Source organism: Perca fluviatilis, chromosome 13 (assembly GCF_010015445.1).
Source record: "Perca fluviatilis chromosome 13, GENO_Pfluv_1.0, whole genome shotgun sequence".
Lineage (NCBI taxonomy): Eukaryota > Metazoa > Chordata > Actinopteri > Perciformes > Percidae > Perca > Perca fluviatilis.
The window spans coordinates 3,219,593-3,507,950 of NC_053124.1; the positions used below are offsets into that span (position 1 = coordinate 3,219,593).

Sequence of the window (288,358 nt, forward strand, 5' to 3'; positions counted from 1 at the left end):
TGACCACAGCGGCTCCAGCAGTAACCACAGCTGCCCCAGAAGTAACCACAACCGCCCCAGCAGTAACGATCGGCTGCTTCAGCATCAACCACAGCTGCACCTGCAGTAACGACAGGTTCTCCAGCAGTAACAACAGCTGCACCCGGCAGTAACAACAGTCACCTCTGCAGTAAACCACAGCTGCCCCAGCAGTGACCAATAAAGGCCCCAGAATAAAAACAGCTGCACCCGCGAATAACAACAGCCGCCCCCAGCAGTAACAACAGCTGCCCCAGTGTCAACCTCCCCAGCTACACCTGGCAATAACCACAGCTACCCCAGCAGTGACGACAAAGGCCCCAGCAGTAACAACAGCTCCACCTGCAGTGACAACCGGCTGCTTCAGCAGTAACCACAGCTGCCCCAGCAGTGACAACAGCTGCAACCCGTAGTAACCACAGCCCCAGCAGTAACAACCGCTGCTTCAGCATCATCCACAGCTGCACCTGCAGTAACAACAGTTGCACCCGCAGTAACCACAGCTGCCCCAGCAGTGACGACAGAGGCTCAAGTAGTAACAACAGCTGCACCCGCAACAACAGCCGCCCCAGCAGTAACAACAGCTGCCCCAGTGTCAACCTCAGCTACACCGTGCAGTAACCACAGCTACCACAGCTTCCCCAGCAGTGACGCGACAAAGGCCCCAGCAGTAACAACAGCTGCACCTGCAGTGACAACCGCTGCTTCATCAGTAACCACAGCTGCCCCAGCAGTGACAACAGATGCACCCGCGAACCACAGCCGCCCCTGTAGTAAACCAGCCAGCGGCCCCAGCAGTAACCACGGCGGCCCCTGCAGTAACCACGGCTTCCCCCAGCAGTAACGACTGCTGCTTCAGGATCAACCACAGCTGCACCTCCAGTAACGACAGCTCTCCAGCAGTAACAATTGCTGCACCCGCGATTAACAACAGCCTCCGCAGTAACCACAGCTGCCCCAGCAGTGACGACAAAGGCCCCAGTAGTAACAATAGCTACACCCGCAATAACAACAGATGCCCCACTATCGACCACAGCTGCCCCAGCCGTAACAACCGCGCTTCAGCATTGATCACAGCGGCTCCAGCAGTAACAACGCTGCCCCATCAGCAACCACAGCTTTCCCAATCGGGGCGGAGAGGCCCTGCAGTGACAACAGCTGCTCCAGCAGTGACGAAAAGCCCCAGTAGTAACAACAGCTGCACCCGCAAATAACAACAGCCCCAGCAGTAACAACAGCTGCCCCAGTGTCAACCTCAGCTGCACCCGCAGTAAACCACAGCTGCCCCAGCAGTGACGCATAGGGCCCCAGCAGTAACAGCAGCGCCCTGCAGTGACAACTGCTGCATCAGCATTGACCACAGCGTCCAGGAGTACCCACAGCTGCCCCAGCATCAACCACAGCTGCCCCAGCAGTAACGCCCCGCTTCAGCATTGACCACAGTAGTTCCAGCAGTAACCACAGCTGCCCCTGCAGTAACCACGGCGGCCCCTGCAGTAACCACGGCGGCCCCTGCAGTAACCACGGCTGCCCCAGCAGTAACGACTCCTGCTTCAGCATCAACCACAGCTGCACCTGCAGTAACAACAGCTTCTCCAGCAGTAACGACCGCTGCTTCAGCATTGACCACAGCGGCTCCAGCAGTAACCACAGCTGCCCCAATAGGGATGACAGCGGCCCCAGAAGTAACGACCGCTGCTTCAGCATCAACCACAGCTGCACCTGCAGTAACAACAGCTTCTCCAGCAGTAACAACAGGTAACCAGCAGGAACAACAGCCCCCCGCAGTAACAACAGCTGCCCCAGTGTCAACCTCAGCTGCACCCGCAGTAACCACAGCTGCCCCAGCAGTGACGACAAAGGCCCCAGCAGTAACAACAGCTGCACCTGCAGTGACAACCGCTGCTTCATCATTGACCACAGGTTCTCCAGCAGTAACAACAGCTGCACCCGCAGTAACAACAGCCGCCCCAGCAGTAACCACAGCTGCCCCAGCAGTGACAACAGCTGCACCCGCAGTAACCACAGCCGCCCCTGTAGTAACCACAGCTGCCCCAGCAGTAACCACAGCGGACCCAGCAGTAACCACGGCGGCCCCTGCAGTAACCACAGCTGCCCCAGCAGTGACGACAAAGGCCCCAGTAGTAACAACAGCTGCACCGCAGTAACAACAGCCGCCCCCGCAGTAAACCACAGCTGCCCCAGCAGTGACGACAAAAAGGCCCCAGTAGTAACAACAGCTGCACCCGCCAATAAAAACAGCCGCCCCAGCAGTAACAATAGCTGCCCCAGCAGTAACCACAGCGGCCCCAGCAGTAACAACAGCTTTGCCTGCAGTAACAACAGCTGCCCCAGTGTCAACCTCAGCTGCACCCGTAGGTAACCACAACTGCCCCAGCAGTGACGACAAAGGCCCCAGCAGTAACAACAGCTGCACCTGCAGTGACAACCGCTGCTTCAGCATTGACCACAGCAGTTCCAGCAGCAACCACAGCTGCCCCTGCAGTAACCACAGCTGCCCTAGCACTGACAACAGCTGCACCTGCAGTAACGACAGGTTCTCCAGCAGTAACAACAGCTGCACCCGCAATAACAGCCGCCCCAGCAGTAACAACAGCTGCCCCAGTGTCAACCTCAGCTCAATCTTCACGCAGTAACCACAGCTGCCCCAGCATTGACGACAAAGGCCCCAGCAGTAACTACAGCTGCACCTGCAGTGACAACCGCTGCTTCAGCAGTAACCACAGCTGCCCCAGGAGTGACAACAGCTGCACCTGCAGTAACCACAGCCGCCCCTGTAGTAACCACAGCTGCCCCAGCAGTAACCACAGCGGCCCCAGCAGTAACCACGGCGGCCCCTGCAGTAACAACAGCTGCCCCAGTATCAACCACAGCTACACCTTCAGTAACGACAGCTGCCCCAGCAGTAACAACAGCTGCCCCAGCAGTAACCACAGCTGCCCCAGCAGTGACGGAAAAGGGCCCCAGCAGTAACAACAGCTGCCCCTGCAGTAACCACGGCGGCCCCTGCAGTAACCACAGCTGCCCCAGCAGTAACGACCGCTGCTTCAGCATCAACCACAGCTGCACCTGCAGTAACGACAGGTTCTCCAGCAGTAACAACAGCTGCACCTGCAGTAACAACAGCCGCCCCTGCAGTAACCACAGCTGCCCCAGCAGTGACGACAAAAGCCCCAGTAGTAATAACAGCTGCACCCGCAATAACAACAGCCACCCCAGCAGTAACAACAGCTGCCCCAGTGTCAACCTCAGCTACACCCGCAGTAACCACAGCTGCCCCAGCAGTGACGACAAAGGCCCCAGCAGTAGCAACAGATGCACCTGCAGTGACAACCGCTGCTTCAGCAGTAACCACAGCTGCCCCAGCATTGACAACAGCTGCACCCGTAGTAACCACAGCCGCCCCAGCAGTAACAACCGCTGCTTCAGCATCAACCACAGCTGCACCTGCAGTAACAACAGCTGCACCCGCAGTAACAACAGCCGCCCCTGCAGTAACCACAGCTGCCCCAGCAGTAACCACGGCGGCACCTGCAGTAACCACAGCTGCCCCAGCAGTAACGACCGCTGCTTCAGCATCAACCACAGCTGCACCTGCAGTAACGACAGGTTCTCCAGCAGTAACCACAGCCGCCCCTGTAGTAACCACCGCTGCCCCAGCAGTAACCACAGCGGCCCCAGCAGTAACCACGGCGGCCCCTGCAGTAACCACAGCTGCCCCAGCATTAGCTACTGCTGCTTCAGCATCAACCACAGCTGCACCTGCAGTAACGACAGCTTCTCCAGCAGTAACAGCAGCTGCACCGCGATTAACAACAGCCGCCCCTGCAGTAACCACAGCTGCCCCAGCAGTGACGACAAAGGACCCAGTAGTAACAACAGCTGCATCCGCAATAACAACAGATGCCCCACTATCAACCACAGCTGCCCCATCAGTAACGACCGCTGCTTCAGCATTGAGCAGCGCGGCTCCAGCAGTATCAACCGCTGCCACATCAGCAACCACAGCTGCCCCAATCGGGACGACAGCGGCCCCAGCAGTGACAACAGCTGCCCAAGTATCAACCACAGCTACACCCGCAGTAACGACAGCTGCCCCAGCAGTAACAACAGCTGCCCCAGAAGTGACGACAAAGGCCCCAGCAGTAACAACAACTGCACCTGCAGTGACAACCGCTGCTTCTGCATTGACCACAGCGGCTCCAGCAGTACCCACAGCTGGCCCAGCAGTAACAACAACTGCTTCTGCATTGACCACAGCAGTTCCAGCAGTAACCACAGCTGCCCCTGCAGTAACCACAGCTTCCCCAGCAGTGACAACATCTGCCCCAGTGTCAACCTCAGCTGCACCCGCAGTAACCACAGCTGCCCCAGCAGTAACAGCAGCTGCCCCAGCATCAACAACAGCTGCCCCAGCAGTAACGACCGCTGCTTCAGCATTGACCACAGCAGCTCCAGCAGTAACCACAGCTGCCCCTGCAGTAACCACAGCTGCCCCAGCAGTGACAACAGCTGCATCCGCAGTAACCACAGCCTCCCCTGTAGTAACCACAGCTGCCCCAGCAGTAACCACAGCGGCCCCAGCAGTAACCACGGCGGCCCCTGCAGTAACCATGGCGGCCCAAGCAGTAACCACGGCGGCCCCTGCAGTAACCACGGCGGCCCCAGCAGTAACGACTGCTGCTTCAGCATCAACCACAGCTGCACTTGCAGTAACGACAACTTCTGCAGCAGTAACAACTGCTTCACCCGCAGAAACAACAGCCGCCCCTGCAGTAACCACAGCTGCCCCAGCAGTGACGACAAAGGCCCCAGTAGTAACAACAGCTGCACCTGCAATAACAACAGCCTCCCCAGCATCAACCACAGCTGCCCCAGCAGTAACGACCGCTGCTTCCTCGCGATTGACCACAGCGGCTCCAGCAGTAACCACAGCTGCCCCAATAGGGACGACAGCTGCCCCAGCAGTAACAACAGCTGCCCCAGCAGTAACGACCGCTGCTTCAGCATCAACCACAGCTGCACCTGCAGTAACGACAGCTTCTCCAGCAGTAACAACAGCTGCACCCGCAGTAACAACAGCCACCCCTGCAGTAACCACAGCTGCACCCGCAGTAACAACAGCCACCCCTGCAGTAACCACAGCTGCCCCAGCAGTGACGACAAAGGCCCCAGTAGTAACAACTGCTGCACCCGCAATAACAACAGCCGCCCCAGCAGTAACAACATCTGCCCCAGTGTCAACCTCAGCTGCACCCGCAGTAACCACAGCTGCCCCAGCAGTAACAGCAGCTGCCCCAGCATCAACAACAGCTGCCCCAGCAGTAACGACCGCTGCTTCAGCATTGACCACAGCAGTTCCAGCAGTGACCACAGCTGCCCATGCAGTAACCACGACGGCCCCTGCAGTAACCACAGCTGCCCCAGCAGTAACCACGGCGGCCCCTGCAGTAACCACGGCTGCCCCAGCAGTAACGACTGCTGCTTCAGCATCAACCACAGCTGCACCCGCAATAACAACAGCTTCTCCAGTAGTAACAACAGCTGCACCCGCAATAACAACAGATGCCCCAGCAACAACCACAGCTGCCCCAGCAGTAACGACCGCTGCTTCAGCATTGACCACAGCGGCTCCAGCAGTAACCACAGCTGCCCCAGAAGTAACCACAGCTGCCCCAGCAGTAACGACCGCTGCTTCAGCATCAACCACAGCTGCACCTGCAGTAACGACAGGTTCTCCAGCAGTAACAACAGCTGCACCCGCAGTAACAACAGCGCCCTGCAGTAAACACAGCTGCCCCAGCAGTGACGATAAAGGCCCCAGTATAACAACAGCTGCACCCGCACAACAACAGCGCCCCAGCAGTAAAAACAGCTGCCCCAGTGTCAACCTCAGCTACACCCGCAATAACCACAGCTACCCCAGCAGTGACGACAAAGGCCCCAGCAGTAACAACAGCTGCACCTGCAGTGACAACCGCTGCTTCAGCAGTAACCACAGCTGCCCCAGCAGTGACAACAGCTGCACCCGCAGTAACCACAGCCGCCCCAGCAGTAACAACCGCTGCTTCAGCAGCATCCACAGCTGCACCTGCAGTAACAACAGTTGCACCCGTAACCACAGCTGCCCCAGCAGTGACGACAGAGGCTCCAGTAGTAACAACAGCTGCACCGCCAACGCAACAACAAACCCCAGCAGTAACAACAGCTGCCCCAGTGTCAACCTCAGCTACACCCGCAGTAACCACAGCTACCACAGCTTCCCCAGCAGTGACGACAAAGGCCCCAGCAGTAACAACAGCTGCACCTGCAGTGACAACCGCTGCTTCATCAGTAACCACAGCTGCCCCAGCAGTGACAACAGCTGCACCCGCAGTAACCACAGCCGCCCCTGTAGTAACCACAGCGGCCCCAGCAGTAACCACGGCGGCCCCTGCAGTAACCACGGCTTCCCCAGCAGTAACGACTGCTGCTTCAGCATCAACCACAGCTGCACCTCCAGTAACGACAGCTTCTCCAGCAGTAACAATTGCTGCACCCGCATTAACAACAGCCGCCCCTGCAGTAACCACAGCTGCCCCAGCAGTGACGACAAAGGCCCCAGTAGTAACAACAGCTGCACCCGCAATAACAACAGATGCCCCACTATCGACCACAGCTGCCCCAGCAGTAACGACCGCTGCTTCAGCATTGATCACAGCGGCTCCAGCAGTAACAACCGCTGCCCCATCAGCAACCACAGCTTTCCCAATCGGGACGACAGCCGCCCCTGCAGTGACAACAGCTGCTCCAGCAGTGACGACAAAGGCCCCAGTAGTAACAACAGCTGCACCCGCAATAACAACAGCCGCCCCAGCAGTAACATCAGCTGCCCCAGTGTCAACCTCAGCTGCACCCGCAGTAACCACAGCTGCCCCAGCAGTGACGACAAAGGCCCCAGCAGTAACAGCAGCTGCGCCTGCAGTGACAACTGCTGCATCAGCATTGACCACAGCAGTTCCAGCAGTAACCACAGCTGCCCCTGCAGTAACCACAGCTTCCCCAGCAGTGACAACATCTGCCCCAGTGTCAACCTCAGCTGCACCCGCAGTAACCACAGCTGCCCCAGCAGTAACAGCAGCTGCCCCAGAATCAACAACAGCTGCCCCAGCAGTAACGACCGCTGCTTCAGCATTGACCACAGCAGTTCCAGCAGTAACCACAGCTGCCCCTGCAGTAACCACAGCTGCCCCAGCAGTGACAACAGCTGCATCCGCAGTAACCACAGCCTCCCCTGTAGTAACCACAGCTGCCCCAGCAGTAACCACAGCGGCCCCAGCAGTAACCACGGCGGCCCCTGCAGTAACCATGGCGGCCCAAGCAGTAACCAAGGCGGGCCCTGCAGTAACCACGGCGGCCCCAGCAGTAACGACTGCTGCTTCAGCATCAACCACAGCTGCACTTGCAGTAACGACAACTTCTGCAGCAGTAACAACTGCTTCACCCGCAGAAACAACAGCCGCCCCTGCAGTAACCACAGCTGCCCCAGCAGTGACGACAAAGGCCCCAGTAGTAACAACAGCTGCACCTGCAATAACAACAGCCTCCCCAGCAGCAACCACAGCTGCCCCAGCAGTAACGACCGCTGCTTCCGCATTGACCACAGCGGCTCCAGCAGTAACCACAGCTGCCCCAATAGGGACGACAGCTGCCCCAGCAGTAACAACAGCTGCCCCAGCAGTAACGACCGCTGCTTCAGCATCAACCACAGCTGCACCTGCAGTAACGACAGCTTCTCCAGCAGTAACAACAGCTGCACCCGCAGTAACAACAGCCACCCCTGCAGTAACCACAGCTGCACCCGCAGTAACAACAGCCACCCCTGCAGTAACCACAGCTGCCCCAGCAGTGACGACAAAGGCCCCAGTAGTAACAACTGCTGCGCCCCGCAATAACAACCGCGCCCCAGCAGTAACAACATCTGCCCCAGTGTCAACCTCAGCTGCACCCGCGTAAACCACAGCTGCCCCAGCAGTAACAGCAGCTGCCCCAGCATCAACAACAGCTGCCCCAGCAGTAACGACCGCTGCTTCAGCATTGACCACAGCAGTTCCAGCAGTGACCACAGCTGCCCATGCAGTAAACCGACGCGGGCCCTTGCAGTAACCACAGCGTCCCCAGCAGTAACCACGGGCGGCCCTTGCAGTAACCACAGCTGCCCCAGCAGTAACAGCAGCTGCCCCAGCATCAACCACAGCTGCACCCGCAATAACAACAGCTTCTCCAGTAGTAACAACAGCTGCACCCGCAATAAAAACAGATGCCCCAGCATCAACCACAGCTGCCCCAGCAGTAACGACCGCTGCTTCAGCATTGACCACAGCAGCTCCAGCAGTAACCACAGCTGCCCCAGAAGTAACCACAGCTGCCCCAGCAGTAACGACCGCTGCTTCAGCATCAACCACAGCTGCACCTGCAGTAACGTTCTCCTCCAGTAAATAACAACAGCTGCACAACTGCATTGACAACAAAAGGCCCCAGTAGTAACAACAGCTGCACCCGCAATAACAACAGCCGCCCCAGCAGTAACAACAGCTGCCCCAGTGTCAACCTCAGCTACCCCGCAATAACCACAGCTACCCCAGCAGTGACGACAAAGGCCCCAGCAGTAACAACAGCTGCACCTGCAGTGACAACCGCTGCTTCAGCAGTAACCACAGCTGCCCCAGCAGTGACAACAGCTTGCCCCCGTAGTAACCACAGCCGCCCAGCATTAACAACCGCTGCTTCAGCATCATCCACAGCTGCACCTGCAGTAACAACAGTTGCACCCCGTAACAACACAGCTGCCCCAGCAGTGACGACAGAGGCTCCAGTAGTAACAACGCGGAACCCGCAATAACAACAGCCGCCCCAGCAGTAACAACAGCTGCCCCAGTGTCAACCTCAGCTACACCCGCAGTAACCACAGCTACCACAGCTTCCCCAGCAGTGACGACAAAGGCCCCGGCGCAGTAACAACAGCTGCACCTGCAGTGACAACCGCTGCTTCATCAGTAACCACAGCTGCCCCAGCAGTGACAACAGCTGGCACCCGCCAGTAACTTGCAGCGCGCCCTAAACACAGCCTGGCCCCAGCAGTAACCACGGGCGGCCCTGCAGTAACCACGGCTTCCCCAGCAGTAACGACTGCTGCTTCGCATCAACCACAGCTGCACCTCCAGTAACGACGTTCTCCAGCAGTAACAATTGCTGCACCCGCATTAACAACAGCCGCCCTGCAGTAACCACAGCTGCCCCAGCAGTGACGACAAAGGCCCCAGTAGTAACAACAGCTGCACCCGCAATAACAACAGATGCCCCACTATCGACCACAGCTGCCCCAGCAGTAACGACCGCTGCTTCAGCATTGATCACAGCGGCTCCAGCAGTAACAACCGCTGCCCCATCAGCAACCACAGCTGCCCCAATCGGGACGACAGCCGCCCCTGCAGTGACAACAGCTGCTCCAGCAGTGACGACAAAGGCCCCAGTAGTAACAACAGCTGCACCCGCAATAACAACAGCCGCCCCAGCAGTAACATCAGCTGCCCCAGTGTCAACCTCAGCTGCACCCGCAGTAACCACAGCTGCCCCAGCAGTGACGACAAAGGCCCCAGCAGTAACAGCAGCTGCGCCTGCAGTGACAACTGCTGCATCAGCATTGACCACAGCGGCTCCAGCAGTACCCACAGCTGCCCCAGCATCAACCACAGCTTCCCCAGCAGTAACGACCGCTGCTTCAGCATTGACCACAGCAGTTCCAGCAGTAACCACAGCTGCCCCTGCAGTAACCACGGCGGCCCCTGCAGTAACCACGGCGGCCCCTGCAGTAACCACGGCTGCCCCAGCAGTAACCACGGCTGCCCCAGCAGTAACGACTCCTGCTTCAGCATCAACCACAGCTGCACCTGCAGTAACAACAGCTTCTCCAGCAGTAACAACTGCTGCACCCGCAGTAACAACAGTTGCCCCTGCAGTAACCACAGCTGCCCCAGTAGTGACGACAAAGGCCCCAGTAGTAACAACAGCTGCACCCGCAATAACAACAGCTGCCCCAGCAGAAACGACCGCTGCTTCAGCATTGACCACAGCCGCTCCAGCAGTAACCACAGCTGCCCCAGCATCAACCACAGCGGCCGCAGCGGTAACAACCGCTGCCCCAGCAGCAACCACAGCTGCCCCAATAGGGACGACAGCGGCCCCAGCAGTAACAACAGCTGCCCAAGTATCAACCACAGCTACACCCCCAGTAACGACAGCTACCCCAGCAGCAATGACCGCTACTTCAGCATCAACCACAGCTGCACCAATCACTTTGGCCCCTGAACCAGTTTACATCCTCTCAGTAGTCTTGACAGCAGTACCCTTTTCATCTTATCCTGCGCAGCACCGACATTCAAAACCTAGCACCACGTTTACGCTAAAATACTGTGATTGCATTTTCCAAATTATGTGTCATTGTATTTGGGTTAGTGTATTTGAATTGAGATGTAGAATATTTATATAATATATATATATATATAATATAGAAGATTTATATACATTACATTAATTACAGTGAAATTGTATGTACCTGAACTTAATGTCACTCAATATTGTTTTTTTGCAGTGTACCGTGATATACCAAAATCAATTTGGAAGAAATTTCAACAGATGCAATGTGAAAACGTTCAGGTAAAAAAAAAAATTCTATAGTGGTTTATTGATTCATATGCAGGGTTTTGATCTTGAAATTGGACTTCAATAGCGTCCTGTGTAAATTGCACATGATACCAGGCATTAAAAACCAGTCATAGAATTTATTAACTCTTTTAATTCCCATTTGGTTTTTTGATACAGTGACTTATCTTCACGAGCAACTGGAACTGAAGCAGTATTGGAGGTTGTGTTCAATAGTACTACTCCTATTGCAGATCTGCCACCTAATAATGTCATTGCTAAAATCTTAGTAACAGCTGTGAGTAATCCCAACAATTCCTTCGAAGTGATCATAGATCCAGGATCAGTCAAATTATTAGGTAAGTAAAAGTTTATGTAAAACCCCTTCATAAAGACAACTTCTGTGTTGTACAGTTCAATCCATGAAGGATCAGCTATTATCTAAGCTACCTTGTATGCAGTCAGAATGCTTGTTATGTAAACAATGTGTCACTAACTTTAACATTTTATTTACATTGGCCAGATTTATTAAGATGTTATTAAGCCAACTATTTGTAAACATTTTATGATGGTTCTTATAAGTCTGTGAAACTGCACCAGTCAGTTTGACATCAAACAAGGAAAAAGAAATCCTTTTCATTTGGACACCAATAATTTCTTTAAATATATGTTTTTACAGCAAGTCCAGTTTCAACTACAACTGCAGCACCTACAACTGCTGCGCCTACTACTGCTGCACATACAACTGCTGCACCTAAAACTACTGTATCCACTACTGCTGCACCTACAACTGTAGCACTCACAACAGCTAGGGTGTCTTTCAGATCTGTTAAAAGCACTTTTACAAGGGACTTGCTGAATCCATCATCAGCAGCTTTTAAAAATCGAGCTGCAATGATAACGGGACAGGTAAGTCTCACCCTCAGAATGAAATATTCTTGTACACCTATTGAATTACTTTATCAGAGAGCTCAAGCACTCACCACAGAACTGAACAATCCCTTGACAGTCTACATATAAAAACATCACTTGTTCAAATATCCAGCAAGAATCGATGACAGAGACATTAAGGGAAATATATTAGGAAGATAAAACTACACCTCCAGCTCACTTTACAACTTATGTGTACACACACTTCAATGTTCAAAGTAAAAGTCTTTATATACAACTTCTTTTGTTTCTGCAGCTTGAACCTGTCTTCCAAAGGACATTATCTTCATCCTTCATGTCCTTGACAGTGGTGTCATTCAGGTAATTTAATTTATGTTCAGGTAATATATTTTAAGAATACTGGGTTTAATCTGATATTTCAAACTATAGTATGTGTTTCTTTTTCTGCAGCAGTGGATCAGTCATCAACACCATGGACCTTAGCTTTGTAAGCACGTTTGCCCCTAACAACACTCAGATTGCAAGCACTTTGATCAACGCAGCTTCAAGTGTCAGTGGCTTCGACATTGAAGGCAGCTCTATCAACGTGAATGGCATCTGTAAGCAATATTGAGTGCTACTTGATAACATTTTTTAAAAAGGTACACAACTGTTTGTTAAACTAATGTTTTGTTTTGTTCTCCTCATTTACAGCTTCGGGTGGATTAAGCCACAAAATCAGTCTTATCACTGCATCCTGCCTGGTACTGTTGTCATGGCTACTCTAAAACAAGCAATAGCATCCGTCCTGAATTTCCATCAGATCATGACAGTCATGACTGATATGAAAAGGGAATTTGTTGTCAGTAAAAACCAAAATTCATGATTGCCTTAAGGCTTGACAGCTTCCGGTATAAATAAACAAAATGTACACACATAGTTTAACTTTGTTGTCTATAAACATCTTTTATTTTTGCTATTTTAAAGGCCCTTCTAGAAACAGGCATTAGAAATTAGCAGTAGCTATAAATGCTAAGATACATCACATTGGATAAGTGTATTGAATTAAATTACTTTAATGGAGACAATAATGACAGTGGATAGGAAGGTTTGTCGAACTGAACACGTTTCTGTGTGGGAATGTCCAGGATGCTAAGTTAGACAGAATGACACAGACAACTTTAAGCACCTAGTCCATTGAATCATCACTAGAATATTAAGCCAAATGAACTGAGCATGTGTGTGTGTGTGTGTGTGTGTGTGTGTGTGTGTGTGTGTGTGTGTGTGTGTGTGTGTGTGTGTGTGTGTGTGTGTGTGTGTGTGTGTGTGTGTGTGTGTGTGTATTTCAGGCCTGTGTGTAGTGTGTAATAACAACAGAGTGTAAATTGTAATTTCCCTAATAAAGAGTGTAGGAGCCACATATTGGCTGTTGTTTATGGTCTTATTCATGTTGTTTGTTGATTATTGTGTTGTGCTTTGATGTTGTGGGTGGTGGGCGTTTTATCGCGGTTTGAGCAGAAGTGATAGTCTATTTGTTTGCTTCACCTGTGCACCTGGGTTTTGGGCATTGACAGAGGGGGTGAGCTTGGGAGCGAACACTTTTGTTGACCGCATCACGCTGCATTTACACAATTATTCTACTCACCAGGTAACAATTACATTTGGTAACTGCAGTGCTAAGTGTATTTTACGTGTGGAAGAAGAAGAATAAAAAAATCATTGCAATACAATCTCGAGTGCGTCACAGTGTGTATCTCTCAGTGTTTAGCCCCTCGCGGCAGCACCTTTTGGACTGCTTACAGCCGCAATATTAGTCAACAAAAATGTTCTAAATCAGAGTGGAACTACGGAAAATGGAATATTCTCTGCAGTTTCCTCGGACCACAACGGGATGCATTTCTCATCGGAGGAAACATTGAAGGCACGGAGCTCCGCTGTATTGGATGGCGGTGCATTCAATAGCGCTCCGAAAACAATTAATTGACCGACCCGCAAGCAGCCCAGCCACGGAAGCGGTATGTAGTAACTTTGTGTCAATTAGTTACTGCCGCTCGTCCATTGGGGACGCATTGTTGTATGCTTGTGTGGTTTAATGTTGGTCTCTTAATGTGGTTGATGAGGCATCAGTGGATTGAGTGATTAAAGGTGTGGATTCTCGTGTGATTTGTGGAACATTGGGAAAAAGCAACAAGTGGATCATAAGCCATTTCGAATGTCAATTTCTCAAAGATGGATGAACAAAAAAGAGAAAGCATACTCACCTCTAAAGCTTTGGAGAATAAAATTGAGAAACTTCAGAAGGAACGCAAAGGAAAGGTTCACAAAATTAAAGGTCTAACAAAGACCTTAAAGGATCTAATGCAAAATGATGACAATGCCTCACAGGTGCGATTGCATCTGGAGAATATGACTCAAATGGTGAATGAAGTTACTCAGTTGCATGAGTCTGTGATTCCTCTACTTCCTAGTGAGGAACAAGAAAAACAAAATGAGTGGTTTTCGAGTGTACTTAAACATCACAATGGACTGCATAAGGATGCACAAAGATGGCTTTCTGAAACTGGGAGACAAAGAAGCAATATTGCTTCTATTTCCACAAATGATGTTCCCATGTCTGTATCACAAAAGGAACCTAAGGAGCTGGATGTACATCAAGATGAGAATAATTCTCAGTTGGGACAAAATATTCAAACCTCTGTCATACAAGATGAAGTTAAACCAAATGACAGTGTGTCAAACACTGGAAGTAGAAGGTCTAATGGGAGGAGCTCGGCTGGGTCGAGGTCAAGTGTCTCAACAACTTCATCAGCACGCATTAAAGCTGAGGCCAATATGGCTGCTCTCATTGCACGACAAAGGCTATTGAAGGATAAACATGAGTTAGAAGACATGGAGGAGCAGATAAGAAAAAAAAAACAGCTAACCAGCTTGCACTGGAAGTGGAAATAGCCGCAACAATGGCTAAAGTGAATGTGCTAAGAGGCTCTGGAGGTTCTCGTGTTTCAAGTCATCCATCTGTGAAGTCCAATGGCATGGATTCTTATTTTGAAAGGGGACAAATGAAAGACAAGATACTCAGTGCTAATGCAAAATCATTTGTGCCTGATATAAATATCCCAGTACATGTAAAGCCAAGTCCACATTTGGGTGCGAAACCTCAAGAGGAAAATATCAATCCAACTAACCCAAACCCAAACTACATCATCAGGATGCCCAGAGTTCAGGTGGCATGAAGGTGCAATACAAACTATTCAATCACAACCACCGTTGCAGCACCACAGTAATCAGCATTCAGCACTGGTGCCAAGCAGCAATGATCACAGTCAAATAATTACAGTTTTGGAAAAACAAAATGAAATAACTGCCCTATTGGTCCAGCAACAATCTCTTTCATTTTTGCCAAAACGAGATATTGAAGATTTTGATGGCAATCCTTTGCAATATCACACCTTCATAAGGGCTTTTGAGCATCGAAGAGAAAGCAGGCAATCCGAAAGACTGCTTATACTTCCTCGAACAGTACACCAGGGGGCAGCCAAGAGAGCTTGTCAGAAGCTGCCAACATATGTCACATGATAGAGGGTATGCCAAGGCTAAGGCTTTGTTACAAGAGCATTTTGGTAATGTACATAAAATTGCTTCTGCCTACATGGAAAAGGCTCTTTCATGGACACCAATTAAATCAGAGGATGTGAAATCTCTACAGGCCTACAGCCTGTTTCTGAGAGGATGTTGTAATGCCATGGAAGAAGTCAAAAACATGGAAGACTTGAACATGCCTGCCACTATGTTGACCATTGTGAAGAAGTTGCCCTATAAACATAGGGACAGATGGAGAACTGTGGCATGGGAGTTGCAAGAAAGTCGTGGCAGGAGATCCACGTTTACAGACATCGTTGACTTCATTGAAAGACAAGTGAACATAGCAGGTGATCCGTTATTTGGAGATATACAGGATACTCCATTGATGACAGCAACTAAGGATCTGAGGAAATCTAAGTTTCAGCCTCGTTCTAGAGACAAGGGAAGTAGCTTTGCTACCACCATAGCAACAGTGGAAAGGAAAGTTGAATCTGGAGCAAAATGGAAGGAGAGAAGCTCATCTGATATGAAGGCTTGTATGTTTTGTGGAGAAACGCACACCTTGGATCTGTGCATCCAATTGGGATGGAGGGTGCACAATGAGAAAATTGCTTTCTTAAAGGAACATGGTGTGTGTTTTGGCTGTTTGTGCATTGGGCACATAAGTAGAGACTGTAGGCAGCGTCTCTCATGCAAGGTATGCAGTCAGAGACACCCTAGTGTACTCCATATTTCCCCAAAAGAGAAGGAAACAAATTGTGTGCAAGCCAAAGGAGAATCTGAGACAGCGATGAGCAGTGCTCTGATTTCTGTTCAATCCAGTGGTCTAACAGGGGCCGGTGAGCAAGACTGTACACTCCCCATAGTTCCAGTTCAAGTTAAGTCTAAGAAGGGATATAAGATATTGATCACCTATGCCTTCCTGGATCCTGGGAGCTCTGCATCATTCTGTACGGAGCGACTGATGAACAAGCTGAATCTCAGGGAAGAAGAACCGATATTCTTCTCCGGACTAAGGGGCAGGAGAAGGTTGTTGGAAGCCATATTGTTTCAGATTTGGAGGTGGCTGAACTGGACGGAGATTGTTTTTGTGAACTGCCTGATATCTATACACAGAAAAACATGCCAGTTCATCGAGGCAACATTCCTTGCCAGAAGGATCTTCTACAGTGGCCACATCTGAAGCATGTACAGATAAGAGAGATTGATTCAGAGATTGACCTGCTGATTGGAACCAACGTCCCAAAGGCACTGGAGCCGTGGCAAGTTGTCCGAAGCATGGATGGGAGTCCATACGCAGTCAAAACTATGCTGGGATGGACTGTAAATGGACCTCTTAAAGGCGACGGGATAACAGAAACTACTTGTGGACATCCAGATGTCACTGTCAATAGAATCTCTGTTGCAAGCCTGGATGATTTGTGGAAGCAGCAGCTAAAGACAGATTTTCCTGAATGCAGTCAGGACGAGCAGATGGGGTTATCGAAAGAAGACAGTCAGTTTCTGGAATACGTTACAAAAACTGCTAAGTGGATGGATGGCCATTACAGTATTGGCTTACCTTTGAGGAAAAGGGATGTAAACATGCCAAATAATAGGAGAGTTGCAGAACAGCGTGCTCTGAGCCTCAAGAGGAGGTTTGGTAAAGATACTTCATTTCACGTGGATTATACTGCATTCATGAATGACATCATCTCCAAGGGCTATGCGGAGACGGTACCACCTGAGGATCTGGAACGGAGTGACGGTAGGGTATGGTATATACCACACCATGGTGTATACCACCCGAAGAAGAAAAAGATCAGGGTTGTCTTTGATTGCGCAGCTACTTTCCAAGGAACCTCGTTGAATGCACAGCTCCTGCAGGGACCTGATCTTACCAGCAAGCTAGTTGGAGTTATGACAAGATTTCGAAAGGAGCCTGTTGTACTCATGGCAGACATCGAGGCAATGTTTCATCAGGTCAGAGTACCAGCTGAGGATTCAGATCTGTTGAGGTTTCTTTGGTGGCCGAATGGAGACCATAATCAGAACCTGGTAGAGCACAAAATGGTTGCACATCTGTTTGGAGCCACATCTTCGCCAAGTTGTGCAAGTTTTGCCCTGAAATGTGCAGAGGATAATCAGGAACAGTTCAGCCCCGAGGTAATTGAAACAATTCTACACAATTTCTATGTGGATGATTGTCTCACATCAGTGGCTTCTGAGGAAGAGGCAACGGCACTCTACAAAGACCTTTGTGCCCTTTGTGCTAAAGGGGTTTGTCGACTCACCAAGTGGATTAGCAACAGACGTGCTGTGCTGGCAGCTATACCTACCACAGAGAGAGCAAAAGGTTAAGGATTTGGATTTGGATAATGATACACTTCCTGTAGAAAGAGCATTGGGCGTTCAATGGTGTGTTCAGTCCGATACCTTCAAGTTCAAAGTCCGGATCAAAGAGCAACCCTCAACCAGGGAGGAGGGATCCTCTCCACGGTCAGTTCAATATATGACCCCTTAGGAATCTTGGCACCTGTTGTCTTGTCTGCCAAAAAGATCCTTCAAGATTTGTGCAGAAAGAATCTAGGTTGGGATGATGTTGTACCAGACTCGGCTGTACAAGAGTGGAGAAGTTGGCTGAAGGAGCTCCGTCAGCTTGAAAGTTTTAAAGTTGACCGATGTCTGAAACCAGTGGACTTTGGAAAAGTAATCTCTGCTCAGTTACACCACTTCGCAGATGCCTGTGAGAGTGGATATGGAACAGTGACGTCTCTCTCAGTGTGTAGCCCCTCGCGGCAGCACCTTTTGGACTGCTTACAGCCGCAATAAAGAGTATAAATTATAATTTATTATAAAATTACCATAATCTATCTCCGTTGATCCTGTTGTTTGTTTGCTGCTTCCTTGGCTATACTACAGCTGTAGTAGCGCACTGCGTTTGCGTTTTTACAGGTATATCTGGCAACCCGGCTGTCGAAATGGGCAGTTCATACAAACTGATGACCTATTGTGATCATTTATTGATTTCATACATAGGCTATTGGACCTTTAACTATTTAAAAAAAATATTTGAAATAACACATTTTCAGAAACTTTTCTTTTGATTCGTGGACAACATTTTCTGTGGGTGGATGGATGGGTAGGCTATAAGGAGACTTTTTAAAATCTTGACCACAGCACTGCTCATTTTGTGTTCAATTAAACAAATGGGTGTTTTGTTGCTTATGAATCAGCTATTTATTTGTGAGATGAAAAGTCGGACGTTCCTTTTTAAAATATAGTCTTGCTGTCTGTAGTCTTCAATCTAGGTTAGACTAGGCTACAGCTGTTTAACCAAGGTCTGGAACGAATAATGAAAAAGCCTAACTAAGCTACTAACTAACTAAGGACAATTGATATAACCTAAATAGCTTAAAACATTACAAATAGTTTTATAAAGCACAGCTAATCACAGAGCAGAACCTCTCCAGCTGATCACAGAGCAGGTTTTAGAATAACCGAGGTTAACAACTTAATCTTAAAGTTATGTGAGAAAAGCGTCTAGAAACATTGTTGTGAATGCTGCGGTCTCAGCCTGGCAACCCCCGTGAACTTCGAGTCGGAGGGGGCGGGGGAAACGACTCTCCAGTATTTTGAATTGGTAGTGCAGTAACTATTTTAACCGCTAGCTGCCAGTATTACATACAATATTACATATTGCACCTTTAAAGGTGCAATATGTAATATTGTATGTAATACTGGCAACTGTTAGTAATACTGGCAACTGTTAGAAACATGCTTAGAAACATGCTGTTTTCTTTTTTTTAGGTCGGGTAGAATCTATCTCCGTTGATCCTGTTCGTTTGTGTGCTGCTTTCATGGCTGTACTACCGTTACAGCTGTAGCGCGCTGGGTTTACGTTTTTACAGGTATATCTGGCAACCCGGCCTGGCTGTCAAACTGGGCCGTTGATAACAAAAAACCAGCCAAAAAAAAAAAAAAAAAAAACCCACCCAAAAAAAAAATAAAAGAAAAAATACTGACATTAGCATTGTTGTCAGAAAAGATAGTATTTCAGTTTAACATGTTTCCTTAATATCTGATGAGGCATTGGTGTCATTTTTGGATTTATTACAGTACAAATATTACATATTGGACCTTTAATAATTTCTTTGAACAATTTGTCAAGATTTTATTTTGCTAATGCTGTGTTGCTGCTCATTTTGCTCCCAAAACGGTCTTGTGTTTTCTGCCCTCTCAGACGTCGATGGAATAAAAAGACACAAAACGTCCTGAGAAAAGGTTATTTTTATATCTGCTGATCAGCGGAATCGGAAGAGAAAAAACGCATGGATTAGTGTGTTTACAACTCATATCATCCCTGATGCACCCGGCATCACCCTGTCGTCCAAAATAGAACCATGCACTTTGCATTTTCAGGCTGGTGCAGGACATAATTATAGGCCTACTAGGCTATTTTATAATACATGCCTGTTACTGTACTTTCTTTGGTAAGGACTGAAGGTTATTGCAAACTAGCTGTGTGATAGCCTATCTGATGGCGCATCCGAGCCGCCCTGAGGGGCTGCTGACTGTGTTGTGCACAGATTAAGCTCAATTGATTGTTTCCCTCATTCTCCTGTCAGCGTCAATATTATATTTCATTTACTCTAACTATTAAAGTTATAGAAATACTTCTTTTAAACTCATAGTGAAACTTCTTTTAAACTCATTTGTTTGATACACAGCTATTTGTGTGTCAAATTTTGGAAAAAAACATTGGTGTTTTCTTATGCACATATGCATATGCACATCTATAATTTCTGACAGTTATGGCACACACACACACACCCTCCCACACACACACACACACACACACACTATGTAATGTCATGAGAGGTTTCTCGTAGCAGCAGGCGGGGTAGCCAAGCCAGTTGTTAACAATAGAGGTCCTTTATTGTAGAGCAGTCCCTTTTTCCAACACAATAGTCCAACGAAAAACAGCAAACCTAACTAAAACTTACAGGGAGACCACAAAATCTCCTCTCACTGCCCTGAAACTTAGGTTCCCTATATAATGTCTGTGTCTCTCCAAGAAACAAAACCCTCACCTGCTCCCTGCCACAGCTCCCTTTGTTTCCTTTGTTCATGAGCACCTGCTTCAATCAAAGGACTCAGGCATTTGCACCTGTCCGTGCAGTGCATGTTGGGAGCTGTAGTTTGGTTGGCGGCCATCTTGGACTTGGGCAGCCACTCTTGTAGAGGAACGTAGCGTCCCTCTACCACACGTCCCCTTGTGATGCCACAACACACACAGTTATGATATAATTCACTGATATGACTCACACACACATGCACTCACAGACGCACGCACACACGCACAGGCACCTTGAAAAAACAGAGACATTTCCCTTCGTTTGTGCCTGTCACGGATGACCAGGAGACAGACTGGAGTAGTGAAGCAGATCTTTATTAGACAATGATCCAACAACGAGCAGGAAGCAACAGGCAGGAAATCTGGTAGCTGGGTAGGCAGGTTTCAGAGCAGCAGCAGCAGACAACAGGATACAAAGTACAGGTAAGGCAAACTTGGAATGACTGGGCTTAAAGTGAGTGGTCAAAGCGTCGTGTGGAAACGAGACTAGACAAGGAGTGTGTGTGGTTGTGCTGCTTATGTAGGTGGTGGCTGATTAGTTGCAGGTGGGGGACTGAGGATGAGGCTTGATGAGGTGCAGGTGTGTGTAATTAGGACTGAGGGGACTGGGAGCATCTGATCTGCGTGAGTGACGAGGAGTATGAATCAGTGGGAGGAGTGTGTGCGGGAGAATGAGAGAGAGTGAGTGCTGGTGACAGTGAATGGGGAAACAAACAGTCAATGAACACCAACTAAAAGTCCAAGATACCCTGACATTACCCCCCCACCCACAAGGCGCGACCCGCGCCGTAAAGGCAAAACACGGGAGGGGGGGCGGGCAGCCCGGAGACCGGGACAGTAGGGGGACATGGCGAAGGCGGACGGACTCCAGGCCCTCCCCCAAGACCTGGGCGGAGCTGGCTGGAAGCGTGACCACAGCGGAGCCGGCTGGGGGCGTGGCCATGGCGGAGTTGGCTGGCCCACTGGCGGCCGTGGTGGAGCTGACTCCGCTGGAGGCCATGGCGGAGCTGACTCCGCTGGAGGCCATGGCAGGGCTGATCCCTCTGGTGGCCATGGCGGAGCAGACTTCTCTGGAGGCCATGGCGGAGCAGACTTCTCTGGAGGCCATGGCAGGGCTGATCCCTCTGGAGGCCATGGCGGAGCAGACTTCTCTGGAGGCCATGGCGGAGCTGATCCCTCTGGTGGCCATGGCGGAGCAGACTTCTCTGGAGGCCATGGCGGAGCAGACTTCTCTGGAGGCCATGGCGGGGCCGCCTCCTCTGGAGGCCATGGCGGGGCCGCCTCCTCTGGAGGCCATGGCGGAGCCGACCCCCCGAGCGGCCAAGGGAACCATGTAGGCGGGACCGTGGAGGTCCCCATAGGAGGCGCACCGCCCCTCCCCAAAACGCTCTTGGGGAGGCTCCCCGGGACCATGTCCAGGACTGGCAATGAGGGCTTCGAGCCGGGCTGTACCGGCGACGAGGGCTTCGAACCGGATGGGATCGGCGACGAGGGCTTAGGAAGTGTGCTAGCTAGCTGGGGTTCAGGAAGGATGCCAGCTAGCCTGGACTCAGGGGAAATGCCAGCTGGCCTGGACTCAGGGGAAATGCCAGCTGGCCTAGACTCAAGGGGGCCGCTACAAGGCCAGGACTCTAGGGCACTCGAGAGCACAGGGACACTAGAGAGCTCGGGGACACTAGGGACATTAGGGTCAAGGGAACTGCTACCTAGCCTAGAGTCAGGGGGTATGCAAACCAACCTAGAGTCAGGGGGCATGCTAGCCAGCTGGGACTCAGGAAAGCTACCAGCCAGCTGGGACTCAGGAAAGCTACCAGCCAGCTGGGACTCAGGAAAGCTACCAGCCAGCTGGGACTCAGGAAAGCTACCAGCCAGCTGGGACTCAGGAAAGCTACCAGCCAGCTGGGACTCAGGAAAGCTACCAGCCAGCTGGGACTCAGGAAAGCTACCAGCCAGCTGGGACTCAGGAAAGCTACCAGCCAGCTGGGACTCAGGAAAGCTACCAGCCAGCTGGGACTCAGGAAAGCTACCAGCCAGCTGGGACTCAGGAAAGCTACCAGCCAGCTGGGACTCAGGAAAGCTACTAGCTAGCCCAGGGTAAGGAGAGCGCACATCAGCTCGGGAACAGAAGGGTTGCAAGTCTCTGCAGGGCAGTCGCGGTGAGCCGTCTCGTCTGGGCAGTCGCGGTGAGCAGTCTCTGGCTTCCTACTGAAGTGCGCCTGAGGTGAGGACTTTGGCATCGGATCGGCTGGCTCTGGACCGGCAAGCGCTACCGTGAGGGAGGAACCACAAACCCAAAGGGCTCGGTCCAGAAACTCTCTAAAAGGCAGGTTGAGGTCCTTGAGCAGCAGCATCTGAGCAAGTGGGTCATCCAAACCCGACCAGAACTGCTGCTTTAAAAAGTCCTCCTCCCAGCTCTCGTTCTGATAGTAATGGAGGTACACCGCAACGAAATCCTCCAGAGTGTCTCCATTCTGGTTGAACAGGAAATCTTCCATGGCATCCTCATCCATTTTCGTTGTCATTGGTCTAGTCTTCTGTCACGGATGACCAGGAGACAGACTGGAGTAGTGAAGCAGATCTTTATTAGACAATGATCCAACAACGAGCAGGAAGCAACAGGCAGGAAATCTGGTAGCTGGGTAGGCAGGTTTCAGAGCAGCAGCAGACAACAGGATACAAAGTACAGGTAAGGCAAACTTGGAATGACTAGGGCGCTACGGGGTGGTCAAAGCGTCGTGTGGAAACGAGACTAGACAAGGAGTGTGTGTGGTTGTGCTGCTTATGTAGGTGGTGGCTGATTAGTAGCAGGTGGTGGACTGAGGATGAGGCTTGATGAGGTGCAGGTGTGTGTAATTAGGACTGAGGGGACTGGGAGCGTCTGATCTGCGTGAGTGACGAGGAGTATGAATCAGTGGGAGGAGTGTGTGCGGGAGAATGAGAGAGAGTGAGTGCTGGTGACAGTGAATGGGGAAACAAACAGTCAATGAACACCAACTAAAAGTCCAAGATACCCTGACAGTGCCCACGGAGAATTCGCCCCTGAAAATGATTCTTTCTAAAAACTCCAGCCAGAGTGGAGATTTTGGAAAACATCGTTTGCACATTTGCATATATAAACTGAGACAAACGGAGGTTTAGGCAGCCGAGGAAGTGAGGAAGAGAAGAGAGAGTAAGTGAGTCTTTGCTGTTGTTGCTATTATCGGGATTGTGATTGGCTAACATGGCTTGAGCTTCTCGTTACACTGCCACCTACAGGTTTGGCGTGCTCTTGACGGCATTGATGGCATATATATACGGGTACGCGTAAACGAACACTTTTCTGAAAACTGACAGCTGTGCACGATGTTATTTTTAAAAACGGAGAGGTTGAAATGTCTGTTTATGAAAATAGCCGGCTATGTGTAAACGTAGCATGAATGTGACACTTAGGATTTTGTTTTGAATCTGACCACCTCAACACGCTCACTGCATTCTTTAAGCTTTTTTTGTTTGTTTGGAAAGCAGAAGTGACGGCGACATCCTTTCATAGTGCATATTATATGGTACTGTAGAGGCTCCGTTATAGATTAAGCTCACTTGATTGTTTCCTTCATTCTCCTGTCAGCGTTGAATGTGGACAAATTATCAATTATCGTATTCGTATTCAGTGCGGATGCAATAAGTAGTTGTGTTGTTACTTTTTGTAGGATGTGGAGGTCAGGGTGGGCTGATCACACACACAAACACACACACACACAGACACACACACACAATGCAAAGTAAAATATAAAATACTTTTGAATCTGTTTGATTGATTTTCAGTTACAAATATTCTTTCTTTTTACAGATCTCCACCTCTGTACAATCTGAATTACAGCTGACATTTACTATTCAAAAACCCCTATTAACAGTGAGAAATACTTAATGAGCCGATATTAATAGTCATTGTGTGTTTTTAATTTGAACCAAGAAGAGAACGTGAGTCATGTAACATACTTACACTAATGTGATGATTATGTTTGATTACAATAATTACAATTAATTGCTAACAGACGAGTATGATTATTCTGGTTGTACTCCGAAGTTTAGCTCTTTTGTGATGCCTAAGATCCAGGAACTTCGGTTGATCAACCTGTGTAGTGTGTGTGTGTGTGTGTGTGTGTGTGTGTGTGTGTGTGTGTGTGTGTGTGTGTGTGTGTGTGTGTGTGTGTGTGTGTGTGTGTGTGTGTAATTTCTGTAAATTCAATTGAAACTGTTTGCCAATCTTCAAAACTCGCAAAAATCCTGTGATTTCAGCACTGTGATCAAGTCATAAAGTTCATTAACTCCAAGCATTGCCTGCAATCCCCTAAAGCATCCAAAGTTTTTAAAGTGATCCTTAACTTAACAATAATGCAGAATTTGAAACGGTTGACAAATGTGTTTAATCTAATTTAATTTAATTAAGACAAACCAACAACAAAGCTCTCTTGGCATTTTACTTGCACTATGTTCTTTAAATGTTGGATTTATGACGACAATGTTTTTATTCTGCTTTTACAATCAGGCCGGCAAACTCTAAAACCAAACCTCAGTAAGAGTTGTTTAGGTGCTCCAATAACAAATGTTTTACAATTTGAACATGCAAATGAGGCCTTTTGATGCACTTTGAGATGAAAACAGAAGAAAGTTAAAGCCCATCTTGCAGGGTTTATTTTCTAAGGAATTTGCACGATTTGTTTGTTGGTAATAAACATTTAAAGGGGTGATAGAATGTAAAACTTTTACCCTGTCATAGTTGAATAACGACAGTTCGGTGGGTAGTAACTTTGTCACGCCCCTGGATGTATTAAGAAAACGGTCACGTCCCAACATTTACATAGGCTACACAACTGACCTGAGATCAGGTAGTCTTCTGAATCTAGGTCGCGCAGATCTCTGCTATTCCATTACAAAATTAACTTCTGAAACTTTTTTATGCAAGAAATCAACTATGTAAAGCTCAAATATGGGCCGTTTTAAAAAAATGGATGGCTAATTGCAAATTTTGTCCGACTGTGTGTCAGAGTTCAGCGGCCGGTGCTGCCTGGGTTGCTACATCGCTGCCCTGCCTGTCCTCCTTCACAGACCCCGGCCTGCTGTGAGCTCGATTGAGCTCCGTCATGGCTGGCAGCCCACGGCACTCCATACCCGTGCAAACTCACCCTTTCTGGGTGACTGGACTACCAAACGCCGCTGCCCTGACAGAGCTCCAGGGCCTGCAGCTCGCTGTTCTCCCTCCCCTCTTCCTGCGAAATGGCTGGTGTGTGACTGAAAGCGCGGTCAGCGAGCTTGTTATGCCCGCAATCTCTTACCGCAGGTTCCAGTTAATCTTATATGAGAAAATAGTATGTAAACATCTGTCCAATGTGGTCAGGTTAGACCCCTTTCAGTTTGCATACAGGGCAAACAGGTCCGTTGAGGATGCTGTATCCTTATGTCTCCACTCCATTTTTCAGCACTTGGAGGCTCCAGGCAACTATGCAAAGGTCCTCTTTATAGATTATAGCTCTGCTTTTAATACAATTTTACCCAGTAAACTTTTTCAGAAACTTCAACAAATGGGGGTCCATATCTCCTTATGTCACTGGATCTTGGATTTCCTATCGCAGATAACACAAGTGGTCAAAATCAGTAATAATATCTCTAATGTCAAGCACATTAATACTGGTGCCCCCCAGGGGTGTGTTTTATCACCTCTTCTATATTCGTTGTATACTAATGACTGTACATCACATACTGATTCTGTTAAAATGTTCAAATTTGCAGATTATACAACGGTGGTGGGGTTGATTTCTGGGGATGATGATGTTGCCTATAGAAATGAGGTCCTCTCACTGATTGAATGGTGTTCTAACTACAACTTAGAGTTAAATGTTAGTGGTCGACTTCTGCAGAAGTGGGAAGCCGTCCCAGCCCTTGCACATCAATGGAGAAGTGGTGGATAGTGGATAGTTTTAGGTTTCTAGGCACAACAATATCATCATCTTTAAAATGGGATGATAACATTACCAACATTGCCAAGAAAGCCCATCAGAGGCATTTTTTCTTCGCCAGTTGAGGAAATTTGGGGTAGCCTGTGAGGGGCTCTTATAGTTCTACCGAGCCGCCATCGAGAGTGTTCTTACTTTTTCTGTTACTGTCTGGTATGACAACTCAACTGTCCAGCAGAGGTTGCAGCTGGATAGGAAGTCAACACAGCCTCAAAAATCATTGGCTGCAAACTCTCCCTCATTTGTGAGATCTACGAGGCCCGTATCCAACGGAAAGGCCTAAAGATCCTACAAGATGTCACTCACCCTGTAAACTCCCTTTTCACCATTCTCCCATCAGGGAGAAGGCTGAGAGCTATTAAATCTCTAAACAGCTCTCCATCTTTGCACCAGCACCTTATGGAAAAAGGTTCCCCTAAGGTGCCTGTATAAACTGTCCATCTCCTCACACTGTTTTTTTAATATTACTTTTTATGCCACCCATATTAACGGTATTTTATCTATTTATTGCGAAGCTGTGGACTCTTATGCAACGTGTCACTTCAAATTGATATTGGTTATTTTAGCCTCCTGTACTGTCATCAAGGTATGTAGTGATCAGTGTCCCCTTTTTTTATCTTTATTTGTCTTTTTTTTGTTTATCTGTCAGAGAGAGTATCTCTGGCATCTGTGTTTAAGCGCCTGCAGTATCTTTGTTTACCTTAAACCCTATGAGGACATATACTATTTTATTCATATATTACGTTACTTTTGTGAACCTTGTATATTAATTTAAGCACCAAAACAATTTGAGTGTAGGTTTGTTTTGAAGAGATTTGAGAAATTTCAAAAAGCAAACCTCAACTTCTCAGCTTTAGGGCCAAATTATGTCTTTACACATTGTTCTGGAACAAACTTGGGCCTTACTTTACAGAAAGCAGAGTTTTTTCTGAACATTTTGATGTGAAACACATGGGGATCAGATTATATACATGTCCCTTAAAAGGTGAATTTAAATAAGATATCGTCACCTTCCTAAAATAATGGCCTAAGTCATTTTTTGCCAAAAATGATGGTCCTCATGGTGCCGGCCACCTCTGGTAAAATTGCCTACATCCTCAGTTGAAGAGGTCTTGTGATTCTACACCTTAAGTATAATGGCATATGTCAAGCGTGTGACGTGTGATGTTTAGTTTTTATTTTTTTCTGAAAAACCTGAAAAAATGACATTGGCCATTATTTTAGGAAGGTGACGATATGTAAACGTGTCCTTAGACCTCATAGGGTTAAAGTGTCAGCTAAACGTAGCACCTCTGAGTACAGTAAGTAAGTAAATACACCATGTGGATGACAGGAACATGATAACACATCATGGTTATACTGTACTACCTGCTTATTTGTCTCCTCAATTGTTCATTAAATGCTCCTATGTAAGTTATCAAGGTCTCCCGAACCTTCTTCACGTATGTGAAATGAGTTGTGCTGCTCCTGAGTTTTCCTTGAAAATTGCCAGATCTTGATGCCTTTTTTTCTCTCTGTCTTTGTTTGTTTGTTGCTTTTTTTAAACTGTCTTGATTGTCTATGATTGTACCGTATAGTTTGTCGCTAAGGACCCCCTCGAAAACGAGATGCTTGACATCTCAAGGGGTTATTCCAAATAAAAAAATTCCGACATCTGAGATCTACCCTGTGACATAAGAACTTTCACATGATTGCAACAAAGGTAAAAGCACAAACCGAAACCTTTCTCAAAACCATCTTTATTTTCCAGAGCCAATTTACATTAGCTGCAATCATTGTCAGTCATTAGAATCAACATCATTTCCTCCACGCTCATGTCAAAGCACTGTCCAGAGCTGGAAAATGGATAACCAGACAATGTTCCTGGTAAACACGGTGCAAGACAGCAAACATTTGGAACAGAATTTTCTCATCTTCTGTTTTGCTGCCACAGATTCACTCGTACACATCCCGAAACCTTATCTCACTCCCTTTCTCTCCGTGACGGTTTTCCAGTACGTGTTGAACAGATGAGTTGAACAAGAAGACACTCAAACACACAAGGAGAGAAATCTGTGTTTTACGGTGGATGGCTTTTTCTCTGATGCTTGTTGCACTTTAACAAGAAGTTTACTTGTGTTCCACTGTGCTGTGTTGTACTGACAGTGAAGTCCAGCTACAGTCATTTTTTAAATAGTAAAAGTAATGTTGCACTAATGTAAGTTTTTTCTTCTTCATATTATTCATAACATCTTGCTCATAATTGTTTTGCAGAGGTGTGGAAATGGGTTTTAGAGTAAGATACTGTATTTTTTTAACGCTATATGCAAAACAATATCATGTTTATATTATGCTAACATCTGTAAAAAAAAAACTAAATCTGCAGTCTGAAAAATACATCCTTTTTCCTCTGTACACTAAAATAGCTGTGCAACTCTTGTTATTGGTTTGTAACTGAGTAACCTTAAGAGTAACAACTCGTGTGAGAGATAACAGAGCACCGGCACCTCTTCAGGAACAATAAACATCATCTGAACCAGCAGGCAGCATTGACCATGCTTACATGCACCAAACAGCTCTGTGCATGATAATTCAAGTAATTATGGTTGTGTGTGACGTGTAAATCCAACGTATTCTTACAGCCATTGACTCCAGTCTGTACATAACCTACAAAAACACAAAGATTTGTATCATAACTTTAAAAAGTTAGTTTGGTAATTCTTAAGGCCTTTACACACTAGGGGGCTCTTTTCGTCAATTAGTCTTGCATTGCTAGACCTTCCTCCACAGCTCTGCGGAAGGTCTGTCTAGTCCACACAGCATTCCTGGATGGGAGAAAAACGTGCTCTGGTTTATTGGCATTTCTTTAAACCAATCACAATCTTCTTGGGCAGTGCTAAGCCCTGGAGACAATCATGGTCGGTGCCTCTGCAAAATAGCCTCAGGAAGGAACTTGTTTTGGTGGAACGTGTATGTTCAAAGGTTGTTTTAGTCGTGCAACAGAAAACTCAGATTGGACAGATAGTCTAGCTAGCTGACTGGATTTACCCTGCAGAGATCTGAGGAGCAGTTAGCCAATAAAGCTACGTAATAAATATTTTTCTTAAACAATGTCAATTATTCTAAGCTACACACCGCAAATAAAGGCATCAACCAGTAGGGATGTTAATGATACACTCGACTCACATGTCAATACGATTCATGATTTTAAGTTCACAATACGATTTTCTTTAACTTCTTAAACTGTGCAAAACAGCATATGTGTCTATTTATCTTAAAAATACTAAATAAAAAAACAAGTTACACAAAGGCTTGTTTATTGCCAAGGCCATATGGTTACATTTAAATGATTTATTTTAAATGCAATAACAATAACTTCAAACCTTAATTTTTTTCACCAGCCGTTTGCTGTTAAACGACAAAGAAAAAGAAACACGCAAAAGGGTATTTTGCAACAAGGTTGAACAGGCTTATGGAGCCGGACCCAAACGCAACACTAAGTCCTGTCTCTGTTGTTTATCCGACTTGGCAGTGTCTAAGTGCAGCAAGTCGTGTCTTAAGCTGCAGACTGTTGGACGTCCCGGTGTTGGAATCCTTTCCAGTGAAATACTGTGATATCCTAACTGTAATATTAAGTTACAAGGATGCTTATCTTTAAGCTATATCAGTTACTTAGCTATGAAGAATAATAGTTAATTTCCTTATACTGTTTCTGAAGTTAGCTGCTAATAACGGATGTTCCAGAAGGAGGCGCTATTACATTGAGTTCTGAATCAGAGTGTGTTCAGCTGACTGGATGTTGACGCAAGTTAAAAGAAGACAGAAGAAGTTGTTGTTAGCGTGAGACAGGTGAAAGTAACTTGTAAAGATGTAATGCTGCCCGTTGCATTAAATACAGATGCACTTTACAGCGTTTAGCTGTCAGCATTTAAACCATGTTAAAGACAGCTAACGTTACAAGCTAACGGTAGGCTAACTTTACCTGCTGTGTTATGTTCGATTGCATCACGTTCTGGGCGGTTTAAAAATGTCATTGTGATTCATTGTTTTTCTCAAACAGTTGCAATCTTTACACATTTAAATTGACTTTTAACCGATTCACGATGCATCGTTACATCCCTATAACCAATAAAACAACAAGACGGAGGCACGAAGTCCGAACCCAAAGCCGTTTAAGATGACAAACTTTAATAAAAGTCTTAATGTAAAAAACAGTCTTTAAAGTTATGTTCACCTGCCAATATTATAATTCTTAGGTGAACATTTTGCGTGTTGTTTATTCGTAACACTCCCATTGTGTAAAGGCCTTTATTTTTTTTATTTACTTTGTTTAACGTTGCAGTAATTATTAATTTTATATGAATAATGAATCATATAAAAAAGCTTCTCAGCTGTACAGAGCACTTTAGCCAGATTTTGCTCACAGAACAGAGATTGAGGGAGAGTAAATATTAAATAATACATTCATCAGGTCACCAGAAACACAACTCCAAATTCATGCTAGCTCCATGTCTGCAGGTGTGTAAATACGCAAGAGCAATAGCTAACATGTAAGCCATATCAACTTTGTAAGGCCTTAATATGTTAAATGAGTGTTGTTCCGCCTGTTATGAAGTACTGCCACCAAATGGCCAATGGCCATCGATGTTACTGTGAATGAATTTGGTTCATGGTGAGGTAAGGGTTTGGTCACTTACTTTGCTATGAAAACAACAACCTGGTTGTACTAGCAGTTCATTCCTTTAAACATTTAAAATGGAAAACATTGCCATTAAAGATTAAGCTGGAATGTCATGACTGAAGAACAGTGCTCTAATGTCTGGTAGTATACCCTGTTTGGATTGGAAGATGGATTTTTTGTAATTTGGAACTTTAATTTTTGGTTCTCTTTAATACAAGATGTGGTGTGCATTACGGGAAATAGCGAAGTTAGGAACTCTATACTTTGAGAAACCCGGGGCTGGCTGCACTGGCAGAGTTTGGATATGACTTAGATCTGAATACAAGTCACACTTTAGACCAGATATCTTCAACAGGGGGTCCTCAGAGTTTGTGCCAAATTATGTTAAAAATATTTTTTTGAAAGTTTCTTCTTTCTTAGCGGTGCCTCTGAAAAATAGCCTCGGGAAGGAACTTATTTTGGTGGAACGTGTATGTTCAAAAGTAGTTTTAGTCGTGCAACAGAAAACTCAGATTGGACAGATAGTCTAGCTAGCTGTCTGGATTTACCTGCAGAGACCGGAGGAGCAGTTAGCCATAGTCCTCACAAATCCACCAGAGGTTAGAACGCCAACACAACGAAAGAGGAAGGGGGCGGACATCCGGCTGAAATGAGGGACATCCGGCGGAATTTCCGCCGCCGCCGGAGCAATCCCGGAAATTAAACGTCGTTGACATAGACTAAGACTGACCTATAGATCATATAAATGATGATGATGATGCATGTTTGTGCAACCAGCCCGGGTTGTGATAACTGACCAGATTTATTTCACATTTTTTTCATCCTGTGATAACTGACATTAAGACATTATTTTAGTTTAATTAAATCATCAAGCAAAAACAAGTGTATTTTTTTCTACCAGGACTACTCTGTGCTCATTCACAGGATATCAAAGGCTCAAACAAGCTACCTTGAGGATGAGTTCAACAGGACTATGAACATCAATGGGTGCATGTAAACGTGGCCAATGTTACTCTTCCAAATGGCTCTGGCTCAGCATGGCCTGGCCCCTACATGCCAGCCGGGGCCGTCTGAGCCTGGGTGCCTACTCCCCGCGTCCATCTCTCTCCCTCTGATTGTCTGTGCATTTATTTTGAGTCTTTACAGTTTTGCGAGGTGTGTGTGTGAGGTCCGGGGGTCATTCAAACACTGTAGCAAGTCTATTGCTTTGATAAAAGGCATCACTCACAATAAAGACAAGAAAAGAAAAACAGAAGCTGCTTTTAGGAGTAGTGTGAAGCTTGAGAAAGCGAGATATACAGAGCAAATGTGTTGTCACATTGCAAACGGCAATACCATAGAGAAGCTTTTTCACAACAACAAAAAAGAACATACCGGCAAAAGAAAAGAAAGGAAAGAGCGTTACGTTTTCACAATCTTACCAGCTTGTTTAGCGTACCCTGCTGATGATAAATCATACTGTTTTTTTTGGATCGGCCAATGTTCACTTGGCCTCCAAATCCCACTGTTGGGTCACAGTGGTGGGGTCTGACCCATATGCTATCGATGCACATGCATTAATGCAGGCCGTTCTCATGAACCATTTGTACGTATCAGTACGAAAAGTTATGTACTGTAATTCGTATATATTTCACTTGTTTACTGCTGTATGCACCACATTGAGGGCTTATGTATTAGAGCGTGAAGTGGAGGCAGGGAGGAGGTCGATGTGGATGGTTGGGTCATAAAATGCAGCGCTTTAAAGCAGGGGGGCAGAGTTTGTGTCCCAACACAAGACTTATATATATATTGCAAATATTCATGTTCATGCCCCAGGATTACTACCTAGGGATGTCCCGATCAGCCTTTTTTGGCCCCGATTTTTTTAATATTTAAAGTGCTCATATTATGCTTTTTGGCTTTTTCCCTTTCCTTTATTGTGTTGTATATCTTTTTTGTACAGGTTATAGGTTTACAAAGTGAAAAATCCCAAAGTCCACCCCAAAGGGACTTACCATCTCCAACAGAAAACACTGTTCACAAACTGCTCCAAACAGCTCTATTGTAGTCCAGCCTTTACTTCAGAGACAAACGTGGTCACTTTGTAACACACGTTATAATGCTCGCCTAGCTGCTAGCATTGCACGCCCTCATACTCTGCTTCTGACTGGCTAGCAGTACTTACTGCGCATGTGCGACTCCCAACAAAGATGGAACAGAAGTGAGATGTCTCACTATGTAGCTAAAACAGAGAGCTCAACACACAGGGTGAAAAGAGGAGCTGCAGCAATGTGCAGTACAACAAATATATGATGTTTTCTGAAAATTAAACCACATAAACCTATTCTGGTACAACCTCTAAATACAATTATGAACCTGAAAATGAGCATAATATGAGCACTTCAATATCCGATACCGATTGCCTAGATAACAGAGCTGCACACCATTTGCAAAAAAGTAAAGAAAGTAACTAAAACATGTCTTCAGCTTAACACATTTCATTTAGTACAGCTAGCATTTCTGTAAAACTCACATCCAAAAACAACAGAGTGGTGTAGAATTTACTGACGTGAATGATCGGACCGGGACATCCTTACTGTTAACCATGATCTGTTTACTAATCTTAATAGTCGTATCGCCTAAGTTAACTGTCGTTGTTGCATGACAGTAACTTTTTGTCGGCCAAACTCAACTGCATCGTAACGTCATGGTGCTCTGTACCCGGCTCACAGTCCCCTTTTCTCGGCTTAATGTAACTGTAAAGGCCGCTAAACTTAACTGTCATGTGACCGGTCGTCACATGACAAGCCGGCGGTCGCTTATTTCGTAGGATATCAAAGGAATTGGTGTGCATAACTTTTCGTATGATATCATATGAACCCATTCATGAGAATGCGTTGATTAATGTGCACGTGTACAGTATGTGTCCAAGGTATACTGTATACCTTATACTAAAGTATATATATACTGTATCTGCACATGATTGTGTGTTAGTGCCATCATAAGAGGTTGGTGGGCTGTTATACAAACAGATAATGTTCATCCCTGCGTGTCAATAACAATGCAGTTCAATCAGCCATTTCTCCAACCCACTGTAGCACCTTGACGTCACTGTTTGAACGTAATACTCCCAGTTTTCAGGGAGTTGTGAAAAAGAACGGTTAAAATCATTGCATGTGAGGCAACATGGCCGAGATGAAGCACATTAAAACTTATACTGGTTGTATCGTGGAAGCTGCTAACGTGAACTAAAACACGAGTCGGAGGGACAACGGTGTGTGTGAGCGGCATGCATAACCAGTCAAGCCCAGCAGGGATTACAATTAGGAGGGCATCTTTGCTTGATTTTGGCACAGCATGTGGCATCGTTACACAAAAAACAAGTACTATATGATTGTCTTTTCCTGACATCAGTGTCATTATGTGCTTTAGTTAGTCCTGACCTGTCCCTGGCAACGATGAACAGGCTCATTTCAAATGCTACTGCTGCGTTCCTGTCAATGTCGGAATAAGTCTGAATCACCAGTGGGTAGGTTGGAGTTTACAACCTTTTTGTGTTTTCCAGGGTCGTTCGTAAAACAATAAATAAATAAAAGCAAAAAAACATGGACACAAGCAAGATTTTCTATGCCCAGACAGTTTTTCTTTTTGAGAGTTAGGGCCATGGATCAATACTTCCGCCGTTCTATAATGAATGCATTTGTTAAGGACTGCAACTATTATTTTTATTATCCATTAATCCACTGATGATTTTTTCATTTTCAATAACCGGTTGATCATTTGTTTTGTAAAATGTCAGAAAATAGGGTAGGAACTCTGTAAACCAAAGAAGTTTGGTTGAAAAGTAGTACATATCAGATACAGTATGCACGTCAAGATTTTCTATGGAAATTAAGTTGCGATTAAAATGACCAGATTTTCGAATGGAGTTTGGTTTGACATTTTCTACACACGAGAACATACAATGTGTCAAAGTCAAAGCCATGTGGTTTACATCAATACAGTAAATCTCTCTTGCATATTCCTGAAATAAATAAATGAACATTCTTTACATTCCTTTGGCAGATGCTTTTGTCCAAAGCGACTTACAACTCATTCATTTCCAAAATAAATCAAAGAAATTCTAAATATCATGCCCTACGCTTTTATGAATACAATGTTCTTTCTTTTTCTTTTGTATTGGCCCTAATATGCTGCCATAGAGCAACAGCTAAAGTTGTCCATGATATTTAGCAATGTTTGCTAGCCTTCACAATACAAAAATCCCATGTTTAGCTATACAGCAAAGGCTGGTATTGGGCAGAATTATGCTCATACTTTACTAAGAAAACTCAACTTGTGTGATTCAAGGACTACAAACAGTATTTTTGGGTAGTGTTAACAATGTATGCTGCACGATCTTGCCCAGGTTTCTTACTCAAGAGTTCTGCCTTAAGTTGCAGTTCTGTTGCCAAATTCAGATTTTTCCGACATCTCTGGAACGCCGCATTATACGACTAAACGCTGTTATGTGTGGCTGCCCAGAGACTTACAAAGGCCTGTGAGCCACTGTCCATTATAGTGAGTGTTGCTGTTAATGGTCCAGGTAACAGTATGATGGCGAGGCACTGAACAATTGAGACACTCACCGGATGGATTACTGACTATCTGACAGTTACTATACCAACAAATGAGTCCCACAAAGTCGCGCAGTTGGGAGAGAGGCTAAAGCATCGCTTACAATGTCTTATTTTGTGTATCAGTAGAGCAGCCGTTTTGAGTTTTCCAACGTAGAAGGAAGAAAATACAACATTTGCATGTTTCCAATCATTAAACAAGTGTTGATAAAATCACCATTATGCCAACTGTACAATCATCAAAAAAAAAAAACCCCTATAGTAAATTCCGAGGTGAGAGGTTATATCCACGACAGTAAACGACAACAAACCAAGAAAAGAACAAAATGCTATTCACATGTACCCGCACTGTTAAGGGATGGTTCCATCCAAAAGTTAAGGAAGAGGATTAGGGCCACATGTGAAAAATATATTTGAGTTCAGAGTTTAAAGTCAGAATTCTGAGGAATTTAAGGAAAAAAGAAAAAAAAAAGAAAATCAGAATTCTGACTTTAAACTCAGACTTTTGTATTTAAACTCAGAACTCCAATTTTTCACGTTGCCCTAATCCTCTTCCGTAAAAACTAGACCAGAGAGCTACTCCTAAACTATGGAATGAAGTGACACTCAGTAGTGCTAATAGAAAGTTCATTGTGACGGGCCTTTTGCTGGTTCCACCCCCTGAGACCACCAGGGAGGCGCTGACATATGCACACACATACACATACACACACACACACACACACACACACACACACACACACACACACACACACACACACACACACACACACACACACACACACACACACACACACACACAAAAATCCATTGGTCAGTCCTCGAAGACCTCCAGGAAGAGAGGAGGGAATAGCTCAGTGGGACACTCCACTTTCATGTGAAGGAATCGGCTGGCGTGGCAGGCACCGATCATCCGCAGGTCCGTCACCTTCATTAGCAGCTTGGGCCAGAAATGCGCCACTTTGTGTTTGCGGTAGTTGATGTAATGTTCAAAGGCCAGCAGGAACTCCTCCTGGCAGCGCTCAATTCGCTCAACGCTACTCAGGCCCGGCCGATCTGTTGACAAAAAAGACAACGGGGAAGTTATCAGTTAGTGTGCTGCAGGAATTTAACCCTCTGAGGACAAAAGACACACTGGGGAATCCAAGTGATGTTTGACAACACTCATATTCAAAAACCTATATTACAAAATTGCATTTTAGACATTTATTTACTATTTTATTCACATATTACTCTACTTTTGTGAACCCAAGACTTTCGTAAATTCATTTCAAGCACCAAAACAATTGTGTGTAGGTTTGTTTTCACAAGAGATTTGAGAAATTTCAAAAGCGAACATCAACTTTTCAGCTTTAGGGTCAAATGATGACTTTACACATTGCTCTGGAACTAATTTGGGCCTCACCTTACAGAAAGCTGAGTTTGTTCTGAACATTTTGATATGAAACACATGGGGATCAGGTTATATACAAATACCCTTAAAAGGTGAAGTAGAGAGTAGAGCATGTGAGAATAATGTCTACTGAGTAAATGGAAAACTAGGGTTTAATACAATTTGGTTTTTACTTTTCATAGACCTGTTGTAACCAAAGTAATTTCTGAGATCTTCGCACACAATGGGTAAAAGTTGAATCAGAAGGTAAGTCTGTAAACTATGATAAATGTCTACAACATACAATTTGGGTAACACCGAAGCCCTGAGAGGCAAGTGAGTCATTTTCTTTTTGTGTGATCCATTTTCTCAGTCTGATATTAATTGTTTACTCTTCTGTGTTTAAGAAGTTGGTCAAAAAAATGTTTTCATCAGGTTCAATTTGCTAAGTTCTTTCATTTTTTTTTCAATCTGTGAAACAGCTGAGGAAAATAAGTTTTGCCATGATCATTGTGTATGTTGTTGTAATACTCATTTTGGTCACAAGAGGCTGAAGTGCACCATTACCGTACTCCATGTTCTAAAGGAAAGACGTGACAGTAATGTTACATAACTTCCTAACACACAATGTACACTATGTTCCTTGTCCGAAAAGCCCTTAGCAATTATTGTGGTTAGTACACAAATATACCTGATAGAAAGTATGACAGCTATAAGAAATAGGCCCAAATTGTAATAAACCAAAATTACCATGAAAAGCTCAGATAATTGTATGTATTTTTGATTTTGTACGTTTACATTAGTGTATGCACTTCGGTTATGGTTTTTATATAAGCGTTACAGTTTTCTACCACACCCTCACATTCAATTCAATTTTATTTATAGTATCAAATCATAACAAGAGTTATCTCAAGACACTTTACAGATAGAGTAGGTCTAGATAATTATACAGAACCAACAATTCCAGTAAGTCTCCATTTCTTCAATGCAATTTGTTTTTATGTTCTGTGAAACAAATAAACTTAAAAGAAACTAAGTACCAGGATTCCTCACTCAATTTCATTCATTAGAATGAAATCAATGATTGCAATCACTGGATTCTCTCACAGCAGCAAAGTACATCCACAAATATGCTTTTGTGTCAACTTCTACTCTGGTAAACTTTGATGCACAAAGTTGCACTGAAAACATAAACCAAACTGCCTTTAGAATTGTTCACCATCATCAATCAGCCAGCATTTATTTATTCAGTTCCTCTTCAGCAGAACTGAAATTGCAATTAAAAAATAATTTGTGAAATTTACAGATACAGGATCAACTTTGTGTTTTTAATTAGCCACTATGTATGCATGATTCTACTCTATTTGCTATTATTCTGACATTAAATGGAATTTCACAGGCTTTTCTGTTATTAAAAGCAAATTGTTGCAATTGTTTAACTTTTTTACACAAACGGCTAACTTTAAAAATGGAAATTATAGCTCAAAGTATATCATCTTCCGATCCAAACAATCTTGGTTTTATCCTTTCAGCCTTGGACATGGTATTGATTAAACAGTAGTTGCTACTGTTAGTGTGTCAGAGAGGAGACAGATGGGCAGGTTAACCCCATGTCATGTCTACAGCAGAACAGTATTGATCTTCAATGAGATGCAGAGTGTCACACAGAGAAATGGCACTGGAGCCGAAACCAAGCTCGCTGCATGGACAAAGCTCCTCAGAATGATTACGGCGATTAATTGATTGAACTGAAGTTTGGTATGGATTTCATGTCAAAAAAATACGCTTCTCACAATCAGCGCAGAAGGGAACAAAGCATTACTTAGGAAATAACAGCAAGACAAGGGACCTTTCTTTTTCTTTTTGTGTGTACGGTTTTGTATTGTATTGTAAGGTTCTAGGGCAGGTTCTAAGCCAAGGACCCCTTAACTGAGAGAGATGGATCAGGCACCTCCTTTTATATTTATTGTATAAAATTAAGTTGCACAATAAACTGGGCCTACATTATCATATAGGGCATCCTAAAGACTTGGACGTAGAATACTAAGATATTTATATAATTGTTGGCATAATTTTATAAATCATGTTTTAATGTTAAACATACATGTGGCACAGTGAATCCTTAGGATTAATGTATCTGTGGGTGGCTACCTTATAGTGACTATACCTTACCTACAGGCCAGTAGGCCTATCATCAATGGTTTTCAGAGGTGGAAAGTAACGAAATACATTTACTCACGTTATTGTATTGAGTAATTTTGTTGTGTATTTTGTATTTTTCAAGTATTTTTTAAAATCAGTAATTTAAAATGTACTTGATTACGTTTTGAGTGAAGTATTGTATTTCGCTACATTACAAATCCCATCCGTTACTGAGTAAAAAAACAAACTTTGACTAACGAAAACCGAAAGGAAGAAAAACAATCGCGCCTGGAACCACTACAGTGACGAATGATCAGCATCTAGGCTGCCTACCAGGCACCAGGTCTTTCTGTAGGAGAACCACTATAGACACCCAGACCCGCTGTTGAAGATCTCTGCTCCATGGTTTTAAAGATTATTTTTTGAGGCTTTTCCCTTTATTTGAAAGTGGATAGATATGAAAGGGGGAGAGAGATGGAGGATGACACGCAGCAAAGGGCAGCAGGTCGCGGATTCGCACCCTGCACCGCTGCAGGACTCAGCCAACATGGGGCGAACGCTCTTACTGGGTGAGCTAGAGGACGCTCCAGGAAAACGTCTTAAGCTCTGACCACCCAGTCTTGGAGGAATTCATTCCTTGTCCCTCTGTGCGGAGATCTAGGCTCCTTAGAGCGAAAAAATTAAAAAACGAAATATATATAAAATTAAAAATAAAATATATATAAAAGAGCTATTAACTTAGGCCTTCTAAATAAAACTTTAAGAAATCACTCCTCATTCTCAAGGATTTGAATTTCATTACTTAGGAATGAAAAAATGTTCACTCCTAACTAATGAAATCGCTCTCAATCAATTTGTTGGTTGTGATGTTTTATGCTGTGTTTATTGGGTTTATAATTTTTTTTTTTTAAACTTTACTGCTGTACTGATGGCATTGCTTTGGAAAATGGTCAACAGTAATGAAAAGAACACATTAATACTTTAAACTCTGCAATAGAAATCCCCGAGTGCCTACACTGGAATTTTTGCTTATGATGTAATTTCTTGGAGTATCTTTAAAAATGCTTCATATCTCTAAAACATATCAACAAAAATTTGATATGTTTTCATCACATTTTACTAAATAAAAACACAAAACATATTGATCTAAAAGATGTAGAAATGTAGAAACATGAACTAAATGTTTCCTAACACCGAAAATTTTAAATTTTTAGTTTTATGAGATGCTCATTTTTATGAGCAGAGTGTAAAGATGTCATCACGGGTGTACAACATATTGACATGAGATACTGAAGCCTTAGCTTTACGGGGAAATACTCTGTCACCACTGCTAAGTTATCAGCCCGTTTTGGACCAGGCATCACATAACGTTATGACATTATCACCATCGAACAACTAGGGCTGAAACGATTCCTCGAATAACTCGAATAATTCGATTACAAAAAATCCTCGATGCAAAATGACTGCCTCGAAGCTTCGTTAAATCAATGTTACCGACGTTGTATCGCTGACGGACGGTGTTTCTGCACGGGGCATTATTACTGTCGCACAGACGCGGCTCAGTCTGCTGCATGGGCGACACATGCCAGAGTGTAAATAGCGAGGGGCTAAGAGAAGAGACAGGCTGGAGAAAACGACAGAAAGTGTCCAAAGTTTGGAATCAGTTCAAACGTAATTAAAACAAAAACTCTGTACAGTATGTCTACTGCAAAATCAAACTAGCTTACCACGATAATAGCACGACGTCTAACTTAATCATCCATTCCACGAAGAGGACCGACTAAAGTAAATCACAGAGTCGTATGGACGATGAAACTACACCAAACACAACAACTACAAAAATCAAAGACAAGAAAATACGTAGTGGTGACCTCGATCTGATGAGCCGACGCGTTGACTATCCCTTCGGAAAAACAGCTGATTGTTGCGCATATCTCTCTCTCTCTCTCTCTCTCTTTTTTCCTATCGAGAAACAGTTGATCAACGATCTAATAGCATAAGTGTAACAGAGCTGTGTGACATTATAATCAAATATATAAATGAAAATAGGTTGAGTATAACTAATATTTACATATAGGCCTACTGTATATACAGATCAGTCTCAGGTTGAAACTTGTAGTTCTGAAAGTTAAGTTGCACAACTTAATGTAATGTTTGTGTATTTTAATGTATACCTTAGTTTGAGGCTGATATCATTTGGAGAAAAAAAAATCTTTAAAAACAATGTAATATGGCACTTAAATGCACTTAATATGTTTAGTTTTTTGAGAGATGATATCGTAAGCAATGTAGGCAATAAAAATGTTGCTTTTTCCGAAAATATTGCTTTTTTCCCTAGTTTGGATTGTTTAAAAACGCAAAAAAAATGTATCCAATTAATCGATTAATCGATCGATAAAGTGCTAGATTAATCGATTACAAAAAGAATCGATAGCTGCAGCCCTACGAACAACGTAATGATGAGAAGGACAAAAGCCTTAGCTTTCTGCTGCAAAAAGAATGAGCGGTCTAGCTGTTATGGTTTTTATTGTAGATAGTTTTTTCCATTCTCTAAGCCTAGTGGTGGAATGTAATTAAGTACATTTACTCAAGTACTTTACTTAAGTACAAATTTGAGGTATTGTACTTTACTTGAGTCTTTTCTTTTCATGCCACTTTCTACTTGTACTCTGCTACATTTCAGAGAGAAATATTGTACTTTTTACTCCACTATATTCATCTCTTACAGCTTTAGTTACTAGTTGCTTTACACATTAAGAATTTTGCACACACAACACATGTAGTTTATAAAATCTGATGTTTGATTCTAAAGTAAACTAGCCAACAATTTCTAAACACTTTCTAAAATGGGAGGAGAGTTCTGCATTGAGTACTTTTACTTTTATTACTTCAAGTACATTTTCCTGATGATACTTACAAACTTTTACTTAAGTAACATTTTCAAGACAGGACTTTTACTTGTAACCAAGTATTTTTACAGTCTGGTATTAGTACTTTTACTCAGGTAAAGGATCTGAATACTTCTTCCACCACTGTCTGAGGGTTAATAGCCTAAAAGAAGACAGATATGATCAGCTGATGTAGGCGTGCATGGTGAGTCTGGACATCCGGTGCTTACCGGATGAAAGCAGGATGACGGCCTGTAGGAGAGCCACCTCAGAGTCATCCAGATTAAAGGAAGACAGCGACACGCCCAGGTCAAAGATGGCGTCCGAGACCACGCCCAGGCCTCCGTTCTTCAACTGCTCCCGTGTGACCGCCATCTCGCCGTTGAGCGTGAGCGTCTCACTCTCTGGGTCGTAGCGGACCGCGGCTCGCAGCGACATGATCTCCATGCAGCAGCCTTTCAACAGGATGATCTGGTCTTCACAAGGCAGCTGATCGGAGGGAGAAAGAGATGAGTGTTGTTAGTAGGGGTGCAACGGATCACAAAACTCACAGTTGGAATCAGATCGCGGTTTTGAGTCACGGATCGGATCAATTTTCGGATCACCACAAAAAAAGTGGGGGACGAGATAGATTATATATATATATTTTAAATGCTTCCCAATTATTACTTAAAGAACTGTCATTAAATACAGCACGTTCAAGTCTGGGAGTGGAGTTCGCTTTCCTGGGGAAAACATAAGATATTCACCCCGGAGGGTTCCTTGGGAGTGTTTTAATCTGAACCATGATCTTTTTCCTCAATTTAACTAGTCGTTTTGGTGCCTAAACTTAACGGTCGTCACTTTTTGTCGGCTAAACTTAACCGTAATTCCAGTTCTTCCGCTCCTCCAGTAGCCATGACCGTCTCCATCAGCTGATTTTAACATGCCCCGTTCCCGTGAACAGAAAATTGCCTTGCCTGTATCTTTTTACGGCAGCCTTCCATAGAGATGTATCAGCCTACTTTAAGTTACAGCTACAGTAAAAATGTATTTCACACTATTATTATGGTTAAACTTTGCAATTAATCAGCAGTTCACATGAATTCCTATCAACTATGGTCCGTTACACTGCTAGTTGTTAGTAGAACATACAATATACACATACAAATCTATACACATACATCACTGTAATAGTGGAAAAATAGAGGGGGCAGCTTTAAAGGACAGTAAAAATGACAAATGAGGAAATTAAATTAACAGATGGTAGGATAAAAAGACGATAACAAAGATGAGATCAGCAGGTCTATAAAAAAATGTGTTTTGAGAAGTGGTTAAAAATAAGCCAGACCAGATTTGCTAGTAATGGTCATATTGTTGTACCTACCCTAAGGACTTGCTCATCAGCCTGTTCTGCCAATTTTCCCAGCCCTTGTCACATGACCAATTAATGTTTCCATGATGACTATCCAAAATTCTTATACCATGCACTGGAATTTTTTTTTTTTTCAAGTGGCAGACTGACTATAGAAAATGTGTAATGTATTCGGATATAAAATTAGTTTAAATGAATAATGAATGTGATTTTTTATTTAGCAGAATTGCATTATGGTTCAATCCTATCCAAATAATTCCAATGTTTCTAAGCAGATTTTCTATGCTGTATTCTGATAAAATGTGCCACCCCACTTAAAAAATCCTGGAATCATCTCTGACTATAACATGACTGCAGCATTAGAAACTCAAACAGGTCTAAACTGCTCCACTTCTGCAGAGGAAGCCGTATCTCTGTCTACATACAACTTTGTCAAATAAGCAACTACATTTACCTCACAAAACATAGGCAGTTTTTTGGCAAAGTCCACCACTCGGGTTATGGCAGGGGTGATAATTTTTGTAAACTGACTGAAGGCTTCTATATCCACTTTGTTTCCTTCGGGTGTATTGACCATGGATGCTTGACCATTCTCCTCAGGCTGAAACGACAAAGAGAGGAGGTCAGCATCAGAACCGTCTCTATGTTTGTGAGTAAAGTGGTTTACTTTTGATTTAGTTGACCATATTTTGCCTGGATGAAAAGATGTAAATGGGAACACTTCATCACAGACATCACATATATATGGAACAGTGACCACCCACTTTTTTAACGGCTCTGGTTCCGAAAGTGTTTTTTCCCCGTTCAACATCTCCTTTGACGTTTCATTAAATGCAAAGAGTTAAGTCTGGAATCAAGCCAACCAGCTCAGAGACGAATCGTGACCATTCGCGGGTGTCATAGGCATAGATTTCAGAAGGGGAAGCAAAGGGTGGTGCCCCCCAATTTTTTGAAGAGGTAGATTTGTCCCCCCTGAAGAATATGTAAACAACCCACTCCCCAAAAGAGGTAGAAAAAAAAAAAAAAAAAAACGTTCGGGGGGCTCAAAACGTGTACGGAAAACAAGAACTGTGTCCAACTGTGCTACATCGGGGGGGTTAAAGAAACACAACAAGAGCGAGAAAAATAAAGATGTGATTTCTTGTGATTTTATGTCTTTTATGTAGCTTTAAACTTTGCAGGTTCTGGCTAAAGCAGCTTAAACAAAGTCTCCTTCTCTAACAGATTTGTTGTTAAGATGTGCATGATTAAAAAAAACTAAAACAAAAAAACATCCCGAAACACGTGATGTTTTGTGAAATAAAATTTTATGAGGGATACCATAGTTATAATGTGTCCCCCCAATGTTGAAACAAAACCTACGCCCTTGGTGGGTGTGGTAAACATTTCCATGGTAACAACAAGTTCCACCAATCAGAGACATCGCTGTTACGCTTAGGACCGTGGGTAGTGTAATATTTCTCCATAAGGTTGCGAATAAAACGTGTTTTTCTTGAAACAAGGTTGATTTCATACCGACATGCGGCTTCTACAGGAGCAGAAACTTTCGCTCACAACCTCGTAGCTCGTGGTCAGTCTACCTCGGATGGTCTAGACATTATGGCTGATAATCTAAATCCTTATGGAGAAAATGATTGGGATTTTTACTTCCGGAACCACATTGTTGAGCTCTATGGCACATAATTAAACACGTTATGCATATCAATGTAAAGTACACACTGCGTCATGCACATGTTGAAAAGGCAGTACTTGAGTTTCAGTAAACATTTGTGTCCTTACCTTAGTTTCCTTCACCCCTGCTGCACTCTGGTCAGAAGTATAGAATAAATTACATGTTATTTCATTAAGAAGCATAGCTTCCTCGACCTGTTGGATAATCAACAGGAATCGTGAAGTTTCAATGAGGAACCCGTGTCAAGCCAACTACAAAAGGAAACAAGTTAAAACTGAGGACAGATGGAAGAGTGTGCAGATAGAAAACAGATGAGGACAGAAATCCAAGATGGGTTTCTATGGTGACGTTCAGACTCAGGACCCCCGACTTCAAACAGGTCCTCAGAAACACTCGACGACTCGGAAATAGGGCTGTGCAGTTAACCAAAATTTTTATCGCAATTACGATTTCGGCTCCTAAACGATCACAAAAACAGATAAATTGAAAAAACTGATTATTTTCCCCATTACGTTTTGCAAGTTAACGCTTACGAGAGGGAAATTTCACAGTGCAAGGTGTTTTCACTGTTGATTTGTTTAACTGTTTCAATGTTTTTTAAGTTTAATAACTGCAACATCTTTCCAAGGGTCGATGAGTAATCGTTTTAAATGATCGGAATTTTGAATTCTTTTCATGATCTAGCAGCCCTACACGGAATTTTACTTTAATTGATGGATGATGGATTATTTAAACAAAACTCTATGGCCGTGATGGGATTGTACGACTTCATCAGTCAAAACCGAAAATCTGATCTAATTTTTTTACAAAAAAAAAAAAGTTATTTTTTTGACATGTTTTTCTACGATGTGTCATTTACAGCACAGTTAGGTAACGTGATGAAAGTGCAAAAGTAGTGAAATAGATTGCGCTACATTCGTATGAAGTGACGCGTGTAAAGTGACTCAAATAAATACAAAATTGTACTTATATGTCTATGTACAGGATATGTGTAGTTGTGGAACATAGTAAGTAGGCTGTCAAAGCTGTTTTATTCACTTTAAACATCAGATGAAGAGACTCTTTTCTCTAATACAGATGATGCTACATCAGACACTGACTCAGTTACTGATTTTAAAAACAGACTTAAAACATATCTCTTCAAGATGGACTGACTGACTTATTTTTATGAGATGACTATAATTTTAACAACCTTTTTTGTTTGTGAAGTGACCTTGGGTCCCATGAAAGGTGCTTTAAATAAAATGTACACACTTTTGTCACAGCGTAGAAAAGCACAACACTGTCGCCAGATAAGTGTCACTTTGTTTGGCTAACTTTCTATAACCAGTGTGTAGCATGAAAGCACAGTGGGTGGAATTAGCAAGCTAGCTAACTAACTATCCAAAAATCTACCAAACAAGCTTAGTAACTTTAAACATGCTAACGTAAAGCGGACTCTTGGAAAAATACATGCTTTTTTTGTCATGACTAATTTAATGACTCAGCATCATTTGTATTTTCACCATGTTTAAAGTGAATAAAACAGCCTTGCCAGCCTACTTACTGAAGCAATTTAATCTCACCTAAAAGTCTCACCGGACTTCTGTGCCAAACTGTGGACCAAACCACTGTGAGGCACGAGAGGAGGGACTCAAAATGCATTTTTTGCCCCAATTGCGTTTGTATTGTACAAATTACACAATTATTTGAAGTATACTTTACATTCAATACACAGCGTGGTTTTAATGATATTTCAATGTTATGCTTTAACGAGTGTTCCTTCTGATGGCATCATAGAAACCCAAAATAAAGTCAGTAAACAGTTGAGACGGACTTTCAATCTGAACAGAGCGATTAGACTTTACAGAAAAGAAAAAGGAAATTAGTCAGGTGAGAAATCAAAAGCCACAAACAGAAAGAGAGAAACATGAAAGCACAAAAAGAAAGCAAGTCATTAGTATTAGCGATATTAAGGGTCATTGCATTGTAAGACATAAGAAAAAGACAGAAATAAGATGTCCCATTATAAATTAGTGGTGCTGCGTTGAGGAACACACTTTTCTCCAGCGTCCAGCTAATTCTCCCCACTCTACAAGGAGATACAAAAACACACGGACATATTAACACAGGGAAAAGTAGGACCGGGGTCGGGGGGAAGTGTCGGAGACAGGGGTGTGATGTGGAAGGGGGGGGGTCTGTAAAAAAGAATTATGTAATAGTCTGCCGCATTTTGTAATTAAAACCCTCACGAAATATGTAAAAAATGTCTCGACATTTTGTAATAAATGATTAGATAATTCTTAAAAAATTAGAACAATGTAATAAAATGGTGCAATATGTAATAACTACTGTATATCAATGACGATTCCTTTGGAGGATTGCTCTGGTGCCGGCCGGATGTCCCTCAACTTCCTCTTTCTTTGTGTTGCCGTTCTAAACTCTGGTGGATTTGTGAGGACTATGGTTAACTGCTCCTCAGATCTCTGCAGGGTAAATCCAGACAGCTAGCTAGACTATCTGTCCAATCAGAGTTTTCTGTTGCACGACTAGAACTACTTTTGAACGTACACACGTTCCACCAAAACAAGTTCTTTCCTGAGACTATTTTGCAGAGGCGCTGTCATTACGTCCGGCGCTTAGCGCCGCCCAAGACGATTGTGATTGGTTTGAAGAAATGCCAATCAACCAGAGCACGTTTTTCTCCCATCCCAGAATTTGTCTCTACTGGCTTTGAAAGGCATTTGGAGAAAGAAAATCAAAAAGTAATAAATATAGCCTATGTCACCATGAAATATAACTGCTTATCTTTACTTACACGCATTATGTAATAATTAATCACAAAATGCGGAGAAATTCATTACATATCATGTTCAGGGTTTGTATTGTGTTATGCTATTGGTTTTATTATATAATCAAGTAAAAATGTATTACATTTATTACATAATGCGTTGTAACAGGGTCTGGGAGGGGTAGATTGGAAAAGGCAGGGTAATCAATATAAGGAAGGCTGGGGTGAGAAGGCAGGGAGAAAAGGAGGGGGGGAGGATATCTCACCAGGAATTTCCGCTTCTGCTTCCAGTGGTTGCCCTGCGCGTTGGTGGCCATGTGGGCCTCCGTCACCATACGGATCAGCTCCCACTCCTCCTGGGTGGGCTCCTGTCGGTCCCACACCGTCTTCTGCAGCTCCTCCTTCCGACGGCGCTCCCGGTTCTCCTCGATTAGCTTCCGCTTGGCCAGCCTCTTGCTGTCGTCCAGCACCACTGGGGAGTGTGTGTGTGTGTGTTGGGGGAGAAGGGGGGATGGGGCAGAAATAGAAAAAGGAAGGCATTGAGAATGAAGGGTAATGAGAAGGAGTGGGAGGATGTAGAAGAAAATGAATTAGATGAAAAAAATGCTTTATGCTAAATTGCTTTGTTTTGGTTTAGAAATGAATATCTTTTGCTAAGTTTACACTTCGCTTTGTGTTTCAAAACCCCTAAACCGGAGACATTTGAAAACACTTCTGAAAACGTTCTTCCGTTTTGGTTTGGAATCTGCGGGGTTGTGTTGCCAGTCTCAACGGCCGCAAACAGAGACCTTTGGAAACACCAACACTGACGCCGTTTCTTCCCGCCAGATTGGGTCATGATGTTTGGTTTTTCTAACTATTTTCATCACTGATTCATCGGCCAATTATCAGCTCAATTGATCAGTACTTTTTTTTGTCTATAAAATGTCAGAAATTTGTGACAAATGTGCAGTTTCCCAGCGGCTTGTTTTATCAGTCCAAAGATATTCAGTTTACTATAATGCATGACAATGAAAAAGCATCTAATTCTCAAGTCTGACAAGCTAGAGCCAGCGAATATTTGAATGAAATGATTAATCATTATCAAAATAGCTGCCAATGAGTTTTCTGTTGATCAACCAATTGATTGACTCGTTTCAGCTATAATTCACACAGTATGCACTGTATAATTTATTTTGCCAAATTCTGGCTAAATATGTGATATATGTATGTGGTCTCTGGCAGGTTGATCCATTCAGCCGTAATCCTGTACACACTGTGAGTACATTGTTTTCTGTGAGACATGCAACTCATCTAATGGTAACAATGTGTAAATGTGCACAGGCGCAGCAGCCGACAGCAGCTCTGTTCTGCTCTCTGCTCTGTTCACAGTAATCATTTTCTCATTAATTATACCTTATTTCACCAACAACCCATCCACTATTAATCCAAATGTTCAGTTTTATGACTCGATCCGTAGATAAACTAGTTGCTATGGACGCCGAGTATCACTAAACCCACGGATGGAGCTAGCATTGTGTTTGAATCATGTGTGTTAACATGGACATATAGAATATTGCCGTTATGAAGCTTATCCCGTTTTGATCATATTTGGGATGTGATGTTTACATGGCACACAGAGAAATCATGTTATTCATATCTCCGTACAGGCTCGCTGACATCTGTCTGCTCTGAGCGCATCCACACCTCTCTCTCTCTCTCTCTCTCTCTCTCTCTCTCTCTCTCTCTCTCTCTCTCTCTCTCTCTCTCTCACACAACACGCTTCAGTCAAATATTTTCATGATCTGGTCATTATGAAATGATAAAAAGCACGCTAGGAGCACACTTTCATACACATTAAATATTGTAAGAACTGATTTCTGGCTTAGAAACTGTTGTACTATGAAATAGAATCCTGCCGGCACCACTGGATCTATTGATCACATTAACAGAATACAATAAACAGCCAATCTCAGCCTGTGAAACTTACAGTCGGTCGCCATGCCCACCGCAATGCACTTCTTGAAGCGGCATTCCTGGCACTGGTTTCTGGTCACTTTGTCGATGACACATTTCCCCTCGTACTTACAAGCGTAGGTTGGGTTGAGATTCTTCTGAATTGTCCGCCTGAAGAAACCCTTGAGAGCAGACAGGCACAATGCTCAGAAACGGCTCTATAGGAAACGCACCGAATTAGCTGCAAATGATCAGCTTGTGTTACCTTGCAACCTTCACAGGTAATGCAGCGATAGTGATAGCCTGTGGCTTTGTCCCCGCACACTACACATAGCTCATCCTTGTCCAGGTAACTTGGAATGTACCCTGGAGAAAAGAGCAAATGGTTAATATCAGATTTTATTCTGGGAAGAAAAAGATCACTCATTGTACAATTTGTCACGACTGCTATGGTTTTATTCATGGGGCGTCTCACATCTTCACGTTTTTAACCAGATTATAAAATTAACCCTCTGAGGTCCAAGGGCATTTTTACATATCTTTTTACTTTTGTTAATGCAAGATGGGGTGTTTGGCGGAGGTCTGTGCCACCCAAGTGCCCCTTTAGTTTTAAATGTATTAGTTGTTTTACTTCTTTTCCTTTTCACATATAAAAATGTGAAACATGAAACAAGTGCCGATCAAAGTGAAGGCTAACAAACCATCTTATATAGTGTATCTACAGTATATTAACTGTTCCTTTTTTGTAAAATGTAGGCGCCAACTGGTGACTGAATTATGTGGCTTTTGAAAAGTCACACATGGAGATCTAAAAGTAGGCTGACTCCTTTTTTTCCAACAGTACCGCACCTAGTATTTGCAGTGCAATATCCGCAATGATGTCGATGACTTCCACAGATAGCACCGTTGCGTTAACACCTGGACCAATTTCGGGATTGGGCTTAATGAGCTCACTGTTTTGACCTGTGGCAGACTCCAGGACCAGAGGTTAGCAAACTGATCAATATCTTTTTTGGGGGTTTGTTAAGAATCCTGCATCAGCCTTCTGTTGCCTCTCCATCAATCAATAAGGAACCCCCGCCAGCCTCAGTCAAACACTCTGAGCATCAGATGCACCGAGTCCTGCTCACAGACCAGCCACCGCATGGCGCCTTAAGTCTTGGATTTACGCTTATCAGACTTAATTCGGAAATCCTAGACATCATTAATTCATTGATCAAGGAAGAGTCATCACTAAAATAAAAAAAAAATATTTATAAAAAAAAAAAAGTATTCTTCATACACAATCCAGAGAGACAACCATTTGTGTAATTTACAGACGGGATGGGGGTAACAAACCCCGCCCCCCCCAATAATCAAAACTGGCCAGTGCAACCCCCCTGAAAAAAAAAACAATTATACTGCATTTTCTTTCCATAAATAAAGACCACTGCACCACAAATTGATGCAGAAAAGACACAAATTGTTCCAGAAAAATTCAACAGAATGCAGGAAATTAAATGTTTCTGCGTTTAAAATTAAAATATTGCCCAAAAGTGGAGATCTCCGTGTGGAACCCAAAGTAACGCCCTTGGAGAAAACTACAGAGACTACTACAATGGAAGCAATTGCATTAGTCAATTCAAAACAGAAACAATTTAAAACAAAAATACCCCCCTTTAAAACAAAAAAATGTGACAATCACAATCGGGACGTCATACCTTTTCGGTGCGCCCCCTGCATCCACTGCAGGTGTGAGAAGTCAGGTTTGATATCAGGGAAATATTCAGGCTGATGGTGGTAATGGCTGAGAGGGATCTCCATGCTGCAAAACTCGCTCTTAAAAACAGGCGGGCCACCAGCGTACGAGCAAGAGTAGTGCTGGCTGGGCGGCCAAGCCTGCTCCATGCAGGGCGGATGGTGAAGCGGCTGGGGTTCACAGTGTCCGTACCCGGGTCCGTACCCGGTTAGTCCCTCGCCCGCCGCGTACATGCAGTGTTCCCCACCGCCCTGCGCCGAGTAGCCTCCCAGCCCAGAGTGAGGCATCTCATACATGTCTGGTATGCAGTAGTTCATCATGGAGCGCCACAGCAGAGCACCATAAAAAAGTTCTGGGGTCACCTCCTAGAACTAGCCGTTCTCTACGAAAAAAATGTTTTTTAGCAGGTTCTAAAGTTGCAAAGAAAGTCCCACACACTGTCTAACTTTCAAAAGATATATAAAGTTTAATAGTAGGCAACGTTTCAGCACTAGACCATCTTTAGGCAAAATGGTTCTAAAAAAAAAAAAGAATTAAAAATTAGGTCTAAGAAAGAGCATCAAACCAATAACCGTAAACGCACAATTGGTTTTATCCGGCGTGTCCACAGACCACAGCCTACACCTAGCAACTGCCCTAGCCGCCACCACACGGCCGAATAGGGAAGCAGAGATTTATGCCGACGTAGAGCTCTAATCTTACACTCCACAAATCCTCAATGTGTCACAGACAGCGGTGATGTCACAGATTAAGTTAGCCCTTGGGTGTAGCAACTACATCTAAAACCACCACCAGTGGAAAAACAATTCTAAAGAAGGCGACGAAAAAGGTCCAAGAAAACTTTGAATTAACTTTAAAAGCCTTTTGATAAGGGTTCTCATCTCATGTCAGAATGAGTAGCTGTCTTCACCCCGATACCTTCCCTTACCCTTTGGCCTTTAACCTTTGTGTATTAACCCCCCCGTACTTATCCTCTGGGTATTTTAAACAATATCCGTAAACAAGCTCGCTTAGGTCATGGCCATATAATTATTCCTGCCAACTATTAGTGAAAGCTGTGGCACTAAGACGATTTTAAGAAGGGTTTTGTGTTTTACACACAGAACCCTAACCCTTACCTTTCTTTCACCATTAAGACCCCTACCACAAGCAAATGGACAGAATGCAAATAAGAAACTCTGAGCACTTGACAGTATTTTAATGCGGAAATTACTGCGATTAAATAACACTTCAGTTAAATATATACCAAAATAAAAAAAAAAAACTAACTTCATTTAGGTTACTGGGCAAATCAAATCAGGGAATAAATGATCATTTTAATGATCTGTATTGTTTGTGCATATAATAACATGTAAGTATATACATCTCAATGTATGTGCTACCGCCATAACAACATGACCTTTTTTTTTATTTAAAAAAATAAAATTAAAATAAAACCATGTAAATGTAAAAAAGGTATTTAAAATGATGTATTTTTTTATGTATACAGGATTTGTTATTTTGTTTTACAAAATATATAATATATACAGGAAATATTTAAAGTTGAATGAGGAAATATTTTAAGATGAATGAGGGGTGTGAAAAATAACAAGCTTCGGCTTCGTCCCGCTTCGACAAATTGAACGTATTGTTTGTAACACTTTATAGATATTGTTTTTCCTTTTGGTGTGTTGCTACGTACTAATTGTGTTTTTATATTTTATTTTAATGTAATTTTTTGTTCGAAATAAAAAATAAAGAAACAAGAAATAAGAACAATGCTTACAAAAACAAAAAGTAGATATCAGATTCTATTCTTTGAGAACTGTTTTTACATCAATCAAAATGTGTACTTTTTTAACTAAAATCTTACAAAATATTAAGAATACAAAAATTGTAATATATAGTACATAAAATACATTATATACAATATTATATTATATACAATATTAAAAGTATTTTCTGTGAAAATTGTTTTATTTTTCTAAGATGTAAACAATGTAAATGGTTTTTATTTGAAAAATCAATATTTTTTCCTCACAATGTGAGCAGCACGCGAGCAGCACGCGAGCAGCACGCGAGCAGCACGCGGAGCGACACATAGCCTGTTTCAGATAATACACTCATTATCCTCCACACCGGCTATACTCAGCCATATTGATTAGGCTTCCTGCTCAATAAGAAAGGGATAAGCCTCATGGCGGGGAGGTGTATCTGTTGGGATTCATTCACTGCCATCAGACTCATTAACAGCTGATAGGAGTGGTGATATACCGAGTATAAGTGTACTCTAAGTGTACTCTACTGTTTACATTTCTTTCAGTTTGCACATGCAGAACTTACATTTGCTATTTATTATTATTATTGTTGGTGTATTTTTCACATGCTTCATGTTTATTTTGTATATTTGTAGTACATATTGTAGATGTTACATTGTTTAGCATTCTGAGGACAGCGAAGGAATTTCATTGTACATGGGAAACATATTTCCTAACTGTTCATATGACAATAAAACTTAGAATCAACAACATTTTCTAAAACAGTACTTCTCCATAATAGGGTGTTCTATATATCCCTAATAGAAATGTTATTACTAAAACGCACGCACGCACGCACTCACGCACCCTACGGAATGAAAAAAGGTGATTGTTGTACAGATTTTTAAACTCATTTATGTATCATTGTGATTATTATAATGTTATGTATTCATATGGTTGCTTTCCCTTTCACGGACATTTTAAACAAATATTTTGGTCTCTAAAATGCCATAAAAGTCCAAAACCGAAATATATTCAGTGTTGATTCAATTCAGTACAATTTTATTTATAGTGTCAAATCATAACACGAGTTATCTCGAGACACTCTACAGATAGAGTAGGTCTAGACCACACTCTATAATTTACAAAGCCCCAACAATTACAGTAATTCCCTCAAGAAAAACTAGAAGATGAAAAACTAGAAAACATTTACTTCTAATAAGCTGGAACAAGTGATTTATTTATTTATTTATTTTTTTGATTATTTTTGGGGCATTTTTAGGCCTTTATTGACAGGACAGCTGAAGAAATGAAAGGGTAGAGAGATGGGGAATGACATGCAGCAAAGGGCCGCAGGTCTGAGTCGAACCCGGCCCGCTGCGTCGAGGAGTAAACCTCTATGTATGGGTGCCTGCTCTACCAACTGAGCTATCTGGGCGCCCATTCATAAACACCTAAATGTGTATTTTGGATTCCTCCCCCCCCTCCCAATAGTCAGAAGACATGTTATGGAAGCAAAATAGCCCAAAACCTCAAAATTGAAAAATTATAATTGTGATCACTCTATAGCAGTAGGAAGGAGAAAGCTCCAAACTGATTACAGAGGAACAAAGAAATAATGATACCTAGATGGAATTCTGCCATTTTCCTAAAACTATTAGAAGTATGTATTATTTCCCAGCAGAACTCTCCTATGATCCTCATCAAGAAACCCAATGTTAAATCAACAGACAAGTCTGTCAAAAAATATAGATTGTTTTTTCTGAGTTTAATCAGTCAATAGTCATTAAAGTATTAGTGGTTCATTGTAAAGTTTTATCTAAATGACTGCAGGTCTGTAAAGCTTCTTTTAGAGACATTTTGGGTCAGATTTGATCCGGCCAGCGCCTGAGATCTTCTTAAGATGACCAGACACCAGAACATAGAACATGTTGCTAGGCCATAGAGGTGGGACACAAACATGAACGTGGAATGTGAACACATGGCGGAGTCTGAGTATAAAAGATACCTGCAGTTATATCTTTAAACTCCCTGCTGCTTGTACTTATCTGAACCCTGAAGCAAACTGAATTGCAGCCAGCCTGCGCACTTTGCCAGAAAAGACGCGATCAATACTGTTGGTTTGCAGGATTATGAAGAGATACATTTAATCAGGGTTCTTCAGAATATCCAATTGTACAAAGACCTTGTTGAAAACAGAAGCTCCAAAGTTTAAATCTACATAAATCTCTCTTTATTTTTTCACTTCCTGTTGTGCTCTTTAACACTCTGAAAGGAATTTTCACATATCCTCTTAAATGTACCTTTTTAAGGTATTTGCATATAACTGATCCCCGTGTGTTTAATATCAAAATGTTCAGAACAAACTCAGCTTTCCGTATAGAGAGACCCAATTTTTTCCTAGAGCAATGGTAAAAAGATAATTTGGCGCTATAGCCGAAACGTTGATGTTGGCTTTTTTAAATTCCTCAAATCTCTTTTGAAAACAAACCTTAACTTATGATGTGTTGTATGAATTGTTTTGGTGCTTGAAATGAGTTTACCAAATTCTTAGGATAAAAATAGTAAATAAATGTCTGAAATTAAATTTTGTAAAACCGCTTTTTAGGTAGGAGTTTTGTCAAAACATTTTTTTCGTCCTCGGAGGGTTAATCACCTGATGTAGCAAAGTACATATAGATATTTTTACCTCTACTGTGGAGTGGGTTCTTTCATCGACCTCTTCTAAATATTGGGGAGGAATCTAGACCTATGGCTGCACAAAAAAAAGTCTTCTTTCTCTTTAATGTTGGGACGAAGTACGGTTAATGAGCTGCCAGAACTTTTTCTGTTATTTTACAGATTTATTTCTTCTTACTCTTTCTAGTTTTGATGCTCACATTGATTTTACATTCGTTCGACTTAGGTGCTGTCCGAAACGGCTTAGGTGCTGCACCTAAACCTTATAATGGCAGGGAAAACCCTGGACTGTATATTTGAACAAAAATGTTCCATAGAACGTGATTCACAGTTGTATTTCTGTTTAGTCATATTTCGAATTGCATTATGGGACATTACTCCATGCTCCAACAACTAATACGTAGTGAGCTATTCACAATGCCCTTATCTTAAAATTAATTAAAGAAGAGATTTAATTTAAGAAGTTTACTTACTGAGCAGCTTTGTATGAAAACATTTTATAGAACAGAAAATGTTCTGTATCGTTACTGTAGCTGAACAAAAAGTTTCAAAGTCAAAGTCCGGGTAATGAGCAGGCAGAACTTTTTCTGTTATTTTACAAATTATTTCTTCCAAAAAAAATATAAAACAAGTGCTGTGCCCCAAGAGACTGAATATGAACACCACTAAAGCTTTTTCATGTGTAATTGTAATGTGTAGTAAATGTAATTCTTTCCAATGTGATGCACTTTTAATTTCCCCACACTGTTAGTAAAATCAGTAGAAATACAGGCTATTATACTGTGTTAATTTGAAGGAATTTTCTGTAATGATTTTCCGTAGTTTGACTTTTGGATTAACAGAAATGTCTGTACTGTAAACTGTAAAAAGGTACTGGTAATTTTTTTTCTACGGATTCGTTTCTTACAGTGCAAGATTTACAAAGAAATTTGATTTTGAGAAATTGCGAAATAAAATCAATCTCTACACATTGTTCACCTCCGCAGTTTTCTGTAAATTAAGAAGACATTTTCAAACCATTTAAAAACCCTAGTTCATGAAAGGAAATGGGCTTAATGGAGCAACCCAATTCGGACTGATATTACTCTCTGCATTTCCCCTCATTATAAAATGAGAACAAAAAGATTCTGTATTCAACTGGAGTGTATTATCACATGGCCCTAAGATGGAAATTCAGCGCCAATTCAGTTAGACAGCATATGACTGAAAACATGACACAAACACACGCTGAACACATTTCAGCAAACAGGCTACACAGAAGAGTTTCCTTTGTAAAGCTGTATGTCCCCCAATATGAAAGACAACGCACTCCCCAAAAGAGATAAAAAATAACCGTTTATCCTTCTTACATTTAAATAAATGTTTCCCAACGATTTGTGACACCCCTATAGTGGACCATACCATCTTAACGACATTTGTGTTGCCGTGGCAAAATAGTCAGAATAGCGCAGTCGCAAATGTCAAGATCTATAAACGATCTGACGGAAAGCAATAATTGTGTCTACGCCCAGCAGTTTTCCTTGGATTAGGGTGGCACTTAAATCATGGTTGCAGCTATTGCCGTGGTCCTGCTCTGCGCTCTGCTATGCACTGCTACACCATGCTATGCTCTGCAGTGCCCTGCTACGTCCTGCTATGTCCTGCCGTGCCCTGCTACATCCTGCTATGCCCTGCTATGTCCTGCTAAGCCCTGCTACACCCTGAAACGCCCTGCAGTGCCCTGCTATACCATGAAATACTACAACTACTATTTTTAGTCATAATTCCATTATCTTTTATTGTTACTATTAATGTCACTGTTCATCACACCCAACCGGCACCGTCAGACCTACCAAGAGCCTTGGTCTGTCCGAGGTTTCTCCCTAAAAGGAAGTTTTCCTCACCAACTGAGGTTTCTCCCTAAAAGGGTTTTTTTTTATCGCCACTGTTGCACTAAATTCTTGCTCTTGGGGGAATAATAGGCATTGTTGGGTCATTGTAAATTATAGAGTGTGGTCTAGATCTACTCTATCCGTAAAGTTTCTCGAGATAACTCTGTTTATGACTTGATACTATAAATAAAATTGAATTGAGTAGCACAAATTGTTGCATAAAAATTCACCAGAATTCAGGAAATTAAGTGTTTGACGCTTACATTTTTGCTGGGGGATGACCTCTAGACCCCCCCAGTTATAATGTATCCCCTCCATTTTTTTAACAAAACCTACGCCCTTGGTCAAAGACACAATTGATTTTGGTTGTCTTTGTCTGTGGTATTTCCAATTCAGTTATTAGTGGAAACGGGGATTCCATGTTGCATCTTAATGACCATACAGTAATTTTTGCGACGGGTTCCAAGCCTCCCTGACGCAAGTCGACCCCAAGGCCCTACAGAGTCCACAGTGTGTAACCTAAAGTGTGACGGCGTCTAGGCAAACGTCAGGAAACATCGCAATTTGTCCAACATCAGGAAGTATGGCAATGGATGAGCTGCATGGTCTTAAGTATAAACCCTAACCCTAACTTCCCATTTACATTCATGTTATACATGCGTTGTAATGGCACCAATGTAATTTTTGGGGGGAACCACGCACACTTTGACATAGAAATACAGTGTCCTCAGATGGTATACTCCAATTTTCGTAAAAATCAGATAAGCCCTACATGAGAAAAAAACTTTTCGTACAGCCCCCTCGGGCTTGGACCCTTAAGAAGTGAAACAATTCGCCGTATTTAACATTCAGTCTAGCCATTTCATTTTTAATACCATATATTGTAGCATCTTAGGTATAACTTAATCTAAGCAACCTGCCAAAGAAATTGAAAATAAGTCGGAATTAAGTGTATTTAAGATATGTTTGCTCTAAAGGGTCATTTCAATAATTTTTTGAAATTGTTCCAGTATTAAGCGAGAACGCTGTAACCGGCAGTCGTGAACCAGGCTGTAATGTAACCATATCAGACAAATGCGTATCTCCAGTTTGTGTCCACTAATAGTGCTGTTTTTGCCACTGACAGGCTCATTTCTGTCGCCCCCCATGAGGAAATCTAAGTAATGAAAACAACACTGTCGGCGCATCCAGCCTTCTGTGGTCGAGCACTGCCCCCCACTCCTCCCCCACGCAGTTGCTAGTAGCCAAGGAGGACACGGAGGATTAAAAAAACATGATTGACTCTTTAGAAGAGTTCATTATTGTCAGTCGACGACAATCTTCTGAACATAGTCATAATGAGAAATATAGAGAGAGTTGTGTGGAGCGGATAATCATAATTAGCTTTGTAAAAAACTCATTTGGCAATGGCTTGACGGACGTTCATTAATATCAAAAAGTTACGCACTAAAGCTTTAAGGTTTATGGCATTATGGATAGACCTGGTTGTTAAAGACAAAATTTATTTTGTTTAACCAGAAACAGCTCCAAAATCACCATCGCCAAACTCACCAGATTCCAGTTAAATAAACAATACTTTTAGCGTGTAGAAGCCATGTTGTTTTTATTTTCTGCCGACTACAGCAATCTTGCTTAATACTGGACCAGTTTCAATAATTGCTGTTCCCATCAGTCACTTAGACACAAAAACATGTGCGAAGTTTCCCTTTAAGTGGAAATGACTTTTCATTGTTATTTACTGAAAATTGTACAGCTCACTCCTGCAACAGGCCACTACAAACCAAAGCATTTGAATACTTGTACTAAATTGGTCATAATCTTAGAATGATTACACAGCTTTGTTGAATACTCCATTCTGATGGCCAATCAGGGCATTCTGCATCTATTCTAGTCTGTTATTTTCTTAAGAGCAGACCGTGGCTATGAACGCAGTTCAGGGTGATTAAACCAAACGTGGCATACAGGACTGACAAAACAGATTTTAAAAGGTCTATCACAGATGATTTTTAATGACAAGTACTGTATGTAAAAGTGCATTCTTGTCAGTGTCCTGCTGCCCCGTCAGGGTTGCAACCCGCTCGCTCTACATTTTACCTTACTTGTTATCCTTTCTATTTCGTTTTCTAATTGTCTCTTATTCTAATTATTGTTTGCACACTGTCTCAAGAGTGCCTCCACTGCACACATTGAATGGGCAAATAATAATAAATAAAAACGTAATACCTATAATGAGCCACGTAGAGCAGATCATATTTGTCTTACATTTCATTCTATCAGTCTATCTCTATCTCTATCTATCTCTATTAAACGTATAGAGGCTTAACTGGTAGACCTTTCCATTACACCGGTCTCTAATGAAGCGCTTATCAAGTGTGAGCTCTAAGAATAGGTCCACATAAAAATTGCATATTTATTCATTCAAAATAAGTCAAATCATTCTGAATAAGTATTGTGGTGCTGCAGAGACAAATCCTATCCTACAGACTAAAATATATAATCTTTGTTTGGTACAGTCACACTATAATCATTTACATTTTTAAAATTTTGATATTTTTCAATGGAAATGAGAATACTGATACAAAAAGAATCATTCCCTCTAATATCGTGAATCACATCGCAATCACAGTATCATTCCAAATAACCGCAATTAGATATTTTCTTCATATCGTGCAGCCCTACACTGTTAGAAAAGTACGTAGAAATACAGGCTAATATACTGTGTTAATATGAAGGAATTTTCTGTAATGACTTTTCACAGGTGTATTTTCCGTATTTTGATTTTTTGAATAACAGAAATGTCCGTTTGAAGATACACTGTATATCTGTATATCTACAGAATGTTTCCATTTTTGGATTAACAGAAATGTCTGTAAACTTAACAATAAAAAGGTACTGGTTATTTTCTGCCAGGACATTATCCATTTTTCCATGGAATCTTTTCTTACAGTGTATCCCCTTCACCCCCCCGAAATCTACACCTATGTCTTTAAACATATGTGATTGCACAAACAGGACGACCACGCCAAAACCAATGATCAATGTTTCATTTCTATAATCTGTCTGAAAGAGCAGTCCGAAAGGCTTATCATGGGATTACATGTTATAAGTGTGAGTGGGATCAACACACGCAGCAGCAGCTGGCCCTAAATCTGCCTGATACCAGTTTAACTTCTGGATGAGGTGATGTCCTGCCCACGGACTAATCTCGTTTGGAGTTTCGACTCTCGGCAAACTGTTACAGTAAGCGTTCATCAGACAGCGTTTAACGCCTGTCGATACTGTACAATCTGTTGTCTGAGCGGACAGTGTTAACGCCCACGCCTGGCAGCTTTCATGCTTTTTAAGGATCTCTCCGTACATTTATTTGATTTCTTTCGACAGTTTAATTTGACATTTTTTACGACACACTATACAATGACTTTTTGGATTTATTTCAACATACTCTACTATGACTTATTTTGACATACTATGACTTTTTATAATACATATACTTATTTTTATTCATTTAGCTAAACATCTACAGTTGTGTGAAATATTACATTAAGATGATTTTTCATAAAAATCTGACAGATGCACTCCGGCAAAATTGACTTGATGAATTTTGTATATACATAATACATGGAAATATAATTACACATCTGCATGTATTCAGTACCTATAAAAAGATTTCTTTGTGCATTCATGTATTGAACAAGGAATTAGACAAATACAAATTGAACTATTGCAATAATCTGAATGATGGATTTTACGCTTTCAATTTCCCCTTTGATATAACGCTAATAAAAGCAACTTAATGAGAGCTGACGTTTAACACATCTGCACATTTAATAGCTCAAATGGAGCTGGATACAAAATAACTTTCTTTTTCAACTACTTTTCATTCATATGACAGTAAACACAAAAGCCTAAAGATGAATATATGACAATATTTTTCAGAAGCCCCACAAATGCCTCACTTTTAGTACATAAAAACAATCACATACATTTTAGTCTTTTCAAAGTAGCCCAATCTACATTTTAAACAAGTGAACTAGTTCTCCACTTACCCTGCTTCTCTTTTTTTTATCAGTTGCATCTTTTCCCCTTTAAACCTTGCTTTAATAATATTGGAATATGTCCACAAGAATATTTCACACTTCCTGTGTGAAGTTATGCTGAGTAAGTAGAAATAATCCATTGGATACTAATGGCTTGTCTCCGGCAGCTGACTCCAGGTATTCCTGACAATCGGCTGAGCTAAACAACTAACCCTAACACAATAAAAGGCTGTTACTTAATAATAATAATAATAATAATAATAATAATAATAATAATAATAATAATAGTGGTCTCTATTGCCTTGCAAACAGAGACACAGTTTCTCTGTGGACGCAGCTCAGCACAGTGGCCGTGCAGCGGGCTATGGCCCAGATATATTCCCTCCCTGATTGATTACTTTAGGCCTAGGGGGTTCAAAGCCGGTCATGTACAATTTCTGGATGTGAGGAATCTCTTTTACCCCAGGCCCTCGGTTGACCCACTGCCCTGCGCCACATGTCCCTGGCTGCTCGCCGTTACCTGCGGAGGACACATTAGTTGTTGAACCTTTTCCCTGTTAAGCTCGGGGAAGCAACAGAAGGCTTTTTCCATCGCCGGAGGTTAAAGTTTGAGAGGATTATCCCAGCACTTTGGAATGAAGTGAATCTATTTTTAAATACTGCTCTTCTTTTATTTTGCCTTCATTCATTTGAAATGCTTCTCATACAAAGCTCCAGAAGTGATGGATTACTCTTTATCTCGGTAGATCTGCACACATTCACTGAGTGCTTGCAAGAGAATCCAGTCTCACTAGTTACTACGAGTCGCCGTGTTCACAGTACATGAGCAGTCATTTGCCATTAGCCTGATTCTGTAACTAAGTGGGTATTACAGTTCAAATGCGCTCTTCATACCACGTCATCTTACAGCGCCGCGGTCGAGCTGCTGCTCTGCCCGGTGCGTTCAATATCTGACGCTGAGAGCCACTGACCACGCGTCAGTATTTCACGAGTTGGTAGTGAGAACGTGTTGACCTCAGCAAGTCAACCAATGGTGCCGGCAGTCGTAGTCCTGTACACACCATGATAACATTTAGTTGTTGTTGTTACTGGGCTTAGATACTGTACGAAACAAGTTCACATGTTCGCCCTTCAGTGGATTATTTAGATAGGCCTATATTAGTTTTCTTAAAAGTCACTACAGATATGACACTATTTTGACCATGTATAAAACTCACTCCGATTCTTATATATGAGCTACTGTATGGGAGCTGTGGCAGTTCTCATGTGTACTACGAAATCAAACAACTGGTCTACAATTGGCCCAGAACGCTGCTGCAAGGCTGTGGACCCGGTCTAGCAGGACCACTCAAATCACTCACAATCACAGATTTTTTTATTATTTTTTTTAAGATAATTTTTTGGGCTTTTATTGCCTTTATTTATAGGACAGATTAAGTCAGGGAAGTGGGAGAGAGAGGGGGGGATGACATGCAGCAAAGGGCCGGGTCCATCCATACATCACCAGTAGGTCACTCTGGTCTTCTGACGCTTGGCTAAAAACAAAAGGTGGCCGAGCCTATGAGGTGGTGGCTCGGTACTACTAACAAGTTTATATATATATATATATATATATATAAATAAAAGTCGACAAGCCACTGCTGAGACCGATGACAAGGTTTCTCTCTCCACTGTAAGCAATTGTTGTTAATTTAGGCCTACAGCCAGTTTTCAATACTAATTTACTGTATTTATGTAATACAGATTTGTACTGTAGTTAGCAATGCATTGTGGGGTGATCCATTTGAAGAGAGAGCACAAATACCCATAACAGTATGCTAATGTTTTAAATTGCAGTACACTACTGTATTTGTGGGAAATTGGCCATTTTTTCAGAAGTGGACTCATTTCGTAACATAACGGAGGACACACTTTGGAGGACATGCCATATGCTGCAATCGTGTGTGCATCTACAAATTAGACGGTGACATTAATCTTATTTTTCTCCTCCATAATGTCACTTTATTCATATTCATAGTTTGCATGACCAAATATGTTTAGCAAGCGGAACACTTGAATTGACATGAATGTGTGATTTTAAAATGTCACTTATCAATGATAAGTTATCATTGAGGCTGAGATTCGAAGGTTAGCTCGGACATTTGGCCTATTTGTTTTTTTATGTGACTTGTCAACGGCGTTTTATCAAATGCTAACCGTTTCGGGTCGTCTATAAATTTTGGATTGGTAGTGGGTAGCTAGCTAGCCAGATAACATTAGCTGATAGCCTTGCGCACCTTGTTAATAGCTGCAAATGCCGGTTGACGGTTGAATTGCGATGGGCTAATTTCAATCAGAAAGGTGGTTAACTTGGAAACTAACATTAACTGAGAAAAGAGTGAATAGTGTTAGTTGACTAATTTTGAATGTTAATGAAAGGGAATTGATAATCTGTAGTAATCTGGCAGAAAAACATTTCCCCTGTCAAGTCTGTGGTCATAACTGTGCCACAATATCGGCTTATGTAAGGCACACGAGAATTAACAAAAATACACCTAATTTAACTTTTAAATGTGTTTTACCAGATTGCGGTTGGATTTTTCAAAATTTTTCAACTTTTAAGTGTCACACATAAAAACAAATGTGTGGTTAAGAAAACTATGAGGAAACTATGCCTACTTCTTTTACTTTGATGATACACAAACTATCTTACTATGTCTTTATTTGTTCCCTACAACCCTCAATCTACCTGCAAGTCCTCGCCTGATACTGCCTGGTATGCATTTTATTGATAGACCTTATACAGTATATCAGGTCAACCATTGTTCTTTAGTTTACAGGTGTTACGCAAGTGAGATGCATGTTGCTATTACTTGAAGTTTCAGGTGGAACAGGGCAAGTCATGACTGAACGCTGGATGATCACCCTTGATGGCCGTGTCACACCAACCTTTTTGACAGGACTTGCTGCTGTAAATGTAAATGGAATGTTTTTATATAGCGCTTTTCTAGTCTTAAGGACTACTCAAAGCGCTTTAACATAGTACAGGAACCACTCACCATTCACACACATTCATACACTGTGGCCGAGGCTGCCATACAAGGTGCCACCTGCTCATCAGGTAAACATTCACACACATTTACACTCCGATGGCGCAGCATCGGGGGCAACTCGGGGTTCAGTGTCTTGCCCAAGAACACTTCGGCATGGAACTGCAGGGCCAGGGATCGAACCACCAACCTTCCGATTGGCAGGCGACCTCTCTACCACTTAGCCACTGCTGTGTTTGCGATGTACTATATCTTCAACCTTCAGTATCAAGAAGAGGCGGCCTGCACTCTGGAATTCATTCAGAGGTAAGACTCCATTTTCCTTATTATAGATTTTTATTTTTTGGACAATTGCAATACTTGAAACCTGATAACCACAAATCATTACTTTTCAAACTTAAAGATATATTTTGGATTTTTTAACATAAACATGGTATTAGTTACTTACTGGTATCTACACAGACAAAAACTCAGGCACGCAGTCCTGTAATCAGAAATCTTCCTGCCAGCTGCTAAAACAATTAGTAACAGAACACGGGGTCAGTTAACAAAAACCATTTCAACAACTTTCAATTTCTACAACTCGAAAAGAACAGGAAACAGTCACACAAGACTATACATAAATACATTTATCGAGTTATACTGCTTTTGATGTTCCTGTCCGATCTCAATTACTTGAAAATATTCTCTAGTGTATTATAATACAGTAGAGCTGATTCTCATATCACACCGCCTATAATCTTGATTAGAGGTGTAATAGGTTAATTGGCTCCGGTGATTAATCAGTAATTAGTACATTTTACACATATAAAATAGTTCCAAGATCTAGAAAAGTCTGATAGGCAAATTAGGCAGCAGAACTACACAAAAATAACTCATGATATCAGTACTGGTTAGTAGCTCATAATACCTTATGTTATAAAACCCAAACTACCCCTTTAAGGCTAAAAAGTGTTCCTAATAGTTTCCCATTTAGTCTCTGATCTTATACTATTGTGATTTCAGGCGCTTTATTGGTATCAATACAGAGAGAGGATTAAAGGCCATCTAGGGCAAGGTTGTCTCCTAGAAGACTGGTGTGATGGTCCAGGAGAAGACTGCCACAGTGAATGCAAACATGTCAACACAACTGAAGAACCTCCTTGATTTTGAATGGGACTTCATATAGGTCAGTGAGCTGACCTCACAGGACTCCTTTAAAAAGGTAAACATGCCTCCCTCACAGGTCTATTTTATGACGGAAGAGCCTACCTCAACGCACAAGCCTACCTCAAAGCCTATAGTTGTTTCCCAAATGTTTTTATATTGTAAATGCTATTAATGCATGTTTTCAAAAGGTTCTTACTGGTGTATGGTCTTAAAATGGTCTTAATACACAGTTTCAAAATGTTCTTACTAGGGCTGGCACGATATGCTTGTGTCTGGATTCGATTGTCTCTGATAAATGGGTGCCGATTGGATATGTATTGCGATTTTAATTCATTAGGATTCTAGCAGTATTGTGATTCAATAGTATAGATTATTGGAAACAGCGGTACCATATCAACAGAATTTATTTTGGTCAATCATTGGTAAAAAATGTTGCTAAGGTGGTAGAGTCCACTTCAAGTTTGGGAAAATAAATGACTTATAATAACTTGTGTATCAATTTTTTTTTTCTCGTTTGGTCAGAGGCAGTCTGACATTTGGCTACTCAAAAGTCTCTTTTGGTTAGTTTCTCTGGGTTATCCAAGTTTTCAGTTCTTTTTTACAGAAGCAGTATTTATTTTTGACACTTCCCTTTTAAATAAAATTGATTATTTTGTATAATTAATCACAATAACGCAGATTTCTGTAGCCTACAAAACAATAAGGTTCTAATGTTAATTGCATTAAAATATTTTAAATATTTTAAACTGCTAAATTTGCTTATTTTATTAGCAATTATGCCTGCCTACAGTAAAAAGTGGGAATTTAAAGTAATCTACTGGCAACCAGAATGTTACTGTAAATTAAAATAATCACACAAATATACTGCATTTTAATTTTTTACTAGGGAATCATATAGTATGTAGAAATACAGTGTATTGTACAGAAATTTGTTGTGTTTTATTTTTACAGTAACAGGCTGTAAAGTAATTTAACAGTGTATATATATATATATATATATACACTGTTAAATAACTATAATATTGCTCAGGGTCTAAGGACAGAGGCTGTCGTATGCTGTAGAGATCTGTAAGGCCACTTAAGGAAAAATGAGTGATATTGGGCTATATAAATGAAATTAACTTGACTCAGAAAACATGTGAAACTCTAAATTCAGGACACGTTACAGAGAAGGACAACACCAAATGGAAATGTTTGATTACACAGCTCAGTCTGAATTTGTGACAGCAGTCTGCTTTAGCTGAACAGCTGAGAGACAGACCGGGGAGATGATGTCATCGAGACATCAACGCCAGCTGCTCCTTCAGCAAGCAACGCAGCAAGAAAAGTGGATTCACACACACACACACACACACACAGCAAGGAGATACAATGTGCTTCAACACTATAACATTAAGGTCACTTATTTAGTGACAGTGGACCATCTCCAAAGAGACATCATCAATTAGAACATACAGGATATCTGAAAGCCACCATGAGTCATGCCAACATCATGTCAGGAATCAGAAGCAATCAGAATACTTTATTGATCCCCTCAGTGAAATGTATTTAGTTGCAGTTGCCCACAGTCAAATTAAAGGTAAAATAAGAGTAAGAAAGAGAAAGTACCAGCAGCAGATTTATCTCCTTTCTTTTCTTTATGTTATTGTTTTATACCCAGTAACGGATGTGACTTGAAATTTAGCAAAGTACAAAACTTGTAATAAATGGCCTCGAGTAAAAGTAAAATTCCAAAAAAATGACTTTGTTACAGTAATACGAGCAAGTGTAATTTGTTACTTCCGCCCCTGAAAATGAGTGCCAAACAGTGCAGACAGGCCTACTCTTTTCCAGGAATTACAAATTCACAGACCTGTAAATTAAAGTGTGGCCAAACATCTTTCGGTTTATTGCTAAAAATAATCCCAATTCCTTAATTCTACTTGCTCAGGCAAACAACATTCATATTTCAAATCTAATTTAAATTGAAATAGATTTTGGAACATGCTGTAAAAATTGCCTTAGATTTAATTTACTATTATTTTGTATTTATTCGCAGGTGTTAATATTATCACACAAACCTGGACAACCAAACAATATATAACCTTAGCTCTAAAGAATGAATGTATTCAAAATGAAAGACATGATTTGTCTCTGTCTGCAGCTCCTCTGCCAAACAGCGACACAAAAAAAAGCATCAAAATGAGATCTCGGTGAAACATTTCCCAGGAACTCGGCGGTTAATGGTTTGGGTAATGGATGGCTTTTTTTTGTGGAAAGTGAAAGTCCCAAAAATATCAGAAAAAAAGAAAAGCAAACATGTTTTTGTAAATTTCTCCAAATGAGTACTTACCCAAATTATCAGATCTGAAGAGAATTCCTCGAGTCATTCAAGGCCTTTTTTTTCTTTTCTTTTTACAACATTTAAAGCAGGATCTGAAGCAGCCTGTCACTTTTTTTTTGTGAAAAGCTTTTTTTTTTTACGAGTGCTACCAAAGCTCACGCAGAATGACAGAGAGGAGGAAAAGCAGTGCTAAAAGGGAAGATTAATATTACCATTTTGAATGGCCTCATCTTTCCAGCGGGGGGAGCAATTTTCTGCTGGCTCTAAAATAGATGGGAGAGGCACTTTTAACAAAACTTTTAACTACTTCAGCTTCAGAACTATTAACTTTTAACTACTTCAGTCAGTGAAACAGGTGAGAGAGGCGACCCCTCTGCAACAAAACAGCAGGTTCATGTTGTTGGTGTGGTGTTACAGTGAGTGAGGGGATCAGGTTCATTTCCTCATACATGTAAGCTTGTGTCTGTTTACTATGCGGCGGTGGATAGCGTATGTAGTGGGTCAGCGAGGTCACCGGTACAGGGCTAAATCCACACGTGACAGCCAATCCCGGTGCACTATCTGGGATGGGTAAACAATGTTCAATGTACGGGACATCCTGTCTGTATTGTAGACAGCAGCACGTACAGCTGGTTCACTACGAGCCAGGCAAACTGCCGTTTATGTGTGCAAGTCTACTTTCTAGTGTGCACTAAATGATCTGTAATAAATGGTTTCTTTCTTTCTTTTTCAAAAAACAAGGGACAGTGTACACAAATTAACATTCTTTAGAAAACAAAATTGTAAATGCACCCGAAAAGCTATAGATAATATATGTATCAGTACACAATAAAGCCCAGTTCAGACCAAAGATTCGCGACGAGATGAGTTGAAACTTGCAACTACTTGCACTGCGCCGGTCTGCAGCGTTCTAAAACCTGCCAGTTCACACGAGACGATATATCATCTCCATGACAACGTCTCGTTGTACTTCCGTTTTAACTTCCGACTTTTAGGCTTTTTTGTAACTGGATATATCAATTGTTTTACCTAAATATGAATGTGGATAACATCAGTGATAGTGAGATTCTTGCTACAGTTACATTTCTAGTGATGAATCGGCGAAAACTGGTTTTATTTCTCTGATTTACGGCTTTGTTCTAACACCGCTGGGCTCGGTCACTCTCTATCTCTCTCCACCATATGACGTTACCGTGCTTTCGGGCGCTCGTTGAGGCTCCATCTAAAACTATAAAAAGGATATTTTTATTTCTATAGTTTATAGCTGACTTCTCTATTGGCTGATGAAACAGGTGACGTCCCTTACGTTCTAAAACCAGCCTCTGGAGACTCGACCAGCTGATTCAGCGACACCATCAGCTGGTTTGAGTTGAGCTGAGATGGGCCAAGACCGCTGAAACTTTTCTCTGTGACGTTCTAAAACAGTTTTGTCGTAAATCTTTGGTCTGAGCTGGGCTTAAATTGGAATTTGGAATATTTGGAACAAACCTGGAGGTATGAGGCTGTGAGTATGTGTTAGGGTAACCAGGCCAGACATCTTACCTGACATACTGTTGGGGTTCAAGGCCAAGGCGACATCCTCAGAGCCTCCTCAGACATCTGGGTACCTACCTAGCAGGACACAGAGCCAAGAAACCATCAATCATTACAATTGCATTACTCATATAACAGCTTACAAAAACACCACTTCAATCTAAAATGATTGAAAAATAAGGTATTTTGTGCTGACAGCTTGTCCAACCCTGCGTCTAAAATCGTGGGTTGAAAGAAAAACAGTGCCAATAATTGGATGTAATCAGCCTCTTCAGCTTGATAAAACCAGAGGGGGAAAGAGTGCAAAAATATTCTACTTAAATGAAAGTACGATTACTTTGATGAACTTTTACTAAGTAAAATTACCGGTATAAAAATCTACTCAAGTAAAAAAGTAGTTCATTTAAAATTTACTCAGACTAAAAGTTACTTAGTTACTTTTTAACAGATTGGAGTTCATTGACAGACATTTTGCCAAAACAACATTAGAGACCTTTATTTCCTTTGTTTCTTCTTCCCAGTAACGGATTTGGTTTAAAATGTAGCAAAGTACTGTACTTCAAACGAAACGTACTTAAGTGAAAGTAAAATTACTGATTTTAAAAACTACTCTTAAAAGTAAATTACAGTAACGCGAGTAATTGTAATTTGTTACTTTCCACCTCTGGATAAAACTGGTCCAAAGAGATGTTAGATGCCTTGGTTTGGCATCTCACGGGACGTTCAAGGATGCAGTGGTTACTGTGTCAGTTTATCAAAGGGGAACCTTGCACACAGACTGTTCAGATGGTATGGTCCTGGTTATGGGTGACATCTAGTGGTCAAACATGGAAAACCAGTTTACATAACCATTTTTTAGAAACAACAAATCTGAGGTGTTGTTTGCAGACTTTTGATTCTCAAAGCATGATTATGTTTTTTTTTCCCTCTACCACATACCGTGTGCTAATAAAGGAGCAAACAGATTAAAAGCATGAAATGTTAAATCCATAGCAGTGTGTGTTCACCTGTAGTCAGACAGCTGAGGCAACAGAGACACACGCACAAGCACACGCACACACACACCCTCCTCCCCCCTTTCACCTCCAGTTCTCATCGTGCCCAGCACCCAGGGTTCCTCCATCAGAAGTCCCACATCACATCCATCCAGATCTTAAGGCTTCCTTTATCCCTTCATCACCTCCACCAGTCTCTAGACTACATCGGGGGGATATTCCTATATATCCATGGCCTCTATACCCCTTCATAACTTAACATTGGGATGGAGTCTAATCACCAAAGACTCTAAACATACCAACCTATCATGCACCATGTTCATTAAGCTTATTTCACTCTTAAATGAAGTCTCTCCTGATTGAATTGTAGCCACGTGGTAGCAAGACATTAGCTGCCATTAGCATTGGGAGCGCATAGCACATTCATTTAAGCATGGAACAGCCAGAACTAAACAGGTACAGTAACTGACTGTAGACTATTCCTAAATTCATTCATTCATTCGTTCATTCAGTGTATTAGAACAAAGGGCTGCACTTGTGTTCTGGAAAAACTATACTTGTCTAGTTTCAATTTTGATAAAGCCACTGTATGCTCATTGTCAGTTTATTAGGTGCCCCTATAGCTAACACTAACACAGTCAGATGCCACAGTTTGTCCAATTCAATTGTATTTATAGTGTCAAATCGTAACAGGAGCTATTTCAAGACACTTTACAGATAGAGTAGGTCTAGACCACACTCTTATGATCTACAGAGACCCAACAATTCCCCCAAGAACAACCATTTGGTGCGACAGAAGCAAGAAAAAAAAAAGTACTTTCCACCTCATTTGTATCAATGAGTGTAGGCTAAAGTATAAAAACACCTCTCAGAAACAGCTGAGCGTATATGCTAACTGTATATGCTTCCTGCTCTTATGCTAAGCTTAGGGCTGGGTACCAAATTCGAACCAACCGAATTGCCTCCTCAGCATCAAGTATCGAAAAATGCCTCGTCATTCAATACCCAATTTCAATATCTAAGGAGTAAATCTCATCAGCGTCAGTGGGCCAATAAGCATGCAACATGCTTCTACCAAGCTCTAATAATGCTGGTGATTGGCTAACATTACACGTCGCAAAGGCATGCAGGAAAAACTCTACGAGACGGGGCTCACGTAGTAGGACCCGAAACATAAATTAAAAGATTCACGCCGTAATGTTGTAACTTCTTTTTGTTTTATAAAATTGGTATCGGAAAAAATCGTTTAAGAACCGGAATGAAAGTCACGATTTTGTTATTGGTCCTGTATTGAAAATGTTTGAACGATACCAAACCCTACCCCTGACCCCACTTTAGGAACTACTGTGTTAAGTCACATGCAAACCTCAGTGACAATTATTTTATATTTTGTCACCTCATTCGAGAGGTAAACAGCAGAAATTTAGCATTCAGGTTACAAAGTCATCACCCAGAAATGTCCACTAGAGGCCTGCCTTTTGCGTTTTTTTGTATGTGGTTCAACTGATGGACAATCCTGCATTTCCTGCTGGAGCTCTCTGTGTTACAGCCCAATTTTTTAGACTGATGTCAGTGGGGGTGGAGCATCAAACACTTCATTTCCTGCATTCTGATACATTTTATGCACCAATTTATGGTGGAAACATCTAAAGTAAAGGGGCTTTGACCTGGGCCCTGATCCAAGTACACTTGACCCCAAGTCCAGTTCTTTTGATTAGTGTTAACATGATCTGTGCCTAAGTCCACCTGAAAAGTTTGTCTCAGTACAGTTCATGTGTACACCCATACTGGTCGCATCAGGTGTAAACCAACTGTACCAAAACACGGAAGTGGACTGCCTTTTACCGCGAGTATGAGACGTTTTTAACCAGTTATTAGTCTCGCTTTGTTAGAAAGCAAAGCTGAAACATCATAAACGGAGTAGTGTATATCGACTTTTCCAACAACGTTTTATTTCCTAGATTGTTCAGGTGTTTCCAGAAATTCGGCCGGATGTCCCTAATTTTTGGCCGGATGTCTGTTACCTTCCGCTTTCTTTGGGTTGGCATTCTAAACTCTGGTGGATTTATGAGGACTATGGCTAACTGCTCCTCAGATCTCTGCATGGTAAATCCAGACAGCTAACTAGACTAGACTAGAGTAGAGTTTTTCTCTTATCCCGGAGTGCTGTGTGGACTAGCCAGAAACGTCCGGCAATGCGAGACTATAAACGGAGTAACAATAGTGTTAGCCACTATGCTAACCGCATTGACAACTTTGCCAAACAGTGCTGTCACTAGGTTTTAGTGGTTTATTAGCAAACTGCAGCAAAATTCTTGTAGATTGTCATGTTAATAAGAATACAGATATTAGTAGTATTTATTTACTATTGAAATGATATTCCAGAATTCATTCCAACAGCCCTAGTGTGCATACACAATCATTCAACCGAACCTTTTCGGACAAGACATCCAAACCATAGCTGCACAGAGCAACAAATAACAATGCTTTGTACCTCTGTGTCAATCCAAAGACACAAACCATCATCTTGGAAGACATGAAATAACATCAGCTGACCGAGCCTTTACCTGGTCCTTTTTTAAATGATGAGGAAAAACTTGAATTAAACCCTGTAATGAACCAACTTTTAAAACAACCATTTCCATTTTGTACTTAGCCCACAAGTGTTTTCAAAATCTCACCGTCAACAAGCTCCGAAAATGTAAAAAGAATTACAGCTTTCATAAGTCCTTTGCACTGGAAGAACAGCTTGCTTGAAAAGCATTACGGGAAACTCTGCTTCGCTTTGCTGCTTTTCACCCTAGACAGCATTTAATATAAACAGCTGGGAAAGGCCCGAAAGCTGGTTCATCCATACAACAGGTTTCTAAAGCTCTAATGAGGACACAGACATATGCCCAAAGATGTTCTGGCTGGAACAAATATGAAGATAGATGGAAGGAGAAAACAGACAATGAGTGGGTACATAGACCGATAAGGTAAAATGATTGCAAGTCACAGTAGGACACTGAGATAACTAGACACAGTAGACAGTGAGCAAAGTGAACTCTTCATTGGGGACAGTTTTATCAATAGCCTTGTATCTATATCACAGACAGTGGCTGAGTTTATTGACAGAGCAGACTGGAGGAAAACAGTTGGCTCCTGATTGTTGGCTTTCGAAAAACTGGTTCCATGTTGGATCTTGCTCTTATAAATAATATACGGCTATGTTCACACAGGTCTTAATGCTTAATTCAGATTTTTTTTTTGCTCAGGTCCAATTTTTTGTTTGGCTGTTCACATTACCTTACTTTAAAATGTGGCCTATATCAGATTCCAGTGTGAACTGTTTGCGGTTTTGAACTGACCCGCATGCGCAAAAGAACAATAACAATGACATCAGACGCAGCACGCTGTTGCACTAAAGTTAGGGAGGTTATGGAGGAAGTCAGCATTTTCACTTTTATTTCAAAATGTTTGTGTAATGGCAGCTGTAACATTAATGAGCAGTTGCTGAGGAGGAGGAGAATGAAGAGAAAGAGAGCCAAATTGGCTATTTTGGTCTAACACCTCACTCTCCCTTCATTGACTTGCTCCATCACTGTTCTCTATTTTGTAGGCCTAGTCAAGTTTTATATTTTACAGTCTGTGTCTAGGGCTAACTCCCATATGGAAGTGGTCTAAATCTGATTTGAAAAAAATCACATCTGGGCAAGATTTGAGTGTTCGTACTAGTTGTCTGACCGGGTCACTTGACCCCAAATAAATCTGATTTGGGCCACTTTTGCCTGCAGTCTGTATGTAGCCGTAGCCCCCCTCTTTTTAAAAGTATTTTTAAGACTGTAAATTCCAATTTGAAGGTTTTCTCTTATTGTTTGTCAACATAGATCATTTAAAGATAATATAGGTTTCTGTTATGGTCACCAGTTTTGATTATTTCAAGATCATTTCTGAGAGATTTATTTCCTTCAGTTGGGTATGGCTTAGTCTATATCGCCGACATTTCATTTCCGGGATAGTTCCGGTGTCGCTGGAAATTCCGCCGGATGTCCCTCATTTTAGGCCGGTTGTCCGTCATTTTCCTCTGTCTCTGTGTTGGCGTTCTAACCTCCGGTGGATTTCTGAGGACTATGGTTAACTGCTCCTCAGATCTCTGCAGGGTAAATCCAGACAGCTAGCTAGACTATTTGTCCAATCTGAGTTTTCTGTTGCACAACTAAAACTACTTTTGAACGTACACATGTTCCACCAAAACAAGTTCCTTCCCAAGGCTATTTTGCAGAGGCACTGTTGCTCCGTCGGTGCTTAGCGCCGCCCAAGACGATTGTGATTGGTTTAAAGAAATGCCAATAAACCGAGGAAGGTCTGGCAATGCGAGACTAGGTATGGCACAACCCTTTTTGGCAGACAAATTTATATTGGCAGACAAATTTATATTGGACAATTCTTCAAAACCCAATCCCAATCCAACTGTTTAAGTAAAATTGGTGTTTTTTGCCTCTGTAGAAGCAAATTACTTGGGCTAAAATATTCTAATGTATATGCAGCTAAAAAACATCAGAGGAAACAGAGTTCAAGGTTAAAACATCCAACAGTCACACCTCATAGAGGTGCTCACAGGGAGGCATTTCAGGACAACCCAATTCCATCCGATATGTCCACAGATGGCAATTTATTTTGCAATGGGGAAAAAAAAAATCATACGGCTGAGTGCTCTTTGTGGTTCTCTAATTGCCATTTTTGCACATTAGTGTCCTAAATAAACAATAATGGACTTCCACCGCAGGCGTAAAATTAGCTGCAGTGGCACGGAGCGGGGTCATCCCAGTCCGCCCTTTCGAGCTTTGGCCTTCTCTACTTTCCTACTTGCTCCATCTGATTGCTTTTACACTTTCTAAAACACTAGGTGAACTCTGTGTGGCTTTGGCTGGACTGCTAGATAACGCATCCTGTGCATGTACAGGATGTGCATGACAGTGGTGGAAGAAGTATTCAGATCCTTTACTACAGTAAAAGTACTAATACCACACTGTAAAAATACTCTGTTACAAGTACAAGTCCTGCATTGAAATTGTTTTAAGTAAAAGTATGTAAGTATCATCAGGAAAAATAAAAGTACAGAACAATCCTCACATTTTAGAAACTGGAAACAATCACAACAGTTGTGTGTTTAATGTTCTATTCATTTTAGCTGGACTTGTAGGTGTTAGGTAGTTTAATTTATAATAAAACTCTGAATTTCTAAAGTAATAGCTTCTAAAGCTGTCAATTAATGTAGTGGAGTAAAAACATTACAACATTTCTCTCTGTGAGGAAGAAGAAAGTAGAAACGTGGCATTAAAAGGAAAGAGTGACATAAAGTACCTCAACATTTGTACTTAAGTACAGTACTTGAGTAAATTTACTTGTTACATTCCACTACTGGTGCATGAGCTAACATGCTGCAGCCTTCAAGCTGGCCTTGTGTCAACATCACAACCAGATACTGCTGCCTTTCTTTATACACCAACCCAGTTTCAATCTGTGTCCCGTTATGATATTTGGGTCAAACTATTCCCTCTTTGGTTTCAAGTCCTCTAATACGACTACAGACACGGCTACATCTGTTATGCTTTTTTGAAGCTCTGAGGTGGCTCTGAGGAACTGCTGCTGGAATTGATAGTATCTCCCCTTATTTTAACCCAAATTATGATCTTTCACATAATCAAACCTTAACCAGAGCATTGTCACATCATAAAACGGATAGCTATTTCAACAGTGAATTGTAGCAGTTTCATAGAGTGCAGATAAATGATGTCGTCCTGTGCCCATATGTGCCCATCCTGTGCCCCGCTTCCCTAAACTTTGTCTCATCCAGAGACCAGAGTCCCCCAACGGCTTTCTGTCTGTCAGACGGTCTGAAGGGCATACTACCATATCAGCAGAGTAATAATGTAATGCACAGCACACTATACGGCTGGTGGATTTTTATCGTGGAATATTGTGACTTTATTCTCCTTAAATTATGACTTTATTCTCGAAGGACACAGATATGTGGTATGTGTTTTGAACGTGATCATTACGTCCAGGCGTTTATACAGTAAATTAATTAGAATGAATGAATGTATTAGTAATGTGAACAGGTGCCACATGCACATTTAATAGAACAAACAAAAGATACAAAAAACGAACCGAAGATTAAATCAAGCATACCTGTGTGGACTCAGCAGGGCAGTGTTTCCCACAAATACACTAATTTGTGTTTTATTTTTTTAACGCTATTTAAAACACGCAAGGTATTCGTTCAGCTGCATTTCCTTTCCCTGCTCTCCTCCGTCTTTCACACATCTCTCTCACATAGGCTACACACACACACAGCCCCTCCCCTCCATGCACACAACGTCTCTATTAAAACGAGAGAAGACGGCTGGCGAAATTCACAAGTTCACAAACGGTTGGTATCTCGTGAACACCTGTGCTATAAAAATATTTTATATTCTGAATACAATGTTGTCAATTGTCAAAGTTGTTAATGTTGGAGTCCCGACCCGACTCTTAGCAAACAAGCGATTGCACCTTCTTTAGAAAGTTAACTAGTCATAAGTTTGCGGTAAAATGCAGTTGTGTTGTCGAGGTCAAAACACCATATGTAGCAGCTGTGAATCAAATAAACTTATTATAAATAATGTTATGTCACTTTTTTAACTCTTACACTGAATGTTTGCTGCTTCAATCCAGATGAGTTTTGAAAAGTATTTTCTGTGACTGAAAAAGGCACGTGTTGGTGATGAGGACCAGCCTGAACCGGAGGTATCAGTCTGAAACAGAGCTCAACAGTCCAAATTAGTGCATACAGATTCAGCAGAATGCAGAAAATTAAGTGTTTGACGCTCAAATTTCCCTGGGGGAGGACCCACATACCACTCACCCCCAAATATTGGAATGAAACCTACATTCTTGGTTCAAGGGTTTGTATTAAATACATCCATTTTAAGAGCTCTTTAACAGTAATGAAAATAGAGTAGTAGTCATTTCAGGGATATATTAAAATCAGTGATCTTCAACAGAGGGTCCGCAACTCCCTATTTATACGGTAACTGGCCTATAGGTGAGGTAGCCACTATGTTAGCCATCCACAGATACAGTTAAGCTTAAGGATTCACTGTGCCTTCCACATGTATGTTTGACATAAAAAAATTATGATATATGAATATGTAAATAGAAGCTTAGTATTGTAGGGCATCATAAAAGGTTACACACTACATGTTGTCTGCTCATCTCTCTTTCAGGTTAGGTGTTAAAAAACGTTTAACCCACATATTAAATTCATTATTTGCAAAAATCACCTTTTATGAATTTGGGCCCCTGCCCCTCTAACTTCCTCTGTATGTCCTTGCTCAACGGACTCCGTGGTTGGAAGTCAGGTTCACTCATTCACTCTAAGAAATATAGTTGTTCAACTGTACATTTTAACAGAAATTGTCCAAAGATGGCGATTCAAAGTTGTATTTCTGCTCATTTACATTTCAAATTGCATAATTTGTCTTTCGACAACTTCTGTCAGGCCACAGAGGTTGGTTTTGGGAGATTAAAGATGTCCACGGTATCAGTTTTTCTGACATTTGTCACTTTTTCTTTGCGAGACTTTTTACGACATTGTTTTTTGTCCATTTTCATTTCGACCTTTGGGAAGTTATTTTCAATGTCTTCAGAAGTTTACTAACAGAGCAGTAATTTGCATGAGAGAATTTTAACAGAAAATGTTCTGTATTTTAAGGTCAACACATCATTTCTGTTTTTAATTAAGGGACAAAGTCTGGGTAATGAGCTGCCAGTACTATTTCTGTTATCTTACGGATTTATTTCTTACAGTGTGGGTGTGCCCGTCTTGTTGGTGTGTGTTGTATGCCTCTGGTCTGAGACAGAGCAGAACTCTGTAGTCTGCAGTCTCTAAAGTGGGGAACAGAAGTTCTTAGCCACATCCTGCATGATGAGATGTGCAAGAACACTGTGAACTGTACAAAAACACCACAGTACACAATTAGGAAATGCAAACTCAAGAACACAGCCTCATCAAATACCTCGCCTATACTTCCTGACACCACTCAAAAAAACATTATGCAACTATGATTGATGCCATGCAGCATGTGCTGAATATCCCAGATAGAAATGATGCAGGACACCGATGCTATGATCCTGATTGTTAAAGCTAAGAAATTGTGTACGGTCTACTAGTATGTAAAATGCACATGGCGTAGATATTTTGACAGCTTTGGAAAGCTGTGACACAACTACACAATGGAATAATCTTTCTTCACTTTAAAAACATTTGTATGAAAATTATTTAAGACCTAGAACACAATACTTCAAGGAATTTAAGACTTTTTAAGGCCTAACATTTTGATTTAGAAATGTTAGACTTTTTAAAGCTTTGGTGCGTAACTTTTTGATATTTTTTTTTTAAGATACATTTTTTATAAGCACCATTTATCATTCAGACATACAGATTAAACTCCACAATGTACTACAGTCAGTGTCAAATAATGCATACAACAGAAAAACACAAACTGCACAAAAACAAAAACCCTTCCCAGAGTGATAGAAAAAACAGAGTGGTGACACTACCATTGGACTCCGTTGTACGCTTTTTGCCGCCTACTTCCGGGGTATGCAGCCTTGCTTAGTTCCAAAAATCCATTCTACGGCGTTGGACATCATTAATTTCCATTGCTGGCCGTCGAGTAACTTCTGAGGTAAGTTGATTAAATAGCTACCTCTTTTGAATTGTCAACTGTCTATATTTTATGAGAGGCCCTTTATGATGCATATAATAATCTTTATTTGTATGTGCATATACATTTTTCATCTTGGTAGACAACCAATTGCCTGCTTGTTTGTTAGCTCGACTTCGCGAGCTGTGAAGGTATCGCTACACCAGCAATAACGAAGTTCAATTGTGAATCTCTGACAACTTGTATTTAGTTAGTTATTGATGTTGGATTACTAGGAGCATTAAGGTTGATTAAGGACGGGTTTTGTTTAGGTTTATTTAGGTTTTATCTGTTGAACCTGACGGTGTTAGCTAGTCAGCTGAGTACTGTGTGTCTGATGCTATAGCTATTAGAAATAAGGTTGCGTTTAATTATACCCTGACAGGAAAATGTCTCGGGCTGCGGAACGTCTCAGACTGATGATCAATCACCTTGATCAAGCATCTGCCATGATTGTATCCTTGTGTTGTGCTTGTTTATGTTGGATCATCGGGGGACCTAACGGCAGACAGCTCTGGTGGGATAGACCGGGGTCCCGCGGTGTACTGCAGGCCTAATACAGGACTCATTTAATGCTATATATATATATATATATATATATATATATATATATATATATATATATATATATATATATATATATATATATATATATATATATATATATATATATATATATACACACAGACACACACACACACACACACACACACTCCTAAAGGATTATTAGGAGCACCATACTAATACCGTGTTTGACCCTATCCTATCAATATGGGCCAACATTTCTAAAGAATGCTTACAGCACCTTTGGTGAATCAATGACACAAAGAATTAAGGCAGTTCTGAAGGCGAAAGGGATCCCCCACACCATTAGACCACCACCAGCCTGTTAGGCTGGTGCATGACACGGAAAAGCGCAATTTGCCATTTTCAGTTTGTGCGACAGGCAGTCTGCGCTTTTACCTCAGTGCGGCCTTTTTGTACATACCTCGCCATGCTTTTATGCGCACGTTGCGAAACAAATACACCTGAAGTGGGTGCAAAAGCATTAGAACATCTGGCCCTAAATGTTTAATTGCTCTGCCCTCGTCCACCCCCCACCCTCTCATTCAGTCATCATTAAGTAACAAAACAATCGGGTCAGTAAGAATTAGACATCCTATCACATCAGATAGTATCGGTGTTTCACACACAGACTATTGTGTGGCGGTGCGCCTCACTATCAACACCAGCCGACTCTTAGCAAACAAGTGATTGCGCCTGCTTTAGAAAGTTAACTAGTCGCAAGTTTGCGGTAAAATGCAGTTGGGTTGTCGAGGTCAAAACACTATATAGCAGCTGTGAATCAAATAGACGTATTATAAATAATGTTATGTCATTTTTTACTCTTACACTGAATGTTTGCTGCTTCAATCCAGATGAGTATTGAAAAGTATTTTCCGTAACTGTAAAGGCACGTATTTAGCAACTCGACCCAAAAGACTTCAGACTTGACTCGGACCTGAGCTTCCAGACTTGTCAACAACCTGTTTTCATGCAATTAGGCCTGTCACGATAACAAATTTTGCTGGACGATAAATTGTCCCAGAAATTATTGCGATAAACGATAATATTGTCATCGAGAGACCATTTGCATCTAATATAATGATAATGGCATAATAATACAGGTACACCTTTTCAAAGATCAATACACTTTTATTTCTAAATAATATTTAACACTGGAACTGGAAGACATTTTAAATATCCAGAACATGTCTTTGATCTCCTTTAGTATGTCGTCTTTCACGCTGATGTACAGTTGTGGAATTGCCGTTTGTGACACGTAAGTTCTCAGACTACAGACTCTGTACTACATTTTACAATTATTTAACTCTAAATATTAAATTTAAATAATATATAATTAATAAATTAAATCTATCTGTATGGCTATCTGCCACATGGCAAGTAAATGTACCAAAATAGTTCTGTTTTTCAGTCTTCATTTTGGGAAAGGTACGGCTTCTGCTCCTCTTCAGGTCGGAGCTTCGTGGCGGGCGCGGGCCACCCACACACACACACACACACACACACACACACACACACACACACACACACACACACACACACACACACACACACACAGGTGCAACTCTGACATACTTTCCACTCTCCGTGTCCGCGGACAGCTGTTGGCTACTGCGTAATGTTCGGTGCATTGTCGGAAACATGCAGCCACTTTCCTGAAACCGCTGTAGACTGACCAGCGGCGTGTATGTCCGAGCCCGTCTCCACAGTCTCCACCTGCAGGTTGTCAGCTGTGTGGTTTGGATTGAAAGGGAGAAACGAGACGCCAAATAACACGGTGGATATCGCTCATATAGGCCTACTTTCTTTTGACGGCCCCCCTTTAACTGCAAAGTGTCCCGGAAACCCTGCTCCAACTCTCAACCAGCGTTTGTCTGTCTCTGTCTCTCTGTCCGCAGTCCCGCCCCCACAAAGACCATGCGGCTGACAAGAGGGTTCACTCCTCGTTACGCTAAGGAACCGAGAGTGGTCCTCCAGTCTCTTTGGTAGAGAGAGACGAGGAAAACAAACAAGCATGCAAATGGAAATTATCGCGGCCGGAAAAATTATCGAGCTCATTTTTTTTTATCGTGCGATAACTCGATTTATTGACTATCGCGACAGGCCTACATGCAATTATTGCTTTTTAAATCTAAATTCATTCATGTATTTCTATTTTCTTTTATTGGCGCATATATTTTATGGAAATGTATGACGAGCTGCATGTCCCCTGCCCTTTGCCATAATGTGCAACGTAACGCATTACCTATATTACCTACACTACCTATCACTGACATAAAAAACATTCTCACCACATCTGTATTCACTTTAAAAGGACTGCATCTTCCTCATAAAGTATACACGTGGACTTAATTTTTTCATCAATAAGTCAACATGATCTGACCATGTTAAGCTATCATTAAAAACAATGCCTAAATACTTGTATGTGTTCACTCTTTCTGTTTCTGAACCTTTTGATTTCCACTGCCTCAGTTGTCATTTTATTTTTCCTGTAATCAATTACTAATTCTTTAGTTTTCTTAACATTGAGTTCTAGGAAATGAGTGTCCCCATAATCAACAAAAGCTTTTATCTCATTTTGATAGTGACAATAGTCATCATTTTCAATTAACCCAATGAGCGCTGTGTCGTCAGCAAATTTAACAATTTGACAGCTTGCCTGCTGTGGACGGTAGTCTGCAGTATAAATGGTAAAAAGAAAGGGTGATAAAACGGTTCCCTGAGGTGAACCTGTGTTTGTCATGATCTTGTCTGACTTAACTTTTGAGTTTAGCTTAACAAATTGAAACCTGTTCTCTAAGAAATTTAAAATGAAAGAGATAAATACACCTGGAACCTTAAACATCAAAAGCTTTATTTACAATGATGTGTGGTCATATCGTATTGAATGCTGAGCTAAAATCATAGTACCGAATTCTCACACACCGTCCCCCTGCGTCCAGGTGAGCATAGACCCTGTCCAGTTTACAGACAATAGCATCCTCTGCCCCTCTCCCTTTCTGATAAGCAAATTGGCAGGGGTCAAGATAATGCTCTACATGAGGCTTCAGACTATTTAACACGATTTTCTCACATACCTTCATAGCTATGGAGGTTAGAGCCGCTGGTCTTAGATCATTCATACACTCAGTTTTCTTTTTAGGTACTGGTATAATGCAAGATCGTTTCCATATATCAGGTAACACTTTATGAGAGAAATAATAATTACAAATACTTGAAAAAATGCTTGCTAACTGAAAAGCACAGCCTTTTAATACTTTTGGAGACAGTCCATCTGGACCTACTGCTTTGGTAGCTTTCAGCCTCATAAACATACCATATAACTCCTGATTGTTTGTTTACAGGGTATAGTCATCATCCTCTGTGCTCCCAATCATTTCCTTAAGTCTTAGTCTTTCATCAACAAAGTCTATTTTGTCAAATCTATTATAGAAATGATTTAGGTTATTAGCATATTCCCTTGTGCGATTTAACTGGGATCTGTTCACCTTCCCTTTCCCTGCATATCCACTCATTAACCGCATTCCTTCCTAGACTTTCTTAATTATCATTCTCTTTAAAATAATTTTCTATTTCGCATTTATACCGATATATCTGTTTATTTATTTCCCTTTTAAGTTCTTTATGGATCTTCAGCCATCAGACTAGCGAATACAAAAAAGCATGGTGAAATAACTAACCAGTGTACACCCAGACGCCTGGGGTAAAGCAGGAAACAGGAAATAGGCTCCTAATGGAGCACATGCTGTCCTTTTCCTTATTATTAGCATTCAAAATGAACTAATTATTGCTAACCAGTTCTTAATACATGTATTTCAGTGAGACTAGCTGTATCTAACAAAGTCTTAACGTTTTTTTAAATACTTAAAAATATCTTTTCCACATAAAACTACAGCTGATCCAGGGTGAAAGACAAGGCTGCTCATATTCACCCATTTGTCTTTGCATTCCGCTTGAGTACTGCAGATACTCTTTGCCACAATAGTGTGTAGAATACAGATGAAGACCTTGAGCTTAAGGCGGTTACACACCAACCAGACGGCCAACCGTCGGCAGAAAAGCCAGTCGGACTGATCAGTCTCCCCGAGTTGGTCCAAAAAGGGCCTCAGAACACACCCAAGAGACAAGACGTAATATGTCTCCATAACAGCAGGCGGTGCTAATCTCTATTGTTGCCCAAAAAATGAAAACCGATTCAGATTCAGATAACTATATTAGTCCCCAAAGGTGCAGTTCAGTTTTACAGCCAACCCATCCATTAAGGGTTAAACTAACGGTTGTTAGTGTATTAAAAAGTGCATTAGCACACAATCTATATAATGTAATGTTATAAAATTATAAATAAAAAAAAATAAACAATAGACAATAAATATTACTGCAGCAGTCATACATCCCCCTGTATACAGAAGCTTCTCTCTCTCTCCCATAACATCCACACGTTTACACACAACCCAATCATTACCAATACAGCTGATTGGACGAATGCGTCATGTGGGTTTGTTTTCTCCGGAATTTCAAAGCCAGACTGTCACGGCGGCTTGTTCAGAATACGATCTCATATTGTACTAAAATAGTTCACTGAAACATGTTTCTGAAAACATTTTAAGCGAGAAATAGGCCATGCAGTTGCTGAATCTGTCTTAATTTCAGATCAACAAAGGTCAGCTTAAAAGATTTTCGTCAGATTTTGAGAGACTCTAGTCACGCTCATTCCGCTCGCCATTTCCGGGTGAGTCCCAACTGCCGTGCCGCCGACTGAACATGTCAGGTCTGCCTGGAATCGTGCCTGTGGTTATAGTTTTTTTGTCATGACTAATTTATTAATGACTAATTACTCACGCATTATCTGTATAAGAGAAAAGAATCACTTCATCCGTTGTTTAAAGTGAATAAAATATCCTTGCCAGCCTACTTACTGCAGTTCCACAACTACACATATCCTCTATGGATACACCTTTGGCTGTATTATTTGTGTCCCCTATTATGGAGCTAGATTTGTTTCTTTATTACATGCGAGAAAATAAATGATCTGAGAGGAAAAAAAAAGTTTGAGAGCAAAAGTTATCACACTGATAGCAAAAAAGCATTTTATGAGAGAAAAAAAAATATTTGAGAGAAAAAGTTTTCATACCAACAGCAAAAAATAATAATATTTGAGACTAAAAAAAGTTTTGAGAGAAAGTATTTTCTCATAGAACATAAAAAAATATAAATTTGAAATTTTTTAAATTATTTCTGAGAAAGAAAAATCTCTCTCAAAATACTTTTTAAACTCTCAAATATATATTTTTGCTATCAGTGTGAAAACATTTTCTCAAAAAAAAAAAAAGTGTTTCTCTCAAAACGTTTTTCTTCTTGCTCTCAAAACCTAAGTCTTTGCTCTCGATGCAATTTCTTGCTCGTGTCAGGATTTTGCTCTCGCCGGAAAATAATGTCAGGGCCGGGGCCACGTTCCTATTGGCCAGTCGGGTTGAGCACCGTCTTGTCTTGGGAGTCGAACTGAATCATTACACTGGCTGAGCAATGCCAGCCAGGGGTATCCAGATACATTGCGCAACAAGGAACAATGGCTGCCAGGTCGACCAGAGAGACCCATAAATGTAAGTATTTTCGGCTTAAAGAATTGATTTAAAAATTACGACAGTCTTGTTTTGTGCTCTACACAATCATGTACATAGATATTTGTAACTATATTTGTAACTGAAACGTTTTTAAAAATCGCTAGCTTGCTATGCTAACGTTAACGTTACATTGCTGATTTGCACAACAGTCCCGCATTTCTCTGCCTTGACTGCATGCATGTCTACATTGTTAACTAAACTCCATTAGCAGCGAAATTAGTTTGATATCAGTGCATAACACTACTTGCTTTGGAGACACATGCTTTACATATACTGTCCTGTATCACACAGGGACGCCGGAGGAAACCCAGCAGCTGATCCACTTTCTGGCTGAAAACGAGCAGTAATCATTTGAATTCATTCCTGTTCATGTACCTGTACATTGTTGTTGGTTATAATACAGGACACTAATGAAAGAAATTATTGGCCAGTCGGGTGAGCACCGTCTTGTCTTGGGAGTCGAACTGAATCATTACACTGGCTGAGCAAGCTCAGCATCACTGAAGATTAAACATTAAATAGGCTAACCCTAAATGTAAGCTAGTTTGCCATTACTGATGCGTTTGTCAGATTGACATGGACAAAGAATAGCACTCATATTTATGAATGTGTATTATATTATTAGCATGCTAATTGCTAGAAAAGCTAATCACTAATTAGCCATCATGCTAGGTAAACTTGCAAACTCACCTGGTTTGTACCATTTTTAAATCAAATGCCAAATGAATATGTTGATTTAGATAGTTTCACTCCTTATTTAGTGAGCTAGTTTCTACCTTTGCCCTTGCTAGCCTCAAAGCACCTGAAGAGTAACTGCTTGATCATCATATACAACCTCCTGTACAACTTTCAGCTAGTCTGCATGGAAGGTGGCAACCCTATAGCTAGCCAACGTTAGATAGTGATTGATATACCGTTTGAAAGTGTCCCACCTAGTTTTGTGTAAAATAGTCTTTGTATGGTTGTTGCACACTATGGTTGTTGAAAACATACCCCATGAAATGAGACGCCACTTGGGTACATCATCATATATACTTAGGTCTGTTTGCAATCAATATTTCTATACACTGCATGGTGTGTTTATCGGTTTCAGTTATCACTGTTTTGAATGTCATTGATGTTCAGAAACACTTTGTTAAAAAAAGTCTTTATTTCCCAAAAAAATAAACATAACATGCAAAAACATTATAGAAAAATGTAGAGAACCATTATCAACTATTAGAACAATAACTTAGATGTCACACTAAAAAAGGCACTCAAATGTATAAAACTAAAATACACACAAGACCACAAACAAACAAAACTACAGCTATTCTGAAATTCCAGACCATAGTGTGATGCCTGTTGGCCAGTAACCTTTCCCTCCAACCCCATTTCTTTCATTAGTGTCCTGTATCATAACCAACAACAATGTACAGGTACATGAACAGGAATGAATTCAAATGATTACTGCTCGTTTTCAGCCAGAAAGTGGATCAGCTGCTGGGTTTCCTCCGGCGTCCCTGTGTGATACAGGACAGTATATGTAAAGCATGTGTCTCCAAAGCAAGTAGTGTTATGCACTGATATCAAACTAATTTCGCTGCTAATGGAGTTTAGTTAACAATGTAGACATGCATGCAGTCAAGGCAGAGAAATGCGGGACTGTTGTGCAAATCAGCAATGTAACGTTAACGTTAGCATAGCAAGCTAGCGATTTTTAAAAACGTTTCAGTTACAAATATAGTTACAAATATCTATGTACATGATTGTGTAGAGCACAAAACAAGACTGTCGTAATTTTTAAATCAATTCTTTAAGCCGAAAATACTTACATTTATGGGTCTCTCTGGTCGACCTGGCAGCCATTGTTCCTTGTTGCGCAATGTATCTGGATACCCCTGGCTGGCATTGCTCAGCCAGTGTAATGATTCAGTTCGACTCCCAAGACAAGACGTTGCTCACCGACACTGGCCAATAGGAACGTGGCCCCGCCCATGACATTATTTTCACAGCGAGAGCAAAATCCTGACACGAGAGCAAGAAATTGCATCGAGAGCAAAGACTTAGGTTTTGAGAGCAAGAAGAAAAAGCGTTTGAGAGAAACACTTTTTTTTTTTGAGAAAATGTTTTCACACTGATAGCAAAAAATATATATTTGAGAGTTTAAAAAGTATTTTAGAGAGATTTTCTTTTCTCAGAAATAATTTAAAAATTTCAAATTTATATTTTTTATGTTCTATGAGAAAATACTTTCTCTCAAAACTTTTTTTAGTCTCAAATATTATTTTTTGCTGTTGGTATGAAAACTTTTTCTCTCAAATATTTTTTTTTCTCTCATAAAATGCTTTTTTGCTATCAGTGTGATAACTTTTGCTCTCAAATTTTTTTTTCCTCTCAGATCATTTATTTTCTCGCATGTAATAAAGAAACAAATCTAGCTCCATACCCTATTAAAATTGCTATTGAGAATTTTAAGTTTATTGCGGTTAAGTTTAGGCCACAAAAAGTGAGTGTTATGCAGCGACGGAAGTTAAGTTTGGGAAAAAGATGGTGTATTGGATTAAAACACTCCCAAGGAACACGCATTTCCTGGGTGGAATCATACGAATTACAGTGTAACTTTTTGTAGCTTGTCAGCACTACCCTGTAAAACCTTTTGCTAATATGAATGAGAGCAACAGACCTTTGAGAGGGAAAGCACTACAATGCAACAACTCATCAAAATAGGGCCAGAGCTTGATGCATAAAAGAAATCCACATTCTTTGAGTCTGACATAGTTAATGAAAAACACATTTGCATCAACATCCCCCACTTTCAAACTAGAAGAGCATTTTTCTGACTGTGACGTGTTGTTTAGTGATCAGCAGAGAGCCTCCTGTAAACCAGCCACTGTCACACTGAGAAAGCGAAAGCCTATAAAAGACTGTATCAAAGGCTTCACTATCACCATGCTCCCACAGCTTAAAAAATCTTCTCAGTGAACCCATTTCTTTTTTAAATGCTCCACTTTGGCATTGTAAAGTTTAGTTGAAAGGGTAACGCAAAATGATGCAATGCATAATAATTTCAAACGTTCTATCCTAGAACATTCTCAGAACTTCATTCTGAGGTTACTAAAAAAAACTTAAAAAGGGACAGTTCACTCTAAAATCAAAAATACATATTTTTCCTCTTACCTGTAGTGCTATTCATCAATTTAGATTGTTTTGGTGCGAGTTGCCCAGTGTTGGCGGTATCTGCGGTAGAGATGTCTCCCTTTTGTTTCACTGTTGTATAGTTACGCAAATCTTATGTTGCTTGTTAATGTCCCAGCAATGTTGTTTTTGTACATGTCCACCAAAATGTATGTCTATGCTACTGTGCCTTGTTTTTTATCTGTCTGACAGTTCAGCTGTACTTCTGTTGATCCTAACCAACTGTTCTTGTTTTTAAGTTGTTGTCTTTTAGCATTAGCATAATCAACTTATATTGTATAGGGCCAAATCTGTATGCATTATTTGATAGCTTAATTGTTTTATCTCTTTTTAGGGTGACCTCTTACCACCAGTCCAGGGACAGCAGATGTAAAATAGCTTCCAGGCTAATTCTGGCATATTTTGCTTTGATGTATTATTAGGGAGCATTGTCCCCGATAAATAAACCTTAAATAAATAAAATGATCTTCAGTATAATGGAACTAGATGGCACTGGGCTTGTGGTGCTCAAAGTACCAAAAAACCCATTTGAAAAACCCAATAGCAATATCTCTTTCTTGAAATCATGACACTGTTACTCAGGATAATCCACAGACCTGGTTGTGAGCAGTTTCATGTAGGAACTATTTTCTTTCTATGGAACTACACCCACCAACCGTATCACGGCGCCAAAGGTGCATACTCATGGACGAGCGGCTAATGGTCCAACATTGCTAGCTTGTGGAGATTAGTTTATAAACGATACTGCTAGCCAGTGGTGGAATGTAACTAAGTACATTTACTCAAGTACTTAAGTACAAATGTTGACGTACTTGTACTTTACTTGAGTTTTTTCTTTTCATGCCACTTTCTACTTCTACTCCGCTACATTTCAGAGAGAAATATTGTACTTTTTACTCCACTACATTCATCTGACAGCTTTAGTTACTAGTTACTTTAAACATTAAGATTTTTGCACACAAAACACATGTAGTTTATACAATCAGATGTTTTATTCTAAATGAAACTAGCCAACACGATTAGACCATTAAACACCCGACTGTTTGGATCCTTTACACTTTCTAAAATGGGAGGATTTTCCAGCATTGAGTACTTTTACTTTCTAATACTTTAAGTACATTTTCCTGATACATACAGTACTTTTACTTTTATACAATTTATGTAGCAGGGGGTCCCTGCTCCGCCTTTCTCTCAGTCAAGGGGTCCTTGGCTTAAAAAACGTTGAAGACCCCAGCTATAGAGGTTTTCAAAACTCCACAAAGGGCATCAGTGCCTCATCTGAGGTCTACATACCAGCCCTTAACTGGTAAACTCATTGTGCCCAACCTCTTCTTGCATCATGAGTCAACAAACAACAAAGCCTTGACCAATATGCATCTTATTTGATGTGGCATTCAGATAAGAGTCGATCTTGATCCGCCGGCTATTATGCCCGGAGCTCTCTAATACTTAATTTACGAAGCTGCATCACACTGCAACGTGATATAGGCTCGTCATCATGGCAACTGGTATCAGAAAAAAAGGACAGCAGATGGTGTTTTCATTAAAGAATTCAAGCTGATAGAAGAATCAACCAAATGACTTTGTGTCAGAGTCTCCGGTGCACTTATCATATTACATTTAGTTCTCTAGCTGCCGGGAAAAACACACACACAGGCCAGTGTCAAAAAGGGTCGCCGATACACAGGAGCTATTTGTGTTCCTGTTACACTGTGCACAGTCATGAGCTTGATCCCTCACTGGAGACCGAGAGCTGAGCATGTCCAAATATTGCATCGGTAGTAGGGATGGGAAAAGAAATCCATTCACGTACGTATCTGGATTTGTTGCGATGATTTTTAAAATTGATACTTTTTTGCCGGAGCCCGGGAGGTGAGGGAAAACGAAGGAAAAAAAAAAAATACATGTACTGGTGGCAAACACTAACTCGAGATCTCGAGTTTGCGACGGAGAAAAAAAAAATTATGAAAAAAAAAAAAAAAACGAAGGAGAAAAAAATAAAATAAACACGTACTGGGGACAAACACTAACTCGAGATCTCGAGTTTGAAAGTCGAGATCTCGACTTTCAAAGTCGAGATCTCGAGTTTGAAAGTCGAGATCTCGACTTTCAAAGTGAACAAAGTTATCCAGTCCAGAAGTCAGCGGGAGGCGGAGATTTCCGGCCGGGGGCAGCGTATCCCCAGGAACACAGCGTCGCCTCGTTGCTGCAGCGGTCCCCTGGTCATGTTTCGTCCCAGCAGTAGCCTACGGCCTGGGGCTCCAGCTGCGTGGTGTCGGTTTTGGCTCCCAGGAAGCAGGCAGTGAGCTCCAGATCCTGCAGCCGCAAACGGACTCTGCTGCCCCGAGGGGCAGCTGTGTTCCTGCCCGGGGGAAGAGACGCTGCCGCCGGCAGTTTTGCCTCGCTGCTGCGCCGGTCCCTGCTGATCCAGATGGGACCGTCAAAGACACAGTGGTGATCGGGAGGATCTTCCACGGACGGAGAGGAGCTATTGCGGTGCGGGGCAGCAGTAGCAGCAATATCTCCTCTCCGTCCGCCTGCCACCGGCGGAGAGCAGCAATAGTTCCTCTCCGTCCGCCTGCCACCGGCAAAGGCAATGGAACTTTCCGCCGAAATCGACGTACAGGTCGTCCTGGACTACGTGGAAGATCCTCCCGATCACCACTGTGTCTTTGACGGTCCCATCTGGATCAGCGGAGAGCGGCGCAGCGAGGCAAAAACGGCCGGCGGCAGCGTCTCTTCCCCGGGCCGGAACACAGCTGGCCCCTCGGGGCAGCAGAGTCCGTTTTGCGGCTGCAGGATCTGGAGCTCACTGCCGGTCTTCCTGGGAGCCAAAACCGACACCACGCAGCTGGAGCCCCAGGCCGTAGGGCTGGGACGAAACATGACCAGGGGACCGCTGCAGCAACGAGGCGACGCTGTGTTCCTGGGGATACGCTGCCCCCGGCCGGAAATCTCCGCCTCCCGCCTCCCGCTGACTTCTGTACGCTCCGTACTTCTGGACTGGATAACTTTGTTCACTTTGAAAGTCGAGATCTCGACTTTGAAACTCGAGATCTCGACTTTGAAAGTCGAGATCTCGACTTTGAAACTCGAGATCTCGAGTTAGTGTTTGTCCCCAGTACGTGTTTATTTTATTTTTTTCTCCTTCGTTTTTTTTTCATAATTTTTTTTCTCGTGCCAGAACTTCGAGATCTCGACTTTCAAAGTCGAGATCTCGAAGTTAGTGTTTGCCACCAGTACATGTATTTTTTTTTTTTTTCCTTCGTTTTTTTTTTTTCCTCCATGTCACCTCCGGGGCACCGTACTTTTCCCTACAATTAAATATGTTTTATTTTTCAGGGTTTTTCCTGACTCAGAATTACAACAGTAAGCATGATCGGTCAGCGTACAGTAAAGGCAATGAGTCTGTGTTACCATATTTGACAGAAATCTTTTCAATTTCCTATTTCAGACGATTTGATAAACAAAAATGTCTGAAGAATTATGACCAAAAAAGTCATAAAAAATCAAGTCCAGGCACTGAAGAGCATGATATGCTCACCCTGGCCTCCAGGGGCATAACACCACAAACCCAATACACAACACATGGTATAAAATGCAGCATTTGGGCCACCGCCATTCTTTATGGCCCTGGAGGCCAGGGTGAGCAATTCATGCTCTCACATATACACACCTGCAAGCTAGAATCACTCTGTTGTTCCCTTTGTGGCACTACACCCTGAGGAAGGCTCAAGCCGACACACATTGGCACAGCTACTAAATGGATTTTGAGGTAAGACTGTCAAACTTCGGAAACTCTTCATGAAAGTCTATAAAGCGTTTAAAAATAAAATAAATCTTTTGCAGATATTACCACATCACCCTGCCTTTTGACACCCCCCTATGGAAAACATGCACAGTCGGCAGCTGTCAAACCCAAAGACAAGAAACAGAATAGACAGACTGATCACCAGTCTGCCACATAATGATGTAGCCTGGATAAGTACCAAGATTTAAACTTCATACATTTACATCACGACTCGCAACTGCTAGACGCTGATTTTCTGTGTGTGTGTGTGTGTGTGTGTGTGTATGTATGGTCACAGCAGGGAGGTCTAGTGGAGAGAAACCCTGTGTATTGGCGTTCTGCAGGCTGCAGGACTCTGGCTGTGTGGAATTGAGCAACATGAAGGTCTTACCAGAGGAAGTGGCGAAGTAAAGACTCCAGGAAGTGCTGAGGAGCTGCTGAGCTCCCCGGGAGAAACACCTACAAACACACACACACACACACACACACACACACACACACACACACACACACACACACACACACACACACACCACACACACACACATAGAGCCGAGTCAAGATAATGAGCAAGCGAGATGAAAACCACAGTCCAGCTATGCAAACCGCTATGTCCTCAAGAAGGATAGAAACATTCGCACACGTGTTGCCATGGTATTAAAAATTGAACCGAGGCATTTTAAAGTTTAAAAGCTTCTCACCGGTGAGGGCAATGACATTAAAAAGCACCTAAAACCCAGGTATCTGTCTATGTTTTCGTTGGCTCTTTAAAATCACAAGTCAGTAGAAGAAATAAATGTCACAGCGATAGACAGACACCAGTTCTGCCTTTTGTGCTGAGTATGTTTTGCAGGATGTAGTCATACCCCAATATCTGGCAAATGTGACCTATTTGCAACACTACCCTCAACATAGCAACTTCCACAGCAGCATTAAAGTAACCTCTGGTAGTTGCCAAAGAACACCCCTCCTTCCTGCAGCGCTGCAGTAATGGCCGAGAAATCCCAAAAGCTGTTTCTTTCTTTTCCCTTTTGGACCGGGGGACTCTCAAATTAGTTAATATATATTTTTTGTGTGTCAGCCCCCCAGGCAAACGGCCATAAATCAAACAGTGACAAAAAAAACGTGCAGGGAAGCAGAAATCCTCGGGTTGGACTCAAGTCTGGTGTTTTGCCAAAAAAAATCATTGGAAGTTATTTTAGGGTCATGGTGAGATCTCAGTGGAAGAAGAGGAAAACAAAACAGGAGGTGGTTTGATTATAATGAGGGTGAGAAAGGAAAGCATTTGTTTATGTCATTAATTCAGTGGCAGGACAGGGCTGGCCATCTCTCTCTGACAGACGGCAATCACTTGTAATCAGACTTAATGGGCCCTCCAATGGGAATGCTTTTCCTCCCTCCGTGCTCCGTCTGTAGCACTCTTTAGAACACTTGTCCACACAAGCATGGGTGCACTTATACGTGGAACTAATCTGGGGGAAATATAACGCCTGACTCGGAATTATTGTTTTAATAATACTGTCTATCCACGACAGCACAGCATGATCAAGTCTTATGTGTGTGATGCATATAGACACATTTGCTTGGCTCATTTTCTCTATATTTGCATTCACTCATTTGCAGAGTCCCAGCAGGTTAAAGCTCATTTCTGTTGCCTCCTGCTCTCCATCAACACAGTTTACATCACTCATTAAAGGATAATCGTCTTTATTCCTTATTTTGGCAGTGTTGGCCATTACCAGCAGGGTTTGACATTAACCATGGGCCGATGGCTTGTGGGGGCAAAAGGTTACTCTGTAAATTAAGAAAAGCCCCATACTGCAGACCTTTGCTAAAGCCCAGTTTAGACCAAAGATTGGTGACGAGACAAAACCGTTTTAGAACGTCGCAGGGAAAAGTTTCAGCGGTCTGAACCAGCCCGTCTCAGCTCGACTCAAACCAGCTGATGACTCAGCTGGTCGAGTCTCCAAAGGCTGGTTTTAGAACGTAAGGGACGTCACGTTTCAACAGCCAATAGAGAAGTCATCTTGAAAAGTCAGCTTTAAACTACAGAAAAAAAAGATCCATAATCCGTTTTATTTCTATGTTACAAACTGTCAACTGGTCGAAATGGCAGATAGACGGAGCCTCAATGTGCGCCCGCAAGCACAGTAAGTACGGTGGAGGGAGCTAGAGAGTTACCAAAGAGAGGGAGCGCCTAGGAAAAAGCTGTGAATCAGAGAAATAAAACGAGTTTTTGCCGATTCATCACTTGAAACATAACTGTAGCAAGCATCTCACTATCACTAACGTTATCCAAGTTCATATTTGGACGCAACAAATGATATATCCAGCAACAAAAAAGACAAAGTCGGAAGATAGTAACTGAAGTACAAAGAGTTGTTCAATTATAGATGATACACCTCATCTCGTCTCAATTGTGTGAACTGGCAGGTTTTAGAACGCTGCAGACCGACGCGTTCCAAGTAGTTGCAAGTTTCAACTCGTCTCGTCGCAAATCTTTGGTCTGAACTGGGCTTAACCACAGATCCTCTATACTAAAGATAGCGCATTTCATCCAATAGTATGAAATAGGGATGCATCAAAGGAGCACCAGGAGGAGGCAGAGGAACATGATTTTTTCACAGATTATCTGTCTCATGCGCTACTGTCAGGATATAGTGACAGTTTCAGCAAATATGACAAAAGTTTTTTTTTTTATAAAAGTTAACTACAGAAGATCAAGCAATGCAATGCATTGAGCATTTCCCCCCAATGAAAGTAAGTTACTAGTGAATATATTAGTGTATGTTATTCATTATATTATAAATCAGTGAGTTTTTCACTGAAAAAAATGCAATCAACATTGTCCTGTATTCAGCCAAGTAACAGCTTTATGTACAATTTAAATGACCGCAGAATACCTTCTCTGTAGAGTAATTAAACAGCATCATATCTGACAATACAAATTAAAATACATTTAATTTAAATGGCTTGTTTGAAATCACTTCCTATTCCACTGCAACAAAACTAGCTATAATTATCTTTGGTTAATAACTGAATTTGATGCACAAACAGAGTGTATGACTAAGACAATGGAGCTGCAACATATCAAATACCTTCCATTTATCGGATTCCAACTTTACCAGTCATGTTTTCCCTATTAAAAAAAAGGTTTCCAAAATATTTTCAGACTGTGATGCTCTTATCCATTCAGAAATGTGTGTGTATATATTTTGCTGAAGCAAGACCCAAGGAGAGAGATGAAAAGAAAGTATGTGCGAAGCAAAAACGCCCACTGATACACTCTGTTACTCAGTTTCCATGGTGATTTGAGGTTATATTTGACAACGTGACGCACATTTTCAGCATCCACTTTTGCTGTTAGTCATCTTCATCTTTTCCTGTGCAGTGAGCTAAAAGTATGAATGGTCCAGACTAAAGAAAAGTAAGGTAAAATGACATTTGGGCCTGTGTCTGGGCCTGGTGACGGTCTAGAAAAGACATGTGGATGAGTGTTGACAGGCCGAACTGTAACAGTATTACATGGTTTAAAGTTAAGGCTGTGTAGGGCAGAGCTCCTCCTCAGCAGTTTTGTTCCAGGGGTGTGTCGAGTGGTCTGTGTCCGGTAGTCTCACATTACCAGACCTTCCTCCACAGCGCTGCAAGTTTTAAGCCTGGAACCAAGCCAGCCAGCTCCGAGATGAATCATGACCATAAAATATTTGATGCGGCACAAAATAACATTTTGAAAATAGCATAAAAGGCAAAGGTACAAGACTGTGAACAGAAACGCTCATAGACTTCAATGGCAGCAGCTCGCTCTCGCTGTTCCCTGATTGGGTAAACATTTCCATGGTAACAGCAAGTTCCATCAATCAGAGACGTCGCTGTTACACTTAGTATGGTGGGTAGTCTAGTATTTCTCCATAAGATCACGAATAAAACATGTTTTTAAGCAGAAACTGCTCGTTCACAACCTCGTAGCTTGTGGTCAGTCTACCTCGGATGGTCTAGACATTATGGCTGATAATCTAAATCCTTATGGAGAAAATTAATGGGATTTTTACTTCCGTAACCACAATGTTCAGCTCTATATGAAGCAGAGCACAGATATGGAGAATCTGGAGATCGGGAAACACTGACCAATCAGAGCAGACTGGGCTTTTTTAAAGAGACAGGCAGAGAAACAGAGCATCTCAGACAGAGGGTGAATACCGGTGCAGCAGCTATTGGCAGTACGAGAAAAATAAAGTTTTTATTGAACATTAGAGCATGTAAACATGTTCTAGTAGAGACACAAAATACAAGTATGAACATAAAAATGGTATATAAGAAAAAAAAAGGTGGCCAGAAATGCAAAAGCTGATATAAATGGCTTTTAAAGCTCACAAAACATATTCCAATGATTGGTTTTTCAATGCTATGGTGTTTTTGTTGAATCTGCTTATATTAGCTTCAGGAGCTCAGGGGATGATCACCCCCATCACCTTTTCTACAGCGTGAGGCGCCTCTATCCAGTTGTTGACAACAGTATTTTTGCACACTGCTGTTGATGTTGTACTTCAGGCACATGAAGTGTCTTTGTGGGATTTTGGTCTAAAAGCGCTGCAGGTTACCAAATTTTCAAATATCCTAAATCACTGCAGCCATTTCCTTTTAGTCCAATCAGGTTACTGTCAATACTTTTCGCCATGCTTGTACGATAAAAACCCGTGAAGCTATTAATCTAAAATACATGACTAATTTATTTTTATCCGGTAGAGCTCTCGACAGTAGTAGTGAAAGTAGCATCTCCTCGGGGATCTGTCCAGAGAAAGGGCCGCAGTTTAACTTCATGTCACCGGTAAGCAAACACCTAATATTATCACACGGAATATTTCAAACAAACATGTCTACTGTTAGCAATGTGGCAGTGACGCGCACTGAGAGGGCTAGAGTATGCGCAGCTGGGCAAGGAGGCATTTCATTGGTTCCTTCCAAGCGGACCGCGAAGCAGCGATTGGTGGGTGTTTTTACAGGATTACAGCAGCTACAAATGATGGATCTTTTTCAGAGCCCATAAGTACGGTGGCCGGGAAGTGCAAAGCAACATTACAAAGAATGAAACACTTTTACAAAGCTCGAGACAAATTTACATTTTGGAAAACATTTTTACCTACCATAAAACACAATTACATGTGCAAAACACTTTCACCAAGGACCAAACAAATTAACATTTTAGAAAACAAATTAACATTTTAGAAAACAAATTAACAAGACGCAAAACACTTTTATCAGTCCCAAAACAAATTTACAAATGACAGATTCTTCACGGAAAGGGAATGTACAACATACCGGAAGTGACACGCAAGTGATGAGGTGTTGTTGGTGAGCGCAGTCAATTTGTGTTGTCGTTGTGAGTATATTAAGGCGTGAATGAAGTTTATGGTGACACATACATGTCGCCTTGACTACGGCAGTTCATTGAATCGAATGCGTCAATAGAACTGACTTGGAACAGGGGAGGCACTCCCTTATATACTGTCTATGAGCACTCCTCTTTAATGCATCAGCGTCAATGTAGGCAAAGATCTAACGGAAATAAAATTACTATAAATCGTCAAAATCTCATGCGATGTTCTAGTTTTTTAAAACAAAAAGACAAAGAAACTAATTAATGTGTTAATACAAAGAATATTTATTATAATCAGTTCACAGATACAAACGGAAACTTCACCCTTCTGAACTAAGAGTTTCTGCTTCAAAGTTAAGTTTAAACAGACTGAAATGTCCAGGCTCACTCCTCCACTATTGATTCATTTATTTCTGTGTGTATTTATTTATTTAACGAGACTTAAAGTCATGTTTTGTCATCCACAGTCCGAGTCCCGCCAGACTCCCTTTAGGAAACCTGTGATTTAAACTTCAGCAGGCTGTGACAGTCCGCTCCGCTCAGTCCTGGTTATGGTTCTCCCGGGCTTCCCTTCCCTCCAGCGGGCCCAGCAATACGGCCTGGGTCTCCAGCTGCGTGGTGTCGGTTTTGGCTCCCAGGAATGGGCAGTGAGCTCCAGGTCCTGCAGCCACAGACGGACTCAGCTGGCCCCCGCTGTAGCTTCTATCCGGCCGCGGCTGTCGATACGTTCCCTGTTTTTCCAATGTTTCCGTCAGGTCCGCGTCCTTTAAAACCTCCAAACACCGACCACGCGTAAAGCAAAACCGCGTTAAGCTGTTCATGTGTTTGCCACAAAACGGGCAAAACATCCCTCCATGTTCGGTCACCATAAACTTCATTCACGCCATATACTCACAACGACAACACAAATTGACTGCGCTCACCAACAACAACGTGTCACTCCCGGTAGGCTATGTTGTATATTCCCTTTCCGTGAAGAATCTGTTATTTGTAAATTTGTTTCGGGACTGGTAAAAGTGTTTTGCATCTTGTTAATTTGTTTTCTAAAATGTTAATTTGTTTTCTAAAATGTAGGGCTGAAACGATTCCTCGATAACTCGAATAATTCTATTACAAAAACTCCTCGATGCAAAATGACTGCCTCGAAGCTTCGTTAAATCAATGTTACCGACGTTGTATCGCTGACAGACGGTGTTTCTGCACGGAGCATTATTACTGTCGGACAGATGCGGCTCAGTCTGCTGCATGGGCGACACATGCCAGAGCGTAAATAGCGAGGGGCTAAGAGAAGAGACAGGCTGGAGAAAACGACAGAAAGTGTCCAAAGTTTGGAATCAGTTCAAACGTAATTAAAACTAAAACTCTGTACAGTATGTCTACTGCAAAATCAAACTAGCTTACCACGATAATAGCACGACGTCTAACTTAATCATCCATTCCACGAAGAGGACCGACTAAAGTAAATCACAGAGTCGTATGGACGATGAAACTACACCAAACACAACAACTACCAAAATCAAAGACAAGAAAATACGTAGTGGTGACCTCGATCTGATGAGCCGACGCATTGACTATCCCTTCGGAAAAACAGCTGATTGTTGCGCATATCTCTCTCTCTCTCTCTCTCTCTCTCTCTCTCTCTCTCTCTCTTTTCCCTCTACGGAGAAACAGCTGATCAACGATCTAATAGCATAAGTGTAACAGAGCTGTGTGACATTATAATCAAATATATAAATGAAAATAGGTTGAGTATAACTAATATTTACATATAGGCCTACTGTATATACAGATCAGTCTCAGGTTGAAACTTGTAGTTCTGAAAGTTAAGTTGAACAACTTAATGTAATGTTTGTGTATTTTAATGTATGCCTTAGTTTGAGGTTGATATCATTTGGAAAAAAATCTTTAAAAACAATGTAATATGGCACTTAAATGCACTTAATATGTTTAGTTTTTGAGAGATGATATTGTAAGCAATGTAGGCAATACAAATGTTGCTTTTTCCAAAAATATTGCTTTTTTCCCTAGTTTGGATTGTTTAAAAACGCAAAAAAAAACGTATCCGATTAATCGATCGATAAAGTGCTAGATTAATCGATTACAAAAGGAATCGATAGCTGCAGCCCTACTAAAATGTTTGTTTTCCAAAATATAAATTTGTCTCGAGCTTTGTAAAAGTGTTTCATTCTTTGTAATGTTGCTTTGCACTTCCCGGCCACCGTACATAAGTTATTTATTGCCGTCAGGGGGTAAAGACCATTTCCAACAATATATAAAAAAAGTGTATAATGGAAATAGTTGGACATGTTGTTACGCTGTTTGTATGCACAAAAAACAGCGTAGTGCGTTGTTATCAACTGGCATTGCTAACGATGGCTAACCTGGGGCCTGTTTCACAAAACCAAGATAAGGGATTAAGCCGGGATTTCCCAGTTATCCTGGATGAATTAAGCATTGATTCGGTTTCACGAAAGTGGAGGCACATAAATCACCATGGAGATTTATTCTGTACAGCTAGCCTGCTCCTGACCAGGCTAACAGCCAGGATTTATTTAATCCTGGAGCCTTTTCTGATCACCCAGCACTGGTTTTACCCTATTGTTATTATCAGCCTGGATTAAAATACAACAGGTGCATATTGCTGTTTATTTAAGTACTGTTATTATTTAAAGTTGTGACCATTATTTTTTTATTTATAATTATTCGTGTGACAGTCATTGTTACTGTTATATTGTTGTTAGAAGTTTGATGAATATATTATGGCAGTTGTTGAGATAATTAGAAAAGGCTGATAACATTTCAAATGTGTTTTAAATGAAGTCTGTTACTAAGGGCAATACATACAATGCTGTACATTTCTATAGTTGACCAATGCACCTTGAATCATTTTAGTTGATTAATTTTTTTTAAATTCTTTAACAATAAGGATCATGTTTGTTCCACTTCCATGTGCATTGTATTTGGCATTCTTAGCACACAATTTATGTTGTCCAGTAAACTGGGAATATAATTTGGGAGGATTGTACAATTTAAGAACTAATTGTATCCTAATTGTACAATCCTCCTAAATTATAGTCTTAGTTCACTGGACCAGTACCTATCTAGTGATGTAGGCTACTGTACATTCATGTAATAACAGGGAGAGGACACCTCAATGGTTTTTGACCTTATATTTGGGGGGAAATAACTGATGAATATCACTCTGTTCCATTCATGTTTACAGTGTGCATGGAATTTATCACTTAATTATCTTCATAGTTTCTAGATTTTAGAGTCCAATTTCTTCAGTGTCTTTATTTTCTATGTCCATATATACAGGGAGCAAGGCATATAATATGTAGAGAAGGAAACTCGGCCTCTATAAAAAATAAAAAAATGAAACGCGAGAAAAAGCGTAGCAGATAATAGCGGACCGACTGAATGATAGTCTAAAAATATACATTTATGAAATACTGCTCTTAACTGAAACCATTCAATGAGTCAATGTCATTTGCAAAAACGAACAGTTGTACACTTTGCATTAAAAGCGAGCAGTGGAAGTTAATGACTTAGGAAACTTATATTTTAGCCCATGAGAGAGAGGGAGGAACAGAGTGAAAGAGATATTTACGCATCACATTCTAGCGTTGTAGAAAATTGATCTTCATTGTAAATTTCCTGAGTAACATTATCTTCTGCTTACTTTTAAGGCAAAGAGTACAACTGTTAATTTGTGAAAATGATTAGTAGCCTAATCCTTGAATGGAATGATTATGACGGTTTCAGTTCAGAGCCGTGGTCAGTTAATGTATATATTTAGGCTACTTACGCATTCAGTCGGTCCGTGATCGTCTGCCTCGCTTTCTCTCGCTGTTTCATTACAGCGGCTGTGTTTCTTTTCTTTTTATACAAATAATGTGTTTAACGTCATCATACTTCCACAAGAAGCTGCTGCTCACTCTGTATAAAGTATGTACAACGCGTATTCTCCATTTTGGCATCAGTAAATCTGTGATCGACCTCGCGGTCTTTTGAGGAAAGCCGTGGACGCGCATCTATCTGAATTACTTCAGCCTGGCTCAACCTAGTCGCTCCTCCTCAGCCTGGCTTGGCCTTCGTGAAACGCACCAAGCCAGGATGCACAGATTAGACTAGGTCAAGCCTCGCTTTATCAGTTATCCTGGATTTATATATTCTGCTTTTGTGAAACAGGCCCCAGGCTAGAGCTAATGAAAACAATGAAAATCTGACTCGTAAATGAACGCATTCAACTCAGGTGTGACGTCATTCCCGGCTAGGGTTGGGTATCGTTTGGTTTTTTTTTGGTTCCGGTGCTAAATCGATACTTTTAAAACGGTTCCGGTGCCTAAACGGTGCCTGAATCGGTACTTTTCAATAAAGTAAAAAAGAAAATAAGAAAAAAAATAAGGGTAGTAAACAACAGTCAGTGACTTGTTTATTGCTAAGGACATGGTCAAAATTAAAGATTTAATAATAATGTAATAACTATAACAATAACAATAAGTTATTTCACCAGTAAATTGCTGTTGAACCCCAGATGGGAAAAGGGTATTTTACAATTACTGTGAATGCACCACGCGGGCTACCTGTTTTAAGTGAATGCACCGTCTGTGTTGTTTAATTCGGCAACGGCAGCTGCAAGTGAACGCACCGTCTGTGTTGTTTAATTCCGACAACTGCAGCTGCAAGTGAACGCACCGTCTGTGTTGTTTCATTCCGACCATATAAACATACTGTATATCTATGAATTGCGCATAACGGGCGCTGCTGCGCTGCAGAGCAGACTGTTACATCCCGCTGTTGAAGTCCTCCACAGTGAAATACAGTCACACTTTACACTGTTTAACGTTAGCTGTCAATATTTTACCGGTGTTTAATCCAGCTGCTAGCTAAAGGTAGGCTAACGTTACATGCTGTCAGGTGTAGTGTAAAGTCAAGCACCGAAATGAGGCACCGAAATTTTCGTTCTTATTTGGTCTCGTTACTACCGTTTACGTCGGCACCGGTTCCCTATTGGCACAGAGTTTCGGTACCCAACCCTATTCCCGGCTCCAGCTTCTGAGTTCCGAGGTAAATGGAATGCACTATTATTTCATCTAAGGTCAGTGCCTTGGCCCAGGGCAGTGTTCAAGTGTTTTGGTGTGGGAGGAAAATGGAGCACTTAAGGAAACCATGTCACTCCACACAGAAAGGCCCTGTAAGGAGACAGCACTAAGCACTATGGGGCATAGTTGGGACCGGAGCAGTGGGATAAAACATGATCTTAAACAAAGGAAGTCACATGTCCAACATGTGGCCTGAGCGCCCTTTTCAAACAACAAAGAGATTGCGGCCTCCATGCAACTCTAAAGCCTGCAAGGCACACTTCCATAGGTAAAGAGGTTTCAAAATGGTCGAAGGTATATAACTACAGAAGTTGTAGTTCACACCTACATGTCACCTTCAAGAACACTGATGTCCTATTGGCCAGGGTCCCTGAACGCCACAGGGGGCTCCGACCAGGTGACCTGAGGAGTAAAAGTCTCCGTCACCCATTTCTCAACGCTTTTTGATTGCAACCCCGTTGCTGAATGAAGGCACGTCGTCAAACGTTTGTGCGAGAATAAATAGTATCAATTCGCTGGTCGAGTGAGCTGTTTCTGTATCCTATGTGATACAAGGGATCCTGCTGAGCCCCTAAAACTGAAATGTCTCACCGAATCTGCAGAGAGGGTAATCAACCCCTTTTTCAAGGAAAAGGAAGGACATGACGCATTGCTTTTCTTCAAAGTCGACTGAACTGTTCCACTCCACTGCAATGGAAGGAACCATTCCGTTAATCACTGGTGAGTGTTCCCCGCCATTTCAATTTGTTTTGCTAGAATTATAACAAGTCAATAGAGTTTTGATGATTGAAAAATTATTGATTGGCGATCAGTATTTTTGAAGTTAAATAAATTAGACTTTAACAAGAAGTTCTGTGTGATTATTTGTGTACGTTGTAATAACAGCTGGCCATATAGGTCAGTGCTCGATTATCACCCTTTGATAAAACCTCTTTGATAAATTGCTAATAATTTAATCTGTACTTTCCCAATTCCCAACAGCATAATGCTATGTAAAATAAAAGGTTTGATAAATAACCATGGTTTTGGAGTCACAGTTCTGCATTTTGTCACAACAGAATAAACAAAACCGAAATTATGCAATTGCTTTTCTTTTGCAGACTGAAATGCTAACACTACTCAGTGACTTATTGTCAATCGAGCAGCTAATGTACTGCTGTGTCCTTTCGGGGAAAGCCATGTGTTATGATTTATGAGCTGAACGTATCATTGATAGACTACTTCTGGATACATCACTCATTACTACTGAAGGATTTGAAAAACACTGTGACCATGCACACAACAGCAGCAGGTAAGCAGAGTGCTGCACTAAGAAAAAGTGTTAATGTGCCCAGACATTTTTCCATTCAGGCTCTGAAATAGTGTCCACGAGGCTGAAAAAAAAAAAAGAGGAAAAAACCCTCTGTACTGCAGCAAACTGAGTCTGCAAGCCGGAACATTGTTCCAATGTGATCCTGCAGGCGAAAGCAGAGACTGAGCGTGTGTGATCATGATTTTATGTGACACATTTCCACTTTATTTGCATCGATCCTATGACATATTGCTAGTATTGATACTCAAAACAAGCCTCAGTATCAGTAGTATAAATATTTTATGTATTGATCTGTCCATCCCCAGTTTTTCATGTGATAGGAACAACACGGAAAAAGGTGTTTCTTGCCATGATGATATGAAACTGAGAAGTGCCTGTCTCCTTCAGTGACAATTAGGGCTGGGCAATATATGGATATTAAATCAATATCGATATATGAGGCTAGATTTCGTCTTGAATTTTTGATATTGTGATATGACACAAGTGTTGTCTTTTCTTGGTTTTAAAGACTAGATTAGAGTATTGTGATATAATGTTCTGACCTTCCAGACTGTTCCAGCTGTTCTATTATTTGCCTTTAACCACTATATCCACATTACTGATGATAATTTATCTCAAATCTCAACGTGTAAATATTTTGTGAAAGCACCAAGAGTCCGTTGTATCGAGGTATTTGGTCAAAAATATCATATTTGATTTGATCGCACAGCCCTAGCGCCACTCTAATCATTGTACTGTGGTTGTAAATTCTATTCCTCCATTACAATGTTTCTTCAAACTGATCTGCTGGGAAAAAGTGCCTAAACTCGTTAACCTGAAGGACCAAGGATACACGTATTGTAGCTGCTTTATAGTTTAAGTTGTGAATGTGAAGCAGCAGGACGTGTTTTGTGTGCATCAACATTAACCTTAAAGCAGCGACATTTATTACAGCTTCAATAGCACAAAGGAGACTGGGAAAAAAAGTGAAAGTAAGAACATGAAGGTAGGAGTGAAAGTGAACTGAAGGATGGCACACAGCTTTGAAATAACAATTTTTGGTGTTTTTATAGTAGCGCATCTACAACCATATTCAGATGTTGAAAACAAAGGTTTATTATTTATCATATATTGTTTTGAAAATCTTTATTTATTGGAGAACTTACTGGCAGTAGTTTGCAGCAGTATTTTATTTCTAACTTTATTTCATTTATTACAATTCATTTAAAAGTTTGTTTGAAAAATTGTAAACTGTTATTCACAAAAGTTCATAATAAACAACAAGCACGTTTTTAGTTCATGTTGGGAGTTTTTGCATTTTTTTCCCCCCTTACTGTACCGAAAATGAATTGAACCTTAAAAACCGAGGTACGTACCAAACCGTGATTTTTGTGTAACGTTACACCCCTATTAAATATGACCAAATATATTCATCAAACAGAGGGAATTAGACAGCCTGCTGCAGATAAAAGCCTGGTACCCTGAGGTAAGTAAAGGCCTCGTCCTCTATTTAAGAATCTACGGTAATTAGTCTGAACAAAGCACCACTCTGAGCTGTCGGCACCGGAGGGAACAGCTGTAATCACTACCAGTGCTGATTCTACAAAGTGCTGAGTTAACTGTCTGAATACAGTATGACCATGTTACATGATCACACAGATGTCCGTCATATTGTACGCCAGTAAAAACAGACCCACTCAAACAATGTTACACAAAATGGGTCATCTTAGTTTCTTAATCACATCTTGGCAGTAGGGTTGCATGATATTGCATGAATATTGCAATACCGATATCCATTTCGATATTCTTAAACATATATAAAAACACAAAAGTTATGGGAAGAACACATCAACAATAGATTAATAGAATATCAAAACAATAGGTTTTCGTACAACACAAGGGTTCATTTAAACGGATTCTTTCTTCTCTCGCTGTCTCTAGCTCCCTCTTCGCTCACGCTGTCCAAGTGTGCACGTGTGACAGGGCGACTGGCCAATGAAATACGGGCTCTAAACTGATCACAACACACAGCCACCGGCGCATCTCTCCACAAAAGAAACAGAATATCTCATACTTTTCGGGACATTTTCCTTATTGAACAACATGATATTGCAGCATATTGAGTCTGTATAGTCAGTTTGTGTTGGCCTTTGGATTAAAAATAGAACATAATAGATCTGAACTGATGAATCTTAGTGTGGGTTGATAAATTGTATTCCAGGTACATTATAGAAAAATTGAAAAGCAGGCCCATAATGGCACAATGTAGAATATTATTTTTTAAGAGAAAACAAAATACCAAACTATCGCGTAATTCTCAGCAATTGTTTGTTTGTATCCTTGGCTTGTTTGTTAACTTTGATATTTGGGAATTGTTGTTTGTGATCTTGATTCTTTTTAAATGATTAGTCAATTATCAAAGATCATGTCAAACTTGTCTTAATCAACAGAGAATAATAAGCAGTAAATCCTCACATTTTAAATGAACAAATTATGTGTGTGTGTGTGTGTGTGTATGTGTGTGTGTGTGTGTGTGAGACGCACAGGTTAATATGGTGAACATACAGGGTGGAAAATAATGTGGGAGGATGCAGATAAATATCTTATCTAAATACATTTTGTGCATCTCTTGCCCTACTAAAACACACACACACACACACACACACACACACACACACACACACACACACACACACACACACACACACACACACACACACACACACACACACACACACACACACACACACACACACACACACACACACACACACACACACAGCTTTCGCCTGCAGGGTCACATGAGGACAGTGTTCCGGCTTGCAGACTCTGTGCAGCAGAGGTTTTTTTTCCTCTTTTTTTTTCAGCCTCATCGACACGGTTTCAGAGCCTGAATGAAAAAAATAAGCAAAGGAGGGGAGGGTGAAAAAAAATCCCTTTTCAAATTGATGACAGCAGCGGGCGCTGAGGGAAACCATTGGAAGGAGTATATAAAAGCAGCATCATAGCGTCTGCCTGTGCTCCCCCTCTCTCTGCCGACATCAAAAGTGTGCGCCCATCCTGAGCCGACAGAGCGCCAGATCGCTGCGGTGCATGCTGGGTAAGAGAGGACAACTCAGGACACATGCAGGGACTTTAAGGATACTGCAGTAAGCTGTTCAGAATGAGGAAAAAAAGGAAAAGATGCAGAGAGAGACGGAGGGAGGGAGGGGAGGCGAGGGAAAGGAGACAGAAATACTGTCTGGATCGGCGGAGGATGGAGGAATTCAACTAACATTTCATTCTGACAAATATGAACACAGCGGCTCCCTGTTTGAACTGTTTATGCCATTAGATCTGCATCAGTGCACTGAATCGCTGATTTGCAGCAATGTAGGACTTAGTCTGAAAGATTTCCAATGGTTATTTGGTTTCACATCAGTTATTGTAGTTTTCGTTAAGGTTACAAGTCTCTCCTCTTCTTTCAGTTTGGCGTTTCTTTCTATTTGAGTAGAGACGATGCAGACAGCTGAAATATTGTGCAGTTATGTGTATATTAGTCTCGCATTGCCATTAGGCTCACAGCTCGCTCGCTTTTTTTTCCTTTTTTACAGCTGCCAGGTGCGGCTCTGAGGCCTTCGCTTCAGTTGCGTACATGAAGAACAGAAACTCGTACACAGTGTCTGTCCCCCCCCCACCCACCCCCCAAAAAAGCAAGCAATTACGACCGATATTTACGTTTCTAGCGGCAGCGCCCTCTCGTGTCCCGTAGTAGTTATGACGGGAGCAAAAGCAGGAAGTAAGGTTGTCTCGCATTGCCAGACCTTCCTCCACAGCGCTGCGGAGGAGGGTCTGGCTAGTCCACACAGCATTCCAGGATGGGAGAAAAACGTGCTCTGGTTTATTAGCATTTCTTTAAACCAATCACAATCGTCTTGGGCGGTGCTAAGCCTCGGGAAGGAACTTGTTTTGGTGCAACGTGTACATTCAGAGTTGTTTTAGTCGTGCAACAGAAAACTCTGATTGGACAGATAGTCTAGCTAGCTGTCTGGATTTACCCTGCAGAGATCTGAGGAGCAGTTAACCATAGTCCTCACAAATCCACCAGAGTTTAGAACACCAACACAAAGAAATAGGAAGGGGACGGACAACGGGCCGAATAAGGGACATCCGGCGGAATATAGACTGGTGGATATGGACTCTGTGGGCCAGATGTACTAACGCTTTTGCGCCCATTTCAGACATATTTGTTTCGCAACATGCGCGTAAAAGCATGGCGAGGTATGTACAAACAGGCTGCACTGAGGTAAAAGCGCAGACTGTCGTGGGAACTGAAAATGGCAAATTGCGCTTTTCTGTGTCATGCATTTGCATTCATGGGAGGGTGAAGGGGAAAGTGGGAGTTTCCCATAAAGAGATGGGAGGAGAAGCATAAAGTGCGCCTAATTATGTATTCCGCAGTATGTACAAAAACCGCCCGTGAAAGCACGCCTCTATTTTGCAGTGAAAATTCTCCGCCTATTAAAAGCAGGTGTAAACCAGGAAGCGGTATGTATGGACTTACTAACTCTGGGGGATACGGTGAATAAGACAAAGTCCCAATAAGTTGGCGTGTTCCTTTAAACAACATTTACCATTCTGTCTTGTATTTAGCCTCTGTTTCACATTTCACCCTGGAAGCATTGTTAACACTGACCCTGCATGTAGTGCCCCCCCACCCCCAACCCCCGGACCTTTGGACCCAAACTGCCGACCTTACTTTACACCAACCCAGCCTGCCCTCCTTCAGTCCCTGCTGGCCTACATTTCAGGGACCGAAAATACTTAACTTCAACTGTAAGAGCTGATTTCATCCAAGCCGTAATTATTCTAAGTCAGTAACAACAGCAATAAAACTGCACATAGACACACTGAAACTGCTGTGCACTGTGAACACCTCACCATGTACTTCAAAGTAAAACCAATTCATAGAGCACACCACACCGTAAAAGCTTGTCTTTGTTAGAAAGTCTTCCATATAGTTGGAGAACAAATGTTTTGCTGATTAGTCTTTGTAGTCTCCAGGTCCATAAAGATAATATATAGCATAGGAAGTGAGCTATACACTCAGGATCTAAATTCAGACAGCAATAAACCAGTAGAATCTGGGTCTGGGTTTTCCTCCCACTGCCCAGTTCTCTGCAGTAAACACTAGGCTTTCCTAGACAGGCAGGCAAGAAAGGCTAGGAGGGAAGGAAAGGACAGAGGCATGGTGAGTGCCAGGCTGGCAGTACCATGGTTAGGGTATTGAATCAACAAGATGTTTCTGGGCATACGTACAGGAAGCTGTTTGCTGCAGCATTCCAGGCAGTAGCCATGCGGAGAGTAAACAAGAGCTTCTAAATGTAACTCGATAAGCAAAAGTAATATGGTGTTCTGACTGGATCCGGCTCTATGAGTCTTCCCAATAAGGCTGCTCTGTTGAGTGTCAACGCCTGCCTAACTACAAATAGGTCAGCAGTGGGCACCCAAGGATTTCCTCCCCAAGTCCTCTGATTGGTCGCTTTCCATGGCTCAACCCTCGCTAGCTAGGAACCCTGCCAGCTTTTAGGAGAAAAAAACACACACACACACACACACACACACACAAAATGGGAACCATGGATGTAGAAAACAACTGGATACAGTGTTTGAGGCGGAGCCCCTTTTTTATTCCATTTGCTCGGTCAGTGGCTATGGCCAAAAATTCCATGGACAGTCGGCACTACTTCCTCACTGTGCGGCCTATAGAGCAGGCGCACCAGAGACCTTCGCAGACTGAGCCGGCTACTTCCAGTTAAGCGCTGCACTAGCTCGACTGTGGATTAAATGATTTAATCGTGCAGCTCTTCTAGACATTCCAAATGATATCGGACCGAATTGATCAAATTCTGATAGTGAAATGAGTCACTTTGCAGGGGTTGTGATGCTAAAGAGAATGTATCCACTAATTTGCAGAAGTGTCTTTCGCCATGTGAGTCTATGGGAAAAAAGTCTTTTTGGGCCAGAGGACATCACGTGACGGCCCAGAAGCAATTCCACCGTTTGGTGTTGAATTTGCTTCCAAGCCGGGCACGCTTCCTAGGGGTAGGTGTAGAACACAGTGGATGGCTAAAATGCCCCACATACATCCAGCATCCACAGCATACATACAGTACAAGCCTGTAAACATGGTGATGTCACACTGGGCTGAAACCAGAGGCTGGATTCCTTGGATTGTGGATCCAAAGATTTGGCAAGTGGTGAGCTTTGTCTGTGTACACTGGGCTCATCTCCAGCCAACAGCTGGGGCCACAACGGTCTTGGAAGATTGAACTATGTGACCCTGAACAGCACACACAGTTTTTCCCAACAGCTGGATAGGGAACAGGCACAGTTCTGGACAACACACTGCTGTTCTCTTGTGAAAGCTTGTTAAAGGATAATTCCAGTTTATAATAACTTTTCTTTTATATATATATATATATTATTATTATTTTTTTTTTTGGCCATCATTTCTTTCAGTAAGAAGAGGATTGTGCCCACTAGGGTAATAGCTGAGATCTGGAAATGTGGTGACATTACTACCAGGAAGTTTGACAAGACACACAAGCAGTCAGATGATAAGGCAGGTTGTAAACAAACTCCCAGGTTAGCCAAACCTATTATAATAATAAATGTTCATCACAGTTTACAGAATGACCCCTTGCTTCCTCTCTGACCTACTGTATTCATAGCTGTTGTGTGCACACACTTTGTGCAATGAGGGATAATTGCCAACATTTCGGTGGGAAATCAAATCATTACTATGACAATGCCGAGATAGGTGGATCCGCTAGTGGGGTCAAAATAGATCTGCACAAATATTTTGTGTCAGGTTCAACATTGGGGCACTTTGCACATGTACGGTTGACCAATAGCAATCTTTCCTGAGTATAGGGTGACCAGACGTCCCCAGTTTCCGGGGACAGTCCCCGACTGGAGCTGTCCCTGGAAATGTCCCCGGTTTTCCCCGGTGACTGACAGACCCGAAATTGGAACGAAAGAAAGAAAACATTGACCAAACTTATAGTCGCGCACCCTACACGCGCAGGCTCAAGACAGCCAGAGCAAGCGTTGCTCAGAGCTCAGAGATGTTCTAGAATGCCCATATTTCTGGCAGCGTGGTAAGAAGAATCTTTACCCTTTGCTAGACAGCTACAGTGGGCTTCTTTCAACCATTTATCCATTCATTAATTAATTCCTTCATTCGGCCAGCTAGCTCTGACGAGTGCGAGTTTAATGCTATCGATTAATGTTAACGATAGGATTAGTACAATATCTCATAGGATAAGGTGTTCTTGTAGCCTAAGTGTTATTGTTTATCATCTAGGTTATATATTATTTAAAGTTTAACCTATATGTGTAGGCTGTGTATGATCTACAATTTGCAATAGTTATTGCTAACATTATTAGCAGTAATACAAGTAACAACTAACTACTACTACGGCACACAGTTGTACTATGATGACATTTCAGTTTCAATTGAGCTAGCTACTTAGAGGTAGGCTTGGTAACTTCGCCAAGTGCAGACTTATTAAACTAGTCATCACAAACTTGTGCCAGCTGCATTAGGTTGCCAGCCTGTCAGTGATGACTATCTCTGGCTGGCTGGCTGGCTCAGCAAACAAATGTTGATTACAAAACTGCCGATCCTACTCCCTTGCCTTTCATTTGGCATTGTTGTTGTCAATAGGCCTACAGTAGATTGCTTGCCTATTTCTCATTGAACACAAACTTCTTTTTTGCCATATTATATCAGTGAATCAATTATGTGTGGGGTGATTCTGAAATGTCATTGTTTAACATAATTAACATACTTAAAATGCTATTTATTTAGCAGTAATTGAGGACTAACAATAATTAGTTCACAAAATCAGTCAGATTGTTCTGCTTTGGTCCTTGTAGGGAGAGTGGAAAGGAAAGACAGGTGGAAGACTGGACAGGAAGACGAGTGAAACAGATTAGAGCAAGAAAGGGCAGTGAGAAGAGAGTGAGAAACTAAGGGAGAGAAGAGTGAAGGGACAAAAGAAAAGGAATACAAGTGAACAAGAAAAAGTTAATAGTGCACACAGTGAGAAAAGCTAGAAATACAAGACGCAGTAATGTCTTTCTCCAAGAAAAGAAAATGTCAGGTTAATGACAATTATATTTAAAGAATTTCCATTTATACGGCCAGGTCACGATGAGGCAATAGCTTTCTGTACGCTCTGCAATTCCTCTTTTACCGTGGGTAGTGGAAAAGTGTCTTTTCAAAGTGCACCAGATTGATGCATTTAGACGTTAAAATAGACATTCCCTTACAGGGGAGCATGCCCATAGACCCCCCTAGGGGGGCTTGTGCCCCAGTGCAGCTCTAGGTCTGCCCCTGGGGCAGTGTCCCCGTTTTAAGTTTACAAAGATTAACACATTACCGGTTTTGGAGGTATTTACACTTCTGAGCTGAAAATGTCCCTGGATTTTGTCTCAGAAATCTGGTGTAGGATTCACATAGGGTACAGATTTGATCATTGGCAAATTATCAAATATGTTTTATCAATATTAATAAAGTTATGAATATGGTTATTAATAACTTTATCAAATCGACAAACAATCAAAACGGGGCACCACCCTGCTTGTCAGGGACCAATAATCCAACTGTGGTACAGTCTCATTTCTGTAAAAATCCTTTAAAAGGAATTAAAGGAAGGGGTGATTTCGAGCGCGACCCGTTCGACCAGCAGTTATCACCACAAATACACAAATAATCACCAGCAACTGCTAATTAAGTATAATGGGATTTATTAACGTCACAATTATCAGTAGCCAATCAATAATCCTTCAATAATAAAACATATATACATTTTACAATATCACAACCAAACAAAGCAAAAACAAAAGCAGCATGTCTTGTGGACACGTCTGTGTCTGTGTGTGTGTGTGTGTGTGTGTGGGTGTGTGTGGGTGGGTGGGTGGGTGGGTGTGTGTGTGAGAGAGTGAGGGGCGGTGTCAAAATGTAGTTCTAATACAAAAACAACTCCAAAAATGGCTACTCCTGTGAGCTGCACAAAACCATTTAGCCTCAAGAGGGCAGTAGTGGTGCTGAGTGCACGGAGAAGAAGCCGAGGTGGGGTTTGCTAGGCAACGCGCACCTTTATACCATATGCTAAATCACCTATAAGCTCTATACAAAACCCCACGTGGTTAAGTTAGCAGCGTTAGCTCGGGAGCTACGTGGCTGGCTTGTATGTCCGTGTGTGGATTAGTAAAAGGAACAGAATAAAGGAGGAAAAGAAAAGAAACACTCTGATCTTAGTTATAGATAATGGCCAGCTCCCACAGCCACCCAGGTCTGGACCCCACGTGTAGTTAGGACAGACTGAGACTTTTGATTTACCGAGGGAAACGGCCACTATAATCACTCTAGTGGCTAACAGCTGATTCACCGCGATTATCTCGCGGACAGTAACTAAACTCCGTGAAAGGAGTGGTTTAGCAGATAGCTCTTACGGTTTTAACCCAGCTACTTAACACAACAAAAATCAAACGGTATAATGATCGGTTATACATTCACAGCAACAGATTAGTAACCAGATATGGCTAATACATGATTACAATCAGATCACATTAATGGCACAGCGGTAGCGAACCCTTTGCTCATTAATAACAAACCAAAACGTACTAGTTCTAACATCTGCCCAGAACTGTGTAAAAGCCTTACTGCGCGTTGTTTGTCAGTTAAATCTCTTGCCAGAGTTTAACGATCCGTTTCGCCCAGAGCAGTGGACGAGCCGTAATCCATGTCGACAAGCAAGAAACGCTGTCCTTTTCTTGAATCCAGGCTGATTAAACCCGCTGCAGATAGAGGGAATACCCGGCCAGTATTTCCTCGGATCCCCTTTGTATATCAGACCGATATAAAATTGTCCCAGCTCAACTCGACCAGCAAGGTGATGCTGGCTAGCTAGTCCGGACTAGAGTGCCTCCTGTAGTGACCTGGGTCACCGTGGAAAGAGCGAAGAAACACACAGTGCCGACAGCTTTTATCCTACCTCCGCCTCCTAGTGGCGGGGTGGTGCATTCAAAGACCCAACAGCCAATGGGAAAGCGCAACCTTCTCACAGGTGTGAAGCAGTTCTTTGTCTCACCACCAGTCTGCCTTGCCTAGCATGTGGTGAAGGTAGAATCTCCATCTTGGCGACTCTGCCTGTAGGAGTTTGGTGAAACTGGCTTTGGGATTCACATGTAGGCCAAGATCCTTTGTCCTTGCCTTCTCTGTGTCTCTGCAGTCAGCTCAGTCTGAGCCAAATCACTGTTTAACCAGCTTCTTGGTCCCCAGCACTGGTCACCTTACCTGACTGCTGAAAGGAGGCCAAAACAAAGGACACTATCGTAATCATAATTAGCTGTGTTACATCATTCACTCCGCTGAGAGTAAACTGCCACCCAAAAGTGGTATACTTTACACACAGTTATGGGACTTGAGCCAAATGGACAAAAATGCCTCTTGAATAAATTTTAAACTTATTCTTCAGGTAGCAGTATATATATATATATATATATATATATATATATATATATATATATATATATATATATATATATATAATCTTATGTTATATATATTGGGAAAAACATCCTGAAAAAAACATCCTTTAAAAGATGACGAAAGGTGTAGTGTGTATCTATTTTAGTTATGGCAGCAGGCTATCATCACCAGTAAATGTATGCGGTTATTCTTTCTGTCTTGGCTATTGCAGTCTTAAGATTACCTCTAGGTGTTTAAATGAAATGAAGCTAAGACAATTTAACAAAACCAGTAAAACACACCTGGTAACTTCAGAAATTACAAATGGGATTTGTCAGTTCTACACTTGTCTGCATTCCTACAGCTATCTATAATTATTCAACGCATTCTCATGAACGATATCGTATGATATCGTACAAATGTATGCACACCAAAATGTACGATATTCTACGAAATTAGGAGACCAGCTGAAAATGGGTGACTGTGAGCCAGGTACAGAGCACCGCGAGCTGCCGCTCGTTTCAGAGGATATTACGGTTCAATTTAGTCCACAAATGAGCATTTTGCCGCGACGAAAGATTAAACACCAAAACGACTAGTTAAGATTAGGAAAAAGATAGTGGTTTGGATTAAAACACTCCCAAGGAACATGCATTTCCTGGGTGAAACTTTTTTTGTTCCCCAGGAAGCAAACTCCACTGCCGGTCTTGAAAGTCCCGTGTTTTAACGCCACCCATCCTCCCCAACCACCTTCCTACGCGGCTAGCTGCATTCTTATACAGGGGCCGTCAATGTGGTGCATACAGCAAAAAAAACGTGGAATGCTTACGAATTACAGTGCTTAACTTTTCATAGCTTTTTGAAAGAATGGTTTCATGACAACAGGCTGAATTATTTAAATACCAGTGCATATTTCACAGTAAAATTTTGAACAACCATCTCAGGGTAACAACCAAGTGAACACTGATTTGGTGAGTTGCAGGTCAAAAGAGGTCTAGGTTAAAACAAGGTTTTACAAAAGGTTGGTTGAATGGTGACATCTAACTGTTGTTTCAACAGGTTTTAAATGGGTTGATTGTGGGTGTTCTATGATAATGACTGACTGACCAAAAGAATGAATTTGCAGATGCAAGCAGGTCAGTGTAACGCTTTTCAGTTCAATTTTCTAAGCACAAACGGACATTTGGAAAAACAGAAAAATGGGTTCAAATATCCAATTTTTTATTTTTTTTCATCCATCCATCCATCCATCCATCCATCCATCCATCCATCCATCCATCTTATTATCCGGTGTCGGGTCGCGGGGGGAGCAGCTCCAGCAGGGGACCCCAAACTTCCCTTTCCCGAGCCACATTAACCAGCTCTGACTGGGGGATCCCGAGGGGTTCCCAGGCCAGGTTGGAGATATAATCCCTCCACCTAGTCCTGGGTCTTCCCCGAGGCCTCCTCCCAGCTGGAGATGCCTGGAACACCTCCCTAAGGAGGCGCCCAGGGGGCATCCTTACCAGATGCCCGAACCACCTCAACTGGCTCCTTTCAACGCAAAGGAGCAGCGGCTCTACTCCGAGCTCCTCACAGATAACTGAGCTTCTCACCCTATCTCTAAGGGAGACGCCAGCCACTCTCCTGAGGAAACCCATTTCGGCCACTTGTACCCTGGATCTCGTTCTTTCGGCCTTCATGACCATAGGTGAGGGTAGGAACGAAAACTGACCGGTAGATCGAGAGCTTTGCCTTCTGGCTCAGCTCTCTTTTCGTCACAACGGTGCGATAAATTGAATGTAATACCGCACCCGCTGTGCAGATTCTCCGAACAATCTCCCACTCCATTGTCCCCTCACTCACGAGACCCTAAGGTATTTGAACTCCTTCACTTGGTGTAAGGACTCATTCCCTACCTGGAGTAGGCACTCCATCGGTTTCCTGCTTAGAACCATGGCCTCAGATTTAGAGGTGCTGATCCTCATCCCAGCCGCTTCACACTCGGCTGCGAACCGATCCAATGAGTGCTGAAGGTCACAGGCCAATGATGCCATCAGGACCACATCATCTGCAAAGAGCAGCGATGAGATCCCCAGCCCACCGAACTGCAACCCCTCCCCACCCCGACTACGCCTTGATATCCTGTCCATAAATATTACAAACCGAATCGGTGACAAAGTGCAGCCCTGGCGGAGGCCAACCCTCACCTGAAACGAGTCCGACTTACTGCCGAGAATCCGGACACAGCTCTCGCTTTGGTCGTACAGAGATTGGATGGCCCTGAGAAGAGACCCCCTCACCCCATACTCCCGCAGCACCTCCCACAGTATCTCCCGGGGGAACCGGTCATACGCCTTCTCCAAATCCACGAAACACACGTAGACCAGATGGGCATACTCCCAGGCTCCCTCCAGGATCCTTGCGAGAGTGAAGATCTGGTCCATTGTTCCACGACCAGGACGGAATCCACATTGTTCCTCTTCAATCTGAGTTTTGACTATCGGCCGAACCCTCCTTTCCAACACCTTGGAGTAGACTTTACCAGGGAGGCTGAGAAGTGTGATGCCCCTGTAATTGGCACACACCCTCTGGTCCCCCTTTTTGAAAAGGGGAACCACCACCCCAGTCTGCCACTCCTTTGGCACTGTCCCAGACTTCCACGCAATGTTGAAGAGGTGTGTCAACCAAGACAGCCCCTCCACACCCAGAGCCTTGAGCATTTCTGGACGGATCTCATCAATCCTCGGGGCTTTGCCACTGTGGAGTTGTTTGACTACATCAGTGACTTCCGCCTGGGAAATTGACAACAATCCCCCATCATCCTCCAGCTCTGCCTCTAACATAGAGGGCGTATTAGTCGGATTCAGGAGTTCCTCAAAGTGCTCCTTCCACCGCCCTATTACCTCCTCAGTTGAAGTCAACAGTGTCACGTCCTTACTGTACACAACTTGGATGGTTCCCCGCTTCCCCCTCCCGAGGTGGCGAACAGTTTTCCAGAAGCACCTTGGTGCCGACCGAAAGTCCTTCTCCATGTCTTCTCCAAACTTCTCCCACACCCGCTGCTTTGCCTCTTTCACGGCAGAGGCTGCAGCCCTTCGGGCCCTTCGGTACCCTGCAACTGCCTCCGGAGTGCTCTGGGATAACATATCCCGGAAAGACTCCTTCAGTCGGACAGCTTCCCTGACCACCGGTGTCCACCACGGTGTTCGTGGGTTACCGCCCCTTGAGGCACCTAAGACCCTAAGACCACAGCTCCTCGCCGCAGCTTCAGCAATGGAAACTTTGAACATTGTCCACTCGGGTTCAATGCCCCCAGCCTCCACAGTTATGCACAAAAAGCTCCGCCGGAGGTGTGAGTTGAAAGTCTGTCGGACAGGAGCCTCCTCCAGACGTTCCCAATTTACCCGCACTACTCGTTTGGGCTTACCAGGTCTGTCCAGAGTCTTCCCCCACCCTCTGACCCAACTCACCACCAGATGGTGATCCGACAGCTCCACCCCTCTCTTCACCAGTGTGCCCAAAACATACGGCCTTAGATCAGATGAAACAATTATAAAATTTATCATTGACCTTTGGCCTAGGGTGCTCTGGTACCAAGTACATTTATGAACATCCCTATGTTCGAACATGGTGTTCGTTATAGACAATCCATGACTAGCATAGAAGTCCAACAAACAACCACTCTGGTTTAGATCAGGGAAGCCGTTCCTCCCAATCACGCTTCTCCATGTATCTCCATCATTGCCTAGGTGCGCGTTGAAGTCCCCCAGCAGAACTATGGAGTCCCCCACTGGAGCCCCATGCAGGACTATACTCCAAACTCTTGTTTGGTGCATATGCACAAACAACAGTCAGAGTTTTCCCCCCCACAACCCGCAGGCTTAGGGAGGCGACCCTTTCGTCCACCGGGGTAAACTCCAACATAGCGGCGCTCAGCCGGGGGCTTGTGAGTCTCCCCACACCCGCCCGATGCATCACACCCTGGGCAATTCCGGAGAAGAAAAGAGTCCAACCCCTATCCAGGAGTATGGTTCCAGAACCGAGACTGTGCGTAGAGGTAAGCCCCACCAGATCTAACCGGTAGCGCTCCACCTCCCGCACCAGTTCCGGCTCCTTCCCCCACAGAGAGGTGACATTCCACGTCCCCAGAGCCAGCGTCTGCCGCCCGGGTCTGGTCCATCAAGGCACCTGTTTTTTTAATTCACAGGATCAGAAATTGAGAAAATTACAAAATTGCGTCTGGGCTCCAATTATTCAATACTACCAAATAAGTATTTTCTCTCTCGTTCCGCCTAGCTACGCCCCGCCCCCCCCTCCCCCACTCAAAACCATCAGTTGCAAGCACCTCTGACTCCAAAGTCTATCAGTTTTTCATTTTGGTCCATATGCAGTTAATGACCTGCATATTCCGTAAAGTAGAGGAAGAGAATACCATTGCAGTATTGAATAATTGGAGCTCAGACGCAATTTTGTAATTTTCTAAATTTCTAATCCTCTGAATAAAAACAGAAAATTGGAAAAATAGGTTAAAGATCCAATTTTTTAATTTGTCAAGGCGGAAAAGAATGAAAAATTAGATATTTGAACCCATTTTTTTGTTTTTCCAAATGTCCATTTGTGCTTAGAAAATTTAACTGACCCAAGCAGCCAGACATGCAGTTCCTCTGCAGGGAAGTTGGCCTCATGCTTCATTTGATTCCAGAGTAAGCTATACGCAATCCAGGCCCACTGTAGGATTTACTGAGCATTATCGCCTGCTGAGGGTCTGACCACTTCTGTTGCAACAGTGTTTTCTTTCGGAAATTTCCAGTCTTGCAGAAAAAAAAAAAAAAAAAGTGATAAAAAAAAAAAAAAAAAACTTTAGAGGACGTGACCTGAAAATAAACCTTAATTGCCTTAGAAAAAGCTAAAACCACTTCCTTGTGTCAGATGTTTTCAGTTGTCACAATCAATAATATTGTCACAAAAGTAAAAGTGGACTATAAAACATGTACTGCTGCAATTTAACTGCACTGAATGTAGGCCAATACACTCAGTCTGTTATAAGCCAGTGTTGGCTAATACTGGCTGCTCAGTCTGGCTTTGGTTAGCCTGTCGCTGTAGCAGCAGAAAGTAAGGGGGTCTCACAAGTTTGATTTGTAATAGAAACCATCCTCTGGACTTCGGTCTATTTTTTTATTTAATTTATTTTGCTTTTGATGGTGTAATGACGGTCCTCTTCGTCACTAATATTTTGCAGCATCAGTACATTGTAGCTCATTATGTTATGGGTAAATGAAATGAGGCACAAAAGTTTTGAATGTTTATTGGAAAATATTAACAATCTGTTTTGTGGAGGTTGCAGCTGGTGTTGATTGGAGGCCAGCCCTGTCAAGAGAAACAGATGTACTCTAGGGATGGGCATGATTACTCGACGATCGATAATTTATAATTAAGAATTTCGTCGATCACGTTAATTTGTTATCGATTAAAGTGCCCGTATTATGAAAAAAAAAAAATCACTTTTTCTGGGATTTGGTTATTTTGTGTCTCTGGTGCCTCCACACGCATACCAACTTTGAAAAAACTCCATCCATGCTGTTTTGAGTGAGATACGGGTTCCTAAGGCCGGTTACACACTGCACGCGTCTCGCGAGCGTGGCGTTTCTGTTGCGTCTCAGCTGCGTGGATTTTTCTGTGTCCTACATACCAGAAGCGTGTCTGACGCGCCGCTGCTAGGAGGGCTGATTTCGGGACATAGTGCCAACAGATTCAAACTCTGATAAATGGGTAAGTGGGTTGTCTGAACAACTTTGTGTAGCTGTAAAGACCCTATATAGCCTATCTGATGTTGGACCGTCACTCAGAACACACACTACGTTGTTATCGTAGCCTATCCTACCATTGTTATTTACTGTCCCTACTGCACTTAAAACCGCTGTTATAACACCTATTCTTAAGAAACCTCGGACAGACACAAACAATTTTGAAAATTTTCGACCTATTTCAAATCTGCCGTTTTTGTCAAAAATCCTAGAAAAAATTGTTGCTCTTCAGCTCCGTGAACATCTCTCTTGCAATAGTTTATATGAGCAGTTTCAATCAGGGTTTCGTGCTCTTCACAGTGTTGAAACTGCCCTTGTAAAGATTTCTAATGATCTATTACTTGCGGCTGATGCTGGTCCTTTATCAATACTTATACTTCTTGATCTTAGTGCGGCATTTGACACCATTTCACATCCTATACTTTTGAGTAGGTTGGAATCTATTGGAATCACTGGTATGGCTTTAAGCTGGTTTCGTTCCTATCTCACAGATCGCATTCAATTTGTACAACTCAAACAGTTTAAATCAAATCCTACTCCTGTTGTCACTGGTGTTCCCCAGGGCTCTGTTCTAGGACCACTTCTGTTTACTATTTACCTTTTACCTATTGGCACTATTTTTAGGAAATATGATATTAAATTTCATTGTTATGCCGATGACACCCAACTTTACCTGTCTTCTAAACCTTCATTAAAGTTTCCCTGCTCCGCTCTTGGTGAGTGCTTAAGTGAATTAAAAAATTGGTTTTCAAGTAATTTTCTAAAATTGAACAGCAGTAAAACAGAAATTCTTCTAGTTGGTACAAAAAATACGATAAGTAAGTCAAATATTTCTTCGATGGTAATAGATAACTGTTCTGTTCCTCTATCGAATCAGGTCACAAGTTTGGGTGTCATTTTTGACACAACATTGTCTTTTGAAGCTCACATTAATAGAATTACCCGTTCTGCATTCTTTCACATTCGCAATATAAATCGTCTGCGTCCTGTCCTTTCACTCAAGAGTACTGCTACGCTGGTGCATGCTCTTGTAACATCATGAATCGACTACTGTAATGCTTTGTTTTATGGGCTTCCTTTGAAATCTCTCCATAAATTACAGTTGGTACAAAACACTGCAGCTCGAGTCATTACCAAAACTCGCATTTTTTAACACATTTCTCCTGTTTTACAGAAGTTGCATTGGCTCCCGGTTAAATTCCGTTTAGATTTTAAAGTTTTGCTTTTAACTTACAAAGCACTTAACAATTTGGCTCCTTCATATCTTCAAGATTTTCTTCATATTCATACTCCTTCCCGCACTCTAAGATCTGCTTCTGCACTTACACTTGTTCTGCCACGCACTAGGACAGCTTCTATGGGGTCACGAGCTTTTGGCTATGCTGCTCCCCATTTATGGAACTCTCTTCCTGTGGAAGTTCGAAACAGTTCTAGTCTCTCAGTTTTTAAATCTCGTCTTAAAACGTATCTGTTTAGGCAGGCTTTTATGTGATTAATGTTTGATGCTGTACTGGTTTGATTTTTCTTTTTCTTCTTTAAATGTTTTCTATAAATTTTGTAAGGCGTCCTTGAGTGTCATGAAAGGCGCCTTTAAATAAAATGTATTATTATTATTATTATTATATATACTGATTTGATTAAAGCAAGACAACTTCGGCAGTATTGACTGCAAAATATGTTACAGAATATTTCGTTCTGTATGACAGGTGCAATATTTGAAAATCTTTTCTCTGAAATTTTGTATTACATTTATATCTACATTGATGTCAAAACCTAGACTTTCAAACATTAATATGTCATTTATTAATATGTATTTGTGTCTAAATGACATATAAACATATTTTCCTATTCTATTTTGCCTGGAAACGCTTCCAACACGCTCGCGTCTCGCATGAAAAATAGGCGTCGGTTCTATTTCTAGCAGGCACGCGTCTCACGCCGGCAGTGTGTAAGCTCTAACCTGTTAACATGGGAGCCGAAATATAAACGGACGCGACGCTTCCAGTGTGTAACCGGCCTAATGTGTCCTGCTTTCAGTCTCCGGGTGAGCTGTTCAAAATCTGCACAGCTTTTTATGTCACTAGCCGAAACGAGCTTGCTAACCGCAACCGTTAGCATGCTACCTCGTTCTCAATGGCAAAGCACTGCTACAACACACACAAGTTCACCATAATCTACAAAAGAACTACTTACATGTGCACCCTCGTTTAGAAGTCTCCCAGCTAATCCTGCCTTGTAACTGACCGAAGTTGGAGAAACAACCATTCTTTTACTGTCTATGGAGCTAGCTGACATGATCTACGATCTGAGCTACTGCGCATGTGCGAGTGCAATCAAAGATAGTACAGAAGAAAAGAGGTCTCACTCTGTAGTTAAAACAGAGACAAGGTAAAAAAGAGGAGCTGCAGCAGTGAGAGAGAGCTGTGCAGTACAACAAAAGTATGGTGTTTTTTGAAAATTAAACCATGTAAACCTATTCTGGTACAACCTTAAAATACAATTATGAACCTGAAAATGAGCATAAGCATAAGCATGAGCGCTTTAAACTAATGCTGTTTGCGTAGTGTGAGTCTTGAAGCAATGAAATGAATTTCACAGTGTGGCAGCAATTAAACATTTGACCACCCGGGGGCAATATTTGATTCCATAGTCCGTTACCTGGCTGCGAGTTTCCGTTTTGATTTCAATTCAATTCAATTTTATTTATAGTATCAAATCATAACATAAGTTATCTCGAGACACTTTACAGATAGAGTAGGTCTAGACCACACTCTATAATTTACAAAGCCCCAACAATTCCAACAGTTCCAGTAATTCCCTCAAGAGCAAGCAGTGCGACAGTGGCGAGGAAAAACTCCTTCTTGGGAAGAAACCTCGGACAGACCCAGGCTCTTGGTAGGCGGTGTCTGACGAGCCGGTTGGGGGGGTGTAAAAGTAATCACGGCGAAGTGTGGCGTGGAACCATTTTGATTTTTTTTTTTTTTTAAAACAACTTAGTTCATTGCAAACACTGAGATGCCGTGTATAAGTACAACACGGCCACGACTCAAGTGATGTAGTCTACCACTAAACAAAGTGCATCCGACCATGGTTAATGTCGGTGGCGGCCACGGTGCATCCTGCTCTCAGTCTCAACCTAGCAGAAACTCGGCGTTAGCATGGATGAGCTGCGATGCACAACGAGCAGAGAAAATTACCCAAGGGACCTGCAAGTTCATTAACATTGATATTGGAACCAGCATATCACATTTCGTCACCACGTACCATCACCAGACTGGTAGAAACTCACTACAAAGAACGGAATAAGGTTCCCCAGGCTGGCCAAGTTAGCGCAGAGGTATCTGTGCATCCCAGCAACGCGGGTGTTTTCGGCGGCTGGACTGATGGTCACCAGGTAGCGGTCGCGTCTGACCCCAGATCATGTCAACCTGCTTATCTTTCTCAAAATAAATCAGTAGACTGGTGCAGAAGTTGTATGCGAGTTAGCCTACTGGTTATTTTTTATTAGGCTTTGTCCGTGCCTTGGATAGTTTTGAGTTACATTTTGACAAAACCCGTCAGATCTAAGTATTATTATGTTTTTGGTTAAGTTATTATTTAACATGATTCTTTTTATTTATTATTTTGGAACAAACAAGCGTCTCTGTTTAAGAATGCCGGCTCGCAGCTGCAGGTTCTGCTGGTTCTGCTGCTTCAGAGCACCGCAGCGCATATATCTATAATCTATATCTATAACCTCTAGTTTAACTGCCACAAGTTGTTCTTGTAATTAAGATCTCATCGAGGAAAAACACGCTGTATTTTTATTGCATTTTTAATTTATAAAAAGTTAAAAAAATAATGAATTTTAATATAAAAATATTAATGATTAATCAATAGTCGATCTCCCGACAATCGAAAATGTAATCAAATGCCCATCCCTAATGTACTGAGTTTGCTAGTTTGGTTACCTAAACGTGCGCAGTATGGTATAGTCTTTTCCTGATTAATTGAATGTAGGTTAACAGTTGCTGCTTGTACAATAGTAAAGTTTGTGTTCAAGTTACTCACCTCTGTTGTGTCTCCTTTCCAGAGTGTTAGGGCTAAAAGAGTCTCCAGCATATCGAGCTCCATTTTAAAAGTTCCGGGAGATACCATGTTTCAAGTAGCGAAGGGGTGTTTGAGTACTTTAATTAACTGTACTTGAATGAATTGTTCAAACTAATGATGTTTGATTGTATTAGGTAACATAATGCAAATAAATTGAGATAACGGTAGAGAAGTAGAAATGTATTTGATGTGGTTGTTGTATTTTGTATAATTGTTTAGATTTTATACATTTCAGATTTATCTTGTACCCCGGTAGGGTCGAGATAATGTCAGTGGCAGGCTATAAAAGGCTGCCAGTTTCCATCAAACGCTGCTGCTGTCTGGACCACATGCTGCCTGTGGTGCTCAGTTTGTTTGTTGGGATCATTGCCTCCATTTTTGTGTTAATTGTTGGGGAAATAAACACTTGTTGATCTGCAACATACCTCTGCCTCAAGTCTCCTGCTGTAATTATCCAACCGCTATGTGGCCATTCTAACAGATGGCTAGGATAGAGTGGAGAGTTGACAGGAAATGAGAGAGGACAGAAGGGGTGAGGGCACAGTGGAGCGGGGGGGGACATGGCAATAAATAGTCAGCCATTAGGCCATCAGGACATCCTTAAGCGTGATTTATACTTCTGCGGAAAATCTACACCATGGCTACGTACGTAGGAACGTGGAGACAGGAACCTACGCCGGACCCTATGCCGTAGCCTGACGTCCACCTTGAAAAATTTAACTTCACGTCGTGGCAACGTACGTCCTTAGGCCGTGGCTTGGTAGTGTTGCATTTCCCCAACTCATTTCCTGGTTCTCCTTCTCCATAAACATGAAATCAAGGAGAGGTTTAACTTTTCCTGCTACAGATATCCCACCGTGGATAGGGGAGACACTTTGTTTCTCTCACTATGACTCAGTCACTACTCAGTCTGAAGATAATCACCATCACTCTCTCACTCGCTCTACCATACACACACATGCCAGCCCTGTTTTTCTCAGAGATTGAAGCACACACCAACGCACAAGTATAAACTTCAGGCCACTTACGCAAGCTACAGTGAAAGCTCTGCGTGGAGCCTCTGCAGGAGCATAAATCACGCTTTAGCTAAAGTGACTTCTAAAGGATAAGGCTGGTGATTTTTTTTCAATATTCTTTCTTATCATCAACAAATCGCATGAAAAGACCAAAACCAACAATGGATGCATCTACTGACAAGTATTGTGTGTGTGTGTGTGTGTGTGTGTGTGTGTATCAAAGCCTGATATAGCCACTTCAATCTAGTGCTGCAACTAACAGTTATTTTCATTGTCGATTAATGTGTGGATAAATGGATTAGTAGTTTTGTCTCTAAAATGTCAGAAAAATGTGGATCAGTGTTTCCCAAAGCCCAAGATGACGTCCTCAAATGTCTTGTTTCGTCCACAACTCAAAGATATTCAGTTTACTGTCACAGAGGAGAGAAAACACTAGAACATAGTCACATTTAACAAAGCTGCAATCAGAGAATTTTAAATATTTACTCAAACTGATTATCATAATAATAGTTGCTGATTAATTTAAAGCGCCCATATTATACTCATTTTCAGGTTCATAATTGTATTTTAAGGTTGTACCAGAATAGGTTTACATAGTTTAATTTTCAAAAAACACCATATTTTTCTTGTACTGCACAGCTCTCTCTCACTGCTGTAGATCCTCTTTTCACCTGGTTTCTGTTTTAGCTACAGAGTGAGACCTCTTTTCTTCTTCTTCTTCTTCTGTACTATCTTTGATTGCACTCGCACATGCTCAGTAGCTCAGATCGTAGATCATGTCAGCTAGCTCCATAGACAGTAAAAGAAAGGCTGTTTCTTCAACTTCGGTCAGTTACAAGGCAGGATTAGCTGGGAGACTTCTAAATGAGGGCGCACATGTAAGTAGTTCTTTTGGAGATTATGGTGAACTTGTGTGTGTTGCAGCAGTGCTTTGCTCTCTAGAACGAGGTAGCATGCTAGCGTTAGCATGTTAGCGTTAGCATGCTAACGCTACGAGCTAACGGTTGCGGTTAGCCAGCTCGTTTCGGATTGTGACGTCACAGTCCGGGCCGATTTTGAACAGCTCACCCAGAGACTGAAGGCAGGACACATTCAGAAACCGTATCTCACTCAAAACAGCATGGATGGTTTTTTTTCAAAGTTTGTATGCGTGTGGAAGCACCAGAAACACAAAATAACACCCCAAATCCCAGAAAAAGTGTTTTTTTCATAATATGGGCACTTTAATAGTTGACAACTAATCGAGAAATCTTTGCAGCTATTCGTCAATCCCAACTCAACCCCTTTAAAAAGACTTTTTTTTTCCTCATGGCCACGATGGGTGGCTCGGGTTGCCCAATATAACATAATTATAAAGTTAAATAATATAGGCCCATTCTCAACCACTCAGAATAAAAGCATACAGGTGCTCTGGAGATTTACCGATTGACTTGACATAAACAATGAATACTATTAGTACGCTAACATGTTATTTCTTCAGAACTAAAATGAACTTATATTGAAGGTGTACAAGGACAAACAAAACAAAACAAGGTTGCAGGGATTTGTATGGTACATGTGAGGCTGCAGAGTAGGATTGGGCATCGAGAACCGGTTCCAACTTGGAATCATTTCAAAAATTATGATTTCCAATGGAATCGTTTTTTTATTGGAATCTTTTGGAAAAGTTTGGTTAGAAATCCGATCATTGGTTCCAAATTTAAGTTTGGGTTTCCGTAGCGGCCAACGTACTTCCAGGAGCTTGTTGTGTTGCAGGCCACGGGCATAAGATACATACATTTTTCCTCTTATCTGTGAAATAAGCATGTGACCCATTTCAACTCCACCCCTCAAAGAATCAGAATCGAGAATCAATAAGACAGAATCGAAAGGAAGAATCAGAATCGGAATGTTCAATCAAAACGATGCCCAACCCTACTGCTGAGAGAGCACAACCTGCAGGTCTGACTCCACTGGCTGGTGCTGTCTAGTTTTTAGGTGTACCAGAGATGAGAGAGCCAGATCAAACCTCTATGATGTTGGGAACATGCAGCACCACAGCCAATGTGCTGTCGGCCAGTGATGGATCTTCCACAAGTATCCAAAACCTGTCTGTTAAGCCGTTAGTAGACTCATATTACGCTGGAGTAAGGTCTGGCTACAACGCTTATCTATTCTGGGACAGGGGAAAAAAAAAACAATCTGGCTTGTTTGTATTTCTTTAAACCAATCAAAACGGTCCTGGGCGGCACTAAGCCCCAAGATGAATCTCTCATTGGTGTTGTAGAGGAGACGTATACAATATTGGGGTTGTATTTTGGTAAATTAACTGGATACTCTTCCTACACTAGGAAGATATTAAATCGTCCTACGTCTGTCCAAAACAGCCCGCTGCTCAAGTGAAAATAGACATGGCGCGTATCTTTAGCAGAGCAGCGGACTGATCTCATTAAGTGGCGTATGTATCACACGCCAATTTGTATGCCATTTTGGAGTGTTATCAAGACGCATAATCGCTGTTTAATGTGTTTATCAACGCCGTTTGGTCTCCACTGACTTACATTACCTTGCGATTGTGTGTCAATTTACTTACTTACTTTTCCTAAACCCAACCCATCCGCTGTATATGGCGTAGCTCCAAATGCAATGTCCCGTTCTTCGGCGTAGACATACACGCAGATAGCTCAAAATGTGTACAGATGACACGCCACTACTGGCGTGTATGTTTACGCGAAGTCATGATGTCACGTTGGGAGCGGAAAGCTGCTTCAAACACGCTTCTGAGACGCGCTTCAACACAGCTCGTGGAATATCAAGCACTGACTTGAATGGCAGCAATTGCTCGTGGGGGGCTGCGGCGCCTCTGGAACGCAGGGGTAAACCGTTACCTGAGCAGAAGTAGCTGTAGTAGTAGTGTGTGATTTTCGTTTTTTTGGAGGCTGAAATTCCGTCCGATTGTGTTGAGGGCTGAATTGTAGCCGCATTTCTTAGAGCTCTGTCAAATCTTTCCATCGCTGCTCTGACGGTCACGCTTTTTCTGACTGCTGAGCTGCTGAAGAATTTCAGAGCCGGAAAGCGTGTTGCGTTACTCTGACAACCAGCAACCGTAGGTTGCCATGTTTTTAATATGGTGATTTTCATATTCATTGCTTTATTCTTCTGGTTTGATGTTTAAAAAAGTAATGTAAAATGTAGTTAATGCAAATGTCTGCAGTTATTTTAATATGATGAAATGAAATTTGTTCATATATACCGTATTTTCTGGACTATAAATCGCTCTGGAATATAAGTTGCATGGGTCAAAAAATGCGTCATGAAGAGGAAAAAAACATAAATAAGTCGAACTGGACTAAAAGTCACATTTATTTAAAAATTTATTTCACTAAATCCAAGACCAAAAACAGCCTTTCTCATCTGTCAACTACACAATAGCACACACAATAACAGGCTGAATACGGTTATTACGGTGTTAACGTAACACATTAAAAGTTCTTCAACTACACAACAGCACACAGAACAACTACCAGGGCGTGGAGACGTAACTGCACCGTTGAGAAGCCCCTCCCGGCAGCACATTGTTCAATCACCCATCTGTGGACTCGTTCCTCCACCTCTAGCCATCTTTCTTTCAGCCCGCGATTAGCCGATTAGCGTTCTTTGTTTTCTTCATTGCAGTAAGAGTAAACTTTTCGCTAGTCCCTCACAAGTTTCTCCCTCATTTCAAACTTTCTTTCTGCTGCTCGATTACTGTTTTCGGCTGCATATTTTACTACCTGCAGTTTGTTATCTGCAGAATAGGATTTTCTTTTCTTTCTCAGTTGTCTTTAGGAGCAGCATTCTAGTTGTCACAAGCCTAGAGCGCCCTCTCGCAGCTGTAGACGGTAATGTTTTCAGTATGAATTAACATTTAAAAACATGTTAAATTATATATATTTTGATATATAAGTCGCACCTGACTATAAGTTGCAGGACCAGCCAAAGTAGGGAAAAAAAGTTTGACTTATAGTCTGGAAAATACGGTATATCTATCTATCTATCTATCTATCTATCTATCTATTAAAAACTCACAATAAATGAATAATGATGTAATAACATTGTGGCACCCTTGGCCTTTCCTCAAAGCACACGCCATTAATGTGGATTAATCTCCTGCTGCAAATAGTCCCCAACAAATGCACTATTTCCTCCTGTTTGAGTAACACTTACTGAGAACTACAGTAACTAGCTGTTTAGGAAAATTACAGAGCCTTTTAAAAAAGAAACTATATATTTGTAAGCCATTTCTTTAAAATGATTGCTGCCTCCGGTTACATGCTGAGATTGTTTAACACAGCACCAGAAACAGATTTTGAAGATCATTCATTTCCATTTTGAAAATGTTCTTTCTTTCAGTGCCTTTCAACTTCAGCAGCCTGTCACTATGGAAACAAAGAGTGCATCACATAACTTGCTTATGATTATTAACTAGAAAGTAGTAGTATAGTAATATAAAGTTTGCACAGTGAAGTTTACACTTTCCTGAAAGTAAATAGAGGGAATAGTCAGAGCATGTTTTTGTTGGGAATGCAGATAAAAAAAAATCTGATTGTTTATCAGAAATGGATTAGTTGTAAACGTAAAACTAAAGGCAGCAGGTTCAGCCCATACTCTCAGTCAAACCCCACCAGCCTGTCTGCGCAGCTCTGCTAATTGAAAACCGATACTTCAATAGGGATGTAGTCTCGCATGGCCAGACCTTCCTCCACAGCGCAGTGGAGGAGGGTCTGGCTAGTCCACACAGCATTCCGGGATGGGAGAGAAATGTTCTCTGGTTTATTGGCATTTCTTTAAACCAATCACAATTGTCTTGGGCGGCGGACAGAGCAACGGTGCCTCTGCAAAATAGTCTTGGGAAGGAACTTGTTTTGGTGGAACGTGTACGTTCAAAAGTAGTTTTAGTTGTCCATCAATCCATCTTCGTCCGCTTATCCGGTGTCGGGTCACGGGGGAAGCGGCTCCAGCAGGGGACCCCAAACTTCTGTTTCCCGAGCCACATTAACCAGCTCCGACTTGGGGATCCCGAGGCGTTCCCAGGCCAGGTTGGAGATATAATCCCTCCACCTAGTCCTGGGTCTTCCCCGAGGCCTCCTCCCAGCTGGACGTGCCTGCAACAGCTCCCTAGGGAGGCGCCCAGGGGGCATCCTTACCAGATCGCCGAACCACCTCAACTGGCTCCTTTCGACACGAAGGAGCAGCAGCTCTACTCCGAGCTCCTCACGGATGACTGAGCTTCTCACCCTATCTATAAGGGAGATGCCAGCCACCCTCCTGAGGAAACCCATTTCGGCCGCTTGTACCCTGGATCTCATTCTTTCGGTCATGACCCAGCCTTCATGACCATAGGTGAGGGTAGGAACGAAAAGTCACCGGTAGATCGAGAGCTTTGCCTTCTGGCTCAGCTCTCTTTTCGTCACAACGGTGCGATAAATTGAATGTAATACCGCACCCGCTGTGCCGATTCTCCGACCAATCCCCCGCTCCATTGTCCCCTCACTCGCGAACAAAACCCCAAGGTACTTCACTTGGGGTAAGGACTCATTCCCTACTTGTAGTAGGCACTTAAAAAAGTTATTGTTGTTACGTTTTAAATAACTCATTTAAATGGAACCATATGGCCTTGGCAATAAACAAGGCTTTTAATAATCTTTTCATTTGTATTTATTTGTTGTTATTTATTAAAAAACTATTATTTATATAAGTCAAAATACAATTTCAGTTGCACGTTTGATAAGAGGACACATCTGCCGTTTTCCACGGGTCATATACAGTAAATGAAGGAATATTTTTCTGTCATTTCAAGGTGCAATATGTAATATTGTATGTAATACTGGCAGCTAGCGGTTAAAATAGTTACTGCACTACCAATTCAAAATACTGGAGAGTCGTTTCCCCCGCCCCCTCCTGCCCAGACTCGAAGTTCACGGGGGTTGCCAGGCTGAGACCACAGCATTCACAACAATGTTGCTAGACGCTTTTCTCACATAGCCAGACATTACTTCACAGCACAGCAGAGTAGCTAACGTTAGATGCTAGTCTCACATAGCCAGACATTACTCCACAGCACAGCGGAGTAGCTAATGTTATATGCTGGCTATATAGAGCTCGGGCGTAGATGTTATGGAACGGTGCATTGTGGGTAGCGGCGTCCATTTTAGAGGCAACGCAAACGCCGGTTGGGAATAAGATAATAGCGTAGCCGGCCGGTCTCCACCTCCACTGGCACCTAGAAAGAGTTATGGACCACTACTTAAAAAAAATGAGGACATATGTATGTATGTCATAAAAATATCAGTTATCAGTTAGCATTAGCCGTGATGCTAACGGAGTTGACCACAAAGCAAAGCAGAAAGACCCCAGCTTTGATAATAATACATTAACTTTGTAAAAGTGCTGTGAGCTTGTCAGTGTCGGTCTGTGTGGTAGCTAGTTCCCTTCATCCCCTTCATCCCCTTCATCCCCCTCCCGCAGTCGACAAAAATCTCCAGAGCGCCCGGTGGTCTGGTGGATGTCCTGCATAGGACAGATCATGCCTTCACAGCAAAAAGTTTAGTTTATTTCCCCCTCAAAAATAGGTAATTGAGCACTGTAGTGGTTATGACCATATCAGTGACTATGTAACTACATGGAAACGGGATAAACGATGTCTGTGGCTTGCACAATAATAGCGTTACTGAAGCTTAGCTAGCTGAAAAAAAGGTAATAGTGTGCAGATTGGAGTGTAGTGTGTGAAGAGCGGAGTTGTTTACAAGGGAAGAAGCTTGGAGTAATGTAACTATGGAGAATAGAGCAGATATACAACACACTGAAGAGCCTTTTGAGTTTGATGGTCGTCCTTATTTATTCGAACCCGAATATACAGACGAAGAACTAGCCTCACAAGAGTTGGATAGAACGAGACAGAGGGGCAACAGGCAGATGAACTTGCTGCTCCAAGCGCAAGCTAAAGCTAGCCTTCAGTAACTGGCCACACCACCACCGCTCCGTGGATTGTTATTGGGATGATTATCACAGAAGCCTGTCTGAATACACTCACCGGCAGGATCGAGACAGGGACCAGGGTAGGTTTATAATTTAAACAATGTCTGAGTTGAAAACTTATCTTGTTGTTGATTTTTAACAGTCATATTAAGACAATAATAAAATCAGCCTATTACCATTTTAAGAATATATCAAGAATTAGAGGAATTATGTCTCAGCAGAATTTGGAAAAACTGGTCCATGCTTTTATTTTTAGTAGACTTGACTACTGTAGGACTACGCCGTCCTTACAGGACTGCCTAAAAAACTAATTAGACAGCTGCAGCTGAGTCAGAATTCTGCAGCAAGAGTTCTCACTAGGACAAAAAAAGTGGATCATATCAGTCCAGTTCTAAAGACTTTACATTGGCTTCCTGTGCCTCAAAGAATTGATTTCAAAATACTTATGCTGGTTTATAAATCCCTAAATGGCTTAGGACCAAAATATATCTCAGATCGGTTAGTGCTTTATGAACCACACAGACTTCTCAGGTCGTCTGGAACAGGTTTGCTCGTGGTCCCCAGAGTCAGAACTAAACAGGGAGAAGCAGCGTTTAGTTTTTATGCTCCGCATATCTGGAACAAAATACCAGAAAACTGCAGGTCTGCCCCAACTCTCAGCTCTTTTAAATCAAGGCTGAAGACCTTACTTTTTGATAATGCTTTTCGTTAATTCTTTTATCGAACCGTGAATTTTATTCTTGTATTTTATTTCGTATACAATTTTAATACGGAATTGTAAATTTTATTTTTGGATTTTTTTTATACTGAACTATATTTTTATTAATGTATCTTAAATTGTTTTAAATTTGTATTCATTACTATTTTTATTCTTATTTTACTCCCTTTTTTGCTATTTGTTCTTTAATGATTGATGATTTGTGTAAAGCACTTTGAGTTGCCTTGTGCTGAAATGTGCTATATAAATAAAATTGCCTTGCCTTGATACGTAAGGGCACTGTTCATGTGGCACAGACATATTAATTTTATTTTGTGTGTCTGTTAAGAGGCACAAAGGCACTCTAAAACTTGCCCCAACAACTGCCGTTTTAGCTCAGGGGACGCTTCTACATGTAGCTAGCTGCAGCTTCTCCGTGTTACCTGCACTGATTCGGGTCGGGTTTTTTTTCTATCGAAAGTACTCACGTAGCTATAGCTATAGCGATCAAGATTAACGTAAAAATAACCTAAATAAAATCTAATATTCTCAAATGACCAACGTTACAATTTCAATTACCTACTGCCTACTATACAGTACATCTACATTGAATTGCGACGTGACGAAACAATCCCAAACTCTATAGACAGTCTTAAAAGCCCGTGCTCACGCGGAGCTCTGTAACCAACTGACAGACACACTTTTTCGGCTTAAAATTACAGTATGAACCGCTAAAAAACACAACCTCACCGTCCTCTCCACACGCCAGTCAGGCACACTTCCTCGGCTTAGAATTATAATACGAAACGCTAAAAATACCACTACCTTGCCGATGGAACACACTTCATTGGCTTAGAATTACGGCAACAATCGCTAAACACACTGCAAACTTACTCTTAAAATAACTCACCGTTGTCGGCTCCAGCCGCTGAACTACACGTTGTAAACAGCCATGGCCCGCTTGCCTGGTCCTCCCGGTAACGTTAGCAGTTAACAGGGTTAGCATGGCGGCATTAGCCAGGACCAGTCGGGATCACTTTACTGGCTGTGTCTCAATTGTTTTTGCGAGTAACCAACTCGGGTACTCTAGCTATATAATTCAATGTGAGTACACAAATGTTGAAATGACATAAAATGCCCGTCCCTAGTGGCTGTAATAAATTAGCCTGAAACTATGCTTACCTGTTCGAGAGGAAATAAGCCAATTCTGCGTCCTTTTGGGATCTAAGCTGTCTCCATCTTTCAAATACATCTCCAATATTTACCAGGGGGTTGTTACGTCTCTGGTCACGCAACTGTTAGAAACATGCTGTTTTCTTTTTTTTAGGTCGGGTAGAATCTATCTCCGTTGATCCTGTTCGTTTGTGTGCTGCTTTCATGGCTGTACTACCGTTACAGCTGTAGCGCGCTGGGTTTTTACAGGTATATCTGGCAACCCGGCCTGGCTGTCAAACTGGGCAGTTGATAACAACACACAGATCAAAACATAAACATAAATTCCGTCACGGAATGTAAATTTCAAAAAGAAAAAATATTTACAATTAGCATTGTTGTCAGAAAAGAGAGTATTTCAGTTTAACATGTTTCCTTAATATCTGATGAGGCATTGGTGTCCTTTTTGGATTTATTACAGTACAAATATTACATATTGGACCTTTCATTCTGTAAAACCAAAATCGTTTGAAAATGGCATCGGAACTTAAAATCATAAAAGGTATCCAATCGTGAGTTGAATTATCATTACATCCCTACGTTCATGGCAATGACACAAATATAGAGTCGTCAACCATTTCTGTGAGCATTAGGGATAGACCGATTATTGCAGATTATCTGTATCTGTGTTTTATTTGCCTGATAACCAATAAAGTTAATGAATTAAAAAGTGTTGTACATTGGCTCGGCTACAGCTCTGTGTCTGTCCCTCTGCTTCGGTTTCACTCACCAATGAGTCTGACCTAATGTCCCCCCCCCCCCACAACACTATCTGACTTACTGGGTATCTTTGTTACAGGTATCATGTTGAAAGTTTCTAATTTAATAAATAATTTCTTAAAGCATTTAAACAAAGATTTGTGTTGGTAACATTCCAAAAATCTTAATTTGGATTAAAATAATTTCATTTTCACTGTAAATGCATATTATTTCCAAATATCGGTTATCGGTTTCATTAACTACTAATAATCAGTATCAGCCCTGAAAAACCAGTAACGGTAGATCCCTAGTGAGTAAGTGGGAGAAATTGTCAGGGGGAGACAAGAGTACAGTATTAAACAGTATCTCCCTCGGGTGCAGAGGGATTTGGACCTCCTGCAGATTGCCCACTGCATCACCCTGGAAATGGGTGACAACGACACTCAGATCTTCTATAGAAAAAGGTACACAATATGGATTACAAGAAGAAAAGGCAATACATCAAAAGAAAGAAAAATAATTCTAAATGCTCTTTGTTCTCAGCAGGTGTTGGAGTTGGTTAGTTGCTTTATTTGTTTGTTGAGACGGATATTAACAGCCTCGATCCAAAGCTACATACCAGCTTTTTTCATCTCTGTAAAAAAAAACATGTGCAGTGCTAAGGCACCCTGTGGAGGTTTCTTTGTTCACAAACACATTTTTTCACACACAAGATTTCACCGGATACAGATGCATTGTGTGTATCCTAAGGCCTTATGAACATGTTGAATTAATTTCCTAACACAAAACAAAAAACATTAGAAAAACCCCAATCTGAAAACCTGCATTGTTATATTGGTGTTTGGCCTTGTTATGTTTTGCTTCTTTTTGATTAGGGCTGGATATTGCCATCCATTTCCTGATTAGGAATAAAAATCGATACCAAAAACAAAAATCGCAACTTCGTTGCAACAAAAATACAAAAGACATCGTAACTAATTTTTTTTAGAAAAGCTCCCACAAACTCAGGCATTTTGGGCCGCAACAATCTAAAAATGGCCGTGAAATCCTGGAGAGACTGATACCGCGGTTTGAAAACATCACAGTTTCAAAAAGTCACATTTCAAAACCACTAAAATTTAAAAGTTGTCAAGGACAGACAGAGCAGATGAGAAATCCCTGTCCATGCCAGTGTGCAGTAAAATAGAAAGAGTTAAATTTTACCCTGACATTTCAAAATAATAAATGTTAAAGCTGTAATTGCAATATCGCAATACCGTAAAACCATGATATTTTTGGTGAAGGTTATATTGTCAGAATCTCATTTCGTCCCATGCATAGTAGCGCATGCCGGTAGAACACACCAACAAATACATTGACAAGCTCATCAAGCATCGCTCTACAGCACAATTAGTGGCCAAAAGAACTCCACAGAGTCCCTTTACAGCAATTCTGTAAAAGCTAGTCTATATCAACGACGATTCATCTCCGGGATTGCTCTGGTGCTGCCGGAAATTATGCCGGATGTCCCTCTCTTTTGGCCGGATGTCCCTCACCTTCCGCTTTGTTTGTGTTGGCATTCTAAACTCCGGTGAATTTATGAGGACTATGGGGGGGGCTTGGGGGGGCAGACAGACAGGCAGACACGCGTCGTATTGGGACTGTAAGCAGGGTTAAGCTGAAACGTGCACCATACGGATGCATACATGTCAAATTAAAAGCTTCGGTCCCCGATGCGATGGAAGGGTGAAGGGAAGGTTACAGTGTAAAATCCCATAATCCAGTTGGGGCAACAACAGGCTTTGTCCCACTGCAACAAACAGCTACAGTACAGTAAGTGGATAACTAATGATACATGTGCAATGTATTTTCCCAGCTGCTAGAAATTGGATCCAGGATTTGACATGTTTCATGTATGTATATATGACATCACAATGAGATGTCGTCACATACAGTAACCGTTAAAGCACAACAGTGACTGGAAATAGAGAAGGAAAGAAGGTTTCAAAGGATGTGGGTTTTTGAAACACACTTCCTCCACATAAACTAAAGATAGTTTTGGGCTGATTTTTCAATCAGTGAAAGAGAGTACTGGTATTTGATACCCAGTTCTGAAAATGAATGAACAGACTGTAATGCTGTAATCATTTGAACAGGTGACCATGTCACTAAATCTCACTTAATATGGGCGGCTGTCGGAATTGCTCCCGATGCTGGGCCATCACAATGTGAATGTGCATTAATGTTTATCTGATGGCAGTGTATGAATGTGTGTGTGTGTGTGTGTGTGTGTGTGTGTGTGTGTGTGTGTGTGTGTGTGTGTGTGTGTGTGTGTGTGTGTGTGTGTGTGTGTGTGTGTGAGGTTGGGATGAATGCTGCCTGTAGTATTATAATCTGGGTGAAAGTAACTATAGACAACATTCACTATTAAATAAAAGGCCATTTTTTTCAGCGTACTGTATATGTCTACAGACAAACATCAACCCTGTCAGAGGGCCCTAATTAATAATCTTGTCATTTCTCTTGCAGTCCCAGTTCCAACCTGTGGCCATTTTGCATCCCTCTTAGCAACCCTCCAGTTCCTTTTGACCATGGATGCAAAACAACTTAATTTAGACTTGCTGCTTAAGTGGCTAAAAAAAGGCACATGGCACGGGTTGCAATGCTGAGTATGAGCAAAAACCACCTCACATTTCCGACCAGTTCACCGAGCAACCACATTCAAAATGGAAAATGGAACAAGAGGGTGAAGACGGTGCCAGAACACACTCAGCCCTAAATTTAAACCATGAAACCAAAATAAAAAGACACATGTTGAAATCAATGAGCTCTAACTTGTTATTAGAAAGCTTGCTCTCAGTCTCTGCCCACGGCTTAATTAGAAGGGAATGACAACAGACACTTCTTCCCCCTTCTCGTCTGCCTTCAGGCCTACACAACATTTGCATACTTGGTTTGATTGTGACGCCCTAACCTCTGGGATCCCAGCATTTGGAAAATAGTTTCACAACATGTCTCTCTGCCTTCTTCATCTGTTACTTGCTGCATTCCCTTAGCCTCTTTTTCTCCTCCTTTCCCCCTTCATTCAATGCTTGAAAGCAATCCAGCTTTCAAGCAGCACACATATTTTGGCAGCCCCACCCCTCCCAAGTACTGTATCCACATCATGCTTTGTTTTTGACACAACCCTTGGCATTAGCAGACAGATTTAGGGAGATGGGGTGAGGTGACAGAGGCTTTTGTGCAATTTCACTCAAAAGTAAATTTCTAACTATTCAGGCTACTTTGCCTCAAAGCAGACCAACGCTGGGTTTTCACAGGCAGCTTTTTTTCAACTGAAACTCGGCAAAATCGGTCATGTGCAGCGGATTCCAAGTGGAATTTTGTCCCTACAATGTAATGCTGGTGGTGTTACATCATTTCTATCAGTTTCTATCTAGCCTATCACAAACTTTTTGGTAAGTTTACTAGTCCAGTCACATACTTTGCATTGTTTCTGCTATATACATTTAGTAGCGGCGGTCTGCCGCTATTAAATTATCGCCGCCGCTCTTTCAGTGTTTTATGAAATGTCATGAAGTTGTAATTACACGACTCTGCAGAGCTGATTGCTCCACTGAACTCAAGCGGACAGTCATTTGTTCTCTCTCCTCTTCGAGGGTGAGCAAAGTCATGGCAACCAAATAAACAACAGCACGAGTACAGCAGTTTCTCCTCAGGCAGAGTGACTGACAAACAGCGATGAAAGCCTCGGCAGCTGATTTACCATGAAAACTGTCATGGCGTTATGGGCACTGAATTTACTGTTTATCTAGTCTCACAATGCCAGACCTTCCTCTACAGCGCTGCAGATGAAGGTCTGGCTAGTCCACACAGCATATCGGGATAGGATTCTGGTTTATTGTCACTTCTTTTAACCAATCACCAATCGTCTTGGGCGGCACTAAGCGTCGGACGAAGCCACGGTGCACCTGCAAAATAGCCTTGGGAAAGAACTTGTTTTGGTGGATCATGTGTACGTTCAAAAGTAGTTTTAGTTGTGCAACAGAAAACTCAGATTAGACAGATAGTCTAGCTAGCTGTCTGGATTTACCCTGCAGAGATCTGAGGAGCAGTTAACCATAGTCCTCACAAATCCACCGGAGTTTAGAACGCCAACACAAAGGAAGAGGCAGGGGAGGGACATCCGGCCAAAATGAGTGACATCCGGTGGATCTTCCAGCAGCAGCGGATCCCTTAATCGTTGTCGATATAGACTGCTGTTGATCAGACCCCAGATGCATTTGACTCCCCAATGCAGGAGACGTTGTATTCCCCCGATATGCTGTATTAACTTACTGTTTAAAATGTTTCATAGGTTAGTGGGAATGCATACCACTCAAAACCAACATGAAAAAAATTTAGTAGGTTTCCCTCAGCATTTTGTTTTGTTGCTAAACTGTATGTAAAATGAGCGGTGATGTTAATTTGCCTGTTTCACGTAACGGTATCCTAAAGTACCGTCTATCTACAGTATATGCTGGATTTTTCCTTAGCGGAGGTTAGATAGCAAATAAGCTGTTATTGTTCATATTTTCGCACAGTGTTTAGTAATGAGAATAGTAGTGGTCATAGTGTGAAAATGTGATCTGAAATGCAAATTGTAAAATATGTTATGTACCTGGAATTGTTCATTCACAAGCTAAGCCAGGCAGGTAATCACATACAGGAAGGCCACAGCACATCCGGATACTTAATAATTAATTTAATAAATTTCAAAATAATAAGTGATTTTGGCTATATAGACTACACACGATCAGGCACACGGAAAGAGAGAGACAGACACACACACACACTGAGAGAGAGATGAAGTCGAGAGGAGAAGTATCCCTTTGTGACCGGCACGTGGGCAATCAGCCACAAATCTACGCTTCACAGCTATTCACGGCGCTTCACTATATCCTAGAAAGTAATTGTAAGACATATGGTGTTTAAGAATTTATTGCAAAGCAAACTATTGCTCAAAAGGAACTACACAATGTATTCACTTATGTAATGTTACTGTTGACAACTAAAGCATTTCACCACGCTCAGGACTCACTGCTGCCGACCTAACTTGCTGAATGAATTAAACCGCATTTACCGAACCAACGTAAGGCAGGCAAACCGTGCAGAGCTGGACTGACACTGAGGAGACACATCTGATTCTTCCTCTCACATGTGACACAGATCTTCTCTTTTCTAATTTGAGAGCACTGCCAGCAAAGAAAATAAATCCATCTGGTCCACATACTGGAGATATGTGCTACACAATATGATCCAATATACATGCAGAAAACCAGATACTTGTATTTGCTCCTATAGTAGGTATGAGGATTGCCATGGTAATAAATGCATCTTTTCCTCTATAATACTGACACCAGGACAGTTTGTCTGAGCCTGCATTTACAACACGATGACACATAAAATAGGAAACCATTAATTCAATCACAAAGTGCACACTCATACTTGAATGTAACCACAATTCTTTGATGAATCACAATGATCACACTGCTGTTGTCCGACTGTTTTTAATGAGTTTTAACAGCTTTGCTTGTGCAACCTTTTATCCAAAAAAACACTCTAGGCACGTAGAGAATTCAACTCTGAGCACAAAAATGTACTACATCATTACAGTGTTTTCTCTGCTGTCCAGTCAGAGGGGAAAAAAAGAAGGCCTGTCTTTCATAAACTCTGTTGTAAACAGGGCAAGTGGAGGAAAAGCTATCAGTGGTTGTTCATGCCATCATCAGATTGCATCAGGCTTGTAGTGACACCACTATGGATGGTGAGCTTTTTCTTCTTCAGTTAGTTAACCACATTAGCTAATGCTAGCTAGTGGTGGGAATCACCGGGTACCTCATGATGTGATACACGATACATGGATCATGATACAGGTAATTTCACAATTCAGCAATTCTGCGATAATCAATATATTGCTAGACAATACTTTAATGATACATCACGATATCGGTCTAAGTATGAATACAAAATGTCTGTGAAAAGGTTAATTAAGTGAAGTTTTTTTCTCTTTATTCACTGCTAGTCCAAACTGTTAGAAAACAGCACAATTCTGCAGCACAAACTTTTCAGTCTGTAAATTAAAATGACAGAACTGTAGAGCAACTATGGATCCAGACTTTGGACTTAAACTTAAATTTTCCTCTTAATGCTGTCCGCCATCCCCTTGAAAACCTCTTTGGCTAGTTAACTTATGTTCAAGTGTCTATTTAGAACGCCTTGTTTTATTATTTAAAACATTGATTCTCGTATTGCACAAAGAAGGACAAAGATATATTTCTGTATGGATATTTTGTCCCATCCCTAATGCTAGCTAGGCTAGTTAAGTGATAGACAGCAGTTGACCAACAACAGCAAAAAGACCCTGGACTTTGGAAAGGCAGTTTCAGATGCTGTGTGACCATCCAACGAGCACTTTGTTTTAAGCATGATGACACTTTGACCTTCCACCACATGACGTTAAGGAAACACTATGTCCTACATTGGCAGTGAACTTGGACATAAATCGTGAAGTGCAGAATCGTCCAACACTGCAGTGGACAATGTTCATGTTGTTGTCCCATGTCCAAATGGCCCACCTTGACATCAGGGTCAGACCATTGAAGTTTAAACACAGTTGGATCATTGTTTAGACAATGACCACCCATTTTTCAATGCCTCATCCATGTTCTATGCCAAGAATATTGTGTAATCGTCTTATCATGGGAATACTACAACTTGTCAGGTTTGGTGTCAAACTAGTTTCCCAAGACCATGGTAATGACATTATGATGATGAAATTACAGAACAGTGGAAAATAGTTTAATGTCAACACCAACACCAAGAGCTGCCTTCTATGAATAATCCAAGTTCTTGGCCAAGGGTTTGCATGGATTTCCTTTGGCCTCTGGAACAAGTTCGACCTGGCCAAACAAAAGTAAAATAATTAAGACAATACTAATTTTGTTCCCTACCATGGAACTACCATTCCCCTTGGAAGTGACTGCAGATGGCTGAATCTAGCGCAATCACACAGGCAAGACATAACCGATGCTACAAATCTTTAAGCAATGACAAAACTACACATACTTTAACTGAGTAGTCTCTGTGTATGAAGGGCTACTTTTAGCCAGGACACCCAGTTTGTGGAATATGGGCCACATCACAACAAGGAACGATGCAAAGTGCAGCAAAGAGGAGAGATAGGGGTCTCTTTCATTTGGTCAGTGTGGACACTCTGTGGTGTAATACCACATACGAATCTGCCTTCCATGTCCTGCTCTGTCTCGCTCTTTGCGCTCCCTGTGCTGACTGTATTTGTGTGTCTGTGGGTGTCAAAATGCAGCCAAACTAGGACAGCAAGTCCAGCTGTAGCCTCATGCACAGCTGTGAGTCGAGAAGAGGCCCTTTGTCTTGGGATACATTCATGCGCCCTGAAGGAACATAACATTATAAGTCAGTGCATAAGAAATGACCTGGTATAGTTAAGGGTATTGGATGCATTTTGGATGTCTAAGCTAAGCACAAAGCTCTTCACTGCTGCTCTCTCTGACAAATATTCCTGTCACAGTTAGCCTCTTGATTATCTTGAATTCTACATCCATTAGTGCCAGGTAGCATTTCTGCATCCAGTAAAATCACCATTTCCCCCTGACTCCCTGGCAGGGGAATTGCTCACACTAACACCATCAACATCAACTCATTGGAGTCTATTAATTAACGAAGTGCAGCTAGGCGACCAAGGAAAGTCAGCCGCTGTCTAGACGCTAAGCACGTTTGTAGAAAAGTAGGAAAGTAGACTATGACTGATTTTTTTGTGCTAATCAGCTGTCAACAACAACTCACATTTGGATTCCACCTGGCTGACCACTGGTTCTGCTTTTATGCTAATTTGAATTTACATTTTAAAAGACTGAAATAAAACATCAAAAACTCATGAATTCAAAGAAAGGTTTTACGCATGAGGTGGAAAAGCTGTATTGATGAAATTAATATATGATGAAAGGTTCATGGAAACAGTAGCACTTTTATTGTACAGCATCTTGCAAACTTTCTCAGCAGCTGGAGTTTGCTCAGTTGTCATGGAAGACTGCGAGAGGAAGACTGTGAGAAACTAGTAAGTGGACCCTGAGTTATGAATTAATGTCCATGCTCATGGTCATGGAAACAGTCAAAGAAAGGACCAGCTTTCACTTCTTATCGTCATATCTCCCGGCGCTAGTGTCTGACAGCTATTTACTGCCGAGCGACGCTATGAAGAAGATCATGTTTCCGTAGCGGTGGAGGGGAGAACGGCGCACGTTGTGTCTGTATTCCAGAAAGTTCATGTGGTTTTTGGGGCCGACGATACGATATATGGCAGACGTAGTCTCAGAGAAAACCATATGGAAACATTTTGGATTTGAAGCCGGCGAAAGAGGCTTAAAAAACCAAGGCACAGTGTAAACACCGTAGGAAAAAAGTCATGGCTTAGAGGTGCATTGCTGCCACCAAGTGGACTGGAGTCGCTACACTCATTATCGGCTCTCTCACCTGTGTCACTCTGGAACGGTCCAGTGTTTGGCTTGATATCAACCGGTTAGAATTTTTTTTACTCCGGCCTTAGTCCAACTATTGCAACTCTACTAAAACACCAATATTAGACAGTTTAGAAAAACCTTGAATCATGGCAAATAACAAGGTTTATGTAATTCAACATTTTTATTCTCATCTCTCATTTTCTATAATATCCGCTACATGACAACTACGTCATGGTAAAAGGAAAGATTGCAATTACTGTTAAAAAAGGGCAAAATGGGAGCCCGGATACCTCAGTTGGTAGAGCGGGCGCCCATATATAGAGGTTTACTCCTCAACACAGCGGGCCCAGGTTCGACTCCGACCTGCAGCCCATTGCTGCACGGCATTCCCTTTCTCTCCCCTTTCATTTCTTCAGCAGTCCTGTCAAATAAAGGCCTAAAAATGCCCAAAAAATAAACAAATCAAAAAAAGATATATAAAGGGCAAATATGAACACATTTCTCAGCCTGACAAGCGCTTTGTTTGAAGCATAGAGAGGCCTCTAATGTTTTATTCAAGTTTTTAATGTTTTATTCCCTCTCATGCCAACATTTGATCTGTTTGTTTTGTTAAATCTATTTTCAACTATTTATTTTGGTTTTGTTTTACTGTTTACATATTATTATTAGCTTGTCAGTCATCTGTAAGGCACTTTGAATTACACTAACCTGTATGAAAGGTGCTATACGATTAAAGTTTGATTGATTGATTCATTCATTCATTTAACACACACATATAGGTGTGCATCTACACACGTATAGGTGAGGAAATGCATCTATTATGCAATTATGTATCACAGTCACGGACATTCTTGCACATATGAATGGAAACATCTAATGTGATTTTAGTAAGTGCACCATTCTTACAGTGTTTCCCAGTCATTAGAATGTGTGTAAAAGATTACAAAATTAAGAATAGTTTGGAGAAAAGTGAATTTATGTCAACTTCAGAAGTAATTTGGAGGTTCTGTTAATTTTCCACTGATGGTCAAAATGATGTCATGTTAAAATGTCAAAGCACCAGAAAAACTTGACTTACCACTTAGTGCTAAGGAGCTGTATGAAACCACAGTATCCAGTCAACGCTCTCAGAGCCTCTAACCACCAAGGCAGTTGGAGTAGAGACACTCCGTAAACGCATGGCAAGATGGTCCATAGTGATTGTTTCAGCCTTTCACAGCAGGTGGTCTACTCAATGCTCAAAAGTAGGATCGCCCATTATGAACACACACACACACACACACACACACACACACACACACACACACACGTCAAACATATGTCCTTGCCACTGTGCTAACTGTAAAATCTGACAGGAACCTTGAACAGTGAAACCCTGAGCTCAATCCGAAGCTTAACATCACCATGGGAAATCGCTTTAAAGAGGCCTCAATGCTTTCTCTCCCTCCACCTGCCCACACGCACACACTGTACAAACAGGGTCTGATGTTTCTGCTCACCCACCTACTTTACTCAGGGATATGCCTCTCCCTCCCCCCCGATTTCTTTAGAAGGGGTAGATTTGTCTAAACATATGAAAGACAACCCACTCCCCAAAAAAGGTGAAAAATAACCATTCAAGGGGGGTTAAAACATGTTTATATCATTCTAATCCGTAAATACCATCTAAACTTTTCAGTGCATGTTTGTGTTGCAAAGCACATTCCCCCCCGTTTCTTTTCTTCCTGTCTTTCTCTGTCAAATGAAGCTGCCTTCATGTGTGGTCGGAAATGTCTAGATCTATTTCTTTGTTGTTGATTTGTTTCTGTCTTTCTTTTACTGTAAGATGAAACTGAGATCTATTAACGATCTGACGGAAAACAGTAGCAGTGTCTACTTGTGCACAAATTGTTGCATAAAAATTCACCAGAATGCAGGAAATTAAGGGTTTGATGCTCAAATTTATCTGGGGGAGGATCCCCATGCCACCCGGTTATAATGTTTACCCCCCTCCACCCCCAATGCTGAAACAAAACATATGCCCTTGGTACACACGGTAAACACAGACAGCCTTCTTTCTATTAACTTCATTAAGTTTGATAAGAGTGAAACGAGGCTTGGAAGAGGGATTCTTTTCAGATAACCACATTATCTGATGTCACGGTGATGGAGAGCAGCTGAAGCGGTCGCTGCCTATCGTGGCCAGGATGTTTGTGGTGCTCCTGCTTTTGCAGGCTTTCCTAAACAAAGAGCTACTGTGTATAGCCTCGTGTTTAGCAGCCTACAAAACAAATTGGAAAATTCGGTGTGATCTAGCCCTTAAAATGTCTCTTCCAACCACTGCAAAAGGATGACTCGATTCCAACAAGTCCTCAAACCTCGACATGAAAAAAGGTAATTTGTGAATCCCTTTAACAGTGAACTATATTGTTCCAAATAGGATTCATATAAGCCATTACGGACAGACTGGAGGTTGGTAAGGACTGGTGTGAAATGCAGTTTGGGGGTTCCTGTGCACTTACGAAACAGATGAGGCCTATACTAGCCACAAAGTTCTACCATTGTTAGCAACAAGCCTGGTGAAAATGTACGTATTTTAAGGGTTTCGGGAATAGCCGCACAAAAATGGCTTGCTAGCACCCCCCCGTAGACGGTTGTGTGAGGTATCATTGAACTCAGCACAGAGTTCCCTTTTCATTGGTGACGATTTGCAGTGTCTGAGTGCCACACAAATGCACGGCTGCAAGGAGCGGCATCCGCCAGTAACCCAGACATGCAAGGAGGTGCAAGGGCCCGTCCAACGCTGCTTGCAGCTTTATTTAAAATGTGTCTGAATAATCCTATAATGGTTGGGCCGTGTAAGCAGCTAGACACGAAAATAAACCATTCATTCATTCATTCATTCATTCATTCATTCATTCATTCATTCATTCATTGAGATTCTACCTAAGACGGTGCTCAACCTACCTATCAAAAATCTCACAATTCCCACACCTGCAACTCGCATACACAATTATCAACATATGCATGTTAAAAAATTAAAGAAGGAAAATGTTTTGTGTATTGCACAATTTGTAATAATAAATAAATGTAAGAATATTTCATATTGCACAGTTGTGTACACATTTTTTACACGTTTTCTATGATTCTAAGCCGATTCATCAATGTTTATTTGCAGGACATCGAAGATAATACTAACCTCAGGGAGCATAAGTCACACTGAATTTAAAAAATATGCGTATCATGCCTGTGTGTTCAGATGTGACTGAGTTATGACTCAGAGAGGGAGTGTGATTTTTCAAATTGTGGCGATGGTGTAGGCCTCCCTTTAATGCCTTCATGAGCAGTGTGTCTTCTAAGCATCGGAAAGTAATTTAAAAAATAATGTTTTATTTTATCAGTTCAAAAACAATATATATGTTATTATGACAATGACAGATGATATCTAGCTTCATGACGTAACATGATAAATAACAAGCGGCTCTACTTTTCCTCTGTGTATAAAACCAAATGATGTATTTTAGCACAACTAAAATAACAAATCCAGAGGGAGGAAAGCATCCTCGCCTTATCCACAGCTTCTTATTAGACACAGTCTCAGTGGAGAGGAAATCACAGAGGAGAAGCACATATAAAAACAAAATGGTGCAATAAGACCATGTGAGAGTCAGCTATTTCAGTGCATTATAATTTCAGAGAGTGGAGTGAGTCAGCAAAAGAGGAGAGAGTGGATGAGGAAAAGAACAGAGCGTTTCAACGAGGGAGACTATCAGGGAGGATGACAGATGGTTGGAGTAAAGGAGAGAGAAAGGAGAAAATGAATTGGGCAAACTACAGAGCATGCAGCACTAAAAAATATCCAGAGTCCAGAGGGCCCTTTGGAACAGCGGGGTGATGAAACCTCCTGTGCTTGTTGGCAGTGGGACAGTGCAGGTGCCACGCATCTCTGAGCGCCACAGCCAAAGCCTTACATAACAGGCCACAGGGCTGAGCACTCCCATTCCAGCACCCCTTAAAGGTGCAGTAAGCGATGCAGCGTGAACATTGTTGATATTTGAACTGCCAAACAAATACAACCTCCTCCTTCAGAAGCTCCACCCCCCCAGATTCACGGACAGATAACTACTGGCCGGCTGGCACATTCATGCTGCCCTTCCCCCCTACCATCAACTGTCGCCGCCTGTCGCTGATTGGCTTAATGGTGAATGGTTGCCGTAATTTCTTAAGATATCATACAAGTTGTTGTGCATAACTTTTCGTACAATATCATATGAACCCGTTGATGACAATGTGTTAAACAAGTAAATCTTCAAAATATATGTAAAAAATATAGAGGTTCATTTCTTAAAGCAGGTCGGTACTGTGTTCTTCATCAAATGCAGAGGTGATATAAACATACAAGGACAGCCACGCTAAATTTGAACACATATAATGAGGTTAGTCTCACATTTGGAGAGTCTTCCATTCATAACATGTTTACAGTATTTATCCTGTTTCCAGTCGCGGCTACACTTGTTCACCCATATTAAAAGTACTGCAGTTCACTGCCAGCACTGCAACAGTTGGTCTCCATGCCTTCTAGCATTACATAGTTTCCTTTATTTTACAAGCTGCTTACTGCCACGACAGCTTCGGAATACTGCATGAGAATGTCAACATGACTACCAGCATGATGGGCGAACCAATTTAGATATGGATCAACAACATCCCAGAAATGTGCACAATTTAAAATCACTTCCATACTGTATCCAAAGGTTTTTTCAATACATGAAAGTATGATTTGAGAGGTATTTTTAAGTTTACTTTTTAAAAAGCAGACAAAGAAATTAAAAGGAGATGTATTTCTATTGTTGGGGTAAAATACTGGAACAATCACGATATAAATTAAAAAATGTGCAACTCTCTTTTGGTTTTTAGGAAAATGGTTTGTAATGCTTCTTTTGAGGGTTACAAATGTGGTTAATGTTTCTTTACTAATATCTGTTTTTTTGTTTGGTTTTTATTTCCTTTTCCTTTCAGGTGGGTAGATCTAATCAATAAGAACATAGGATAGGCATATTTATGCGTTTGCTTCAGCCTAATTCTTTCAGTCACTGTTTACTGTTTGAGTTTACACTGTGATATGTATATAAGTATTGTTTTTATGATGACTGAATAAAGACTTCTACTAAACCACTACGGTCTGGGAAGCTACAAGAAAAAAGGCAATTGGTAAACCCCGGTCTCCTGGATGAAAGTCCTGTGTTGTTTGACCCATCCACCCCCCAACCAGCCTCCCTACGCGAAATTTCGTCCTTTCATACTACTCTCTACCGTTGTCTCTCTTAATACTACGTCTATACGATTAATCTAGCCATTATTTCTTCGATTAGTCAACTAATCCAACGATTCATTTTTCAATTAGCGATTATTTTCCCATTGCTCAATTATTAACAATTTACACAAAACTAATTTCAATAAGGTTCAAATCTCTATTTATTGAAATTGTTTAACACAGTGCAACCTGAAGCCAGATGTAGGCTATCAATCCAACCACAAAATACAGTCACTTTCAGGAGGAATACAAAAATAAAAACTTAAAGTAAACAGCAAGTGCAAAAAGAGTAGCCTGTATTTGCTTTTTTTTTTTTAACAGTTTAACATCCAAGCTCTTTTCCCTTTAATTTAACTTTAATTATTTGTATCTAAAGGCTGGTTAAGCACTGTAGGGAGGAGAAGTTGGACAGTTTTTTTTGTCTCGTTCCAGTGATTGGCACATCTGGGTGATGGCGTCTGATATGCGTTAGCATGTTAGATGTATTTCCACTCACGTACCCAACAACTGCTGAACAGCGCCGACACAGTCCTCGTCTTATCCACCACTCTCTTGCCTGTAGCCTACTACTGGAACTGACCCGAAGACCGACGTTTTTGAGGCAGGGATGACATGAGACGAGAGGGCATGACACAGGAGGCTCCAGGCTGCAGACATACAGTCTCAAAGTTTTCCCAAACTTGCGATCTTAAAGAGCCCGGCGGGTCCTCTAAATCTTGTGAGTCGCCACCAACTCGCCATACTCGTCCTTTCGTGCTGCTATCTCTGACTCACTCACTGGACCGTCGATCTGACAAAAAACTGCATGTAGGCGGAGGAGCTCGGCTAGCTTCAGAGCTAAGGCAGGGCTACAGATTAGTTGTCCCTAGAACCCGTGTATCTAACAGTAGTTTCGCATTACATTAGTTCCGCTGGCCGAGCGTCAGTATTTTACGAGTTGGGAGTGAGAACGGGTTGTGTATCTATATTCTACAAGGATAACCACGTGCCTTCTTACCCCAACTCACCCCAACAACTCAGAGTGCACCGTGGAGCCGCACAGCCAGGGGAAGAAAAGTGAAGATGAAGGCTTTTACAGATCATCTCCATCCATCTCCATGAATAATTCAAGCCCATCCTAAGCCTGAGAGCATTATTTTTTGTTTTTTTAAACTTGCCCTGAAGCATGAAAACACAGCGCAGCTTCACACTGACGGCCAAGGGGTTCATAAGGAGCACATTAGGGCCACACAGCTAGAGGTTTTGCTGAAGAACCAGGCACAGGTAGTGTGTGAATGTATAAACCCGCACAGGGCCCTGTGTTATCCCTTTTGTAGAAATCCCGCACTAAATCAGGGAATCTGGATTTAGATACGGAATTTGAAATTGATATGACAAACCAACGAAACGTCATTTTTTTGCAAATTTCCTCAAGAAATACGTAAAAAAAAAAAGCAAAGCTGCATTTGTGGGTTTATTTTTTTTTGGTGGAAGATACGACAAATCATTTCTGCTCGTGTGGACTGACAAACACACCTTCCCCTCCCGCTTGAGCAATATGATTGGCTGATGTCACACTGATTCAAAGTCTAGCTGTTCAGTCACAAATCATTGGTGATGAAGTCAAAGTCACCACATTTGTGACTCGGGTCCACACCTCTGCTTTTTTTTTTTTATAGCTAACTTTGTGAAATACAAAATAAAATAAATTCAAGATGGTTTTCTTTCCCTTTAACATATGAAGCCAAAGTTCTCCCACGTTAAATGTTAAACATAAGCAGCAGCACACAACTTTGCATCTAAAACTGGCAAAATTTGTATTACATATTAGAAACATTATGATCAAAGAAAAAGCAATCAAGACCAAAAATATGACTTGGTCGTCCCTTCACAGTTTTCTGTACACTGCTCAGGGGTGGGGCTAGAAGGGGGGCAGGGGGTGGCACTTGCTCCCCCCTGAATATGCTTGGCCCACTGGTGCCCCCAATCCATTGGGCTAGACTGCTGTCAATCTGACAATTGTGATTTCCATTGGATCAGAGTACTGTCACTTGGCTGCCTGTTCTGCCAATCTTCCCAGCCCTTGTCACATGACCAATTAAGGTTCCCATGACGACTATCCCAAAATCTGATATAATGGAACCAGCACTGGATTTTTTTTTTTAAAGTGGCAGACCGAGCCTATAGAAAATGTGTATTGTATTCGGATATACAATTTCCTCAAAATGAAAACAAGTGAAATTAATAATGAATGTGATGTTTTACTGACTTATTGGTCCCCTTATTGGACGGACATATTTTGGTCTCTACCAAAATAGTATTGAGGTTCAATACAGCTGTTCTTCAAATAATGACTAAACAGTAATACAAGCAACATTTAATTGGACTAAAACCTGATGATCCCCACATAGGCACACAGGAACAAAAGGAGATCACTTACCTGTAATGGTGTCAGTGGTTGATTATCACAATCCAGTCACATAGAAGAGAAAGAAAGTACAATATTAGTTTATTGCACTGTAAATCACTCCACAGCAAATCCAGTCAGTCAATGTGTGCCAAAAACTGAACCCCATTTACAGCATGTCGCGAGGCGAGACTGCACAGTCCGATTCAGTTTAAGTGGTACGAGTAAATTTACAATCTACATGAGGTTTTACTTGAAGGCCTCCATTCATTTGTCATTTGTTAAAAGATAACCACACACTGAATAGATGATACATCTGTGTTGAAATGTTGCCGGAGATGTGGCCAGGTTTGCTCAGTTGGTAGAGCAGGCGCACATATATAGAGGTGTATGCCTTGACACAGAAGGTCCAGGGTTCCGTCCTGAGACGATTTCCTGCATGTCATCCCCCTCTCTCTCCCCTTTCATATCCCGCTGTTCTTTCCATTAAAAGGATAAAATGCCCCAAAAAAAAAATCTTTAAAAAAAAGAAAGGAAAAAAAGAAATGTTGCCGGAGATAACTTGCTCAGTGAAGGATGGTGAAGGAAGTGTGAGTCAGCATTAAGATGGCACACAAGATGATCTGCTGTCAGCATCTCAACACAGGTCAAACTCAGTGCTCTGTCTGAACCACATGGGAAATGACAAATGTCTGCATGTCTCATATATGACTGAATACTTTCCTAATGCCAAGTCCTGTGGGGCTTTTCTGCACAAAATAGGGTTTTAAATAGGGATGTCCCAATCAGCTTTTAATTATTGAATATCTGCGATACTGAGTCTGATCCGATACTTGTATTTGCTCAGATAATAGAGCTGCACACCGTTTTTTTAACCTATTAACTAGTAAACAAAGTAATTAAAATATGTCTTAAGATTAATATATTTAACTTAGTGCAGCAAATGAGTCTTTTCTCTCAACACCAAAACAGTTCCCAGCAAACCCCCAACCAAAGAATAAACCGCTTCAAGTTCCCCCGATGGACAACGAAAACTAAACTTAGTGTCAATAGTCTTAGTGTCAATAGTCAATGCGCTTAATAGTCAATCTTTGATTTTCTTCTGCCGTTTACCGATGTTGGATGTGTTAAGTAGACCCCATAAAGTTATCCTACAACTGATTTTGATACTGTACTGTATGGATGGTAGCTACAGGACATGCTTTGAATTCATAAGATTTAACAATACAGTGTTGGGGACAGACCAGATGGCCAGAGACTTGAGACTCGACTTGGACTTCCAAAATACGACTTGTGAACATCTCTGGTCTGTAACTGGTCCCACACACAAACATTGTCATACACTGGATCTTGTTTTATCATGAGGTTTTCCTGTTTTAAATATTGAGCTGGATGTTGCTAGTCATCTGTATCATCTAGTAATCTGACCATAAACCTGTAATTTTTAATGCATCACTTTCGAATCCATTACCTAAACCTTGCTTGCCAGATCGCTACATCCGAGCACTGAAACCGTCCACTGCTAGGCAATGTTCTGATGCTTTCAGAGCTTGTCATTTTGCTAGCCCTACAGAGATAACCTCCACCTCTCTGTCTACAGATGAGCTAGTTGCTCGGTTTAATACCACTGTCATACTGTTGAAATTGTTGCCCCTTTTAAACTGAAGCGACCCAAAGTCAAAGCCCAACCTTGGCTTAACAGTGAGACTCGTGCCCTTAGAAAAAAGTGTAGAAAAGAAGAGAGGGAATGTAAAAAAGATAAACTGCTGTGTCCTATGAGATACTGAGAGATCACCAGGTATCCTATCAACGCCTTGTCAAAGCATAAAGCAAAGCATTTTTCTGATATCATAGCTAAAAATGCACATAGCCCTAAAATTGTGTTCAGTGCAATAAATACTGCACTAAATCATGCTAATGCACTCCCTGATGCTACGTTTGAAATCACAGAACAATTTTTTAGGTTTTTTATCAACAAGGTTGACACTATCAGATCTTGTATTTCACTTACTGATCAAGACCCTTCTAAATCAATCTTATCCCCTGCTTCTCTGAATTATTTTATGCCTGTGGCCCTGTCAGCATTGATTAGTCCCTCCAGGATTTCGCGATCGCGCCAATTCACGCAAATTCAACCAATCTTTGGTGCGACTCAGAATTTTGACCAATCACCGCAACTTGCAATAACTGGAATTTCCCGCGACTTCAACCAATCCCAGCAGTCCCACATGCCAGATTTTACATCAGTATAATGTGACTCTGAGTGCCACTGACCAAGCGGGAGTGAGAGAGAGTTTGTTTCCGATATGGAGACGAGACTTGAACATCTCACATTTACCAACAAAACGTACAGCTAAAGACCGTGCAAATAATTTCAGACTGTCCTGCCAACCTGTATACATTTTACCATCAATTTACGCTGTAACGTTTTTTCACTGTAAAGTCGCTGAAGCAGCTGCTGTTTCAATCCTGTCGGCTGTCTGCAGCGGGCAGCTACTGACACGCACATACACAAAAACACACACTGGATGCAGGAAAAACCAGAGATGAGATGACATGATGACCTAAATTGAGGACTCGTTATTCGTTATTGTAAGTGCAATGATAAGTTAAAGTCCAATAAGTACTTTATCAAACCGTATGACTGTGTGTCCCAGGCCAGGTTAGGAAATTAACTAACAATGTAAAGATCAACAAGCCACTGACACATATGTTCAAATTTGATTCATTCAATAAATAATATTTTTTTTGTCTTAAATCCACCAGCCATTTTCATATTATCATATTATTTCATTTCATATTATTTTCACTAATTAAAAAACCTAGCCTTGACCCTACTGATTGCAACAGCTTTAGGCCTATTTCTAAATTATCATTTATGTCAAAGATTTTTGGAGAAGGTTGTTCTTGCTCTCTTCATTTTTAAGTTAAAATAATGTGGACAATTTTCATTCTGGTTTCAGAGTACACCATAGCACAGAAACAGCACTTCTTAAAGTGCTAAATGATTTGTTGCTGTTCGGTGACAGAGGAAATTGTGCTATTTTACTCTTGCTGGACCTTAGTCAGGATACATACAGAAATCCTAGAGGTAAATTCAATACCTTTTAATACCATTTTTAATACCTTCTCAATATTTTTTAAAACCAACACGCCATTGAGTTGCAGGTTCATACGGCAACACGTTTGGCCAATAGAACAATGCAGATAGGGAAAGTCAACAGAATAGATTGAAACTCACTGACTTTGGAAAGATCTTGCATTTATTCCCCCTATTGAATAAAATTAATAGATGAAATAAAATGATAAATTAAAGCAGTTCAAACAAACAAGCATTCACTGATGCCATTATAACCACTTAAAACTAATTGAACCTTATCCTGTATATACAGACACCCAAATGAGTACACATGGAAAATATTCCATGAGGCAAGTGAAATACAAAACAGACATACATACAGACAAGCAAACAAGCATTCACCGTTTGAACATGTGATGCCATTATAACCATTTGAAACTAAGCGAACCTGTGATCTCATGGTAAGTGCTTCAATTTAATTGCTTTTCTTCTCAAAAACCAACATGAAAAACGATGGTTTTAAGGTAACGGTCGGTAGCTAACATTAGCAGATAAGCCCATTGACCGCGACGTTATTTTTCATATTTTGACACAATCATTGTTTCTGATCGTATAGTAGTAGAGGTCATAGTGTCTGAAAGTGTGATGTGAAATGCTAAAAAGAATCTACGTACGCCGTTTTGAGGGAACGTTACTTTTTGACGTTCAACACCCCCACCCCCGCTGCAGAGAACAATTCTAGAGAAAACAGCATCTACATCGAAAGCTAGGAGTACATAGTATATTTTTTCAGAACTTGTTCAAATAAATTATTTAGGTAAAAGCAATGACATTTCCACACTGTTAAGAGAATGCACAAAACCACCTTGCACACTGAGACCGCTAACATGTCCTTAATCAATCTGAATAACCTATCCACTTCTACTGTCCCTATACAATATTTTCTTACCATGCTGAGATGCCACCTGTCAACTGCTTGTCCTGGAGGAATGTTTGTACTATACTCTTCATCTGTGTGATGAACCACTCAGGATCTCTGTTCATCTTTGTGGGATACAAATAACTTTTAAACAAAGCAGAGCTGCTGCTGGCTAACAGCGGTCTTTGGAATCGTCTTTGGCCGCGACTCTGGAAGACTTGGAGTTAATCTTTTCTTTGAGAAAAGAAAGAACGGCACTGAAGTAATTCTTAAAAAAGGAAGATGTGTTCGGAGTTTTGCCGACCGGATACGGCAAAAGTTTAATTTATCAACTGGCTCTGCTATCTTCTTCGTTGTTCTGCTTGGTTGTAGCGTGCAGAGGGAATTTGAAAGACAACCGCTAAAATAGGCCATCACCTGATCACCCGATGCGGGATAGGACATAATATCACACAAAATTGACAAGATCAACTTAAATACACATAATAAAACAAATTGACAACTCATAGTTTGCAAAAAAATTATTCAAAAAATACCTCATAAAATGATGATTAATACCTTTTAATGGCCTTAATTTTTACCAATTTGATTTACTACCTTTTAATACTTTTTAAAACCCCGCGGACACCCTGTTAGTGCTGCATTTGACACTGTTGATCATTCCATCTTGTTGGATCACCTTCAGCATAGGGTAGGGATCCAGGCTGTTGCTCTACAGTGGTTCAATTCTTATTTAAAAAATAGAACCTTTTCTGTTGAAATTGTAAATATCTCCTCCTCTTCGGCAGTGATTACATGCGGTGTACCTCAAGGCCAATTTTATTCTCTTTGTACATGCTCCCATTGGGCTCCATTCTTCACAAACCTATCTTATCACTGTTATGCTGATGACACACAGCTTTACCTGCCTCTAAAAACAGGTGATACCAACTCTTCACTGCCTGAAAGACATTAAGTGCTGGATGGCTAACAACTTTCTCCAACTTAAGAGTAAGACGGAAGCCATGTTGTTTTGTCACCCCAAAATCAGTTGACGAACTTTGAAAAAATTTGGGGACTCAAGTGTGCGCCCTTTTGCCAGAAATCTCGGTTTCATCTTTGACCCAGCATTACAATTTGACAAACAAATTAGTTATGTTGTCAAATGTAGCTTTTTTCATCTCAGGACTATTGCTAAACTAAAATCCTTCCTCTGTCGTAAGGACTTGGAGACTGTTATTTATCCTCTTATTTCGTCTTGTATTGACTACTGCAATTCCTTGTATTCTGGGATCTGCAATCATCTTTATCATGCCTGCAGCTTGTCCAGAATGTGGCTGCTAGATTGTTGACTTGTACCAGAAGGAGGGATCATATCTCCCCGATATTGGCTTCTCTTCACTGGTAACCGGTCAAATATAGAATCGATTTTAAGGCATTACATGGATTGGCCCCTTTATATATTGCTGATCTCCTTACCCTACATCACTCCTCCAAGAACCCAAGATTGTCTAATCAGTTCCTTTTAGCTATTCTACAGTCTCGGATGAAAACAAAGGGTGATCGTGCCTTCTCCGTTGTGGAGACTCTGGAACAAACTTCCCATTCATATTAGGTCCTCCTCTACTGCCGAGATCTTTAAGTCACATTTTTATTCTTTGGCATATGATTTAGTTTAGGTACATTTGTATATAAGTGTGTAGTTTGTATGATGTTCATTGTGTCTATATTTTTATTGTCTTCCTTTGTTTTTATAACATCATATGACTTTGTACAGGTTGGTTTTAAATGTGCTCTATAAATAAATTGACTTGACTTGAAATGCAACGATGCATCTGTAACGTATTCTCTTATTGTAAATGAATGATTTTCTGTCCGAGCAAAACATTCATCGCGACAATATGACCTCCCGGTAACACCAACTCTAAAAGATCTTTACGACAGCAGCTGTGGTAAAAAACACTAGCGTTTTGTCCAAAGGGGCTGCTACAATCAACACAAACTGAAAGTTACAAATAGCCACTTTAAGTATGTGCAAGAACTATATATTGGCCAGCAACAGTGACACAACTTTCCCTTCACCGGTCGTAACAATGACTTTGTCAGGGAACCAGCACTACAGCCGGGGGCACTGCACAGAAGAACTGCACATTTCTGTACTCGAGACTCAACATGTTAATTAGTGAGCAACTCTAAGGTGCATTAAAACAGGAGATACTTTGAAGAGGTCCAAACACCACCTGTAGTATAGAGGTCAACTTTATTGAGAGACCACAACAAATCACAGCAGCTCAATGAACAAGGACTGACAGTCCATGTTGTGAACAACAATGAACTTTTATCAGCTAGATTGAAAAAAAACAACCTATGTATGATACTTCCAATCAAGGTTTTAGTTCTCTAAAATCTGGTTGCCCTTGTAGCTAGCAAATGCCTGGATTTTTAGTGTTAGTCATGGTCAGGGTTTAGAAAGATCAATGATGATGATGGTGCTATATGGAAAGGACAAGATTATAGTCCAGTACAGTTTTATAATACAAAACATTTCATCCTGAGGGGGACATGCATGAACCAAATGTCATCATGGATCATTAATCCATCTGATAGTTAGTGAGACATTTCACATAAAACCACAAATGTCAACCTTGAGGAAATGTCAGGCAAGTCAGTAGGATATCATTTTATATCATATTTTATATCATTTTTACGACCATGAATGTCTGTACAAGGCTTTACGACAATCCATCCAGCAGTTGTTGGAGTATTTCAGTCTGGACCAGCTGACATACAGGCAACTTTAAAATCCCTTATGCCACGCCAATAGTGTGGCTAGAAATGATGAGAACCAGTTTAAACGCTAACTTTGAGACACCCACCAACTGCATGAGGCTGCATGATGGTGTTCTCGTAGTGTTCCTGCTACCAAGGCCAGAAGAGGATTAGGCTACTAAAAGAAGATTAGAGATAGCGTAGGCTACTTAATGCGTAACAAATTAAGCTCATCACTGCCCAGTCATCAGGGCACACTGGGCAAACTTTCCTCGGATACAATACTGTGTGTAGATATTGACTTGTCTATCAGCCTGTATAAAAGATATTCTATTAATTTGGCTGGCATTATGTTTTTACAAATATACATTATAATGTATGTATGAAGGCAATGGACTACACCCAACTTATAAGTTTTGTTCTTCTAGGATTTGTTCTCCTGCTTTGTAATTTTGTATTTCAGCTTTTACTTACAATTCTGTTTACCGGCACCCTGCCTGTCTTTTATATTGGACAAACCATAAGTCTGGCTGCCACACTTTTATTTGTGTGCCTCTGTAATTCTTTTCTGGGAACTGCTGCACAGTTTGCTCTCCTCCCTGAACTTTACATTTGTATGCTGCACAGTAACCTCTGTGATCAACAACAGTGTTTTCCAATCCACAGGGGTGCTTAGAGAAATGTCAAAGAACTTTTCTTTTCAACCAAAATACAACACGCATTAGTTCCAGGCCGGTTTGCCCGAAATGCCAATTAAAAAGGGTCAACCTCGGAGGCTAAGTAAGTTTATAGCCCTCTGCTAAACTTTAAAAAAAGACTGAGGCCATAGTCAGAGTGTTTGGTAGCAGTTCAGTTTATTTAAATTACTGCTGCTTCCTTGCTTTGCAGTATGGAGCCCCAATGACTTCAATATTTCATAAATAGAAAGGCATTAGGAAATAAACACTATGATAGGTGAAGGGGACAATTTGAAAAGCCGCTATTGGTAACTGTTTGGAGAGGGCAATACTTGGCAAGCGATTGTCTACCATGGGCTAGTCAGGATCAACAACAGTACATTACCAGGATAATTGCCTCACATCCGGTGCCATCAGATGTTCTGCCGGATTTCCCTTGCCTTCCGCTCTCTGTGTGTTGCCGTTAACAAACTCTGTTCAATTTCGGAAAACGACAACAACCCGTGAGCTGGAAAGCTACATGTTGAAAATGGCAAGTTTTGAAGAACATTTGGATGGTGCAACAAGGCAGGCCTTCTTGGTTCTTTTGGTGAATGATTGTAAAGATTTACAAATAATGTGTTTACGGCATTTACTATCTAATTGGGAAATGTTGGGACCGATTGGTGGTATTGCTGTGGAAGAAATACACAGTTCAACAGTTACCTTCATTTAATATTGTATGTGGCGTTTTCTTGTGCGGGGTGCAAATGTTCCACCAAAACAAGTTCCTTCCCGAGACTATTTTGCAGAGGCACGGTCACTGCGTCCGGAGTTTAGCACCACAACGATTGTGATTGGTTTAAAGAAATGCAAACAACACAGAGCGTTTGTTTCTCCTATCCTGTAATGTATGTGTGGCTTAGCCGTACCTTACTCCACAGCGCTGTGACAATGTCTGGCAATGCAAGACTAATCACGGACTAACTTAAACCAATCCGATCAATGAACCATATGACATAGGCTTTCTTTACCATCAGCGAAGCCAGTTGGTAAATCAATCGTCTCCAGGTCTTATATAACTGATGCTATATATGCATAACAAACAGTTGTTAAAGAAAGCAGAACCCATCCTGTCTGACAGCACCCAACCCCTGAACCTAAAAAGGTTCAGACCTTGCCTTCTGGTTCCCATTTCAAATACCCACTAGTCAAAACCAAAAGATATAAACACTCCTTAATACACAAGGGCGTAGCGGACAAGGGGTACTTTCCATGACAGTGCCCTCTGTCCCCCACACTTACGTGTCTGAGCTGATTTAAACACACGATAGTAGGCGGGTGTGTATGTTACTAAGGTTGCATCAGGTGATTGATAGATGCATATACAGTATATATAGGCGCATATACAGTATATATATAGGCAATTATAAAATATATAATAAAAATATATACAAAAGAATATAGGGAGGGAAAACTCGTTAAATGTGCAATAATTAAGGTAAGTGTATATGATGGAATAGTGGCATTAGAGGGTGCCAGAAAGCTATTAAGGCCAACATTTTCTCCAGGGGGGCATGAAATCTCATGCTGTTCATCATCTGTTCTGTAAATAGATTGTTCATTCACTTGTACCCCTTTACACTAAAAGAAAGGCACAAATGTATTGCCATTAATCTGTATTTATGCAATGGTTTTACTGGTCCGGGCCATTTGGGATCAAATTGGGCTGTATGTGGCCCATGAACTAAAATAAATTTGACTCCGCAGATCTACAGTATGCCCAGAACACAAAAGCATTATTGGACTTTGATTCATTCCGCACAAATCATGCTTTGTCACAGCCTTTTTAAAAAGCATTTGCATCTGCGAGGGCAGCCAATCCCACCACAGGCAACCTAACCCACTTCAAAGCTTTTGTAAACACATTCCCAGAAAACCAATAAATCTTTGTTGAGTGCCAAATGTTTGAATTTTAAACCAAAACAGATTGTGATTCAAGCTCTGATTTTCCTTTTCGACACCAAAGCAAATTTCAATAGATGGCTTAGCTGGAAAAAAAAAAAAAAAAAAATCTACAGCAGGCTTAAGACTTACTATTAATTTGGATTTAACTAAATTACTGATTGTAGTAAAAAAAAAAAAAAAAAAAGGTTAACGTACAAGACAAAATCTGCTTTAGTCTCAATTCAACATTAAGAGCAGTTGGACGGCTGTGGCTGAAGCACTAGAGCCTTTTGTTTACTTCTCAGCCATTTCCTCCAAATCAGACGGAATCAGGCTACATTGCTACGTTTTGGTTTTTAACCAGAGTTTTGAGGCAAAAGTGATCTCCGTGCACACAAACCTAATCTCCGTTTGAAATAACACGCCCAAACCGCATATCTCATCAACATTCTGGTATACTGGGCATAAACAGGAGGCAGCATAGAGACTCCGCTGTTGCTGGTAGTTGCCATGGTAACATTAGTAGCTTAGACTCGGAGACCGAGACGTCGTAACCGATAAGACCCAATCAGGCGGTAAAGTGTTGACGTCCGTTTGCGGCCGTTGAGACCCCGCAGATTCCAAACCAAAACGAGTCAGAAGTGTTTCCAAATGTCTCCGGTTTAGGGGCTCTACAAACGCCTGGGGCCCGTTTCAGGAAGGAGGTTTAACAAACTCTGAGTCTAACCCGGAGTTGATTTACCATGAGATGGGAAACTGAGTTTTCGGTTCCAGAACAGCTGATATGAGTTAGTTCAATCAACTCAGAGTGGGTTCACGCGCGTGCACCACCACAATAAAAAGGCAGCATAAATGGAGCCATGATTCTACGATTCACCATGGTAACAACCACAAACAATGGTTGGTGGAAATACTCATGCGCACAAACAGCGAGTTAAAAAAGCAACACAGCGGCTGCTGCAAAAGAGAGAGAATTTGCGTGGGAGAAAATTGCTGCTAGAGTAAATGCGTTAGTTCCAATATAGTGTATTAATATATTTAGTCATAAGTATAGCCTAATATTACTGGTGAAATGGTATTCTATAATCTCTTTCATTTAGGTGCAATACAGCGGACGGAAAAGTAGGCCCACTAATCCCATTCTGAGGCTGCAGCACTATCATTAACAGAATTATAATTCATAATCTTTTATTTCAAAGGGTTTACATCATTCACCTGCAATACTGTGGAACTCCTTTTTAATGGCTCTTACTGGTTTGTGTCCAGGGAACACTACAAAAACGGTTAAAACACGTTTCAGAGCGAGTCACACTCTTCTGACGGTGCTTTGCTATACACTGGCTTTACTAAAATGCCTCGCATCACCAATGTTGTAAAGAAAACTGCCGTTTGCAAAAAAACTTAATGCGACACAAATAATCTGCTGGGATGTAAGAGCTTAAGATGGGTGACGTTAGGGATATGAGGACGGATAAGGTTATGTAGGCTACATAACTGATAGACTGGGAAGAAAAACGATACCTCTCAAATAGGAAGTTATCTGAAAATTAAAATGTTGGGGTTTCAATATCATCTCCTGACATACAACACCCTGTGAAGTAAAGCAGAAGTAATACCGCTTCTTCATCAACGGGATCGTCGACAAAAGGAAATGCCACGTTTTTAGAAAAAAAAAAACGTTTTATAGTCTGCCTAACATGGTAAATAAACCAATACAGACTGAATGACTGAATGAGGAATTGAGAGAGCACTGTGTCAGAGGGAGGAGACTGAGAGAAACTCGAGATTTCTTGAAGAAAACCTGCTCCCGACCAGGTTAGGTTCACAGGCTCAGTTACCATAGTAACTCTGAGGTAAAGTTACCTCTCTTTCTGAAACGGGCCCCAGAGCAGGGGGAATGAGAGGTGTAAATGTAGCAAAATATATTTGTTTTTAAACCAAAATGTAGCATTGTAAATGTAGCCTCAGCTGATTTCTGTTTTCTGAAAATCCCATTGTGAAGACATAAAACTGACATGCCTTTCTGAAAACCTTTCGACAATGTGGGAAGTCCCCATGTCTCATCCTCTCACAACAAACACTTAAATCTATTTTCGCCCCTTTGGACCCATATCTATTAGGCTGTTAACCACTGATAACACCCATTGTGGTTTCTCGGTAACGTGCAACTTTGACTGCATACTTCCTCTGCAGCTCTGCTTACATGCTTCTTTTCATCTAACTAATCTCCAAAGTATATATTATAAAGATCATCCTATTCAACTAAGTAAATGGTCTGCAAAATAACCACTCACTCAGAATTCAGCGTTTTGCAGGATTCTTCCTTCCTTGCTCTTCACGTGATTTTAACATGAACAGGCAACCACAGAAACGCACACACACACACACACACACACACACACACACACACACACACACACACACACACTTGTGTACTAGAGACAAACCTATGGTTTAGGGAACAAGAAGAAGAAGAAAAAAAGAAGTGACACAGGAAGAGAAAGCAGAATGACAGGCATGAGTCAACCTGTGTTTTTCTGCGCAATCATACATGCAGGTCTAGAGAGTCTACAGAACGGCAAAGAACAAAAAGAAATGAGACTGTAAGTCTTGACCGTGTGTAGCATCCAGGGCAGTCTGACAGCTTCCTTTCTGCCTGTTTTACTTCCTTCTGTCTAAGTGTCTGTGGCTCTGTGATATGCTAAGATGTGATGAGAGGAGGGTGAAGAGGTGTGACTGAAAACAACTAGGCGACATGGTCCAGCTATTTGTTTTTGTGCGATTTATCATGGTCATTTATCATACCATTACATGGTTTAGACAGTTTATATGACACTTTTTTTGCCTACATACAGAGATAAATGAGACATTGCAGAGTTGCAGCAGCCTAGTCACACATGAAAACTAAATAAGAGCACACAGAGGTAAATAAGTAGGTTATGTCCATAGGTTTCCAACACATGCTATCTGTATGTGTATGTGTAGAGAGTGTCGGTTTTCCAGGGATATAAGGACAATTTAGTTTGGACTTTTTGAGCTAGTGTGTCAAATAATTGCAGTGCAGAATAAGAATTAATTATTTTTCATGGATTTCTCGTACGGTTCTTCTTTTTCTTATGGCCTATACTGTATATATTTAAAGTGGCAGTATAGAGTCAGTGTTTGCTTGGTCACAGTGGATGTACAGACAACCATTACCAGCGTACCTTTGATACAGACGCAAAACATTCAAAGATTCATGATGATTTCGGGCAAGATCTTAGTATAAGGAGGGTCTCTACAGGCGATTTCACTATTGACATCTATTGAGTGGAGATATCACTATCACTGGAGAGTGAGTCCAAGTGTAAAATGTTCTGCGTTGACTGTTTAATGACTGAGAAGAAGCTGTGTGATTTTTAGCCAATGTATTAAAAAAATATATACAGTTGTCTTACAGCAAAATACAATCACTGTACAAGAATATGTACATGCAAAGGGAGGATGTCCATCTATACATACACATACTGCATCTGGTATAACATCTTGGACATTGACTTAAGTTAATTTTAAATGTGAATGGCAAGATATATAATGTTTGCTTTGTTTTTGCTTTCAACATCATTTGATTTCCTTACCATTTTCTTTACCATTTTAAAATAACATGCCAAGAATCAGAACTTTTTTGTGATCAACTTTTTTTATTTCACCTTCAGACATACAAAACTAATTCCACACCGTGTGACAAATTTTCCTCTGTCTCCCAAGCAGGTGTAATTTAGAGCCGTCATTAAGTAACAAAACAATCGGGTCAGTAGGAAGTGGACATCCTATCACATCAGATATTATTGATGTTTTATTCCAGAACTCATGCACCTGTTCACACTCCCAGACCATGTGCAGGAAAGTTCCAGTTTGTTCAGGTTGACAGAGCGTGCAATAGGGAGTGGGAATGACTTTAGAGACGTATCTCTTCTGAGGAATCCAATATGTCCTATGACATATGTTAAAGTGGATATACTGGTGATTTGGGTTCTTGGAACAGTGTAAAATGTTGTCCCAAACTGTCTCCCAATTAATTGCGTTCCCCTCAGGGCTCTGCTCTTGCTCCCATTTCTTTACAATTAGGAGTTCTCCTATGGATACTTGCATCAGTTTAGCATACATCTTGGACACTAATCCTCTCACAGGAAAATCAACAAACCATTTAATGACTGTTTCCCCATGTCACTCCATAACATTTTAGGACTGATCTTAAGCAAAGATAAAAGTAGAAGGATGTCCTGGTGACCTCAAAACCAGCTCTCATGTCTTCAAAACTCAACATACCTTTCTCTTTCTATACCTTTCTCAAATGCAAGTATCCTTGCGATCTCTATTATACCGGCGGGATAAATTACTCTTGCGCCCGACGCAAATCTAAAATGGGTTGGTCTGAAGTATCTACATTACTCATAGGTGTGGTTTGGGCTTAACGTGCAATAAACCAATCAGAGCGTTATCGCACATTCCCTTTAAAAGCAGGCGCACTTGTTCCATGGCGGATTGCTATTATAATGTCAGATTTGCTAGGCGCACGCTGTTAATACATCCATGGGCACACGCCAGAAGCGGTTCACAGCCGAGGAGACCGACATTTGCTATTGATTTTTCTTTTTGACAAAATGTAAATAAAGAAATGTCACAAAAACATACTTTCCGATGTTTTGGGCTCACTCTCACTGAATCACGAGGTTATGAATGCATGGTGATATATTTGCAATGTAGTCTAACATTAAACCGGGATTACCTCACTAAAGACGATGCAGCTCTTTGGTCTCTCCTCTCCCGTGCTGCTGCTAGGGCATTTGGGTTAAGTGGCATCGGCACATGCAGTTCAACATCACATCTCCTTAAGTCCTCTAATATTTCTTCATTTATGTCATTGACACATCCATGATTCATGGAAATGTTCCTCGTATTTATGTATGGTTTGCAAAAATTGGGAACTGCTGGGTCCGTGAGATGAGAGAAGCAAAGTGTATGTACGCATAGCATCTGAATAACGCGCCACAGACTTTAGACTTGCGCCACTGACTTTAGACCAGGTTTTTCCTGTTCTGTGGCGGAATAGTTTTCTGAAACTGTAAAATAGCACTAGGGAACGTTTGCGCCGGAACATGCCTCCTCTTTTTGCTGAACCGCCCCCGGGAGGGCAAGTTCATTCCCTAATTTACCGACGTGAGTCTGTGGAGGGAAAAGTCTGCTGTGCGTCGGGTGCAAAATAGGAATGATACATGCGTTGGTGTACAAAGCCAATTGACCCTTCGCTAAGCCACGCCCGAAAACCTCCACAGGCCAATCGTTGCTTAGCAACCGTAACTAAGCACGGGAGGTCTGTCAAGCTTTCGAACGAGGGAAACAAGCCGAAGTGTTGTGCCCGGTATCCTAAAAGTTTGGATAGGGTGGTGGAATTTTTTTTCCTTCCCGAAACTCAAAACCCAAGGGGAGAAATGCCGGGCAGGGATCAAGCAGTGTGGGAGGCCCCATTCACAACTAGCTAAATGTCGACAACATTAACAAAAACACCTACGTTTGCTCCAAGGCAAGAACACGCTAATGTTAGCTAGCTAGCTAGCTAACTCAGCACAGCATTGCTTGGAAATAATGACGGTTCTTTGTTCATAATGCATATATTTGAACGTAAAATAAAGGACAATTCCGGCGCAAAACAAACCTAGGGGATAATAACAGATGTGTGCCCACTCGATCTAATCGATCTCGTAAGCTAATTAGTGGTCCGCGCTAGCTTGTTTCAAGCTACAAACACATTTGATTAGCATGAAAACATGTCCCAGAGAGCGATGGAGTGGGTACACATCTGTTATAAAGGTTTGTTTTGCGCCGGAATTGTCCTTAAGATTATGAAAGGCAAGGCGGAGGCTCACGGACATATTTTGTTAATCGCTAAAAACATAAGGAGAATGTTATCATTGCAAGTGTTCAGGCTAATGTCTTGTGTTTATTCAACAAGACTGGATAAGATGTTTTGATTTATAGTTATTAGATTATTTTCAGATTTCACTTACCGTGCTGTGCATAAACATAGCTGTTCCTCAGTTTGTGTGTTTCCCATTTGAATGGTCAGCGTATGAGGCGGCTCACATTATGGCATGACCATGCTTTAGCTTCAATTTTGATGAAATTATTCTCTAATCGGTTGCATATTATGTCGTGGATATATCCCTCGAATGCATACTGCAGTCCCTTTTGTCTTGCTCTCTCAGATATTTCATCTGTTTGCCAAAAATTACTAATTATCTCCTTGGGAATGTCTGACACCGGTGCATACATACTGTAATAGACGTGCCAGGCACGAAAGCTTGTCAGGTTTTCCTCTCCATGGAACTGTAGATGAGGGGTCCATCCACACTCTGAGGGCCCGTAGCTGAAAGGCTCTGTGATACATTTTAAAGTTGGGGAGGGCCAGGGCTCCCGTGTTTGTGGTGTGTTGCAGGGTAGAGTATTTTAGCCTAGGTTGTTTATTATTCCAAATATACTGCCAAATTAAGGTATCAAGTTTCTTCCAGGAATTTATTGTTGGGGGTAAGGGGATCATTGGGCTTCATTCACCAACCGTTCTTACGAAGAAATGTGTTCTTAAACCCTTTTTACGAACTTTTTACGAAGATTCTGGCATTCACTAATGTTTTCTTAACTTGGATTTGTTCTTAGCTAAGAACAAAATCTACAAACACTGAAAAGCACTCTTACGCACATTTGAGTGATGATAATTTGCTCCAAATGATTGCTTACTGCATTTTAATTTATTTCTACAGTCGTTTACAATGATAGTATTGTACTGTAATGTATTTCTGATCATTTGTTGAAAAAAATATAGTATACAAAAAAAACACTAACACTGTTAAATCTTGCGTTATTTGGTGATTGATCTATTTATAGGGCCAAAATGCAGTGGTAGAATGTAACAAAGTACAAATCCGTCCTAACTGTACTTAAGTAAATTTTTCACGTATCTGTACTTTACTTAAGTAGACTCAATAGTGCATAGCCTACTTTTGACTTTTACTTTGTTACATTTTGCAGCAATTATCTATACTTTCTACTCCACTACATTTCTACAATGTTCCGTTACATTTTCTGATCAGTTTCCCCCCTGCCAAAACGTCTTCCTGACCGTCACACATTTGTCTCACCAGTAAAGTTTGGTTGCCGTAGATACTGTATATATGGGGCACTGCTGATCCAAGCCGGCTGCGGTGCTCCAGAGCCCGGGCGCAGCGCCGCTGACCCTCGGTAATACAGCCCCCGGTAAAAGTGAAAATGAAAACGTTTGTTTTTATTATTCCCGTTTTTAAATCAAAGTTGCTATATCTATTTCTCTCCACAGCGTCGTTTACTCCTCCCCCCCGGGGGGGGGGGGGGGTTTTTTTTTATTTTGGGCCTTGAACTCTTCATCTCCCCATTTGCGCTGCTTCACACACTTTATTTGCTTACTTGCATGGTTAAAGAAAATAAAATACATCCATGAATAAAACCAACCGCATTCCGATTCTAACAACACATTTCCGTTTTATGCTGGTTAGGATAGGAACTTTTTTTAAAAGCCAGGCCTTGTTTGTGGTAGTGGACACCTTCTACTTTTACTAAAGTAAATTTGTCTCTGGTTATTTGTACTTTTATTTAAGTACTGAGATTCAGTACTTCCTCCACCGCGGCTCCGACAATCTTCGAAAACCAGTCTCCCAGGAGGTGCACAGGAAGTGTCATGTCCTTATATGGGAATTTGCGGGGCGTTTTCTTATGCTAATTAGGAACAACTGGCAAGCGCTTTCAGTTACGAAGACGTGGGATTCATCTAGTGGAACATAGGGTCAGTTTCAGCAAATACGACAGAATGTTAGTTTTATAAGACTTACCTACTGCATCTTTAACAGTTTGTCATCATTCCACAGAATTCTGTGAGATCAGGCTGTGTTAAACTGTGTGTAAAATGAGCAGTGCCGTTAAATCACCAGTTTCAGGTAACGGCACCCTACAGTACCGTCTATTTGCTGGATGGTTTCAACGTAACGGTCAATAGCTATTGTTCATATTTTGCGCAATGTTTCTGACCATAGTAGTGGTCATAGTGACTGAAAGTGTGATGTGAGATGCTAAAAAGAAACTACACGTTACTTTTTGACATTCACGTCTCGGCCTCCGAGACTAAGCTACTAACGTTACTATGGCAACTACCACTACCTACGAGTATACATGCTGCCTCCTGTTTATGCCCAGTATACGAGGATGTTGATGAGATATGAGGTTTGGGGTGTTAGTTTGAACAGAGATTAGTTCTCCTAATTGAGCTTAAAAGACTTGTGTGCACAGAGATCACTTTTGGCTCAAAACTCCAAAACTAATAACTAATAACCAAAACGAACTGTCGCGATCAGGGAAGCCCTACCGCAGTCATAGGTTCAGAACAGCGAGGCTAAAGAGGAGCTACTTCCCTTAGGCAGGGTTTTCCCTGTGTAGGATACTCGTAGGGTACAGATTTGATCATTGGCAAATTATCAAAGATGCTTTATCAATATTAAAAAAGTTATGAATATGGTTATTAATAACTTTATCAAATCGACAAACAATCAAAACGGGGCACCACCCTGCAAGTCAGGGACCAATAATCAAACAAACAGTCTCATTTCTGTAGTAATCCTTTAAAAAGGAAACAAAGGAAGGGGTGAATTCGAGCACGGACCTGTTCAACCAGCAATTATTACAATAAGTACACAAATAATCACAAGCAACTGCTATTTAAGTGCAATAAGATTTATTAACGTCACAATTATCAGTAGCTAATCAATAATCCTTCAATAATAAACTTATATACCTTTTTCAGTATCACAACCCAAAACAAAGCAAAAACAAAACAGCATGTGTCCTGGACACGTGTGTGTGAGTGTGTGTGTGTGTGTGTGTGTGTGAGAGAGTGAGTGAGTGAAAGAGGAGGGGCGGTGTCGAAGTGTAGTCTAACACAAAAACTACAAAATGGCTACTCCTGTGAGCTGCACAAAACTATTTAGCCTCAAGAGGTGCCCAAGGAGGGGTTGAAGAGGTCGAGCGGGTTGCTAGGCAACGCGCACGCTTAAACCGTATGATGCTAGGTCATGTATTAGCTCTGTACAAACGTAAGCCTACTCCACGTGGTTAAGCTAGCAGCGTTAGTGTGTGTGTGTGTTTGTGTGTGTGTGTTAGTGAAAGGAAAAAGAGTAAAGGAGGAAAACATTCTGATCTTAGTTATCGATAATGGCCAGCTCAGTGGCTAATAGCTGATTTCCGCGATTATCTCACAGACAGTAACTAAACTCCGTGAATGGAGTGATTTAGCAGGTAGCGATTACGGTTTTACCCAGCTACTTAACACCACATAATCAACAGTATCGTGATCAATTATACATTCACAGAAACAGATTAATAACCAGACATGATTACAATCACAGATCACATTAATGGCAACAAGCAGTAGCGAACCCTTTGCTCATTAATAAACAAACCAAACACTAGTTCTAACGTCTGCCCAGAACTGTGTAAGCCTCTTACTGTACATGTGTTGTTTGTAGTTAATCTCTCGCCAGAGTTTAACGATCCGTTTCGTCCAGAGCAGTGGACGGCACGTGATCCAGGTCGACGATGCAAGAAGAGCGGAACGTAGTCCTTTTCTTGAATCCAGGCTGATTAAACCTGCTGCAGATGTGAGGAGATACTGGGTCAGTATCCCCTCGGATCCCTTATATATCAGAAAGATATAAAATGTCCCAGCTCAATCTCGACCAGCGAGGGGACGCTGGTTAAGCTAGTCCGGACTAGTGCACCTCCTGTCAGTAAAATGGATTACCGTGGAAAGCAAAGAAACACAAACGCCGACAGCTTTTATCCTTCCTCCACCTCCTAGTGGCGGGGTGGTGCATTCAAAGGCCTGACAGCCAATGGGAAAAGCGCAACCTTGTCACAGGTGTGAAGCAGTTCTTTGTCTCACCACCAGTCTGCCTTGCCCTCCTCGTGTTTAAGGTAGAATATCCATTTTGGCGACTCTGCTTCCAAGTGGCGGCCTGTAGGAGTTTGGTGAAACTGGCTTTGGGATTCACATGTAGGCCAAGATCCTTTGTCTTGCCTTCCCTGTGTCCTTTGTCTCTGCAGTCAGCTCAATCTGAGCCATTTTTGGTTAATATCAATGTTTAACCCCCTGCTTGGTCCCAACACCTGCCATTTTAAATCTTAGGTGCAGCACCCAAGCAGTTTTTGGCAGCACCTAAGCTGAATGAATGTGAAATGCGGCAAAAAAAAGCACCTAAAACAGAGTAAAAAGCGCCAAAAACATTTTAAAAAAGCATCAAACTAAAAGACTTTTCTCAGATCTAATGATTGTAGTTGGACTTTTTTAGCAAGTTTTGTCTTTAAGTTTTTTGAGTGTTATTCATTTATTATCTGCTCTAGCTTTTCCAATGTTTTAGACACAGATATGGTAATAATAACGGTAAAAACTGTCAAATAGCATTTTTTAAAATTGAAAAACAAAAAAAAATTTAAGGAAAGACCCCTAAACCCCTCCGCCAAATATGCGCACCTAAGTCTTCAACAAAACCCAGGGAAAACACTGCCCTTAGGCCATCCGAATATTTAACCGTGACACTGCCAGGGCTCCTGATAGACTACACTGTGATGTTGTTGGCAATTACCTCCACCTAACCCCTTTAATATTTGCAACATATTTAAAGCTTTGGTGCTTAACTTTTTGATATTAATGAAGGTCTGTTACATTCAAGCCATTCCCAAATTAGTTGCTACAAAGTTAATTAAGAGTATCAGCTCCACACAACACTCTGTGTTTCTCAGTATGACTTATTCAGAAGTGATCACGGAAATGTGTTGTTGTCATTACTTAGAATTCCTCATGGAGGAGACAGAAACTACGCACTATAGCTGCACCATATTTTTTATTATGTAGTACAGTACTAAAGGGGGCAACAAATTAATTCTCTGTGGGATTGTCAATGTGAGCACCATCTTTCACATTATACTTAGTCATTTAATCGAAATTGATTCACATTCGCGATTCAAGCTCTACCGATTCAAAATCGATTCATAGAATTCCAAAAATCAATAATTTTTTTTTTTTTTCATTGTATGTCTACTGCAATCACATGGGAAAAATAACTACATTTGCATACTGTGAATCGGTTTTTTTTTGTTTGTTTTTTAAGATTATGTTTTGGGTCTTTATTTGGATAGGACAGCAGAAGACATGAAAGTGGAGAGAGAGGAGGGAATGACATGCAGCAAAGGGCTGCAGGTCAATAATCTAAGGGGGCTTTCACACCTGAAAGTCTGAACCAAGGTCAGGTCCAAGGTTCATGTTTTTGCATTTGATCTGGTAAGTTTTGGTTTCACACTGCAGTTATGCAAGCGCACTAAAGATCTATATGTAACAATATACTACTACGTCCTGTCGGCATCACATACGTGAGCTGCGTCTGATACTTATAATTGATTGGTTTGTAGATGGGGTTCCTCGTCCTCTTGTATCCTTTCTCTGTGAGTCAGTTTTTTCAACTGTCTGCTGCTCTCCCTGTGCTGCCGCGGCTCTTTGTTTTGTTGCGATGTTGAGAAGCGAGACCAACACTGTACATTTACTACCACTTAACAAGAAAACTGCTGATGTATTCTCAGCTCAGATAGCAGACAGCTGTCTGCTCTGAGCGCTAACACTGTCAAACTCTCTCTCACGTACACACTAAACACTGAGCTATTACTTAAAAGGAGTATCCCTGGTCTTACAACACGATGATAGCCTGCCAGAGCTTCTTGTATTTGGTCCGAAAGTCCGAACCATCTAAAAAATGCTTTCACACTATAAATGAACCGGACCATGGTTCAGTTTGATCCAGATCGAGACTACCTCTTTTGGTCGGACCAAATTTCGCCCGTTGGGTCCGGACTGTCACAGTCCAGGGGAGGTTTCACACCTGTCGTTTTAGTTCGGATCAAACTGAAAAGTCAGAAAGTCCGAACCAAACAAGGTAGGTGAGAAAGCCCCCTTAAACTACTGGTGTGGTTTAAATGACTCAGCATGTGCAAAAAGATTAGTGGTCGGATTTCACAATACCTTTTGGCCCGAATACCAACTATTACAACCTGGGAAACCGAGAACCAATCCACATATGGAGAACACCTTTCTTACTGTAGAGCGTGGTTGCAACCTCATGCCCTGGGAATAGATCTCACTGGCAGGGACTGGGAGTCTGGTCAGGACCCAGCATGTGAACGGAGTCAAATACAGAGAGAGAGAGTTCCTAGAAGAACCCTGCTGCAGAGCGCACACGCAGCCTCAGACAGGAAGAGCATGAGTGGTGGAGGCACCAAGCCAAGGCCAAGCTGGAGTGCAGTTTGAGTTACCTTGAATGACCCAGCCAAAGTTTGAACTTGCACTCCACCAAAACAAACGGTAGAGGGCTGAAGATCACAGCTAACCAATAATAAATCCCCTTTAAGTTGGACAAAACCTTAGAGGATCTGCAAGGAAGAAAAGGCTCAAATCCAAGTCTACAACTCTTGTAGAGGCAGAGACAAGAATACTTAAAGTGTGAAGCATCCACTGTATTGTATTTCAGTTAAACCTTTGAAACCTGCTTTCTTATTCTAGGATAGCAGTGTATGCGGTCAACAGTGGCAGGAGCTAAATGATTAGTGCCAATGCCATAGAAAATTATCACCTCAAACACAGTAAACTCCTACTTCTGCTTTAAGCATCCAGAGATGGACGATGGTAATCGATCGAACCCCCACCCCCACCCCCAGACACTGTCAACAGTTACGCAGTTATTGGTTGTTTGAAAGAGCAGTTGGCGCCAACGAAGGCTCCGCTGCCACAGTTCCAGTATTTGATTTCGTTCTTGTAGGGTGCTTAATCAAGCAGTCTTCAAGCATTGGGTTAATAGAAAAGGACCGGATGCTGCATGATTCCGTTATAGACAAAAGTCCGCGTGGATGACCAATGAAACATGCTCCCAAAGCAAATTTTTTTATTTGATGTTTATTTGAATAGGGACAGATGCTACAACATAGACATTTTGCAGCAAATCTCCCATGTACAGCAACTGTATTTATAGCTATTGATAATTTCCCAATGCCTGTCCCTAGATACTAAATATTAATAGGTGTTAAGATGTTACTGCACATATCGCTTCAATACTGCTTCAATGGTTTTGTGCTTTCAACGCTTATGAATGGCCTGCAGTCATTACAGCTGGAATGTTAATTGCTGTACAGTCCCAGCTGACTTTGACACAGCCACTCTGACATGAAGGTCAGGGGAAATTATGGAAAGAGTCCACTGCTTGCTTTGAACAAAATGAAAGCTGTATTCACTATTTACGCTTTTTTAAAGCTGTGTAGCACATAATGACCATGTGAATGAGTGTGTATTGACATTAGTATCCAGCTTATTACCAGGTCTTTGAAGAGTTCTGGTTGTGTGTTTGCAAATTTAAATGTATTCTGGTTTGAGAAACTTACTGTAGGGCACTTTCATACTTATAGTTCAGAAGACTCGGTGCGATTTGTGAAGTAAGTTGCAACATTGTTGCATTTTTCATTTCATTCGGTTTGGGTTCAGACTGCACTTTATTTGTCATACAGTCCAAATGATAGCTTGCTTAGTAGACAGAATATCCGAGTGAAACCTCTAACTCTTCCTGGTCTCAGAAATAATGAAGCAACACAACATTTATAAACGTCTTTTAAAAGGTTTATTGGCTTTTGCTTTAGTGTTTCTAATATTTTAAAAGAAGGCGAACAATGAGCAGCTGACAGAAAGCGAGTGAAGGAAAGAGTGGGCCCTGATGAGAGAGAGATCATGGGTTGTCACTAGGGCTGGGCACCGAACGTCGATACTTTTATGGCACCAAAAAAAATCCTATGCGTATCGAAAAATTATTTCTTTCGGTGCCAAATTGCAGTTCCAAAAGCGTCTGAGCGCGCAAGCTTATCTGTGCTCTCTGCCTATTGACACAGAGCTCCCCACGGAGTCCCCCGCGACTGACTGACACACACACTGACACACACACACACACACACACACACACACACACACACACACACACACACACACACAGAGGTGTGCACGGAGTAAACTACGTTCGTAAGTCATAGAGAGTCACGGCGATGCCGATAAAGTGGTTTCAAGTGTGGTTACAGTTTTTCAAAACTTTACACAGACAGCGTTTGCTGCGATATGATATTAATGGCGAGCTGAAAGCGGTCGTGGTGCTGTTGACGTTACACTTCCTCTTAGACAAGCAGGCACAACAGTGGTTTCTCTGCCCTGATGACTGACTGACAGGCTGAGCTTGCAAGGCAAGGCACTTTTATTAATGTTACTCTGAGTGAGCAGTTTTACCAGAATTTTTTAATTTTGATAACTTTTGATTCACAATTAAGGTGGAAAATAAAAGCTTTGTGTTTAATGTATTTTTGTTGATGTTGAAATGAATTTTAAAACATATGGTATTGAAAAAAGTACCGTTAGGAACCGGCATTGAAACTTGAGGTATCGAAATTGGCACCGGATCGAACGATTTTGAACGATGCCCAGCCCTCATTTAGTTTGGTTGAATCGCAAAATCTCAAGAGTTCACCCTTGGTGCGGTTCGTTCGGGCAGGTGTGAATGCAGCAGTCACCGTCGGATGCGCACCAAAAGTGGACCAAACAAGCGTACCGGGACCTACTTGAAGTGTCACGGTACACTATCAAACTAACTCTGGAGCTGTTTATTTGAGAATGCAATGCAACCTCGAACCGCCCCAATTATGTGTACTCCGCAAGTCTAAGCTGATTGCCTCCTGTAGTCAGGTGTGTTTTGCAATCTGCGATGCAGCAGAGCAGCAAACTGTAGCAGCTTGTCTACTCAGAGAAATGGACAAGCTTGGTCAAACCAGCCGCCGCTAAAGTTGGAGACAGATGCCGGCAGAGGAGAGCGAAGTCTCTGTGAGCAGACATAATAATGTCGCTTGTGAAACAATGTCTCAAATATTTACATGAAATGTGCTGGTTTGACCATGGAGATGCAAGAAATATGCACTAGTCCAGAACGCAGGACCTTCTTCCTGTATTTACTTTCTTGCTTCCGGCCCAGACACATCTGAGAAATAAGAGGAGTGAACGTTGCGTGGTTTGCAGTGACGCATGTTGGTTCGCTTAGATTTTTCTCGGTGTGAAACGAAACTGAACCAAAGGGAAACCACTCCACGTTTACAAACTCATCAGCTGATTCAGACCAGAGCAAATTAACTATAGGTGTGAAAATGTAGACAACCTTAGATGACCCCTTATACTGGTTTTGAGAGAGCCTATTATACTAGCTCAAGAACTCTGATAGAAAGCAGGATACTGTGCCCTGTAAGGTTCCTGGTTCATACTAGTGGTTCGTCAGAATAACGATAAAGTAATGATTAGCTACATGCTGAAACTTAAGTCAATTTAAGTCTACCCCGAGTAATGAAGAGACTACATTTGTTGCTCCTGTCGTCCGTTACTGGTGATCAGAGGTTTGACGAATGAATGAGTATATTGCACATCAGACAGATGCAGACAGCAACACACCACAGACAAGGCAAAGTTGTTTTCCTGACAGCTGCAGAGTACAGTATGTGCAGCCAGCCAAACACAACGCCACCCGCCACAGTTTGTCAAGGGTTCTGCCTCATCGTCAATATCATATTGTCCACACTGAAGTAGCAAGACATGCCACTGAAATATTTTATGGTCGACATACTGTACGCTGCCGTTAGAAAGGTGCAGCTGTTAAAGAATTAAATTATTCAAACTTCAATTTACTCTATATCCCCACTGTGTTGCATGACAGGGGAGAATACTGTTGGAACTTGGATTTGTTTTCCAGTCCAGAAAAGCGTAAGTGACCTTTGGATTATTACTGAACCACAACGGTGCAATTGGGCTTTAAATATTACCTATATAAATCGTTTTTTCTTGGGGGCTCTCTGCAGTCTACTCAGTGGTTAGATTAAAGAGATTTAAAGTGGGATTTGTCAGTCCATATGAACTGAATATGTTCAGTTGATATTCCAATATTGCTAACCCTAGACTGACCTTCTGTTTCTATAGTGAAGTTTGCAGAGCTTTGCCCTTAACGTTTCCTGTTAATTCAAGCTTGTTAAAGGCTGCATTATTGTCCACTTGACACTGAAACATCCTGTTCCTATTTAAATCTGCACATATTTTGATGCTAAGCTTCCAGTTTTTTTGTTTTTTTTTAACCAATGAATTGCTGATTTCTTCTGTTCTTATTCAGCTGTTGCATAGGCAGGGCTCCACACTAACTTTTTGCCTTGGTTGCACTGGTGCGCTTAACTTTTTTTATTTAGGTGCACCAGCACAAAATTTAGGTGCACCCAAATTTTTCCTCACATCGCCGTAACGCTGAATGGCGATACACGATATATAGCTCTGTATTTTTTTACAAAGTGGGCTAAATGTTCAGTTTTAAGTCAAAGCCACTTTTCACAAGCTCTTTTATTAAAACAGATTGTGATTAAAATAAAATGCAAAGACAGGGTTTTCTTTACCAGTTTGAAAATATACAGCTGCAACACATGTAAATGAAAGTTATCTAAAATAAAAAGCCTGAGAAAGCTCCTTCATAAGCTTTCAACAACATTAACAGACTGATTAAAAGAGAGAGAGGACGCCCGGATAGCTCAGTTGGTAAATATAGAGGTTTGACTCCGACCTGCAGCCCTTTCCTATATGACAGGCATGAAAACGGGTCAGGGGTGAAAAGGGTGAGAAGGATATTACCCCTCTAGGGGGGTCCGGGGCCCCCCCTAGAAGAAAATTTTAAATATTCCATATTTTAAAGCATCAATCTGATGCATTTTGAGATGCATTTTTTGCCAACCAACAGTGTAATATTTCAATATGCACTCATTAAAGTTAATTTGACTGGCAAAACAGTTAAAGTCCTTCTGGCATTACACAATAATAAAAGTCATAATTTTTAAAGACTAAAATGTTTTGGATACATTTGTACTTCTTCCAACCATATATTAAATAAAGAGTCAATGTGGATTTACATATTGCAATAATATCATAATCCTAAAATAAATCATTGTGAAAACAAAAATGTACTACTTTGGCCAGGTCATCATCAAAAAAGCAAATTAGTACATTCATGATTTTGTCCATGCTGATATTAGCTGCTTTATTTACAATTATTAAAAACGTGGCATTGTTTATCTTTTCATATAGCTAGAAGTCTAAACTCTGGGACAAGGCCGTTATGTTTAAATACCTGCCATGCTGATTCCGGGCACGGCTTTCCAGAACGAATGGATCATGTAACGCAACATTAAACCATATCAATATAAACAACATTGCTTCGTTAGTGGAGAGGCAGCGGATGCGAGGACGTTAGGTGCACCGGTGCGACCTAGGAAAAATCTTAGTCGCACCCTTACAAATTTTGGTCGCATTTGCGACCAAATTGGTCGCACTCTCGAGTCCTGATAGGTATCTTTGTCTCTTTCTTCCCTTTTCAATTTTCAGTCTGGCTGAATCATTGTACATGAATCAGTGTGTCAATCAGTGTTTTGTTCTCCATGTACACGACAAACCCATAACACAAAATAAGATCCATCTGTAAAGAGGACTTTCTACAACCTAAAAGCATCTAAGACCATTCATATATCTCAGCCATTTGACTGGACCCACTCAAGCTTCTGTGGCAGGAAATTCCAAACTTTTGATCAATAATGTAGGCTACATGTACTAGAGGTGGGCAATATATCGATATTATATCGATATCGTGATATGAGACTAGATATAGTCGTAGATTTTGGATATCGTAATATGGTGTCAGGAAACAGAATATTGTATGTTAACAGTGTAGTGTATATACACTCTAGTTGTCAGGGTGGCCAAGAGGTCTGAGATGCCGAGGTCTCTGGTGCCTGATTCAAATTTCACAGTTCAACTCACACTTGACAAACAACTCTGATAGTCATATGACTCCTGATGTTCACAACCTTACATTTTTATTTTTGACATAGCATGATAGTCGTACTTAACATTCCTCTTTCGGCAACTGTGCAGTTCATTTTGGTCGATAGTCCATAGTTTAAAAAACCTACCACAAACAGCAAGTCAATGAACAGTCCAGTACTGTATTGTTCAGGGGGAGAGAGGAATGTCTTGAAATGGTTCCTTAGGGAGTACATTCTTGGTCCAGTATCCAGTTCAACGTTGTATATGCTATCATGGTACAATGACAAGATTTAGGTTTAACATAGCCATATTCACAGTTTGTCAGAGCAATTTACAATAAATAATGTCCTAATTTAATTTAAAAAGCCACATAGTAATATCTTTGATTAAATATGATTATTATCTATTAAGAGCTCAGTGTAAAACACAGTAGACCATTTAAGTGTTGACTTAAGTTCAGATCCTGACGGCGAGACTTTTCAAAGGTTATTGAACATCTCACTGACGGACATAAAACCTCATTCCTAAACTTTTTGGATTCAAAGAACGTTCTCTCGCTTTTAAAAACATCCAAGAAAAACATAGAATCACATATGGTGCACATTTATAAACACCTTTTTTCCATTATAAAGCCACACTACAGCCATCTTTTCATTTTAAAATTATGGCAATTTTTCTTTTACTTAGCAAAAGGAACTTCAGATAATCCCACATAACCAGTAAAACCAGAGAAAAGTTGCCTGGCAATTAGGGCTGCTCCCTCTTAGTTGATTAGTCAACTAATCGGTCGTTTTGGTCTTAGTCAACTTAGATTTCTTTAATCGATTAGTCATGTTTTAATCTTTTTTTCATGCTGAAGGACTTATTTCCAAGAAACGTACGAGCACATCTCTGGTAAACAAGAATTAAGGGTTGACATTTTACCTAATAGACATCACCGTGAAACCTACTTTGATTACTTTCATTAAGGCAATTATTTGTTGTATTACACGTTTTCTGAAATGTTGTGTTTAAATATGCAAAGGAGGCATTATCTTATTCAATATATGCATCCTTTTGCATGACTCTTTGCGGAGAAACTCAGATTTACAGGTCTGTCGTAATCGATTAGTCGATAGAATTGAATGAGTGTTAGTCGACTAAGAATTTCTTCAATCGAGCACAGCCCTACTGGAAATATAAGGAAACAACCCCACAACCGCTGCCATATTCGGATTCAAGTTGCTAAATCCTGATTGGTGCACGGAAGTATGTGAAATCACATTTTCCAACTCAGTCCCGCAGTGAGTAGTTTCCAAGCAGTGAGAAAAGCAAAGACAAAACTACAAATCCAAAAATCTCTCATGAGAAACAACCACAAATGTTCTCACTTTGGCAAATGTATGCAGTTTAGAATGACAAGTAAATAAAAAATTGGTGCACAACCTAATCAACATTATTTAGACAACACTGGTCCCATTCGGACACGTTTAACATTACAGGGGGAGATGCGGAATCAAATATTTGCTGTGCTCTTCTAATTTAACTTATCATTGCGGAAGGCATTGCAACCATCGGGAATTTACAGGATATGGTCTATAATAGACACAGACATTCCGCAGGAGAAAGTCAAAAGAGAAAGACAAAACTCTCCGCTGGGGGGGGGGGGAAGAAAGAGACGTGAGGCAAAGATAATGTATGAGGTGAATTTCAGTCAAAAGTCGTACTCTTAAAAAGGTAGGGTTGGGTATGGTTTGGGTTTTTTCCCCAATACCGGTGCTAAAGCGATACTTTTAAAACAGTAAACCGATACTTTTTAAGAAAGTTAAAAAAGAAAAAAAAGGGAACAAAACAACAGTCAGCGACATTAAAGAACAGCTCGTTTATTGCTAAAGGCCATATGGTCAAAATTAAATGATTTAATAATATAGTAATAACTATAACTTACAACGTATTTCACTAGTAAATTTCTGTTGAACGACAAAAACAACCACCAGATGGGAAAAGGGTATTTTACAATAACTTGAATGCACCGCGAGGCTACCAGTTTCAAGTGAACGCACCGTCTGTTGTTTTTCCAACAATGGCAACTGCACACTGCTTAACGTCCCGCTGTTGGATCCTCTACGGTGAAATACAGTCACACTTTACACCGTTCAGCTGTCAGCATTTTAACAATGTTTAAACCAGTTGCTAGCTAACGGTAGGCTAACGTTAGCTGCTGTCGAGTGTAGTGTTAACTAGCGTCAAGTGCAGCGATGTTTCTGTTGCCTCTAACATCCATTTCGGAGAATCAGAGAGCAGCGCAGGCATTTGAGTGGCTCCGAAATGAGGCACTGAAATCTGCGTTGCTATTCGGTCCGGTAGATACCGGTCGTTAAGGCACCGCTGCCATATTAGCAGCAGGTCTCGGTACCCAACCCTACTTAAAGGGTAACGTTTTTTTCAACCTGGACCCTATTTTCCTATGTTTGTGTGTAAATGACTGATGGGAACAACAATCTTTGAAATTGTTCCAGTATTAAGCGTGAACGCTGTAACCGGCAGACCGAGCTGCAATGTAAACCTATGGGGCAAATGTGCATCGTCAGTTTCATCCACTATAAGTTCTGTTTCTGCCGCTGACAGGCTCAAATTATTAGTGTCTGACAACATTATGGACAGGATCCCTACAGAGATAGACCTTTTTTAAAACCTCTTTAAGACCTGTCTGTTTAACCAGAAACAGACTCCATTTAAAAAAGCAATGCTAGCGTGTATAGAGCCAATATAATTTCACATCAGTAAACTATGTGTTTATTTCAACCAAAACTAGAGTTGTGATGGTTGGAAAAGTGGAAAGACGACCCAAAACAGCTTTTCACAGTTTCATTTAGTTTCTGTTGACTTTGAATGAAGTGCGTTTTACGATGCTAAAATTACTGTTTATTTACATGGAGTCTTGTTGGTTTAGTGAACGCAATGTTTTTATGTTTAAAAAAAGGATCTTACTCTTTAACACAAAGGTCAATCTCCTTAGAAATCCTTTCCATAATGTTGACAGACTTTGAATATTAATCTGTCCATTGGGAATATATGTACAGAAATCCTAGAAAAAAAAAAAGACGTTTAAGAACTTGCCCGAGAAAATCACATTTTCAAATTTTCTTCAGTATCAAAGTAATCTAGTGATAGTTGTCTGTACATCTATGGGTAACAATGCAAACAAACTGCCAATAGCTAATTCGGCTTACTTTTAGGGTTGCTAATTTGCCAAAATGTTAACAAATATAAGATAAACATTGGGCTTACAGGTAGGATAGCACCTACCTGTAACTGAAATTACTAGGCCTGTAATAATCATGACATAATTGTCCATTTTTCTTTTTACATAATCACGGTTCTTTGTTTTACCGCAATTAATTGCTAACATTAGCTAAGGTCTTAAGGCGTACGGTAGACTGGTAGTTGTTGATTTTGTTTAAATATGCCAAATTGTAATTATATAAGTGATTATTGGTCAGACTTTACTGTATTTTTGTATTATTTTAATTGTTTGTTGTTGGCACTTGACCCTATAAACGTTCATAGTAACAAAAATGACAAGGGGGGGGGATACAGTTAGAAAAAATGTGTTATGATAATAAAGAGGTGGTTTACTTCATAGGCTGTGTATTTGTGTTATTCAAAACTAATTTGTTTAAAAGGTAATAAATATTTTTGAATTTCACTGAAAAAGACAATTATGACGGAGTAGGTGTCAAAATGCTCTACCTGCGATCTGTTGCTGATGTTAATAAACAACAGTCTGTAGATAATCTGTAATCTGAACAGATGCAGAACCCTATCTTGCACCCAGCGCAGCACAAAGCCCGACTATAGTGTCAATTTCCCGTTCAGCACCCGCATCGTTTAAATAGCAAATGCACCTGCGCTCATCTTTGCACCCATGAACGTGCTGGTCTTACAGGGAGGGGTTTTCAGGTGCATTCTTGGCGTATTGCTATCTTGAGGCAGCGGGAAGTGATCGCGCCATTGACCAAACCTGGTCTAAAGTCAATAACGCAACATTTCATGGTTATTTTAACAGTGCATTAGTAAAATGCGCCTAGGCTCGTGCACAGCGCACACACTATGCTTGTTACAACACACACACACACACACACACACACACACACACACACACACACTCAAGCTGTACCACCTAGTGTCATCCAGTCGCTCCCCTGAGCTAGCTGCAACAGCCTGAAGTGTGTAAAGTAAGATGTAAACAGTAAACAATAAGTAGGCCTACCCCACATCATCTCCAGACTCCATCTGTAACTTGTAAACAAAATAAGACAATCCGCTATAAAACTGAAAATACAGCATCTCGTATTTATGAAAGTGCAAATTACAACAACAAAATTCTACTTAGGCGAGACCTTCCCCCACAAAAGATAAAAGAAAGTATTCTTGCTATTAAGTGCGACAGGCATACCTTTCTAGTTTCCACTCTGCCACGGCCTCCTGTGGCTTCTCAGCTAGGTGAGTGTGCATACAGGGGTCGCTTTCATTTCCCACTCAGTCTCAAATGAGCAGTCACCGTGAGATAGATTTCCGTAGCACACAAAGTCCAACCATCAGTCGTTAGTGAAACGGAGGGTGCAGCTGACAGCTCGTGCTCCATCAACGTCCGTGTTTAGTTGTATATGGAACGGACTAGTTTGCCTCATGTGTGGACGGGATGGCATGTTGTAACGAGGTTCGAGTACATATCAGTGTTTTTTTTTGTCTCGTTCCAGTGATTGGCACATCTGGGTGATGGCGTTGGATATGCATTATAGGGTTGGGCGATGTCCCCTAAATTGGCAGTTGACAATGTTTACAGTAAAACATCGTGATGGACGGCCGTAGCTCATATCTCTTTACAGAAATATTTTTTTCTACTACTATGGGTTAACAGTTAACATAGAAATGATTAGACATACATGTAAATGCCCTCTGTAAATGGTGCCCTGCTGGTAGGTTTTACAACTTGACCTACTTTCACAGTACGGTGCAGTAAAATCAATCAGATGTCCGTGATCTGCGTAACGACAGTACAGTGGGACGTTTGCCTTCAACAGAGCGACAGTAATAACCTAATATACCATCATTACTGAGTTTAAACTACATTCTCGGTTATGTTTGCACTGAATAACTTAACTCTTGCAGCGCACATGAACAGATGCGCAACATTAGCTCACACATAAAATAGCACCCTCGTGAATTAGCCTAATGTTGCTAACGTACATTCATAAATCCTGCATAACATCGTCCCGTACCTACCGGACCTCAGACTTACTTATTGATGAACGCACAGAGTAGTGTCGACAAACTTAGTCCAATGAGGGGAGAAAGTGTGATAGCATTCCACGTTAACGCTTTTTTCTCTCTCACTCGAGACCGCTGCGTCCAACGTTACTAGAAGGTAGAGCAAGCTACAACTGACAAGGAGAGAGAGAGAATGTATCACTACAGCCAATCCAGTCTGCTCAAAGCGATGGTCTTTTTCACAAATAGGTTGCACGTAAAGGGGGAAAAAGTAGCTTCCACTTAAGGAGCCCTATGTCTTGTCTTTGTGTCTTTGCTAGTTTAAGACCGACGCACTTGTCAATTTCCCGTCCAGCGCCCGCGACTAGGATTAATGGGTTTGACAGGGTGAGGAGTGTGGCATCACGATCCATCTTCCATCGGCACAACTCTAATTCATTAGCATGTTAGATGCATTTCCACTCACATACCCAACAACTGCTGAACAACGCCGACACACAGTCCTCGTCTTATCCACCACTCTCTCGCCTGTACTACTGTAACTGACTGGGAAACCGTTTTCCCAAACTTGCGATCTTAAAGCGCCCATATTATGCTCATTTTCAGGTTCATAACTGTATTTTAAGGTTGTACCAGAATAGGTTTACATGGTTTAATTTTCAAAAAACACCATATTGTTGTTGTACTGCACAGCTCTCTCTCACTGCTGCAGATCCTCTTTTCACCTGGTTTCTGTTTTAACTACAGAGTGAGACCTCTTTTCATCTTCTTCTGTACTATCTTTGATTGCACTCGCACATGCGCAGTAGCCAAGGGGGTAAGCTTCGCTTCAGAACTCGAACCTCCGATGGCGCCATTTTGTTGCTACAAAGGTATCACCTCAGCATTCCAATGACCGCCATTTTTTTTTTACGTCACTTGACTGCGAATAACTTTACATCTGAAGCGTTTAAAGACTCTATTTGTCCATTGTTTAGTTCTAAAGAAACACGACAATGTATAAAAGGCTCCAATACCTTGTAGCTCACGTTATGGCTCCGTAGCAAACGTTTTTGTAAAAATAGGCTAACGATTGTGTCATAACCAAGTGACTTACTGTCGCACAGTAGAGGAATTACCGTATAGTACAGGAGAAGCTTGCAGGCAGTTTCGACTTACATTAGCTGTTTAGGTTTAATTGCTAATGTTAACTAGCATGTTAGTTAGCAATAATTAGCCTGTGCTTATGTTATCTCCTTACATATACCTACACTCTCCGTATCTGTAAGATTGGGAATGATTGAGATTTCTCTTGGCACAGCTACCAGAAGACTTACAACTTTCAGACACGTTGCTCACGTCACATTTACGTTGTCTCCGTCAGTTGTAGGCTGCGCAGTAAAGCAAGGTATCACCAGAAAAGTGCTTCTAATAGCCTTCACTGGTCTCCGTCCAGAGCAACGGGGTCTGTTGGTCCATTATATACTGTCTATGGCAGTAGCTCAGATGTAGAGCATGTCAGCTAGCTAACTCTAGAGACAGTAAAAGAAAGCGGTTTCTTCAACTTTGGTCAGTTACAAGGCAGGATTAGCTGGGAGACTTCTTCTAAACCAGGGAGCACATGTAAGTAGTTCTTTTGTAGATTATGGTGAACTTGTGTGTGTTGTAGCAATGCTTTGCTATTGAGAACGACGTAGCATGCTAGCGTTAGCCGGCTAACGCTAGCATTAGCCAGCTAACGCTACGAGCTAACGGTTGTGGTTAGCCAGCTCAGGCCGATTTTGAACAGCTCACTAGGAGACTGAAAGCAGGACACATTCAGAAACCGTATCTCACTCAAAACAGCATGGATGGATTATTTTCAAAGTTTGTATGTGTGTGGAAGCACCAGAGACACAAAAGAACACCCCAAATCCCAGAAAAAGTGTTTTTTTCATAATATGGTCACTTTAAAGAGGCCGGCGGGTCCTAGTCTAACTGTTGTGGGTCGCCACCACCCGCCATAGGCTAGGCTACACGTCCTTAGCTGCTAGCTCTGACTCATTCACTGGACCGTCGACATGTAGGCGGAGCTCGGGAGCTTCAGAGCTAAGGGGGGGGGGCTACAGATTAGGTGTCCCTAAAGAAACTTATATCTAACAGTAGTTCCGCATTACATTAATTAATTTGCACGCAAGTTTTATTTATTTTTATACTGTGTATTCTCCGTGTAAATTCATGTACCGAACCAAGACGCCCGTACCATTTCAGTTCAATACTAAAACATACACTCTGTATTGTTTATTGCAGTTTAAGCCCAAAACACACCTATGAATTAATGAAGACACTAAGTACAACCCTTTTGAACCATGTGCCTAGCGCACCAACCCTTTTTTCCGCCGTTAAACTAGCAAAAGTGGATTTGGACACACCATGCGCTTCACGCCGTGCACTTAGATCGTTAAAATAGGGCCCTTAGTCTCTCTAAACATCACTATCAACCACACAACTAACAGTATAAGCCTTTAAATCAGACAAATATAAAAAATTGAGTTTGAGTTCAGACACAAATCTAACAGCCATGTGTTTACAACACTGAACGCTACCACAGGCATTAATACACTGATTCAGTAAAAGGACACATATTTGGACACAAATTGTTGGCCTAACTTCTACGAACTGTGGAGGATGTTACAGAAGAGCAAGAAGTTTAAGCATCAAACTGAAGCCAACACAAGAAATAAAATCATAATCATCATAGAATCCAAACACAACAAAAACCGCCTGACATAATCAGATCCATAACAAGTCATCAGGGGAATGAGAGTTCACAGGGATGAGGTTTCAGTTGTGTTTGAAAGATATGTAAATCTTACAGTACGTCCTCAGGGCGTAAAACTGAGCACAAAGTTCAGTCTTAGTAGATAAAAACAGCAGAGGCTCGTATTTCAAATTAAAAGTATATTTTGAAAATACACACTGACAGATGGATCCCCAGATCAGGCAGGGTGTGTGTGTGTGTGTGTGTGTGTGTGTGTGTGTGTGTGTGTGTGTGTGTGTGTGTGTGTGTGTGTGTGTGTGTGTGTGTGTGTGTGTGTCTGAAATATATGAAGTGCTGTGTGAGGTACAACAGCACAAAGATAGCACAATGTTTAGACTTGCAGAAAGGTATTTAATGAGCAACACGAATCACCTCATATCATCCCATCAGATTTACAGAATACTGATCTGTTTCTAGCAAGGCCTCCTGGCTGGGATTAAACTGATTAATAAAGTAATGCAATCTCATGAGGCAGGCAAATCAACCAGACTGATAAATTGGTTTGTAGTATGAATCAACGTCAACGGGTTCAACGTAAAGTTTTTTTTTCACTTGTCCGGTCAGGCAAATTTCCGGAAAAAAACATCAAGAGCGTTGAAAAAAAACATAGAAACAAATGTAAAAAAGCATTAAAAACTTAAAAAGAAAAATCCAAATAAAAACATTTTTAAAAAGCGTCAAAAGGGTTAAAAACAACGCCGGTAAAAACGCTGAAGAAAGCATAAAAAAATACGTCAAATGACGAGAACAAAACACTGAAAGCATCAAAAGCGTAAAAAAATGTCAAACGCATCAAGCACCAACTCAATTCTTGATTGGTCAACGGCACATTCACATCAAATCATTCAACAAGCGTTTTCCGACGGAGGCAAGACGATAACAGCATTTATGATACGCTGACGCCGAAACTAGCAACTGGGTCGTTATATTTACTTGCCCAAGGTGGCGTTTTACTTCTCACGGGCCATCGGGCAACCCTTATTGTTGAACCCTGACCCAATATACTGGACCCATCATGGTGCCGGTACGGACTCTATACTATTAAATGGGCAGGGGTTTCCCTGTCATTATAAGGTGCAGCCCCCGAGCCGTTTTGGGCAGCACCTAAACCGAATGAATGTAACTAAAAGACTTTTCTAAGATCTACTAATGATTGCAGTCGTACCGCTTTAGCAAGTTTTGTCTTTAAGCTTTCTGAGTGTTGTATTTTTATTTATTATCTGACGATCTACGAAAGATCCACTAAAAACAGGATGTTTCTTTAAACAATCTGTGAGATGTAACATTATGCCAGCATGTATCGTATGAAGAAACAGTAAATATAATAATGAAAAGAGAAATCAAAAGTTTTAAACCAAATGTTCTACCAAACATTCAACTAAATAATTCACAGTCGATTAATCGCGGGCTTCAGGATTGGCTAATTGCATTCCTTCAAATCTCGATTTTGATTTGAAAACAATTCATCGTTCAGCCCCATTTCAGGGAAACTTAAAGTGATTGAGTATCCATAAATCTGTAAGGGCCTTTTCACACCTGAAAGTCCAAAATCAAGGTCCCGACCAAAGTTAATGTTTTTGTTACATTGTAAACATTGGATCCGGTTAGTTTTGGTTTCACACTGCAGTTATGCAAGCGCACTAAAGAACTATACATGACATAACTACGTCTCGTTGTCATCACATACAGTATGTGAGCTGCGTTTGTAGATGGGCTTCCCCGTCCTCTCGTATCCTCTCTCTGGTGTGGGAATTTTTGAGTTTTGTTACTTTGTTGAGAAGCAAGACACATGGGAACTTTACTTGGGTTTTGATGAGCTGCAGCATTTAGTCCGAGACAAACTGAAACCTGTACTGTACATTTAGTACCACTCAACAAATAAACTAGGCCTACTACTAGGGCTGTAGCGATACACTAATCTCACGATACGATACAATACACGATATTCAGCTCACGATACGATATATCCCGATATTCAGCCAACGATACGATTTGATATAATTCGATACACTTACATCATTTTCTGAAAGATTTAAAAGGGGACAGAGTGATTTTGGGGACATCTTGTGAGTGTTCCATTTACTTGGATTTAATTAATTGAACTGAAAACATCAATTACACAATATATGTCTCTGACTGGACAGAGAGTCTACAGCAGGGATCATCAACTACATTTTTTTCAGAATTTTTCTAAGCACAGTGGCAGCCGGACTTTCAAATAAAGAAAATAAAATGAATTTATACCTAATAAGCCTATTCTTATCTTTTTTTTTTTAACATGTATTAGTGTGAGCAAACTCCTAAAAAACATGGACACTCCATAATGATAACTGGTAGCCTGGATGCCAGCCGAACTTCGAGGTCGGGAAGTTCGGTATCGAGTCGCTCCGTTGAGAAGCAATTATTGCCCGAACAGGATCTGTTCGGACCAATCAGATTGTCGGACAAATGATCAACAGTAACAGAATCAACCACGTCAACAAAGAACGCTTGGGTTGGATTTGTTGAGATGTGTAGATTCCACCATCGCGTCTGTTACAGAAGATATCGACAGCGCATTCATTTTAAAATCCTCAGCGGAGGAGCCTCAACAACTGCCCGAAAGCACAGTAGCGTTATATGGTGGAGCGAGATAGAGAGAGACTGAAGAGAGAGAGAGCGTTATATGGTGGAGAGAGATAGAGAGAGACTGAAGAGAGAGAGCGTTATATGGTGGAGAGACATAGAGAGAGACTGAAGAGAGGGACCGCCGGCGCTAGAACAAAGCCGTGAATCAGAGAAATAAAACGCGTTTTCGGATTCATCTCTATAAATGCGACTGTAGCGAGCATGTCACTATCATTAACGTTATCCACATTTATATTTACAAGAAACAAATGATATATCCAGCTTCAAAAGTCTAAAAGTCGGAAGTTAGAACGAATGCATTGTGCAAAGAGTGGTTGCTATGGAGACAATATACAGTGTTGAGTTCTGTTGACGGTTGAGTTGAGTTCTGTTGCTCTGATTGGTTGGAGGTCTATCCAATGAATGCAGAGGCATTTTTTTTTCCTGGTTCGGTTGGAACACGCCCCATAATCACAGCCCAATGGAGCGGTTTCAGACTCACATTCTGACTAGAATCTGAGTATGACCACGTCAGGCTAGATAACTGGCTCTTTAAGTAGAAAATGATCTCAGACTAGGAGGCAGTTCACTGAGGAGTGATGGTTAAAGTCTGTGATTATGGAAAAATTATTGTAGTATGAAGCATCCTGATTGGTGGAAAATGCTTGCAGAAAGAAAGGCTGTTGTCAGGTAAACATGTCACTGTCAAAGACGCTGAAGCGAAAAGTTGACGTGGAAAAGCAAAAAGCCCAGCTTTAATGATGAATGGACTGATAAGCAGGCTATGCACTCGTCATGTATGCCTAATTTGCAATGAAACGATGTTGCAAAATAATACAACCAGCATCATCATCATCACTCGAACATAACGATCGCGTCATTCACGTGCATATTAAGTAGCTCCAGATTGTCCGCTCTAGCGGAGAGTTTGGTTTGTTCAGCAAGCAGTGAGGTTTACAAGAATTTGTCAAAAAACAGTTAGACTACAAACCGACAGCTTTTGTTTTAGCTTTTCTTTACAAAACAGTAGAGCCGTTTGCGTAAAGAAATAGCATTCTACATGTTGATGCCGGTCTATACAGGTGTGCATTGATAAGTATTGACTTTCTATTCAGGAAGGTTTAATTGTAGCCTATTTACAGAAAAGAGACCAGCGTGAGTTCATCTGCCCCAGCGGCCGTTGGTAACTCTGTATCGTTCCCAGTCAGGTGCTGCGTGTTTTAACCTTTAACGCACACACATCTCGGCTCAGCTGTGTGTGCATTTTAACGCACACACATCTCGGCTCAGCAGTGTGTGTGTTTTAACGCACACACATCTCGGCTCAGCAGTGTGTGTGGAGCTCGGGCATCGCTGTACAGAATCAGGCATGTGAATAGAGATGTAAGTACAGGGGGCTGGGTTTTTGCTCTAAATGCTTGAAATGATAAATAACAGAACGCATTTTTTCCTCTTTACATTTTGTGAATTCATGATTATTCTGCGGGCCAGACTAAAAGCTTTGGCGGCGGGCCGCCAGTTGACGTTGGCTGCTCTACAGCGACACTAGCGGCTGGCTGACCAAATCGCTCTTCCTGCAACGTGAACGGGGGTAAACACGGGGGATTTGAATGGGACTTATGCATCGATACTCGCGGCTTAAAAATCGATACTTTATTGGGGGAAAAAATATTGATTTATATCGCCGAATCGATAAAATTGCTCAGCCTTACCTACTACTTTGTTATCTGCTCTGATAGGCGACAGCTGTCTGCTCTGAGCTTATCCATCGTCACTCTCGTAAGCACTGAGCTATCAGGAGCTTCCCCGGTCTTATAAAATGCTATAGCCTGCCAGAGCTTCCTGTATTTGGTCCGAAGGTCCAAACCATCCAAAAAATGCTTTCACACTATAAACGAACCAGACCGTGGTTCACTTTGATCTGGACCAAGACTACCTCCTTTAGTCAGACCAAATTTCGGCCGTTTGGTCCAGAGGAGGTTTTACACCTGTACTTTAGGTGTGGCTCAAACTAAAAAGTCTAAACGTCCGGACGAGGTAGGTGTAAAAGCCCCTTAAGTCTGGATCCTACAGGTCCCACAGTGCAACTCTATAGCATCCAGTGTTTTCCCTCCTTTTGTGGAAGACTTAGGTGTGAGTATTTGGCGGGGGGTTTAGGTGTCCTTCCTCAAGAAAATGTGATGTTTTTCAATTCACAAATAGGGGCAATTTATCCGTACATTTTGTGTCTCTGTGTTTTTTTGCATCTCTTTGTAGTGGTGTTGTGTCTCTTTTTGGTCATTTGTGTTTTCTTTGGGGTTATTCTGGGTCTCTGTGGTCATTTGGCATCTCTTTGTAGTCAGTTATTATTTCTATAAATCTGTGTCAGATCAGGAATACGTATAATATAAAATGCTCAAAAAGGTAAAAAAACAAAACTTGCAAAAGAAGTCTGACTACAATCATTAGATCATAGGTCTTTTTAGTTACTTTCAGGAAAAAACCCTGGCATCTTTTCATTAGACCCTCTATGATAAATGTCCACAACTCTATTCGAAGCCTATGCTGAGATAATCCCAATGTTATCATTTCTCAGTGTTGACAGAGCTCCTCCAGAGCCACAGGAGACATTATATAACCATTTTCAAGGCTGGGTTGCGTTCAGGTCTAGGATTAGGATTCCCCTTTAAGTTGCCAGAATGCCCTTGCTGATTACCTGTTGGCAGAGATGTATAGTAACGAAGTAGAACTACTTCACTACTGTACTTAAGTACTAAAAAGGCTGTATCTGTACTCTACTGGAGTATTAATTTTTTCTCCTAATTCCACTTTTACTTCAGTACATATTTTCAATGAGTTTAATACTTTTACTCAGATACATTTTTTATGTGCTCCATCGTTACTCGTTACAACCAATCACCATGAATTTGGTGCAACTCGCAATTTTGACCAATCACTGCAACTTTTCCGCAAATTTGACCAAATCTGATCTGCAGCGGGCGGGACTGCTGCTTAGTTCCCCCCCCGCGACTGACTGACTGACTCTCTCACACACACACACACACACACACACACACACACACACACACACACACACACACACACACACACACACACACACACACACACACACACACACACACACACACACACACACACACACACACACACACACACACACACACACACACACACACACACACACACACACACACACACACCAGGTAAAACACCGGAGATGAGATGACACGATGACCTAAATTGAGGACAGCTACGCTCGTTATTGTAGGTGCAATGATAAGTTAAAGTCCAATAAGTACTTTATCAAACCGTATGAATGTGTGTCCCAGGCCAGGTTAGGAAATGAACTAACAATGTAAAAATCAACAAGCCATTGACACATATGTTCAAATTTAATTCATTCAATAAATTATTATTTTTTGTCTTAAATCCATATTATACCAACATTTGCAGCATCCTGCGCCTTGTTGATCACTAGGAAAACTCAGCCCAGAGTAATTTTATTTTCCCAAAAACAAGTTTCCTTTTTAATTTTAAAGAACTATAAACATTTTTTTTTAAATAATATAAACAATACAATATTCAAACTTTTGACTGCTTTCGTTAATAACTACATAACACAATACTTGTACTTTCAGTACTTGAGTAGTACATTTTAAAATAAACTACTTGCAAAAAATGTTGAATACTTTAGTACTTCCACTTAAGTGTTGTGCTGAAAGAGGACTACTCAAGTTACTTTTTTGATAGAGCACTTGTACTTTTACTCAAGTCTGGGTCTCTTCTTAATTATTTGCATACAAGCTGCAACTGTTTTTCTCATGCTTTTTTTTTTCCTTTAACTGTATATGAATGACCTTCACTGTTTACTGTCTAATATTTAATGGTTTAAATGGGGAGGATATGGGTGGTTTTGGTGTGAAGGAGAGCTTTGCTTTTGTTTGTCAGTATGTATGTATGTCTGATGATGTATGTTTTTCTTGAGGTTTCCTCAAGTTGTTTTGTTAACTGTTTTATCTAATTGTGAATGTATTGTATATGTTTGCCTTTAAGGACCCCCTTGAAAACGAGATGCTACATCTCAAGGGGTTATTCCTAATAAAAGAATTTGGGCTTGTCTCCAGTACTTTATACATGTCTGCCTGTTGGCCTACCTATCTATCTGCTTGTTCATCAGAGAGCTTCTTGTCTGATTCAGTCCACCAGTTGCCAACTGTAATCCTGCCTCAGTGACGGAGTTAAGTGCCTTTAAACTTACCAGCTGTGTCCCGGTGTGGGCTTTTGGATCCCGTTACCTGTACCCTGTTACCGAAACCCTTACAGCCAATGTGATTTCATTTCACTGACGAAAGGTCAGCCTAACACACGCAAAATGCACAAGAAGTTGATTCTAGCCTTTCAAAGCTGTTATCTGAGCAACGGCAGGGGTAGATCTGCCAACCACTTATCTCGTAAGACCTTGAATATTGCAACTGCAAGATAGATTAATGTATCTGCTGTTGTCACTACTGTAGTTTCCTTTTGTGGGGGGCAGGGGGGGCTGTAATAGTCCATGTTCAAGTGAAGGCTGTGGTTGTAAGCAGCAAATAGAAACCTTGTAAAATCTGGACTAGCTTTCATACTAAGGAGCCCTACAACTGACAAAACAAAATATTATCAGGGGAGTCCAAAATATAATACTACTATTACATTGTACAAGTTAGTTATAGAATAAAATGGAAATAAAAACCTTTATACACTTTTCATTTTATTTTGTTTACATCCAATCATTTCTTTTAGCTTCTAAGTAAAGTGCTGTAACGTGAATAGATTATGCCATAGAACGATTTAGCCGCTGCAGTGCTCCGGGACACCGGCTACCAGCACCGGGTACAGGCACCGCCAGATGACACTCCTTTCAGGGGCCGTGGTAGTTGAGTTTAGCCAGAAAAAGTGATCATCATGTGACGATAGTGACGTTTAGGCACCAAAACAACTAGTTAAAGGGATACGCCACCGTTTGTTGAAATAGGGCTTATCACGGTCTCCCCTAGCTGTAAATAGGTGGGCCAACGCATTTTTTATGCATGCATCGTTTTAGTCTGCTGCAACACCGGCAGCGCCACCGCTATTTAGCTTAGCGTAGTGAATGGAATCCTATGTTGCCGGTTAGCATGTTGTGAGTAAAAGTGAGCCAACAAAAAAACCTAATTACTTGCACTGAGACAAAAAATGCATTGGCCCACCTATACAGCCAGGGGCGTATTCCTTTAAAGGTGCCCTGCCACACGTATTTCATTACTTTGTGGTAATGTCTAATGTCGGTTTTAGCGAGATCAGATGAATTCATAAACCAGACAGCGTTCCCTCCAGAATGTAACAAGACTGTCCTATAAGAACAATAAGTGAGCCCTGTACAACTACGAGCATGTCTGTCTCTACTTGCTTGCAAACGGACTTGCCAACTTACATAGCCAACGGCTTCACAAACTACAGCCGCAAGTGGAGCAGTACAGGAGTACTGCCTTCCGCTGTGCTTTTATCATAACCAAATACATCAATATCGATATTGCGACAATATTGTAGGAGTGCCTATTATAATTTTTACAATGAGATTTTAGATATACTGTATAATAATCAATAATGTGGTAAACAAGTGAAGTTATAGAGTAAAAATATTTTTCCCCCAGCTAAATATTGATTAATTTAATGTGCACAAAAATAGTGTGGTGTTAAAACAAATCTGCAATTCTTCAAATGATTTTCCCTGAAAATGTTTCACAACTGATTTTCGAAGAAAATTCAGTTATGTGCTTGTTATTAATTTAGACAATGTAATTGTATATTACCTCGATATGATTTCATCACGATAGGATTCCATTGAAAGACAATAAATTATCATATTGAATTATTGCCTAGCCCTAAACAAGAGTTTGCGAAATCACACCGTGGTTTATTGGTTAGCAGGTTGAATACTTCAGCTACTACTACTACTACTACTGCTGCTTAATTATACAATATGAACGCCTACAAAAAGCAGCACTATTGCATTATCTGCGTAAGTGAAGACAATGAGGGGACAACCCCTACGCATTGCATGTCATGAATCATCATCTTGTTCCATTTTTATGTCTGGTTCTATAATGTCCTTTACTATTCATGTATCTTACCCATTTTAGTGATGCACTGTATTGTAACATGAGATGTACATTTTCCAGAGTGCAACAGTATAGAGCTGCACGATAGGAGGAAAATATGCAATATTGCTAACGATATTACTTGCGATACATAAATAGTGTACTCAAAGAGTACTCAGTTCTATTGCTCGTAGTATTCTGCTTAAATACAAGAGATTGCTTGTTGAATTTAAAATAAATGAAAGGAAATCGTTACCAACATTCTTTTATTGAACACTGAATTCAATATTAAAGCCACCACTTAAGAAACAATGAACATTTTAAAGTGCAGTTTTCTACAGTTATTTTCTTTCAACTAACTAAACAAATCTCAGTGTCTTTCGCCTTTAGCGATGCGTTTATTGCGCCAGTTGATATCGCCATGATAATTAAAACAAAAAAAAACAATAAATAGTGCAGCCCTAATTGCATATGGATTATTGAAAACAAATTGAATGGCATGATTTCATTGCATTGTTGTTGTGTAAGATTGATAACTCTAAAAAAAGCCCAACATGATGCATTAATTGGTCCTACACATAAAAAAAAAATAGTCCCTGGTAGTGTTGCTTTTAGTGTGGATTATGTGCACAACAGACTATGCCTCAGTTAGCCAGTTAGAAAGATCATCAAGAAGACTGACATATTTGAATAGAGGGCCACATTTAATTATGTGCCAAGGAGTCACTCAAATCTCTATGAACCACTGAGGACACTAGTACTGATTATAATAATAGTGGGTGCACATTTCAAAATGAGATGTGTTTGCGTTTTTTTTTTTTTTTACAATCCCACAGTGACATAGCTCAGGGAGAAACTTACAGATTTTACAGGTTTTGGAGCAACATATGCTGCCATCCAAGCAAAGTCTTTTTCAGGGAGGTCCCTACTAATTTCAGCAAGACAATGCCAAGTCACATTCTGTACGCGTTACAACAGCGTGGCTTCGTAGTAAAAGAGTGCGGGTACTAGACCGGCCTGCCTGCAGTCCAGACCTGTCTCCCATTGAAAATGTGTGGCACATTATGAAGCGCAGAATACGACAACGGAGACCCCAGACTGTTGAGCAACTGAAGTCGTACATCAAGCAAGAATGGGAGACAAATTCCACCATCAAAGATTCAACAATAATTGTCCTCAGTTCCCAAACGTGGAAAGGTGAGGGGATGTAACACAGTGGTAAACTTGCCACTGTCCCAGCTTTTTTGGAATGTGTTGCAGGCATCAAATTCTAAATGAGTGAAAATTTGCATTAGCCTTTGTGTAAAGGGCTGCAACCTTTTATGCTTTATTTTAAATTTAATTCGTATTTTCTAACTCATGTTTATTTATGCATTTCTTCGTATGTATTGTGCATGTGTGTGAAGCACTTTGTAACTGCATGTTTTTAGATGCGCTATATAAATAAAGTGTTACTTACTAATTGTTGCAGCTCTACATAATCCAGCTGCACAGTGCATACTTGGCCTAGGGCAGGCCTAGATTAATATTAGTAAAGCAGTGTGGATACACTACATTTCACTGATGATTTGCTCTGTTCAGAAAATATCACAGCCAGCTTTGATGGTTTTCTATAGTATTTTGTATAATGTCTGTGGAGAGATGCATGTCAACAAGTCGCCAGCATGAACAAAATGCTTAAACTTCAAATGAAGATTTGAACTCATCGCATCATTAAAGAGATGACTGTAGCAGCAAACTATAGACACAATAGATTTAATAAATACAAGGAGTGGCAAGGCTTGGGACTGCTCTATAAATAATGTTTTGTGTGCACAATAGGGCTGCATGATGTGAGGAAAATATGTGTTCTGCAATAACGATATTACTTGCGATAAATAAACAAAAAGTGTACTCAGTTCTGCATATCTGCTAAAAGAAAAAAAAAAATCGGTGTATTTTGTGAGATGGCCCAAGCCTTTCGCGATGCATTTATTGCGCCAGTTGATATCACCATGACGATTAAAAAAACAATCCATTGTGCAGCCCTAGTGCACAATATATGGCTGCTGGACAACCTGCCACGGATCATCATGCTTCAGTAGCCTCACCTTTGTCTGTTAGAGCTTTACCCAGTTCAGCTGCTATGGATAAACATTCAAGGTCCTGTACGCCCTCGGATGTTTCCACTTCTGATTAGACCACAGCTCAGGATGAAGTTGGGCAGCGCTATGCTGGCAGTTATGCGAGCTCAATTGATATTTTAAAAAGTTGCTTAAGCTGTCTTGTCCGAAATACATTAATCAATTAGTTAATAATGCCAATTAAGTAAATACATATATTAAGTTGTTTTGCCTCAATAATCAGCCTCTGATCAGGCTATTTAAGTGAAAAACCTAACCGTCCCGTTCTTGTGCCACATGTCAGTTAACCCTCTCAGGACAAAGACACACCGGCGAGTCCAAGAGATGTGTAACACTTGTATTCAAAAAGCTATATTACAAAATTTTCATTTTCGACATTTTATTTATATATTACGCAACTTTGGTGAACCCGAGACTTTTGTTAATTCATCTCAAGCACTAAAACAATTGAGTTGAAATAGACAAAGTTTGAAAAACAAAAGAGATTTGAGGAATTTCAAAAAGCGAACATCAACTTTTCTGCTTTAGGGCCAAATTATGTCTTTACACATTGCTCTGGAACAAATTTTGGCCTCACCTTACAGAAAGCTGAGTTTTTTCTGAACATTATGATATGAAACACATGGGGATCAGGTTATATACAAATACCCTTAAAAGATATAGAAAAAATGCCCTCAGAGGGTTAATGTACGCCCCGACCCAGAGCATCAAAACGTCATGGCAAGAGTGCTGACCAAACACGTCTAAATAGGACGCTAAAAGAGACTTTTTGCATGAATAACAAACACCAAAGGCAGCTGACCAAGCGTCACTTTCTGACGCGATGGGAGCGAGAATGTGGTGGATGCAGACGGCCTAAAGTGAGCAACTTTGATCACTACGAGTGGGGGGGGTGTTATATACGATATATACCAACCTTTCGTGAACTTGTGAATTTCGCCAGCCGTCTTCTCTCCTTTATGGAGACAGACGCTGTGTGCACGGTGGGCTCGATGGTGTTTTAAATGTAAATGGACTGTTTTTATATAGCGCTTTTCTAGTCTTAACAACTACTCAAAGCACTTTAACATAGTACAGGAACCATTCACCATTCACACACATTCATACACTGTGGCCGAGGCTGCCGTACAAGGTGCCACCTGCTCATCAGATAAACATTCACACACATTTACACTCCGATGTTCAGCATCGGGGGAAACTCGGGGTTCAGTGTCTTGCCCAAGGACACTTCAGCATGGAACTGCAGAGCCAGGGATCGAACCACCAACCTTCCGACCTCTCTACCACTTAGCCACAGCCGCCAACATCGCCTTCCAGGCAGCTAACTCTCACATTAACCCTAACTGAAACCATTGCCGCACTGCCTGGAAGGCGACATTGGGGGCTAAAAACACCAAATACCGCACGGTGGGAGGAGCTGTGTGTGTGTGTGTGTGTGTGTGTGTGTGTGTGTGTGTGTGTGTGTGTGTGTGTGTGTGTGTGTGTGTGAGACACAAGTGACAGAGAGACGGAGGGGAGCAGGGAAAGGAAATGCAGAAGGGTTTTAAAAAAATTAATAACGCAATGTGCGGCGTGGTGTTGATAGTGTGGCGCACTATGTGGGAAACACTGCTGTTGAAGGCTCAAATGTAGTTTTACAATTCCTCTTGCATGCTCAAATCATCTGCGACGCTCCCAATTCTGTCCTCCCTCGCACACAAATCGGATTCTGCTCTTCCAAATCCATGACTGTGCACTCTCAAAGGCTGACTCGCAGACTGAGTAGCGCTAGAATTTTAGTTTTGTGCTCTCAAATATTTTGTCACCAATATGCTTCCATAGCCAGGCTCCTGCAAAATACTGGCAAAAAGGCAGCTGGAAGACCTTAAATAACCTCAGCTGAGAACTGATGCTGCCTTCAGTAGCGCCTTGGAAACTCCCCTTTTTGCATGTTGTCAAAATGACTAGTCATGCATTTGAGTGCTGGTTTGAAAATCAAAATAAGGCCTACACAATATATCAATGTTTTATTGTCATCGCTATATCATATAAACATATCGCAAAAGGCTGCAACATATTTTTTTTATATATATATATATATATATATATATATATATATATATATATATATATATATATATATATATATATATATATATATATGTTGTCTTTTAGCAGAATAGTGAAAGCAGCAGAACTGAGTACAATTTAATATCTGTTAATGCCAAGGAATATCGTTATTGGGATATTCAACAACGTTATTGCATATTTTCCCGCATATCTTACAGCCCTAATAGTGTATCAAAAGTATTTTAACTGTATGTATTCTATTCTATCCACACACATTTTGTCATAATTTTATTTTATAAAATAATGTAATAATTTATATGATACTTGATTGTCAGGTTATATTCTGACTAAAATCAGAAGTGATAGCTTTGTCTGTCAGTATGTTTCAAATACTAAATGTTAATATGTCTGGTCATTTGTCTGTTTTTGGCACTGAGGAGGACAGCATGCTTTATTATATATCCTAAATATTACTAGCTGCAGTGTCATAGTTTCAATGTTATCCGCCCCCTTAAATTTCGACACGCAGAGAAAGACAAATAAACTCCCACAGTCACCTTGCTGGATCTTTCATGTGCGAGTACTGTGGCATTTCCTGACAGCCTTTGAACGCATCCTTTCATACTCATATGTGGTAACATGTCACCTACCATGCTGCAAACAACGGCAAGGCAAACATGACAGGCCTAGCTAACCTTTGAACTCACAAACAAATGCTCCCAAGATTATTGGCACATTTTGTCAATTGAAGCACTAGCAAAAACTACTCCGACTTCACATGGTGCAATGTTAGGCGATACACTGAACCGTAATGTTCGTAAATGCAACCGTTCAGGTCACTAATGCACTGTGAAATTATTAGAATTGCTTCGTTTGCATGCCAGATGTTGATCGAGCGCTTCGGTGAAGTTCATGTTGCCAAAACGAAAGCAAAGGTTACATCAGAAACAGTGAGCGGACATATTTCAGACCACAGAAGTAAAAGTGAACCAGACACTGTCAGGCGAGCAGTATCAGTGGAAGGATGCCCTAGGATTTGAGGGAAACGATAACGTGTGTCCGTCCTTAAACCAAATCCCTCAAGTCTTTATAAAAGCTAGCCCGGATACGTGCTGTTCTCTTGTAGTGACAGAACCTCGACCCGGATATCTGTCAATTTAATGGTACCTCGCTTTTTGTTAAGATGAATGCAAAAACTAACTCATTATAAGTAATTGTATGAATTATTACGAGCCAGTGTTTAATTCGGCGTGAATAAAGTACACCAGAAATGTAATAAAGTCTAAACTTTTTTAGATCAATTCTCCTTTTATTCCTCCAATCTCATTCCGACAAAACACACCACCGTGGGCGTAAAAGAGCAGTGTTAACAATTATAAAGTTTAAATATTAACAGTTATAATGCACTGATGTTGGATAAGTTGTACCCCGAATTGTAATAAAGACTCAAGTAATTCTGGAAAGGTCCATGTCATGTTCGCCCAAGTGTAAACCGTCTGCTGATTAGCAAGGCAGCATTCAATTGCAGAAATTTTGAATGTTGTACGGCACACACGATTTCCTCCTTAGGACACAAGTAACACATTTGTGGTGATGTTAAAAGCTTGAACATTATTACACCATTGAACACCTGGCTTAGGAAGCGCAATGTACACCTTCCTAGCTGTAAAGCACCCAGTGTTTGGCGAGGCTATCATTGGCTAGACTGCTGTCAGAAAATACCCCCCCCCAAAAAATGAAACATACCGCATATGCGAGGCGAAGCTCCTATCCAGGTATTACTCGGAGTCCCAGTGCCTGTGCATTCCTCCTCAACTGGAACCAGTGATAATCTCCGACGGCTAGAGTGAACGGGACACAGCGCCAGGGTTTAACCTGAAATGACCCGCGCTAGTGCAAATCAGGCGAGGGCGAGGGCTGTGCGCGTGCGTCTGCTTGTGTACTGTAGGCTATCTGAGCTACCAGTGTATGCGGCTACGAGAATCTGTGTTCTGGAAGCAAAAAAAACTTCAACATGGAGCCGAAAACAAAGCTTTAAAAGCGGCACACTAACGGAAATCACAATTGTAGCCCCTCCGACTAATCGCCCCGGGAAACCAGAGAGCCGAATCACGGGCAGGAACAGAACAAAATAAGCCTCGCCCTTATTACAAAGTTTTTTTTTTCGATGGCGGTTGGCTGTTGGCCTGGTACATGCCGAGAGGGCAGGAAACATACTGCTTCAACTTACTGTCTGTGTGTGTGTGTGTGTGTGTGTGTGTGTGTGTATGTGTGTGTGTGTGTGTGTGTGTGTGTGTGTGTGTGTGTGTGTGTGTGTGTGTGTGTCCAGGAGGAGTGCTTTGATTAAATTAATGTTTTTATTATTATAATTAGGCTACGTAAAAGGCAATCTTTTTTGTAATATTATTTCAATTAAATTTAAACAACAATAAATGCATTTAAATACAATTCAATGATATTTAATTCATAATTAAAACTGAATTTCACTTCAAAATTTGGTCAAAATTCTGTTTTTATTTTCCTTACATATTGTTTTTATTTTTTACAGATTTTGCAAGTGGGTCAGCATGTACATGTGTGCTCAACAAATCATAACAGACAAAAATATGTCATGTAGATCACCTATGTAGATACCTAACTATCAGTTTAGAGCAGGGTTCGAAATGACTTAGGACTCTTGGGGGGTCCCCTAAAATGTAATTATAAAAAATACTGAAGACTACCTTGCTACACTATATGCTGCAGGCAAAATTATATTGACATATTTTGAAGGTGGGATAATGGTCTTGGGATGTTTTTCATGGTTTGGGCTAGTCCCAGTATTGTAGTGGTGTCTGGAGAAGTGGATTGGCTATAATCTAACAGGTAACCCTCTAATTCTGGAGCAACAAAGTTACAGCACCTTATATAAATCCCTGACATGACAAAGTGGATAACAGGTAATTCTTTCCTTGAGCAAGGAAGTTAACTAAGTTACCTAAATCCACCAGGTGTACTCATTATGGCAGCACCATGCACCTTCAAAGGGTTTGATCAAATACAAATGGCATTTCTCATCCCTTATGTTAATAGAATTTGTAAAACAACCAGCGCGATTGAATAATAATGATGTCTATAAAAACTGTACCTACATTAGATGGTTTACTTTGTTTTAAAGTAGTCAATCTATAACCTGAACTAAAATCTTTAGGGACACGTATATAAAAAAAAAAAGAAAAGAAAGATATTCTAACATGACTGAAAGCCATTAAAATGACAATAATCCAATAGTTACCACATTATTCAAAATCACTGACTGGACAATTAGGTTGTTATGCTAGCTTTGAATAACTAGTCTAACTGCTATATGTCTGCTGTTAGCTGGCAGATTATTTGGCTTCATACCTATGCTTCATACACATACAGCTAGCAAGAAACGTTGACAAACGCACTCTTCTAATCATTACGTTACACTGGGTATCTAAGTTAGTTAATGCAACTTTTGATATAGGAACACCAACTCCAAATATTTTACTTATGGAGATATAAACATAATCGAAGCACTTACAGGATTTTCATTAGGGATTTCAGTCTTTGTGAGGCTTCGTTTTTGCCGCGTTTCAACAATAAACATACGTCGGTGCGCATAGACTGTACTGTATCCGGAGGACCACAACAACAATATGTGATGCTATTAGCTGCCCTGATTGCTGCCCAATCGCGCTAGGAAATACATTAATTATTGTTATAAATATAAAACGTCACTAAAGACCTATAATTTTCACAATCATTTTTAATGTTAAAAATATTTGTCGGGGACCCCCCAAAATCTAAAAATAAATTCTTATAGGGGGTCCCTAATGACTTATGGAGGGTCCGGGACCCCCCCAGACTCCCCTCATTTCGAACCCTGGTTTAGAGCCAGCCAGCATTTGTGTGTGGGCCCAACGGGTTGTGGGCCACAAGGGTTAAGAACAGGCTGAAATATAGGTCCCAAACTACAGTCTATGGTCCCAATCCGGATTGTCAGCGGGTTCCATGGGCTGTCCCACCTGTTTTTGACCTAGTCTGGCATTGCCAGACCTTCCTCCACAGCGCTGTGGAGGAAGGTCTGCCTAGTCCACACAGCATTCCAGGATGGGAGAAAAACGTGCTCTGGTTTATTGGCATTTCTTTAAACCAATCACAATCGTCTTGGGCAGCGCTACGCGCTGTAAGGATTCTCCAGGATTCCAGTTTTAGATGGGCCAGACCAATTGTGGGTGGGCCTTAAATTTAAAAACTTTATTAAAACACTGTTTAACCTAATACAGATGAGTGACTAATATATTGTTATATTATCTGTGCTTATATAATAGAGATTGTAATAGCTTGATGCTCTTTAAATATGTTGTGCATAGGACGGACCTATCCGCGATCGCTCTCCTCGGTTCTGACCAAAGAAAAGCTCTTTGCACCATACCTGGCTGCACATCTCTCTATAGACCTAAGGCCTATAGACTGTAAAAGTGGTCAGGAATCCCAAAACATAGTTTAGTTTTCAACAATACAGATCAACAACACTGCCCGACAGTTTCAATCAATACTCGTCCACAGAACTGGTTTATTGACGTCATCTGTCATGTAAAACATGCCCCAAAAGAGCTTATAAAGATCAATCACACCCATAAGGCCTAAATCCAGTCATAAGTGGCAATAGACCTGTTTGATGATTTCATACAACATTCTTTAATTTCTTTCAATTTCATTAACAACAGACTGAGCTTGGCTTATTATACAGAGAAAATGCATTAAAATGTAGCCTAGGCCACCATGAGATAATAACTAATACAATAGGCTACGCTACCGCCAATTCCCAGTCATCCACGAAGATTAACAGCCCACAAATCGGATCAAGCATCACAATATCAACAAAGTTGCTGCATTGCAAAAAAAAAGCATTTAAGAAGCCATTATGGCTAACTTATCAGGCTAAAAACTGGGTAGGCTATGTAAATGACACTCATATTTTTGCGGCAACAGGCAGGCTTAAAAGATTGCCAACCGTGAAAATAGATAGGCATGGGAGAGAGCATAAGAAGGATATTCATTCATTGCAAATCAAATTGTTTAACAGAGCAGTAGGAAAATGCATGCTATCTCTCTGAAATTACATGAGTAGTCGGCGGGGTTTGCTCTTGAAAATGTCAATGATTTCATCAAAGTTGAGAGTTACTGTAAGCTCTCTCTCAAATGTCAACAGACAAGGCGAGAAGTAGGCATGGTGCTCCTATTTGGTGTTTTATTCCAGTTGACACTGGAAAAGACACGTTCAACTGTACAGGATGTCATTGGCAATGTTATCAGAGCTTTTAAGAAGCATGGATTTTCGGGAAAACGTCCTCATTGCATATGTCCATCACTTCAGTAAGACTTTTGAGATGTTCTCCTCTTTTTTTCTTCCTCTCTATGAGTTGCACAAACACTGCAAGCTCCGACTCTGATATGGTTATGTGGAAGCGCTTCCCTGCATCATTGAGAGAGGTCGCTATAGTGGCCAAGGTGGTGTCATTTGTATCAAGGCTAGGGGACATCAGGATTGCCGCAGATGCCATGAGACCATAGGTGTCACTATGGAATTAAGTGTTCAGTTCATTAAGCTGGGCGTCTATTAGCACGTTGGAAATTTTGCGCAGGTCGATTTCCCCAACGTGCATGTGACAATACTTCCCTCAAATCGGCCTGGGAGCTTTCTTGAGCGGGGGGGGGGGGAACTGGGTACATCCCAGTTGTCAACATCGTGATCCTCCATCATCTTATTTGTTGTTGCCAACATCTTTGAGGATGCACTGTCACCGGAGCGAATGTCTGTCAGTTCTTGTTTGAGGTTCAAACAAGGCTCGATCAAATCAACCATGTCTGTCACTGATGTGGTGATGGACCACATGGTGATGGATGAATATTTACGAGGCCAACAGTGCGTTCTCACACAGTCCCCATGTGTACATACCGTAAGCAAACGGCCACCAGCTGCTTGTTAGATACATCCTTACACTCGTCTGCTAAAATAGCATAGAAAGATCACTCATGCAGTTCACGTTTAATCCGTTGCAACAGGAGAGTGCTGCGTGCATCCAACAGGTCATTTTGAATTTGACTGAGCATCTTTGCATTGCTAGGGATCGCATCTAGTCACTCTTAAGTTGCTTTGTCATGCCTGCAGACAAGTCTATAAAATTCCAGGAAATTACCTGCGTTTTTGACCTCATCATTCTCCTGGTTGCCATGCAGGGGTACTTCTTGTTTAAGTGATAAGAACGTCTAGAATGACTTTGATGTGCTCCCGATTCCTCTCTATGATTTCACCCTGTGTGCCATCTGTGTTGTTGAGTTGATGGATGACAGAGGCACGCTCAGACATTGACAGCTTGTAATTGTTAAATTTATCCAGTGCAAACTTGTGCGATTTGCTATTTTGGTGCTTTAAACAAGTGTGATTGAGGTGCTTCCAGTCCTGGTATCCAGTCTGGCTAAACTTCTCCTCCCTACCCTGTTCACCAATGTGACTGCACATCTTACAGAAGACTGCATCCTTCCTAATGCTGTACTCAAAGAAATTGTATCTGCTATACCAGTTTGTGGAGAAACTCCTTAATTTGTCACCTATCACTGTGACCGGATACTTTAGCACTGGTTGAGTTCATCCATGGAAGACAGATCCACAGGGCTATCATCCACTCGGGAGTCAGAGGCAGAGGCACTAGCACCGGCACTGGTTGCGCTAGCTGCGCTAGCATCCTGGGGTGGCAGAGACAAAGATGTGCTAGGTGTTGTGGATCTCAGCTCTCTATTTCATCTCCTGGTTGCAGCGATGACTCTGAGACCGTTCGTGCACGTTTAAGGTACCTAAACAACAACGGTTGCAACATTGTCCTTTACTGGAAATTATTTTCACACTCTCAGATCACTTGGAGCTAGCCTAGCATACCGACAAGCTACATCCAATCCCAAACCTCACTGTCTGCTGAACTTGCGCAGAAACATCAAAGTAGACATAACCAGCTTTTAAATTTTTTTTGAAAACTAAACATTTAGACTATTATTTGCCGATTTTTAATAATTCTTGACAAACTTAAAATATATAAAAAGTTTTGGGTGGGCCTGTTGAAAAGTGGGTGGTCCTAGGCCCGTCAGGTCCAACCATAACGCTGTGCCTGGTAAGGAGCGACGGTGCCTCTGCAAAAAAATTATGTAAAATGATACAAAAAACATGTTTACGTTCAAAGGTTGTTTTAGTCATGTAACAGAAAACTCAGATTGGACAGACAGTCTAGCTAGCTGTCTGGATTTACCCTGCATTGATCTGAGGAAAGGTTAACCGGCTGTATGGTGGCCCAATCGTTAGCACTGAGGCCTCACAGCAAGAGGGTTCTGGGTTCGAATCCAGGTTGTTCCGGTCGTTTCTGTGTGGAGTTTGTATGTTCTCCCCATGTTTGCATGGGTTTCCTCCGGGTGCTCTGGTTTTCCCCCACTATCATCAAAAACAGTCAGTGACAGTCTCCAGTCAGTGCCCTTGATCAAGGCACTGGCTCAGATCTGGAGTTGGTCCCCGGGCGCTGTGATTGGCTGCCCACTGTTCCCTTGAGGGATGGGTTAATGCAGAGAATGAATTTCGCTACACGTATGTATATGTGACAATAAAGTACCTTTACTTAAATGAGTGAAATCCGGCGGAATTTCCATTGGGAACGGAGCAACCCCGGAAGTGGAACGTTGTGGATATAGACTATGTTTGCCCCAAAGGGCTCTCTAACAGCCATAGGTACCATGGCACCTACATAGGCTTCTGGGTTTGTCCCTGAGTACCATAGGGATCCATCCTGTTGTATTTAAATGTAATATTGGTCAGAGTTTTCCCTGCTTTATACGGTTAGGGTGCAGCACCCAAGCCCTTTTGGGTACCAGCTAAGCCGAATTAATGTAACTAGAAGATCTTTCTCATATCTAATAATTGTAGTCGGTCCCCAGTGGACTTCTTTAGCCAGCTTTTCCAACATTTGAGATAGATATGGTAATAATATCATTTTACGTCAAGTGTCCAACTCAAGGCCCGTGGGCCAAATTGATCCGGTCAGCATATCACTTTAGGTTCACAATACATTTTGGCCCGACTAATTGTGCACCATACTAAAAGACGGGGAATTGTTTTTCAGACTGCAATTACGCGACACTCAATGCAGTACTGTCAGATTTTGCCTGATTTGAGACTATATTGAGGCAAGGCAAGGCAACTTTATTTATATAGCACATTTCAGCACAGGGCAACTCAAAGTGCTTTACACAAACATTAAACAAATAGGAAATTCAAAAATAAATAAAAGCAAGGCCTGTGAAAGTCGTGAGTTGACTGTGTGGTAGCCTACTTTAAAAAATGTAATCAGAATGCATTGTTTTGCTTGATTTGCTAAATTCTATGATGGCTAAGGAACTTTTCTGCTAACTTTTTTAGGATTTTACGTGGGCTAAATATAAAAGTATGTGAAACATGCAATAAAACAGTCAAAAATATTTGACTTTTTTGATTAATAAAAGCATGTTAATAAACTATACATGTCTAGCCCTTGATATGATTCTCATTTTCCAGTGTGGCTTTTAGTGAAATTGAGTTTGACACCCCTGTCTCGAGTGTGGGGTCTTTCTGAGTCTACCTGACAGAAGCAGTAGCCTGTCTCTTATTTCCTTCTCTAATTTCTTACTGGATCTAGTTTTAGCTTGACTCTCAAGGCAGAAACACAGCCTCCAGGTAAATTATTAGTGGAAGGTTTCAGTCTTCTGGCAGCTATTTGTCAGCCTACAACCTCCTTTAGCTTAGCCACAGTAATTCTGTAAAGTGTCCTTGGGTTTCTTGAAAGGAGCTATATAAATAAAAGTTATTATTATTATTATTTGTTTATTATACATGTCCCTGTCATGCATTGACATGTGCATTGAATGGTGCTGATCAGTTGTCATAGACCTGTTCCGCTCACCTTATATCAACTTTGCTTTTGTGTATCATGTACTGTACTATTTGACTTGGACGCTCGCCAAGTGTATAAAAGGGCGTTAGTTTGGCTGCTTTCATGCGGGAGTGGATGTCTGTGCCTTAAGCACCAAATTATGTCTGATACTAACATGACAGAGAAGTATACTGAATAGATTAGCTATAGCACTGTAGTCTCGCTTTGCCGAACCTTCCTCCATGGTGCTGCGGAGGAGGGTCTGGCTAGTCCACACAGCGAAGGGAGAGAAACGTGCTCTCCTTTATTGGTACTTCTTTAAACTAATCACAATCGTCATGGGTGGCACTAGGCGCCGGATGGAGCCACGGTGCCTCTGCCAAATAACCTCAGGAAGGAACTTGTTTAGTTGTGCATCAGAAAACTCAGATTGGACAGATAGTCTACCTAGCTGTCTGGATTTAATCTGCAGAGATCTGAGGAGCAGTTAACCATAGTCCTCATAAATCCACCAGAGTTTAGAACGCCAACACAAAGAAAGAGGAAGGGGACGGACATCCGGCCGAAAAGAACGACAATCCCGGAAGTGGATTGTCGTGGATATAGACTAGTAGCACTTGAGGCTGCAACCTAAGGACAAAGTTTACATTGACTGTACTTCCATTTCATTGAAATGGTGAATGGGCAAGAACATTTCATATTCTGCCTTGCCTTTTCTAACACGTATTCCTCCCTGTCACTGCAAAACAGTGAGTTTCAGAAGAAGCCACTGCTCTTTGATTCTAAGGGACTGACACCAAAGTATGACTTTTAGTAGCAGACACAGTTTCTGCTGTCAAACTGCAGCTAAACTGGAAAATATCTCAACAGAATGTCACATTGGGAATGCCTGCAGGAATAAGACCAAACACCAAACAACAATACGGCAAATGCAAAGTGCAGTGCAGCAACAAATGCTCTTAATTCCACATTAATTCCATATACAGTAAATATTGTTTGGATTTTTGCATCAAGGTTAACCACACACACACACACACACACACACACACACACACACACACACACACACACACACACACACACACAGAACAGTATGTGAAGCATGAGTAAGAGGACAACAAGGGAAGGAAGAGATCGCTGCAGCATGCCAAACTGCATATGTAAACCACATGACCTGTTGTTGCAGGCTGACGAAAAATGCAGAACCTGTTTGAATCAAGTCTGCTTAATCCTGTCAAGAACATTGTGTTACTGATATTGTGATCATCACACTTTTAAGGTCACGTGAATGCAACAGGGCAGACTGGTTCATATTGGATGATCGGCATGCTATTCTGCAGAGCAGAGCAGAGATTTTGTTACCAATTATCTTCCTCGTTTCCAATCTGCATCAAGTGAGTGTGTAACATGAAAGAGGTGATGAACCCACAGAGATCGATCACCCAACTCTCAGATACAAGGAGCCTTTTAGCCTCTTTTAGCTTGTTTTTGGTGTTACAGCTCTTTGGTTCAGTCTCACAGCTGTCAAAACCCCATTTTGACAGCAGGTAGCAAAAAAGCTCTGATACTCTACCTGCTGCTGAGCACCATTTCTGTCAATGTTTGAGAATTGTTACATGGTGTTTATACCATGCACCACAAGTAAAATAAACCAAATGTTTTTTGTTTTTTTTTGTTTCTGGGAAAGTCACATCAGCAAAGTGTAGGAGCTTTAATAACCTGGCTAAAGGTGAAATAAAATAAGTGCTGTAACAGCCATATTGATTACCATACACATCTACAGTCTTATACCAAAAAGCTCTGTCCATGTTTACATCCAGGCCAACATACAGCATTCATACAGCCTAGGTGCTGAGTATAACTTACTCCCACTAAAGAGTCCTTGGAGCATGGTGGGAACCATTTAGTGGACTCTTTAAGTGTGTTTAACGAATCATTTGTGCAGGGGGAGAAGCTCAGAGCAGTGAAAACACCTGCACATCATGAATTCCAGGCACACAGGAGGTATAGTTACACAAACATCCCTCATCTCGGAAGGTCAGTTAAGTTAGCTATAATTAGCTCACATAACCTAGATAGCTCTAGAGTGGCATTGCTTGTCTACAGTCTGTTTTTTTTATCCTGTTCACGTCTCTAAAGCCCCAAACTGACAATGCACCACATGTTCAACCATTACAAAGTTTGATTTGCAACTGAATCACTCCAAACGTCCCAGTAGAACCTGGCTCAGTTTCAGAGGATCACAAAACGCATCCTCATACCTAAACAACATTGTAGATCGATTTTCCCTGAAGACTCCCCAAACGACACACACGACAAGTGTATTTTCTGCTACCTAACAGTGCAGTTTAATCACGTGACCATAATCCTGTGACAGTTCTGCTTAACGCACCAAGCACAGTTTTAGACGTGTAACTAGTTAAGTTTAGGCAACACCAATACTTAGTTAGGGTATGTAAAACATCAGGAATTGTCATGTAAAAAGTCACGTAGTCATTGAGTCATGTAAAAATACTAAAATGAGGACGTAACTTGACGTCACGGACAGCATTGCCTCACAGACTAAAGTCCATAAAACTCATAGGTAAAACTTTGTTAATTTCAAAATGAATTTGGTTTCACATGGGAAACAAACCCTAGTCTCCTGAGAGAAAGTCCTTTAACGCCCACTTAAAACAAACCTCAAGAACAGCCTTTTTTCACCTTCGTAACATTTCCAAAATTAGGAACATCCTGTCTCAAAACGATGCTGAAAAACTAGTCCATGCATTCAGTGTTTCCAGGCTGGACTATTGTAATTCCTTACTATCAGGATGCTCAAATAAAACCCTTAAAGGGGTGATAGAATGCAAAACCGATTTTACCCTGTCATGGTTGAATAACGACAGTTCGGTGGGTAAATAGGACATACATAGAAGCTAAAAATCCCATTGACACCCCTTTACTATGAAAATCTCATATTTTGAAACTGCCGCTGAAAACGGGCGAATCCCAACAAAGCTGGAAGTTGACGTCAACCTCCCAAAAACCGGAACCTTTGTCAGCCCATGGGTGTATTAAGAGAACGGTCACGCCCCAACATTTACATAGGCTACACAACTGACCTGAGATCAGGTAGTTTTCTGAATCTAACTAGGTCACGCAGATCTCTGTTATTCCATTACAAAATTCACTTCTGAAACTTTTTTATGCGAGAAATCAACCATATAAAGCTCAAATACGGCGGCGCCTTTACTACGAAAGGATGGCTAATTGCAAATCTTCTCTGACTGTGTGCCGGAGTTTAGTGCCGGTGTTGGTGCTGCCTGGGTTGCTACATCGCGCCTGACCGCAGTGTCAGCGGAGCTTGTGCCACCCAATCTTTACCGCAGCCCGAGGTTCCAGTTAATCTTATAATGGGTATGTGTGTTGAGTTATTTAAACAAACAATCGGGGAAATAAACGCCTCTTGTCCGTGAGTCTCATTGATAGAGCCGCGGTGAGATGGAGTCCATCAATGAGAGCTAGCTAGCCTCCTCCTAACTCTGACATTCACAAAAATACATTCAATTGAAATCCGAAATCGGACAAGTGTTAGCTAAGCTTTGTAAGACCTTGAGGAACCTATAATATTCATGCCGTGATAAAAAACAAAAAAAACTCCCCCCTTAACCCCCCCCCCAACACACCCCCCCCCCAAATGACACAACGGTTAGCTTTATAAGACATTGGGGAATGATGTTGTATAAGTGGCGTGACAAAATTCAAACTGTAAATATAATTTAGTTATGGCGACAGTGTAGCTAGCTAGCTGCGGTATTTCCCCATTGTAATGAATGGGACATATAGCAAGCAGCTGCTTTCCTACAAAGACGCCTCGCGTTCATAAAAATGCCTTAAAATCAAATCGGACACAACGGTTAGCTTTATAATACATTGGGGAATGATGTTATATAAGTGGCGTGACGAAATTCAAACTGTAAATATAATTTAGTTATGACGAAAGTGTAGCTAGCTAGCTGCGGTATTTCCCCATTGTAATGAATGGGACATTTAGCAAGCAGCTGCTCGTCCTACAAAGACGCCTTGCGTTCATAAAAATGCCTTAAAATCAAATCGGACACAACGGTTAGCTTTATAAGACATTGGGGAATGATGTTGTATAAGTGGCGTGACAAAATTCAAACCGTAAATATATTAGTTATGCCGGCAGCTGGCCGCGGAGCCCCGTAGTGCAGTATCCACAAAGGGTGACTTTGCGCTGGGTATGGAGCCCAGCAGGCTGCCGCTTTCTCGTAAGACTGTGTGGAGCTCCTAAAGTCCAACACGTCTTACCAAATTTGCAATTAGCCATCAATTTTTGTAAAATGGCCCATATTTCAGCTTTATATAGTTGATTTCTCGCTTAAAAAAGTCTCAGAAGTGAATTTGGTAATGAAACATTGCAGTGTCTGGAATATGAGATTCTGTCGCTTCTCTAATGTATGTGTATTGGGGATTTGCTCAACCAATCAGCGCGCGTCTCTAATGTGTGCGTATGGCAAGTCGCTCAACCAATCAGCGCGCAGCTCATCTAAATATTCATGACCATACCATATTTGGAAGAAAAGCTCTTGTTACAAATAGGGCCAAAACACAGGGATGCATAAGGGCCAGTAAAATATCAACCAGGCCATTTTCAGCCCAACCAATGTTACATACCCCATTAGGAGACCATAAGGAACAGTGTGAAATACCCTATATAATCATTCTATCACCCCTTTAAGACTCTCCAGCTGATCCAGAATGCTGCAGCGCGTGTTCTGACAAGAACAAAGAAAAGAGATCATATTTCTCCTGTATTAGCTTCAATCAATCAATCAATCAATCAAACTTTATTTCTAAAGCACATTTAAAAACAAGCAAGTTGACCAAAGTGCTGTACATAGACATTTAAACAGTAAATAGTTAAAGTGCAACAGACAAATTTCAACACCTATCATGCTGGATTAAAAGCTAAGGAATAAAGATGTGTTTTAAGTTGCGCTTTAAAAACTAAAAGGCTGGGGGCCAGTCTAACTTGAAGAGGCAATGCATTCCACAGTTTAGGTGCTGCAACTGAGAAAGCTCGATCCCCTCTGCTCTTGAGCCGTGTTTTAGGAACAACAAGAAGAGACTGGTTTGCGGACCTCAAGGACCTAGACGGAGCATGTGGCTTTAACAGCTCCGTAATATAAACAGGAGCTAGTCCATGAAGAGCTTTAAAAACGAACAACAGAATCTTAAAATCAATTCTAAAGCTAACAGGCAGCCAGTGAAGAGAGGCTAAAATAGGGGTGATATGTTCGCGCTTACGAGTTCCAGTGAGGAGGCGAGCGGCAGCATTTTGAACTAATTGAAGACGAGAAAGGGAGGCCTGGCTGGCACCTACATACAGAGCATTGCAATAGTCAAGGCGTGTTGTGATAAACGCATGTATGACCCTTTCGAAGTCTGCGAAGGATAAGAGTGGCTTAATTTTTGTAAGAAGCCTAAGTTGAAAGAAACTGGCTTTCACCACAGAATTTATCTGCTTCTCCATTTTAAAATCATAATCCATTTTAACTCCTAGGTTAGTTACAACCGACTTAACATAAGGTTGTAAAGTGGACAGATCTATTGTTGAAATATCAGATGTGCCACTGGGTCTAAGAATCATGACTTCAGTTTTATTCTCGTTAAAGTTTAAAAAATTTAAGGCCATCCAGGCTTTTATCTCATTAAAACAGTCAACTAACCTGGTTGAAAAAGTAGCATCATTCCTTTTGATGGGCAGGTAGATTTGCAAATCATCTGCATAAAGATGGAAGCTGATGCTGTGTCTTTTTAATATAGATCCAAGGGGAAGCAGATAAAGTGAAAAAAGAATAGGCCCGAGAATCGAACCCTGGGGAACTCCACATGTGAGAGGCACAGAATGTGAAGTGAAACCACCAAAACTGACTCTAAAATCTCTGTCTGACAAGTATGACCGAAACCATTCTAACGCAGTGCCCTTAATCCCTACGTCATGTTCGAGGCGAGAAATAAGGATGCTGTGATCAACTGTGTCAAATGCTGCTGTGAGGTCCAAGAGCATAAGAATTGCACAATCTCCATGGTCAGTCGAAATTAAAAGATCATTAAAAACTCTCAAAAGTGCGGATTCAGTGCTATGGCATGCCTTAAACCCCGATTGGAACACTTCAAGAACACTATGTGTATCTAAAAAGGACTGTAACTGAATAAGAACTGTCTTCTCTAAAATCTTCGAGACAAAAGGAAGTTTAGAAATAGGGCGATAGTTTAATAGTACTGATGTTTCCAGATTAGGTTTTTTAATAAGTGGCTGCACCACTGCCTGTTTAAAATAAGCTGGTACAAAACCTGAAACAAAGCTGCTGTTAATGATTTCTTGGATTCTAGGTCCAATAGAGTCCCACACCTCTTTAAAAAGACGAGGTGAGACAATATCAGAAGGACAGAGTGTGGGTTTTAACTGTGCAACAATCCTTGTAAGAGTAGTAATAGATACAGGTTCAAATCGGGTAAAGGCAGCTGCACACTGTATAGATATGGAGGGGTCAAATACAGGACGCAAGATGATTGCTCTAATTGAGGCCACCTTATCAACAAAATAATGGAGAAATTTTTCACAGGCCTCAGACGATTCTACATTATAGCCAGTTTGAGGAGTATTAAGAACAGAGTTAATTGTTTTAAAAAGAACATGACGTTTGTGGCAATTATTTGAAATAATATCTGAGAGGTACTTAGTCTTCTCAGCTTTGACAGTTCTCTGATAGCTGTGCAAACTTTCCCTAAGCATCTCATAAGAAACTTGCAAACGATCTTTCTTCCACTTGCGCTCAGCCTTTCTACACTCTTGTCTAGCAGCCCGAGTAGAAACATTTATCCAAGGATCAGGTTTTGGTTTTGACAACATAGATTTAAATGGAGCAATGGTGTCAAGAATATTGCAACATGTGGATAAAAAAAAAAAAGAAAAACCCCAGTTTTTTTTAAAAAAAAAAGGTTTTTTTTTTTCTCTAGCTATATTAAAAGCATCAGAGAATTTAGCAGCAGTGGTAGGTTTTATCATCCTGCACATACGAGGTGGAACATAATGCTTAGTGGTTCGATATGGAAGAGCAACGTCAAATAACACAGGCGCGTGATCAGAGAAGACTGCTTCCAATACGTCCACATTGCAAATAGGTACACCGTATGACAAAACAAGGTCTAATGTATGACCATGGACCTGTGTTGGCCCAGAAACAAACTGTGTAAAGTTAAAAGCATCAATAAGATTTAAAAAATCTTTTGCCAGCGGCTTTGAAGGACAACACACATGAATATTTAAATCGCCTACAATTAATATTCGATCATATTTCGGCATAATCTCAGACAAGAAATCAGAAAAGTCACTTATGAAATCCTTGTTATACTTAGGAGGTCGATATATAACTGCACATAGTATCGTTTGAACATGACTCAATTCAAACATTGTCAGTTCAAAACTTGGAGACAAAAAGGAGACAGGCAGCAGTTGTCTGCAGAGTATTCGTTCTTAAAAATAGTAGCAAGGCCACCTCCTCGACCTGTAGTCCTCGGAGAGTTGAAATAAGAGCAGCCAGTCGGTAAAAGTTCAGGAAAAGCGCTCGACTCACCCACATTCAGCCAGGTTTCAGTCACGAATAAGAAATCCAACTTATGATAGATAAAGAAGTCATTCAGAATGAAGGTCTTATTCGGCAGCGATCTTGTATTAACCAAGGCAGCTCTGACAGGAGCAGCTTGTGTTACTGGACTGGCCGTCTGAGGCACCTGAGTCCAACCCAGCGGCCGAAGATTTTCATGGTTTACGCCACCTCCACAGGGCCGAGAAGAACCACGGCGGGGAAACCGAGCGACCACGTCCGCGCCGACAACAGGCACCAGCCAGGTGTCCACAGATTCCAAAACTCGAAGGGAAGCGTTGCGATGATAACTTAATCCGCATTCCGCCGAGGAGCCGCGACAAGTCCGACCCGATCCGCCCAGGTATGCTTTAAGCTTTACCAGCTGACCGCTGCGCTTCCCCCGCCGTTTGAAGCGACTTCTCGGCAGATTGTACAGGAGGTGAGCAGGTATCTCTGACAACAAAGGAGGTAGAAAAGTTTTCTGTCCACTCTGATCATATTTGATCAATGATCCCACAGAGAGTCGAAGATCAAACAACGTTTGGCGATCATATACCAGCAAAGAGTCAATATTTTGTATAAACAGTGAACAAAACAAAATAATTAAAAACAAGTTTGTCAGTGAAAGACGGCTGGCCGTACACGCTGGCGCCATCTTGCTTTTTAGATTCTTCAAAGTAGCCACCCTTTGCTTTTTTTGATAGCGCTGCAAACCCTTGGTGTTCTAGCAGCTTCTCTGCATTGGCTTCCTGTAAAATCCTTCTTCTGACCTACAATGCTTTAAATGGTCAAGCACCATCATATCTTGAAGAGCTAACCCGAACAGCCCAATCCGGTTGGGGAGAGTTCTAGCCCGACCAGGCTCCTCTCCTTAACCTGTCTCTCTTAATTATGCTGTTATAGTTTTTGACTGCTGGGGGACTTCCTTTGACACTGAGCTTCTCTCTCCTCTCTCTTTTATTTTTTTTATTTAATGTTTATTTGACAGGAACAAATGCATAGAACATTGCTTTATAAAAAATACAAAGTAGATGCCATGCATACAGGTTTATAGCCATGACTAATTTGCAACCCTGTCCCTGGTTAGGCTTTTAAAATTAAAAAGCCTAACATCCTCCTGCTGGAAACTCTATCTGTAAAGTGTCTTTGAGATAACTCTTGTTATGAATTGATACTATAAATAAAATTGAATTGAATTGAATTGGTCGTGTCCCTGAAGTAGGGGGATCTTTGTTTTAACCCAAATCACAATTTTTTCTAATCTTGAACAGAAGTTTTGGTGCCTAAACTTAACTGTCACGTTGCTGTTTCACAGTCACCTTTTGGTGCATACATAATAGTCACAACCATCACTGTGACCGGTCATCATATAGCAGTCACCTTATGGTTGTGCCTAAACTTAACTGTCACGACCGCCTGTCACCTAATGGTAACTGGTTGCAACTATATCATAAACTATACAAATCGTTGTGCATAAGTTTTTGCACAAAATCATAGAAACCTGTAGAATACATTGCTTTGTAACAATGACAACCTCAAAAACCACAGTGATAAAAAATAAACCCCTGTACAAGACCAAGACTTTGAGACCCTTGCACAAGACCAAGACTTTGAGACCCCTGCACTAAACCAAGACTTTGTGACCTCTGCACAAGACCAAGACTTTGAGACCCCTGCACTAGAACAATACTTTGAGAACCCTGCACTAGACCAAGAATTTGCAACCTCTGCACTGTACCAAGACTTTGAGACCCCTGCACTAGAACAATACTTTGAGACCCCTGCACTAGACCAAGAATTTGCAACCTCTGCACTGTACCAAGACTTTGAGACCCCTGCACTAGAACAATTATTTGAGACCCCTGCACTAGACCAAGAATTTGCGACCTCTGCACTGTACCAAGACTTTGAGACCCCTGCACTAGAACAATACTTTGAGACCCCTGCACTAGACCAAGAATTTGCAACCTCTGCACTGTACCAAGACTTTGAGACCCCTGCACCAGAACAAGACTTTGAGACCCCTGCACCAGAACAAGACTTTGAGACCCCTGCACTAGAACAATACTTTGAGACCCCTGCACTAGACCAAGAATTTGCGACCTCTGCACTGTACCAAGACTTTGAGACCCCTGCACTAGAACAAGACTTTGAGACCAAATTGGTCTCTTGTCATGCACAAGAGACCAATACTTTAAAAGTGACTATTTATAGAACCTTTAATCACTGTACAGGTTTGTATAGTGCAATAAACAGTGCATGTGTAAAATTGATTCACTTTACCTGTGGATGAACAGAAAGCACAGTACAAATGTATAATTTTGTCTAGTTATTGTAATATTGCAAATGACAGATATATAAAGAATCTAGAACAGTGTGTTACACTGCACACTGTATATTGTTGTTGCTCACTGTTGGAGTCAATAATCAACAGTCTTTGCATTAATTGCAAAACTCTAGTTTACCTCAGGAGGCTTCCTGTTTAGCATTTGTGTACATATGTTTTTTTATATGAACAGCTGGTGGTAAAGCACATCTGCGCATCCATTCGGTAACTGTAGTGTAGACAGCCAAAGCTGCTTATTTACATGCCATCCATAATAATAAATCTGGCAGCTATAGTTCTGTAAAATACAAGCAACCACCTCGTGAAATTTGTTCTTTTTTTAAACCAAAAGGAGCTCTGTAGTACAGTAGTTGGAAAAATACATATCTCTTACTTACTATCTGTTATACTCATCTTACATACACTTACATACATACATTCATCTTTGTAATTGTTTTATTATCCTCAGTAGCCTACTCTTTATTACTAATACTCTCCATTCTTTTCTATATTTTTTTGCCTGCTGCAGTGACCCAGTTTCTCCACACAGATCATTAAAGTTCCATCTGATCCAATGTAATGTAATCTGATCTAATATTTCTCCAACTTTGGCTTTGATCTTTGTATGGCCTATATGTGCTGTTTTTAGTGGATCTTAGTGGGCTTTGAGCTGTAGGAGATTTTAGCTTACAGTACTTTTAGACAAGCAATGTCTTATATAAATATAACTTTCCTGAGATACAAGTATTTAGAAGAGCAGGCCATTTCTTTTTTTTGGCTGTGGCTTTTTCAGGTCAGCATGGTGAGGATGTTTTTCTTAGATCATGTTCCTTTTGAGTTTGACAAGATAATCTCTATTGCAGAATGGTCCTGATGCCAATGAGTTTTCCATTAACAACAGATTTGACCTTAAATCAGTCACTTGGCCTTCTGAGAAATCATCCTCCTGCTGGAAACTTGTCAATATCCTCATCTGATCTACTGTAAAAATGAAAAATATGATATGAAGATAAGAAAATGTGATGACATTACAGAATGGCTTTAAAAGTTGCAAAACGATGCTCTTAGATGGGATTTCAATAAAGCTATGAATTATCCTAACAAAACTGTTCCACTGGGGTGACCTCTAGCTCACCCAGAAACAGCATGCGCCCTATGTAGGCTGAGTCCTTTGCAGCAGCCCAGGGTTTGAGTCTGACCTGCATCCATTTGCTGCGTGTCATCCCCCCTCTCTCCCACCGCACTGAAATGTACCAGGTATTAATATTTACAGTGTCTACAGGTTATTAGGACCAAAAAATTTCTAACTGCACCCCTGCCAAGACTCAACAAAACAAATTAAAATGACTTGTGACATACAGTTTGAGGGTACACCCTGTAATGATTGTTGTCAGCTTTGACATCCCTGTAACCTATTTTCCTTGCATCACTATACTTTTTACTTTTACTTGAGTAAATTTATGAAGAAGAAACTGTACTCTTACTCCGCTACATTAGGCTACAATGAGCTCGTTACTTTTCTTTTTACCTCTTTGGTATTCTACGCGTCATTGTTTTTATCCCCCACCACCCCCGCGTACGCCTCATTTTAATGTTTTATTTTGACAGAGAGAGAGACTTCCGCTAAAGGCTCTACCACGTGACTGTGCTTCACCAATCAGACGTAGTTGTGCAGTCTCGTCACGTGACCATACTCAATCTCAGCGGCGGGACGGGTTAGCTTTACAGTCGCAGCAAAACTAAAATGTCAGAATAAACCGTCGGCAATGCAGACCCAGACGAGGAGGAACACCCCTGGCCTCAAATTGAAAGCATGTTTACCTTATATTATATATATACAGTATTAGTAAAAGTGCCAAACAGCAGCTCCATTACCTTGTTCTAGTTCTGCCTGCAGAACCTGGTAAAAAAGTATAAAGGTTTGGAAATTTGTGTTACTTGCTTATTTATTTTTTATTTATTATTATTTTATTGATTTTATTTTTTAAGTACTTGAATTTACCTGGATTATTTTAATTTAAGATATTTTGTAATTAATTAATTAATTATTAATAAATATTATTTTATTGATTGGATGAATTATAATTTGACTAAAGATGATTATTTTGTATTTTTGTCTGTCTGATTGAATGTTAAAAAATAAATCAGACGTTACTCAACAGTTACTCAGTACTTGAGTAGTTTTTTCACCAAGCACTTTTTTACTCTTACTCAAGTAATTATTTGGATGACTACTTTTTACTTTTACTTAAGTCATATTATTCTGAAGTAACAGTACTTTTACTTGAGTAACATTTTTGGTTACTCTACCCACCTCTGGATACTACTCACTCATTTATTCCAATGATTTCAGTCCTAAACCAAAGAATCAATCTAATCAATAGAATGTAACAGGTGGTGTTTTAAACATGTTAACATTGTGAAACAGTCCCAGTTGGTCAGCTTTTAACACAAAACCTATTTGGTTATGTTTAGGCACCAAAACTACTAAGTTAAGTTTATAAAAAGATTGAGGTTTGGGTTAAAATCAGACTTTACTTCACTTCTGGTTATGCACATGACGCTGAACATGACGTAACTCCTTTTGTTCCATTAAGTTAAAAAAAACATTGCGTTGCTCCCGTCATATTTAATACGGCCACTAGAGGGGGCCGCCCCAATAAAAGTAAATATGATTGTAATTGTAATTGTAATTGCTGCTTGAACAAACGACCTATGTGAGTCTCAACCATTCACACATTAGTCTTGCATTGCCAGATCTTCTTCCACAGCGTTGCGGAGGAAGGTCTGGCGAGTCCACACAGCATTCTGGAATGGGAGAAAAACATGCTCTGGTTTATTGGAACTTCTTTAAACCAATCACAATTGTCATGGGCGGCGCCGTTTTGGTGGATCATGTGTACGTTCAAAAGTAGTTTTAGTCCTGCAACAGAAAACTCAGATAGGACAGATAGTCTAGCTAGCTGTCTGGATTTACCCTGCAGAGATCTGAGGAGCAGTTAACCATAGTCCTCATAAATCCACCGGAGGTTAGAATGCCAACATAAAGAAAAGAGGAAGGGGACGGACATCCGTCCGAAATTGAGGGACATCTTCTTGTTTTTTTTGTGGTTTGTCTGAAGTGCCATCCCCCAATGTACAAAACACCTGACCTCATGAACCCGTTACCTCTGGCAACTGGGGCATTTTGTTCCTGGAGCTGTCAAGTGGAGTTACGATCAACATCAACACAAAGCCCTTCTGACCAGTTCTCTCTCTCTCTCTCTCTCTCTCTCTCTCTCTCTCTCTCTCTCTCACACACACACACACACACACACACACACACACACACAGTAACTAGTTGTTTCACAGGTCACCAGGTGAACTGACATGAACCAGAGAGTGAAAGCAGCTCGGGCCCGGCCTCTGGTAGTTTGGTTGTTAAACCTGATTGTTGCAGAGATAAGATGTCTTGTGGACTAATGCTTTAAGAAAATGCTGCATCATCTGAGGTCCAAACAGAAGCGTAATTTGGGTGGGTGAACGGTGATCCCTCAGACTTGTTGTTATTCATGGAAAACACTTCAACCAGCTTTCTAAATTACAAAAACACCACAGTTTCTCTTAATTCAGGATTTCTTTTGAGAAAAGAAATAAAATATTGTGTGGAATTAGTATTGCTGCCTTGCAACAAAAACAAAAATATGCTGCACTTACATGTAAGTCAGAGTGACTACCTTCACCATATTAGCAGAACATTTTGCTTGATATTATTGTACGATTGTTGAAATGACAACATGACTTTTAAAAAAGGGAGATTTTGTGCAGTATAGCAAACTGAGGTATTTTAATGAGGGTTATTGTAGCCCCCTGTGTAGGTTTGTTGATGAAGGAAAAGATGGTGAAAGGTTGGCTTTACATTTTTCTGCTTTGGTATATGGTCTGGCTATTTCTGTATTATGCTTATCAACCACTACTTATCATTGAGCTATTTCAGCTAAAAGACACAAGTTTGCTTAAAATTGTGAGAAAACTTAAATTGAGCGTCAGTTCTGGCAGGCCAGGTAGTCAAGACGCTGCTAACGCTATTGGCCATCAACACGGTCTCATCAGCTGATCTGCTCCAGCTGAGCTACATCAGCTGATCTGGATTAGCGCATCAGCTGGTCAACACCCCTCGCTGCTCAATGGCTACACTCAAACAGGGCGCCCTATTTAAAGCAGATTCAGTTTGCTCCTACCTGCTTGCTGCTCGCTTCTCTGCCGCCCGCCACCTTCCCAGCTCCTCCTGGTCGTGTGTGACGTGGCATTTGCTTCTATGTCATTGTTGCTGCTCTGTTCATGTGGGGAAATAGTTCAGCTCACACGGTCCTAAACTGTGTGAGCGTTCCCTAATGCTGCTGCTGTCCTCTGACTCTCTGCTATTTCATGGTGCTCATGAAAGGTCAGAGGACTCCCTGAACAGAGCCATACCGCCAAAATTTAATTCAGAATTTATTAGCTGAAATGCAATTATTCAATAAAAATTTCCTAAATCATTTTTGTTGTAATGTGTGTTCTTGACTTTATGGACCTGACAGAACTATTGTACTTGCTAACCTGATGGAGAAATGCTAACACCAACATAAAGGCCTTTTTTAGGAACCAACATGACAACAGGTAGGTACTGGTATACAGTTTTGGGATCTGTTTTTTTTAAGCCTATTTTTGATGACATTTTGACACTAGATTATTTTGATACTGAAGAAAACTTGTAAAAATATAAAATTCTCAGGCAAGTTCTGAAGTTTCTTTATTCTATTGTTTCTAAGCAGATTTATGGACGTTTATTCACGATGGACATCATATACTCGGGAAGTGAAGTCACTGAATGATATGTGTATCATGTCTGTGTATTAAGCTTTGACTGAATTATGACCCATTCACCTTACACATTATCTTTGCCTCATGTGTCTCCCAACCCTGGGGAGGGTTTTGGCTTTCTCTTTTGGCTTTGTCCTGCTGAACGTCCATGTTTATAACTTTCCATATCCTGTCATTTCCAGATGGTTGAAATGCCGGAAAGCTGAGTTAAATTACTGAGAAGCACAGTGAATATTTCATTCCCCACCTCTCCCAGTCATGCTGAATGAAACCGTCCAAATGGGGCTTTAGCCTTACGTTTAGTCGCTTGGGAATTCATCAATTAGGTGCAGGCACGTTCACACGTAGACATCAAAAGGGGCTTGAGCACTTGCCCTTTTCTTTCTTAAAGGATGCTTTTTTTCTGGATGAAATTAGCCTATATATTCCTGTTTGCAAACAGCTTATCTGTCAAACAAATATATTTATTTACAGTTTTTCTCAGTCGCTTTGGTGCATTTCTTAGATCAAAAGTGCAATTCTTGATACTACTTGTACAAATTCCAAATCATCTAGTCACTTGTGCACATCATTAAAGCAATTTCTTATTCCTTTGAACAAATTGCAATTGCTTTTGTACATATTGCAATTGATAATGTACAAGTGTCTGCTTTTTTCCACATTTTCAATTGCTCATATCATGTGGATGAAAATATAGTAGATGGTTCTCTGTTGAATAGTCTTACCCCTCAAAACATCTAGGTTTTAGTTCCTTGCATAAGCCATTACATGCAAAATTGTTGAACTATTTGTCATAAACTGTCAAGCATAGTTTTACACATTTCTATTAGACCTTTTGTACAAAAACGTGAATTGATGAATCCTGCAGATGAAATTGACCCTCACTCATGAAGGAATGTAAAGTGTTAGTTCAACCAATAATCAACCAGGTGTCTAAATTGCTCAAAGGTGCATCTCATGAACAATCAGGTGGCAAGCATATATAGACAGCCCACAACACAGAGTTTCCCAATAATGGATGGACCAGGAAACAAACAGGGTCAACAGCCCGCAGGAGCAGGAGCAGGAGCGATGCGTGGTGGAAGGCAAAACAGAGGAAGAGGCAGAAGAGTACATAGGTGCATATCTGATGACATAAGGGCCACCATTGTAGACCATGTTGTCAATCATGGCCTTACAATGACTGAGGCGGGTCGAAGGGTGCAGCCAAATATTGGGAGATCAACCGTGTCCTCAATAGGTCAAACATTTCGAAGAGAGAACAGGTATGTCCAACAATGTACAGTGCACTGTTACTGTAAGCAGTATACTGTATACTTCCTACAATGCTTCATATTACAGTAGTCCACTTGTATTTCACGGCATACAGAAATATACTCTATACAGATACATACTGCACCTTACATGCACCCACCTGTATGTTTTACAGTAAAATATGTGTTCGCATAGTTTTTGTCTATGTGAAATTGTGCGATGCATCACTGCATTTTTTTTTTTCCCCACATAGGACTGCAAGATTACCTCAAACCGGTGGCAGAGGATGCCTTTTCACACCTCAACAGGAGGAGGATATTTGCACCATGGTCCGTGCAAACGATGCCATGAGACTCACAAAGGACAAAGGAAATACAAAGGACCGCTATAGACGACAACAATGTCTTAAACATCCATACGGTTAACATCTCAACCATCGACAGGGTGTTGCATAGAAACCAGTTGAGGATGAAACAGCTGTACCGTGTACCATTCCAAAGGAATGAGGACAGAGTTAAGGAGCTACGCTACCAGTATGTACAGGTAAAACCTAAATCTATGTAACTACTTTACAGCAACATTTTTTTAGTGATACATAGTACAGTAAGCATAAACTGCACACATTTCCATTGCTGTGGAAGGAACATGCAATATATGTACATTTTATGTCCCTCTTCCTTACCAAAACAAATTCAACTGTGTTCTGGGATATAGCGTATAATGGAGTTGGAATCAAGTGAACCCTGTCACAACTTTGTATATATGGATTAGACTGGCTTCAACCTGACCAAATGCAGAAGGGGGGGTCGGAATATCATCTGTCACAGAGCTACTGTGGATTTGCCAGGCCAACGGGGAGGAAATGTCACCATGTGTGCTGCTATTTCGGAGCATGGTGTCCTAACCCATATCCCCCTTATAGGGCCATACAACACCCAGCATCTACTCAACTTTTTAGAGACTCCCTACAGGGCTCTCATCCCTGATGATGAGAGGGGTCTGAGTAATTTGCCAAAGTATGTGGTCATTTGTGAGTTTCCATCGATCAGACATCCTTAGGCAATGGTTTGGGACCCACCCGAGGATGCTCATAGAATTCCTCCCACCTTATTCACCATTCCTTAACCCAATTGAGTTCTTTTCAGCTTGGAGGTGGAAGGTGTACGATCGTCAGCCACACACACAGATGACCCTGCTGGCTGCAATGGATGCAGCATGTGAGGACATCACAGTAGACTCCTGCAGAGGAAGGATAAGGCATTCCAAAAGATTCTTTCCACATTGCATTGCAAGGGAAAATATCCGGTGTGATGTGGATGAGAACATGTGGGCCGACAGACTGGGTGTAGAGACCGCACTAGAACAGTGCTGCGGGCAAAGTTGTGCCTCAGGGGTGTTTCCTGGGTTTCTTTCTAATTTAGTGTTTTTGTTTTTTTTGTTTTTTGTGCCCCTTGTCTTTTTCTTACTGTAAATCATTTTTTCTTTTCTTTTTTTCTTTCATAAAGTAGCACTAGTAAAAGCTGTGAAAAACAATCCTGTCCCATCTCTTTCAATCAATAACCCACATACAGTAATATGTAAATAGTACTGTTGAAATTGATATATGCCATAGAAGTGCAGCCTTGTGCATTTTCAACACCGTAACTGTCATCCAAACTGTAGCCTAAGTTTACATCAGGTAATCCTGTCAAAGTACAGTTACATTGACAACATGCCTAAACAATTTGACGACCTTGTTCGTGAACAATGACTCAATGACTTATCATTCTGATGATACTGACATGATCATTGGCATGAATATTTACTTTTGAGAGATGTACTAAGGATTTTTAGTGACTGACTAGCTTTAGAAACATATCTATTGTATACTGCAGTTTGTACAAATTGTTCTGAGAAATGCACTTATTATTTTGCTCATGTTAGGGATGATGTGAAAAATGCACCAAAGTGACTGAGAAAAACTAAGAATTAAAGTATCCGGTTGGGAGATTAGACTGTATCGAGTTCCAACGGAAGCTCTCTCCCTCTCAGACACAGACTGACAAAAACACAGACCTACGGAAACACAGACATAAATTCAGACCGAAACACAGAGAGACAGACGGATAGACACAGACAGCTCTCTTTAAAAATGTATTTTTATTCCCTGGCTTTTGATTCACCATGAGAGCTGCTGTGGTCTTCGCTGTCATTGTTGGTCATTTTATTTATTTTGTTTATGTTTTATACTTTTTTATCTCTGTAAAGCACTTTGGTAACCTTGTTTGTTTAAATTGTGCTATATAAATGAAGTGGATTGGATTGAGCTCCCAGTTGAGTTTTTCTTGGCTTGTGTAGAGGTGAGTGTCATAGCAACCAGTGCCTCAAGTTTATAGCTAATTAGCCAAAAGACAAAATGGTGCACTATTTTTTTTCGAGCCATTTGATAATAGAATGGCTCTGTACACTATTGGGAAAAACATGATAGTTGCCAAGGAATAGAAACATCCTGTAGAGCCTACATCCCATTTTTAATCTTATTCTTCTCTCTTATTCCAACTGTTCATTATTGTGAAACCAGAACACAACAAATATTGAGGATGACTAATTTTCACTCCTGCTACCTAAGAGGCAAAAACTGTCTCATGTTACTATTTTTAAGTTACATAAACTAGGTAGGCTTCGAATTAGGCGTATACAGCATTACTAATCTTGAAACCTGTTTCATTCAGCTGACGCTTTTATCCAAAGCCACTTCTAATAAGTGCATTCATCCATGAAGGTACAAACTCCAAACGGCAAAGAATAAGCTTCCAAATAAGCTAAAAAGCCAAACTTCAAAGACCCACATGTAAGTGCAACATATCTATATTTTTTTCGTAGCCTTCCTCTTCTTAGCTAAAGTGCAGTCAGAAGATATGTTTTCAGCCTGCGTCGGAAGATGTGTAGAGTTCACAGAATGAATGGCTATATTTCCCCAGTAATAGAACTTTTTTTCCATCGATTTGCCACTCCAGTCAAAAGCTTGTCAATCGAATTGTCTGAAGATCGCTAAAAACATTCATATGAAGAATGCCGATGAAATTTTGTTTCCATCCAACTGCTTTAAAGCAAATAAAAACCTGTGTGTAATGACGTCACATGCTGTGTTGTGACGTATATTTCAAATAGATGTGCCAGCGATATATCAAGCTATAATAGTACAATGACGCTATCCAAACATCGCCACGATGATGCAGATGCAGGTAAATGCCAGATGTCAGCGATTGTTGCTATCTAAAACAGCCGTTATATTTTGTCTCCTCTTTCGTCCCCTAATATCTGACTTTGTTTACACCCGCCATGTCTGCAAAGAAAGTGGAAATACGTGGCGCACATGAATAAAACTTCTTCTTTGTTTTATGGCCTGTTCCAACCATAAAATTACCTACCTAAAATGTAATCTTGTGCAATATTTATTTGGCAAATAAGGTTTCCATCAGCGTTTATCGCATAAGATGTTTACCCATTAAGAGAAAATCTGATTAGATCAAAAGTACAAACTGAATGTCGATATTCATGAAATTCAATCGAATTTTACTGTTTCCATGAGGCATTTTTCATTCGAAATACTTAATTTGCATAAAAATGTGTGGATGGAAACATGGCTAGAGAGACTGAGGGGAAATAATAAAAAGTTGAAGTTATTTTAAAACCCTAAAAGATTCGGGGTTTTGAGAAAACATTTGGGGCTGGAGCTGAATCAGCTTTGGTTTAACACATTTTGTTATGTGGGCAGCTGTTCTCTCCGTTCTGTCTGCCTCTCTCCCCTTGTTTTGTCCCCACTGTGTCCGTGGTGTGTGTATGTGTGTTTGTCCCCACTGTGTGTTGGGTGTCTGTATGGGTGTTTGACTACTCTCCTGGAAGTAGGTCAAGGGGCGTGGCTGGGAATCTACCTCTCTGAGCAGCTGCTGGCAATCCCACTGAAACTTACCTGCACAGCTGCTTCCAATTCCACTCAGCAAACCTGCAGTATATATTCCTAGGCTTGGCTCTCCTTGGTGCTAGATCGTTGCACCTACTAGTGTGGTAGCTAGGCTCCCAAGTTAAAATCAGTCAGCTAGTTTTTGTCTTTGAGTTGTTACTTAGTTTTTTTTGCTAACGTCCTTTTGTTTGTTCCTGCTCAGACCTACACCGTGAGACCTGCTGCCGTGGTGTGCCTTGCTGCCTGCTCAATCCACTCCTTCACTCCAACCATCTCGTTTGGATTACTGCATGACAGTTGTGGACATTCCTCTGCCTGCCTGCCTCAGCCTTTATCCAGCCCAAAGCCGACCTACCCTGTGTTTGCTTTCCTTGGACACCCAATGAACTGAATATTCATTAAAAAAGAATTGTTAATCATACTCCTAGTCCGTGTTTGTTTCTGTTTGCTGGGTCAGAACCATAGCCTAACACATTTAGCAATGGTTTAAATGTAACGACGTTCTCGCACTATAGCTTTAATGCTGATGTAGAGTAACATTTGACTGTTGTAGTTGCTCGAGGTGTAGCAAGTTTTCACTACTCTATATACAGTTAGCTAGTTTAGGGGCCATCCACACGGAAACGTTTTTTTGTGCAAACGCACATGTTTTGCATCGTTTGGGCCGACCGTCCAGACGAATCCTGCAAACGCACTGCCTGAAAACGCACTTTTTTGAAACCTGGTCTCAGGGTGAAAAAATCCGAAAACGGCTCTCGTTTGGCTTTGTATGGATGGTGAATACGGATCCGTATCGATGATGTCATCGCCACACCCCTCTTTTACACCCTCTCCCACGGCCGCTGACGCACACAACTGCGTTGAAGCTAAGCGAGCATGTCCCATCTCCATGGTCAAACCAGCTCACTTCATCTAAATACTCTGCTCCCTGACCCTTCCCTCTGGATTCTACACAAGATATATTGCTAACGTTATGTAGCCAACGTTAAACATCGCTAAAGTAGCTGACCGCTCCAGCAGCGAAGTAACGTTAACGTTAGCTGCTATGGCTATCTGTTTATAAAGTGGAAGTAGACAATTTATCAACTAGCTAGCTAATCTGTCTGCTTATAAACTCCTTGAACGGATTATAGTAACTTTTACCACGGCTTATCGTAGAAAGTCTACTGCAAGAAAAACGTATAGATTATTAAAAAGACATCATTCATGGATCATTGATGTTTGTTTGACTGCCGATGTTAGCGAGCTAACGTTAGCGCGCTAACGTTAGCTCGCTACTAGCGCGCTGCAATCATGCAAAATAAAAAGCAATCCAACAGCACATTATACAATGTAAACAAAGACACGTTTTCTTGCGGCAGCCTTTATAAAATGAGCAGTGGTGGTGAAAGGTATTATAGTCCACGGATGTATTAAGAGAACGTTATAATCTAGTCATGATGGGAAGTGGAAGTGACTATGCTCTTCTTCTCCGTTTTTGGTGAATTTCTGTAGCAGAAACAGCACCGCCTATAGGCCTGGAATATGAAGTAGCGTGTTGAGTCATTTACAAGTGGATTTGTTTGGACGCAACTTTTCTTGAAACGAATCCAGGGAAGACGGGTAAAAAAAAGATCGTTTTGGTACGTGTGGACGGGGCCTTAATCAAGTGGTTCCCAAACTAGGGGTCTGGCCCCTCCAAAGGGTCACAAGATACATCTGAAGGGTCATGAGATGATTTATGGAAGAGGAAAGAAGTAAATCCAAAAGCCTGATACACAAATCTGGGGCGATAGGATTAATTAACTCTTTGGGCCTTAAACAGTGAGAAGTTCAGAGGAGAAATGTCTTTTTAGTGGAACTACTAACAAGTTACAGACATCTGCACTGGGTTGCACCAGCTAAAGTCTTCTAAGTAAGTAACTGTTGGTCCACTTTTAGAGGACTGAGTTTGGTTTGTTTAAAGAGGACAATATCTGAAAACACCATAAAACCCCTCGATTCCCAATAAAAATCACAATAAATCCCACAAGCAAGGAACACAAAAATACATAGTAATACAGTCAATGTGGCTAATTGAACGCCTGAATATCAAGATGCGTCTTTAGCGGCTATTTATAAAATTTATAAAAAGCCCTGGTCTGAGGACCTCAAAGATCTGCTGACAACATAAGGGTGCAGCAGATCACTTATGTAAAAAGCTAGATAGATATTGAAATATCATATAAATAAATTAGGTCTCTACTGGATTATTTGTTGCATGTAAGTGGCATGTAAGCAATGAAAGCATGATGCTGTGTGGTAGAAAAATGATGTATTACTGTGTATAATGCTGAAATATGTTATGGTTTACACTAGGACATGTGTTAACATTTAGTTGTTACTTAGAGATATGTTGTAACTTGCCTCTTTTTATTTTAGGAATGCATATATCACATCTTGGTAATAATTGACACTATTGCAGTGCCGTTGAAAATGTGCCTGTTTGGAACGGGCCGATTGCTTGGCCTGTGGTATTGCTGCTTGTAGAATTCATCAAAACCAAATTGTACCCCAAAATTACTTACAGAAGGACCCCAAACCACTTCTACTACTAACTTACTGACTTACCTGACAGAGAACGTTGCAGATTCAGAATGTAATCACAAAATATCACAATGACAATGTGGAGTAAGCAGACATTAGCGTCATGTACTCATGGCAGTGCGCTACCCACTCGGCCCGTTATGAGAGCTAATCAGCACATATTTGTGTTAATCAACCACCAGAATCGGACTGTGTGTGTGTGTACGCGCGTAGAGAGAGAGAGAGAGAGAGAGAGAGAGAGAGAGAGAGAGAGAGACGGTGTTGTCTTGAGTCGTATGATCGTTAATGAATTTAACATTTCACCAGAGGTGTTAATTTCCATACTGGTTTAGTGGCTTGACAGTTAACGGTGAAGTAGGGGATTTGATTCGCGTGGGTATTTTGGTGACGGTAATGTTATTAGTTAGCAATATACTTAATTAACCTGGGGTGAGTCTGATGAAAAGTGCTGTGTCTGCCTGGTTCAGCTCTGAGATTTTCTCGCATTGCACAGTGCTGTGAAGGAATAATCTCTGAGATTACGGTATGTTCTGCCTCTGTTTAGAAGTGGTGAACGTAGGCTACCACTCAAAGCAATGTATTACGATATAGTTTCTGGCTTTTGTTTGATATTTAGTGTTGGCAAATGGCTTTTTGTTGAGTTTCCTTGTAGCGAAAAAATAGACACGGAAATGCGTAGCGCCTTTTTTTCGCCAACCTTATTCCACACAACAGTAGTGATGTTCCTTTCAGCTATCCGCTCGTGCTCCAGGAAAGTAAGAAAAGTGGGTTTCAGCAATCATGTAGCTAAAGTTGGAAGCAGGAAAAGAGTCAAAGGCAGTAACACTGATGGGCGCAGTATACGCGAGTGTTCCAGTTGATACATTAAGAAGTAGGAGGTCACGAACAAGTGGCCGAAGTCACGCCCTTCTACTTCCGGTACATATCTTTCGAAAAACTATGAACCAGAGTCAACGGAGATAGATTCATTCTAACTGTTTTGTTTTGCACTGTTGTTTTTGCACAGTACCTTTTGAAAAGATGCCTGGAAGTCTGGAATATGTCTGGGGACACTAGTTTTTACCGTGGTATCGAAATTGGCATAGAGAATCGTGTTATTTTACTGGTATTGGCACAGACTACTGAATTTTTGGTATCATGACAGCCTGTAGTTTGAGGAGAACTACATTAGGCAGGTAATTTAAAAAAAAAAATCCAGCTCCTCTGGCACCACCTACAGCCTGTAGTGCATTTTGCAAAAATCCACCGCTGCAGTGCAGTGTGAGAGAGGAAGTGGCCAGCGGCTAGAGTGGCAAAAGACAATGTGTGCTTCTTTTACCAATATGTATTTAACAATATCTTTTGCATTTCTAATCTGAACAATGTCTAACTTGGCACCACACTTACTCATGCCTGTAGCAAGACACCTGTCAGTTTGGAATCAATCAGACTAACGGTTCAAGAGATATGCGCATAACACACAGACAGACAGACAGACGTTCCTGCAATTTATAGATATATTATAACTAGGCTAAGTTTGAACTTACACACAGCTGGTGCAGCAGGCTTCTGGAACGTGACAAGAGGGCTCAAATATAGACATTGACTTTGTTCTAAGAGGACACAGGTCAAAAAGGTTGGACACTGCTGGGTTAATCTTTAACAATGGGTTCTGTTTGACACGCTAAGCATATGATTTTCGATGTAATATCTTAATCTGCAAAGTACATAACTAGTAACTATCGTAAAGTACAATATTTTCCTTTTGAAATGTAGTAGTGTAGAAGTGTTAAGAACAATGGTAATACTAAAGAAAGGTACACGTATTCAAAATTTAATTTATTTTAATTGATGTGTGTGTTATATTGGACTTGCCAGACCATCCACACGCTGCAGCGTGGAGGAAGGTCTGGCTAGTTCACACAGCATTCCGGGATGGGAGAAAAATGTGCTCTGGTTTATTGGCATTTCTTTGTCTGTTTGTATGTTCATGTCATTTTCTGTTGTTATATGTATGTTTTGGTTCCTTACTATGTCTGTATGTATGTCTATGTCCTCTTTTTTTATATGAGCTACCCAGGGATGCAAAAAGAATTTCAGCCCTGGCTGACAATAAAAGTTGTATTATATCGTATCGTAAACCAACCACAATCATCTTGGGGGGCGCTAAGCTCCGCACGGATCGGCTGTAAAATAGCCTGATAAATCCACGGAGTTTAAAATTCTAACACAAAAAAAGCAGAAGTTGAAAATACATGCATCGTGTGGAAATTCCTGCGGCACCGGACTTAGTCTACATACACGACGTTCCAGTTCCACATTCCGTTGCCACCATAAATTATGCCGGATTTCACTCATTTAGGCCAGATATCCGTTGCCTTGGGCTTCCCTTGGGGTATGAGGACTATGGTTAACTGTTCCTCAGATCTCTGCAGGGTAAATCCAGACTGCTAGCTAGACTATCTGTCCAATCTGAGTTTTCTGTTGCACGACTAAAACTACTTTTGAACGTACACATGTTCCACCAAAACAAGTTCCTTCCCGAGGCTATTTTGCAGAGGCACCGGTTGCGCCACAAAAGACAATTGTGATTGGTTTAAATAAATGCTATTAAACCAGAGTATGTTTTTCTCCCATCCCAGAATGCTGTGTGGACTAGCCAGGCCCTCCTTTGCAGCGCAGTGGAGGAAGGTCTGGCAATGCGAGACTATATTGGACTCAATGAATAGATCTCATATTCAGGGCCATTGCTACCATTGAGGGCTCTGAGGTCAAGTGCTTAGTGATATCTCTGTTCAGGGTGAATGACATGCTTTCCATTGTTCCATTACACACATATGTAGGCCATGTTCCTTCTTGTTGATTCTCTTTAATGCCATCAGGGTGGCACTGTCTTACCGCCCCCCCCCCCCATGTAAAACCAACAGATATTTGTATTCCTCCTTTCCTTCTGCCATCAGGCTCTTAAATGCTGCTGACGGCAAGAAACTGTAACATCCGGAGCTTGTAATCCTGCAGGCTTTTCTCATGAACCACGCTCTCTAACCCTAACCCATGGCGATGGTGTTTATTGTTGTCTGCTTTTATGTGACTGGTTGACTGCAAAATTTTATTTAAAAAAATAAAAATTTTGGGATAAATGCATTGGTTTGAAATTAATATTAGAGTTCTAGTGCCCAACACTCACTCACGTGTGTTCCTGACATCCCGCATCTGTTGGGATGGGCCATTATCAGGTTAATGTAATCTAATCCTGGCATTATGATGTTGGCTTTGAAGCAACTGAATCTGGGGACTGAGTCTCACCTTGAATTTTAGGAATACTGAAAATAACTGATAGAAGTCTATTACTTTTAGAATCCCTTGACTCATGTAATAATAAACGAACATAACATGTCTTGTTATGTAAGTGTTCAGTTCACACTCATGTTGGGTTGGGACATTTGGAAACTTGGCCTGTTTCCAAACTATGTTCTAGATCTCTGATAAGTTCAAGGCACAGGCCTGAAACACACCCTGAAACATTACCAGTTTGTTTTACAGCTTCTTTTAGCAGCAGTTGACTAGTCTTGCATTGCCAGCTCTAGCTCCACAGTGCTTTGGAGTAAGGTCTGGCTTGCATTTCTTTAAACCAATCACAATGGTCTTTGGCGGTGTTAAGCTCCGGATGCAGCGACGGTGGCTCTGCAAAATCCTCTTGGAAGGAACTTGTTTTGATGGAACATTTGCACCCCGCAAAAGAAAACAACCCAAACAATGTTGAATGTTTGAAGTTTATTTCAAACACAATACAGTAACGTGAGCTATTTAAATTAGCTGGACACATGGTTAAACGTAATATGCTCTTACGGTTCGTTTTTTGGCGGCAGGGATCGCAACGAGAATGCATTAGCACGACTGCTTTCATGGACAATGGATGGGAAGTGGGGAAATGGCGCTTTATAGTGGACATGTACCATCACCGGTGTATCGCCGTGTGTACGTCCACAGCAAATCCCCACCAATCGGTCCCAAAACATCCCAGCAAGATAGTAAAGTCTTTGGAAATACATATAATCATTCACCGAAACAACCAAGCAGATCTGCCTTGTTGCACCATCCAAATTTTCTTCAAAACTTGCCATTTTCACCATGTAGCTTGTTAGCTTAAAGGCTGTTGTTGTTGTTTGCCATAGTGAAGGGATTTTGTGAATGGCAACACACAGATTTGGAAATGTACTTCAGTTGATCCATACTAGCAGTTGACTAACAGCTGGTGAGAGTTGCTGGGTTCACTTCAGGTCACAGATCCAGCGAAGACCAGTAGAGGGTTTGCATACTTGAAGCAGCCTGAGATTTCTCTGAGATTACACTCTCACTGCTCAGATCTCCAAGTGTTTAATCCCAGCAGCTGGTTAGACAGTTTAAACACACACAATACGCTCAGCCTCTCACTGTATCACTATGAAAGCCCTCCCAGCTGCCAGATCCAAATATTTCCCTGTATGCTGGCAGTTCTCCTACAACACTGATACGTGTGGCTTTGATATGAGCACTTTATTGCAGTGTCTCTCCTCACAGTACGAATTAATCACATATTTGCCCTAGATATGTGGCCATTTAATGGTTTTATCTGATTGGTGCACACAGTGTTGTTCCTGTGCCACATTATGTAACATGAAAAGCACTGTCTGCTGCTGCCATCCAGTGGTTATCTGTACGAACTGCACTTCTGTCAAAGTCCTACTGGAGAGTGGAATTATTGGGCTTGTTGAACGTTTCTTTATGCTTTTTGTTTTTTTGTTGAGGAACCTTTTCGTAGGTCATTTAAAAAAAATATCTTTGAACAAAATGATTTAAAAAATGTGGCTCTGATTAAACATTTTGCAAGTAATGCAAAGAGTACAGTTTGGACTGTAAATAAACCAAATAATGTAAAGTTTCGAACTTTATATTATATATAGATACTAATGCAATGACTTAAGCTATTTTGAACTTTATTTTCTCCCCATTTTATTATCACTAGTGCAGCGCCCGTTCAAAACATGCCTGTTAGAACAGCTTGACCTCCTGTATTGCTGCTTTCTCCATAACCATTGTACCCCAAAATAACTTACAAAAGATCCTCAAAGACTTATGCCTACTGTGTTCTTTTACTTCAGAGGAAAACATTGTACTACTTCATTCACCTGACAGAGAAATGTTACTTTTTAAGTAGCAGATTCAGATTCTAATCACAAAATATCACAATTAAAAGATAATGCATTATTATTCATTAAACTTTTATTAGTATTATATTAGAGTTGAAATCTCCACTTTGAACAGACATTAAGTGAATGTTTTTTTTGTGCAGCTGCTTAGTAATCCATCACCCCAGCCAACCTCCTCACGCAGATGTTAGGTCTTTCATACTACTCTCTATCGTTGTCTCTCTAAACACTACATCTTACAGCGCTGCTCTGCCCGGTGCATTCTATACAGACGCTGAAGGGTGATTTTTGCGTTTTTGACGCTGAGAGTGACTGACCAAGCGTCAATATTGCAGAGACTGAGAGAGAGAGAGAGAGAGAACGGCTGATTGGTTCAAAATCGACTCAACATGATGACGTTTTATATAAACTTTTTATAGTTTTTGAATTGGAGGACTTTTAATAGCTTTTTGTCTGATTTAAAGGCTTATTCTCTACAGAACACATGTTTTGTGGTTGATAGTGATGTTTAGAAGTCAGAGAGACTAAATCCGTTCAGATAACAGATCATCTACAGACTGTTTATTAACATCAGCAAGAGACTGCAGGTAGAGCATTTTGACAGGCTACAAGTAGAAAAACAAAGAGGATCGTACTCTTTAAAAAAAGGTTGACCTCTGTAGGGATCCTTCACAATAACAGTCTGAGCTTATCAGTGGCAAAAACAAACTTTTAGTGGACGAAACTGAGGGTAAACATTTCTTTCGATTTTCTTTGTGTATATTCAACATCACTAACAATTTATCGATCCATAGAAAAATTATTTCAAAATAGAAAACATTTCACTTCATAACGTATTGAATGGATTCCACAAGGTATGGGCTGGGTCTGGATTAGTCTATATCCACCATGTTCCACTTCAGGGATTGCTCCGTTGCTGACGATTTCACTCATTTAGGCCGGATGTCTGTTACCTTGGGCTTTCTTTGCATTCTAAACTCCGGTGGATTTCTGAGGACTATGGTTAACTGCTCCTCAGATCTCTGCAGGGTAAATCCAGACAGCTAGCTAGACTATCTGTCCAATCTGAGTTTTCTGTTGTACGACTAAAACTACTTTTGAACGTACACATATTCCACCAAAACAAGTTCCTTCCTAAGGCTATTTTGCAGAGGCACCGTGGCTCTGTCTGGTGCTTAGCACCGCCCAAGACGATTGTGATTGGTTTAAAGAAATGCCAATAAACCAGAGCAGAGAATCAACGTTGGTCCGGACTTTGAGATGCCCTGCCCTACTACATACTGTATATTGTGTAAAATTATGTTGCATATTAAACTGAGCCTTTTGTCAAGTTATCTGTGTGTTTTCATCAGTGACTGCCTCAAACTTGAAAAAGACTTAGGATGACGATAGAGGACACGTTGACAACTCACTCCTTTTCCAGGCATTTATTTAAATTTCACAAAATATACCAGGAGTTTGTAGTAGTAAGTAGGTTGAAAACCTTTGAATAGAAAAGGAAAAAAGAAAACGCACAAATTAGCTCATTACTATAAAGTAACATTTTCATAAGCATCCAAATAAACAAACAGAAGTAAACTTAGTCATTTTAATAATGTACAAAGTAATTAAACACTTCAACAATATAAATCAATAATATATATTTTCAACAAGGTTAATGTTAAGCAACCACGCTGCTACAAACATTTTAAGACAGCTCCCCTTTAAGACATTATCATCCTCTGAAACCCAAGCGCACGGACCAGAAACAAAATGTGCTTTTTTCCCCTCTTATTTTAAATTAATCATTTGGTTTCATGATATAAACAAAAATGCTCACTCACCAGCGTCTCTGAAGTCTCCTGCACACTGATTCACCCTGTCCAAATTTCCTCTTAGTTTCTTTGTCTACTCCTCACCATTCACTGCACGCTTGTCTGCAATAACTGCACTCATTAAGCCAGCGTCTTTTATCACCTGGATGAAGCAGAAGCTACCCGTGAACTTTCAATCATGCTCCTCCTCCTTGACCAACTTTGGCACAGGACTGCCTTCTTGCGTGATAGGTTACGTTCGTTTCATTTTTCCTACTTGACGCCAAAACAAAACCAAAACAACTTAAAATGGCACTAAATACTTGTCTTAACAGCCTTTAAACATAGCGTTTTATTGCATAAAATACAAAGCTATTAAAATAATAATTGTTGGCATGATTGTATAAATCATGTTTTAATGTTAAACATACATGTGGCACAGTGAATCCTTAGGATGAACTGTATCTGTGGATGGCTACCTTAATAAATACCTTACCTACAGGTCAATAAGCCTATCATCAATGGGTTTTTTGTTACGAATAAGCTGATTTATATTTGCTAATAATATGTTGGTTTCATGTTAAGATATTTTAGCAGTAAGATAATTTGGTGGCCCCCCTGCAGTAACTCTGAGGTCTCCCTAGGGGTCCTGGACCCCCTGTTGAAGATCTCTGGCCTGTAGGGTTACATTGCAGCCCAGTTCTTTCGTGGCTACCAGTTAGAGCCATCTCGCTCAAAACTGGACCAATTTCAAAGATTGTTGTTCCTATCAGTCGCTTAGGGCGCTTTCACACCTGCCTCGTTTAGTTCGGTTGAATCGCACTAGAGTTTGTTTGCCCTGTTGGTGCGGTTCGTTTGGGCAGGTGAGAATGCAGCAATTGCACTCAGATGCGCACCAAAAGAGCACCAAACAAGTGTACCGAGACCTGCTTGAAGACGGGGTCTCTGTACGCTTTCAATCCAACTCTGGAGCGGTTCGTTTCTGGTGAGAACGTTATCCGACCTCGAACCGCACCAACTAATATATATACCCTGCAAGTCTGAGCTGAATGTCTCTTGTAGTCAGGTATGTTTAGCAATCTGTGGTGCAGCAGAACATGCAAAATGTAGCAACTTACAGTGTTTCTCTCAGAGAAATAGACTGCGGTCAAGCTCCCCATGTTCTTGCGTCTCTAGAGTTGGAGACAGACGCCAGCAGAGCAGAGCAAAGTCTCGGTGACCAGACCAGATGTAGCAATGTTGCTCACAAAACAATGTCTGATTATTTTAATGAAATGAGCTGGTTTAACCACGGAGTTGAGAGAAATTTGCTGTAGTCCAGAACACAGGACCTTCTACTTGTATTTACTTTAATTAATTTACTCTGTATTATAACTTTATTTGATTTGTCATTTTTGTCATTGACGCATTTTAGTACACTTGGATTTTTCCAGGTGTGAAACCAAACCAAACCATGGGGAAATCGCTCCAAGTTTAGAAACTCGTCAACTGATTAGGACCAAAGCAAACAAACTATAGGTGTGAAACGCCCTTACACACAAAAACATAGGAAAATAGGGTCCAGGTTGAAAAAAAAGAACCCAAAGTGACCCTTTAAGTAAATGATCTGAGGACTTATGTACTTGAGTGCAGTTAGTTATCTCACCCTCAATCGTGTTCAGGTGGAACATGAGATTCTTAAAAAAAAACATGTCTTCCCTCACTAGGGGGAGTACTTGTTTTTCATATCGCTGTCACAATATTCCCCAACATATGATATCGGTGATGATAAGACTTTCAGGCCACTGTCTCGTATCGTGTCATTATGTGCTTCTGTGTCATTGTTCCCTGCGCTGCCCTCACTTTGACCCCTTTGATTGTTCCCCTGAGCTCTGCTGCAGACTCAGATAGATGGTCCTCTGGAGCCTGGTGAGCCTACAACACTGCCTGCTGACACAGATAAGGAATCACACACCACAGGGCCAACACGCACCTCCATCCATCTGAACATGAGAGGTGGGGTTGTTCTCAGCAACAACAAAAGAACAACATCATTTAACTACAGCATCGGCCCTCCGCTGGAAGGTCTGTGTGGAGCTCGGGGGAGATCCAAAAGATTCTTGAATTAATGAATGAATGGTTTTATTTTGACATACAAAAAAAAAAAAATATTAAAATACAAGACACAAAGTAATTCATTATAAAAAAGATAAACGCAAGATCAAGCAAAATAAATAAACTTAATAAACTCTTAAATGAACACTGTTAGAAAAGTCCATAGAAATACCGGATAATATATTGTGTTAATATGAAGGAATTTTCTGTAATGTTCTTCTGTATTTTGCTTTTTGGATTAACAGAAATGTCTGTTTAAAAAGGTACTGAGGATATACTGTAAATCTACAGAATTTTGCATTTAATGGGTAACCACCGTTTTTTTCAATCTGGACCCTATTTTCCTATGTTTTTGTGTTTAAGTGACTGACTGGCTGGAACAACAATCTTTGACATTGGTCGGCAGCGGTGAAACAAGCTATAATGTAAGTTAATAGGGCAATTGCCCAGCTTGTATTTACCTTCACATAAATGTTTGTTTTGCTGTCTGACAATATTATGGAAAGGATCCCTTCAGAGATAGACCTTTAAAACCTCTTAACCTGTTCAACCAGAAACAGCTTTGAAGTCACTAGCGCTAAACCCACCAGACTCCATTTAAAAAAGCAATTCAATCAGGAGAGACTTGTTTGCAGATATACAAAGGTACATAAGCATAATAAAATGCACGGTCTTTGGAGCTTAGACTCCATCGTTATAAAATAATTTTTAAAGGGGTAAGGAAGCTAAGACAATCCCCCCGATGGAGTCTAGACACTGGAGGTGGCGCAAAGGAGCCCGAAGACCAGACCGAAGGAGTCGACGGAGCATCCTGCAGGAGGAAGACCCAGGGTGCCTTTGGGTGACGATGACTGGAGGTGGAAGGGGAGGTGGAGGGTTGCACGCTTTGCCTGAAATGACAGCTGACAGCAGCAGGGAGAGAAACAGATTTAAAGCAGGGTTGTGACGCTGTGATTGGCCCTTGGAATTTGTGGCCGATTCTGTTTAGTGTAACAGGAAGGTTACAGCTGATTTGATTTAGGAAGAGAGCAGTGATTAAGTGTTAAGTATTAGCTCTCCCTGAAAGAATTTACGCTGAGCTACATTACTTTAAGCGTGTATAGAGCCAACATATTTTCACATGTAAATCGGTAAACTATGTGTTTATTTCAACCAGAACTAAAGCAGTGATGGTTGGAAAAGTAGAAAGACGACCCAAAACGGCTTTTCATAGTTTTATTTTGTTTCTGTCGACTTTGAATAAAGTGTATTTTACGATGCTATAATTACTGTTTATTTACATTTAGTTTGGTGGGTTTAGCGAACACAATTTTGCGGATGTTTTTGTTTAAAAAAAGGATCTTACTCTTTAACAGAAAGGTCGACCTCTTTAGAAATACTTTCCATAATGTTGTCAGACACTTAGAATAATAACCTGAGTCTGTCAGCAGCTGTTGTGAAGGTAAATACAAGCTGCACAATTGTCCTATTAACTTACATTGTAGCTTGTTTCGCTGACAGCCGACTGCGGAGATCTCGTTTAATACTGGACCAATGTCAACTATTGTTGCTCCCATCAGTCACTTAGACACAAAAACATAGGAAAATAGGGTTGAAAAAAACCCGGTAGTTACCCTTTAAGGATTAACAGAAATGTCTGTAAACTTAACGGAAAAAGGTGCTGGTAATTCTCTGTCATGATATCCGTTTTCCTACGGATTTTTTTTCTTACAGTAAATACTCTTGTCTGAAAGGGAGTAGGAAGAAGCAAAATGCTTTTCAGGTCCTACCCCCTTTTTGAAATGTCCATACCCTTATCAAATTGTTTTCAACTCTATTGTTTTTCAACCTTTCAACCCTTTTGTCAAAATCCCCAAAAAAGCATTTGCAGATCAATTCATCGATCAAGTTACTATTCCATAATTTCCTTAATTCAATAATTTGTTCATGTACCATCCTTAAGCTACTGTCCATCCAGTATATTTATCAAGCACTTGTGGTGTTAGGAGTGAAAACAAAAAAAGGGAAGCACTTATTAAGGGGGTTTGAAATTGCGACTGAACGCTGGGTGTTTTGATGAACCTCCACGGTGTTTTCATGCTTTAGTGATAAATTCCTCTGTTTCTGCAATGATGCAGCCGAGGATCATTCTCTGATCGAACCTTTGCCACACGCGCACACACACACACACACACACACACACACACACACACACACACACACACACACACACACACACACACACACACACACACACACACACACACACACACACACACCTCCGAGACTCCACAGGATCAAATTACATGGGCCAGAGCTTGATGAAACCATGGCACAAAGTCATCCATCAAACCCACAAATTTCATATGATTTCCCTCCATCACACCTGATGTGATTACGCCTGTGTGATGGAGACAGAACCGGAGCTGCAGGGAGTTTATGGCAGGCGCTGCTGGAATGACACATTTAAGAGTTTTTTTAAAATCCCTTTCAAAACATATTCGATATCTTTAAATGTGACAGTTTTCATACCAAACAAACAACTCCTAACACAAAAAAACAATCATTTTCAGAATTATCAGAATACAGCATAGAAAATCTGCTTAGAAATATAAGAAATATTGGATAGGATAGAACAACATAATGTAATTCTGCTAAATAAAACATCACATTCATTATTAATTTCACTTGTTTTCATTTAAAAAAAAAAATTGTATATCTGAATACATTACACATGTTCTATAAGCTCAGTCTGCCACATTTAAAAAAAAACAAGTGAACATACAATAAGCGGTGTTCTACACTGACTTACGCCGCCTTCACACTGGCAGTTGAAATCAGCTACGTAATACGCAATACGCCCCCAGCGGACATCGTACTACACCGTTGAAAAGCTTCGGAAGCGATTTACAAAAATGGCAGAACAACTAGAAGGACTGATAAGTGTCTGAATGTCCGATTCTCTATGACCTCTCTTATACAGATATAAATAGAAAGGCTGCTGCGTGGAGTAAAGTTGCCCAGGACGTTGACATGTCATGTCGGTTAAATGTGATATAGCGGTATAATGTCAATAGTTAGACGTCTGTTGCTAGCTAACCAATTAGCATTAGCAGGTTTGTTTATCAGTACCATAGCAACGCTAACTTCCATCTGATAGGAACAAGAGTTAAATTTTTTGAACGCATCCGGATGACCAACTGACACGATTTTTTTCGCACCGCACTCGTTCGGACCCGGTTCGGACCCATTCGCATGCGGTCTGCAAATCTCCATAGGAAATGAATGACTTCCGGTCATTTCAAAGCCGTATCGGAGATGATTTCAACTGCCAGTGTGAAGGTGGCGTTAAGCAGAGATCTTCAACAGGGGGTCCGGGACCCCTAAGGGGGCCTCAGAGTTACTGCAGGGGGAGGCCTCCAAATTATTGTAAATTTTTGAATTAAAAAAAATATCTTAACGTGAATCCAACATATTAGCAAATATAAATCAGCCTATTTGTAGGTATAGTATCAAATCATAACAAGTTATCTTAAGACACTTTACAGTAGGTCTAGACCACACAATTCAAGTAATTCCCCCAAGAGCAAGCATTTAGTGCAACAGTGGCGAGAAAAAACTCCCTTTTAGGGAGAAACCTCGGGGGGTGAGGAAAACTTCCTTTTAGGCAGAAACCTGGGACAGACCCAGGCTCTTGGTAGGCGGTGTCTGACAGTGCCGGTTGGGGGTGTGATAAACAGTGGCATTAATAGTTACAATAAAGATAATGGAACTATGACTAGAAATAGTAGTTGTTAAAAAAAATGTATCATTGTTTTGCTTTGATGGCTAAGGAACTCTTTTGATGACTTTTGTAGGGCTTCATGTCAACAAAAATGCGACAAAAAACTTACAAAAATGTCGGAAAAAGCAACAAATTTACAAAACGGTGACAAATGTCTGAGAAAGCCAACAAAAACAACAAAAATTAGGTAAAAAGCTACCAAAATGTTTTTAGTGACATGCAGTAACAAAAGCACGTCAATAAACTCTACATGTCTGGCCCTCGGTGTGATTCTCTTTTTCCAGTGTGGCCCTTAGTGAAAATGAGTTTGACACCCCTGGTGTAGCAGGACACTGCAGGGCATAGCAAGGCATAGTAGGGCATGGCAGGGCACTGCAGGGCATAGCAGGGCACTGCAGGGCATAGCAGGACGTAGCAGGGCATAGCAGGGCGTAGCTGGGCACTGCAGGGCATAGCAGGATGTAGCAGGGCGTAGCAGGCCATAGCAGGGCATTGCAGGGCACTGCAGAATAGTCACTATAAGATAGCCAGTCACAGTTCATCCTAAGGATTCACTGTGCTTCATGGATGTTTAACATTACAACATGATTTATAAAATCATGCCAACAATTATTATAACAGCTTAGTATTCTATGCCCTGAAAAATCTATGTATAAAGGCTTTATAATGCCCAAATGTTATAGGCTCAGTTTAATATGCAACTTAATTTTACACAACATATGCAATAGGGGGTCCCTTAAACGTTGAAGACTGCTGGACTAAATTCTATTTACACCACACGCTGCCTGTCTTGTACGTCAAGAAGTGCAGTTGAATGAGCCAACTCAGTAGTTTCCCTGATTGAACTTAATCTGATATGTTTCTTCAAAGTTGGATCTAACTCTGTTTTTGCTGTCACAGACCACTGTGCTTTTTAAGTCCTAAATATGAGAGCAACTTCCCCTCAGGAACATGGTTCCGGTTAGCTGCATGGCTCAGTGTGAGCCGGACATCTGAGTGTATCAGAAGCATCTCTCCTCTACTGTATAGATGTCCACTAAGCTAGGCTGAGCCAGTTTATCCTCACACATCAGCTCAATAATTATTTCTTTCTCCTGCTCAGGCCTTGGCAGCTCCTCTCCCTCCGTCAATCAATGGCGAGTAAAAGCCCTCTGAGCATCGGGACAAAGCGGCCATCGATCTGTGTGGAGTGTGTGTGAGGTAAACATGTTCACAACACGCAAGCCCGCCTGTACTGTCTGAAGGATGAAGGGGCATCTGTTACTGAGTCATTACTCAGAATGGGGAATAAAAGGAAGATGATGGACTCTGTTTGCTTCAGGTTCATTTTCATGTGTTGGGACAGAACCACTCTGTGCCTCACTACATACAGGCTACAGGCATGAGCAATGAATACTGTATGGGTATGGTTTGAATAGTGTGCAGCGGTGGAAGAAGTATTCAGATCCTTTACTTAAGGAAAAGTACTAATACCACACTATAAAAGTCCTGCATTGGAAGTGTCACTTAAGTAAAAGTATGTAAGTATCATTAGGAAATTTTAAGTATTAAAAGTAAAACTACTCAATGCAGAAAAATCCTTACATTCTAGAAACTGCAAAAGATCAAAACAGTTCTGTCACTCAACTAAGTGTTTGATCCGCTAATCATTTCAGCTGGACTTGTAGGCCGTTACGTTGTTGGGTAGTTTAATTTATAATAAAACGTCATACGTCTTTTGTGTGCAAAAATCTTAACTTGTAAAGTAACTATTAACTAAAGCTGTCAGATGAATGTAGTGGAGTAAAAAATCCAATATTTCTCTCTGAAATGTAGTGGAGTAGAAGTAGAAAATGGCATGAAAAGAAAAGACTCAAGTAAAGTACAAGTATGTCATATTTGTAATTAAGTACAGTACTTGAGTAAATGTACTAGTTACATATAGCTACGAAAAGCTAAGCACTGTAATACGTAGGCATTCCACATCTTTTTTGCTGTATGCACCACATTGACTGCTGCTGTATAGGAACGCAGTGGATCTGTCCAATCTGAGTTTTCTGTTACACGACTTAAACAACTTTTGAACGTACACGTTCCACTAAAACAAGTTCCTTCCCGAGGCTATGTTGCAGAGGCACCGTGGCTCCGTCCGGCGCTTAGCACCGTCCAAGATGATTGTGATTGGTTTAAAGAAATGCCAATAAACCAGAGCATGTTTTTCTCCCATCCAGGAATGCTGTGTGGCCTAGCCAGACCCTCCTCCGCAGCGCTGTGGAGGAAGGTCTGGCAAAGCAAGAATAACTTTGACAACAATTTATTTCCACAAAAGGGTGATGCAAATGATAACGATAACAAAAACAAACCACACAAGGGCTGGTAAATCAGCTGCCGCCCCATGTGAACGTGAAAGAGAGTGACTGAGAGGGAGTGCAATCTGAAATAATTGACCAGGTGAATTCAATGAGGTAATTAGGGGTGACAGGGTGGAAGCTTACCGTGTGTTCATGGACATCGGAAAAACATTTTTCCGAGTGAAAACGTCACCATTCACGTAACTTCCTGTGGGAATCAGAGGTGGGAAACTCGGGCTAGATTTTGATAACCGAGTTTCCCAGTTGGTGACGCGTTGTTGACAACTGACGTTTGATGTAGGTGAGTTTGGTTCACTGAACATATTTCAATGACAATAAACTGTTTATTGTGGACAAACGCCTCTGCCAAGAAACATACACAGACATAACATGTTTAAAATTATTCATAAATAGGCCTATGTATAAAAAAACAAACACATTATCCGTGTCTTTTCCTGTTCGTTGTCCTGCAGATAACACAAATAAACACCTGGCGATGTGCTGTTTGGATGCTCGCATAACAAAACAGCAGAAAATATTTTGTTATTGTGGCCTCCATGTTTTCACACACCTGATGCTCTAGGCTACGGCCAACCGTTGGTGGCAGTCATGCAAAAAGTTGTTATGCCAAACGCCAATATAACAGAAGAAGAAGAACGTGAATCCCGACCATGTCGGAAAAACAACGTAACCAGGGGGGCGGTGCCTGTTATTCCGAGGTGGCATGAACGCAGCATTAAAAGCAATAAGCGATGAAAGGAGAGGACAGGAAGTGAGGTAGGTGAGAAAAGTAAATACCAAAATAAGAGCAAATAGGAATCTTCGCTACATAGTGCCTTTCATTGCTGTAATCAGTGTCATCATATCTTTGATATGAAAAGATGAAGTGAGGTATTATGGAACATTATCCATTATGGGACCCATTGAATATCACTCATTTTGGGTAATGAGCTTGTTTTTCATCAAACCTACAGTCAGAAGAGAGGATTGATATCAATGTTGTTACTCCAATACACAAAGTGCACAAAGAATGGAAGCAGGAAGAAAATATTCATCAAAATCAAGAAAGAAAATGCAATTTCGAAGATCTTTTATTAACATTTTGTGTCTTGTGTAACAGCAAAATAGGAATTGAGATAATGTGATATAAAGCTGCCAATTGTTTTCATATTTGCACGCAGAGAATGAACCCTATCTCTGCAGTTCCCCTCAGCTCTTCAGAGCCTTTGTTAGCTCTTTGGTTTTCCTGGCCATCAACTCCGCTCTCAATTTAGTTTTGTGATATATTATAGCTACACAACTACAACTGAAATAAAGGTTATTCTTTTTTTAAAATCTACAAAATAGTCTCAGGAAGGAACTTGTCTTGAACATTTGCACCCCGCAAAAAAAAAACACCACATACAATATTAAATGAAGTTATAAGGTGACACAATACAGTAATGTGAGTTATTTAAATTATCTGGATACATGGTTAAACCTCATTGGCTCTTACCAGTGTATCGTCGTGTGTATTTTGTCTACAGCAAATCCCCGCCAATCGGTCCCAAAACATCCCAGTTAGAGAGGAAATGGCGTAAACATATTCTTTGTAAATCGTTACAATCATTTACCGAAAAAAACAAGCAGACCTGCCTTGTTGCACAATCAAAATTTTCTTAAAAACTTGCCATTTTCAGTGAATAGCTTGCTAGCTCCAAGTTTGATGTGTACCTAAACAAACGGCTGTTTTGCAAGTCGGGAGGGACATCCGGTGGAAGATCCGGCAGCGACGAATGTTCTGGCGATTGTCCGGTAAATTAATTGCCGTCGATCCAGATTACCCTGCAGCAGACACGGACCAACATCATCGTCCATTTGGAGTTACCATGGGTTACAGCTCCAGAAAAAGCTAGTAAGAACCTTGAGCTAGTAAGCTTTTTTTTCCACAGATCCAAAGTCTAGAATGTATCTCCAAATATTACACTGGTGGCGTATGCCTGCAGGAAGGTGTAGTTCAGATATATACACAACATACAATCACTGAAATATGTTTATAAAGCATGAATGAACTACACAAATGAAACATAATCGGGGGGTCTTGAGGAAAAGCATCTCCTCCAGACAAGGGCGTAGGGGTGCACATTATAACTGGGTCTGGGTGTCCTCCCCCAGAAAATGTTGTCCGTCAAATACTTCATTTTCTGCATTCTGGTGAATTTTTATGCAACAATTTGTACCTGTTCTGCATCAAGTTATGGTGCAAATGGTTTCTTTATGTAAGGGAAAGTATTATTCTCCTGTATTGTTCAAAACCATCTGCATATTCAAAATACCACGTGTTTTTTGGGAATCATGTAGTCAGTCTCCCATTAGAGAATGAGACCTTGTTAAAGCCATAAACTGCAAAGTTTAAATCTACATGAATCCATCTTTATTTTCCAAGCTCCTGTGGTGCTCTTTAACCCCCCGATGTAGCATAGGTAGACCCAATTCTTGTTTTCCGTAGGCCTAACGTTGCATGTTTTGAGCCCCTTGAATGGTTATTTTTACCTCTTGTAGGGAGTGGGTTATCTTTCATATTTTTTAAAGGGGGGACAAATCTACCTCTTCTGAACATTGGGGGATGACACGACATATCCCCTGCATCCCCCCGGAAATCTACACCTATGCCGCCAGAGGTAGGTAAGGTAAAACCCCGCCTGCATGGCTGCGTCTGCAAGGAAGTGAGCTGATTACAATAATCAAAAGCTCTTGAGAGGAGCATGCTGTGCCAGCGATGCCCATCACACTGAGATATGACAGACATTAGCCCTCGCCTCCTGACTCCATATTCTGTATAAAAAAAAAAATGCAATCTTATAAATATGTGCTGTGTGAAGAAAAAAACAGGACAGAGGAATTTAACAGTGAGAAACAGATGAGCTGACAGCGACAGATAAGTGTACATTAAGTAACGAGGGGGGTCTCCATGCATAGACATTGATCAAAAGCAATGCTGTAGCAAATCTTCCCGAGAAAATAGACTCGGTATAATGACGTTGGTGATTGGAGCAGCGCAGCACTGAGGTAAGGGACATTTATCCCCTCGGCTGCTGGGAAAAACACCAAAGTTGTCTTCTCCACTTTAAGCGCGAGTCAATAGTAGAACAAATGACAACATTTCCTGTCAAATGCTCCACATTAACAACAGCCGAGAGAAAGAACTACATGACATTTCTTACAGTGCAGGCTGAATTGAGTCTGAGATCCCTAATGACCTGTCACAGTGGGACGGATTGCGATCTTGATTCTTTATCTGAGGGCAGCTTTCTGTAGCAGATCCAGACTTGATACAGACGTGTTTTTGGAGGGACTGGAATGAGACTGTCAGGCAGGAATGACAATTGACCTTTCGCTAAGTCCCACACCACGAGCGCAGCAGCCTGGTGCAGGCTCCGATAACTATACGTCTCTGATCCCATATAAACTCATGCTCTCATACTCTCTGACTCTCATGCAATTGTTTTAGATTTCATTCATTTTCCAGCTGGTTTTGTGGATTTCGAGCATGTCATGGTGAAACGGTGTGCCTGGGGCACATGTAATAGTCATACTCGTAACCCAGAGAGGTTGTAAGGAGAGATAACTAGAGACCATCTTGCGATGATATCACACCAGCCATAGTCTCACATTGCCAGACCTACCTCCACAGCCCTGTGGAAGAAGGGCTACACCACACATACATTCTGGGATAGGAGAAAATAAACGCTCTGGGTTGTTTGTATTTCTTTAAACTAATCACAACCGTCTTGGGCGGCGCCAAGCTCCGGACGCAACTACGGTGGTTCTGCAAAATAGTCTCGGGAAGGAACTTGTTTTGGAGGAACATTTGCACCCTGCAAAAGAAAACCCTAACTTACCAGTACCCCTAGGCTCACTGATTAACATGTTATATGTTAATAGCAAGGGGGAAATCTAGCGGCTTTCCCTCACTTCCAGTCTTTATGCTAAAATAAGCATATCTTCTGACTTCTAACCCTCGGCAAGCGGATTAGCGTGTTTTACATTTCAAATTACAGTATTACTTTAAGTTTAATGACAATCAAAAAAAGATGTTGATTTAAGTATGTTGGACTGTTATTTTTGTAAGTCAGCCACCAGCAACCTGAAGAGCTATGACATTCATCCACATTAGTCGCCATTTAGTGACAATTTGTCTCTTGCTATTTTTCAGGCTTGTAGCTAGCTAACTAGCTAGCTATGCAGGAAGATTACATCACCATACGTAATCCTGTCTACAAAGCGCCAACTGGGGGAAACTGCTGTCATTGAGCATAAGGTCTATTTGAATTGTTGAACAACTCAAAACAATTCATACATGGTTGAATGCATTTGGTTGATTATTTCAAGGTCTGGAAACAGCTGAAACTAAAATATTTCATGTGCTGTAATAAAGAAGTAAAGAAATGTCTTGCTTGTTCACAAAGTTGCAACTCTGATTGATCCAATTAAAGAGAGCACCCTGAGGGGAAACACTGCATCTCCTTTCTCATCTCAGCAACACTATTTACTATCAGGTTAATTAATCTACAGGCAGCGTGCCATTTTCCAGGGGGGATACGTGGGATTTCCCTGTTTCTGTTCTACATATTCCTGCTGAAAAATTTTTATCCCCTGTGGGGACAAAATGTATCAGCCCCTCAAAGTGATCAATGCTACTTCACTTGACCATAGACTATATATTACATACCTAAAATAGAAGAATTTTTAAATGAAGTGAAACGCTGTAACATGAACAGTCTATTGTGTGACAGAACAATAAAATCCGAGTGGCAGATGCTGGTTGTATTTAGCCCCTACAGAGCTCCGTCATATCAGCAGCAATTGGTAGTTGTGTTTAGCCGGCAATAGGTGACTGCGAGCCGGGTACAAGCACCGCCAGATTGAATGACGCCCCGGGCGAGACTCCCGGGAAAAAGTAAGCATCATGTCATCATAATGACAGTTAGGGTTAGGCACCAAAACGGCTTGTTAAGTTTAGGAAAGAGATCGTGGTTTGGATTAAAACACTAGCGAGGAATGAACACAAGTTTCCTGGGTGAAAGTACTTTGTTTTCACCATGAAGTGAACTCATCTCCCCGGCTTGAAAGTGCTGTGTTTTATGTTGACACAACGTTGTGCTATTTCATTTTGAGATTATTTAACATTGAAGTTCATAAATAAGTGTTTAGGCATGGCTGGCTGAGTGGCTCTTTATCCATGGTATCGGAAGGGGGATTTAATTCTTGCATGTTTTGTTTTGATGTGCATGATCAAAAAACATCCCCCATCTAGAGGTATATCCCCTCATTTTCCAAAATGTGTACAATTATAATTTTTTTGTGTTGTGTACATAATGAGTAAATAGACACATAAAATAATAGCAACAAAACACTTGGAGGACTTAGGAACAAATTTCTCTTTCCTTTCACACCACACAGAAAATTGTTATCAAAAAGACATGAGGTCAGGAGTGGATTTTCCTTAAAACACAGCGAGCTTCGATCTGTTGATTTTGGTCAACTCATCTGCATTTTCCCGCTCTTGCATCTGCTGCCCTGGGTCCCCGGCACCGAGCGCTAACAGAGCGAGTGGGTGTGGGAGACTAATTGAGTGTCGAGGCTGTGTGAATAAAGCCACTCTGGTAATCGTCTGGCTCAGCAGCAAATGGGAGCGATAAGGAGCGTTGAGTTGATACGTTGTCAAAAAGAGGAGTTTCCCACCCGCCGCTGCCATCCCTCTCCTTTCTCTGGCTGTCTGCAGAGGAGAGCTCCGATAATATCTTCAGGGAGAGGAATGCACACTCACCCCTTAGCGCTGATAACAGCATCATATTTTGCCACTGAATGGGCTGCAAGGGGGGGGGGCATGGACTACATTAAGAAGTCAATGGCCAATATTACAATAGCTGAGCTGCTCTGCACAGCTGGAGTAACCCCATGAAGCCCAGTGAAGGCCAAGGACCACAACTATTATATATCTTTATATGTACTGTATTATACGGAAGACAATATTGGAGTTCTGAGTTTAAAGTGAGGGCTTTCTTTCTCAGAATTTTGACTTTAAAAAAAACAAAACATAAGAATACTGACTGTATTCTCAGATTTCTGACTTTTTTCTCAGAATTCTGAATTTAAACTCAGGCTACTTTTGCATTGCTACGTTTTTGGTTAAAATATCTTTTGCTACGTTTAGACCTCAAATTCACACTGCTCTCGCATTTCAGAGCCCCTAATGTGAAAACACTTCTAACCCGTTTTGGTCTGCGGGGTTGTGTTGCAGTCTCAACGGCCGCAAACGGAGACCTTTGGCAATACCGACACTGACGCCAAGGTTTCGCTGCCTGATTGGGTTTTATCAGACACAACGTCTCGTTCTCTGAGACTAAGCTACTAAAGTTACCATGGCAACTACCAGCTACGATACTAGAAGGTGGAGTTAAAACACTGCAGACCACGGATTGGTCCAACAAAATCGTTACTAGCGCGACACGGGACATCCTGCACTTACGCCATACACTACCTGTACAATTGACAAAGTGTAGACATCTGATGAAAAGATCAAGCATGTGTCGCGTTAAAGATGATGTCATTCATGTGGGGTTACAACCCGTTCTCACTCCCAACTCATAAAATACTGACGCTTGGTCAGTGGCTCTCAGCGTCAGATACCGACGCAAAAAATCCCCCTCCAGCGTCTGTATGGAACGCACCGGGCAGAGCATTAGCTCGACCGCGGCGCTGTAAGATGACGTGGTATGAAGAGAGACAACGGTAAAGAGTAGTATGAAAGACCAACAAATCTGCGTAAGGAGGAAGGTTGGGGTGGTCGATGGGTCAAACAACACAGGACTTTAACCCAGGAGACCGGGGTTCATGTTCTGTTCTTGTCCCGCGTGTCACTGAAACGTAACCCCAGCCACGATCTTTTCCTAAAGCTAACCGTCCCGTTCTTGTGCCACATGTCAGTTAAACATACATCCAAACGCAGAGTGTCAAAAAGTAATGCCAAGAGCGCCTCTAAATATGATGCCAAAGAGCATGACGTGAGTCCAGAGAGCTTCAAATAGTGACACCAAGAGTCCCGACCAAGCGTCGCTTTTTGACGTGATGGGAGTGAGAATGTGTTGGGCTTTGCTATGGCTGTTCCATCTACACTGAGGGGGTACTATCCACAGTGGAAAACTAAATAGAGAAGAGCACCTCGTACCAAAAGCGAGTCAAGCCAAACCTTGCAGTAGAAATGGGACTATGAGGAGATCTAGATGGGACTACTAGAAAATAAGGGACTATGCAGGAGATACCACCTTTAGAACCCAGCAGTACACTGATACTGGTTTCTAGATTGACTGTCATTATAACAGACCACAGAGAAATGGAAAAGAATAAATGGGAAGAAGATATGAAGACTTAAAAAGACATCTATACAATGGCAGAGAGTATGGTCTGTAAACTGCATAGATGTATAGATGGATGACGCATCTCCACTTCCTCCCACTGTACAAAAGTGAAGCCAAAATATCCTGGATACGTGCGCCGACATCTTGTAATTTTGGAACCAGAGTCTGCACAGAACTGATTGGACAGTGGAGCCGCAGAAGAACCCACCCATACACCCGCCCGACCAATGATGATGTCGTCTCGCATTGCCAGACCTTCCTCCACAGCGCTGCGGAGGAAGTCTGGCTAGTCCACACAGCACAGAAAAACATGCTCTGGCTTATTGGCATTTCTTTAAACCAATCACAATCGTCTTGGGCGGCGCTAAGCTCCGGACGGAGCCACGGTGCCTCTGAATATATTAGGCTACGGGAGTTGTTGAGATAATTAGAAAAGGCTGATACAGTTGCAAATGCGTTTTAAATGAAGTCAATGATGAAGGGCAGTACTGTATATAAAGTCCTATACACGTGTTTCTATAATAGTATAGTGTAGGCTAGTGTTCATTCATGTAACAACAGGGAGAGGACACCTCAATGGTTTTTTACCTTATATTTTGCTGGGGGAAGAATACTCTGTTACAGTCATGTTTACAGTGTGCAGGGAGTTTATCACTTAATTATCTTCATAGTTTCTAGATTTTAGAGTCCAATTTCTTCAGCGTCTCTCTTTTCTATGTCCATATATACGAGGAAGCAAAGCATATATGTGAAGAAGCAAACTCGCTATAATAAAACAGCGAGAAATTGCGTGGCAGACAATAGCGAACGGACTGAATGATACAAATATATTTACGAACCACTACTTTTAACTGAAACCATTCTGCTCACTTCAAAATATACAACTGTTAATGTGTGCTGAGTGTGCAAATGATTAGTAGCCTAACTCCTTGAATGTTACAATTATGATGGTTTCAGTTCAGAGTCGTGGTCACATATACTAATGTCTATTTTTAGGCTACTTACATTACATTACATTACATTACATGTCATTTAGCTGACGCTTTTATCCAAAGCGACTTACAATTAAGTGCATTCAACTGAGAAGGTCCAAACTCTAGACAACAAGTAGTAAGTGCAAGTACATTAGCTTTAAATAAGCTACAAAGAAACAAAAGTGCAGGTTAAAGAGTTGTTTTTTTTTTTTACACATTCAGTCAATCTGCTATTGTCTGCAACGTTTTGTCTCGCAGTTTTATTACAATAGCCGTGTGGCTTACAAATAATGTGTTTCACTTCATCAAACTACCATAACAAGTTGCTGTAAAGTATATGCACAATGCGTTTTCTCCATTTTAGCATCAGTAAATCTGTAATGGACCTCGTGGTCTGTTAAGGAAAGCTGTGAATGCGCATCTATCCAAATTACTTCAGCCTGACTCGACATAGTCGCTCCTCCTCAGCCTGGCTTGGCCGTCGTGAAACACACCAAGCCAGGCTGCACAGATTAGACTAGGTCAAGCCGCGCTTTATCGGTTATCCTGGATTTATAAATTCTGCTTTTGTGAAACAGCCCCCTGGTCTGAGCAGGCAGACAGTGGTTGCAGATGACGACACAAACACACTATGTGAGTTCTTTAGTTGTCTGGCTCACCTCTCATTAACAAGCGTTAAAAAAGGGTCTGGACACTGACTCAGAACCTGCTGAAGGTACAGACGGATCACACATAGATTAATTACTAAAGACTAAATTACAGCTAATTATTTAATTTTACCAGAGTGGCAGCTAATCTGGCCGGTCCATGTTGAATGTGGCAAAATGTCTGGGTGAAAGAAGAAGGCAGAATGACTATTTTCTTTCTGTTTTCACATTGTAATATAAAAAAAATGTATTGTTGTCTTATACATATTCTTCAGGCATCAAGTAAGTGCAATTGTTGGTGGGAAAATGAAGCTATGTGCAATCTCTGTGATGTTCCAGTAACTAGGTCAGTGTATACTAAACATGACGATGACGAAATATAGAACAACACCAGCCTTATCCTTTAAGCTAGTGTTGTTCAATGGTGTCTTGGTGATAAAAAGGTCAGTTCATCCAACTGCAATGTGACTTAGGCTGCATTCACACCAAATCAGGCGTTGCGGCAATAAGCGCAGGGTTGTATCGCTTAAATGACCCATTTGTGTCTACATTGTGTTCTCCATGATGCTAGCAGTTAGCCATGCTGCTAGTCTTACAAGTGATTGTCTGTCGGCATCGACAGATTAAACACACATTTACTTTCAATAACTGACCACAGCTGCACAAAGCCAAATTCAGTGACTACACGTAAAACACAGTGGTGTAGTGTAGTTTTTTGTAGCAAGTATACTATGATTTTTCCCTCCCAGCTTCATACCCGCCCGTCCCAGAGCGTTACGCGTAACATTACCGCATATAGCATAAGCCTCATCTGGCTAATTTTCTGTAGTTTCTGTAACGTTAACGTCTGCTGCAGTGTCACACCAAGCGGCAGTAACTTCAGGGGCAGGCTTACCAAAACACTGAGAGTGTAGTTTATGTTCACTTTAGTTTTATATCTCCTATAGTCTATGGATATTCACATTGGTTAATTTCAAATTTGCGCAGAGAACTACCGCCATGCAAATGTGTTGTCTTTCCTAAGTGACTCGCAACACAGGCGGGGTGAATTTATGAACAAAACAATTGTCGCTACGTATCCTTGCACTTTTGTAAGTGGGTATAAGGAAATCGTTGCTCTTTCCTAGTGGGTATATGGCGTATACCTGTGTATCTCATAGACTACACGTTACACTCCAGTTTTGTTTTGTCTGATTGCCGGTAGGTTACAAGATTTGTCACCGCAGGTTGGTTGCGTTCCTCCGAAAGTTGATTCTGGTTCAACTTTTTCGCCGCAGGGCAGCTTTTTCCGGCATCCCCACCTCTGCACCGCAGCTTAAACGCATTACCCACTTTCGAATGAATAGGAGGACTGGCGTTTTTCCTGCAACGCCTGATTTGGTGTGAATGCAGCCTTAATGTTAAGTTTATGGTGAAGACAACAGTCAGAGGCATATTTGCTTGCTTAATAGTGAGTTTGTAGTTGATTTATGAAGCTATTGTGGCATGGCTGGTTCTCCCATAATGATGGCATGTGAGACCAGTTACTATTGATGGATAGGAAATGTGGCAGTTCCAAGCCAAAAACGCAGATGACTGCCGACTGGTCACATGATAGTTAAGTTTAGCGGTCTTTAAAGTTAAATTTAGGATAAAAAGGTTTACTGTGAGCCGGGTGCTGGTCCCCGGGTTTGGTTTTGGGGCCTCAGAAGAGATGAGAAACACAACATGTTTCCAACAACTCACAAGAAATTCCACTGTAGGAAGCAAAAAGCCATTCTCAATTCAATTCAATTTCAATTCAATTCAATTTATAGTATCAAATCATAACAGTTATCTTGAGACACTTTACAGATAGAGTAGGTCAAGACCACACTCTATAATTTCCAAAGCCCCAACAATTACAGTAATTCCCTCAAGAGCAAGCATTAGCAGTGGCTGTTGCGACAGTGGCGAGGAAAAACTCCCTTTTAGGAAGAAACCTCGGCAGACCCAGACTCTTGGTAGGCAGTGTCTGACGGGGCCGGTTGGGGGTGTGATGAACAGTGGCAATAATAGTCACATTAAAGATAATGGAACAGTGACTTCGAAGGTAGTTGTTGTAGTTCATGTCATAGCAGGGCACATCGTGGCATACTGAGTAGTGCAGTCTCCTATACCGGATCCTGACAACTCTGTGTGTATGAACATCGCAGCAGGGCGTTGCGGGATGTAATGTGGCACGTAAACTCCCCAGAGCAGCAGTTCTGGGACAGGATGCATACAAAAGGAAACAAGTGAAAACAGAGATGAGAGAGCAGCTCAGTGTCTCATAGGAAGGAAGGAACTTCCCCGGTAGTCTAGAATTATAATAGCAGGCAGGTTAGCTTAGAGAGAGGTGCCGGATCGGGCTTGAACTCTCCCCTGCCGGATCGGGCTGTACTGGCCTGCCTCCCTCTACTCTCACTATATTATTGATTATATGATAAATAAATCTGATGTCTACGAAGAGAAGCAGGTGGGCCGGGTTAGGCGGACACTGCAACTCCTCACTCCCTAACTATAAGCTTTATCAAAGAGGAGGGTTTTCAGTTTACTCTTAAATGTGGTGACGGTGTCTGCCCCCCGAACCCAGACTGGGATCTGGTTCCATAGGAAAGGAGCCTGGTAGCTGAAGGCTCTGGCCCCCAGTCTACTTTTAGAGACTCTAGGAACCACAAGTAACTCTGCATTCTGGGAGCGCAGTGCTCTAGTGGGACAATAAGGTACTAGGAGCTTTTCTAGATAGGATGGGCTTTGTACGTCAGGAGAAGGACTTTAAAGTCAATCCTGAATTTTACAGGAAGCCAATGCAGAGAAGCTAATACGGGAGAAATGTGATCTCTTTTCTTAGTTCTTGTCAGAACACATGCTGCAGCATTCTGGATCAGCTGAAGAGTCTTAAGGGACTTATTTGAGCAACCTGACAGTAGGGAATTACAATAGTCCAGCCTGGAAGTAACGAATGCATGGACTAGTTGTTCAGCATTGTTTTGAGACAGGATATTCCTAATTTTGGCAATGTTACGAAGATGAAAAAAGGCTGTTCTTGAGCTTTGTTTTAGATGGGCGTTAAAAGGATATATCCTGATCAAAAATAACTCTAGATTTCTGACAGTAGTGCTGGAGGCCAGGGCAATACCATCCAGAGTAGCTATATCTTTAGATAATGAAGTTCGGAGGTGTTTAGGGCCCAGCACAATAACTTCAGTTTTGTTAGAGTTTAACATCAGAAAATTGTAGGTCATCCAGGATTTTATATCTTTAATGCATGCTTGAAGTTTAGCTAACTGACTGGTTTCGTCTGGTTTGATTGACAAGTATAATTGGGTGTCATCCGCATAACAGTGATAGTTAATTGAGTGTTTCCTAATAATATTACCAAGAGGAAGCATATATAAGGAGAATAGAATTGGTCCAAGTACTGAGCCTTGTGGAACGCCACGGCTAACTTTAGCGTACTTGGAGGATTTATCATTAACATTAACAAATTGAGATCGATCAGAGAAATAGGACTTAAACCAGCTTAGTGCGATTCCTTTAATGCCGACTAAGTGTTCCAATCTCTGTAACAGGATGGTCAATAGTGTCAAATGCAGCACTAAGATCTAGTAAAACGAGTATGGAGACAAGTCCTCTGTCTGCAGCAGTTAGAACGTCGTTAGTAATTTTCACCAGTGCCGTCTCTGTGCTATGATGCTTTCTAAATCCTGATTGAAAGTCTTCAAATAAACTGTTGCTATGGAGAAAATCACATAACTGATTAGCAACTACCTTCTCAAGGATCTTGGAGAGAAAGGGAAGGTTAGATATAGGTCTATAGTTTGCTAAGACCTCAGGATCGAGAGTGGTTTTTTTCAGAAGAGGTTTTATCACAGCTACTTTAAATGACTGCGGTACATAACCTGTTAATAGAGACATATTGATCATATCTAGTAGTGAAGTGTTAACCACGGGTAATCCTTCTTTGAGTAGCCTCGTTGGGATGGGGTCTAAGAGACAGGTAGATGGCTTAGCTGAAGATACCTTTACCATTAATTGTTGAAGGTCTATAGGATAAAAGCAATCTAAGTATATGTCAGGTCTAGTCGTTCTTTCTAGGAGTCCTGCGTTTAATGGTGAACCGTTAGAAGTTGAGGGCAAAAGGTAATAGATTTTATCTCTAAATGTTATAATTTTATCATTAAAGAAGCTCATGAAGTCATCACTACTCAGAGCTAGAGGAATAGAAGGCTCACTAGAGCTGTGACTCTATGTCAGCCTGGCTACAGTGCTGAAAAGAAACCTTGGGTTGTTCTTGTTGTCTTCTATTAATGATGAGTAATAGTCTGATCTAGTATTTCTGAGGGTCTTCCTATAGGTTTTCAGACTGTCTTGCCAATCCAAACGAGATTTTTCCAGTTTGGTGGAACGCCATTTACTTTCAAGTTTTCGCGAGATTTGCTTTAATTTACGAGTTTGGGAGTTATACCAAGGTGCAAGTTTCCTTTGCGTCATCATCTTCTTTTTGAGGGGAGCAACAGAGTCTAAAGTAGTCCGTAGGCAGGCCGTAGCACCATCTACACAATTGTCAATTTGAGAGGGACTAAAGTTTACATAAAGGTCCTGTGTTGTATTAAAGTACAGTAATGAGTTTAGTGCTGTTGGAATATCTTCCTTAAATTTAGCTATAGCACTGTCAGATAGGCATCTAGTGTAGAAGCTTTTATCTAATTTCGTATAATCGTGTATTAAGAATTCGAAAGTTATTAAGAAGTGGTCTGATAATAAAGGATTTTGCGGGAATACTAATACATCTTCAATTTTGATGCCATATGCCAGCACAAGGTCGAGGGTGTGGTTAAAACAGTGCGTGGCCTCCACTTCCTCAGTAGTCTCGTTTTGCCAGACCATCCTCCACAGCGCTGCAGAGGAGGGTCTGGCTAGTCCACATAGCATTCTGGGATGGGCGAAAATGTTCTCTGGTTTATTGGTATTTCTTGAAACAAACACAATCATCTTTGGCGGCGCTAAGCTCCGCACGGAGCCGCTGCAAAATAGCCTCGGGAAGGAACTTGTTTTGATGGAACATGTGTACGTTCAAAAGTAGTTTTAGTCGTGCAACAGAAAACTCAGATTGGACGGATAGTCTATTTACCCTGCAGAGATCTGAGGAGCAGTTAACCATAGTCCTCATAAATCCACCGGAGTTTAGAATGCCAACACAAAGAAAGAGGAAGGGGACGGACATCAACGAAAAGACATGCATGCGACACCGGAGCAATCCCGTAAGTGGAACGTCGTGGATATAGACTACTTCCTCAGTGACAACCGCACGTTCATCATAGGAATAAAAAAAAAATGAAGGAAATTGTGTGAATAACTCATGAAGACTCTAGTTTGTTATCATTTCAATTGTTTGCATTCCCATTCCTTAAAAATAGAATTCATCTGTAAGAGTGCAGGGCTTCAGTTGTTTTAAAAGTGACTTAACACACTTCAAAGAACTTTTATATGAACTTAAAACCCTCTAAAAAATCCACACAATGCTGAACATCCATACTGGGAGTTTATTACCAAAATCTGCATTGTACTTGATATGTACAGGACAATACAGAGTTTATTTTAAGCCCATTGAGTGACTTCTCCAACAAAAAGTGATAATTTGTTTACAAGACTTACTTTTACAAGTAAAAGTCCAGCATTGAAAATGTTACTTCAGAAAAAGTATCATCAGGAAAATGTAGTTAAAGTACCAAAAGTAAAGAAGAATCCTCCCATTTTAGAAAGTGTAAAAGATCCAACCAGTTGTGTGTTTAATGGTCTAATCATCTCAGCTGGACTTGTAGGCCGTTGTATTGTTGGCTTTAGATTTAGTTTACTTTAGAATAAAACATCAGATTTTATAAACTACATGTGTTTTGTGTTCAAAAATGTTAACGTGTAAAGTAACTAGTAACTAAAGCTGTCAGATGAATGTAGTGGAGTATAAAGTACAATATTTCTCTCTGAAATGTAGCGGAGTAGAAGTAGAAAGTGGCATGAAAAGAAATGTGTTTTGGCTTTTTTTTCCTTTCTTCTCTTTTTGAGTGCCCAGAATAAGTCCTTCTGAGTTTTTTTTTTGCATCCCTCCATCACATCTTTTATTGATTACTGTATGTGTATATACATCTGTAGTATCTGTATATGTACTTGAGTAAATGGACTTAGTTTCATTCCACCACTGGTTTTTCCAAAAGGTGATGCTCCAATAAACCCCCATAGTTCAAACGGAAGACAGCGTGCAATTCTCTCCGCCAGACAGAAGGGATTCAGCCATCAGTGAAGATAAACTGATGAACTGTGTTGTGCGGGTATAAGCGCCACCTAAATGCTCGTGTCATGTGGTTTAACAGTGTCAGTCCAACGAGCGCTCCCATCACGCTGGATTAGACCCCGTGTTGCCATGTTGCGGCAGCGCGCCCGTTAGAAAAAAATAAATAAAGCGCTCCCTCCGTGTGTGTGTGTGTGTGTGTGTGTGTGTGTGTGTGTGTGTGTGTGTGTCTGCGAGCAGCGGCTGCGCGCCGACGGGTCGGGTACCCTGTGCCAAAAAGGACTTCACCCCACCTCCCCCAAGAAGGAAATAACGGCGGCTCTTCCCTCCGCTCGGCTGCATTCAGGCAAAGGTTAAGCTGCCGAGGGGCGCGGAGCGGCATACGGATAAAACTTCGAAATAAAAGATGCCAGGACCAGCTGCGGGATGCGGGTAAGTTTTTCTCCCTGCACGCTGTCATGTCTGGATGAATCAAATCCTAATCTGCGGCGGGCAACTGTCTCTGTGACTTTATGGCGAATTAAAATACATTTGATATGTGTTGAAATTTAAAACACATGAGAAAAGTTATGTGACATGGAAATTTGCTGCGGCTCATCGGAGCTGTCATGCGCGCGCGGGGAGGCTCTGTCTCGGTTGGTTGAAGTGGGTCAGGGAATGGCGCGTGGCTGCTTTCATCCATCCGTCCAGGCACCTGACGACGGGTTTGTTTGGGTGCGCGTGGAAGTGGCAGAGCATTGGACCGTGGAGCCACAAACACCCAGCCATCTTCATTCCCAGCACGCCTGCCTGCCCATTTTTGATTTGTATGTGCTGATGCTGCTTTTGGCACAAGGGCGTAACTTTGTGTTCAACATCGAGAAGGGGTGGGGGGGGGTTTGAGATCTCCACTTTTGAACACAATTTTAATTTTGAGCAAACATATCAAAAATCATTTGTTGCATTCTGGTGAATTTGTCTGCACCAATTTGAGCCTTTTCTGCATGTTATTTTTCAAATGTCTGTATTTACATGTTTTGGCCATCATGAATGAATGAATGCATGCATGTAGTGCGTTGGCAGGGACAGTTTGGATGATGATGATGTAATGGCATTTACCTGTTGCAACCAACAACTGACCAGTGTAGAATTCAGGCAATAGTCCACAAAAGTGCAAAGGTGATGCAAGTAGTTGCTCTTGCACTTGGCATACAGTAAAGGTGCAAACCAAAGGGGTAACTTTGGGTTCAACACTTTTGAGCATATGAAACACTTTATTTCCTGCATTCTGGGGAGTTTTTCTGCAACAATTTGTGCCGTTTTATGGTGCAAATGTACCCTCCACCCCCCCTGTAAATTATGCCTGTGTTGCAAACTGCATCCAGCATGCACATTTCTTTTAAAAAAAAAAAATTTTAATATAAAATTTAAAAAAAACAAAAAAAAAATTAATAATTTTTTTTTTTTTTTTTTTTTTGGTAAAAAAAAAAGATTGACGTTCAAGAAATTCTAAATTTGTTTCCATGCCGATACAGTACAGTGGTGCTGGAGATAATATCCAGCAGCACAGGAAATACTGACTTAATAGAAATGCATATCAGCATTGGAACCAATAATGTAATTTGATCCACAAACAGAGAGGATGGCTAAAAAAACAACAAGACATGATTGTTTGAGCTCCTGTTCTGCTGCAGCTGCTGGTGGGTGTAAAAGGGCTTCATCAGAGACTCGGAGTACCTGAGAGTCAGCGAGAGGCTCCTCTCCATCCTGCAGGCTTTTTGGCAGTGCGATGTCTCTCCTTTTCAAAGCTCATTTCCCATGCCTTTCATGCCTGCAGTTTAAACCCCTTTGATGTTTTTCTCGCACTGAACCCTGTGCATTGAAAAGCGCTCTCTGGTATGGTAATGTTCTCTGATTGACTTATGAATCTTTTAATTAACCCACTTGTATGCACACTGCAGCATTGTCCTATAGATAAAAATGCCATCAGGAGGGGGGGAAGGAAGCCGTGACAGAATGACATGCTGTCAATGGGGGAGTTTAAATGATCGCCCGGTTTGATATTGTCTGCAGCTTATTTATGTGAGAAATCCTTGCTTGGGATAACAAAAAAAGTAGTGCTTTATACACTGGTGGATCTGGTGATTAAGACTTCAGCTACACTTTATGCAATATTAATGACTTTGGAAGATATCAAAGGATGAACCTCAGAGATGCAATAGCCTGAAGTAAGCCTACATTAATAATGTGCTTAATTCCATCAGCGATTCCAGTGTTCCTTTCAACGCTTTCATGTCGAGCCTCGTGCCCAAGTCAGAGCTTTTTTTTTTATTATTCCATACGTTTTCATTTTCTCTGCATGTACATGACTCAGACATGCCTGTATTTTTCTAATTTTGTAAGTTTTTTTAAATGTCTTTTTGCAAAGCTCAGTATCCACACAAAAAAACATATCCGCCTTGGATTTGTCATCAATGGATTTTTCAAATGTTTCAAATGTTTTAAGCATGGACAAACTTGCCCTGCTGCTCCACTGCATGTACTGTGTGTGGAAGGTGCATGTGACATGTGATTACGAGTATCAGTCAGTAGGTGGCAAAATGCTCTCAGGGATAAGACGAGATTTATCACGGCGCTGTGTGACATTCTGAAGGGCAGCTCACTGAAGTCACAGATGCTCAGCCGAGTTTCAAAGACATCGCTGTTGCTTCTCTGTCTCATCCCATTTAAGTCTTGTGAGGAGGATGAAACTCGGGCCTCTTTGAAAAAAAACAGATTCAACCTTATTACAGAGCTGGAATTTTCTTCCCTGCGCTGTCAGAGAGTATAGGCTTCAAATGACTCAACCGTGTTTGAGGAATAAGATATGAATTCTAATGTGTGTGGGGTTACACCGATGCTCTGTTTTGAGGGCTGTTGCTAATATATATATATATATATATACAGTATAAAAGGTGAAAAAATTTGCCGTCTGGCTAACACTGGCGCATTTACAGAAATGTTGATTAATGTGGATTGTCCTAATTAATGAATACATATTAGAATAAGATGTTTTAAGGCTAGATTTCCAGCCAGGGGCCCAAAAAGCCACAGGTCCATTGTGTGAAAGCTGGTTGTACAGTATTTAATTTAATTATTTACAAAGGTGACACCCAAGGTCCACCTACTACTTAAAGTTAAGCTTAATTTGTATGCCAATATTGGTGAGAAGTCCTGAAAACATCAGTTGACAACTGGGAAAACTAGATAGTGTAATGGCGTCGATAATGAGTAAGTGGAACTTGAGGGGAGATTGTTTTGTCAGCTACTGTTTCCAAGGACAAGAATAAAGTGTCAAGCCTAAACTACTAATTTGTTTTGGAATTTGCACCACTGAAGTACAATATTGACTTCCTGCTATAATGTCTAATTGTGTGGTCCTGTTATGTAGAACGGCCCAGTGTCAAAATGTTGTGTGTGAATGTGAACACATTCTAAAATATTAATATTAATTAAGTCTTTTTTTATAAAGTTTGTGTGAATATATTTGTGCAAAAGTAACAAGTCCACACACACACACACACACACACACACACACACACACACACACACACACACACACACACACACACACACACACACACAAACAAACAGCAGGTAGCCATGGTGCATGTACAATACATAATATAGATGTAAGCATGTAGAACAAGTATCAAAAATAATTACAATATACATTTATATATTAAAGTATATAGTGTGAATATACTGTGTGTGTGTATGTATGTATATATATATATATATATATACACACACACACACACACACACACACACACACACACACACACACACACATATATATAATATATATATATATATATATATATATATACAGACATATTTATATATATATATATATATACAGACACACACATACATACATATATACTGTATATTAGGGGTGGAACGGTACATGTATTCGTATTGAACCCAAACGGTACGGGTGTCTCAGTTCGGTACATGAATTTACACAGAAAATACACGGTATAAAAATACATAAAACTTGCGTGCAAATTAATTAATGTAATGCGGAACTACTGTTATATACGCATTTCTTTAGGGACACCTAATCTGTAGCCCCCCCTTTAGCTCTGAAGCTCCCATTGACATATATATAATGGACCAATAGACCCCGTTGCTCTGGACGGAGACCAGTGAAGGCTATTAGAAGCACTTTTCCGGTGATCTCTTGCTTTACTGCGCAGCCTCCAACTGACAGAGACAACGTAAATGTGACGTGACCAATGTGTCTGAAAGTTATAAGTCTTCTAGTAGCTGTGCCAAGAGAAATCTCAATCATTCCCAATCTTAAAGAGACGGAGAGTGTAGGTATATGTAAGGAGATAACATAAACACAGGCTAATTATTGCTAACTAACATGCTAGTTAACATTAGTAATTAAACCTAAACAGCTAACATAAGTCGAAACTGCCTGCGAGCTTCTCCTGTACTATACGGTAATTCCTCTACTGTGCAACAGTAAGTCACTTGGTTATGACACAATCGTTAGCCTGTTTTTACAAAAACGTCTGCTATGGAGCCATAACGTGAGGTACAAGGTAATGGAGCCTTTTATACATTTTCGTGTTTCTTTAGAAATAAACAATGGACAAATAGAGTCTTTAAACATTTCTGATGTAAAGTTATTCGATGGCAAAGTGGCGCAAAAATGTATGCTAGTCAGTGAAATGCTAGCGGGAGGTGATCTCTTTCTAGTGTCAAAATGGCCCCATAGGAGGTTCGAGTTCTGAAGCGAAGCTTACCCCCTTGGAAGCTCCCAAGCGCCGCCTACATGTCGACGGTCCAGTGAATGAGTCAGAGCTAGCTGCTAAGGACGTGTAGCCTAGCTTATGGCGAGTGGTGGCGACCCACAACAGTTAGACTAGGACCCGCCAGCTTCTTTAAGATGTGTCGGCGTTCAGCAATTGTTGGGTATGTGAGTGGAAATACATCTAACGTGCTAACGCATATCCAAATCACTGGAACGAGAGAAAAAAAACTGTCCAACTTCTCCTCCCTTATCGTACTACGGAAAGCTATCTCACAGTGACCGCTCATTTTATTGACTGAGTGGGAAATGAAAGCTTCAGTTCAACAGACGCGACCCCTGTATGAGCAGCACACAAGCACTCACCTAGCTGAGAAGCTACAGGAGGGCGTGGCAGAGTGGAAACTAAAAAGGTATGCCTGTCGCACTTAATAGCAAGAATACTTTTGTGTGGGAAGGTCTCGCCTAAGTAGAATTTTGTTGTTGTAATTTGCACTTTCATAAATACGAGATGCTGTATTTTCAGTTTTATAGCGGATTGTCTTATTTTGTTTACAAGTTCCAGATGGAGTCTGGAGATGATGTGGGGTAGGCCTACTTATTGTTTACAGTTTACATCTTACTTTACACACTTCAGGCTGTTGCAGCTAGCTCAGGGGAGCGACTGGATGACACTAGGTGGTACAGCTTGAGAAATGCACAACACAAAAAATTGCCTTCTGCATTTTAGTGTTGCTTTTCCCTCCATTGTTTCGAACCGAACTGTGATGTCTGAACCGAGGTATGAACCGAACCGTGACTTCTGTGTACCATTCCACCCCTACTGTAGATACACATATACATATATATATATATATATATATATATATATATATACACACATACATATGCATACATGTATGCACAATACAATAAATAATGATACATAAGTATAAAATGTATAAACCGTAATAGCAATTTAAAACAATACTGTGACATAGTATGAACAACTGTCTGTGAGGGGTAGGCCTGTAACAGTTATTACATAATTATCTAATTGTAAATTTGTTTTTTTACATAATCGCAGTTTCTTTGTTTAATTAATTGCTAACATCAGCTAAGGTCTTAAGGCGTATGACTGGTAGTTGTTGATTTTGTTGAGATATGCCAAATTGTGGTTTACTTCATAGGCTGTGTACCTGTGTTATTACATTATCTGGGTCACATAACACTGATGTAACCAAAAGATGCATCCTGGGATTCATTCAAAACTTTAATTTGTTTCCAAAAGTAATACATAAGCTCAGTTTTCCCCTCCACACATCTCAAGATGAAGGGGAGGAGCAGATATGTCAGGAAGCCAAATATTATGTCAGAAAGAGATTGGCTGCAATTGCTTCTACAGACTGTATGTTGTAGGATGTTATTTACAGTGGTACAATGGAATGATTTGGATCCCCACTCCCCGCATACCAGGATGGAAACCCTGGCGATGTCTGTGCCTTGCTCTGGGGAATGGAACCCCAAACTCTGGCACTATTAGCACAACCATGTTAGTCACGGAGTGGCTGTCCAACAGTACACTTGCAACCAAGTATGTTTCTTCTGAATGCCAAGCATTGTTGAATATATAAGTGACAGAATCTAGATGGCTAATTTGGCTTGTTCTATCACTGCAACCTAAGAGGAGTTTAACAATCTGTAATAGGTAATAGGAAGGTCACGATAATTGAAGTGTCTGTTTTCAAAGGAAAATTAGGTTTTCAGTGAACTCAGACCCCTGGTGACTTGTTTCAGGTAATGGGATTCATAGTCTCGCATTGCCAGACCTTCCTCCACAGCACTGCGGAGGAAGCACTCATATCTCCGGGGTCAAACCAGCTGCCTCTAAAATTGGAGACAGACGCCGGCAGAGCAGAGCGAAGTCTCGGTGACCAGAGCAGATGTAGTAACGTCTCTTGCGAAACACAGAACCTTCTTCCTAAATTTACTTTCTTGCTCCCGCCCCCAGACATATCTGACCAATAAGAGGGCTGGATGTTCTTGCCTGATTTGTAATGACGCATTTTGGTATGCTTTGATTTTCCAGGTGTGAAACCAAACCAAACCGACCGAGGGCAAATCGCTAACTCACCAACTGATTCAGACCAAAGCAAAAGAACTTCAAGTGTGAAAATGCTTTTAGTCTCACATTGCCAGACCTGCCTCCACACAGCATTCCGGGATGGGAGAAAAACGTGCTCTGGTTTATTGCCATTTCTTTAAACCAATCGCAATCATCTTGGGCGGTGCTAAGCACCAGATGGAGCCACGGTGCCTCTGCAAAATAGTCTCAGGAAGGAACTTGTTTCGGAGGAACATGTGTACGTTCAAAAGTAGTTTTAGTTGTGTAACAGAAAACTCAGATTGGACAAATAGTCTAGCTACCTTTCTGGATTTACCCTGCAGAGATCTGAGGAGCAGTTAACCATAGTCCTCACAAATCCACCAGAGGTTAGAACGCCAACACAAAGGAAGAGGAAGGTAACGGACATCCGGCCGAAAAGAGGGACATCTGGCTTAATTTCCGGCGGCACCGGAGCCATCCTGGAAATGGAACGTTGTGGATATCATATAAAATTATAATTATTATGTCCTTAAAACTGGCAAATGAAGGCCACGTATTTCATACATTTGAAGGTGCTTTAAGAATGTGAAGCTCAGACACAAACAAATCTCTTATCAAACCTTTTTCTCCTTGTTCTTTTATATTAGCAAAAAACAATGTACAGATGATTTACCAAATGTTAGCATGCTTGGAAAGGTGGTTGACCATTGACTGTTTGAAATGACAAAAATCCCCAGCAGCACATTAAATTAGCTATCGCAAATAAATGTTAGCAAGAAACAACTTTTCAAATTAATTAAAGTTAGCAAGTGACAAGTTTTCAGTTCATTAATGTTAGCAATTGACAACTTTCCAATTCGTTAGCAGGTATGTTTTTAAGTAGGCTAACTTAACACAAGTAATAAGTAACGTTTTTCAAGTGACAAGTTTCCAAGTGACAAAAGGTTTCAAGTTAACCATTTCATATCTATTGCAGCTTATCTATCTAATATTCAGGTTGTAGCTACATGTTGGGAACATTATTTGGATTGCTACTTAACCCTCTAGGGTTTCTACCCTCTCAGCCAACAAAACGTGATAATATATTGGTGATTGATGTATATGGAAATTAAGTTCCTTGCAAAAGTCCAAACCATTGAACCTCAACCACATTCAAAAGGAGCTATGCCCTGATATCAGACACAGCTTATAAATAATTTGGCACACAACTGACATCTCTGTGGCTACAGCAACACCTTAACGCAGGAGTATACCTGAGACTGTAGAGCCCTAGTCTATAAAGTCAAAGTTTTTACCATTTAAACAGTGCGCTAACTGTATTAGTAAGGTAATGCCAAGATGAAACCATGTATGCTATACATTACTATCCAACTATGCACAATCATTGCTTTAATACATGGAAATTTAACTCTTAATAAGGATATCACAAATAGCAGCCGTTGCTCTGTTCATCTCGCTATCGTATTATCTACTACAATTGATAGTATAATTAAACATGTTCGGCGAGGGAAAGCAGTAAATGAGTAAGATGGACCATGTAATGTGGAGAGTCAGGGAGTGGAGGGGTGGGAAAAGAAAAGACAAGATTATAGAGAAGCCTTTGATGCCGAGTCTGGCTATGGGAATCCTAGTGTGCCTTCAGGGGAAAGCTCCTCTCACACAACATCAATAATGAATGAAAGATATCTTGTTCAGTGGAAGACTGAACTTAACTGGCATACTGATTTGTTACCATGAACCCTATGTAAAAATTGCATCAGCGTGTTTGCTATGCTTCATTAGCCAGATAAGCAGCTGTCACTGATGTCAAAGGAGGGAGAAACGGGTGGGGTGTTGAAACAATAATCCAGAAAAAGGAAGACTTTGTGGATCTTATTATCCCAAATTCCATTGTTTTGAATTGTTTCCTAACTAATGAGGTGTTAATTTGTTTTCCATGGCAAAGACTACAAGAGTGTCCATGGAATATTCAAGGTGTATCTCTACAGCAAGTTATTTTATAGGCCTCTGATACTTTGCTCCAATTGGAATAAAAGAGATGCCAGTACTCGGAAACGGAAGCCTGCATGGCATGGGGCGTCTGTGGCTCAGGAGGGTAGAGAGGTTGACGGTTTGATTCCCAGCCCTTCCTGTCCGCATGAACAGGTTCGTATGATATTGTACGAAAAGTTATGCACACTAAAACTTTTGATATCATACGAAAACTAGGAGACCTCCGACTGGTCACGTGACATCGGCTACAGAGCTCCATGCAACATAGCCAGCCCGGTCTCATGGCAGTTCGTGATATGGTCACGTTATTGAATCTATTGAGTCATGGACAGGACACGATAATGTTGTTCGGAGAACGGGGCTCGCGTCCCACGTGTTGCAGTTCCTTTCTTCGTTATTCTCTTCCTAACCCCAACCGTCCCGCTGTTGTCGGTGTGTCCCGCGTTTGCCGTTTCATTTCCCCGTTGTTGTGTGCCCCTGCACCCGGGGATCACGTACCGTGAGTGACGGCCCGTCCCGATGTTGTGGCCGGCGTGTGGCGTTTCGTTTCCCCGTTGTTGTGTGCCCCTGCGCCTGGGGATGTGCCCGGGGATCGCGTCCCACATGTGGCGGTCCGTCCTCTTGTGGCCAGCGTGTGGTGCCTCATTTCCCCATTGTTGTGTCCCCAGAGCAGGTTCGAAAATCGTGACCTGTACACGTTCAAAATTCGTGACGTGTACACAAAATAAACGTCAAAATCGTGACCTGTAAACAAATCAATAAATCAAAATAACGTGATTATTTCACAACCTGGCGTGAGACCGGGTTGACAGAGCAGCAGTAGCTGTTTAAGCCGCTACAGAGCTTCGTGCCGCTCGTGTCAGCGTTAGTTGGTGGTTCAGTAACCCGAGACTGTGACTGTGCACCGGGTACAGAGCACCGCAAGCTGCCAGTCATATCGGCGGAGATTATACGGTTAAGTTTAGACAAGAAAAAGTGAGCGTTATAAGTGACGAAAGTTGAGGTTTGGCACCAAAACGACAAGTTAAGTTTAGAAAAAGATAGTTTGGATTAGAACACTCCTAAGGAACATGCATTTGCTGGGTGAAAGTCTTTCGTTTTTCCTGGGAAGCGAACTTCGCACCCTGGCTTTAAAGTCCTGTGTTTTAACGCCAACCCATCCTCCCTACACGGCCAGCTGTGTTCTTATACAGCTGCTGTCAATGTGGTGCACACAGCAAAAAAAACCTGTGTAAATCATACAAATTATGGTGCTTAACTTGTCATAGCTTTTTGAATGTATGGTTCATGAGAAAAGGCTGTTTGAGCAAGACACTGAGCCCTAAGTTGCTCTGGCAGGCCAGTGCCTTGCATCGCAGTAAAAATGGCTGAGTGAGCGGCAAATTGTGAAGTGCTTTGTCCAGTAAGGAAGAAAGGTGCAACATAAATGCAGTATAACAATATAGTATTTTGTAATACAGAATAGTAATTCATATCCGTAAATTATTTGCCAGGCATTGTGGACAAGATTTTGGAGGAGCTATAGCAAACGTGTTCTTAAAGTGCCCATATTATGAAAAAAACACTTTTTCTGGGATTTGGGGTGTTCTTTTGTGTCTCTGGTGCTTCAACACACATACAAACTTTGAAAAAAATCCATCCATGCTGTTTTGAGTGAGATACAGGTTTCTGAATGTGTCCTGCTTTCAGTCTCCTAGTGAGCTGTTCAAAATCGGCCTGGCTAACCACAACCGTTAGCTCGTAGCGTTAGCGTTAGCTGGCTAATGCTAGTGCTAGCCGGCTAACGCTAACGCTAGCATGCTACATCGTTCTCAATAGCAAAGCACTGCTACAACACACACAACTTCACCATAATCTACAAAAGAACTACTTACATGTGTGCCCTCATTTAGAAGTCTCCCAGCTAATCCTGCCTTGTAACTGACCAAAGTTGGAGAAACAGGCTTTCTTTCACTGTCTCTAGAGTTAGCTAGCTGACATGCTCTACATCTGAGCTACTGCGCATGTGCGAGTGCAATCAAAGATAGTACAGAAGAAGAAGATGAAAAGAGGTCTCACTCTGTAGCTAAAACAGAAACCAGGTGAAAAGAGGATCTGCAGCAGTGAGAGAGAGCTGTGCAGTACAACAACAATATGGTGTTTTTTGAAAATTAAACCATGTAAACCTATTCTGGTAAAACCTTAAAATACAGTTATGAACCTGAAAATGAGCATAATATGGGCGCTTTAAAATATGTTTATTTATTACTAAACAGATTTGCCTAATATGTTTGTAAGGAAACATAATGGCTGCATGGAATATGTTCAAATTTGTATTGATACAAGACACTGGTACAAACGCTATATACAATACAATAATGTATAATAACAATAATGATGTTGTCACGGCAGGATCCACCTATTGCACATCAAGCGGGAGTGAAGCAGAATAAGAGGGACGCAGACTGACTGGGAGACTAGAGTCAGTGGGAAGAGATTGTTGATTTGTCGTGACGTTTCCCCAACAAGTTGTGTTAATGTTTTGTCCGCGTCTTGAATGTCTACAAGTTTTCCCAGGGTTGTGGTTATGTTGTGACAATGTCCCAACAAAGTTTTTTGGCCCGGATCCTGATCATTTAACATTGAGTCAGATTCAATATGTACCCAAGGGTGCTTTCACACCTGAGCTGCTTAGTCTGTTTTAAGGGTTATCTAGGGTAGTCTAGTTCATTTGGGGCGGTGTGAAAGCTAATTCAAACTTTTGTGCGGACCAAACAATCAAACCATTACACAGTCCCTCCAGGATTTCGTGGCCTTTTTTGAGATTGTTGCAGCCCAAAATGCCTGAATTTGCGGCAGCTTTTGTAAAAAATTGCGATAAAAGTTGCAATGTCTTTTGTATTTTTGTTGTAATGATGTTGCGAGAGACAGTGAAAATTGCAAAAAAAACTTAATAAAACTACTCTGGGCTGAGTTTCCCCAGTAACCTTACCAAAAAGGCTCAGGATGCTGCAAAGTTGGTATAATATGAAAATGGCTGGTGGATTTAAGACAAAAAAAATAATTTATTAAATGAATCAAATTTGAACATATCTGTCAATGGTTTGTTGATCTTTACATTGTTAGTTAATTTCCTATCCTGGCCTGGGCTGGGACACACATTCATATGGTTTGATAAAGTAATGTTACTTATTGGACTTTAACTTATCATTGCTCTTACAATAACGAGCGTATAGCTGTCCTCCATTTAGGTCATCTCCGCGGGGGGAACTGAGAAGCAGCCCCGCCCACTGCAGATCGAGAGCCGAGAGGATTGAAACACCAACATTTTGTTGGTAAATGTGAGATGTTCGAGTCACACACATCTCACCTTCATATCAGAAACAAGGAAATTAATTTGGCGACGTCCGTGTGTTATGTCAACCCGTTTTCACTCCCCCTTGGTCAGTGGCTCTCAGCGTCACATACTGATGCAAAGTCTGGCAGGTGGGACTGATGTGATTGGTTGAAGTCGCGGGAAACTCTGGTTATTGGTCAAATTTGCGCTAAAGTTGCGGTGATTGGTCATAATTGTGAGTCACACTGAATTCATTGATTGGTTGAATTTGCATGAATTGTTGCGACATTGCAAATTCCTGGAGGGACTGATTACAAATTGTTGATACAAAAAAAAGTTAGGTGGAGGGTGGGGGTGTGGCCTTGACCAACTGCCACTTTGCTCGTTTGAAAGCCATGATGTCTCTCTCTCATGGGTGGGCCAAATTCTCTGGGCGGGCAAAGCAGAGAAAGGGGGGGTAATCTTGCTCCGAGCAAGATTCCCATCGGCCCATCTGAGCTTTTATTTTCTCAAAGGCAGAGCAGGATACCCAGGACTCGGTTTACACCTATCACCATTTCTAGCCACTGGGGGACCATAGGCAGGCTGGGGGAACTCATATTAATGTTAAAAAACCTCTGTCAGGATCCGGCTGAGACTGATTGCCCTTGTACCACTTTTGTGGCCTTTTTGTGTGTTTTGTTGTGTTTTGTGCTTTGTACTTTGTGCCGTGTTCTGTCTTATTGTGGTAGTCTTGTTTTTCTCTGTTTTCTGTTTTATTGTGAAAGTCTGGTTTTCTGTCTTGTCTGGTTTTACTTCCTGTCTGTTGGTTTTCCCGCCCTTGTGATTGTCTGATTTGTTTCACCTGTTGTGCCTCCTGTTCCTTGTTAGTCCTTGTTACCCTGTGTATTTAGTCTCTCTGTTTCCTTTGTCTCTTGTCGGTTCGTCATTCCCTGTTTGTCCTGTGTGAGTCCTGGTTATTTGTAGTTATGAGTTTGTTAGTAGTGTGAGTCAAAATAAAGAGTTTGTTCTGCACATTCGCTGGAAGAGTCTTGCATTTGGGTCCACCTGCTGCAATCCTGACAACCTCATAAAGTGAAATTTTCATGCCATGGGACCTTTAAGCACTGATTTGATCATTCATCTCATGTAAAAAAGCACGTGCTTGAACAAGTTGGCATTTATTTACTGTTTAGTCAGTTCCACAAAGAGTCATCAGCAGACTCAAAGCCAAAATTTCTAGGTTTTTTCATCATTTTCAACATCTTTAACATCCACAACAGCATAGACACCCACACACATACAGACAATACTGGCACACAGCATCACTGTGCATCTTCATGCCACTTCCCTGTACATTTTCAACACCTCACAGTTCGTCACAAGGGCTTCTTAATTCTTTAACCTACAGGAGAAACACAGTGATTTTAATGAATTAATCATGCTGAATCCCCTCACAAAACTGTTCATGAAATGATTATGATACAGTCTGTCGTATCTAAGAGGTGGCCAAGCCGACAATAATTCCGGGTGATAGTGATGTTCAGTGTGGAAGCACCCTTAACGTGCTCCACTTCCCACCTTATAACAATTTTAAAAGGGAGGAGAACTGGGATTTCTCTGCAACAGAAGTTATTTGAAGGGCATGTTACTCTGCTTTAAATTGTTTTAATTTGCAAGGCAAATGACTCATCTGAATAATCCTCTTGGTTAATACTCCAGCATCATCATGGTCTGTAACATGTACGTCGCAGGCTTGCTGCTGTGGTAAACCACTCGTACCCTTTATCATTGGGCTTTCCCAATTCACTGCAGGTGACATAATGCTAAACATTGTTGGACTGAAAGGAGATTTCAGAAGTTGATGTAGAGACATTGACTAAAACAAATAATCAATGTCATGTTAAATTTTATGTTAGAAATATATACAAGCATACTAGACTCATATATACATTTAGTCAGAAAAAAAACACACAACTCATGCAATTAAAACTTTTCACCAACAAACTAAAACGGTGCAACATGCATGAATCAAATAACCCAATACTTCTTATGCATCAGTACTTTCAATATCATGTGCAATATTACTTTTCAACATCATGTGCAGTCCATCTTTAGTGCTGCAGTTAAAGACTTTTGTAAAGTTTCTATAAAGGTGCTTTTAGCTCAGCAGTAAACTTTTTCCTGCTGCCGTTGCTGTCTCCACATGGAAGAGTACAGGTGGTGGTTCTCCTTCCACAGCAGCAGTTGCTGTCAAACTTTCTCAAATGTGGATTTATATTTGACATAATGGTTGAGAAGTGCATTACAGTAGTTCTAGTGGCAACTGTAACAAGAGCAGAGACAATCACCCATTTTCTTGCTCTTTTTTTTTTTTCTCTTACTTCTTTGCCTCCTTTTTCACCCCACGTCTCCCTCCCTCTTCTGTTTCCTCCTCCCCCATTCTTCACTTTTTAAATAAGTTTATTTTCTATTCTGGGCTTTTCTGAAGGTAATTATAGTATCCACATTGGAAAATGGTGTTCAAATACACTCCCCACTTTCAATATGCAGAAAGTAGGCATCCTTAATGAACTACACTTGAGTAAGTTAACAACAGATTAACACACTCATGCTGCTTAGAGCTGAGTAAAGTCACTAATTATGGTGAGTCTGAATCTAATCATCAGAGTTTGATCCTTTGTTTAATTACAACCTGTCATAGCTGGCACCAGGATTTATTTTCTCCGTGCTCACGGCGAGTTGGACCAATTTTTTTTCATGACTTCAGAGATATTTTATAAGGAAGTCATTTTTTTTAATACAATCAGTTATGGCACACACTAACCCTAACCCAAAATAACTATAAGCCTAATACAAGGGGCCACAAGGCAACAACAAAAACCTCTTTCACGTGTAAAGGTGAAAGATTTCAGCACCAGACAACGCTCATGCATCCACAATTTAATAACACAATACATCCAAAAGGTGACAACAAGAGGTGCATTTATTCCATATTCATAATCACACAACTGTGCATGTTCACGTTTATTATGTTCTGGATGAAGAATTAAGAAATTAAATTAATATTAACCAGAATGCAGCTACAACGAGAAGTGCAATGCATTCAGCCTATGCCTGTTAACATGTAAAATTAACTAGCTATCATCACAATCCTAGTGATTATTTATCTATTATTTATTTATTTATTTGTGATTTTTAACCCTTCTGAGGCATTCAGTGGACCTCTGGGTACCGGTGCAATTAATCAACAGAAAATCTGCAAATTTTCCCTCAAGTTACCAGCTAATGCTAGTGCTAGCTAACTAGCTTGATTGGCAGAACGCTAAACAAGACATTTTTAGGCAAGCAAAATGTTCCAGTTACCTTTGATGTGATTTAAACTGAAAACACACAGCGAGAGGGTCAAAATTTAAGATGAAAACATGGACAACATCCAAAAACAAGTTCATGGCTATTTAATGTACACAGTGCCATGGCTAGCTTTGCTAAGCCTCTATCATGATTGGCAGGCCTGCGTGTAGCCACGCCCCTAAAGCATCCCCTGCTTTATCGTCTATTTTAAAATAAATGGGACCATAATTTACTAAATGATCATGCTGTATTGAAGAAGACTTGAAACTAGCGAACGAGAACAAAGTCATTATGAAAATGTTTACTGAGGTAATAAATCAAGTTAGAAGTGGAGACATTCCCCATAGATTTCTATAGAAACAGACTTCTTTTTGGACCCAGTGCAGTAGCCCCCTGCTGGAAATAAGAGAATGCAGGTTTAAGACACTTCTGCATTGGCTACACTTTTCAGACCCAGAAGCTTCGTCCATTATTTTTACAGTCTATGGGCTACGCATAGACAGTATTTAAGAATGGAACAACAGATCCCGTTGCTCTGGACAGAGACCAGTGAAAGATATTAGAAGCACTTTTCCGGTGAGCGCTGAGCGTTACTGCGCAGCCTCCAACTGAGAGAGACGACGTAAATGTGAGCAACCTGTCTGAAAGCCTTCTGGTAGCTGTGCCAAGAGAAATCTCAATCATTCCCAATCTTACAGAGACAGAGAGCGTAGGTATATGTAAGGAGATAACATAAACACAGGCTAATTATTGCTAGTTAACATTACTAATTAAACCTAAACAGCTAATGTAAGTCAAAACTGCCTGTGAGCTTCTCCTATACTATACGGTAATTCCTCTACTATGTGACAGTAAGTTGCTTGGTTATGACACAATCGTTACCCTATTTTAACAAAAGCGTCTGCTACGGAGCCATAACATGAGGTACAAGGTAATGGAGCCTTTATACATTGTCGTGTTTCTTTAGAAATAAAAAATGGACAAATAGTCTTTAAACACTTCAGATGTAAAGTTATTCGCTGTCAAAATGAACGGCAGTCAATGGAATGCTAACGAGAGGTGATATTGTAGCGTCAAAATGGCGCCATAGGAGGTTTGAGTTCTGAAGCGAAGCTTAGCCCCTTGGGGCTACGCAGATTTGTGACATGGCTATAGAACCCCCTAGCTTCAGTGTAGTGCCGTACCTGCTACCTGAATAGTAGTCTCAGCCCTGCAGCCTAGGAATATCAACAAGTTAGACCATGAATACTTCACTTCATTCTCAAAGATAGTCATATTCACAGGCCAAGTTTGGACACACCTTCTCATTCAATACTTTTCATGACTATTTACATTGTAGATTCTCACTGAATGCATCAAAACTATGAATGAACACATGTGGAATTATGTACTTAACAAAAAAGTGTGAAATAACTGAAAACATTATTCTTATATTCTAGTTTCTTCAAAGTCAAAGCCACCCTTTGCTCTGATTACTGCTTTGCAAACTCTTGGGACTGCACTTGGGAACACTTTCAAAGTTTTCGCAATTTTCCGGACTGACTGACCTTCATTTGGTAAAGTAATGATGGCCACTCGTTTCTCTTTACTTAGCTGAGTGGTTCTTGCCATAATATGAAGTCTAACAGTTGTTCAATAAGGCTGTCGGCTGTGTATCAACCTGACTTCTGCACAACACAACTGATGGTCCCAACCCCATCAATAAGGGAAACTTTTTTTGGCTGTAGCTGAAGCATTTCAGACAAGAGCATCTTCAAAGGAGCTTTTCTTTAGCAGCCCCCAGCAGAGTTGTCTTGCCTCGTCTACAATCCGACTGAATTAAACTTAAAAAATAATTTCAGAAATAAAAAACCATACAACATGGGGAAAAAACATTTTTCATTCACTTTCATTTCATTTATGGCACTATAGTGGTATTTAACTGCAGATGATTATTGTACGAATCATTGTGAAAAAGTGTGCATTATTGGGCATGTAAAACATGATGATGAAACTGCCTCGTCTCAGACAACAATAAGTTTGCTCTTTGGAAACCTCTCCACAGGATTCCCAAACTGACAATGGGGATAAAGGTTTTCATATGACTCATTGTTTATAACTGCTACAACAATAAAATAACTTTAACATAATTTAATAAAGACATAACTATACCTATCTCAACAGAATTTTGATTGATTCCAGGGCGGCTGTGGCTCAGTGGTAGAGCAGTTGCCTGCCAATCCCTGGCCCTGCAGTCCCATGTCGAAGTGTCCTTGGGCAAGACCCTGAGTTGCCCCCGATGCAGTGCCATCGGAGTGTAAATGTGTGTGAGTGTTTATCTAATGAGCAAGTGACACCTTGTGTGAATGGTAAATGGTTGCTGTACTATGTTAAAGAGCTTTAAGTAGTCGTGGAGACTAGAAAAGCGCTATATAAATACAGTCCATTTACTTTTTTTTTTCTTTTTTTTTTAATTGTGTATTGAAATGAACAGAGAAGTGGCTGAGTGGAAATCAATATAACTGGTCAGCAGTAACATAAATAAAATTTATAAAATTAATAAATAATATTACCAGATACATGCGAAACCAGCGGTATAGTAGTCTTGCATTGCCAGACCTGGCTAGTCCACACAGCATTCTGGCACTACGTTTACACGTGGCCAGCTCTTTTCATAAACTGACATTTCAACCTCTCAGTTTTCAAAAATAACATCGTGCACAGCTGTCAGTTTTCAGAAAAGTGTTCGTTTACATGTACCCGTGTATATATTCCATCAATGCCGTCAAGAGCACGCCAAACCTGTAGGTGGCAGTGTAACGAGAAGCTCAAGCCCACGCTAGCCAATCAGAATCCCGAAAATAGCAACAGCAAAGAATCCCTTCCTCTTTCTTCTCTTCCTCACTTCCTCTGCTGCCTAAACCTCAGTTTGTCTCGAAGTTTTCCATAATCTCCACTCTGGCTGGAGTTTTTCAATCGTTTTCAGAGGCGAATTCTCTGTTTGCGTGTAAACAAAGGGCACAAACAAAGGGAAATGTCTCTGTTTTTAATAATAACCATGTATGTGTAAACGGGGTATCAGATGGGAGAAAAACATGCTCTGGTTTATTGGCATTTCTTTAAACCAATCACAATTGTCTTGGGCGGCGTTTAGCCAGACGGTGCCTCTGCAAAATAGCCTCGGGAAGGAACTTGTTTTGGTGGAATATGTACGTTCAAAAGTAGTTTTAGTCATGCAACAGAAAACTCAGATAGTCTAGCTAGCTGTCTGGATTTACCCTGCAGAGATCTGTGGAGCAGTTAACCATAATCCTCGTAAATCCACCAGAGTTTAAAGGCCCTGGTTTAAAGTTAACCTGGCTGATTAGACCTCTTCCCAGGACTGTGTGGGTGTGTTTAGACTGTTTGACATCTTCCTGAGTCTCTTCTTAGCTTTGTTGCACCAGTTAGGGCAGGACAAATGACCGCTTTACCATTCTTATTGGTAGAAAAGATTTGTAACCTAATAAGTTCCCATCTAAGCTCTGGCCCACTTCAATTTAAGCAGAGGTCTAATCATCCAGATAAACTGAAATCAGCTGTGTGTGTTCAGAGGCTTTAAAATTCCAATACAAAGAAAGCGGAAGGTGGCGGACATCTGGCCGAAATGGGACATCCAGCAGAATTTTCAGCGGCACCTGAACAATCCCGGAAATGAAACGTCGTCGATATAGACTGGAGCTATAAAGCTATTTAAGTCACGCCCCCACCAGAGGGGAAAACAATTAATCGCTCTCCAGTGACTTTGTATTTCATTAAGGTACCCCCACGTCAATTTCGTCTGCTAGCATACACCAGAGAAATGCACAAAAGCTGCTGCGTGGTGGGATGCACTACTAACTGGGTAAAGAACCCACAACTAAGTTTTTATAAGCTGTCCAACCAAAACACTGAGCTTTTAGGAAGACAAAAGTGGATACAGCTGTGAGTGAGTGAATCAGCAGGAAGAATGGGGGGACTATGGGATCCTGACACTAAGCTAACGTTATGCCCAACGTTAAGGTTACGTGTGCAGCAAGCACTTTTTTACTAAGTCAAATATCCAAATGTCAGTTTTAAGCTAACTATATTTCTGTAAGTTGAGCTAAAGCATTGTGACAGTATGCAGCCTGTGTTAAAGTGGAATGTGGACAAATCAGAAAGCTATGCAGCATTATGTTTGAAGGTGCCTTAGCTTGCTAATACATAGCTAACATTAGCCTACTAACAGCTAACATGTCCTCTCTGTTTCATCCCTTGACATGATGATGATGACGACGTTATGCGATGGTCCATTAAGAAAAGTCCTAACAATGATTTTTAGGGTGCTTTCACACATATAGTCCGGTGGACTCGTGTTTGAAGTTGCAACATTGTTGCATTTTTCATTTGGTTCGGTTTGCATTCAAACTGCACTTTGTCAAATGCACCAAACTAAACACACATAACTCAATCGAGACGGTTGCTTGTTTATGGGACAGAAGATCTGAAACTCACTGACACGTCTGCTCTCAGAAATAATGGAGCAACACCAAATTTATAACGTCTTGGGATTTCTGGTTCTGCTATAGTGTTTCTAATATTTTAGAAGGCGAACAATGTGAGCAGCTGACAGACAGCGAGTGAAGGAGAGAGAGAGAGAGAGAGAGAGAGATGTCACACAGACGATTAGCGATGTGTGCTCAGAACAGCTTATGCATCTGAAAGTTATCATCCCTTTAATCATATATAAGTCCGTAAATTGTGTGCAATTGTGTGTAAATTAAGTGTAACAGATACTCACTTGCTATGACTATGGGCCCAGAAGAATTTTAGGTTTGACTACTGGAGCACAGAGATACTAAGACAATGGTGCTTTGAAGTTGAACAATGCCGGCTTTTTATATAAAGAAATGGTAAATGGATCCACATACAAGAGACAATTTGATAAGGACAACAGTTTGAATACCAATATTTACAATTTTGGCAAATAAAGATCCTACAATCCCTCTTTTTCTATCTTTTAGGTGCACCTTTCTAACCTGTGTCACACTACACTTCAGGATTACAGTTCGATGTTCAAGTTACTATGGAAAATAAAATAAAAATACACATACATTCATTGAAATCACAATCATATACCCCTGTATAACCCTAATACTGTACAGTCTTAAGATAATTGAGCTGGTAAGACCAGTGTATGTTTCAGTCCAGGTGTACAGAAATGAATGTGTGCAAAAGCTGTCCTACCGCACCAGCGGATACAGTGTACATGAACAGACTCAAAACTCTTCCAGACTCCTGGGGGGAAGGCTCGCCATCAATCCTGGGTGACACAACGATTCTGTGGAGCAGCCTGGACACACCCAAAATGGCGGTACCCAGCACAACCACGAGATCTCCACAACTTACTTGTCGAACTAGTTGAAGAAAGATAACACGGAGGAAACTCCTGGCGCATTTTTTTTCTTTTTGCCCAACAGATTCAATAGCGAGGCAGTCAAGTTCCAACGAGGCCCCGCGGATGCAAAGACCCGACTAACCGTCAACTATTTTTGCAAGATCTAACACCAATATATTTAACTTCTCAAGCTCTTAACAATAAAACAGCAGGATTTATCCGTACACTCTGTTATCTTTCCTCACGTCTCTCTTCCGCAGTTTTTTTTAGCTCAGACAGGTAGGCTGTGCCATTATTCCTACTTGTGCCTGATTGGCTTAAACAGACATGTCAGTCACTCAGTTTGCTCACTGTGATTGGACAATGGCTCAAACCCACAGACCTACATGCAGTCTCTAGCAACTTGTCTACATTCATGCATCTAGTGATTTAATTCACCCATTCATTACCACAATACATATACACATATAAATTTCTTTAGCCCAAAAGTCATGTGGGTTACACCCTCCCCGCCTGAATGTATGCACGTCCGCGTGCATTTTACAAACAGTTGAAGCACTACGTTTCACAGAGAGGGAAGGTGTCGATCAGTTCACATCTGGATTCTCAAATCCTGCCAGGGATGTAGTGAACGCATTACTCAACCCTTGAAAGAGGGAGTTCACCACTGCCAGCAATGGATCACCTAATCTGGGATACTGCAATCTCTCAGGCTTTTCATGATGCCTCTGGGAACGACGAGGTGGAGCTGTAGTTTTTTCATGGGTTGATTCAGGCTGATGAAATATCACGGTGTCCTGAGCTTCCGTTGTTTCCTCTTCAGCTCCAGATACATCCATCATAACTGGTGGTGTACCACCTGCCGTTCGAAGTTTTTCTTTATGATCCAAGAATGGATTGACATTTTCCGGTGAGTCACAATCGGGTAAAGGTTCATTTTCAGGTGATTTGTCTTCGTCAGATGGGGGGTTACTTGCTGGTAAATCGTCATAATCAGGTTGAGTTCCATCTTCAGGTAAGTCCTGAACAGGTGGTTCTGTGTCTATGATCTCTGCGGGTATCTCGACTGCAACTTCAACTGGTGTCGGGTTAGCAGGAAAAAACGGAGGAGATACACGATCATTTGTCCAAACCACACAAGGAAGTCCACTTAACTTGGGGTTATTTTTAATTGGGATAGACACATCAGGAATTGAGGTCATTGAAGGTACAGGTATCCAATCCGGTATTTCATCCGAGTCTGAATCGAAGTCCTCACACTCTTTGTCATCCTCAATGACAGGATGTCGCCTGGTTCTGGGGTTCCTGACTGAGGGTTGTAGTTCAGGTTCATCTGTCGACATTACGGGTAAGAAATGACAGGGAAGAAGCAGGTCGCGATGTAAAGTGCGCACTGGTCCATCCTTCCTTTCAGGTTTGACTGTGTAGACTGGTGCTTCACCAGCTGCTCTGAGGACTATGTAAATGTCCTCCTCCCATTTGTCAGCTAATTTGTGCTTCCCTCGTAGCTTTACATTGCGAACAAGGACTCTGTCTCCCACGTGCAACACTGACTCTGTTACACGTTTGTCAAACCGTGTCTTGTTATGCTGTGCATTCTTCCCAGCATTGGAAATGGCTATTTTATAGCTCTCCTCTAGTCGACACTTCAAGTCAGCGACATACTGAGAGTGAGTCTTTTTGATGTTAGAAACAGGCAGACCAAAGACTAGATCGACAGGAAGCCTTGGCTGTCTTCCAAACATTAACTCATAGGGAGAGTAACCCGTCACTTCGTTCTTAGTGCAGTTGTATGCATGGACAAGAGGCTTCACAAAATCTTTCCAATGCATCTTATTTTTTGCACTAAGCGTACCAAGCATCTGTAGGAGGGTCCGGTTGAATCTCTCCACCGGATTCCCTCGAGGATGGTAGGGTGTAGTTCTAACTTTCTTCACTCCAGTGAATTGGCATAGCTCCTTAATGGTATTGGATTCAAAATCAGCACCCTGATCACTGTGTAATCGTTCAGGGAAACCATAATGAACTATAAAGTTTTCCCAGAGGGTCTTCGCCACAGTACGTGCTCGTTGGTTTGGAGTTGGTACAGCCACTGCATACTTGGTGAAATGATCTGTGATAACTAATACATCCTTAGTGTTGGAAGAATCGGGTTCCAAGGATAAAAAGTCCATACACACCAACTCTAGTGGCCTACTGGTCCTTATATTTACTAGTGGAGCAGCTCTCTCGGGCAAAGCCTTTCGACGAACACAACGCTCACAGGTCCTGATCTTGTCTTCAATGGCATTATGCATTTTTGGCCAATAAAACCTGGCTCTTGCCAAATCCACCGTTCTCTCCACTCCCATGTGACCCATTTCATCGTGGAGACTCTCAAGGGCTAGAGGTCTCAGTTCAGTAGGAAGTACTAACTGAAAGACTGTGTTAGGTCCGTCTTGCCTCCGACGATAAAGCACTCCATTCTTCAGCTCCAGCCGATTCAGCTCGCGCAACAATAGCGCTAGTTCAGGAAGTTCTGTCCTGAGACTGGGAGCTGGACTTTGACCTGTCTCGAACTGAAGAAGGACCTCTCTAATAACAGGGTCATTGCTCTGCTTCTCTCTCAAGTGTTCCTCTGAAAAGGAAGGAATGACGGGGAGACCATCTACTTGTTCTTCTTGATAGCTGTCAGGAATGGCAACAACATGATGAGCAAGGGACTCTACTAGCGCTAGACTTGATTCTGGGATGTTACCATCACCATCTTCAACAGCGGTGATCGTATGCCTCTCACAAATAGCCTGGATTTCATTCTGGTGTAGGATACCAGCAGGGTCAGCATCACGCAGATGGTGAAGTACAAATTGTTGGATTCTCTCACCTTCCTTCTGCGAAATGGGGTCATCCTGAGGAGTACTGTGCTGACGTCTCGATAATGCATCTGCATCAACATTCTGCTTCCCTGCTCGGTACTGCAGTTGGAAAGAGTAGGTGGACAGGGAAGATAGCCATCTTTAGCTTGTAGCATCCAGCTTTGCGGAGGTTAATATGTAAGTTAGCGGATTGCTATCAGTTACCACTGTGAAGTCTGTGCCATACTAGTAATCAGAGAATTTTTCTGTCACGGCCCACTTAAGAGCCAAAAAATCCAGTTTATGAGCCGGATATCTTGTTTCACTCTTGGAAAGTCCTTGGCTCGCAAAAGCTATAACTTTCTGTAGGCCGTCTTGGATCTGGTACAAAGCAGCTCCCAATCCAATGGTGCTGGCATCTGTGTGGAGGATATATGGAAGCTTGGGATTGGCAAAACCCAAAACTGGAGCTGACGTGAGCTTTTGAATGATCAGATCGAAGGCTTCTTGGCACTGCGGTGTCCATCTTTGAAGAAAAGGAGCTTTGGGGTTGAAGTATTCCACTTTTTCAGCCTTTTCAGACCTCTTGCATCTTTTCTTGAGTGGAGGATAACCAGAGGTAAGTTCATTAAGAGGTTTTGCAAGATGGGAGTACCCTTCAATGAACCTCCGGTAATATCCAGCGAAACCTAAAAATGACAGGAACAGGAACAGGCCAGGTGGTCAGAGCACTTATTTTCTCTGGGTCCGTTTCCACACCATGCTCAGAGACTACATGGCCCAGATACTTGACTGAAGTCTGGAAGAATTTACATTTTTCCAGTGAAAGCTTTAGCCCATATTCTCTCAACCGCTGCAACACCTTCAGCAGACGTTGTTCGTGCTCTTCCAAGGATGAAGAAAAGATGATCAGATCATTGATGAACACAAGAACTTCTTTCAAATTCAGGTCGCCCATACATTTCTCCATCAACCGCTGAAAGGTAGAGGGTGCGTTGGTAATCCCTTGCGGCATCCGGTTGAACTCCCAAAAACCTAGCGGGCATACAAATGCCGTCTTGTGCTTGTCAGATTCCACCATCTCAAGTTGATAATATCCCGATTTGAGATCCAGCACAGAGAACCACTTTGATCCAACCAAGGCGGAGAATGTGTCCTCCAAGTTTGGGAGAGCATACGCATCTTTGATGGTCTGCAGGTTGAGCTTTCTGTAGTCTATACATAGCCTAACAGAGCCATCCTTTTTTCGCACAACGACGATAGGGGAAGAGAATGGGGATTCCGATTCTCGTATTACACCTGAATCAAGAAGCTCTTGGATGTGCCGTCGAACAGCGTCAACATCATTGGGGTGTATGGGACGTGCTCTTTGCTTAAAGGGTGTTTCATCACACAGTTTGATATGGTGCTTGACTTTATCGGTCCGTCCAAAATCCAAGTCATGCTGTGAAAAGACTTCTGGCATTGAGTTCAGCATGGCTGTTATTCTCTCCTTCCACAGTGGTGGTAGGGGCGATTCCCCAAAGTTGATATTTACAGTGCCTTGCGAAAGTATTCGGCCCCCTTGAACGTTTCGACCTTTTGCCACATTTCAGGCCTCAAACATAAAGATATAAAACTGTAATTTTTTGTGAAGAATCAACAACAAGTGGGTCCCAATTATGAAGTGGAACGAAATTCATTGGCTATTTCAAACTTTTTTAACAAATAAAAAACTGAAAAAGTGGGCGTGCAAAATTATTCAGCCCCTTTACTTTCAGTGCAGCAAACTCTCTCCAGAAGTTCAGTGAGGATCTCTGAATGATCCAATGTTGACCTAAATGACTAATGATGATAAATAGAATCCAGCTGTGTATAATCAAGTCTCCGTATAAATGCACCTGCTCTGTGATAGTCTCAGAGGTCCGTTTAAAGCGCAGAGAGCATCATGAAGAACAAGGAACACACCAGGCAGGTCCGAGATACTGTTGTGGAGAAGTTTAAAGCCGGATTTGGATACAAAAAGATTTCCCAAGCTTTAAACATCCCAAGGAGCACTGTGCAAGCGATAATATTGAAATGGAAGGAGTATCAGACCACTACAAATCTACGAAGACCCGGCCGTCCCTCTAAACTTTCAGCTCATACAATGAGAAGACTGATCAGAGATGCAGCCAAGAGGCCCATGATCACTCTGGATGAACTGCAGAGATCTACAGCTGAGGTGGGAGACTCTGTCCATAGGACAACAATCAGTCGTATACTGCACAAATCTGGCCTTTATGGAAGAGTGGCAAGAAGAAAGCCATTTCTTAAAGATATCCATAAAAAGTGTCGTTTAAAGTTTGCCAAAAGCCACCTGGGAGACACACCAAACATGTGGAAGAAGGTGCTGTGGTCAGATGAAACCAAAATCGAACTTTTTGGCAACAATGCAAAACGTTATGTTTGGCGTAAAAGCAACACAGCTCATCACCCTGAACACACCATCCCCACTGTCAAACATGGTGGTGGCAGCATCATGGTTTGGGCCTGCTTTTCTTCAGCAGGGACAGGGAAGATGGTTAAAATTGATGGGAAGATGGATGGAGCCAAATACAGGACCATTCTGGAAGAAAACCTGATGGAGTCTGGGACGGAGATTTGTCTTCCAACAAGACAATGATCCAAAACATAAAGCAAAATCTACAATGGAATGGTTCACAAATAAACATATCCAGGTGTTAGAACGGCC

At 41.3% G+C, this 288,358-nt stretch overlaps 1 protein-coding gene and 1 long non-coding RNA gene across 9 annotated transcripts; one reads left to right on the forward strand and one right to left on the reverse strand.

Annotated features, from left to right (window-relative positions):
- Positions 1-33,398: 33,398 nt before the first annotated feature.
- On the reverse strand, positions 33,399-202,061 carry thrb (thyroid hormone receptor beta). Of its 8 annotated transcripts, none has more exons than XM_039821148.1 (11): positions 201,666-202,061; positions 93,031-93,098; positions 69,770-69,838; positions 68,440-68,490; positions 49,931-50,031; positions 49,700-49,847; positions 47,997-48,202; positions 45,068-45,154; positions 43,743-43,889; positions 42,165-42,423; positions 33,399-36,588 (listed from the first exon to the last, which is right to left on the reverse strand). In XM_039821148.1, exons 3-11 carry the CDS (start codon positions 69,774-69,776, stop codon positions 36,347-36,349), a joined length of 1,248 nt encoding a protein of 415 aa, XP_039677082.1. In that variant the 5' UTR covers positions 69,777-69,838; positions 93,031-93,098; positions 201,666-202,061; the 3' UTR covers positions 33,399-36,346. The 8 variants fall into 8 exon arrangements, with proteins under 8 accessions (XP_039677082.1, XP_039677087.1, XP_039677083.1 ...); XM_039821153.1 differs by having other exon boundaries at positions 45,068-45,094; positions 201,666-202,059; XM_039821149.1 differs by lacking the exon at positions 93,031-93,098.
- A 22,697-nt stretch (positions 202,062-224,758) lies between these two features.
- LOC120571775 lies at positions 224,759-226,779 on the forward strand. The gene is made up of 3 exons (XR_005641296.1): positions 224,759-224,967; positions 225,210-225,499; positions 226,102-226,779. It is a non-coding gene; the product is annotated as an uncharacterized LOC120571775 (long non-coding RNA).
- Positions 226,780-288,358: the final 61,579 nt, after the last annotated feature.

What these genes read in the sequence shown, in the direction of transcription:
- thrb (XM_039821145.1), bottom strand. Translation starts at nt 51,723, where the DNA reads ATGATGAACTACTGCATACCAGACATGTATGAGATGCCTCACTCTGGG. An exon ending in GGTGGGCATGGCGACCGACT is followed by an intron (nt 48,203 to 49,699) that starts GTAAGTTTCACA and finishes CACACTCCCCAG; the next exon opens with TGGTGCTGGACGACAGCAAG. An exon ending in CAGGGGTGAAGGAAACTAAG is followed by an intron (nt 43,890 to 45,067) that starts GTAAGGACACAA and finishes TTGTCGTTTCAG; the next exon opens with CCTGAGGAGAATGGTCAAGC.